At 36.4% G+C, this 288358-nt stretch overlaps 1 non-coding gene and 1 pseudogene across 1 annotated transcript; both read left to right on the top strand.

Moving 5' to 3' along the window:
• The first annotated feature begins 108076 nt into the window (after positions 1-108076).
• LOC121143401 lies at positions 108077-108234 on the top strand. Its single transcript, XR_005880601.1, has one exon. It is a non-coding gene; the product is annotated as a U1 spliceosomal RNA (small nuclear RNA).
• A 9132-nt stretch (positions 108235-117366) lies between these two features.
• LOC101839000 lies at positions 117367-246043 on the top strand (annotated as a pseudogene).
• The last annotated feature ends 42315 nt before the right edge of the window (positions 246044-288358 follow it).

The raw sequence follows: 288358 nt of genomic DNA, 5'->3' as shown, positions 1-288358 counted from the left end.
TTGTTAAGATGTGTTACTTTTGTTTATACCTTGTATCACATTGTAAAGATGTGTTACTTTTGTTTATACCTTTATAACATTGTAAAGATGTGTTACTTTTGTTTATACCTCATTTGTTTAACAATGTGAAGCTGTGAGTCTTTATCTATCTGAAACACCTGATGGTCCAAAAAAGAGCTGAACCCTCAGTAGCAAGACAGCGCAGGGAGGCAGAGAGAATATTCAGGAGGAGAAATCAGGGAGAAAAGAGGAAGGAGCAAGAGAGAACATGGGGAGGAGGATGCCAGGGGTCAGTCACCATGGTGTAAGAGTGAAGGTAAGATTTATAGAAGAAAAGAAAAGAAAAACCAGAGGCAAAATGTAGATGGGTTAATTTAGGATAAGAAAAGTAAGCAAGAAACAAACTAAGGTAAGGCAGGGCACCCATAAGTAACAATAAGCCTCCATGCATGTGTTTGTTTTGGGAACCCAAAAGAACAAAAGAGCAAGAAACTCAAGAGTAAAACCATAAACTATAGTTCAGCAATGGATGTTGGGCTGGGTTATCTTTAGTTTTTATTTGTTTGTTTGTTTTGTTTTGGTTTTTCGCTTTTGTTTTGTTTTTGAGGCAGGGTTTCCTCTGTGTAGCTTTGGAGCCTGTCCTGAAACTAGCTCTTGTAGACCAGGCTGATCATGAATTTACAGAGGTCGAGGTCCTCCTGCCTCTGCCTCCCGTTTGCTGGGATTAAAGGTGTTCAGCACCACTGCACGGCTGGGATTTCTTAATAGAAAGAGTGCAAATGTCATGTGTCAGGACAAGATTGCTTGGGTTTTAGCTAGTATACAAAAAGGAGGTACAAATGGATAAAGGATGATTTCTGAGTAGAAACTCTATAAAGCAGGGAGGTCTAGCAGTGAAGATTTGCAACTGCCACAAAAGTTCCTTTCACTCACTGTCCTTTAAGTAAGAAGAATTCCTATGTGTATGCTTTCAACTTTTTAATCTTTGTAGCATTTGCCTGCTCCGTTATCAGTACCTTGGTTTAAAACACCACAGGATCATTATCTCAGAGTTTAAATAATATGTCCTCTATCCTTTGTCATCTTAACATTCAACCATAAAGAATCACAAAAACCTGATATGTTTGCTATAACTATTTGCCAAATAGACCTCTCCATCGTGACACAATGTTCTGCTGTAGTATGTAAGTTTATAAGGCTTCACTAGACAATGCTCAGATGGAAGAGATGGGCATGAGAAGTGAGCACATACAAGGTGCTAGACCAGATGCTCTGAATGTCCAAACCACATTGCTGAGAACACTTCCTAGAAGAGCTTTATAAAAGAGGAATAATGCATAATGATAAGTGCCTGCCTATCCTCTACTCACTAAGGATGTAAACATTTATGGCCAAATACAACTTCTGCATATTCTCATTTGATATCCGCTTCCTATATACCTACAAAGGGTCATTTGTTTCTTAAAAAAGTAATAGCAGTTGAGAAACTAGTATCACTTAGATGAAATAACATTAAACTGTGATGAAAATTTAATACCATGTCACTTGGTTAAGAGATATAGCATAACTCTAGTTCTTCCTGATAACATAAACAGAGACACTAAACAAATTCACATTATGCATGTTTATTTATGTCATTGATATTAAATTGGAAGTCATTCTAATTTCATGGAAAATTCAGTAACATCTCTGAGCTTTTGTTTGTATTTATTTTGGTTTGTTTTGATTCATTGACATGATGAGGAACATTTTCTGGCATCTACTTAATTATGACCATAGTGACTTGTTTCTAGCTTGAAAACATTTAAAAAAGTCATGAGTTTTTCTGAGTAACAGAAGTTATAGACTTACTCTCTCTATAGCTAGAAAGAAGAAATTTTATGATGACTTACAGGAGGTGGTCCATTGAATCCTACAATGACTGACTATGGAAAAAAGTTCAATAATCCAGTAGTTGCTCAGTCTATGAGGCTATATATCTTAGCTAGTCTTCAGTATATGATGGAGTCCTAAAGAAGCAGGCTATAATGCCAGTAAAGAAATTGACTTGCTAATGATATGAGGCCAAGTGGCCATGAGCAAAACCTTCTGTTTTCCACGTTTTCATATAGTCTTTAAGCAGAAGTTGTGGCCCAGGGTAGATCTGGATTAAAGGTGTGTCTCTGGCCTCAAGATCCAGATAAAAGGCATTTTTTTCCAGCCCCAAAATATCTGGGTGAATAGTGTTTCTTAACATGAAGATAAGGATTAGATATAGTCAAATTGACAACCAAGAACTGTCATCATAGGTCACTAAAACTGAAAATCTTAAGTCTTTGACATACTCTTTGCAAGATACATGCTTGTTTTAAATGTCAATCCGAGTTCCTCTTCCTTCCCTCCTCCCTGCCCCCCACTAGTTTCCTATCCCATCCCCTTTCTGCTGCTCAGGGAGGATGAGGCCTTCCATGGAGGAAATCTTCAACGTTGGTCATATCATTTGGAGCAGGGCCTAGGCCCTCCTCCATGTGTCTAGGCTGAGAGAGCATCTCTCTGTGTGGAATGGACTCCCAAATCCATTCATATGCTAGAGATAAATATTGGTCCACTACCTGAGGCCCCACAGGTTGTCAAGGCCTCCTCACTGACACCCACGTTCAGGGGTTCTAGATCAGTCCTAATGGTAATCTTGCCAAAAGCAATCTACAGATTCAATGCAATCCTCATCAAAATACTGGCACAATTCTTCACAGACCTCAAAAGAACAATAATGAACATTTTATGGGAAAACAAAAGACCTAGGATAGCGAAAGTAACCCTGTACAATAAACGAACTTGCAGAGGCATCACCATCCTTGAATCTTTGCAGAGATGGTGATAAATTTTGATGTGAAAAGCTGTCATATTGGAGAGAGTTATGTAGCAAAAAAAACAAGCAAATAAATAATAATAACAACAAAGCATCAGCTATCCCTGGTAAAATAATTCAAAGAACAGAATTCTATAAATAAGCATATGAACTTGAAAATGGATCCTGTCCCAGGAAAGTTTTAGATGACAAAGATAGAGGACACCTTAGTTTTTGCATGTATGTTACTATATGTCATATACAAGACAATCTCCAATTACCATGATTTATGTGCTAACATGACTTCGTCTGAATGAGAATGGTGTTGAAATTGAGGAACCCACTTTGCATCAATAATGCAAATTGAATCAATGAAGAGTTCCAAATCATTTACAGAAAGTTACCTACCTTTTGTCATCTCTATTTTTCTATTTCTTGGTCTCTGTCTTTTCTTTCCCTCTCTCTTCCTCTGATTCATTTTTATTCACATAGTAGTTACACCTTACATGATACAATAAAATAAATGTATATAAGTGGCATTCATAGTCATTAGGACAGTAGTTTAGCTAATCAGATTGAACATACAAGAAAGATTACATCTCCAGTTCTAACTGAGAATAGTTTTCCATTAGGAACCTTACAAGTATGTCTTCAATAAAATAAAAATAAGCTGTCCCACACTCTTGACCCTCTTTGTAGAATTGGAACAATAAAACATTATCCTCTCAAATTTATTTGTCATTAGCAATTCAAAAATTATTGTATCGATTTAAAGGGACAGTTTTTTGGAGGAGAGAGAACAAGATATCCTGCTTGAGGAATCTCATATTTAAAAATGATATTTTAAAAAATTCATCAAATTCAATCTGTGCTATTCATATACTCCTGAGCATGTATTCTTATACCAGAGCATGGTCTGTCTACTGTGGGCTATGCCATAAAGAAAACTGATTTTCCCTATCCCCCAAGCTATTCACTACTAGTAACTATTTAGTTAGGGGTGTCTCACTTGAGGTTGTGCATGTCTGGGGAATGCTGTCACAACCACTTTGAGTTCATGTCTACAACAGGCCTGCTGTGTATGTAAAACACCCAGTTATCTACTATGTCTAGCTAAAAAGACTGAAGACAAAAGGATGGATGCTTAGAGAAGGGAGGGTATTGATTTTGGAGTGGCTGAGGGAAGGGGTTGAATAGGATCAAAAAACAAATGAAATTCCAAGAAAACCCATAAAATAAAATTAAGGAAAGTGGTATTTTTATTAAAGGAGTGGATTTTAAGAATGTATAAGAATTGCATTCTCTGACTTAGTAAACTACATTCACAGTAAATATAAAATAATTGCAAAGGAATGTATAGGTGTTTACCTTAAATATTAGTTTGGTTTTATTAGCTATTATAGTAATTGAAGTTATCTATTTAATAGATTCTCTGTGTGCTGTGTTTTATACCCAAAATATTTGTAGAATTGCTATAAAAATACAGTGGATATATGTAAAATTGTTTTCTGAGTATTTAACATATCTTCTAAACAAGCTAGAAAAGAAAATTTTACATTTGTGTAGTAGTTTAAGACTTCATGAATTTCAGCATAGTCTTGTTATTTGTTTAATCAGAAAACATGAAAATTTAGACAAAGCATTTAATAATTACTTAACACATCATGAGAGAGTATATTAGTATTAAATTGAACTTCAAAGGGTCATGAATATAATACCATAAACATGAAATTGCTCTGAGTTTTTGTTTGGTCACTCTTAAGTCAATTAAGTGATTCACCACAAACAATCATTCAATAATAAGTTTAGTCAGAAGGTGAGCAAACTGTTTATTTAAATGATTTGGTACACAATTGACTATCTAAGAGGCCATTTTTCTTTAATTCTATGTGCTTCTTGCTTCATTTTTCATATTAATTGTTTCCATATAAGAAAATCACCTAAAAGAACCATACAAGTGTATTCTAGAATTTATTGTCCATTATGCATACATTTCCTAAATTAAAGAAAATATTTTAATAATAACTTAAAATTTCCTTACAATTATTTCATAATACACAAATATACACCACTACAAGACTAAGATTAAATGAAAGCTGAAAAGTTAGTCTGTCCAAGTGGATCAAAGATCTCAACATAAACCCAGAACACTGAACCTTGTAGAAGAAAAAAATAGGAAATAGCCTTGAACACACTGTAACAGGAAACAACTTCCTGAACAGGACACTGATAGTACAAACGCTAAGATCAACAATTAGTAAATTTTTGAAAAGCTTCTGTAAGACAAAAGACCATCAATAGAACAGAACAGCAGCCTACAGAATGGGAAAAGATCTTCACCAACCCCACATCCTATAGAGGGCTGATGTCCAAAATATACAAGAAACTGAACATCAAAACACCAAATAATCTAATTTAAACAATGGGTACAGATCTAAACAGGGAATTCTCAACAGAAGGATCTTAAATGGCTTAGAAACACTTAAAGAAATGTTCAACTTCCTTAGCCATTAGGGAAATGCAAATCAAAACGTCTCTTAGATTCCATATTACACCTGTCAGAATGGCTAAGATAAAAAACACTGATGACAGCTTATGCTGGAGAGGATGTGGAGCAAGGGGAACACTCCTCCACTGCTGGTGGAGTGCAAACTTGTACAGTACTTTAGAAATCATTATCACAGTTTCTCAGAAAATGGGTAATCCATCTACCACAAGGTCCAGCAATACCACTCTTGGGCATATACCAAAGGGTGCTCATACCTCAGGGACACTTATACAACTATGTTAAAAGCAGCTTTATTTGTAATAGCCTAAACCTAGAAACAACCTAGATGTCCCTCAACTGAGGAATTGATAAAGAAAATGTGATACATATACAGAATGGAGTATTACTCAGCTGTTAAAAACAATGACATTATGAAATTCGAATGCACATGGATTATTAGAAAAAATCATCCTGAGTGAGGGAACCCAGGTCCAGAAAGACAAACATGTTATGTAATCACTTATAAGTAAATATTAGCTAAATCCAAAGACCCAGAGAAGTGAGTTACCAAGGAGGGTAGATAATTGGGTTCTTCCTTGATATGCCTTGTTTTGTTGATATTTATGGTACATCTACCCTTTCATGAACAGAATGGAAATGGGGTGGATTGGAGGGTGGGAACAGAGAGGGGATGTAGGCAGGGAATGGGAAGAGAGGAGGAGGGGAAAGTGCAACCAGTATGTAAAATGAATAAATCAATATGAGAGCTGTGAGGTTCACCGGAAAAAGATGCTCTATTTTAGTAACCACTCATATATGATTTATTTTATTTTATTTCCCATGGTGTTGGAAGGAATCCAAGGCTTCATGCATGGTGAACAGGTAGGTACACACTAAAAAAAGAGCAGTTTGGTAATTTTCTTCTGGTGTTTCTCTGAATGCACTTTCTCTAATTATGAGGCAATATTGCAAGCTACCACCTGTTCAAGCAGTGGGTTCAGTAGCAAAAGAGGAAAAATAACGCTTGAGAAACCCATGTCTTTTTTGATGGGACATGTGCAAACCTGTCCTTTTAAGAAGGCTCTATTTTCTAACATGAGTAGTGAACAGATTAGACTAGTATTCTAAAGGGAATAACTGTGTCTTTCTAGTCTGTTATATGAATGGGTTTAAAGAGGGATCCTGAAAAAAATGGCTTATCGTGACTCTGCTATAAAACTGCACAGATGGTAATGACCTTGCAGAATTCTCCAACACATGAAAGCACAATGAGCAACATAGTTATTGTTCTGCATGCCAGATTCAGCTGGGTAATATAAGTCTGTATTACACAGTTTCATTCATTCAATTAAGTAAAGTATTAATGAGACTGAAAATGTGAGTTAATATTTATATCAATTCCTAACCTCACAAGGACCCATTAATGATTATACATAAGCATGTGAATTAGCATGCTACTTTATAGTGGTGTACTTTTGAAACATATCTCCTCATAGGTAGTCATGGCACACTCATTGTATTTCTATTACTCAGGTAAACATGGCATTATTTTCAGGCCAGGTAAGACTACAATTGAATATGCATATATACATACATATGTGTGTATTTTACCCAATTATTACTTATTTAACACACACACACACACGCACGGACACACAAACACATTCCCTTAGCCTCCTCCACTCTATCAAAACACAATGTTTATTTGTAGGGCTTGGGATAGAGTTCAGTGATCCCTCCTTTTCATGTGTAAACTGTAGATTTGATTCTCAGAAAAAATAAAATACTCTTGTGTGCGGCTAAATAAGTAATAATTGGGTATAAAAATTAAAGGAAAATGAGTGGGTGCACACACTTCTGTAGCCCCATCACTAGGGACAGAGGTGGGAATATTAAAGCTTGAGGCTAGCCTGGGCTGTATGGTGAATTTGAAACCAACCTGGGTGACATGGGATTGTGTCTTAAAAAACAAAATAACAACACTGAAAGAATTCTGAAGCCACAGATTTTGCTTCTTTTCCCCCCAAACTCTGATGTCACTTGGTACTGGTATTAACCACTTGCTTCAGCTTTGCAGATTTATCTTTTCAGATTTTTCTTTCTGGAAATACAGAAAAGTACAAATCCATTGTTTTTTTGCTGTTGCTTTGAGATTTGGTTTACTTTATCACTTCCTTGATATTTTATTGCCTATTGGATTTTGTGTTTACAGTTTATTCATCTCCTTATATTTCCATATAATTTAATTATATATATATATATATATATAGTTTTAGTTGTTAGTCTTTGTCACTGAATTAATGAGGTATATCAAATATTTTATTCCTACAAGAATGAAGAGAATTAATTTATATATCTCTTTTCACTGTCAAATGATTTCAAAGCTAGCTTCAGATTTAGGATTGATGTGTCAAGGGAAAATTTTCTGGTTTATTCTGTTAACAGTTAATATGATAGTGATAACAATTGTCTAATAAATTTAAAATTTAATTGGCAATTAGAAATTGCATATAATTTTGGGGTACAATGTAGTGTTTAGGTGTGTTATTCAAAGTATAAAACTTAATTCTTATAAACTATAAATTCATTACCTCAATTTAAATTATGATTATTTTGGTGAAGACATTTAAGTCATGACTCCAAAAAATTTGAATTATACAATGCGCTGCCATGCATTGCAGTGGTCTTGCTGGGCAATGATTCAAACTATATCTTCCTGCCTGTTCCTTATACAGGCATCCTTGAAAAAAGAATTGGAACAAATGGTTGTCTTCCAAGGTTATGAGAGGCTATGAGCATGGAGAGGTTTATCCCTAACATCTAAAGAAACTTTATCATTTTAATGGGCATTACTGATAGTGTTCTAAGATCATTCATTTCTGACAGTAATGTAAGATAGCTGTTTTTTCTTCTTAAAATTATAAAATTGGTCCATAATACATGTTATATACTTGTGAAGAAAATCAAATGGCTCTTATATTTTTTGGTTGTGAGCCTAGCCTTTAACGACTGAGACATCTCTCCAGCTTGGAACGAAATGGCAGACTCTAGAGATCCCCCATGGAGGCCTTAAGCTCCTTGGGGAATGTAGTGGGGATTGGGTGGGGGGCTGGGGGGGCAGGCGGGGGAGTGGGCATGGAAAGGAGAGAGAGGGAACTGGGACTGAAGTGGGAAGCAAGCTTGTTTCTAATGTAAATATATAATAAAAAAGTGTTAAAAATTCAAATGTCTCAAATAAAAATGTACACAAATGTATTTTTTGAAATAAAGATCAATGAATTGTCTATAAACCTGAGCAAAATAGTGTGGATCCAAACTCACACATACAGAGATGTCTTTTCATGACCCTTGTACTACTAGAAATCGTAATAGCAGAAACACAGAAAGATGGAAATAGCACAAAGTAGAGAAATGGAGGAGTGACTGATTCACTATTAGATGTAATATAACAAAGCATGGATGTTACTAGATTATGAATACACGAAATGATGGAAGAAAGGAGAAGGAATGTTAGAAATAAGGAAGAGAGGGAAGGAAGTGAGGAGGAGGTAGAAATCAATTGATAGTGATGCAGTTTCTTTCAGAGAAGTTAGTAACACAGTGCTCAAGCATGATAGACACTGGCTTTGCTCATTCTTCTAAAGATTTATTTACAATGTTCTATCTTTTATGAGATCTCTGAGTTCTCCTTTCACAGAGATGTGTAGTTGGCACATATACCCTTGTATCCCTACTTGATATTTCCCCACATATTCATACAGGTCCATCTTTGTTAATGTTTTACTTTAGGGTGAATGTTTTCAACGTCTAACTTAGTATAAATACTTTTTACTTTTGTGTAGGGTGATTTTTTAAAATATTGTTCTTGGACCTTTTCCTAAATTTTCTCTGGTGTTGCCCTTTTTAGGTTGCTGGTATTTGGATGAGTGACATTTGTGACAGATCAACTTTTTGAGAGAGGTCCCTGTTAACAGGGGATGGTCATCAGCATGGTGATGAATTCTGGCCTCTTAGGTTAGAGCCCCTTTCTCAGTTATTTTTTCAAATGCTTTTTCTGCCTTCATAAACCTGTAAGCCTGCACATCATCAGTCTCCTGGACACTTCCAAGTATTTTCACTAGCTCCTGACTGCTGTGGACATCTTCTTTTCCTTTGAAAAAGCAAATTTTATTGCTACCCTCATACTTCCTGCTCTGTGCATTTGCCCACCTTTCTTCTTGACCTTTATTCATTCGAGGTTGAACAAAAATCTGTCCAGCTAGTAGTATTTCTTATTAATGGATGGGGCACTCACCTTTGGCAATATTTTTTAACAGGAGGGATCTGATCAGCCTTGCAGGGTTTCAAAAGCTCTTGTGTCTCTGAACTCATTTCCCTGTGGAAATTTTCAGACATACCTATACAGCTTTATATACTTCATATGCACTGTTTTGGCAATGAATTATCAAAATCCAGTTACAAATGTTCTGACTCATGATATAAAGAAAAGTTTTTTCAAACCCCTCATACATGTTAGTTTCCTTTCAGAAGTTAAATTGTTATACAATTTACCCCCAAAAACATTTTGAGTACAAAGCACATGATGCCTATTTTAAAATAAAAATATATAACAGAGTCTATAAAGGTGGGTCAGTGTTTATGACCCCCGACTGCTCTTCCACAAGTCCCAGTTTCAATTCTCAGCACCCACATGGTGGCTCACAGCTATCTGTAACTCTAGTTCCAGGGCATTAGATGTGTTTTTCTGTTTTCCATGGACATTAGTCATGCATGTATTACATAGACAGACACAGATGCAGATAAAACATTTATAGGTATAAAACAAAGTAAAAATACAAAATTTAATCAACAATAAATGATAAGCTCATGGTGTATGAGTTTTACTAGTTGGTTTGTGATTGTTATTAAACTGAAATTCATGGTCTCATAAAGTAGTCCTTATCAAGACCTAGTTAATGTGAGAACTCATGCTCTTAATGATTTGTGCCTCATCTTTATCACGGCACTGCAGAGAGTATAGGGAGCTTTGGTACTCTCTGGAGGAAACTTAAGTGCGGCTGTGTGTAGATGAAGATTATATCAGGGGAAGATTCTGTGGCTTCTTCATACCATTGTAAATCCCCCTGTTGCAGCTTTAGCATTGTACAACAAATGATTCATTATGAGCTTTCCTGCCCTAGGAGCAAAGAGAACTTTCTACATATTTCTCTTTGTACACTAGCAATCTGTGTCCATCTTGTATCTTGACAGAAAGAGAGGTCAGTCGACAGAGTGAACATGAATCTTGCACTCATATCTTGTTAACTTCCTACATTATCTGTCTTCAAACTTTGTAAAAATGAAAAGAAAGAAATAAGCGAAAGAAATTCCAAAATTCTATGTTAAGTTATAGCAGTCACCCAGTAATATTTATAGTATTATTTAACTGCATATATCTATACTATTATTTAATTACATTATTTAATTATAATATTTGGTTACCTCCATTTGTAGTATTATTTAGCATTTAGTTGTGACTTTTTATGATTGAGAATTTCATGTATGCATACAATAAAATGTGATCAAATCCAATACTCATTTCCCTCCACATCTCATATCCCCCCAGACATGTCCCCCTCCTAACTTCATGTCACTATTTTTCTTTTTTGGTAACTCAGTAAGTGTCATTTTCAGTGCTTATGTGGTCATGGGGTTCTACCCACTGGAGCAAATGGAACTTACCACTGGATTCACCACCAAAAGGATGACTTTACTTCCCTCAGCAGCTATAACTGTAAGGGGTGAATGCAGGCTGGAGAGCTCCTCCTCCTTGTATTCTAGAATTTCAGCTTGTTTGAGCCCATGAGTTTGATGGCCATGTTGTGTCTCAAAGACATCATTTCACAGCACTTCCACATACAAAATAAAATAAAAGTGCAAACTTTAATCAACAGTAAATAATAAGTCCTTTCTGTCCAAGATTTACTAGTTTGTTTGTTGGCAATCTGCTCCTTCATGCTTTTCTCCTCCTCTTTCCTGAGGGTTCTTGAACCCGTCTTTGAGTGAGGACTGAGGAAATTGGTAAACATGTCCTAGTAGGATTAAACACTCCATCTCTTATTTCAGCTCTTTGAGCAATTGTGTATCTCATTGACTACAGATCACTGCAAAAGAGAAGCTTCTCTCACCAAGGTTAAGTGTAGCCCAGGTCTATGGGTATATATTTTAATACTTTAGAATGCATTTTGTTAGTGTGACTATTAAGCAAAAGAAACACAACAGGCTCCATTCAGGGCCTATTACATCCCCAGTCATGAACTTTGGGCTATATTTACAATGCCAAGAATGAAATTGCCTTCTTTGTAGTTATCCTCAAAGCCCATCAGAAAATGATTAGTGACACTGTAACAGTTATGACAGTATATTGCAGCAGGGGGAACCGCTTGGTAGTTTGGGTCCAGTGCTGGATAAGATCATTGATTTCTTTTACTCTCCCAAGCAGCCTCTATAGCATCTTCTGGCACCATGAAAGCCAGCCAGCAGGGAGAAAGTTCTTCGGTTGCTTTAAGACTGAATTCTCTGTGTCCTGCAACTAAAGTATAAAGTTTCTTCAGAAATAAGGACTTGCCATGTAGGTATGGTAAGTAACCAAAGTAAAGTGCAACACCAACATCAGTAGCCAGTGTTGTTCAGAGACCTCTATGGCATTCCTGATGAATGACTCTTAGGAAAGCAATCCCTTTCTTCTAGAATTGGCATTGCCTACACTACCTCTGGTCATAGCAGTTTTATCTGAACGGTTTTCAGTTACAAATTCTATATACACCTGTGTTCTATAATGCAGAATTGCCTGGTCTTTCACTCTTCTCTTGTAGGAATTACATCTCTTTGGCAGGAAGAATGCTCTATTTCAAAGACACAATAGAACATTATTAATCAAACATTTTTCCAAATCTCCACTATAAAGAGTTGTAGAATTATCCCACTGGATAATTCCATTTATCTAATTGAGGATTTGTCTAGCAGACTCATTTATACTTGGTAAATAAGGATGACCCATAAGACTCAGGTGGCACCTAAGACATCTTCCCCAAGGTGATACATGCAGTAAATATTGCTGAGAAGTGATTCCTAGTAGGCAAGCTTCTGGGAGTGATGGAGAGCACAAGAGAGGTTCAGTTTCCCTGAGGTTAGTCATCATTCATACTGGGATGCTTGGGGGGTAATGCAACTCTCTGAGTTACTGGTGCAGTTTGTAAGTAGTCCCTCACTCACAGTCCTATAAGAAACCTTAAGTAAACATTGGCTTAAAGTGAGACTTGAATGCAATTGCTTCCTTGGTCTTTCATTTATGCCCTATGCAGATTTATTGACTTAGAAAAAGTCACACAGCACTAATCAATGCACGAAAAAAAAAACATAATTTTTTCAGGGGCAGTTCTAATTAGCAATAAAAAGTTATCTTTTACTTTATAACTATTTCTAGAATATCTAGAATGCCTTCTAGATATTCTATCACTGTGACTTACAAGACTCTGTCTTCTGGATTCTCCTTTGCTGACTAGGTTTTACATATACTGACTGACTTTTTGTATCCCTAGCTAATCCATGAATATACTTACCTAACAAAAGTTTTGCATTCTTTCTTACCTCTCTCTGCAATAATTTTTTCTGAGATAATCGTTGTTCATTTTCTCATGTATTTCAGGTCGATTTGTTGGAACATAACATTTTTGAGGGGTGGGAGGGTGCCAGGTCTTTCCCTATATAATGTATTCACAGATATATAACAGTTTCATTTTTATCTTATATGGTCAATATCTTGTAAGTCTCAGTACATTACCATTCAATTTATATGGAAGTGGTTTCTGGTCCACTGTCCTCAGTGTTATATCCTCAGCTTTGAAATAGTGCATGGCACTAGGCAAATACTCAATAAATATTTTAAATAGTTAATTTGCTTTTTCCTTTATTTATTCAGCCCTTAAGCCTGTCTCTCTTTCTGACTACTTTTTTTATTTCTATATACATAGCTTAGCTTAGTGATATTGACAAAAAATCATATAGTACAATATAAAATGGTTTTGTAGATTTCATTGGGATTTTGTGACAGATTTAGAGGATAGTTACAATCTATTTTTCTAATGGAGTTTTATTTGTGAAAGAAACAAACCTAACTCTTTATGGCCTTAACCCTTCATGTTTTCTATCACTCACAAGTCTGTGAGTCTGCTATCTGAAAAGGCTAGATTCATCTGAGTCAGTCATATTTGGTGATTTCAGCTGTATTTCCTCATGTATCTGTAGTTGTTAGAAGGTGACCTAGGTTATGACTGGGGTGTACTGTTTTGCCTGAAGGAGGTAACTAAAAGTCATGTACCATTCTAGCATCCTAGCTGATGCTTTTCCTGTGGTAGTTGCAGGGTTCAATAAAGCAAAATGATTGAGGTGAAATCATCATGAAGCCATCTCAAGGTTCAGAACAAGGAACCAGTTACAACCTTCTAATCAAGAGCTATGAAATCACATTGTACCCCCAAAGTATATTCAAGTTGGTAGAGTTAGTAAATTAAAATCATTAGTGCTACAAATATATCAGCCTTTCTAGGAAGAATATCCTCAGTTGTGTTCTTCATGTTCCAGACAATTACAGTGTTTGCCTTATTGCCTCTTCAATTGAAATTAAATTCTGTTTGGGACAGACAATCAGGTGGCCCTAAACCTTTCATTCAATAGTTTATCAGAGCTGATTATATGACCACACAATCATTGTCTAGTCTGGAACTTAATGTAAAATAAAATCTCAGAAAACTTTCTATTCTACTTAGATTGAGATCTAAAGGTATACACTCAGAAAAATGAAAATCCGCAACAGTGAGGAAGTATGGCCTTGACTCAGTACCACATCACCCACACCTGGAAACCCTAACATTCATACAGTCAAGTGTCTTAAAAGTCATATTTATAATATTTAGAAGATGTTTTTTATTGTCTAATGCAACTGATTTGAATAATTTGTTTCAAATGAAGAAGTCCCAACTAATATGTCACAGATAAACCAGCAGGACACAAGTACAAGAAAACTGACAAGCCATTGTAAATTCTCTTAAAAGTTTCCATCCTACTTTTGGTTCCATTCATTATTAATTAGGGTGTAATTGACACAATACCATAAACAAGATTTGTCATACATTAATAACATGAAAATTATCTGCCTGGTGATTTTACAATCGTACAGTGCCCATCCACCAGAAGATTCCTTCACTCATTCACTAGATTGGTCACCCAACCAAACATATTTATTAAGTGAAAAAATAGTATAGGTTATGTATTTTTACAATCAAAAGAGACAAAGTTGGTGTTCTTACACAGCCTTTCACTCTAATGTTGTTTAAAACTCAGTATAATTAGATCTTTAGAAGAAAATCAATCTGATTACTCAAAGGTTTCAGAGAGAAAATGGTGAATAGTGAATGATGGATTATTTTAAAAGTTAAGATAAAAAAAACCATTTAGCTGTTTTTGAGACATGACCAGCAGAGTGAGAAAATCTATTTTATTCCTTTTTCAAAAGTTGCCCTTTTCTAATGTCAAGCAAGTACAGAACAGATGAACTTTGGAAGTGTCAGTCTTGGAGTGTTATGTAATTTGTTCAGAGTATGAATTAGTTGGGCTGAGCCTTTGAGTGCATTAAAAACAAGGAAGATGAGCTGAACACATCCCTAAAGGGCAAAATCACTGTTAGTCTGCTCAGCTACTTTTGCACGCCATTTCCTTTAGAGTGGAGCTTTAGTCTTGCTGTGCCGTGATCTTCTGTGCCAATATAGGATTGAGAAGATTACAGGCAGGACACAGAAGACGAGATAATTGGAATAAAGTAATCACAACATACTACTTTCTTTTGATTGTCTACCAAAGAGAATATATCTTCTTCCTGCAAAATTTAAAAGATAAAGGAACATTTGATTTTGAAATTTTGGTGGTTCAGCTTTAACCTAGACCTATCAGTTTAAAAAATCAAAGGATTTGTTTCTTTGTAATCCATCAGAAAGACACACAACCATTATTACGGTTTTGCATGAATAATCCATTTAAGGTGGCTCTCTCTAACTTTGCAGAAGGAGAATGTCATACTCTAAAAGAACATATGTTATTGTAAAGTCTCTGGTGATCATAGCAATGCTGACATACTAAAGCTAGACTGTGATTTTGAGATGCGCGGGAGGAGAAAATGTTACTGGAGGTTATTGGATGAAAAGATTCCAGTAACTCCCAAAGAGAAAGCACCAGGAACTCTTGAATAGAAAAAATTTTAAGATGTTGTCTCTTATTTTATTCACTCTGTCTTCCCTGTCCCCTGACAGGCTCCATCTGAACATTGAAATAGAGTTTCCCACTTCTTTATCAATATGAATACTGTTTTTTGTTTTTATTTTATTTTATTTTATAAACTATGACTCAGAGCATTATGGTCAGATTTTCATAATTCCAGAGGCTTTGGCAGAGAAGAATCCCTGCCCTGTCATCTGGGCATTGGTCCCCTAGGTATTCAACATAGCAGAGCATGTTCCTCAAACAGAAATAGCTTGATTCCTAATAATTACAACATGGGGAGAAACTGACTACTCTTATGTTTATTGTTTCAACAGAAGGAATCATTTAATTGTCACAGTTGATGATTTTTGTTATTATTGTAATAATTATGGAACAGTCAAAGCAACTGAGATCAGATGAGTACGTTCCTATCTAATTAGCTGCTGAGTGACCGGCAACTTTAATTTTTAATATTTTTCTTTTGATTTTTCAAGACAGGGTTTCTCTGTATTGCTTTGTAGCCTGCACTGGAACTTACTCTGTAGACCAGGCTAGCATCAGACTCACAGAGATCTGCCTGCCTCTGCCTCCTGAGTGCTGGGATTAAAGGATCTGAGCCACCAATGCCCTGCTAGTATTTAAGTATTTAGTGTTTCTAAATAGTGATTGATTAAATTTCTTCTTTCTGATATTATTTCTCCTTTGAAATTATAAGCCAGATATACAATAAGCCTAATCATGCCTGTCCTAAGTTTTAATATGAAATCAACTTAATAAGTGCACAGAAAATAGTAACAGTAGTAACATAGCAGGAGTAATGGACAGACAGATTTATGGTTACATTGTTTGAACAATGTTGAAATGAGTTACAACACTCTGCTTTCCATCTCTTTTTCTATTTGTTTGTTTGTTTCTTCTGCAACAAATATAGACAGAGCATTTATTTTGTTCATCTGGAAATTTAATCTGTCATATTGTTATACCATAGGGACATATTTCATCAAATGTTTTGAAAAGGAAAAATGAGGCTAAATGGTTTCCCTCTGGTGTTTACTCCTTTGTGTTTCCTGCCTTCATTTTTCAAAACTAAAAGGCTCCATGTTGCCATGGACTTACGTTTTTTGCCAGTGCCACTTTGACCTCTTCCTAACACAGAGTTCTCATTCCTTTCCTTTTTCAGCACACCAAACGAGTCAGCATGCAGACAGTAACAAAAAAAGTTGAGCAGAGCATGCCCCATAGAAAGATAGCCCTCATACATATTTTGTGTGCTATATCTTCACCCCAGGTCCTAACCATGCTATATTTTCACAGCCCTTCAAAGCAGTCTCTGTATCGCAATTACATAGAAGTATTTTGGAATTTTCAGCAGAGTGCTTTCTTAACAAAATAAACCACATCACCTCTTTGCCACCCCTCTTTTAATAGCATATCAGTTCTACTATTTAAGATCTAAAAAGAAAAAAAAACTTTGGAATTAGACAGAAATAGCAGGCTGGTTTTGTATCCATTTCCCAACAGCATGAAGAATGCCTCTCACTAAACTGGAAAAGTCTTTTTCAAAGACAAAGCAGACGCCCAAACATGATATTCCCCAGTTTTTATTCTTCAACAAGTTCTGAAACTTTGGCTAAACCATCACACATTTTTCATGTGTCTGCTTATTATGTGTATGAGAGAGAGAGAGAGAGAGAGAGAGAGAGAGAGAGAGAGATTCATATGCATGAGTTCAGGAATGTGTATACCATAGTAGGTATGTTCACATGGCAGCATGCATGAGGAGGTCAAAGGAGGCCAACCATAGGTGCCAGTCCTTGCATTTTTACCTTATTTGAAAACTGGCCTATACGCATGAAGCTGGATAGTCTACAAACTTCTAGGGATTCCCCCCCCACCTCACTGTGGAAGTTCCACGGTTACATGAAGTATACAATACCTGAATTTTAATATTTTCTGGGGCTTCCATTCCAAGCCCTCATGCTTGCATAGAAATCCCTGAACCCACCATGCCTGATTGGAGTGATCTCCAATCCCAAAGATAACTTATGGCCAAGCAATTGCCTTCTCTAGATCTACAGCTGAATGGATAGTATTAAATAAATTCATCCCTAGCATATATTTTTTCAAAGTTCTTGCTTTTTGTCCCTATTTCCTAGGTAGATCTAGAGACAACAAAATCCATTCCTAACTTCTGAACTCTTCCAATTTCTTTCAGCCACTGAGAGTAAAGCTTAAGGAACCAGTGTTTCTCTTTACTAAGAAACATTGTGTTTTCTTTTTTCTGAGGAAAAGCTATTTTAGCACCTTGTTTTAGATAAATACATTACCAAATGGGCTTTTATTCTGATATTTTGTCAAGCTTTATAAACTGTTTTTCCCTTTTTACTAGAATTTCTTGTTTACATGAATCTGCTGATTTTTCCATGTTTAAGTTTTATAGACTGTGGGTTGACTTTAACAGTCTTAAGGGTTTCAAACGCCATTCTTCTAATTAGAGGAATACATAGCTGGCTATGTGTAATAAGTTCACTTGGACCTTTTAAGACAAAACACTTTTCTCGGACCCCAACCCAGCGAGCCCAGCTTCAGGTGAGACTCTAGATAGCCCCTATGTGGAAGGAAGTGGAGATAGGGTGGGAGGCTGGGGGTGGTGGTGGTGAGGGGGTGCGGTGCAGAAGGAGGGGAGGGAGAGGGAACTGGGATTGACATGTGAAGCAACCTATTTAAAATTAAAATAATAAAATAAAAAATTATTAAAAAATAAATAAATAGAAAAGGCTTAAAACCAGCTTCCTCAGCAGAGATCATGTTGATCTCCTTTCTACAATTCAGTCCTTTGAGAATTTCATACAACATGCTTTAATCTTATTAGCTTTCCCACCGTAAACTCTTCTCAGGTATGCACCTCCTCTTTTCCCACTCACTGTTATATCCTCTTTGAGACAGGCACCTCTGTTAGTGTGCAGACATCTGTACTGGCCTGTCCTTGGGGTTATGACAGGATACGCTCTCAGCTTCAGCCACTGAGAGCACCACCTGTGCACATTCACTATGTTCCCTTTTGAAAGTGCCCTGCCCACCTCCCATCCTTTTCGCTTTCTTTCTCTCCCTCCCCCTCTCCCTCTCCTTCCCTGCCTCTGCTCCTTTTCCCTCTCTCTCCTTTCTCTGTCTCTCTTTCCTTTTGCCTCTCTCCTGCTTCTCCTGTCTCCAGAGGCTGATCTACCCACTCCCCTTTCCCCATTTCAAGATCCCTTTCCCTAATTAAAAAAAAAACCCTCTGCTTGAACCCTGTCACATGGCATCTTTCTCTGGAATACCACTTTTCTTAAATTACAACTTCTACAGGCACCTTCACACAAGTGGCAGACAAACACACATACACACACACACAAATACATAGATTAAATAAATAAATAAGAATTTGAATTTATTACAACGGCATCCAGTGTTCTTCGAAAAATTATTCAGTCATAGCTTACAAGTGAATATTACTTTTTTTAAAAAGTCAGTCCTGAGAAAAACACATTATGCTTTATTGAAATAGATATGCTTTGGAAATTCCCAGGAATTTTTTATTCTATCTTACTAATGTAAAATGATTTCCTTCAATGACATTTCTTCAGATTCTAATTTATGCATGACCATTTTCTAGTGATTAATTCGTAAGAAAAATTAAGTGAACATGGGCTTCATTTTCTAAGTCATAATATAAATCAGGATATCCTTAAAAATAAGTATTTAGATCAATGTGTTATATAAAGAAATACTCAATATATGTGTACATATCCAATGCATAGCAGTTTTACATAGTGTAGTGTGCTATGAAGAAAATTTCAAATACACAATAATAGATAATGGGTTCCCACCATAAAATAAATGCAATTTGCCATTGATATATTTGGTACTTCGCAGAACAGTAGCTAAAATGTACAATAAGATTCCTATCGTGGCTTCAACCTCATTACTAATCCTTATTAGGAATGACATAATATTTATTCAGTCTAACTCACATAAGCAATAGCTATGGAAGTCAAGGAGAGTCAAAATTCAGAACTTGTGGTTTCAACCACTATCTAAGTTTCCTCTTATTGCAAGATACCATTTAAGTTTCTGCCACAGCCTAATGCTCATGATCACTGTCGTGCTCTTTGCTAATTAGGGCCATGCCCAATTAATATTCATAGCATAAGTGTTCAGCATTTATTCAGTATTCACCGTATCAGACATTAATTATGCATGGTACTCTCACATTACATCATGTTTAGCCATCAGCAGCAAAATTTATTGATCTTTATTTATATTTTAGTATAGCAGAGATACAGACATCACCTATCCATTCCTGAAGATTTGGTTGCAGAGATAACATATCTCTCTCTAGAGAAAAAGACATACAGAATGACAACAGCATCTCTGTAAAATTAAGGTTTTTCTAACATCAGGTTTCCTCTGCTGCTAAACATTTTCATTGTGCTTACCTCCAACATTCAGTCCTTGCATGTTTCTGTGTAGAAATTGAAGTTCGTTTATCCAGCACTAAGATGGCAGTGTGACACCTGATATATTTTTCAGAAATGACCTACTTCTGTTTATATCCAAATAAGAATTTGTGCTGTTTTTGCCTTGATATCAAATATGTAATTATAGTAACCTAACTTATCTTTAAAGGAAAGTGAAATATTAAGATCTTCATAATTCCTTATTTTAACCTACTCTGATATCGAAAGAAATATTTAAGAGAGACTATTATTTATAGGTAAATCAAGTATCATTTGGTTTTAGAGGGTACTTACAGTTTCCTTTAAGAAATTAATGATGATGTAAATTAATAGCACATTTCTTATTTTGTAATGAATTCATACTATGATAAATAATATGTAGCTAGGATGCCTTCCAGGGATTTCTAGTCCACATAGAAATCAAACTGTTTCTGAGTATTCATTTAATTATTGTTGAAATATTGTAAGATTTAGAAGCCAGTTGTATATAATGATATCAGAAAAACACATACACCATCCTTACAGAGCAATTAAAATTAAAATAGTGAAACTTAACTTTCTGAGAGAAAAATTCATTTACTTAAAATTAAAAATTATAACTTGTATACTTATTCTTCATCTTACCACTGTAACTAATACAAGCCACAGTTAATATCCTCTAGGGAAAAATTTTTTTCCATGTTTCTTCAAAGAAGTCTCCAAGTTTAGTACCTAATTCAAAGAGGAAAGTTTGGGCTGAGGATTTATAATGAGTTCAATTATATCATTTGTGGACAAAGACAAATTGTTTCTATAGTTTTTAATAGATGTATTTTAATTTTATGCTTTGCTTGACAGCTATAGCATTCAATGTACTGATGTATAAATATTTCTTCGCTCTGGTATTGTTCTAAGCAATAGAGAAAAACATGTTTTAACATTAATTAAAGCAGTTGTGGGTTTCTCATAGATACCACAATCAGTCTTAGGATGTTCCTTTCCATTCCATGCTTACAATGTACACACTATGTAAACATTTGACTCATCAGATGCTTCTCTGAGTCTCTTGCTTCTTTAATTGAGATATCATTGTGGCATAGGTGACATTCTATATGTGTAGGATAACACAGCAGTTGGCGTATAATAATATGTGTAAAAATAATGACTCATTTGTGCTATTTAAGTAACTAACCTTTTATAAGATATTTCTCCAAACTCCCTTAAATCAGCCATCATATTATAGGCTCAATGTCTGTGAAACAGCTATGTCTAGCTGATTACAGCTGGACATGGTTGGATGGCCTTCTCTCATCCCTTGGTAAAGGGTGGACCTCTACTCGCACCATCTATGAGAGTTGGTTGATGTAGCTGTGTCTCTTAACTCTTATGTTAATCATGCTGATAGCTGGGTAGTTGGGTGTCTGATGCCACTGAAAGATAAAGACATAAACTGGAATCTCACCTTTGTTTACTCATTTCCCTTGTTCAATCAAGTCACTTGGTTAAGTTCTTACTAGATGCCCACATATAGTCTGTCTTATTGAAGAAATTCCAAGTATGAAACTTGGCTACTAGAGAGGGTGAATAATTGCAAGAAATAATGCCATCTTCCTTCTGAAACATTTATATAGAATACTCATAATTGTCAAACCTGTAGAAGACAGCTGTAGTGTTCTTTTAATTTATAAATATTTAAAAGTTTCAATGATGATTTTAAAAGCTGCAATATCTGAAATGCTATTGAATATAATAACCTTAGAATTTCTGGAAATTTACCAAGGAAACTTGTGAAATGGAAATGGCAAATGTTATGAATAGAATATTTGTAATATTACTTCTAAGCTACCAATAAATGTTAATGCCATGAGTTGCCTAAGGAACATATTATAATATGGAATTATAAGACACCATTTAAGATTTTTCTAGAAGTAGCAGTGAGTTACAAAAAATATATGGGGGCTGGTATACCTCTGCTCACACTCAGGACAGAGGCCAGAGGTCAGCTCTGGGTCCCCATCTTAGGCCGGAATCCCTCCCTCTTGGCCTCTCTCAGATCCTCTCACCTAGTGACTGCAGCCAGGTCGACTTGCGCCTGGACTACTGACCAAGCAACCAGTAGCCTACAGAGAAAGCTGGTTCACTTCAGCCCACACTCAGGTCAGAGTCTAGAGATTCTACACAGGCAAAACATAAACACCCCAGTGCAGATGAAGCAGAAGGGAATGACCTTAAAAACACCTTCATGAAAATGATACAGGCCCTCAAAGAGGATATGAGAAAAAACAAACCAAAAAGTCCAACAAATGCAAGAAAGGGAGGAAAACAGGAAGCAAGAATTACAAGAAACTATTCAAATATTTAAATAGTAATAAAAATTAAATAAAATAAAAATTCTTCTCTTAAAAAAAAGAAACATGAATGCTTCACATGTCAAGCTCAGTTCCCTCCCCCTCCCCTCCTCCCGCATCTCCCCACAGCCCCTCCCCATCCTCCCACCCTATCCCCACTTCCTTCCACATAGGGGATATCTAGAGTCTGTCATTTCCCTCAGGGAAGGGTCCAGGCACTCCCCTAAGAGTCCAGGCTGAGAGAGCAGCATCCCTTTTGTGTTAAATAATAACGTATATTGAGGAAAAAAAGAAAGTGATTGCAAGGGTTAAGAGATCACTAGTAAGAAAAGAAATGGGAATGATCAATAAATACATAGCAAGATGTTTTCCCCCATGTTAATTAGGAAAATAATATATACGAAGGAGAACCCATCTCATATCCTTCAAATGGCAAAAAGGAAAAGAATTTCAGTTCAGAATCTAATGCCTAATGGAAGGGCATTCTCTAACCTGGTGCAGTCACTTGAGGATTCTTAGTTATGCTGAGGATTCACTGACTGATCCTGTAATCCCACAACCCTTCTCCCAGATCCACACCTTGGATAAGGACACCAACCCAGGAATGTCCACTGAGGCATAGTTACAAGAAGTGAAGTAAAGGCAAAGCCTAACACAATCTAAACATTCATTAATGCCAGGGTATGCGGTATGTTTAATGAAACACAATATAAAAAATATATTCCCTGTATCATAGGTAGTTTATATACTATCCAAGCTTTATCTAAGAAAACAATTTTAAATCCAAAGTTAATCCATATATATTATACTGACAATTTATAATAATCTATTCCACACGAATGTAACATCAGTAAATGCTTATTAAAGTACTGTAGTAAAAGACAAAATGTAGTGCTTTCCAAGTGGCAAATGCTTAAAGAAAGTATTACTGACTTACTAGATTATGCCTTTCTTTCTCTAAGCACCCTACTTGGAGAGGTTGGGGGGGAGGTTGTATTATTTTGATCTGATTTGGAAGCAAGAGTTGCAGGAATTTGGGGGCAGATGCATATGCCTGGAGACTCATTCTTGCTTAGACAAGCTTGAGAACATAACTCACCATGATAACTGTGGAAATCACACTGTAGTTGGATAAATCTGTGCATTTTGTGCAGACCACATTAAGACTGTCATATACGAACTTTGCCTGGAAGGCAAGGCACAGCAGGTAGAAAAGTTTATGGAAAGTTTATTGCTACAGGGCAGGCCTTGGGCCTATTAATTGAAGTTCAGTGATCTACATGTCCAGTCAGCTCTGTGGGGGAATAGTGAGTAGGGAACCCACAGATCTATCTACTGGGGGGAAATATGCAAACAGCCCCAAGTTTAGATATTTAAACAATTAGTTTGTTAGAAGATATTGGCCTCCAGTAACAACTAATAAATAGCTCCTGGTAAATGAAATACTTCTTTCTTTCTTTCATTCATTCATTCAAAGGAAGAAAAAGCAGGCTAGGGAATAAATAATCATATTGTTTGTTGTTTCTTTGAGACAGTTTCACATGTAGCTCAAACAGGCACAGGAGTTTGTATGGAGGGAACTTTGAACTCTTTGTCCTCCTGTCTCTGTTTTCTAAACTCATATGTTTCTTTTACTGCTTTTCCATGGATGGTGACAAGAAATGAAAGCTTATATGGGATGTAATATTAAGACAGTTGGGTAGGAGCTAGAGGGATGGCTCAGTGATTAGGAGCATATACAGCTTTTGTAGAGGACCCAAGTTTGGTTCCGAATACCCATAAGGGATGAGACACAAACACCTGAAACTGTAGCTATAGATGTAATGTATCTGGACTCCATAGGAGCCTGTACTCTCACACAACATCCCCCCACACATATAGATGAAAACTAAGTAATATTTAAAATTATTAATCTAAATGAAATAGTCTAAAGATTTTGGTGGTATAAAAGTTGCTGCTAAGCCTATGATATGATTTCATAGCTTCCAAGGTGGAGGAAGTCAGAGTTATATCACTTCTTTATTGTCTTCCTTCATAAGTGAAAGTTGAAAAGTTTGCCACACGGAGTTTTGCATATCATGGTGAAATAAAACTGCTTGCATCCTTTCATGCACTAAACATACACCAACAGAGATGTTTAAAAAGACTCATCTTTAAAATGTGCATGCCATCACAAAAAAGAATGGAATTTCAAACATGAGAAAAAGACTCGCCAGTTCTATTCAAAGGAAATATGTGTAAGATAAACATACTCTCTTAAGATTTATTCCTAGCTTATACAACCTAGAGACCAGCAAAACTCAATAGAAAGGCTTAACTAGCCAGCCTGCAATCATGTTGAATGTATGGAATTCCATTCCATCAAGGAGCCTTTCTCAGGTTGGCCTACTTTAATAAACAAGAACAGTTAGCCACAGGTGGAACTACTGAAGCTAAGAAGCAAGGTTAGTACATTTTTAGAATTTCCCCATAACTATGGACCGTGATGGATTAGGCCTTTGTTTTAGTTTTGGCAGGTGGTGCTGTCTATTTGTTGAGTTTTACAGTCTAAATGGTACTTCCATCATGGAGACAGTCGTGGTAAGGTACTGGGGCCTCTATGTCTTGGGCCCTGATGCTTGATATACTGGCCCTGGGGCTCCGTTAGAGGCTTAGGGTTACAGAGAAGCATGCAGACAGATGTCCTTATAACCTTTCATTATTCAACTTCTGATTCTTTGTCAACACAGACACAGTTTGTGTGCCTCATTAAAGAAGGGATCTCAATCAAAAATATATAAAGCCTTAAGTATTCAAATATGCAGCACAATCAACCAAACAGGCAAGCTGATTGTTAAAATATGCAGACTGTTGAGTAAATCTCATTAAAAAAGTCTTGCAGCCTAAAATATATTCAAAACTTAGAAAAATATGATGTCAGTTGTCAAGTATATTCAAATATTACAAAAGACACAAGAATATGGTTTCTAAAATGATGCAAATAATAGCAAATCTCATGGTGAAAAGTAGGTGTTGAATCTGTGAGCATGGCCACTAAATGAGAAAAGGTTTGGGGGCAGGAAGGAAATGAGGAGATCTCTCATCACAGATAATATTTTAAAGTTATCAAAATACTGGATGCTATGTTGAAATTTATTTTCTTACAGGAAGAGCATCTTAGTTTAATCGGGAAGATTTGTAAAGTGCCAGACAAAAGCAGTTATTTATGTAAAGTGGAAGAAATTACCTTGTCTTCCAAGACAAAGTTGTGAGGTAAACCATCAATTTAGCACACCTCTGCTTTAAGTTTATTTCTTTATTTTGTGCATTCTTTTTTGAAACTTTTCTCTTGCAATGCCATTTTGAAACACCATGTCTGATGCTGATATGACTCAATTGTCTAACTTTGGTTATTAGGTGTAGCTTAATAAATCAAAGGCCATATAAAATATTTACTGTCTTTTTTGGTGAAATCTCCATGTAATAGGAAGGGATATGGATGATTTCACATATGCAGGCTCTGTGCAGATTTCCATAAATGTGCAGATGGTTAGTAGGTAATATCAAGTCATCTTTTGCACAGATGGGTGCATAAAAATGATTAGTGGAAATTACGAAGGAAGATTCATTCAAATCATAGCAGCGTAACAATGTAGGAATTATGGTTTACATTCGTGAGCTAAAATAGCACAGGAAGAAAATGGAGTATCAAAAAGGCTGCAATCAATTCAGCAATCAGTACCCAGTGGTCCTATCACATATTAAAGTTATGACCATTTTAGAAATACTCAGAAGGCTACAATTCAGTTTCTTCTTACTTAGAATTTTCTCATCCTGGTCCTGAGCAGTTTTTGGTAATCATATTCTCTAATAACAATAATTTGTCTTAGAAACACCTGTGGGGAAACTTCCTCCATTTTCTAAATTTCTCTCATCTCTCCTGAATGAGCAAATTATGCCACTTTTAATGACCATTAATAGGCCAGAAGTTCATGAGATAAAATGTTGAGTGAATGTTAAATAGGCTTTAACAGAGAGTCATTTCCACCTTCACAAACATTTATATCTGATCATTTTCTCCAAACTTTGTGAGATACTGAACTATCATACTGATTTTTATATATTAATGATCAAATGATCATTCAGAAATTAAGCTTTAGATGAACAACTAGAACAACAAAAAAGTAGTAAAATAACTTTACAGCTTCCTCGCATCTTCCTATATAATTTTCCTTCCATTAAGATGAAAGAGAAGCCAGGTGGTGGTGGCACATGCCTTTAATCCCAGCACTAGGGAGGCAGAGATAGGCAGATCTAAAAAAAAAAAAGATGAAAGAGAAATCTTTTTGTCTACTTGGATTCTAGGGAGAATTATCTCAATTTACTCTGTTCAGCTATTTCTCATCAACTCTTCCTCTTTATTGATAAGTTATACAATGTTTACAGAAATAAAGAACATGTGTTCTATAAAGGAAGAATAATTTTCTGAAATTTGGAGATATATTTCAACTATAGTTATACACTGTTAATTAGGTGTAGATTATTTAGATATAATATCTTAAGTATGTGATCTTAATTTATATAATTACAAATATGTAACTATGGTTACTGATCCATAAAAAAGAGGGAGACAGGTTTTATCCTCAGGGTAAATGTAAGTGACTGGTTTTGTTTTTTGAGTTGCCAATTTTATATAAACAAATTTTCACTAGAGTTTATGTTTTGTTAAGTACATTAATCAATAGACCCAATGAAGAGTCCATAAATAAGTATAAATCAAAAAATTAGTTCAATACCTAGCTATGTGTAGAGAAGGAGGATCAAACATAATGTTTGAAAAGAATCTAAATACCTTCTCTAAGTGTATTTTGTTAAACCTTCTTTCAATATTTTATTTCATTAGTCTTTACAGTTTGTGATGGCCTTATGATATAATGGTTCTGAGAACTTCCACCATAAGAACTTTTAAAGTACAATTTAAAAAACTGTTCAGTATACAACAAAGAGGAAATTAGAGATGAACAAAGGATATGATCAAATTTTAATTTATGAAAAGTTTGAATAAAAATATAAAACAAAAACAAAGAAAATTTTGTTGGCAATGCAGGACTAAGCATAGTACATTGAGACATAGAACTATCCCCGCTATTCATGAGACAACTGTAATACACTCTTACACAAAGAAACAAATACTTTTAAAATATGCACATATGCTATCCTGGAAAGCAAGACAAGTATAAAGTTTCAAATTTTAAGCGTTTATGTAGCATCAATGTAACTCTCAAATTATATAGGGTTATCTGAAATTTGACTAAAGGATTAACAAGATAATCTGTGAGAATACAAAGCAGAAACTCATTGAGAGAATGTTCTGAACAATGTAGGATTGATGTCAACTCTCTGAGAATTTCAAATATGTATTATAATCTATATTTAAAAAGTACATCATATTGAATAAAAATCGATGCATTAATATGTAGATCATGTAAATTTCAGTATCTAGTCATTAAAACATGAAAATCAGTATAATAGTTCAGTACCTAATATAGTAGGCAATCAAACAAATATTTGTAAAGGATAAAGCAATGCTCCTATAAGAATCATGCTCTTTCCTGATTGGTCATCCAATAGTAAATATTCCTGCAAATGTATGCATGCAAGTAACAGTACAAAGACATAGCAGGGTATATTTATGTATTTAGGAACATATGTGATGTATATGACACCAAGGAGGTGTGTATGAATGTTTGGATGGGGTCAAAAATAAGAGGAAATGATAAAATATTATTATAATCTAAAACAATACAATAAGTAATTTCAAAATGTAAATCTGCTTAACATTCTTTTGACATTTTAGAACTTGCTCAATTTGCTTGAGGTGCAAAACATAAAAACAAAGTGCTCACTGTCTTAAAATTTCAATGCTGTTGGGAAAGGCAAAGCTAATAAATATCAAATGTGTGGTGGTGCATTAGATTGTGTTAATACATGAAGGAAGTTAAAACAGGCAGGGTGACTGCAGAGTGTTCTCTTGTTGTTCCCCAAAAGGAAGTCAAGGAAGCTATTCCACCATGAGGCTTTTTTGAAAATTAATGAGGCATTTTTATCTGAAGGGTAGGAAAAACTGAGGAACAATACTATCATAAAGTTATAGAGAAAAGAGAAAGTTTCCTGTGCTGTTGCAGGAAGGAGAGATTAATGCAACTCTTTTGCTCTGTGTTATTGCTTTTTGGCAATGTATGTAAAGATTCCTTTCTTGTTAAGGAGATAAATAAGTGGTGAGGATTCATATTCAGCATTGTTTATATTCACATAAAAATAAAATGTCTTCAAATTTATTAAAAGGTGGTAAAATAAATTTGTGGTGCATGTAAAGAAGATAACTTGTGCCCCTAGAAAAGCAGATAAAAATATTTGTTTACTGGGGAGAGAAAACCTTGAAATTTGAAGCACGGTGAATTCAATGAATGTAAGTTGTATCAATTAATATTGTTTCCCCCACCACATTTGAAAGGTAATTTCACTAAATATGAATTACTGAATGGAGATGGGATTTCTGGTGCTTTTTTATGCTTTATAGTTATGGTTAGATTCACTTGGAGTAAACATATATGCTTTTTACTGCAAACTTATTTTTCTGTTTTAAACCCTCTGTATAAAAATAACTTCTGGCTCAGGGACACAAATTTCAGTTATAGAAGAGAAATAATCTCAAAGGTTCTTGGGTATACCATAGTGATTATAGTTAATAGCAATATATGCTAGAGTTAAACCTTTTAAAACTTAGATATTATGTGTTCCTATCACATACAAAAACTGCTAAGCACATGAAATAAATAGCTTGACTTCACTATTCTGTAGCACGCGTGCATACAGAAACACACATATATAAATGAATTAATGAGTTAGAAATGGTCACTTTTTCAGTGGATACAATAGGTATTTGCTATACTCTTAATATAAATTAATTCAGATAACATTAGACATTCAAAAAAGACACAAACCATGTATATTAGAGAAACAAAGTCATAGTCTTGGTGTTGTTTGAATATTTCAAGATTGATTGCTGATAATTCCATAAAAGATAAATATTTTTCTTCTGAATATGTAAGGAAGAAATATCTTAGAGACAATGGAGCCAAAGAACTTCTAGACATGAATGAAATCATCATTAAAAAGGGGCAATGATGGGAACAGATTCCAAGCAGCAGGTCTGTCATAGGAAGACAGAGCAAAAGATACCCTCTTGTCTTTGTTAGCTCTCCTACTTGTGATGTTGCTCCAAAGGAATCAGCAGACATTGGTTTAATAAAATTACCTTGAAGAAGACTTTATTGATTTGTCACTGAAACAAAAATGTGATAATACTGTTCATATCAGCAAAGTCATTAAGGAATTATGAGAAATGCATACAGGTTAATATATGTTGGTGGGAAATTAAATGCAGATTGTTCTATGTATTTGTAAAATTCTAAAAACACATGTTTAAAACAGTTGCCTATCTCTATCTATAATTTTGATTAAGTGGTTCTATGCCCTTTGTGAAATAATAACATATAGACAGCCACTACTTTTTCCATGTTATATAGCCATTTAAAAACACATTTAATATGGCTACACATATACATATACAATCTGTCTTTTGTTTACTAAAACCATTTTTTCCCAAAATGATACAAGTTTCAAACCTAAGGTTATCATATTCCCACCCTAGTAGTTTGGGTACAGTTTAATTTCTCTATTGTACAGTACTTTCAGCCTGACATTTCAGAGATGAGTTCATAAATTAGGAAAACTTATGATTTCAAACTAAGAAACTTCATTTGGGAAAGGACCTCAGCGAATGTTTAAGTCAACTAGGTATTCAAGCCACACTCCTCCTCTTTTATTTAGCTTCACAGAGTAATATCATCTAACCATTATAAAACATAGCAGAGCATGCTCAATAATGGCTTAATTAGATTAAGAACATTTGTTATTTCATATCATGTGTAATATAACATTTCTTTATGTTTTTCTTTTTATTAATGTTTAACACATTTTAAAACATCATGGTTATCATGGTATCCAATTTCAGTAAATTACATTTTCTGTTGATAAGACATCAGAGGTCTAGGTCTAACCCAGTCTGAGAAACTCAAGCCTTGGTGATTCTCCTAACCAAATCCTGCCATACAACTTTCAATTTTAATTCTTCTCAGATAAAGTTAGGCTGCAAATACACAGGATATACTGGTTATTTAATACCCTAGAATATCTAGAGCTGCTCATATGTCAAATTTTGTATGTCCTGGATGAACCTTAGCACTTCAAGTTCTCATCACTTACAGATGGGAAAGGAAAAGATTCATTAATGCTAGCCTGAGAAAAGGATACCTGAGCTACTAGGAAACAGGGATTTTATGCTCCCTTGAGAGGACAAGATAAAATTCCACTCATGTTTTCCTACTTTCCTCATGAACTGAAAGTATGCTGTAAAATGAGATTGACCTAACCTTGGAGGGTAATAGTTTTTATTATTCAAAAGCTCATTCTACACTGACTTTAAATTTCTGCATAAATTCTAGTCTTTATTTTAGTTGCTTTTATGAAGTCATAGAATAAAAATTAATGAAATAATGATAAATGCCCAATCAGTATACAACGTTTTTATTTGTTTTTTGCTTGTGATAAAATGTATTTGAACCATTCCAACTGTGTTCTCTATTAACACATTTAAACTTACATCATATTTTCTGAGATAATTGTCATTATTCCCATTTTAGAGATGAAGAAAGTCTAGCATAAAATCTTCAACTATTGAGAAAAAAAAAGTGAAGAGACTGACTCCATTTTAACTTCTTGATTCATTTTCTTAAGAATTACCTCCATTTTGTGAAGAAAAGAATATCCTAAGTCAGAAGGTGGATGGCATAAGCCTATTATCTCAGCACATAGAAGGTAGAGGCTCTGTGAGTTCTATGAATGTGGAACTCAATTCTCAACTTACTCCCTTTTAATTTGATTTTCTCAATGTTATCAGTCCTGTTTTAAAAATCATGAAGTTGATATTCCTGTCAGGGTCAACCTTGGGTAGTCTATCATCCCCTTTATTAATCTTCCCTATCCCTCCAGGTATGTCCTGGTACCACATCTAATGTCCTGGCCTGGTCTGGCTGTTTATATTCAAACCATTCCCAAACTCTAGGCTTCATACAGGACTTGCCCTGTATATCATCAGCCTTCCAGCTCATTTTCCAGTGGGGTATTGGATTTTTCAATTGCATCTTAATTTCAGCTTCGGTTATCTTCAATGTTTCTAATCTTTTACTGAATTTCCCTTTCAAGTCCTGGATTACTTTTGCTGTTTCTATCAGTCTTATATTTGTGTTTGCTTGGACATCAACAAGGTGTTTATTCTCTTTAAGTTCATTGAGCTGTCTCGTTGTGTCTCCTTCAAAATCCTTGGATTATTTGATGAGTTTTCTGATTTCTCTTGTAAATCAGTGTCCTGGGGTTCTCCTAGATAACTCTGGTCAGCAGACATTTCTCTAAGACTGGTCAATTTGGGAGGAAAATACTCCCTTGCTCTTTCATTCATTTGCACCTCTTTGGTGAGATTTGAGCATGTGGATTTCTTTTGTTGATTCTGTGTCTGATATAGAGGAAAAGTCCAGAATAGGCTGGTTTTGTGGATTGATTTAGCTTAGGTAAAAATGAAGTCAGGTAAACACAGAGGCCTGCAATTTGTGCCAACTGACCTTGGTTTTTATTATTTAAATTAGAAACAATCTTATTTTATATATCAATACCAGTTTCCACTTCCTCCAATCCTCCCATGCCCCCCAGCAATACACTATCCCAAACCCCCCATCCACTCCCCAGGGAGGGTAAGTCCTTCCATGGTGGATCATCAAAGTCTGTCACATCATTTGTGGCAGTGCCTAGGCCCTCCCCTATGTATCTAGGCTGAGAGAGTATCCCTCCATGGGAAATGGATTCCCAAAGTCAATTTGTACACTAGAGATAAATTCTGGTTCCACTTCCAGAGGCCTTATAGACTTCCCTGGTCTCCTAACTGACACCCATGTTCATAGGGCCTGGTTTGCCTTCTTAAGAGCATTGCTATGAGTTCAAGTTCACCCTGGGCTTGAACTAGGTTCAGTTTTCTTTTCTATCGTTTCTTAAGGTTAATCAGAAGCTGAGTAGGGAACAAGTAAAGTAGAACTGTGATTCTGTGAAGCATGACTTCCCTATAATGTTCTATTTATGAAGACAAAATGATCTTTGAAATTCATATGCCTTAGGATGAGCCACATCTAAGTTTACAACATAACTCTACCGTTCTTCTTCCTCCACACTATTGGACAAATATTACTGAAATTGATCTATTTACTTTATAAACTGGTAATGTTAACCCCTCTAAAAGTGTAGTTGGAGAATTTAAGAATATGTGTATAATCTATCCCCATACCTATGAACCACAGATTAATAGAAGGGAATTGCTAACACTGACACACTTCAGAGACTCCTGCTACTCCTCACTTTCCTTCTGAGCCCTGGGAAACACAGAATGTCAGGACTGCTCTGTGACCAGCCAACTGTATGTTTCCCTACTTAGGATTGAGCCCAAGCCAGGGCACTGACCATACCTTGGCATTAATAAAATCATTTTTCCAAAAACATTTTGAAATAATCTATTAACCTTGTTGGTAAATATGAGTCAACTAACACGAGCCCTAAGTAAAATTCCTTAATCTTTTAAATGAACTCCCCTAATTCAGCTCTCATGGTTTTATTTTCTGTCACAGATGAAGCAAAACCATGCTCCATGCAAATTCAGTCCTAGATGCATTAGAGTGATTGGTCCCATATTGAGTACCTTCATCTTTGAAATCCTAGCTGCATCTACCTCATGAAGTTTGGGCCCTTTTTAAAGTAGGATTCCCACTTGTACAACTTCTGCTGAGACTTCAGTTATACATTAATGTGTGTGATCTCTTTCAGTATCCTCACTATTTCAATATAAACGCTGAAAGTTCAGGGTGGTTTTGGTTAAACCATAACTCAGCTTCCCTTTTGCATACTCAAGCGGCAGCACAGAATTAAAATAGTCTTCTCAGAAGTGAAGTCACAGAATTAATTTCAATCTTCAAAACTATCATGTTAGTCAAAACCAATACATTAATTTTAATTATTTTATTGGCAATGTTGGGGTTCCCCGAATTGAGGAGGGGTCCCCAAGCTGGATTTGTCGCCCCAGGAATCAAGAGTCCATGTGCCAATTGATGCAACACGCAAGAGGCTTTAATTAGGCATCTGCAGATGGGCCTCTCAGTCAGTTTTTAGACCGATTGGCCCCGAGGTTCAGTTACAATCAGCTTTTAAAGACAAAAACCACAAGCCTTTGGGAGGGGTCTCTTTCCTGTGACCGGGGGTACTTGACTACTGACCAAGGGAAGTAGGTGTCTTCCTGTTGTAAATTCCTCAGACCTTGGTTTGAGTTAATCATCTCTCCCTAAGCAAATGGTGGTTATCATCTCCTTGTTTCCCACAAATCTTGTTTGCCCATCTCTGACGCCCTGGTCGGTTTGTCACAGGTGGTCAGCAGCCCGGAATTGGCCTTTTGTGGGTTTACAGCCCTTCTGCAATTAAGGTTGCTAAACCATACATCCCATTCTGTGGTCTTTCCGCAATATGGACCAATCATCCTTGGGGCAGTACTCTAAGGGACAAACAAATGGCAAGGAAAATTCTGAGAAAAGGTGTTCACAGATCTCAGGATAATGGGTGTGATCCTCCCTGTAGCACAGTAATGGAGAAGAACAGAAGTAATAATCAAAGTAACAAACGTCAAGGCAACAAACCTATCAAGCATTAACTATGTTCCAAGCACAAGATAAAGTAGTTTACATTTACTATCTCAATTAATGTTACAAGCTTTCTGTCTGGTTTACACTTGAGGATAATGAGAATGAATGCATTAAAGAAACCAACATTATACAAATACTTCTGATTAAGAAGGCTAAAGAACCATTTTATTCTAACTTTATATCTTGTGCTTTTAAAAGGTGCAACCAAAGTTTCTTACTCTTTGCATATTGACCATTTGTGAGAAATAAGTCTCTTATAAATCTCTTCTCTGATGTATTGGTATAACACATCATTAGAATTCATTTTTACATACATACATATATATACATATATATATTCAAACACATACATTATATAATTCTGGCATAATAGGTTTTTCACTAGGGCCCATGACCATTGACCACTATTTGTTACACTATTGCCCAGGATATATCTTATAGGTAGGTTATTGTTGTAGGTCACAGCATAGATTTGTAACTATCATAGTTAAGGTTGCAAATGCTGTGATAAAACACCAAGACTAAAAACAGTTTGGGGAGGAAAGGGTTTATTTCACTCAGAGTTCAATATAAGAGTTCATTATCAAAAGCAGTTGTGCCAGATATACAAGCAGCGCAAGAACTTGAAGACAGTAGTTGATAAAGAGACCATGGGTGGATGCTGCTTTCTGGTTTGCTCATCATAGTTTGCTAACCTTGCTTTCTTATTGATTACAGGTTCACCACCCTAAAGTTTTTGGGCCCACTCTCAGTGTGCTGCTTAAGAAAATGCCCTATAGGCTTGCCTAAGCCTGATTTTATGGAGGTATTTTATCAGTTGAGGTTCCCTCTTTTCAGATATCTCTGACTTATGCAAATTAATTTAAATCTAGTCAGTATAATAGCTGAGTGAAATCTGTGGTTACTTTTCTCCTCTGGCATCATGCAAAGTACCTTCTAGTACCATGAATGCTAACCAGTAGGGGTGAAGCTCTGTTTGGGTATCAGTGTGTCAAAGCCCCCTCTTTAACTGTTAAGATATTTGTATTTGATATCTACTCGAAAAAAAATTCTCCAATTAAAGTCATTGGTTATATCAACCACCTTCCAGGCTAGCATTTGGCCAACACAAAGATGTTTCCATAGTTCTTTTGGTTTGTTTGTTTGTTTTTGTATACATGTGCTCTTTTTTGTCTTTTTTTTACTTTTGCTTTGCTGAAAAAATGAAAAAAGAGTGAAACTACCTATAAAATTTTTTCAACTTGAAAACAAAAACCATATCACTGAATTTGCCTTATTCTAGTGTTAGTTAAGATAAAACCTTACAAATAGAATGGATCGTGCAGAACATAGAATATCGGGACTGGAAAATTAGACCTAATTAGCAAATACTATGTCAAAAAATTAAAACATATGCAGGAAATGTGGACTACTATGAAAAGACCAAAACTCCACATTGTAGGAATAGATGAGGAAGAAGAATCCCAGGGTGGTGTCAAGGATGAGATCTTCAACAATATCATAGAAGAAAAATTCTCCAAACTAAGAAAGGGCCTACTCATATAGACACAAGAACCACACAGAACACCCAATAGACAAGGCCAGAAAGAAACTCCGTATGGAATATCACACTGTGCTTTAGATGGCCCTTAAGTGCTCTGTTTCTGACTTTTCTTTAAAAATATTAGAGAAGAATATGGAACATAGTGCTATAGACTTGTAGTCTCAACATTAGGGAGACTGAGGCAGGAGGATTGCTGTCATTTTAAAGTCATCCTGGGCTACATAGTTAGAGTCTGTATCTAACAAACAAAACAAATAAGGAATACAAAGGAAAAAAATGAAGCAAAGGAAGAGTCCAATTATCAATAAACCAAACAAACCGCAAACACAAAAGTTTCAGGTTTCCATTAGATGGCTCCTTGGGTAAAATTGTTGCCACACAGGCCTGGCAACACCAGTTCAATTTCTGGTACACAAGCAAAAGCAAAAAGAAAGAACTAACTCCACAAAGTTGTTCTTTGAACTCTCCCTAAGTGATTTGGCATCCATGCCTCCAAATATAAATTAGCTCCTTAAAGACAAAGTTTTAATTTGTGATTATGATATGAACAATTCAAATTCCCTAAGTGATAATTGCTAATTACTAAAATCTTGAAATACAAAATCTGAGATTGTGTAGTGTGAGAGATTTCCACAATTAGATATTTTAGTAAAGGCAGTTACAGTGCTAACAATAAATTTCAGAATGGTGGAGTTTTAATATGACTGAAGTTTAGTAGCCAATGAACCCTGGCTCCGATTGATATGTAGTCCTGTCTCTCAGAACACCTGGATCCAACCCTGGTGAAACCGCGTATTCTGAAACTGTGACTTTCAGCTGCAGGGGGAATGGTCAGCACACAAAGCAGGCTTAAGGATTCAGCCTGGATACAACATTTCTTTTTTGTACTGTAACTAGGAAGGCAGTGAGACAATGTCTGCTCTGTGTGTGCCAGTTCTGTACAGTGTGGTCCCTCTATGGGGACAGCAAAATAGGAAATCTAGTAGGAAAGTGGATGGAGACTCTCACTGGAGAGAAATGTTATTTTACTTGAGTAAAAGTATTCTAAATCTTGAAATGATTAGGAATCACTTCTTGAGTAGATAATTGTGTACCACCTAGTTTGAGCCCTGCCTTTTAGATGGAAATAAAGATTAAAACGTGGTTTACTAAAAGCTTAAGTACTGGAAATATTCTTTCCTGTTACACAACTAAGCTAGAATACAAATGAAAAAAATATTAAATAAAAATGAAAACACAGGCCATTTTATTATACAATTTATTTTTTTCTCCATTTAATCTCTCTAATAACTCATGAGGTAATTTCCAGTGATTTTGATGTTTACTCAAAGCAACTGAGATGGAAATGTTTTGTAGCAACTCTACCTCCATAACTAAATTGAGGTTTAACCCAAGTGTTCTAACTCCCAATTTCCTATTTTTAGATTTATTTTAATGCGATGTGTGGGGGTGTGTGGCTGCCTGTACTTCTGTGTACCATGTTCATGAACCGCCTTTAAGGTGACAACATGGCTCCAGATAAATTAAACTGGAGCCACAGTGGATTGTGAGCCGCCATGTGTTTTCTGGGAATCAAACCTGGGACCCTGAACAAGTACACGCAGGGCTTTAAACGCCGAGCCCCAGTTTCATATTCCTAGCCACCACACTCAACATGCTTAACGTTCAGAACGTATTATTTTGAAATGCTTTGACTCTGTTGTGTCGTCGAATTCAATTAACAAAGCTGTCTTTATCCCTGTTCACATCCCACAATGAAAACCAGAGCTAGCACTTAGGAGCCTGAGACAGGAAATTCATCCTGGCCTAGCCTGGGCTAAATCAAACGGAGTCCCCGAAGAATAAGAAATCTATAGTGATAATAAAAATAGCAAAAACAACAATTCTTAGAATTGCCTAATCATGCAGAGAACTGGATGATGTCAGTCTCTTGTCACAGTTACACTATGTCTAAGTTAACTTAATTGGCTGTGATCCTTTAATTTTTCTTTCAAATTAACTCTGTTTCCCGGACCCAGTGCCTAATGAAAAACTGCAAACAGGAGGCAACCAACAATTTAATTTTTTTGCTTTGAAAATACAGTAACATGAAAGATAACTAGGATCAAGGGCTAGGTTCATAAGTAGTTTGAGTTTATAAATAGCATAAATAAAAGCATATTTTCAACATGAGGTCAAATTTACTAGTCCTTAAAACAAATCCAGACCGTGACAATTTTACTAGTAGACTATATATAAGTAAACCTAAATAATAAGTATTCCGTATATAATTTACTGTCTTCAGTCCCTACCATAAAATGACAACTAAGAAAATAAATATTTTGATGTTTGAAATTAGCTGTGTTCATACAATGCCTCAGGGAATCAAGTGTGATAAGCAAAGATCAGAATATGAAAGGAAGAACCTAGCTCTCCCCAAAACTCTTGAAATGTGTGTAAAGAATAACCTGTTTTATAGTTTCTATTGCTGTGAAAAAACACCATGACCACAACTCTTATAACTGAACTCGTATGATTGGGGTGGCTTGATTACAGTTTCACTGGTTCAGTCCATTATCATCGCGGTGGTGCTTGAGAAGACATGGTGCATAAGAAGTAGCTGTGAGTACTATGTCTGCCGACAAACACAGGAAAAGTCAAAGCCCACGCCCACAGTGACACTCTTCCTCCAACAAGGTCACAAACACTCCAAAAAAGCTGCATCTCCTAATAGTGCTTTTCCCTATGAAATTATGGGTGAACAATTACATTTCAACTACCACAGGATGTAATGGCATATTTTTATAACATTTTTTGTTGTCAAAATTATGATAATGTCACAACACATCCCTTCCCTTTCCTTTCCTGTGATGCTCTCTCTTAAAGTTTGTTCATTGACAGAATTTGAGACTATCTCTGACACGTCTGAGAATGCTAAAAAGAACATTGGCTGGTTTAATGACAAGCCTATGCCCATGACCCAACCTTCTTCTACTTCTTGAATGATCCAAATATTTCAAGATGTGAACATTTTATCCTGTTCTGATTTTTGTGTTATAAATTAATGCCCAATGCAGTGGTTATCAACCTATGGGTTATGACTTCTTTGGAGGCAGGAAGAACCTTTCAAGGGGTTTACTAACCTAAGACCATTGAAAAACACATATTAACAGTATGATTCATAAGAGTAGAAAATTATAATTATGAAGGAGCAAAAAAATGATTTCATGGTTGGGAGTCACGGGAAGATGAGAAACTGTGGTAAAGAGTTGCAGCATTGGGATGGTTAAGACCCACTGCCCCTCTGGGTGGTTTTGACACACACCTTTAGTCCCAGCACTCGTGGGAGGCAGAGGCAGGCAGGATCTCTCTGAGTTTGAGACCAGCCTGGTTGATAAGAGTTAGTTCCAGGACAGCCTCTAAGGTCACAGAAAAACCCTGCCTTGAAACCCCCCTAAACAAAAACAGAAACAAAAAGACTCACTGCCCCAAGGTGTTAGTGAAGCCTCAAGGAGATTATTACAACATACCAGCTCAGACCTCACGAATGTGAGTAGTGTCCCTAGCAAGGATGTCGCCTTATACCAGTGCATGGAGAAAAGTTTCCATCTGTTAGTAGCCACCTTTTACTGTCCCTTAGGTTGTGAAAATCAATTTCAGGTGTGTATAAATCATGCATGTTGTGATAAGAGCGTGAACAAACAAACTAGGACTGAAGGTGTGTGTCAGGCCTACTTTGGAATTTTTCCAGTATTATCCTAAAAGTTGTATTATATAAATGACTCACCTTTTCATCCTTTCTTTGTGGTGTGGGGGGGTTGGCAGGTTGGCACTGATCTCAGCCATAGCATAAACCTCAAGACATTACAAAATTATATGTGGGCAGCACTGATAAGAATGAGTTGTCAATTTCACCAAGAAGTACTTAGAGTCTTGCTCTATTAAGGATCTGATCTTTATTTAATGGGAGTGTGTATGACGGGTGATTAAATGACTTACTGATCAGGTCAAGAGAACAGTGATTAATTTAGACAACTGAGTCTGTCTATGCCCACATCTATGACAAGATATTGAATTTGAGAAAAAATCATCCGTTTATATATACTTAAAAATAACATAGGTTTAGTTTTACTTTTCCAGCCTTCTACAGATCAATTTAGAGACAACATTTGAACACACATCCCACTTATCAAACCAGTATTATCTTTTGCTCTGTCACCAAAGCTCAAGTAAGTTGGCATTTAACAAAGCTTGTTTTGTCTCAATTAATCCCACAAGGTGAATCATCTGCTAAACAAAAACATATGAAAGCAAAAAAAGAAAAAAGAAAAAAACGGAATAATGGAATCAAGCTCTGAGACCCAATAAAACTCTCACTTCAGATTATTTCTTCAGAGCCAAGAGGACTCACCCAAGGTAGCATTTTCCCTTCTAATGAAGTCAATGGTTTAGTTTTACCAGGCCAGTAGGTTGCTTAAAGTGTTTGGAGTGTTCAGTGCCTTCACAATGAACTGTTAATGAAAGAAATGTTTCAGACTGCTTGAGAAGGCAGAATGAAGAGATTCTACCACACAAAACAAACAATATGGCAGTTGTAGCTGCCTGGTGCTTGTGGTAGAATTTAGTAAAAGACTGGATTTCATTAAAATAGAAGATCTTGTAATGAGTTTGTTGAAGAATAAATAGCTGTCCTGATCTCCAGTTGAGGTAGGAACACAATAACCATTAAAAGATCAGGGAGAGCTGCATAGAACTACCTAAGACCTGGAGACTGCACACTGCAGATCCCATTCTGATAGGAAGAAGGGATGAGAAGGAGACAAAATAAAAACACACTCAGCAACAGAAAAACCAATATGCATCACTTGAGGGGCCACTGCTTTCCGGCTCATCCTGGCTCCCAAGTATTTTGCTTTCTTACACAGACCAGGAATGCTTGCTACTGGCATACAGCCCAGTGCACTTTCACGTTTCTGTGCAGTAGCTGTGGGTTATAGCTCTGAATGAGCAAGACAACCTCAAAGAGAAACATATAGTATTGCACAATCCATCATATTGTTAATCTGGTTGGCGATTTAGGTGTATTTTTACTTAAATGCATTTTACTATGGTATTTTCAATTTATGATAGTTTTGTTATCACATTATGCGTTGGTGTGTTCTTCTGAAACTTCTATCAAAATCACTTTTAACAACTCCAACATACTGTCATATGATAGCAATGAAGGAAACATTACATCAGTTAGAGTTTATTTCTAGACTTGGGAAAACTAATCTCTTCTCACTTTTGTATGCTGAAGATTATAGTTTGTGAAGAAACAGGTTTCAGGTATTTATTCACTGTAAGTGAACAATGTGTAATGAAGTCAGTTACTACTGCCTGAATAAAATCCTAACATTTACTATGTAATAGATATTCTATTAGACATAAGAAATGAATTTTACTAAAGAGCACTTGAGATCTGGCTAATAATTTTAATTCCGACTTATGTTATCTGAACCATTACATTATTATCTGAATTACAAAAGGATGATATTTTAATCTTACTTAGCTTTGTTTATCTTTGCATTAAAATATCATTTCTAATATTTAGTTCTTATGTCACTAAGAGGATTAAGAGACATAATAAATGGATACTATTTTCCGATACATTCTCCAATTAAGGTGGCCAGACATTAGCTCTTAAGAAAGAAAAAAATACAAATAGCCATGCAGCAATCAGAATTAATGAGAAATATACCACACAATGATGGTGTACAATAAGTACATTGCATTCTTTTTGCTAGCAATGGGAACATGAGTTATTGGTGTACAATGATTTCCGTGATTCTGAAAACCTAAATTACACCAATGTAATATGAACATTTTTCTGTATTTTTCAGGTTCTGCATCACACAATTGTTTATATATTACACACAAATGCTTAATCTTATATCACTGTCAGTAATATTTTTTTAGATTTGGAATTAGGTTTCTCATTGTAATAAACATAAAGTAACATGCCATTGGAGAAAAATATGCCCTTAACACAACTGTCTTTCCTTCACCTTATTCACTTAAGTGAAAAATCTTTATGAGATAAAGTCATGATGTAGAAATCGGCTCCATAGGTTAATATTCAATAGGAAGGAAAATCTGGCTTCATGGAGCACACTGGTGTTCTCTGGAATTGTAGGACAGATGTTCAGTTTTCAGAAGAACCAGCTTTGGAATGCCTGGAGCAGACCTACAATTGAACAAATAAATTTCTCAGCTCCTAGTAGCAAGTCTAATGATGCCCATGTGCCACTTATTATCCAATTGCAATATTTGGAAAGTAGTTAAGGAAAAGCAACAGTGATTTGTCTCTTGTTATTTTCCTGGCCTACATAATTTCTGGAGAGAAAATAAGATATTTTTCAATCATTGAAATAGAACTTTAACAAATGAAACATTATTAACTCAAGTGGGAAATATTTGTTCCTGAAATTACACATATCGATTTATTCCTTTGATCCTTGACTAATGAATGTATAATCCTATTATTATTGTAAGACATTATTGTAATTTTAAATCACACATTTCACATCAAGCTCTTGATCTTTCAATTCTCTGCCTTTATTCTATTCCTCATGTCTTTCTTTGTCCTCCTTTTCTTTTCTCCTTTGTTTTTGTTTTCTTTCTTTTTTTTTTTTTTTGAGGCAGGGTTTCTCTGTGTAGCTTTGGAGCCTGTCCTGGAACTCACTTTTTAGACCAGGTTGTCATCAAACTCTCAGAAATCCACCAGCATCAGCCTCCATAGTGCTGGAATTAAAGGTGTACACCACCACTGCCCAGACCCACATGTTTTTCTTGTACAACTTATATTTGTCTTTTTTTGGCAATCATTGTCTCATCACATGTCTACATTTAAATCCCTTGCTGAGCCTCCCCCTCCATTTCCAGACTCTGCATGAACTCATAATTACCAAATATCTTTTGTGAGCCAAAGTCAAGCAGTTAAAAAAATTTAAACAAATCTCTCTTGTGACTTTAAAATTCTCTACTTTTATCATAGCTATATTCACATGTGTATCAATTTTGAGAGCTTCATGAATTCTATTTTCATCTTTCTCCTGATTTTCCTGCCAGATCCTCATTGGATCCACAATATTGTGTCCTCATTCCTCATTGGATCCACAATATTGTGTCCTCATTTTTTTAAAATTATGCAACAAATTCAATTAGTGCAGTGTGTATACTACCAGGAGTTTGACTTCTCACTGAAGTATGTTCGACTTAGCAGGGGCCAAACCTTTGAAGAATTTAACACACTTTCTCTCCCTAGAGTTTCAGTTACCGTTTTATCAGCAGCTGTGGGTGGGAGTTTTATGTTCACATCCCACTTCCATGCTGGAATTTTGTTTATCTTGAGCTTTCTTGGGTCTTGTTAGTGCTGTCATGACTGCTATGATTTAAGAAGTACAGTTATACTATTATGTCCAAAACTCACTGTATGTTTGTAGTGTAGTCACAAAGTGCCTCTGGCTCTTAAAATATTTCTGCCTCTCCTCCATAATTATACATAAGCCTGAGGAGGAGAGAAGGACTTTATAGATGCTACATTTAGGATGGAACACCACATAGTCTTTTATTCTATGTACATCGACCAGTTGTGTGGGTCTATGCTAATTTTCATATATTGCTAAGGAAGCTTCTCTGATGAGATCTGAGGTGATGTATTAGTCTTTCAAGATAACAAGGATTCCTAAGAAATCATCTTAATAAGTGCTCCATTAACAAACGAAATGTATGAAATTTTCCAGTAAGGTCTACAATCTGTCTAGGTATAGGTTCTTGGGCTCTATAGCTGTGCCTAGTGGGAGTTCCATATATTAGAGTGGTTCTGACATTAAGTAAGAAAGTGGTTTCTTACTCCCATATTTTCAACTATTGCCCCAGTGGGTATAATTGCTAAGTTGGTCATTATTATAACTTGTAGGGTTCACATCTGGATAAGACCAGTGATTAGTTTCCTTTTCTGGGTGCATGCACAGTATATTTAACTGTATAAAAGTTAGTAAAGAGGGTTGATGCTCCTGAATGAGTACCAGCTTAATGTCCCCTTATTTTGTGACTCAAATATATGTCTTCAACAACAAGATTTTACCATTAAGTTCTGGGTGATAACCAAGTGTAGTGGTACAGATTAAAAGTTCAATGTCAGTAATGAGCTACCTGTATTGGATTTTCTGGTCAGTTAAGTCATTTAGATCCCCAAATAGATTCTCCTTATTTCAAATGAACACAAAAGGGTGTTTACTATGTACTTCACTGAAAAGATTGTATAAGGTAACTTATACCTAATGTTGAATAAAAGCACTTAGCAACAGTAATTTCTATGCTGGGTCTATATCTACCTTCATTACAATGAGTGTATGCCCTTTAAAAGTATTTTAATAATTAAAATGTCATTTTGAATAATTATATGGATCATAATTCATTATTTCATCAATATAAGTCTCTTCAAAGATTGTCATAATGTCATTATGTTTTCATGTAACGTTTTTGCACCAAATTTTGAGTTTTATTTAAAATTACACACTGAATTGGAACATTTCAAAAAATAACATCAAATTGTCTGGGATGGCTATATAGTAATATTTTATTAAATTATTGTCACCTGAAGAATTCTGTATTTCTTTCTTTTTTTTTTTTTTTTTGGTTTTTCGAGACAGGGTTTCTCTGTGGCTTTGGAGGCTGTCCTGGAACTCACTTTGTGGACCAGGCTGGCCTCGAACTCACAGAGATCCACCTGCCTCTGCCTCCCGAGTGCTGGGATTAAAGGCGTGCGCCACCAACGCCCGGCAAGATGTATTTCAAGAAATAGACCATTACTTTGAAAAGTCAACAAATATCAATTTATGACTTTTAAAATATATACAATAACTGGCCATATATAAATGCATATACACATGATAATATATGACTATATATATTTCCGTTAATATAACTATAATTTTATTCAGGTGAGGTGCAATAGAATATATTTTAGAATTTGCATGATATCTAAGAGTTTCTGTTGCATCTGTTCAGCTTTATTTCAGGAAAATAGCTAAGACAATGAACTAATAAAATATATGTGTGTATATTTAAATAACATCTCAGTGGATGTGAAGTTCAAATTTTATGTAGTGGTTAATAGTGCATGTCATATTTACTGTTCTGTTGCTGTGAAGAGACAACATGACCATGGCAACTCTCATATAGGAAAGCATTTAATTGGGACTTACTTACAGTTTCAGAGGTTTAGTTCATTATCCTTTTGGACCAGGAGCACAGCAGCAGACATGGAAGCTGATAGTTTTACATCAGGATTTGAAGGCAGGAGGAAGATAGAGACACTGTGTTTGGCCTGGCTTTTTAAAACCTCAAATCCCACCCCTAGTGACACACTTCCTCCAACAAGGCAACATCTATGCTGACAAGGCCACACCTCCTAATGTTTTCAAATTCTACCACTTCCTGGTGACCAAATACTAAGCTCTATAAGCCTATGGAGACCATTCCCAAACCATTGTATTCCATTCTTGGACCCCAGAGGCTTAAAGCCATATTATAATGCAAAATAGTTCCCATAGTCTCTAACAGTCACAACACTGATTAAAAGTCCAAAGTTCAAAGTCTTTCCTGGGACTCATGGAAATATTTTACTTGTAACTCCCTGTAAACTCAAAATAAAAAAGGAGGTCACATACTTCCAACAAACAGTGGCACAAAATATACATTACCATTCCAAAAGGTAGAAAAAGGAGCATAGTGACACACCAGACCAAAATATAACAGAAAATTATCAGGGCAAATTCCAAACTCTGCATTTTCATTTCTGTTGTCAAAACACTTTAGGTTTCCAACTCCTTGCAGCTTCCCTGGCTACAACATACTTCTTTATCTTGGACTGATTCCATTCCCTGCTTGACTGGTGGTATCCCATGACTGACATCTCCAACATCTCAAGGTCTCCAACGAAATCTAAGCTTTGCCCTTGTAGCTTCACTCAATGGCTTCTCTGGATTTCCTTGCATCTGCCTGATGGCTTTCTGAAGCTATGAATACAGATTCTAAAACTCCTTTCTTGTACCCCTACTCTAAAGGTAGAATCACACGGTTGGAACTGCCAAAGTTTTGCTTGCTGGGGATAGAACTTGGTTCCCTTGTTTAACTACATCTTTCTGTTCTAGATATTTTCCTTTACTGATTAAGTTTTTCTTTTTCTTTTCACAAGTTAGAAGTTTCACTGAAAGGGTTCTTGTTTGGAGGTCACCACTCTCTTTATTCCATGTAGCCTTATGCTTTTCTTTAAGTCTTGTGTCACCCTGAGAACTGGACTTGGCTCCAACATTTGGTTCCTCCTTTCTCTTCAAACTGTGCATTTTGTACTTTTCCTTGCTCAGATTGTTCCTTTTCATTGTAAATATGGATAACAGTGGTCACTAATAGTCACATGACACAGTCAGTACTAGGCTGTGTTGAAATTTCCTCTTCCAAAGCCATTAATCCAAAACTTTTCAATTTTATCTCTGGCAGATTTTTCAAACAAGCGGATAAAGCAGCTGTTTTCTTTGACAAAATATCACAAGAATGGTCTCTAGGTCACTTACTAATGTCTTTCTCCTCTGATATTTCTTGAGTTGGGTCCTTGCAGTTCAAATAATCACCATTACTGTCTTCCATGCTCCTACTACTATTGACCTTGAAGTCCCCCTTAAAGCATTCAACTGATTTCCTAATCCAACATCCCAAATTCCACATTCAATCAACAAGCAGCATGAGCAGGTCTTTAACTGCAATAACCTTTTCATTGGTACCAACTTTTGTCTTTGTCATTGTTCTATTGCTGTGAAGACACATCATGTCCATGGCAACTCTTACAAAGGAAAACATCTAATTGAGAGTATTAGTCCATTATCCTTATGGAGGGGAAATGGCATCATGAAAACAGACCTGATAGCATAGAGTTCTTTGTCTGCATCTGAAGATAAGAGGAAAAGAGAGACATTGGACCTGTTTTTGGCTTTAGAAACCTCAAAACTCATCCCCAGTGATATACTTATTCCAACAAGGCCACACCTATGCCAATTAGAGCAAAACTACTCCTTTCAAATACTGCCATTCCCTAGTGATGAATATTAAAATCTTTGAGTTTATGGGTATCATTTTCAAACAGCCACAGTGCATAATATAGCCTTTTCTCAAATATTTCACAATGCAAAATGTTTTCCTAGTTTTCATGTTGACTAAAATTAAAGAGTCAGCTTGCCATTGTCAACAAGCCATGGTGTGTTGGTCTTTTCTATGCATAATTGTTATCATAACATCCTATAAATTCCTTGTGTCATTATTATCTTTTGAAATGATAAAAAGCCTGTGGGGATAAATGCCAAAAGAAAACTGAAGCAATATTTATAAAACTGAAGAAAGAACTCATGGTATAGCCATGTTTTGGAGTTCCTCCAAGTCTCTTACACATGGGGATCAATTAGCTTCATTCTTTCTATTACAGGATGTTATGATATAGCCCAGGTCAGCCAATTCGCAAGGGTTATTATTTCCATTAAGCCAAAAACAAATGACAATTTTACTGATTGCTATGTAAGTACTAATTTATTTTCTTTAGTCAATATCACAATTCTATCACCACAGGGCTTTTCCTGCATACTCTTCTTGCCTACTGCATGCTGAATTTCTTGGTATATTTGATAACATTTCAAAAGTTAATTCATCTTCATTTCCTTTCTCTTGTCTCTTAACATTTTCATGGTAGAATTATTGAGACTTTCAATGAATCGAGTGTACAGTTCTTTGTTGCACAAGTCACATCCCTGGCTTTTAGCCACTGTGACCCCAATTTGGGAATTTTCTATCCTGAAATCTGACCTTCTTTTGCTTTGCCCGTAAGCCATGGACACACACACAAAAGTAAGTGACTCTTTCATCAGACCTTACCTACAGCTCCTTTTCAACAAATACGCAGGCAGTGCCTTCAGAAAAATAATTCCTGGGGTCTGTTTATACAAAAATCTGTGAGATGAAATGCTTTTCTCTAGCAACTGAAGTATACCTATAGTCAGAGTTAATATGTAAAATCTTAAAATATGTGACTCTTGTTAACCTGTGATTTTACCCTCTCAAATATTCTGTGGCTACAGCCAAATTCATTACCTAAATAATATCCTTTTTCCATTAGACTTTCTCACCCTCACTGAGTTTAAAGAAAGATTTATTTTTACTCCCACTGTTACTGTGGATTCCCTGGCTTCTGTATTCTTTTGTTGCTTCTTAAGCTTGTGTCTTTGTGTTATGGATATTTTATATAGGTCATATACTTTATGTTTCATCTCTGGCTGAGTCTATTTGTCTCAAATGTCAAATAGACAGATTAACTCTTTACTAAAACATTTTGTGTTTTTCTGCTGATATATCTCTACATATGTTTTTTAATTATTATATTATTTTTGTCTTCATTTACATGAGTGGGTACTTGTATGGATTGGCACACCCATAGAGGTCAGAACACAGTTTATGGTGATCAGTTATTCCCTTCTATTTTGTGGGTCTTGGGATTGAACTTAGTTTACCAAGCTTGTTGGTAATAACCTCTTCTTGGTGAGCTGCCTGAATGATTCCAACATTTTAAAAATGATTTATTTTCCCCAGACCAACAGCTGGGAGGCCAGCATGGGACTGATCCAGACCCCCTGAATGTGAGCGTCAGTGAGGAGGCCTGGGCACCCTATGGGGCTCTGAGCAGTGGATCAGTGTTTATCCCTCAAATACAAACAGACATCTTGTGTCCATAACACAAAGAGGGATGCTCTCTTAGCCTGGACTCTTAGGGGAGTGCCTGGACCCTACCCTGAGAGACATGACAGACTCTAGATATCCCCTATATGGAAGGAATTGGCAATAGGGTGGGAGGATGGGGGAGATGAGGGGGTGCGGGAAGATGGGAGGGAGAGGGAACCGGGATTGACATGTAAAACAAACTATTTAAAATTAAAATAATAATAAAAAATGATTTATTTTCTAAACTCCTTTTGCTTACTCCCACTAGAATTTTGGATTTAGAGAAATTACAAATTGATAAGGCACACTTTTCTGTCCCACACAAAGAGATAAATTCAACAATATAACTATCTACATGTAGGTAGGTAGAGGGGATGATGGATGATATATAGATGATAGATAGATACAAAGATAGATGATAAATAGATGTAAATAGCAGACATGTAGATAGCTATATGGATAGAAACATAGGTAGATGATAAATGTGTGATTGATAGATGACAGACAGACAGACAGACAGACAGACAGACAGACAGACAGACAGACAGATAGATAGATAGATAGATAGATAGATAGATAGATAGATGCAACAGAACTAAAATCAGCATCACATTTTGTCCTGGTTGTCAGAATCATTATAAGATGAACTGTTCAATGTTTGTTAAGTTTCTATGTTATTCCATAAAAAGTTAGGGATCATAAGTATTGTATTTGCCTTGAGACTGTTTATCTTAAATCCTTATAAATGCACTTATTAGAACAGTGACTAATCTTAAAAGATTGCTTATTCTCACTGCATTCCAGGGTTTGTCACCCTTAACCACTTGCACGCATATTAATAAGAAATGCCTAAAGATATTTTATGAAGTGTGTAGAGTGTGCATCACATATTTCCTGTCAAGCCAGAATAATGCGCTTTAGACATCTGATGTTTCTGTTGTTTTGTTTTATGAAAGTTCATGTCCTTTGAAGTTGCCACCTCATATATTGTATATTACACAGTCCCTCAGGCCCACTTTGTTGTCCGTTGGTTCTCATTTCTGTTTGTTAGTTCTTTTCACTTAGGCCACCAGAAGCTGAGCAGTCAGCACATTCTTCCACCCCATATTTCGCCAAGCACTTAGTATTTTCAAATGGATATTCCCATGGTTTCACAGAACACTCCAACCAATCGGGGAAATTTATGAAAGGCATTAGGTCTAGAAAACTTACCTACTCTGTTTGAGAAACATTTGGTTTTGATATTATGCCAGAAAAAAGACAAATGTAACTTTAAAATGGGATGAAATTGAATATAATGTGTAGAAACAACTTGTAATGAATTCGGACATCATACATTTGTACATGGACATTTGTACATGAATCCTGAGCTTAAGCTATGTAAAGCACAAATAATTTGTCCATTCTATTTATAGCTAAGGTTAGTTTTAGTTTTAAACAAACCACAGTGTGTACAACCTGACAAACAGATCCTGTGGTGGTTAGTCTTCGTTGTCTGCCAGGGGCCAACCCCAGCAGTTAATATGTCCTGAGACAATGTAAGGTGTCAGTGAGGGAAGTGAATCAGGCATGATAGTCAGAAGTAACTTGCAGCATGACTGACTAGCACTCAGGCTGCATCTTTACTTATGCATATTCATAAGACAAAGACAGACTCATGAGTGTTTTCAAAAGATAGAGAGTATATCATTTTGGTTTTGGACGTATGTTTGAGGTTTTAGGTTCAGTTACAGCTAATATGTATAGATAGAACAGATTTTGTTTTTATCATAGTCCCATAACCCTATTTCAAAGAGTCTATAGACTACTTTTGTTAGGGCAAACATAGTTAACATATAACAGTCTGTTTCCAAGATGACAGGGTTAGTGGTTTCAAAGAGTTAGTTAAATAGAAAATAACTGAGACAGTTTAGGTGAATCGTCCTGTCTTGAATAGTATACTATCAGTCCTTGGACTGCAACGTGTTATTAATTAATTAGCCTGTCATTGAACTTTTAATTTTCTAGGGACATATCCTGCATATGCCCCCATTTAGAATGTTATCTATCAGCAAATTCAGTATAATGTAAAAGAAGGCCTCTGTTCTATTGTCAAACTTCCTGGTTAATTGGAGGTCATCAGTCTTCTTTAATTTTACATTATCTAGTTTGAGTTTGCTTGGAGACCATTGTATCAAGAAGATCTTTGAGCCTTGGCCTCAAATGGGAAGTTTCTAGTGTCTTTATGCTGACCACACTCTCCAAGGCATAAGGAAAAGTCTGGAATAGGGCTGGATAAAAGTGTCTTGGTAAAGGCGGGAGGGGTAAAAGGTTCAGGAATTTCCTAAAGAGACTCAGGTGTAATCTTCTCATGGAAAAGGTATTAGAGGAATTAAAATTTAGAAAGCTACCCTCTCCCCCAAGCATGAAATACCCGGAGACTAGAAACTAAAATGAGATACACTATGCTAAAACTATGTCAATAAGCTGATCCGCTGTGCTGGCTTCCTGACTCTAACTGTATCTTGTGGAAATGACTGTGCCAATTATCAACTTGAAAGGGTTTAGAAGCATCATAATAGCATACTTCATGGTGTATTGGTGATGGTGTTTCCAGAAAGCTTAGATCAGGAAAAACCCATCCTGAATATGGGTAATGGCATCCCCATGGGTTGAAAGCAGACTATAATCACCTTTCTCAAGTTTTTGTTACCATCCTTTTTTGTCGAAATAAATTATTTATTCCTTGAGTTACCATTGTCAGCCATCTTGTCACAGTAACACAAAATATAGAAAATTGACATCAGTTATAAGATTGGTGCTGTATTCAAACTGATCATGGGATTCACGTATCTTTGTCACTGGTTTGAGAAGTAATATGGAAGACTTTACAACTGTGAGTTCAAGAAGACATGAAATGCAGTAATAAGAGCTTAATGTACTGTTCTGGTGAGATTTTTGGAAGACCCATGGGCTTAGAGGAATGCAGACAACAGAGTTATGGCTTCTGATGTTTCAGAGCAGATCAAAGACTCTATCAGGAACTGTGATAGGGATCATTGTCGCTTAATCATGAAAAGAAATCTGCCTCCATTTTTCCAGTAGTCAAATGACTTCAATGAGGTAGAATTCCAAAGGAAACAACCATAGACCGATGTGGTTTTGAACTTGTGAACCACAACAATGACTAGCATGACATGATAATGCTCAGTGTGAAGTCTTGGGACACATACATTGGTGGCAACCAATAGCTTTTTATTAGAACTTAAGACAAACTCAACAAGAGGAAATTATGCCCGGTATTAGAAGCTTAGGCAATTACTCAGCGTTCGTGAAATCATGGACCTTCAGAAATTCCAACCATCCGTTTACTAAAATAACATAATCTAACTATTTTCTAAATGTTTATCCTTATAACCACTTTTGTGCATAATCCTCATCCACCAACAGGGAAACTTCTCCTTGTAACACATGGAGACCATTACAGAAAAATACAACCAATCAATAAGCAGAATTATAAAGACCAGCCCCAATGGATATATCTACAGTACAGATCCAGCTCATAAGGATGATGGCTCATTGTTGAAGAGCAGATGGAAAGACTGTAAGATCCAGATAAATGGGGAGTTTGTCATGAGATTCCTTATCTTAGTAACATCAGAAGCTACGTATATATATCTCACCAACAGGGATGACATTAACAGGCGTGCTAATGTGAACAGGAGGTATCTCAGGAGTCCTCAGCCCTAGACACACACACACACACACACACACACACACACACACACACAAACACACCATATAAAACAACTACAATCACCAGAGGAATGCTAAGGACAATGGGAGAAACAGCATTCACAAGGAAAGAGCATACCAATTGGCTATCCAATAAAAAAATGGTGTGTCCTGAAAATATATATACAAAAGCATTATATATACTCAGAGACTGCACTTATCTATATGTGTACATTATTAAACACATTTAATCATAATTAAAATGCCTGTGGAAAACTTTGCACATGTATTACTTTTCTACCTTTATTTGTGTTTCTCAGTTAATATTATACTTACTAAATTTTGCTAAGCTGAGCGTTCAACCATACAAGCTCTGACTCTGTCCACAGAGTGACCATTGAATATTAGATTCTTTCTACTATTCCAAATGAAGTTTTAAAATGGTTCAATTACATTTGTGCTAGGCACTTCAAAATCAGCCAATTTCAAAGCAAGCCAAGGATTGCTAGAGAAATAATAAATAATGAAAACAATACAAAATACAACAATGGAACTGACTAGTTTCAGGATATTATACTGAGCCTTTTAGGTATGTCAGATCATTAAAATTTTCAATTCTATTCATTTGGCATTGTTTCAATTTGCAAAGGAAAAACTGAAGAAAGTATTAATCTGATATAGATCACACAAAGGAAAGCAAATGGCAAAGTTGTCAATGTAGTTTTATGTTAATCCCTACTCTCAGAGCAATTTAAAGTTTCAGAGAAAAATAGAAGAAAACAATGGGCAGTGCCCTTTAAAGTGGCTCTAGGGGAAATTGTGTACATTTTTCTGTATTGGAAAGGTAGACAACTTTGAAAATGAGGATTTCTGTACACAGACTTGTGATAAAGTTTCATGTTCAGAGCCCAGTGATTTCTGGAAGATGGAGTTTCACTTGTGGTTTCTGACGACATGCTAACATGGAATCTTTACTTTTGTAGCCTATAGTTCACGAGTTCACTGAAATGATAATGGATTCCATGTTAGTGCTTGCTTTTATTACTAATGGACTGCTAGAGATTTCCCATAATTTAATATGTTTGAAATTTCCTAACAGGAAAATTATATTTCAACTCTTCAGCCCTGAGCGGATTGTCATCTGGACATGGCAGTAACTTCCCTGTTATAGGCACTGGCCCTGGGGCTGCTGTATCTCATCCTTGCCTGCCATTTTCACCAGTAGCTCTTCTGACTTGTTACAGTTCAAAATGAAGTTGTTGACATTTCTGCAAGGAAACTCCCCAACAGATACAGTGATAACTTTGGCCAAGAGGTTGGAGAGTGGTAGGCTCAGGGTGCACACATGATGCTCACACACATGAGAGTTGTGCCAGTCACAGTGACACCAGGGCAGCTGTACACATTGAAATCAATGTTAAGACAAATGTAAAGCCAGCTTCCATTTCACAGAAAGAGCTGTTGAATTTATTCAATAAACTAAATCACAATGAAAATGTAGACAGCCCCTTAGTCTAGGTGTCACTCTCAGATGTGAAACTCCGTTTCTCAGGATAAGGGTAAAAATGACTCTCATGTCATTAATGGGAGGTGTGCTTGAACCAGTCAGTAGTCTGTGTTATCAGCTACTCCATATGATGTATAGGAAATTCTTAAGCTAACTGGCATTCCAACCTTAGGGACTAATATGATTATACCGGGACCTGTCAAAAACAGTTCAAATGCCCTGTGAGATATTGCTACACAAAGATGGGATACACAGATATTCAGGAGTTGATAACACTGACATGGTATCACTCTCAAAGGCTCCCAAAAAGCAACTGAAGAAGCATATGACTATCGCTGTAATGATAAACTGTACACTTGTTGAGGGTATAGGTAACTGTTTATTGTAGAAATTACTTACAAGAGCAAAGGGCAACCAATGTGAGTCAGTAGCTTTCACCACTGAACCAGAAGCCAAAAAGCATCTCCGTGCATGCCTCTAGCCATGCCCTCTCATTACCACATCTGTATGTGCCTCTACTGCCACATGGCTAGCAGCGCAGTCCTAAAGTCTCCTCCTACCATTCCCCTTTTAGTCTAAAGAAGATATTTAAACTTAAAACAAAACTAACGTGTGTCAATGAACAAAATGGCTCAAACATCTAGCCCATCTAAAACTAAGCTCATCTGAAAGAAATACCCAAATCTGAATACCTCCTTCTAGTCCCAACCCTAAAATAATTGAAAACTAATACTAACAGGTAGAAACAATCCTGCAATATCAATAGTAGGGAGAGGGGGCATGGAATTCTCAAAACTACTTCCCACTGAGATGGGACGATGACAATCTTATGGGGACCTGTGAGAAGAAAAATGTTAGTGTAACAAGAATCTTAAGTAGATTAGACAGTCTCTGTTTTTCAGGAGATGACTGATTGAAGTTCTTGACTGGAGTTCTAATTTTGATCGAAGCTCTCATCTGAAGCTCTGGCCAGAATGTAGAAGGTGCACTGTATCAGTTCCTTGATCTGGAATTGTGTCGAGTGATGTAGTTCCGAGCCTGTTTCAGGATGGTGCTTGTCAGGTGGAGTGAATGATGTAGGGCAGTTCATATGCATCAAGTCGAATCAGGTGGAGTCAATGAAGTAGAGCCCCATTCTCTTTCGGAAGCAGTTGAAGATTGCTGTCATGAAATCCCTTGTTCTCTGCAAAACTAAAACATTAATGTTAACAAAGAAATTTTTAACTTTTATATATATATATGCATACTGGGAAAGGTGACAATAGGGAAGACTGTAAACCTGAGGGAGATTAGATTTTTCAGAGAAAGAAATCGACAAATGGCAGTCCCTAATTTTGTTTTCTTCTCTCTTATATCAATGGTTCTTTGATATAATACAGAAATTCTGGATTTTATTTAAAGAATACACTTGAATTTAGAGTAGGAGTGCCAATCCAACTCCAAAGCTAGCCTCAGTTAAATGAATGGGGTCTAAAACATATTAAGAAACAAAGAGAAATTGGTATTATGAAAACAATATAGAGAAATTTAGACTTTGATACCACACAGTGAGTTATTGCTTACTTGATGGCCCTTAGGGTAGCTAGCTATCCATTCTTCTTCTGGTATCCACAGGTCCAGTATTTTTCACTGAGTTTTCCTGTGAAGACAAAAAACAAAACAATTCTCTTTCCTTTCCTTTTATGAGGTCACCTTTCTTCCTCCTGAGGTGTCTTCTGTTCAGATCAAATCTTGATTAATTTCGATGGAATCCAAAGTTTTTCTTCTCCCGTGGAAACAAAGGCAAAACCCCTTCCTAAAAGTAACACATACCCTGATTTCCAGACTGAGGTAATAACATCCTTAAAATACACCAGTTGGTTCAGTTCATAAGTTTTCTCTGTAGTCCAGCGTCTTTCAGTAGCAATTTGTCGTTTTTCATTAGCATTAAGAAAATTCAACGTTAGTACAGCATTATATAACCTGTGTTTGGGTGTCTTTGTTCCCCCTGGCTGTTTTTGAAGTATTTCTTTTAAGGTTCAGTTAGATCTTTCAACCACTCTTTGTTGTGTGGGATTGTTATGTATATCAGTTACATTTTTATATTATAATATTTGAAAAAGTGTTCCAAACTACTGGAGACATATGCTGGATAATTGTCAGTTTTTTTTTTGTGCAGGTATACCCATAACAGCCATCACCTCTAAGAGGTATGTTATAACAGAATCAGCTTTTTCAGAGCTGAGGGCAGTAGCCCATTGGTAGGCTGAGAACGTGTCTATAGTATGGTGAAGATATTTCAAACTGCCAAATTCTAGAAAGTGAAGAATATCCATCTGCAATAGTTTATTCCTGTGAATATCTTTGGGATTACTACCTGCTGGTAGCAGAGTTTGATTGTTGAATGAACAAATGGGACAATTTTCCACTATTTCTTTGGCTTGTTACCAGGTGATAGAAAAGTCTTCTTTAAAACTTTGCTGTTAACATGGTGTTTCTTATGAAATTCTGAAGCTTCCAACACACTTCCCATTAATAAATGATTAATCTCCTCATTGCCTTGTGCTAGAACATCTGGCAGACTCGTATAGGATCTGATGTGTTATATATACATATATATATATATATATATATATATATATATATATATATATATCATGAGTTCTGTTTCTGATAGTTTCCTGTAATTGTAAAAACAATGAGGTTAATTCTATGCCATCATGAACAAATTCTGCAGTCTAAATGTGCAAGACAAGTCTCTCTGCATACTGAGAATCTGTAAATATAATGAGGGGGCTCTGTAAAGTCTTTAAGTACCATGAGAATGGCATACAACTCTGCCTTTTGTACAGAGTTGTGAAGGCTTTTAACTACTTTACTTATATTTCCTGATTTATACCCTGCCTTGCCTGATTTGTTTGCATCCGTGTAGAAGGTAAGAACTCCAGAAATAGGTGTTTTTCTCACAATACACAGAAGAATCCAAATTGTTTTCTTTATGAATTTGGTTCTTTTTGTTTTGGGATAGTTGTTACTAATCATTCCCAAAAAGTTACTGCAAGCCATTTGCCAATACTCATTATTTTTCCATAAGGAGGAAATTTCCTCTTTAGTTAAAGGTGCAATAATTTCTACTGGGTCTCTTCCAGTCAGTTGACAAAGCCTTAACTTACCTTTTAATATCAGATCCAAGATCTTTTCAGTTTTCTATTTTGTTTATGTGGCAGAAATACCCATTCTAGTATGATGTCTTCCATCTGCATTAAAATTCCTGAGGGGTATTCTCTAGATGGTAAAATAACCAGAATGCAGTCCAGTTTTGGATTCACACGGCCCACATGTGCTTCTAATATTCTATTTTCTACCCATTCTAATTCCTTTTCAGCCTCAGCTGATAGTGCTAGTGGATTATTTAGGTCTTTGTCTCCTTTTAAGGCCATTTTCAGGTTTTTTCAATCATGCCCTTTTACTCTGATAATTGTCTGTAGTTGAGAGATGTCTTCTAATAGTTTTTGAAGATCATTAAGTGTCTGGTAACGATTTCTTCTGATCTGTACTTTATGTGGTCTAATTTTCTGTGAGTCTATTTTATAACCTAAATAATTAATAGATTCTCCTCTTTGTATTTTTTCTGGGGCAATTTGTAATCCCCAGCAAGGCAAAGTTTACTGCTTTAAACATCTTTTGCAAAGTATGTTTAGTTGAATCAGACAGTAATATGTTGTCCAAATAATGATATATTAATGATTGTGGAAATTGTTTATGAATTATTTCCAGAAGTGTATAGACAAAATACTGACACAAATTCTGGATTTCAAAATACATTGTGGCAAAACCATCCTCTGAAATCTTCGTACCCTTTGGGAATTATTGTAGGTAGGTACTGTGATGGTGAAGTTTTCTCTGTCTTTTTCTTGTAATGGTATAGTGAAGAAGCAATATTTTAAATCTGTAGACATAATTGGCCAATCCTTAGGTATTAGAGAAGGTAGTTGCATCCCAGGTTGTAGAGAGCCCATAGGCTGAATTACCATGTGGATGGCTCTAAGATCAGTAACCATTCTCCATTTCCCAGACATTTTTTGATAACCAAAACAGGTGAATTCCAAGCACTAGTTGATTACTCAATATGTCCAACATCTATGTGTTCCTGAACTAACTTCTCAGATGTCATAGGCCATTGACCTACCCAGACAGGTTCATCTGTTAGCCATTTTAAGGGTAGAGCTTCTGTAGGTTTGGCACTAGTATCCTGTTTCTGTACAGCCTATATGTTTGGACTCTATTATCTGTAATGCCTTACAATGTATTTTTCTACCACCAAGAGCTTGCCTATGATTCATATGTGATAATGGAGGAATGGTAATTGGTGTATTCCATTGCTGTAAGAGATCACATACACAGAGATTTATAGCAATATCTGCACCATATGGATTCAATATTCTTCTTTGTCCTTCTGGCCCAATAATGTCAATCCATCTAGTGCTTTGTTTTACTTGAGATAGGGTTCCAATCCCTAAGAATTGAACGTTTACATGCTTTAGAGGCCATCTTAAGGGCCAAGACTTTTGATTTATGATAGTGACGTCATCTCTATTATCTAAAATTCTGGTAATCACCTTGTTATTTATTTTAACTGGTAACTTGTGTCTGTGATCCTGTATAGAAGTTTGCCAAAATATATGCTTTGTATTTCCTCCAGTTATAATTGATTCGTCCTGTGTAGTTAATGCATTATCCAGCCTTGTATTATTTACTACAAGCAGTGGATTTTCTACTTTTCCTGGGAGAGGCTGTCCTCCACTGTTACTGGGAAAGACCAGACCACGTTGGATCTTGGGGCCTCCAAGAGGCTCCTGGAGCTCTTTCCTGGCTGTAAAGGTTTACCTTGTCTGTCTATGGTTGGCCAGCAAGACTTGCTCCATTGTCTACCTTTGCCACACCTCCTGCACAGACCAGAAGGCTGAGGCCTTCTGTCTGAAGCATTCCTGGTAGAATCATTATTTCTAGGAATGCTTTCATCTACAGTTCCTACTCAGATGTCCTATTCTACCACAATTAAAGCACTTAGCATTTTTATTGCTTGTTGAAATTTTTGGAGATTGCCACCCCTACCCAGTCCTCTATATCATTGCAGTTAAGGGATTGGGCATCCTGGTTCCTCTTCAAAACTGTAGAAATTGCTTTACCTACCCCAGCTCCTGTATCCTGACTTTTATATTCAAGGTTAGCTGTATATAGGACCCATTCCTCCAATGGCACTGATGTTATTTTTAATAGGCAAATTATCTGCTTGCATTGTAGATTTGCTTTCTCGTATGTCAAAGATTTTATAAGGACTCACCTAGATTCTACATTTGTTACCTGTACTTCTACAGCTCTCGACAATCTTTCTAAAAATTCTGTGAACTGTCCCATTGGTATAGGGTTACATTTTCTCTACTGTTTAATAAACCTTATCCAAAGCATTCAAAGCGGCTTTACGGCATGAAGACAATATGTGCTCATCATATGCAGCTTGATCCTGTGGGTCCACATAAGCACCCTCCCCAAGAATCTTGTCTTGGGGCGCTTCATAGCCATTCTTTAATCCCTGAATCTCCAGGGCTTTTGCCTCTTGCCTCTATAAAGCTCTCCATTATATTTGACATGAATTTTCAAGCACAACTGAGGTCAATAGGCTCTACTCTCTAGGGGTCACTCTATTTGCAGTGGCTCATGAGTTCAGGAGTTCTCTGACATAGGGAGAATGAAAACCATAAGAAACAATCGCCTCCTTGATTCTCTTTAGGTCCTTCATCTGTATAGGTTCCCACTGATAAGCAACGAAACCATTTGAGGGCTTCTTTGTTGCTGGCTTTTTGGTTACAGATACTGGGAGTACCATAGGAGAGGGCATAACAACCTTAGGGAGGTCTTCCTGGCAACTGAGAGGTGTCGGGAAACCTCTGTCATGATCTGTTGCTTGTATGTCTCATTCTGAAGTATCAGATTGGACATATTCTGAGACCTGTAATCTATTTATCATTGTTTCTCGGAGCTCTTGAAATTCTTGGGTCAAATAAATTTCTAAGGACGTCATGGAATTGTTCATTTTTTGGCATTCATTGTTTATATGTGATTCCAAATATTTAATATTCTCATACTTAGAAAGTACCTCAATAGCATGTGTACTGCCTTCCAGAAATAACGTTCTATCAGCTAGTTTGTCATTGCTCTCAGACATGGAACAAATTTTTTCTGTTAGCATTTCAATCTTATGTTCCAGTCTTTGTAGTTTGCTAGTGAAATCATCAAACACCGAACCGTTGTTTTGGTTAAGTGGTTCAACATTATGTTCCACTTTTTCTATACTGTATGTTGAATCAAAGGATATGAAACACATTTTTCCTGAAAGTAATTCAATTTTATTTTCCATCTCTTTAAACCTGTTTTTCAGGTCTTCATTATCCTTTTGAATATTCTGAATAATTTTTTAACAAACCTTCCTTACTATCCTACAAGGAATTTTCCATTTTCTGAATTCTTTGTACTAGGATTTCATAACTATCTTGTGATGACAATATTATCTGTATAAGTTTTTCATTTTTTGCCCTATTCTCTAACAACTTTTTTAGTAAAATATATGGATTATCAAAATGATAACCACTACGGTAGGAAGAAAGTACCTTCCAGGTAGGTCCTCAACCCTTTCCAACATTCCATCCATACAAAAAACAAGGAAATTCTTAACCTCCTGTATTGTAATGTTATTCACCACAAGTATAGAGCAGAAAAGCTTATTACCAGTGGATTTTTATTCAGGCTGAATTCAGCAGGCACCAGTAATGAGCACGTGGCTGCCAGAGAAATCTCCGAAGACCATGTAACCCTACTAGCTGGTGAATGTTGAAGGTGCTCATTCCCATTTGTGAGAGGCGGCAAGGGTAGTGGGGATCGTGCCTTGCCAAGCAGAGTGGTGGGGAACTTAGTGGTAGGTGAGCCCACGTGTGATGGTGTTCTGGCTGAGGAGGAGCAGCTGCTCCCAGGGAGTCTGGATCTGGGTTCCCAAAACTTCTGGCACCAAATGTCACTGTAATGATAAATGGCACAGTTTTTGAGGGTATAGGTAAATGTTTATTGTAGAAATTACTTACAAGAGAAAACGGGCCACCAAGGTGAGTCAGTAGCTTTCACCCCCAAACCAGAAGCCAAAAATAGAGCATGTGGCTCTCCTGCATGGTCTTTTATTAGCATCTCCGTACATGCCACTATCCATGCCCAAAGTGGACATGGCTAGCAGCATAATTCACTACCCTTTCATTATTATATCCATATACACCTCTAGCATGCTGCATGGCTAAAGTCCTAAAGTCTCCTTTTACACATGACCCTTGATGTGACTGTAGTATTTGCCATCAGCATTACAAAATTGATCATAACAGTCATGGTCAAAGAAGTAGTAGCCACAGTCATCATTGGAATGAAAAGAATGACATGAAAAGAATAACATGAAAAGAATCAAGATCCTGTCACTATGAAGTACAAAATGATTGATAATATGGATTTTAAAAGAGTCAGGAAAAAAGAAAGCTGACTGTATTGCTCAAGTCTTGGGATGCTAGTCTCAGGTCAATTCAAGAGCAATGAGAAAGATGGGTATACCACATTCTTGGGAAGTACTGGAGCCTAAGGAGATAAAAATGTTGAAGGTGGAGGAACACAGAGTCACCACTAACAATATAACAAGGCAGTAAAAAGGTAACATGGACCATTAAAAATTTAATAAAGTTTTAAATTTATTCTTCTTTCATGCATTACATCTCAAATGCAGTTATCCCTCTCTTGACTCATCATAGTTCCACCCTCCCACCTCCCCTCTCCCGAGCATCCACTATCCACTCCTCTATTTACTTTATTAGAGTGGTTGAAAGGATATATTGAGTTTATTGAAAGCTTGCACATGTGGAAGTATCTCTCTCTCTCTCTCTCTCTGTGTGTGTGTGTGTGTGTGTGTGTGTGTGTGTGTGTGTGTGTGTGTATGTGGGCTCTGTAATGAGCTGTTGTCCTCGAATTGAACTGCTGATACATAGGAGAGTTCATACTGAGAATGAATGCTAAACTTTTCAAAATTTTGCCTTTTATAGGATCTTGTTTCCTACCTACTGCTCAAAAAATATTTGATACTCGTTTTATATTCCGATCATTTTGCATTCAACTTTTCACACCAAAGGAAAACAACGTTACTAGAGAAATTAGGGAAAGGGAGAAAAGGGAAAAATTGATGGTGATCTATTGGGGAATTACATTCTCTCATTCAAATGCGTGCTGAGTAATTTCCATAATTCTCTTGAAGAAAACTGACTTGGCAGAATCTGGTAAAATAAAACCCTGTGCTGCTGGCTGTTTCCCTGTGATGAAGTTATGGGGGCAAATGGTTAAGTTTGCTTCACTTCATTTTGTCCTCTGATCCTTTACCCTTCTGAGAGAACTCCATGTTTTAGTTTGCTATGGTCGAAAGCTTATTTTACAAGTTATTTGTGTGTGTCATGTTCAAATTCTATGACACCCTTAAACACCTTCAACTTTTGGATTATGATGATATGTATATAAATATAAGAAAAGATCAAGTTTGCTAAGGATTTATGTTTAATGTTGTATTCTGCTGGGACAATAAATTCCCTTTATGTCCCATCTAGTGACATGTGTAGGGATGTAGCAGCAAACCACTTAGTGACTCCATTTGCCTTCATTTTTTTTTGAAATTCCTGTGTGTTACTTTTGATTCACTTATTGTTTTCAAATAATAACAACATAACATTGTCTTATATCAAAACTATATATCTTATGTGACTGCTTTTGTTTTGATTATCTATTTAAAGCATTTCAATAATATAAAGAGGTAGTAGGTAGATATCAGTAACCTATTCCAGTTATTTTCTTAAAATTAAGTTTGCTTTTTTTTTAATTTTATTTTCCAGTTTATATTGAGGTAAGAAACAAGGTTGCTACACAAGTCAGTTCCAGGTCCCTCTCCCATTCCCTCCCTTCCTCCCGTGCCCTCCCCCCAACCCCCCCTGTTAGCAATCCTAATATCTAACAAACTAGACTTTAAAATAAAATCAATCAAAAGAGATGAAGGAGGACATTACATACTCATCACAGGTGAAACCCACCAAGATGAAGTGTCTATCCTGAACATCTATGCCCCAAATACAAAGGCATCCACATTCGTTAAAGAAACATTATTAGAACTTAAATCTCATCTAAAGCCCCACACAGTTATAGTGGGAGATTTCTATACACCACTCTCACCACTAGACAGGAATACCAAACAGAAACTCAACAAAGAAGCAAAAGGTCTAATAGAAGTAATGACCCAACTGGGATTAACAGATATCTATAGAACATTTCATCCACATAAAAAAGAATATACCTTCTTCTCACCACCACATGGAACCTTCTCAAAAATCGACCACATACTTCGCAACATATCAAACCTCAGCAGCTACAAAAAAATTGGAATAACTCCATGCATCTTATCAGACCACCATGCTTTAAAATTAGAATTCAACAACAACACAAATTGCAGAAAACCTACAAACTCATGGAAATTGAATAATGCTCAATTGCACCATCCCTGGGTCAAAGAGGAAATAAAAAAAGAAATTAAAGACTTCCTCAAATTCAATGAGAATGAAGACACAACATACCCAAACCTATGGGACACTTTGAAAGCAGTGCTACGGGGGAAGTTCATAGCGCTAAGTGCTTACATGAAGAAACAGGAGAACAGTTATACCAGAGAATTAACATCACAGCTGAAAGCGCTAGAACACAAAGAAGCACACTCCCCCAGGAGGAGTAGACGCCAGGAAATAATCAAATTGAGGGCTGAAATCAATAAAGTAGAAACCAGGAAAACAATACAAAGAATCAACGCAACGAAGAGTTGGTTCTTTGAGAAAATCAACAAGATAGACAAACCTTTGTCCAAACTTACCAAACAGCAGAGAGTGAACATGCAAATTAACAAAATTAGAAATGAAAAGGGGGACATAACAACAGACTCGTAGGAAATCCAGAGAATCATTAGGTCATACTTTGAAAACCTGTACTCCACAAAATTCGAAAATTTAAAGGAAATGGATGACTTCCTGGACAGCTATCAATTGCCAAAACTAAATCAAGAACAGATAAGCAATTTAAATAGACCTATAACCCCTATGGAAATAGAAGCTGTCATCAAAATTAAGTTTTCTAACAAATAGATTTCTGTAATTTTTTTTTTAATTGCTAGATACTGAATCTAGAGCCTTATTCATGAAAGGCAGTTTTCTGCTACTGAAATACATCTTTAAATGCTTGGAAAATGATTAAAGTTTTGAAAAAGAAATGTGTTCACAAAATGACTGAAACCTACTGAAAATTTATGGTATATTAAACACTTACTTATACTAACGTATCTATTGCAGAAAAAAGGAAAATTTTGAGAGTGAAGTGGAAAATGTAAACAAAGAGTGATGTACAAGACAATACATCTAGCAGGTCAGTTGTATGATTCTAATTAAACTCATTTTAATCCAAAGCATTTTGCTACTAATTCCAATATATATAAGACAAATGCTTCACTGGCTTTATTGTAATTCATGAAAAAGATTATTAATATACCGCTTCTTCTTTTCCTCTTTTGCAAGCTTAACCATGCCCATGTTTCCAGAAAGGTTGTGAAAATTAAAGTAATGAAACAAAAATAAGTATCCTACATGGGAAAACTCTGGCATACTTTTAAGCAAATTAGATCTCTTAATGATAATTAAATATGCCATTTTCTTTCCTAGTTTGTTTTTAATTTTATTAGAGTCACATATTTATAATAGCAAATTTAACATTATGAAAATTAATTAGCATACTATAATTCATAGTAAATTCAAAATCTGGTAATATATATATTATAACAGGTACCAATAACATATTTTTGTTCCTGGAGAATAGATCTCCCTTCTGTACCTGGTTGATAGATTGAAATGAATATGCTGCATTGGTCAGTTAGCATCTTAAGTAAAATATGCAGATGCACAAGACTGAGACTCTATTTCATGGTATAAATTTTTTGTGCATTTAATTCTGTTGGCTCTGACCTGGCTCCCCAGAAAAACTCTAGATCTCTGTTTCTAAAGAGCATAAACTGTTGCAGAAGAAAAAATGGAAGGTTTTGGGTCTAATGATGTCTGGTAACTACTTTTTAAATGCAGTGAACTCCCTGCCTCACTGAGTTACATTAGAGGAAGAGAAAGGAATGCAGGATATGTGGCTTTGCATGTCTGGCCTGTCACTCATGCCACTGAGCAATGGAAGTTATATTGTTGAATTTATATGAAAATTATCTTAGAGAAATGTAGTCATTGATCTTGTTATGTCAGAGAAAGAATTCTGCAACTTACAATGGATAAAACATCTTATGTTATTGTGTTGTTTGAGTATCTCGAGTCAATGTTCTGTCTTATTTGTTTTCTTGGTTATATTATTCATGTGTCATGAGAGTGCTGTGCTTTGCTTGAAAGTAAAGTTTATCTCTCTTTCTCTAGTAAGTCTTTAAATGGCACCTTGGTTGATTAATTTTATTTTGGCCAGTAATTATTGATATTTACAATTTTATTCACTGCAATTAATTTCTAGAATTTTATAGATTAGCATTTATTGGAACATAAATGCCATTAACAATCTTTTAAATTGATAGTCATTTTTTTTTCTCATGAGCCGCTGGGTAATGGGTAATGTTCATGAAATTTTTTTTCAAGACAGGATTTCTCTGTATTGCTTTGAAGCATGTTCTGGAAATCATTCTGTAGTCCAGGCTGACCTCAAACTCATAGAGACCTGTCTTCCTCTGCCTCCCCAGTGCTGCCATTAAAGGCATGTGCCACCCAGGCCTGGCTTGAATATTCTTGTATAAAGCAAACTCAAGTGATCCATATTAGATGCACCCATGTGAGTGAAGTCTGGTGTAGGCTGGGGACTGCTTTATAATGAATGCCTTATCCAGGTAGAACAGTGGCTATTTATATTAAAAATACATTTTTATGTAAGCTAGCCATGAGGTATTTCATCATAATTGCAATGGTCAAGAAAAGGTTATGTAAGGGATAGTATGTATTCACTTACAAGTGGAAATTAGCCACTAAATAAATGATAACCAAGCTACAGTCTATAGACCCAGAGTGGCTAGGTAAAGGAGAGGGCTTTAGGGAGACACATGGATCTCCCTGTGAAGGTAAAATAGTACAGGTTTTTCCATTGGACTTGTGTCAGGTGAGGATGGGAGCAGGAGTGATCAGTTCAAACAGGGGAATGGTGGGATGGAAGGAGAGAGTGAGGAAAAAGAAGGTTAGAATAAAGGGCTATTTGGTGGTTGTATAGAAACTTCCTGGAACCTATTAATGTCATACTGGTGGGACCTGGAGTCTGAACTGGCCATCTCTTGTAGCCAGTGAAGATTCCAGTGGCAACACTGGGTTGCATTCTGTTACGTTGTTGGCAGAGGGTGTCCTGGGGAGATTCTCAAACAATATAGACTGATACTAAGTTAGAGGGTTGCTTTCAGAAAACTGAGAGCAGGACACCACTGCCAAAGACAACACACACAATTCATTGAACGTAGAGGTCTAGTTGGTGCCAACATGAAGCCTCCACCCCCATGTTAAAGTATCGTTGGTGCAAGAAGGTACTCTGCAGGTTATGGAAAGAGAAATGTAGACATCAGTCCAACCACAAAAACCTTCATCTTACAATCTTTCCTGCCATAAAATGTGCTGGGGAAATGGTGCTCCAGAACATTTGGGAGTAGCTAACAAATGTCTGATATAAGTCGAAACACATTCAGTGAGAGGAACACATGCCCAACACTGCATGCATGGCTAAGAACTGGAGACTGTATAGCCCATAGACCTGGGGTAGAACCAAGCACAACTGTTCTAAAAAAACAGTGAAATGATTCCTAATGTTATTTTGCTATATTCATTGATTGGGGCCTTGTTCAGTTTTCATCAGAGAGGTTTCCTCTGGAAGAAGATGGGCATAGATACAGAGACCCACAGCCAGATAATTTGTGGAGAGTCTACACAGGGTTCAGGGAATCCCACAGTAGAGGAGGCAGAAAGATTTTAAGAGTCTAGGCGGATGGTGGAAACCAGGAGGTCACAGTTCAATGAATCAACTAAGCAGGGTGCATACGGACTCACAGAGACAGAAACAGTAAGCCTGGACCCTGCAGGGGCCTGCACCAGACTGTTAGCTTCATGGCTGTTTCTGACTCCTAACTGTTGGAGCATGTGTACCCTTGACTCTTTTTCCTGCTCTTGGGACATTTTTCCTGTTGTTGTATTGCCTTATCCAGCTTATTTGTATGCTGTGGTTGGTTGTTGTGTCTTGGAGGTCTGTTCTTTTCTGTAAGGAGACTGAGGGGAATTGGATCCAGGGAAGATAGGAGATGGGGTGATCTGGGTGGAGTGGAGGGAGGAGAAATAGGGTTGAGATGTATTGCATGCAAAAACTATTTTCAATAAAAAATAATAAAAGATTCCCTACTTCATGTAAATATGTTAAGTGCTCTTAGCTTCCCCTTGAATATGAAAGGAACTGAGAAGGTCATGAATTTAACTTCCATGACTATGTTCTTACACAACCAAACAAAGAAACTTGGAGCAGTGCCAGGAAACTTGACCTTTGCTTTAATCAAAATTAAGATTATGCTGAGTAAATGTGATTAAATTAGTTTTGCCCTTAAAATATACTGTAGTTTTCCCAAAAGAAATACAAAGCAAGAGTGAGATTTCCCTGGTGATCTGAATAATTCATCATAATTTGAGAGTCATCATTCAGATATATGGTCATCTTGGAAGTGATCATTGTCACTCTAAACAAGAAAACCAAGACCTTATCTATAATAATTCAATTACAACTGACTGGAGGCTCACCATTGAGCATTAATAAAAGCACAAGACATTGCTTGGATGTCAGGTATCATTTCTCAACCTTGACTCCTGACCTACAGAAAATATGTTATAATAAATATTTTTTATTTTAAAATGCTAATATTGTGATACTATGTTTTTATGTAGAAACAGAAAATTAGTACAGAAAAATTTAGATGCAGTTATTGTTTATTTTCTCATTTCCTAGATTTCCAACATATTTGTTACATTGACTAATATATTATTTAAACTTTTTCTATCATTATAGGAAGAATTTATCATGCACAGTCAGGTTCTCAGAAAGAAAATGAAACATCTATTTGCCAGATATTTTTATGGGATTTTAAACTTGCATTTTTGAAGTGAAAGTTAAATAGAATAGTATAGCCATGGAATTTGTGTGTTGTCAACTAGTGTAGACAAGTGGAAACGTTTATTATATAGATTAATCAATATTAAAGTAAATGACATATTATGAATGTCTTCATGATAATAATTAGTAGCACATGCAGTTAGCAAAATTAAGGCCACGTGAACATTCTTCATACAAGTCATGTGCAAATTCATTACAGATATCAACAAATTCCCAGCATTTGGCACCGTATAAGATTTTTGTTCGTTATTTCTTTACTGTCTAGGAAATGAGAAAATAAACAATAACTGCATCTAAATTGTTCTGTACTAATCGTTTCTATCACACCTTAATGGTTATTTCTTGTTTTGAAATGTTTTCAAATTTATAGCTTGTATTACTTGAGACAAGGCCCTGTCTAAGCCTTAGCTGATTCTGTTATGGAAGTAAAGGTACATATTGCATCATTGTGTACAAGGAATTCTTAATTGGTCTAGATAATAAAAGGCCAGAGTCAGATATAGAAAGAAATGCTGAGCGATCAGAGAGAAGGAGCAAGTCACAGCACACCTTACCTCCTAAGTATCTCAGGAGAGAAGAGATTTCTTATTTCTCCTTGCTTATATTCTCTTTCTGCATGTCTGCCTTTACAGAACTCTAGACCTCTATGGTTCACTGGTGGCAAACTCCATTCTCTGACCCCCAAGACAGGCTCTGTTTGTGCAAGAAAGATATCATCACATCATTGATTCTAAATGTACGTTTAGATCTGTAACCTCAGTATTACTGATGGCCTTTGTCAGAATTCAAATGTCATAGTTTTATCAAAACTTAGTACATAAGAAGTTCAGGAGGAAGACATCAATGTGTCTTACAACTAACAAGTTCTCAAGGATCTAGCGACATGCTTTTCATTCTTTAAGTTATCATAACCCCAGTATGACTCTTCCTTCCACAATTCAGTGAAGTGTGATATAAATTAAATTGGTAAATTGGAACACACAGTTTGCCCATGGTCAGAGCTGACACTGAATATAAGCAAACATGCTTATTAAATTAAGTCTTCTCCAAGATACCTTGTTGCCAGACAGGCTTGCCCCAGACCTTGCAGAAGAGAGAAAGTAAACAAAAAAGTAAATTTGTTTTGCTCTTAGAAACAGCCAGAGTGAGAAATTCTTTCTAAAAGAGATTGTTATTTTTTTGTTCCATGGTATAAAATTGCCCACAGTGGTAATGAGAAGCTTGAAGCTCTTAAGGGGAGAAATAACTCTCCCACCAGAAAGTTTCTCAATCAGGGGATCACATATGGTTTGTTTGAGCAGGCCTTCTGCATTCCACTTCTGTAAGGTGTTTAAGTTCTTTGTTTGATGATACAAGATTTTGTTTTCTCATTCAGGCTACTCTAGTTGTCCATGCTGAATGGCATATGCATGCAATTCGATGACATTTTGTTATCTACCTACAATTTCTATCTTCTACTTGCTACTTTGCGTTCTATCTTAAAATAAAAAATACTCATTTAAAAGGGCATTCATGGTTACCTTAGCTAATTTTCTACACAGAACACCAATCATGATGGGTTTTATTTTGTTCTCTTTGAGAAAAATCCAGGTTTGGCTATTAAATGGTTCAATTTTAACATCAGCGTAGTTTGTTTTTTTAATCCATCTCCACAAAGATACAAGTCACCCAATTCTTATTTCAGTGCACTTGGCTCTAGGAAAAGAAAACCTCAAGAGGTGGGTTTTAGTTTGGCTATGAGAAGAGGCATCCAAAGTGTTGCAAATAAACAGAATTTGCATTTTACATGCTGTTGCAAACCTATTGATATTGCCATTGTAAACAGGACATAAAAAAGAACAGGGATTTAGCTCTCGATTTAAACAGAACTAAGATGGAATTCTGACTCTAGGGCTGAAAATTGTGTAACATTCTATACTGGCTCATCTTTTTTCTTTATATGCTATGAAGTAGAAATACTAGCAGTCGGGGATTAAGACAACGTGAGGGAAATTACCTGGCAAGTAACAGGTGCTCAATAAATAGTAGATTTGTTCTGTTTCCCAGTCTCTACAATCAGGCATTTGGTGCCAGACAACTTCATTTTCCAGCACCATTTTCTGTCTGAGCCAGTTGGGCCATGCTCATAGCCCATATGTTCCAGTCAGATAAACTCTCATCTATCAGCAGATTTCAGCAATGAGAAATCATCTTTTCATTCATCCTGAGGCTTTTGACTACTTCTATATTTTTTTGCCACTTGTGGGTGGCAAGCAATTTACTTCAGGGGAGCATTCTGCTCATAAACATAACTTAAAACAATAGCAACTATCTGATGCTGAAGTTTAATCTGAGTCAGGAGGTCCTATACGTCAAAGCCAAGTTTTGACATAAGTGAAATTTTAGTATCCAGATTCAATAGAAGAAGATATTGAAACAAAGGAGAGGAATGTTTCATTCAATGTCATAGAAACTATAAAATGACAGAACTGGTCTATGAATAAAATACACAAATAAAATAATAACTTTATGTGGTAAAACAATCATTTTTTCTTTTTTAATTTTTATTTTTAAATTTAAATTTAAATTATAAACAAGGTTGCTTCACATATCAATCCCAGGTCCCTCTCCTTTCACTCCCCTCCTCTCATGCCTTCCCACCAACCCCCCCCCATAACACTTCCTTTCCCCAGGAAGGGTGAGGCCCTCCATGGGTGTCGCACCTGCTGTGCGGCCTGCATCCGAGAATGTAGCGAGGTGGTCAGGATAGATGACACAGAGACCGGTCGGTTGCTTTAAGAAAACTTTATGCTTCCCAAGTCAGCTTAGGAGGATATTCCAAGTCCGCTTAGGAGAGAGAAGTCTCAGGAGAAGTCCCTCCAAGAAAAAAGAGCTTTCCTTTTTAAGGACTTTTGCCATCCATTTACATACCATTTTTTTTACTTCTCACCTTCCTGGCTGGTGGTTTAATCTCCGGCCCATAGAATCGGGGAGACACCACAGGGGGCGGGGACAGGAAGAGGCGTCTAGCTGTAGGAGGTGTGAAAGTCATGGTATCTCAGTGAGCAAGCCCTTATCTGAGCCCTATCAAGAGCTTTAAAGCACTGAATTGTTTTCAGTAAACATTACACAGATGCCTGCTCCCAGGCCGAAGGGGAAGTGGGTTTCTGCTCAAGGTCTGGTGTCCCCACACATGGGGGGTGTCCATAGTCTGCCATTTCATCCAAGGCAGGACCTAGACCCTCCCCCAAGAGTCCAGGGTGAGAGTGCATCTCTCATTGTGGGATGGGCACCCAAAGTCCATTTGTATGCCAGCGATAAATACTGATCTACCACCCAAGGCCCCATAGTCATCCTCAATGACACCCACATTCAGGGTGTCATGATCAGTCCCATGCTGGATTCCCAGCCATCAGTCTGAGATTCATTAGCTACCCCTTGTTCAGTTCAGCTGGTTCTGGGGGTTAAACCAGCCCAGTATTAACTCCTTTGCTCATCAGTCCTCCCTCTCTGTCACTGGGTTCCTTGAGTTCAGCTCAGTGTTTAGCTGTGGGAGTCTGCTTCTGTTTCCATCAGTCAATGGATGAAGGTTCTGTTTCCCAGATTCTCTGGCAGTGGGATTGTAGGCTGGCATTCCCCAGATCTGTGTCTAAAATCCATATATGAGAGAGTACATACCATGTTTGTCTTTTTGTGACTGGGTTACCTCATTAAGGATAGTTTCTTCTAGTGCCACCCATTTGCCTGCAAATTTCAGGATTCCATTGTTTTTTCTGCTGAACAGCACTCCATTGTGTAAATGTACCACATTTTCTCTATCCACTCTTCAGTTGAGGGGCATCTAGGTTTCTTCCAAGTTCTGGATATTACAAATAATGCTACTATGAACATAGTAGAACAGATGTCCTTGTAAAATGTGTATCTTTTGGATATATGCCTAAGAGTGGAATTGCTGAGTCTTGTGGTAGGCTGATTCCCATTTTTTTGAGGAATCTCCATTACTGAATTAAAAAGTGGCTGTATGAGTTGGCACTCCCACTAGCAGTGGAGGAGTGTTCCCCATTCTCCACAACCTCACCAGCATAAACTGTCGTTGGTGTTTTGATTTTAGCCATTCTGACTGGAGTAAAATGGTATCCCAGAGTAGTTTTGACTTGCATTTCCCAGATGACTGAGGATGTTGAGCACTTTCTCAAGTGCCTCTCAGCCATTTAAGACTCCTCTATTGAGAATTATCTATTTAGTTCTGTAGCCTACTTTTTAATTGGATCCTTTGATGTTTTAGAGATTTGTTTCTTGAGTTCTTTGTAAATTTTCCAGATGTGGGGTTAGTGAATATCTTTTCTCGTCCTGTGGGCTGCCTTTTTGTCTTAAAAAAGTCTTCAACAAATGGTTCTGGCCTTACTGGATACTGGCATACAGAAGAATGAGGATAGATCCATGTCTATTACCATGAACAAAACTTAAGTCTAAATGGATCAAAGACCTCAACATAAATTCAGCCACTCTGAACCTCATAGAAGAGAAAGTGGGTGGTCCCCTTGAATGAATTGGTACAGGAGACTTCTTCGTGAACATAACACCAGTAGCACAGACACTGAGGTCAATAATTAATACATCGGACCTCCTGATACTGAGAAGCTTCTGTAAGGAAAAAGACACAGTCAACAAGACAAAAAGGTTAAACAATCTTGCAGTCTCAGTGTGGGGGAAATCAGGGGGAAGTGGATTGGTAGTTTGGAGCTAGGCTGGGATATGTAGAAAAATACATAACAAATCAGAAGATATGGTAGTATCTTGTTTGAACAAATAAAGCGTGTCTAAAGAACAAAGGGTGGAGCTTGCCACTCGCTAACCATAGAGGTCTGGAGGTCTGTACAGACAGACAGGAAGTGAGATTGCTGGGCAGATAAAGGAATATAGTAACTCGGTCTTTTTTCTATTGGGGAAGCCGGTAAGGTAAAGGTTGTTTTGACTTGCCCCTTCTCTTTGATCTCTAAGCATTTCCCCCTATCTCGGACACTGAGCTTTTATTATTAACACCTATTAAAATTTGTGTTACATAATGGTTGGGAAGGAAATTTGAAGAAAGGACGAAAAATATTATTGCAATTTGAATTCTCATAAAAATTAAAAATATAACTAACTTCAAAATTATTTCAAAATACATAGCTCTTAAATTTTAAAGTCTAGAGAGTCATTGTTGAGGAACATAAACTTCAGCTTTAATAATCTTCCTTGTTTCATGTCTCATCCCGAAACTCAAATTGCTAATAAATGTCCAATATAACCATGTCAGAGTATCTTGGTTGTTCAAGAATGTTCATACCTTAGCTCAAACATAGGTGCGAACACTTTCAAGATTATGAAAATCATAGGGAAATATTTAAATATCCTGGTCATGTGAGCAAAATTAGGTTGTCAAGAATTATCATGTTTAAGCACACATGTAGCTATAGTGATTGGCTATTTGTATATATAAGACTAGATCTGAGCCAGGATGTCAGGGAAGGGTCACATTTACTTATATCTAGTTCATTGCCAAAGATGGGGTCACATTTCTCCAGCTACAATAAACAATTATACAAGGACTCTTTTCTCCTCTATAAAAAGTGCAGCATGAAGAAGTATTAGACAGCCCTGGTACAAGGAATGAGAAAATTCTCTTATAATTTCATCTTATTCCATAGAATTATGTCAGTTGGGGATGATTTTCCTTTTCTCCAGCCATGTTGATAAAGTTGTAGAATTTTTCCTTGTGTTTCCTGAAAACTGGCCATGCAGTTCCTTGTTTTAACATTCACATTAGTTTCATTCAATTTTTAAGTAATTATTAGTGAAATCTACTACATGGACACTGCAAAGCATAGTATCTGCAACATGAGCAACATGGGAAAGTTTTCTTATGTTACAGGGGATATTTTATAATAGGTTAAGTAGGACAAAGAACAGAGTGGCCACACACTTCAAAATAATGTCCTACTTTGGGGAATAATAAAGTGGGAAAGATTTTACTCTAAGTAAGGGAACCAGGACAGGCATTTAAATAGTAATGTTATGGTTCAATATGGTTTATATATTTTAAAAGTCCATTGAGGTGATGTATTGAGGATATACTTTCTGTGATCACGACCATAATATTAGTATTAGGAAGTTCAAGTAAGGAGCTATTGTATAAGTGAGACAATGGTTGGGGTTATGGGTAAAAGGTAGACTAATGTGAGTCATCTATTTCGATTATTCCTTAAAGGGTACACATTCTGAATTTACTGTATCAGAAAGTCTAAAGTCTATGTTAATACTCTTTTCAAAGATATAACACAACTGTGATTAGTAGCAAATTTTGAAAACCACTACAAAACAAATATTGGCCTGATCAGAGCAAATAAGTCAAGGAAAAGGTTTAGAAAATTTATTATAAATTATGTTTGCCTTTAAAAACAGGGAGATATAGTAGACTTCCAAAAATATTAACAGCAAGGATCTATTTTCTTTGTAAGCAAAGAGCTTCAAAAAGTCAGTGTTGTGGATCCAAGTAAAATTTCCTCAACTCTTTCTGCAAGCAAGCGTTGGTGGGCCACAGACACACATGATTACCCTTTCCCTATCTTCTATCTGCTTTTTTTTCTCTGCTCCCCTACTTCCAATTCCACTCATGTGTAGTGCAGAGCAATTTTCCTACTTCATGGTTCATCCAGTCCCAGGAGTGAAAATCAAAATGCCTAGCCTTTCTCCTGTCAATAGAATTTTCCACCCAGTACTTGTATAAAGAACGATTCTGGTATTAGCTATTGGAAAAATTCATTGTCATTCCCACCATAGTGTAAAGTTTATTTTGATTGGTGAAAATTTTAATAAATATATAAAATAATATCCATAATTATTTACAAATTTTATAATTGAAAATAAAATTTAAGTATATTTAATGTGACCAACAGTATTCCTTATAGAGTTTAGAATTACTGACTCATGGGCCATTTTAACACCCACATTTATTTTGGACTACAGGTGAAGAGTATATTTTTAACTTAGAAGCTTGCTTGTTATTCAGATGAGTTTTATGGATATTGTCTCAGTGTTTTACATCAAACCAATAGTGATTGAATTCTCTTTTCCCCTGTAATTATTTCAAAGTTCAGTGGCCATTTTTGCCATTATGTTTTACTATCTGATACAGAATGGAGTTAAAGCACAATTTGAGATGATTTATTCTTCTACTAAGTTGTTTTTCTGCATCTGATGCATAGTATTTGCACATGGTTTCTATTCCATAGTGAAAACAATACATGAAAAAGCACTTTTCTTTTAAAATTGTTCTACTTTTATATCCATGTTGCTGGATTAATCATAAACTCAGGAACTTGGTTGCTTAGATTGATGCATAAAATGTCATATATTAAAATCATTTCTTGTCAAGCTTGAGACAAGGAACTTAGTATTTATTAATGATTTCTCCATTTAGACTTAGTAAAAGTTGAATTAAATTCAATAAAACTACTGACATTCTCTTTCCACAGGGTTTTGAAGCACAGAAGGAAATCTCTATCATTTAAAATAGAATATGAAGCTAAGAACATCTGAAGGTTTTTGATAGTTTTCTGCTTCAGATTTTAAACCTTCTGGGAGTTTGTCCCATAATTCAGTGTTAATGAAAGTCTTGTGGAGAGAAGAGTAGAATATTTCTGCACAGACTGGGTTCCCAGTAGTCTAGATCAGGTAACTAATGCAAATCAAAGCAATAAAAAAGATTATCTTTGCTGAATTTTTTTTTAGTACTCCATAGGAATAAGTATTGGGTCATGCAGGATGCTCTCGAAATAAAAACGAGTGAAATGGAAAAATACACTGTGTATTACTACTACAGTGCTGATTAAAGATATTATTATGGGATGATAGAGTCATTGGAGGAGAGACTGTGCATTTGCCTTTTGCATTTCCATATTTAGATTGGATATGTAAAACCTAAAGAGGAAGAAAGGAGAGATGGTTAACAGTTTTCTTGTCTAGAAGTAAAAAAGCATTGTGAATATGAGGGGAACAAGGGAAAGAAGAGAAAGAACCCAGAAACATGTCTAGAGGATTCTGTGACACCAAAAATATTTTGGATAAATTTGCTTAATATTTTGAATCCCAATATATCATTGTTTATAAAACTTTCAGTATATTTTCCCAGTGAAGGGTCTATTAAAAGTAAAACTCAGTCCTATAAAAAGTCATTTTATTAATACATATACTGTGAATATATATTTACAGGCATACACACACACACACACACACACACACACACACACACACACACACCACACACGCGACTGTGAATACTCAAATCAACTTCCACACACAATTCCACATTTATCATGTTTGGTTTCAAGTTTTATTTTTCACTTTTTTAACTCTAGTAATGATTTTTCTTTTAAAACCCTTTAAGTGTATTATCTTTCATTACAATGTATTAGGACAAGGTTCATCACTGTTTCATTCCATTAATCACAGCCTGAGTTTTTAACAATGCTTCCAAGATAGCTGGTTCGTGCCATAGCATTACAGGAGACGGCACAAAGTCCCTCAAGGAAGTTTATTTGCGCATGACACAGCAGGAAGAATGGTTGTTGATTTGCACCAATTTCTTTTGCACCCTAAATTCCCTGAAACTCAAATAGAATAACTCAGGAAGGTTCTCTGATTAAGTCACAGGTTTAGTTCTAGGAGTTTAGGATTTACTCATTTGCAGCAGAGTTGGACGCAATCCTGTCCTATCTTTTTTACTACTGATGTCAAATCTGGTTAGTAAGCAAAGTGTTAATAGTGACTAGTCTTGAGTACTATGTTTAATTTTTTTCAGGCTGTTATTATTCAAACAACCTGGGAAAGATACTCCAAAACAAAACAAATATGCTGTAATTCTGTTTGGCATGCAGAATTGAGTTCCAACAGAATGATATACTTGAAAGAAGTAATATTGTCTTACGTGTTCTTTATATTTAAAATGTAGGTATCTGTTTTAGTTTGTTCAAATGAGCATCTAGGGTGTTACAAGCCATTAGGCCTCTAGCTTTGTAAGACTCAAAATGTGAGGTAAACGTTGTGTTGTGTTTTGCTTTAATAGCTGATTTTGGGGCTCATGCTCTTTGGGGTCATGTTGAAAGAGGGAAGGTAGCACTTTGGGGTCTTTGTTTTAGTTACTAATATCTGAAAATTCTATACTCATAACTAAAATTTCTCCCAAAAGCAACTTCTAATGCAATTTGATTGAAGTTCAATACTTCAAAATACAAATTTTGCAGGGTCGTGCTCAGTCCAGTACATTGTAATATGCTAATAACAATCTTACATTTGGTAGATCTCATTCCTTAAATATTTTCAGTTCAGAAATAATTTGGTTCATACTGTATAATTAAGTACTATTGAATCTGACACCTTACCCTCCTTTAAAAGCATTGTGCAAATCACATACTATTAGTCTCCATGGAGATGTCTGAACTGCCAAGCACCTCTTAACTTCAAGCATACATACACATGATCTGAGCTGCATGACAGAAATTTCCACATTTTGGAGCATACAAAAGATCATTCAGCTCAGCTCTCCTCCCATATCCCTTTCAATACTGGGAGAAATGAGGTATTGGTATGCTGGTAATCCGTATTTTGATGTAGTCTTGCAACATTTGTTTCTTTACAGCCATATTGATCAGAGAAGCAATTACTCCTTTCTCTTTTGTTCTTTTTTTCTTGATTTCTTTCAGACCAGCCCTCCACTCATATGTTCAATATATTTAAGACATGTTTGTGTTTGAATGCCTAAATGTTTCATTTCCATTCCATCTATAGCATTTACAGACAGATTATAAATCTATGACAAGTTATTTTGAGGAGATACAGTGATCAAGATAGCTTACTCAATGTATATATATGCATTTTGAATTTTTTTGTAATAAATTTTATACCTAAGATATTCCAAATGAATAAAAAATACAGCTTTTGGTATAAATGATTTGTGTAGTAAACACCTATGGTTATGTGGTTTATAGTTAGCTCTCAAAAATGAGTCAATTCAGTATTAAAATGTATTAAAAAGACAAATCACAGAAAATATCCACACACATGCATATATTACATTGAATTTCCAGCAATCTGATCAGATATTTCACTTATTTCAAATATTGACTTAATTAGTATTTTCCCAGTCACCGAGTTATGATATGGAGATGTGGAGAAGTATATGATATACAGGGAATTGAAAAAACTAATAAACACATATTATAACAGGTAATACATTGATGGAAATTTTCATTTTGTGATGATTAAAATGAGTTCAGAGAGACTTTATATTTTTACAATGACTCGCTGGTGTTAAAATTGTATTTTGACTATATTTCTTTATTTCTCTGGCTCTACAGATTTATATTTATAATTATAACTATTACTCACAATTCACTCAACATGTTTTTAATACTATGTGTGATCTTAACTTGGGTGACATCATTTATTTTTACAAGAGTCCTACTAGCTAATATCAATGACTATAATTTTATATTCAATATAAATATATTGTGTTACAATAAAAGTAAAACTTTGACACTAAAAGCAAATATAATTGTATCAGATTCAGGAATCTTACCAGAAATGCTGCCCTTGCAGTAAAATATATTGATCACTTCCTTATCACACACTCTCATACCCAAGGTGAGAATTTAGAAATGCTCATTCCCCTGTCATCCAGAACATGCGTTTTTTAATATTACTGATGCCATTTAAGTTTTAATAGAAATTCATTTAAAATATAAATTTGAACATGGTTTTGTAGGCAAAGATTAAACCTTAGAGGAAATAGTAACAGAAGAAAACCCTGTCAATAAAGAACAGGTCCCTTAATGTATAGTGAGTAAAGTATAATCAACCAATGCAAGGCCTCCCGGCATGTCATTTTGAAATTGCTAGTAGGTGAAATACTTTTATTGCAACTACAGAGTAAACATTACTCTCACTTTGCCTGGCATCCAATGCTCATTTGGTTGGCATGATGATTCAGAAGCAGGAGCCAAGCCCAGGTTCTGTTTATTATTCTTTTCAAATTTCCTATTGCTCTGTGATATTCTAAAAAGAAAACAATTATTACTCATCTCCTACAGGGAAAACCAAACTGTGCATAAAACTGTAACTGGTCTGCCCATTTCTACAGCAGTACACTAAAAGGAATGGTTCTCCCTTACATTTTGTTTAAGGAAACAGAAGAAAAACACATGCATTCAAATCTACATGTTTTGAACTAGTGCCCATGTAGGTAATCTTGATGCCACATTTTCAAGCATTGAGAATTCAGAGAAAACTTTCTTTTTTCTTTTTTGAAGTGGCCACTTAAAGGAAACTCAAGAGTTTCTTTGTTCTGTTCTTACCTTGCCAGAAATCGACTGGACAGAAGTAGAGCAATTCCAAATATTGGCATCACAAGGAAGTAGCCAAGAGATTCAGTTTGCAGTAGGGGAAGGACAGGTTTGTCTAACTTTTCATGAAGATTTGTCTTGCCGAAGTAATTTTCATGACTTTCCTCCATTGAAGAACAAAGCAAAGTTCTGTTTCAGTGTACTCCCTGAAGTAGAATCACATTCTTGAAAACTGTTTTAATTCAAGAGTTATACTCATAATATCAAATATGTTCACAATGTTGAATGTATTTGTTTTCTATGGGGAAAGGAAAAAAACTAAAAGAAGAATTGGAAGGGTTGCCCTTTTTATTTTTGCTGCTGTATTTGACCACTACTTAACTGTTTGGGTCTTTTGTAATATTATAGATGTTCTCATTCTTGCATTTTTGCTCATTTATCTATTACTCTTAAAAATTAAAAATCTGATAAGGTAATACTAAATCTGTCACATCAAGGTTGAACAAAGAAACCCAACAGAAGAGGAAAAGCCTCTAAAGCAGGAACAAGTTTCAGAGACACACCTGTTAACACACTCGGGAGCCCTATAAAGTTATGAATCTGAAGACTAAAGTATAAGGGCAGAGGACCTGGAGGCGACCCGTGTAGGCCCTGTGCATGCTGCAGAAGTCTTTGTACGTTCCTTGTGGTTTCTCTCAGTTAATTTTGGCCTTGTTCTCCTGGTGTCCTCCATCTCCTCTGGCTCTTATACTCTTTCCACCTTCCTCTTTAGGAAACTTCCCTGATACTGGCTGAATAACGCACTGATATGAATATAGAAGAATATCATTAGGAGTATATTTATTGCTACATTTTTTCTTGAGAGCAGTAGTATTTGGTTTTATCCTAGGTCTCTGTGCTATCTAGATTCTGGTCCTTGGTTAACTCAGCAGTGCCAAATATGGGTAATATCTCATGGGGTGGGCATAAAAGCAAACTAGACATTTGTTGGTTACTGTCAGAAGCTTTGAGCCACCATTGCCCTTGCATATTTTACAGGTAGGACAGATTGTAGTTCAAGGGCTTTGCGGCTAAGTTGGTGTTTATGTTTCCCTTTCAGTAGCCTACAGAATACTTTCACCTACAGAAGACACTGAAGATGGGGACCAAGGTTCTTTGTAGCTACCAATTCACACTCTCCAGGTTCACTAAGTTGTGTAGCCATTGTCTCAGCAGTGCAGACTTGCTGTTTGTTCCCTAGTTTGGGATATTTTTGGATCACCTTTGGCCAAAAACTTCAGCATGGTACCCAGTTCCAGAACTGGAAGGTTTGTTTGTTGACAAGAGATAGCTAGTTAGTACCTGTAACCCTCATTATTTGGAGACTTCATTAAGATTACCTTTATATATTTAGAAATTTCCCACTGCACTAGGTTTCCATAACATACTCACTAACTGCCCCTCATTGTATTACATTTTTAGCATTTTCAGCTAAAAACTGATGCACATATTTGCAAATTACTTATATTTTTTTGTAATTCCTTTTCTATATGTTCATATTTCTTATTCTCAAAACCAAAACATAAAAATCAAAGTGAAAACAAAGTAAATTGAGTAAACTGTATATCTCACTGCTTTTATATTGGCTGTTTTCATTTATTATGCCTTTTCAAACTTAATGTGTAGCACTACTCCCCCTGACTTAAAACTACAGAGATATTAAACTATTATTTCAAAGTTATCACATCACAAATCACTTTCCAACTTGCTGATATAGCTTGCAAATATTGAAGTGATGGAATTTATTTGATCTGTTGATTTAAGCAGTGTAGGAGGAAGTCTGTATGCCGCCATTAAACATGTGACTTACTAGAGGTAATAAAAGGGCGGTTTACCACACCGCTAACCACACCCACTTTAGGCATGACTAAAGACGTATACGGCCAGATGTAAAGACGTATACGTACGTAGGTGGTGAACTATGTCACTAGCCAGGCCCACTTTTGGGCATGGCTAGGGGGGCGTTACGGGGGAAGGCATAAAAGACAGCACACAGGAAGTCTCGGTCTCTTTTCCCGGAGTTTGGCTTCTGGTTTGGCAGCAGAAAACTACTTGGCTCATCTGGGTTACTTGTTTGGTATCTTGTGAGTAATTTCTACAATAAATAATTAGTTTTACTTTCAATAATTGTGTCGATTATCGTTACAGCGTCCTTTGGAGCCACAAAGCAGCATAGGTAATTGTGGGAATTTTCCTGTTTCAGAGGTTTGCCAGCAGGATGGGTGATAGCTGTCTGAACTGGAAGGACATCAAATGATTTTACTCTTGTGTTAGATACTTACTGAAAACGTTTTCCTTCAAGAAGCAAGTCCTGAAGAAAAGGTTCGCTTCCGGCCCTCCTCCAGAGGTATGGAGCCCATTGTGGTGGGGAAGGCATGATAGCCATCAGGGAAGGCATAACTGCAGGAGATGGAAGCTGTTGGATTCAATTGTTCTGGCATATACAGGAAGCAGAGAGAAAGAGGAGAAATTTCTGCATGGCTGTGAAACGTCAAGGCCCACCCTTACTGATATTTTTCCTCCAGCAAATTTTACCTCCAGAAAGTTCCAGAGCCTCCACTACACAGTGCTTCTAACTGAAAGCCAAGTGTTCCAGCGCATGTGTCTATGGGGGAGACAATCTTCATTCCACCTACCACAGTTCTGTTATAGCTGAAGTGAGCTGCTGCTATTGTGTGATTCAGACATTTCAGCCCTGGGATTTTCCTCATGGCAGATTCTGAGTTGTTAGATAATAAAAAATATTTTGTAAACATTTGTTAATAGAAAACATGGATGTTGGCAAACTGTAGCCCATGACCTCTTTCATACTAACATTCCAGCAAATCTATCAGTTTGACCAGCCTGTCATTGAGACTAAGTGAGATGAAGAGAAGACTAAATCTTTACAGGGTATGACCTGCACATGTGATCATGTCATTATTTGAATACACCAAAGCATTCAGTTATGCAATAAATAAATATCTGCATAAAACATATTTTACTCTTATTAATCTTATTTCATTAATTTTCTATTCAAATGAATATGACGTTTCAAAAATGAGGTAATGTTAGTTGCTTTAATGTATAAATATTATTAATAGTTTTATCCTGGGGTCTGTACAGAATTAAAAAACTGTTGACACACTGTTTTGAATATAAATTGCTTCTATATTTTCCTACTATGTGTCTCATTATAAATTCAAAAAATTCCTTACATGTGTGCCTGTAAAATGTAGAATTATTGTTAGATTTGGTCTATTTCTTCTTAAAAATTATTTCTTTTTTATTCTTTTGTTGGTAATCCCAGTGAGAAAATATCAGATGTAATCATCTAACAAAGCTTGCCAGAGAGATAATTTGTATATTAAATTTCAAATGATTGGTTATTGTAACTTAATAAACATTTTTGAAACCTACCTGATGCCCTTGATTGCAGTAAACAGTGAAGATATTCAGTAAGTTCCTGTATTGATTTGCATCTTTTCAATAACAATAAGTGGCTTGTCTGGTTTGCATTTTTATTACTTTCTTCAAGGCCAGTATTTTTCTTATTCACATCACACAATGATTGTTGTTTGAGAAAGTAGCAACAAATGTAGACCTTAAAAATTATCAAGTATTTAAATCTGTCTGCAATGAAGTTGTTCACAATCACAGATACTTAATATAGTGCTGTAGTGTTACTCTGTCAGAACATGTATGATTTTGGAATGACTAATTTTTGCCAAATTGTTATTTATATTTAAACATAGATTTCTCTCTTTTTCTTATTTTATACATGTTAACAGATGCTCAGAAACAGAAAGTTGCTTACAAAGGAATATAGGGAATTCTAATACAGTGTTATTTTGTCTCTACTCTGAACATGGAAGTCAGTAGCGAAGCATGTCAGCTGTCTTTAGGATATCATAATGCTATTTTTTGCCCTATGTAAAAATTTTGACATAGTATTGTATGAGAATAAAGGAGGGACCTTATGAACCTAAAGTTTTTTGTTGAAGGTTTCTTAGTTTGGAGTATGATTTATAAAATTTCTTGATGAAAATGGATCCTGTGACGTTCAACAAACAAATACAAAGAAGAATATGACACCTTATTTAAAGCGTCATATTTATTCTCTTTGTTTATTTATTTCCAGGTGTAACATACACCATCACTGTATCATGTTGAACAGAGAATAATTATTTAATAAATCTGATTGCTAATTTTGTTTTGTAGAGAATTTGGTTCTTCATATTTGATAACTCATTATTATATACTTCTGGGAAACCCATCAAACAATTGCACACACATAACACAGAGCAGTAGCCTATTTCCCCCCGTGGGTTAGCAGTCCTTCAGTATGGTGGGCGGAAGAACATCTGTATGGTAGAGGAGCAGAACAGCCTGTTTCGATTCTGTAGGTAAGAAATGGAGACACAGAAGGTCTACATTATCTGTGATTCTTCTTTAATGAAGCCATCTGTTACAGAGAGGAAGTTGAGCCACAATTGCTGGCTTCCATCTACTGCTGGAGCAATCCAGTATAGTTGATGGAGGATCATAACAGTCCTGCTGTAAGGAATTGGATAGTTCCTCGAGATATGATATAATACCTCCGCACACATAATTTGTCTCTTGCCATGAAACAATTTTCTACTCAATACTGTTGAAATTCTTCTGTTATTAAATTCCAGCTACATAATTGCTTTTCATCTTCTGCAAAACTAATTAACTAAGCTGCAAAATATTTTGTTAATATAATTGATTTCAGAAGCGAATTATTTAGTTGTGATAGTCAAGTGAGGAAAAATAAGTTTAATATAGGGAAATATCTAAGTTTGAAATGAGAAGGTGTAGAACGCTGTGTAACTGTGTGAACTTTTCTAGAAAGCTCCAATGCCCTGTAATTTCAAAAAAAATCATTAATCCTCACCGTTTGCTTAAAATTAAAAGTCTAAATTTGACTTAACAGTAAATGTATTTAAGAAGCAGTTGGGCAAAGTAAGTGTGATCATTTTCTCCTCTTTTTGTTTTTCACTCATTTAAAGTCTTTTCTAGTTCTACCCAACAGCTTCTCCAATTCTGCTTGTGATCCTTTCAATTCTAGAAATTTGGCAGGAGTTCAACTTCACTGGTGAGTTTTGTAGGTAAGTAATATTCTGCCACACAGGTGCTTCAGGTAAGTGCTCTAATCTACTGCTCACAGATGAGGATCAAGTGTTTCTACTTTGTCAGTTTTACATTCTATCATTTTGATTGATGATGATTTCAGCTTCATTTCACATTGTATCTTCAAAATTCCTTCCAATAATTCCATTTTTAACAGATCTGAGGAACATAACTTTCTTCATAAATCAGACATCCAGTATTATCTGATGGGAAAATACCAAGGGTAGTCATGATAAAATGATGATAGCTCTATATAAAACAAGTATTCCTCCAAAATCCAGTCTTTTCTATGACAGGACAGAGTATACATGTAAACACTCCAATAATCTTATGACCCTTCCAGTTCTTAGGATGAAAGCCTGGTAGAAAATTTCTTCTAAACTTCTCTCAGCTGTAATTCTTCATACTTTGATAATGTAGATGCTGAATGGTTGAGGATGCTTAATCTGGTTGTCAAGAGATGGCAACTAGTCTGGATTTGGTCTGACTTTCTTCACTTAGCACTCAATACACTCAGGTTTAACATCAGCTTCTTCAAGCTGTTCCTTTCTCAGATCTCTAAAATAAAGATTTAAAGTACTATATCTCTCTCACTTTCTAGTATGTTTCATGAATTCACAACAAATTACATAAAGCATAAAATTCAGAGCCAAGTATATAATTGTGTAGCTAATGACTTACTTTTTTAATAATAATTTTTATTTAACTTTTTACACATATTACTTACAGCTCCCTCTCCCTCCCCTTTTTCCACTCCCCCCGTTAATCCCCTCAACACCCTACTCCATCTCTCCTCTGCTCCCCAGGGAGCCTTCAATGAGGGATTTTCAAAGTCTGCTATATCATCCTTGGCAGGACCTATGCCCTCCCCCATGTATCTAGACTGAGAGAGCCTCCCTCCATGTGGAGTGGGCTCCTAAAGTCCATTTGTGTGTGAGTGTTAAACACTGATCTACTATCCAAGATCCCACGGATTGTTGAGGCCTCCTCTCTGAAACCCAGGTTCACAGGTTCTGGATCAGTCACATGCTGGCTTCTCAGTTATCATTCTGGGGTGTTGGGGCCTAGCCCCCACAGGGTCTCTGAGTTTTTTTGTCAGCTGATAGACAAAGGTGCGTCCTGTTTTCTAGTCCTGGCTTACTGCCCCCGCATTGCCACACTGACATCAACATCTAGCAGGAGGAAAACACCTGGGGTTTTTCAACTGTGTTGTAAGACTATATATAAAACTGCTCCCTCCTACAAGAGAGAGACCTCTTAGCACTTGCAAAATAAAGACACTTCTTAGTACAAACAGCTGGACATCTTGTCTTTCTTTTCCGATACCTTGGAGTTGCTTGTGGCGTGGGCACCACACTGGGGTTCACACATTCTGTCTTGTTTAGGTCAGCTGCCTTTGTAAGTATCACCAGCTGGGTCTTGATAACATTGCTTGTCACTCCACTTTGCAACTGAGTTCCAGGAGTTCACGTCGGTTTTTAGCTGTTTGTGCCTGCCTCTGCTTCCGTTAGCCCCTGGATGAGTGTTCTAGGATGGCATATAAGGTAGTCATTAATCTCATTATCAGGGAAGGGCATTTAAGGAAGCCTTAATGCTAGTTGGTGTCATTCTTATAGATCTCTGAAAATCTTATTAGTGACAGATCTCTCTTTGAAACTATAATGGCTCTGTCTATTATGGTATCTCTCATCCTGCTCAACCTTCCTGCTTGCCCATGTCCTCCTTTCCCGACTCTTCTCCCCCTCTCTTTTTCCCATCTCTCCCTCCCCTCCTCTTCCCCCATGCTCCTAATCTCTTCAGGAGATCTTGTCTCATACCTCTTCTCTGGGTTTCCATGCATATCTCTCTTAGGGCTCCCCTGTTTCCAAGACTCTCTGGTAGTCGGATTGTAGGCTGGCAATCCCCTGATCCATGTGTAAAATTCATATATGAGTGAGTACATACCATATTTGTCTCTTTGTGACTGGGTTACCTCACTCAGAATGGTGTCTTCCAGTGCCATTTGCCTGCAAATTTCAAGATTCCATTTTTTTCCCCTCTGATTAGTACTCCATTGTGCAAATGTACCACATTTTCTCTATCCATTCTTCAGTTGAGGGGCATCTAGGTTGCTTCCCTGTTCTGGCTATTACAAATAATGCTGCTATGAACATAGTTGCGCAGATGTCCTTATTGTATGGATGTCCATCATTTGGGTATATGCCTAAGAGTGAAATTGCTAGATCTTGTGGTAGACTGATTTCCATTTTCCTGAGGAGTCTCCATACTGATCTCCAAAATGGCTGTACTATTTGGCACTACCACCAGTGGTGGAGAAGTGTTCCACTTTTACCACATCCTCTCCAGCATAAACTGTCATTAGAAATCAAAGATTTCCTAGAATTCAATGAAAATAAAGGCACTAAATACCCAAAACTATGGGACACTCTGAAAGCAGTTCTAAGAGGAAAGTTCATAGCACTAAGTGCCCGTATGAAGAAATTTTAGAATAGTCACACTAGATAATTAACAGCACAGCTGAAAACTCTAGAACAAAAAGAAGCAAACTCTCACAGGAGGAGTAGACACCAGGAGATAATCAAATTAAGAGCTGAAATCAACAAAGTAGAAACAAAGAAAACAATTGAAAGAATCAATGAAACAAAGAGATGGTTCCTTGAGAAATTCAACAAGATAGAAAAACATTTATCCAAACTAACCAAAGATTAGGGAGAGAGCATGCCAATTAACATGCAAATGAGAAGGGGACATAACAACAGACACTGGGGAAATTCAGAGAATCTTCAGGTCATACTTTGAAATCCTGTACTCCCACAAAACTTAAAATTTAAATGAAATGGAGGATCTTCCAGTTAGATATCACTTACCATAATTAAATCAAACACATGAACAATTTAAATAGGTCTATAACCCCTAAAAAATAGAAGTAGGCATAAAAAGCCTTCCAACCAAAAAAAGTCCAGGAACAGTTGGCTTCAGTGCAGAATTCTACCAGAAATATAAAGGAGAGCTAATATCAGTACTCTTCAAATTGTTCCACACAATAGAAGCAGAAGGATCACTGTCAAACTCTTTTCACAAGGCTACCATTAACTTAGTACCCAAACCACACAAAGACACAACCAAGATAGGAAAGAAAATACAGACCAATCTCCCTCAAGAAAATTGATGCAAAAATACTCAGTAAAATACTGGCAAAAAGAATCCAAGAACACATCAGAAAAATCATACACCATGATAAAGTAGGCTTCATCCCAGGGATGCAAGGATGGTTCAACACACTAAAATCCATCAGTGTAATCCACCATATAAAAAAAACTCCAAAAGAAAAACCACATGATTATCTAACTAGATGCTGAAAAAGCCTTTGACAAAATCCAACACCCCTTCATGATAAAGGTCTTGGAGAGATCAGGTATCACTGGAATATAACTAAACATAATAAAAGCAATATACAACAAACCAACAGCTAACATCAAACTAAATGTAGAGAAACACAAGGCAATTCCTCTAAAATCAGGAACAAGACAAGGGTGTCCACTCTCTCATATCTGTTCAATATTGTGCTTGAAGTTCTTGCTAGAGTAATAAGACAATAAAAGGAGATCAAGGGGATACAAACTGGAAAGGAAGAAGTCAAACTTTCACTATTTGCAGATGATATGATAGTCTATGTAAGTGACCCAAAGAGTTCTACCAGGGAACTCCTACAGCTAATGAATACCTTCATCAAGGTGGCAGGATACAAAATTAACTAAAAAAAATCAGTAGTCCTACTATATATATAAAATAACGGGGCCAAGAAAGAAATCAGCGAAACATCACCCTTTACTGTAGTCACAAACAACATAAAATATCTAACCAAAGAGGTAAAAGATCTGTATGACAACAACTTATAGCCTTTAAAGAAAGAAATTAAAGAAGATACTAGAAAATGGAAAAATCTCCTAGGCTCTTGGAGAGTTAGGATCAACATAGTAAAAAATGGCAATCTTACCAAAAGCAATCTACAGATTCAATGCAATCCCTATCAAAATCCCTCACAATACTCTGCAGATTTTGAAACGACAATCCTCAATCTTATATAGAAAAACAAAAGTCCCAGTATAGCCAAAAAAACCCTGTACCATAAAGGAACTTCCGGACGCATCATCATTCCTGACTTCAAGCTCTACTGTAAAGCAATTATCCTGAGAACAGCTTGGTATTGGCACAAAAATAGCCAGGTAGACAAATGGAATCAAATTGAAGTCCCTGATATCAACTCACACACCTTTGAGCACCTGATCTTTGACAAGGAAGCCAAAGCTATATAATGGAAAAAAGAAAGCATCTTCAACAAATGGTGCTAGCATAACTGGATGCTGGCATGTAAAAGACTGCAGACAGATCCATACGTATCATCATGCACAAAACTTAAGTCCAAATGGATTAAAGACCTCAACATAAATCCAGCCACACTGAACCTCTTAGAAGAAAATGTGGGAAGTACCCTTGAACAAATTGGTACAGGAGACTGCTTCCTGAATATAACACCAGTAGCAGAGACACTGAGATAGACAGTCAATAAATGGGACCTCCTGAAACTAAGAAGCTTTTGCAAGGCAAAGGACACAGTCAACAAAACAAAATGACAGCCCACAGAATGGGAAAAGATATTCACCAACCCAAGTCTGACAGAGGGTTGATCTTCAAAAATTACAAAGAACTCAAGAAGCAAGTCTCCCAAATGTCCAAGGATCCTATTGAAACGTGGGGTACAGAACTAAATAGAGAATTCTCATTAGAGGAATCTAAAATGATTGAGAGACACCTGAGGATGTGCTTAACATCTGTAGCCATCAGGGAAATGCAAGTCAAAACTATTATGAGATATCATCTCACTTCTGTAAGAATGGCTAAAATAAAAAACACTAATGCCAATTACTTTCTTAAATGTGTCACAGATAGCTTATAAATAGCTAAGATCAAACTTATTTGTTCATTTTCTACACTTATAGAGTACTTTTGCTTGTTTCTGCTCCTGTCTTTGTTTAGGGAAATTCCCTTTGGTATCTGTTCAGAGCCTATTGACCCTCCCTGTTGTTTTTCATTAAGATGAAGTTATGCAATCTGATTATATATTCCTTAAATATTGTTCTTCATTTAGATCATTTTCCTTACTTCTATTATCTCAGATGATACAAAGTATCATGACCTTTCATCCAGGTGACTTTACCACACCATTTCTCTTGCAACTAGTTCATTCAACTATCTTTTTCTCCTATAATTTTTCTTTAATATATATTTGCAGAGTTATCTTTTTCTGATAGAATATAATCTCTATGACTGCAGGAACTTTCTCTTGTATATTTTAAAGTTATTAGCTTCTCATTGTGCTTGCAAGTAATTGATTCCAAGTAACTGTTTATTTCATGAATGTTTAAAAAAAATTTAAGAGTTCATATCAGGCATTACTTGCATGATAATTTTGAAATGACTGCTATGTAGAATAGCTTTATTCATTGAAGTCTGTAATAAGGCAGTTTATCCAATTCTCACAAATACATACGTCTATTCAAAACAAAAGAATCTCTAAATGCATTCTACTAATTTTTTCTAATAGATACCTAGTAACCTGAATGTGTAATGATACTTTTATATTCTTTTATATCTACAATCAACAGTAATTTTCACAAGTGTTACTGATTATTGCTATTTTGAGTATTTTCATTTTTATACATCCTATTTCTGATTTCCACACCTAAACCCCACAGTATGTTACTAGAACATTTGTTTTTGACAGACTAGCATGCTTTCCTGATTTCTCAAGATTTATAATGGCAGTTGTCATGTGACTTATTAAGGTTTCAGACAGTCTCATTTCATGGTTTGACATCTTTGCTTTTCCTTAGTTTTCATAGATTGACAGTTTTGTATAATGAAGTGGTAGAAATTAGAAAATGGCTATCATACTTGAGCTGTAGTTTTAATTTCAGATTCAGAATTCACAGAAATGTAAAATTAAGTGCAGGTCTATTTCAGAAAGAGAATCATCAATAAAACAACTTTTCACAAAGAATAGTGAAACAGCTGTGTTTATGGGATTATTTAGCCATGCTTCTCATAGCTGTGTTTGAATCAGTCTATTAGGCCATTCTTCACAGAATTCACCTCTGCTGCCACACTGTGAGACTCTCAATTACAGAATACTTCTCTTTTTATCACCATCAAAAACAAGAAAGCCTGATACACAGCAGTCATTGTTTTAAATTGTGTTGATGTTAATTAACTTTAGCGATCATATCCTTACAAAACTTTATAGTTCTAAAAATTGCTATGATGGGACCAGGGAACACATCCTGCATGGTGAAATACTTGTTTTGCAAGGAAAAGGAGCTGAGTTTATTCCCTTAACCTATGCAGACCTGAGCAGTGGTATTTGGAATCCCAGCAGAGAGAAGGCAGAAACTGTAGATTACTGTCAGAATAGTCTACATTGGTCTCTGTCAAGTTAGAGATTTTGTATTGAAGCAAGGAAAAATAAGGAGGAGGAAAAAGAGGAAGAAAAGGAAGAGGAAGAAAAGATGAAGTAAAGAAGAAGAAGGAGAAGAACAAGAAGAGAAAACTTTCATGTCTCATGAGGTCTCATTTGTAAATAGTTGATCTTAGTGTCTGTGCTATTGACATTCTGTTCAGAAATGGACTGTCCAGTTTGACAGTTTGAAACCCATACATAGAATGGCGAGTGCATTGAAACACCCTGAAGAGTTGATGAGATCAAAGGATTTGAATTAATGGAAGAAGCAAATAACTGTGGAGTTGCATAGATAACTACACGATGAAATTGAGGAAAATTTGTAAAACTCCAGCTTGGATGTTTGGCTCTGGGCTTTAAAAAAACGTTAATAATTATTTTATAAGTCAATAAGCAGAGACTAAGTAAATTGATGCTACAAAACTGAATAAAATCATGTCATATTAGTGCAGTTGATTGCTTCCTGATGCTTTGGCTTTAAAACTGGTTGCCTATAGACAAGCTGGAGATTTAAATAGCACACCTGTGACTCCTTTGTAAAAGGCACCGAGTCACTTCCTGTTCTCTGGAATGAGAGTTTATTTACTGTACTCATGTTGGTTACCACTTCATCAAAAAAACAGCTAGTCATTGTGTCTACAGTAAATCAAGACACACTGAAGTAGTTTTCAATCTGAAGAAAAACCATGTTGCTTCTCCTGACTCAAATCTGTATTTCTTTTGTGTTAAGGTTCTCAATGAATTACATCACAATATAGTAAGAAGTCTCATTATAATATATTATTATTTTAGGAAAAATATTTTTCTACTTAAGTATTTTTTATTTTATTTTTACTTTTTCTTGTTTTTGTTCTATGTGCCCTATACATACACTCATGTATGTGTGTGGGTAGAATCGTGTTGCCTATATTTAAAGGCATTCTTCTTTAAGAATATTTCATTTAAGTCATTTTCCTTCATAGAATCAAGCCTTGTTATCAGACAGGAATAGTGTTAACTATTAAATTACACATTATTCTTTACAGTAATTTATATACTGGAATTAGAGTTTTAAACTTCATAAATTTATGGCTGTGTGCTCAAATTGTTAGCATACATCAGAAACAAAACCAGATAGTTCATTATGCTTTTCTAAGGTATTAGGTTGACACTGAACACTTAATTGTGTATCCTTTTAATCATATCCAGTTAGTTTGTGAGAAATATATGATATGTAAACATGGGTATATGTGTATAGAATGCAGTTGCATACATGTAATTTCGTGTGTGTGTGTGTGTATGTGTATACCATGGAGCTTGTCCTCAGTGTCTCCCTTTGTTTTTTAATAAGAATTTTAGAGTGTTGTTTTGAACCCATTTACATTAGACTAGCTGATGGGTGAGATCATGGACAAATCTCGCACCTATGCCTCTTACATCCTTTAGGAGAACAGGGGTTGGTTACACATATACCCTAACATATCTGGCTTAGCTAGCTTTAGCTAATCTGTAATTGTTACAAAGTAAATACGGATGAAGTTAGGTGGTTCTTCCTGGGCTCTAGACATTCTTATGGTGATTCATATTTTTCTCATTTTAATTTTATTGTATCATTTAAAATGTTAGAGATTTCATTCATTGAATTCTGTAGGAAGAATCATGAGACTATAAATTGGAAGACTAAAGTTGGACAAACATGGAAATGTTAATCCTCTAATGCCATTGTCATGTCAGACTACAAGAAGGAAAGGCCCAGGATGGTCCATCTTAAGGACTCAAAATTTCCTCAAAGTCCCTGAATGTCTATAATACAAATAATTAAACCAAGGTGGAGTATCATTCTAGAGAAATCAGAATAAATTTACAAATGGGGTAAAGTTCAGGTAACCATATGTATACAATGGCAGGAAAAAAGCTATTCTAGCCTCCAGAAGTTTTGTTTGTTTTGTTTGTTTTTTCATAAAACAAAATCTTGGAATTTTTCCCAATTCTTGGCAATTTAAAGCTTCACCCAAGTACTTTATCCCTGATAACTATGACTTACATAAGACCTTAAAATTAATACAGTTGAGGGCATTCTTTACCAATAAGTGTGGAATCAACAAACCACTGCAGCTTTGTACACCACATTTAACATAATGGTTTAAAAATAATTTTAATAATTTTACTTATTCTTCTCCTGCCCTAACACAAAGGGTGGAGATTTTTAAAACAACTATTGAGTGAGACAGCAAATGAATAAAAGGCATTTCTTTACAATAAAATCTATCATCTAGATAAGAATACTATTTAAACTAATTGGATATCTATATTTTGTATGAGACTGGACACCTACAATGTAAACTAGTAGGAATATGTTGGCACCTGAGTGCTACATTGGTGCCCAAATGTTCTAACAAATAACTAGATGTTTAATGCACTAAAGCACTAACAATTTATATTAGAGAGTCATATAGCACTAATGCCATATGTTGTTTGGGTTTGTTCATTTTGAAGACAACTTGGGGAAAACATTGACTTCCCTTTTAGTTTCTTGGGCATGGCTGGTATCACAGAGATATCACCATTTATAGCATTTATTTCCATGGTCACATCTACTCTGCCTCATACCCTCTTGCCTTCCTCTGAGAGTCTTTGTGATTGCTTTTGGCCCATCTAAATAATGCACAATCATCAATTAATCTCCATATCCTTAATCACACAGATAGCTTTAAGATATAGGTCTTCAGTGATCTCATTATTCTATGTTAAGTAGTCAAACAAAGTATTGGTAGCAGTGACCAAATCCATTCCAGTCTTATGTTTTCAAAAATAATTTCAATGATTCTCTACTTCATATGTATAATTATAATTTGCCTCTTACCCTGCAACTAGTGGAAAATAACCTATACACAGATTTTTTTACGATTAATTCTGTTTGTTCTTACTTCTACTATGTTGGAAATTATAGTAGCTAAGTTGGAAGGGACACACAGATATGTTTCTTAAAATTTGAGTGTTTGCATAAATGTCAAAACATGAACAGGAAAGGTGACTTTTGAGTCTTAGTCAATGTTGAAGGGCAAAAAGATTCCAGAGAAAACAAAAATGTCCTTGGTGTCCTCCTGTCATTGGCTTACTCATCTGTCCAGTCATGCAAAGTACTAAGTGAATATTTTGTGCCCCAGATGCCTACTTACTTGTGAATAATCTGCCACAAATTTATAGGAACCCATTGCCTTCACTAGCATAATTAAGAGACAGCTATCTGAGCTGTCTATGCTGAACTTGTAATTGTTTATCTGTCTTCACCGCAGTTGATTATTAAGCCAGTCTTGCTCAGTGAAGTTCACAGAGACAGTAGAGAACAAATAGAAAAGGTTGCAAGTCTGTGTCAAAAATGTATTCTGACTGAGAAATACAAAGTAAGAATACTTGTTTACAGTTTTCGTTTTAGCCACGAAGTTCCAAAAATATGTAGGTGGTGTTTCATTAGTTTATTTATCCTTTATTTGTCTCAGAATATTTAAAATTTCTTGGGGTTTTGTTATGTCTGCATGTGGGTAAGGTTATGTGTGTCTCTTTGTGGATGGACACAGGGCCTTTAATTTATTACATAAGCATTCTACTACTGAGTTACAAAAATATGCAATCATATCAAACATTGATGGAGGCTTTACCAGGATCTGCCGATGTGTGGGAGGTGATATGACAATAACACTTCATTTGATTGACAGTATATTTACCTGTGCATATACATCCACTATGTACCCTGTTTACTGAGTACCTTTCATTTTCCTTACTTTGTCTTCTTCCCCTAAAAACCATTCATCACAACAGTGTCATCCACCATCCAATGATGTTATTCTTTTCTTTAACAGCATGGTTTCTTTAATCTTTTACCTCCTAATATCTGCAAAGTAATCATCAACATGCTGTACTACAGCAATAAGCAAAAACAGGTTGTGATGAGCTAAGGCTAGCTTGTCTTCACAGTTAGATGCCCAGTGCCATTGCCCTCCTAACAATGACCATAATTGAATTCACATGGGTTTCAGTTACTAACACAGGAGTCTTCAATTTTTGGGCTTCTAAATGAACAATTATATGTTGTTGCCTCTTCATCATTCTTCTCAAAAACTGCTTGCCATTATTGTTAACTACTATGAAGCAACCTGCTTATATTTCCTTAATTTTATAGAAGAATATTGTATGCTTTCAAATGGGTTTTCTATAGCTACTCCTTATTTTCAAAAAACAGTTATTTAAAGATACTAGAATTTCTCCGTAAATTCATCAGATGTATTTGGGAAATGTTTAATATGAGAAATAAGGGAAATTCTTAAGGGCAAAATTTAAATAAATGAAAGAAACCACAAAAGAAACAAATACAAAAAGTTATTCTTCCTTTTTTAATTGAATAGACCTTTATGTTTAAGGATACTAAAGTAATTTTGTTATCAAAAGCTCTGCACAAGGTAGGCATTGTTTTTTGCAACAGAAAAAGTTGTATTATTTTTCTTGTTTATAGCAAATGAGAACAAATTTGGTTCCTTGAGGCCTTAATTTCTTCTCTTTTATACCTTTATCTTTGTAATTCTGAATTACTTTAAGTGGAAAAATGTTTATTATCAGTGCTTGATTGCAGTTGTGTGACTATTTAGTGGAAAAAGAAGTGTCATTTTCATTTACAAGGCAATGAGTGCTAGACAGAAATACCAGTTTAAAACAGGTTGTTACTAGCTTTCCCTCAATTCTTGTAGAATTCTGTAGAAGCAAACAACAGTGGCAGTAAAATAAGTGCATATAATGTAAGAAGACATGAAGTTAAGAAATGTGGATTTGTTAAGCTTTATAAACAGTATCTTTGGTTTATAGGTAAAATGTGGATACAATATATTGACTTGGCTTTAGAAAACATTTTACTTATTTTGAATCTTATACAAGATTCAAATGTGACAGGTGATTACAGTTAATAATAATATAACACATTTTAAAAGATGCTAATGATCATTTTAAAATACTTTAAACATAAAACATAAAACAGCTATAAGTATATTATCTAAGTTTTGGCAATTATAATACATTTATATATATTTTCCTTTCCCTTTGCTTCTTTCAAGCCCTTCTTTATACCCCTCATTGCTCTGTTAAAATTCAAGACAATTTTTTCACTCATGTGGTTACATACATATATATATATGTATATATATATATGTACATATATATTCCTGATTTTATAAATAAAACCCTCTCAGTCTGCATCATGTAGTAAAAGTATTGTGCGTTGGTTGATTTTGTTTGTTAACATGACACAGCCTAGAACAACCTGTGAAGAGAGTCTCAGTGAGGTATTTCCTGGACCTCGTTAGCCTATGGGCATATCTGTGAGGAATTATATTGATTATATTTATACTTAGAAAATAATAATCAATTATATTGATATGAATAGAACCACCTCACTGTACATATGATCAATCCCAAGGCAGGGGATTCTCAATGTTGTAAATGTAAAGAACCAGCTATCAGAACAGTCATGCATGCATACATTTCTTTCTGTTGTCAATTGTAGATGCAATATGATGAGCTATTTTAAGTTTCTGCTGCCTTCACTTGTTGCTGCAAAGATCATCAGCAATTGTATGCCACTCTATTTAAATTCTAATTATCCATCAGTTCCTTTCACAGCTAGATCAAATAACTGCTTTTCTTTAGCCCAAACACTTTGTCCTGAATTCACCGTAAAATATCTTAAAATAAGAATATGTCTTTTCCTGTAGTATCATTTTAAATTTAGCCTTTTAGTCTTTGAGAATTTTGCTCAATGCATTTTTAGAATAGTCCCCTCCCTCTCCAACCCCTGCCACCTCTACCCACTTTCTTTCCCACCCAACTTTGTGTCTTTTCTTTCCTTAACCAGTGAAACAAGATTTGTTTTCCCTACTGACTGTTAGATCTGTGACTTTCTATTTCCCAGCTGCAGTCAATGGTCCTAATGCATCAGCTAGAGGATGACGTTTGTGCCTATACAGTCTTTCCATGATGGGATTGTGTCTTGGATGAGTTTCCCCAGGTCTTGTGGGTGCTGTCATGACTACTGTGTATTTTTACATGTAACAGGTAACTGCTCTGTTGTGTCTAGAAAACAGTTTCCTTGTAACTGTCCACCCTGTATCTCTTAGTCTTTTGTTCCCACTTTTGTAATATCACTGAACCTTGGCAGAGGGATATGATATAGATATCCTATTTAGGGATAACCATTCCACATTGTCTTATTTACTACTGCACTTTGATCAACCAGGAGCATTTATGTTAATCACAATTTGCTGCAAAAAGAATCTTCCCTGATTAGAGTTGGAAGATGAACACTAATCAATGTAGATAATGATGAGTTATTAGTGGATAGTTTAATTCTATGCCAATTTAAAGTGTCATTTTAATGGAAAATATATGCAGAAGACCATGACTATCCCTCAGTTCAAGTCACTCTATTAATTTATTTACAAATTATCTGAAAACTACTTAATATTGTAACAGACCTTGAATATATTCTGTGCTGATAGCATAGAGTTATTTAAATCCATCCTGCAGTACTATCAAATTCAAATACATAATTCTCTGATTAATATACACACAGAGATGAGCAAGAGTGAGAGAGTGGGAGAATGAGAGAAAGAGAGAGAGGGGGAGAAAGATAGTGGGAGAGAAGGTGTTAGATGAGATATATTGTGAAATAAGTGATAGTCAATGTCTGTGTCCTTTTGGGAACTCATCATTGCAGGCAGTTGGTGGCACAGAAAAGGAAGATAAAATACAGGTAGAGGATATTTTGTTAATTTTATGCTTTATTTTCTATCATAAATTAAGGGAATAATATAAATTGGTTTGAAATAATGTATTCATCCAACAAATATTTGAATGGCATTTTATCTAAGTTACTTGCAGTAAACAAGCAGATGTCCTTACGAGGTTTTCTGACCTTAAAGACTAAGTTCTCATTGGGAGAAATAAGTAAACTGATATATAGCTTCTTGTAAATGGAGTTCTTAATTGGTCTAGATAATAAAAAGCCAGAGTCATATATAGAGGTAAATGATGAGAGATCAGAGAGAAGGAGCAAGTCAAAGCATACCTTACATCCTTAGTCTCTCAGCAGATAAGAGAACTATTTCATGTTTCTTCCTAGTATACCTTGTTTTTGCCCAGCTATCTCACTCCCTGTCTGTTTGTACAGACATCCAGAACTCTATGGTTAGCTAGTGGCAAGCTCCATTCTCTGACTCCCAGAAAGGCTTTATTTGTTCAAGCAAGATCCACTCTTAGGCTTATATCCAAAAGAAGCACATTCATACAACAAGGATGTCTGTTCCACTATATTCATAGAAGCATTATTTGTAATAGCCAGAACTTGGAAGCAACCTAGATGCCCCTCAACCAAAGAATGGATAGAGAAAATGTGGTACATTTACACAATGGAGTACTATTCAGCGGAAAAAAAAAACAATGGAATCCTGAAATTTGCAGGCAAATGGATGGCACTAGAAGAAACCACCCTGAGTGAGGTAACCCAGTCACAAAAAGAGAAACATGGCATGGACTCCCTCATATATGGATTTTAGACATAGATCTGGGGAGTACAGCCTACAATTCCATGGCCAGAGAGTCTGGGAAACAGAACCTTCATTCAGTGGCTGATGGAAGCAGAGGCAGACTCCCACTGCTAAGCACTGAGCTGAACTTAAGAAATCCAGAGACAGAGAGGGAGGACTGATGAGCAAAGGGGTTAAGACTGGGCTGGTTTAACCCCCAGAAATAGCTGACCTGACAAGGGTTAGCTCTTGAATCCCAGACTAATGCCTGGGAAACCAGCATGGGACTGATCAAGACCCCCTGAATGTGGGTGTCAGTGAGGAGGCCTAGTTACTCTATTGAGCCTTGGGTAGTAGATCAGTATTTATCCCAGATATACAAATGGACTTTGGGCTCCCATCCAACAATGAGAGATGCACTCTCACCCTGTACTCTTGGGGGAGGGTCCAAGCCCTGCCCTGGATGAAATGACAGAATATGGACACCCCCATGGAGGGCTTCACTCTCCCTGGGGAAATTAGGATATATTTTGGGGTTTGGTGGGAGAGCACAGGAAGAGTGGAGGGAAAGGTAGAGGGGCCTGGAATTGACATGTGAAGCAACCTTGTTTCAAATTTAAATTTAAATTTAAAAATAAAAAAATTAAAATAAAAAAATGATATCACCACAGCTTCCCAGTTAGGTAAGGTGATGGAAGAGTTCGGCACAAACATCTAGAAGAAATCTTGAATTACTTGAAGAAAGGTTAGAAGGGACAAAAACCAAAAGGAGGCATTGAATCTTAAATTATGAATAAAATGTTAGTAAAAATGGGTTAGGTAACTCCCAAACTAATGACTGAGCTTGATTAAACAGAAGAAGAAGTGAAAGACTGTATGTAATCACGTTTGACAGCTACAATGGCAGCATGTAAAAGTGGTAGCATGAGAAATGACATACAGATATTAGAGAAATATTCAAATTAATGTCCGTCATCATATATAAATTATATAAATATATAAATATAATTAGTGCTAATGTATTAACCTTAATTCGGTTATCCAAACAAGTAGATTTTCAGACAACTGAAGTGAATACATTTATAGTAGACATAGTTACCTTTCACAGTGAAACCAGTTCCACAACTCAACAACACATAAAACAGGATCTTTCTCTTCAAAAGGACACAATTTCATCCTTAGAAGTGAATACATTTATTGTAGATATAGTTACCTTTCACAGTGAAACCAACTCAACAACAAATAAAACAGTATCCAGGATCTTTCTTTCCAAAAGAGACACAATTTCATCGTCATTTATCTTTCAATTAATGGACATTTTCTATGAAAAATGGACATTTATTCATCAGAAAACTCAAAAATGCACAGTGTAGGAAAATATTGACAAGTGAATATTCATGACAGTATTGAAGGTTAGTCAGTGATTGTGCTTTCTATGATAAAAGTAATAGTAATAATGGTCATGTCTTATGTATTGTAAGCTGGATATATACTATCAGGGTCCTCAGGGAGAAATACATTAAGGCAAATTAAGTTAATAAACATGCCTTTCCACACCATTGACATTTATCATAATTATTATAACATTCACAGTTTATTATTGGAATGCTGTCATTATACAACAACATCACAAAATCAGTGTCTCTTGCTTCAAAAATAGCTGTCTCTTTTGGCTTCAATCAATCTGCTAGCAGGAGTCTGATAATCCTTGAATGTACTAGTATGAAAACATATCCATGAATATTCATTCATGAGCATGGACTTCTTAATTTATATAGTTAGCTTTTTAGTGTAGTTTCTTTTATTTTACTTGTCCAACCACGATCCATTGTTACTTTGCATTTGCACAGCAGTTTTCCTCTAAGGAGTCTAAAGTACTGTAGTTTAATTGCCCAAAAGAAATGGTGTCAGGCTAGAGAGAAGGGAGATAGAAAAATGTGTTTCCTGATTGTCTTAGGGAATTGGGATATACTTAATTCTAATTCTGGCTTTAAGCCCAGACAGCTAGGCTGTGTCTACATAAGTGAGGTTGTGTGTAAGATTTCTAAATTTTGCTTCCATGAGAACGTGTAAATTGTGTCACATTTGAAGAAATTAAACTCTATTTCTTCTAAGCCAGTAGATCTCATCCTAGGACAATTATTTTCTCTTTATCCTTGTATACTCTAGAGAAGTATAGCATTGTGACTTTGATGGGGCAAAAGTTGTAAAACTGGTATTTTTTGCTGAGGCAAATGGTGCTGCTAAAAGACCTTGAATGCATACAGCAGTCTCATACAAAGAGAACGACTTAGCCCCTAAGTCTCATTTGTGGAGAGGTGAGTAATGAAGCATTATTTCTGGATACCACTTGTGTTTACAGAAAATCCTCAGTTTTTCTGGTATTGACAGAAAGTCTAATTGCTTGATAATAATGGGAGACACCATGTATTATTCTGATTTTAGTAATACTCATTTGTAAAGAAGAGAATTTCTAGACATTGTACATAGTGTAATGTCAAGCTTTAATTCCGAAGTCCAATCTGCTAAGAAGTTGTTCTCAGAAATGAAATTAATATGGACCCTAAATCCCTGCAATGGAGCTAAAGTAATAAAAGAATTATGTTTTAAGTTCTCATCTTATCTGAGAAGTAGAAATCCATTCCCTGCTTTTCTGGAATCATGGTAAGTTTCTAACTGATGTTCCCAGAACACATCTGTGGAAATACCAGGCAGCCTACTTTTTTTCACATTGAACAAGACAGGCAAATTATTTTTACTTACTCAAACCACTGTAAGAATTCAATGTCTTGAACCAACGAGACCAGGAAACGAGAGGAGGATGGGAGTACAGGGAAGTAGCTGTCCCTCCAGCAGCATCAGGTAAACAGGCCGGCTTCCCGGCCTGTGTTCCAGAGCCTGCAGATCACCTGGGAACTGCACAGAGCTCCCAATCCCGGCGGGAGCCAAGCACGCCAGACTCCAGATCTTCTCTTCCACCAACCAGACCAGGAAACTAGAGGAGGCTGGGAGTACAGGGAAGTAGCTGTCCCTCCAGCAGCATCAGGTAAACAGGCCGGCTTCCCGGCCTGTGTTCCAGATCCTGCAGATCACCTGGGAACTGCACAGAGCTACCAATCCCGGCAGGAGCCAAGCACCCCAGACTCCAGATCTTCTCTCCCACCAACGACACCAGGAAACTAGAGGAGCCAGGGAGACCAGGGGAGTAGCTGTTCCGGATCAGGTACAACAGGACCCAGCATAGGGTCCAGGGGACCAGGTAGGAGGCTAAGCGCCCCAGATTCCTGTTCTTCTTCTCCACCCACGGACCACCATTTGGACAAGGTATAGAAGAACCAACAGATTATTGGACTTGCTAGCACCCACCAAAAGGGAACTCTGGTCCCCAGACCAGTAAGGGGCTCTTTCTGCACCCACTAGAAGAAGAGATGGGAAAGAGACAATACAAAAACACAGTCAGCAACAGAAAAACAAATATGACACCGCCAGATTCTAGAGACTCCACACCAGCAAGACCCCAACATTCAAATGGGAAGGAAGAAGAAGAGAACGACCTTAAAAGCACTTTCATGAAAATGATAGAGGCCCTAAAAGAGGATATTGGAAAATCCCTCAAAGAAATAGAAGAAAAAACAAACCAAAATTGCAAGAAATGGAAGAAAAAACAAACCAAAAAATGCAAGAATTGGAAGAAAAAACAAACCAAAAAAGGCAGGAAATGGAAGAAGAAACAAAGCAAAAAATGCAAGAAATGGTAGAAAAAACAAAGCAAAAAATGAAAAAAAAACGGAAGAAGAAACAAACCAAAAAAGGCAGGAAATGGAAGAAGAAACAAAGCACAAAATCCAAGAAATGGAACATAAAGCAAACCAAAAAATTTAAGAAATGGAAGAAAGAACAAACCAAAAAGTTCATAAAAGGCAACAAACAGACGAACAGATAAACAGAAAATTGCAAGAAGCAATGCAAACGCTGCAAGGGTTGAAAACTGAAATAGAGACATTAAAAAAAAAACACAATCTGAAGAAAGGCAGAAAATAGAAAAGCTGGACAAACAGTCAGGCACTACCAATACAAGCATTACCAACAGAAGAGATGGAAGAGAGAATCTCAAGTGTTGAAGATACACTAGGAGAAATGGATTTATCAACCAAAGAAAACCTTAAATCCAACAAATCCTTAACACAAAACATCCAGGAATTATGGGACACCATGAAAAGACCAAACCTAAGAATAATAGGTATAGAAGAAGGAGAAGAAATCCACCTCAAAGGGGCAGAAGGCATATTCAACAAAATCATAGAAGAAAACTTTCCCAACCTTAAGAAAGACATGCCAATGAAGGTACAAAAAGCCTACAGAACACCAAATAGAGTGGACCACAAAAAAAATCCCCTCGCCACATAATAATCAAGACCCCAAACATACAGAATAAAGAAAGAATATTAAGAGCAGCTAAGGAAAAAGGTCAAGTAACATATAAAGGCAGACCTATCAGAATTACACCTGATTTCTCCATGGAAACTCTGAAAGCCAGAAGGTCCTGGATAGATATTGTACCTACACTAAGAGACCATGGATGCCAGCCCAGACTACTATACCAGGCAAAGCTCTCAATCACTATAGGCGGAGAAAACAAGATATTCCATGACAAAACTAGATTCAAGCAATATGTGTCCACTAACCCAGCCCTACAGAAAATTTTGGAAGGGAAACTCCAACCCAAGGAAGCTAACTACAACCAGAAAAACATAAGCATTAGAGAATCCCTCTCTACCAACAGCCAAAAGAACAAAGGGGTGAAATTCCACCCATAATTCCACCAACATCAACCATCGCAAATCGAAGAAGGATGAGCAATCAATGGTCATTAATATCCCTCAATATTAACGGCCTTAACTCACCCATAAAAAGACACAGACTAGCAGAATGGATTCGAAGATAGAACCCTTCCTTCTGCTGCATACAAGAAACACACCTCACCCTCAAAGACAGACATTACCTGAGAGTTAAAGGTTGGGAAAAAATTTTTCAATCAAATGGAACCAAGAAACAAGCAGGGGTAGCAATCCTAATATCTAACAAACTAGACTTTAAAGTAAAATCAATCAAAAGAGATGAAGGAGGTCATTACATACTCATCACAGGTGAAACCCACCAAGATGAAGTGTCTATCCTGAACATCTATGCCCCCAATACAAAGGCATCCACATTTGTTAAAGAAACATTATTAGAACTTAAATCTCATCTAAAGCCCCACACAGTTATAGTGGGAGATTTCAACACACCACTCTCACCACTAGACAAGAATACCAGACAGAAACTCAACAAAGAAGCAAAGGGTCTAATAGAAGTAATGACCCAACTGGGATTAACAGATATCTATAGAACATTTCATCCACATAAAAAAGAATATACCTTCTTCTCACCACCACATGGAACCTTCTCAAAAATCGACCATATACTTGGCAACATATCAAACCTCAGCAGCTACAAAAAAATTGGAATAACTCCATGCATCTTCTCAGACCACCATGCCTTAAAATTAGAATTTAACAACAACACAAACTGCAGAAAACCTACAAACTCATGGAAATTGAATAATGCTCAACTGCACCATCCCTGGGTCAAAGAGGAAATAAAAAAAGAAATTAAAGACTTCCTTGAATTCAATGAGAATGAAGACACAACATACCCAAACCTATGGGACACTTTGAAAGCAGTGCTACGGGGGAAGTTCATAGCACTAAGTGCTCACATGAAGAAACAGGAAAACAGTTATACCAGAGAATTAACATTACAGCTAAAAGCTCTAGAACACAAAGAAGCAAACTCCCCCAGGAGGAGTAGACGCCAGGAAATAATCAAATTGAGGGCTGAAATCAACAAAGTAGAAACCAGGAAAACAATACAAAGAATCAATGCAATGAAGAGTTGGTTCTTTGAGAAAATCAACAAGATAGACAAACCTTTGTCCAAACTTACCAAACAGCAGAGAGTGAACATGCAAATTAACAAAATCAGAAATGAAAAGGGGGACATAACAACAGACTCTGAGGAAATCCAGAGAATCATTAGGTCATACTTTGAAAACCTGTACTCCACAAAATTCGAAAATTTAAAGGAAATGGATGACTTCCTGGACAGCTATCATTTGCCAAAACTAAACCAAGAACAGATAAGCAATTTAAATAGACCTATATCCCCTATGGAAATAGAAGCTGTCATCAAAAGTCTCCCAACCAAAAAAAGTCCAGGTCCAGATGGCCTCAGTGCAGAATTCTACCACAAATTCAAAGAACAGCTTATACCAATTCTTTTCAAAGTGTTCCACACAATAGAAGCAGAAGGGTCTTTGCCAAACTCTTTCTATGAGGCTTCAATAACCTTGATCCCCAAGCCACACAAAGATACAACCAAGAAAGAGAACTTCAGACCAATATCCCTCATGAACATTGATGCAAAAATACTCAATAAAATACTGGCAAATCGAATCCAAGAACACATCAAAACAATCATTCACCACGATCAAGTAGGTTTCATCCCAGGGATGCAGGGATGGTTCAACATACGAAAATCCATCAACGTAATCCACCATATAAACAAGCTGAAAAACAAAAATCACATGATCATCTCACTAGATGCTGAAAAGGCCTTTGACAAAATCCAACACCCCTTCATGATAAAGGTCTTGGAGAGATCTGGGATAACAGGGACATACTTAAACATAATAAAAGCCATATACAGTAAACCAACAGCCAACATCAAACTAAATGGACAGAAACTCAACGCAATTCCTCTAAAATCAGGAACAAAGCAAGGCTGTCCACTCTCTCCATACCTTTACAACATGGTACTTGAAGTTCTAGCTATTGCCATATGACAACAAACGGGAATCAAGGGGATACAAATTGGGAAGGAAGAGGTCAAACTTTCACTGTTTGCAGACAATATGATAGTTTACATCAATGACCCAAAGAACTCTACCAGGGAACTCTTACACCTGATTAACACCTTCAGCAAAGTGGCAGGCTATAAGATCAACTCAAGAAAGTCAGTAGCCCTATTATATACAGATGATAAAAGGGCTGAAAGAGAAATCAGAGAAACATCACCCTTTACAATTGCCACAAACAACATAAAATACCTTGGGGTAACGCTAACCAAACAAGTGAAAGACCTGTATCATAAGAACTTTGAATCTCTAAAGAAAGAAATTAAAGAAGTCCTCAGAAAATGGAAAGATCTCCCATGCTCTTGGATAGGTAGGATCAATGTAGTAAAAATGGCAATCCTGCCAAAAGCAATCTACAGATTCAATGCTATCCCCATTAAAATCCCAGCACAACTCTTCACAGACCTTGAAAGAACAATAATCAATTTTGTATGGAAAAACAAAAGACCCAGGATAGCCAAAACAACCCTGTTCAACAAGGCAACGTCCGGAGGCATCACCATCCCTGACCTCAAGCTCTATTATAGAGCTATAGTCCTGAAAACAGCTTGGTATTGGCACAAAAATAGACAGGTAGACCAATGGAATCGAATTGAAAATCTGGGTATTAACCCACACACGTACGAATATCTGATCTTTGACAAAGAAGCTAAAAATATACAATGGAATAAAGAAAGCATCTTCAACAAATGGTGCTGGCATAACTGGAGACTGGCATGTAGAAGAATGCGGATCGATCCATGTTTATCGCCATGCACAAAACTTAAGTCCAAATGGATCAAAGACCTCAACATAAATCCAGCCACACTGAACCTCATAGAAGAGAAAGTGGGTGGTACCCTTGAACGAATTGGTACAGGAGACAGCTTCCTGAACATAACACCAGTAGCACAGACAGTGAGATCAACAATTAATAAATGGGACCTTCTGAAACTGAGAAGCTTCTGTAAGGCAAAGGACACAGTCAGCAAGACAAAAAGGCAGCCCACAGAATGGGAAAAATATTCACTAATCCCACATCTGACAGAGGGTTGATCTCCAAAATTTACAAAGAACTCAAGAAGCAAGTCTCCAAAACAGCAAAGGACCCAATTAAAAAGTGGGCTGCAGAACTAAATAGATAGTTTTCAATAGAGGAGTCTAAAATGGCTGAGAGGCACTTGAGAAAGTGCTCAACATCCTTAGCCATCTGGGAAATGCAAATCAAAACAACTCTGAGATACCATCTCACTCCTGTCAGAATGGCTAAAATCAAAAACACCAATGACAATTTATGCTGGAGAGGATGTGGTGAAAGGGGGACACTCCTCCATTGCTGGTGGGAGTGCCAACTGGTTCAGCCACTTTGGAAAGCAGTATGGAGATTCCTCAGAAAAATGGGAATAAACCTATCACAAGACCCAGCAACTCCACTCTTAGGCATATACCCAAAAGATGCCCATTCATACAACAAAGATGTCTGTTCCACTATGTTCATAGCAGCTTTATTTGTAATATCCAGAACTTGGAAGCAACCTAGATGTCCCTCACCCGAAGAGTGGATAGATAAAATGTGGTACATCTACACAATGGAGTACTATTCAGCAGAAAAAAAATAATGGAATCATGAGATTCGCAGGCAAATTGATGACACTAGAAGAAACCATCCTGAGTGAGGTAACCCAGTCACAAAAAGAGAAACATGCCATGTACTCTCTCATATAGGGATTTTAGACATAGATCTGGGGAGTGCCAGCCTACAATCCTATTGCCAGACAGTCTGGGAAACAGAAACTACATTTAGTGGCTGGTTAAGTACTGAGCTGAACTCAAGAAAGCCAGTATCAGAGAGGGAGGACTGATGATCAAAGGGATTAAGACTGGGCTGGTTTAACCCCCAGAAACAGCTGACCAGACAAAGGTTAACTCTTGAATCCCAGGCATCAGCCTGGGAATCCAGCATGGGACTGATCAAGACCCCCTGAATCTGGGTGTCAGTGAGGAGGCCTAGGTAATCTATTGAGCCTTGGGCAGCAGATCAGTACCCATCCCAAGTATTCACACAGACTTTGGACTCCCATAGAACAATGTGAGGTGCACTCTCACCCCCCTGAACTCTTGGGGAAGGGTCTAGGCCCTGCCCTATATGAAATGACAGACTATGGACACCCCCATGGAGGGCCTTACCCTCCCTGGGGGAATGAGGGGATAACGGGGGGGGGGTGGGTTGGGGGGAGGGCACGGGAAGAGGGGAGGGAATGGGAGAGGGACCTGAAACTGACTTGTGAAGCAATCTTGTTTCTTATCTAAATTTAAACTGGAAAATAAAATATAAAAAAAGTGTACATCTAGATCTTTCTCAGTAACCTGTGAACATATCTCAATATGTCAATACCCTAAGGATTTCCACAATCAAGAATAACTTAAGAATTTATACTTACGTTTCAGGAAGGATACCAGGATCATTCAGGTGGATATTTCAGGGCTAGGCTTATCCCTTGTGCTCCAGGAGTACCGACCCCTGAAATTTTTCAAATGTCAAAAACTGAAGTGCATAATTCATAGTAGTGGGATGACTACATTCCATCTCTCCTCTATCCCTCCACCACCAAAAAGATTTTATCACTCTATCAGTATCGATAAGTTTGGATTTAATTCTCCATAAGAAACCAAAATGTTCAGGTGTGTCCTACTTTAATTTCCTTTGTATTCATAGATTTTCTACAGATTATCTACATGTTTATTTCTTGCTTCTCCAGGGATCTTTTATGTCAACTTCCTGAGAGAGTCAATATAAAATGGTGTCTTATCCACATCCCAGTTCATATGTTCAATCCCAATCCTCAATATTACTGCATTTGGAGAAAGAAACTTCAAGGAGGTTATTACATTTTCAATGGGAAAGGAATAAGAATCAATCTAGTTAGAAGAGACTTGTATACGAGTAAGGTAAGGAAGAAAAGACAGAGACATAGAGATAGAGAAACAGAGAGTGGAGCAGGACTCCTCTTATTAGGGGAGTGAGCTAAGAGGAAAGACCAAGCAAGGGTGCTGCCTATAAATCAAGAAGAGGAGCTTCAGTAGTAACCAAATCTGGTGGAACTTTGATCTTGAACTCACCAGCCTCTAGTCCTACAAAAAAGGGAAGTGATGTTATTAATACATCCAGTCTTCAAAATTTCATTAGGCACTTTGAATATATTAATACTCAATAATGAAAAACATGTATTTGCTTTGTACTGAACATACACACAGAGGGGGGTAGAGAAAGAGAGAGAGACTTTAGTTGAGAATATATTATTTTCCTGTATCACCCAGAATTCCATCGTTGTGTTTTCATTAACTTCTAACAAGAGTGATCTCTGGAATTAAAATAAATGACCCTCTACCACCCCATTGTCATCCTAATTTTTTTGTCTCAGCTTTGAAACACCAAGTTAACCTGCTTACAGGAATATAGCATTTTTCATAAATACAGCATTATTTATCAGCTACATTTATCTGAATGTCCTGACCAGTCTACCTGATGTACACTCTGTCACATTTGAAAGTCTTAAAATGGTTTTAGACAATTAACATTTGGGCAGTTCTCTTGCTTCTAATAGAAAGGTCTCCAATGGTTTAATGATACATACCTACTACTTAAATTTCTAATTATAATTTCTTTGGAGTATATAGGTAGACTAGTGCTTGAAATCTAATTTATTCATCTAATTATTTCTTTCAGAAAAGGAATTCTCTATTGGGAAGCTACCTAGCATATGCATTAGATCTCCATTATCTTTTTCCAGGTACAGCCTTGCTCAGTAATGAGTGAATTAAGCTTAAGAATTTTGGACTGAAGCCCTAACTTGCTGCAAGATAAGGCCAATTCAGTTCCCTGTGAGAACAAAGAGGAAGAGACTATTATAAAAATCTCCAGGAGCACAGCAGCTCTCCTTTATATGCAGGGTGTAAAAGAGCAAAGAACGAGGTTGAAGTAGGAGCAAGAATGAAAAATAATCTTGGTGTGATGCCTATAGCAACTGATGAGGCAGTATTGCTAATGAGCTCCTCAGAGGGGTACAACTGAAGCACATTAAAAATCAAGTTAGCAGCATACAGATCCTATGCCTTGGCTTAGAAGTTTATTAAACCTTTTCTGAAAAGAGTGACAAATGTGCCTGTGTTTGTGGTTGCGTGGACTTCAACTTCTGCAAGCTTGGAGATTAGCAGGAGCAATAGTGTAGGGGGTTATTGCAGCAGCAATACCAAACCATGACTTCCGTTAATTAATGCCTCCCTGATGGCAGCTACTGGCTGGGCATTTTATGGCACCATTTCATGAAATATTTTCACAGCTTCTACAAACTAAGAATGCTAGTATGTCTGTTGCTTTTATCATTGTTCACATAGTATTTAGGTAACCATGTGGATGAGACTTCATGGGTGGAGTTTCTGACATTTCTCTAAATCACAATCTCACAGAAATCTCCCTGTCCCCACCCCCTTTTTCCAATGCTCCCCAAGCCTTAAGTGTAGGAGTTGTAGATAGATACAGTGGGAGCAGGCTCTGCACGTCTCAACTTTGATTGGGTCTAGTTTTCCATAATAATCTTCTTCTGTTTCACCGAAATTTTCCTTAACAGGAGTTGAGGTCATCACTTATTTATGACAAACATTTAGAATGTGGTTAGGGATCATGTTGGCTAGAAAAGTGACCATTGTTTGTTCTCCAAGATCCCTGATTTCACTATCCATCCTTGGGCACTTTGATAGGTTTCTGGTTGCAGGCAAGGTTATCTATGTTGTGCGGGTATTAAGTCCAATTAGAGAGATATTGTTTACCACCAAGTTATGCATGCCACTATTGTACCCGTAAGGTCATGGTGCCATACTTGTTGTTCTGGCTTATGGGTGTTATAAGTGGATAGGACTTTAGAATTTAAGGACTACATTTGCTAGTCTTCATTGATAAAAGACGCTTTTCTGGAGCAGTTTCAATTGTTTCTGGGGTAGTTTCAAAAGTTACTTTCACCCAGTCTATGGAACTATAATCCGCTTGATTTTGGGTCTTCCATTATGATTAATGAAAATCTTGCTATTAATGCTGATTTCTAAGATTTTCAATTTTCTTTTAAATACATTTCTGGCAGTTTGTGGAGGGCAACCAATAGCTCTGATACTAGCCAGTGCTTTTTGTGGGTTTTGGCTCATAACTTGATTATGTATAACCCATTCCCAAGTGCTAGAGCTTCATTTGGAGACAAGAGATATCCAGTTGAGGTTTTTTGTCTTCCAGGTTCTCTCTCTCTCTCTCTCTCTCTCTCTCTCTCTCTCTCTCTCTCTCTCTCTCTCTCTCTCTCTCTGTGTGTGTGTGTGTGTGTGTTTTAGGAAGTTTCTATGATATTATGTTTCCATACAATCCCAAGCTCTTCCTTATAAATCTCCCTCATTGTATTTGAAAGGGGTAGACTAAACTCAAAGGCTTTACTTCTAATAATTTAGAAATAAAGGGACCAGACCCTCACTCAGCCCCCTGCTTTAGTATCCACGACAGGCTACAGAAAAGACATGTAGGCCTCCGACACAAGGAAACTCCAGATCCTGTGGCCTCCTGGAGTCTAGGCCCAAAACTGAACACAAATAAACTCCAGACCCCTTCCCCCAGTCTCCCAGATGCTTGGCTCCTGGGAACTGTTTGGCCACAAAAGAAACTCCAGGGTAGACTAAAACCTCACATGTAATCTCCAGGATATAGTTCTAAAAACTATTGGTATCTATGTGCAACAGGCAAGCTGCAAGTAACATGACAATGCCATAGAAACCACAGAATGCTCCCTCTCAGCACTGACCAAGAAAAATAATTGGTACACAGATATTTCATGCCAAAACATGACTTTGAGGAATTCTCCTGATTGTTTCCAAATGTCAACCAATCAGATAACAACTCGTACCTACTGATGTTATCCTATAACTTTTGTCTTTAAAACCTAGCAGTAGACAGGAACTTCACTCCCTCTGGGGGCTGCTGTGACAGCTAGCCAGACAGGGTCCCTGTCGTGGGTGGATGAATAATCATTAAACCTTGCTTTTACAGTTTAGTGGGTCTGTCTTCCTGGTATTCTCTGGGAACTTTACAACTTGGGCACAACAGTATTCCCTGTCTTCTCTTCTCCACATTTGATTCTCTATTCCATACTCTCTACCATTTCACCCATAACTATCCATTCTATTCTGTTCTATTCTTAATCACAAGCCAAACTGATTAAATGATTTTTATAGACTCAAGTAAGCTACTCCAACAAAAATTTAGAAATCAATCTAGCACAGTACATGATAATATTCATTTTATTTCCCATGTTGAAGGAATACAGGGAGGAAGTTCTTTTTTCATTTTTCTTATAATAATATTAGGGTGTTGTAAGACCAGCAAATTTAATGTGTGCAACAAAACTGCTCAGATTCATAGCCCACACCAATATTGAATCTGAGCCAGGTGTTTCAGGCATTTTTTTAATCACAAAGGTATGTATTGTGGAAAGCATATATGGTCTGTGTTCAAAACCCTAAGGCTGTAGTGAGGATATGTTGCACAACAGAAGTCAACATTGCCAAAACTAAATTGGCATTAATGTGATTGAATTCGAATTAAATTTTAGTCACTGTACCTTCAGAAATCACTTGCTGTTGAAGAGTTTTTAAACCCTATATTTAGGTATAACTCCATTCAAGATCCATAATTTAAGAAACCATGCATGACCTATGCAATAAGGAAGGATATTGGTTAATTCTTAATATTTTAAACCTTTTAATCTGACCTCAGTTGTGAATACATAATGTATCTGCATTCCACCATCCTATGACGAATTCAAGTAGTACCATAAGAGACTATGTATGAGAATTTTAGATGAAAGACCAGTTGAGATTCTATTACATCAGCCACCTGGTTCAAGAGGAAGGAGACCTTCATATATTTTTCAACTAAAGTCACTGAGTCACCTTCAGTGTTGTGTCTGTGGGGAAGAAATGATAAGTTTTCATTGAATTCTGAATATAAACCAAACCAAATAGTTCTGATTTCAAGTTATCGAGTTTAGTTACTGATGTGGGAAGTCCTGTGATTATGTCAATAAAGCACTGTTGGGCCAATAGGGAATCAAGATAGGTGGGACTAGGAGTCCAGAAGGAGTCAAGATGTAACGCCATGGAGTAGGAAGCCCGGAAACCTCTCCGGTAAGAGAAATACTTAGATTAGCAATTATGGGATAAATACTTAAGTCAGAGCTAGCCAGTAAGAAACAAGCAAGGCCAGCAGCTTCATAATTAATATAGCCTCCTGTGTGTTTATTTGGGACTGATGGGGCTCTGGAATCAGGCTGGTGGGAAGGCTTCTCTCAAGGAAAAAGCTTATCATTGCATAATGGTGATCAGGAGTGGGATGATGAATTTCCACGTAGAATGACAAAAGCTTTAAAGGAATTTTAGAAACAGAAGAACAGAGAGAAGCACACATTTTTGGGAGTAGCATTTTCTCAAGTGGGCTCTGTTTTGCTAGCAGCAAGCAGAGACTCGAGGCTGGCTTAAGTGAGGCTTCCTGACTCAACATAAAAAAAAAAAACCCAAAGACAACAAGGTTCTTTTAAGAGGCTTTGCTAACAATTTAAAAGTTGTACATACAGCTAGAAGTGGCAGTGACCACATCTCCAAGCCGGCAGCTGGAGTCATGCCTGCCATCTTGGAAAAAACGGCAGTTTAAAACAGCCGCGGTTTTAACAGATAAGACACGTGGCCAGAAAAAAATAAAGATTTACAGTAAAGTCAGACTTGGATGAACAAAACCTCTAAAGGTTTACAGTGTGTTTAAAAATATACATAGGATGAAGAGAGAAAAAGAAAAATGGCATAGTGACTAATAAAAATAGAAAAGCCGGATATGGTGACGCACGCCGGTAGGATTTGCTTCAGAGACAGAGGCAGGCGGATTTCCAAAGAGAAACCCTGTCTCAGACAAAAATAACTAAAAGTAAAAGAAATAAATTAATAATAGATAAATAAATAAGCCACAAAAAGATGGAAAATACACAGAGAGTCTGGATACCGTATGCTATTGTGTTTTTCAGTTTTTTTTGATTGCTCAGGAAGGAACAACTACTAAAGTACACTTGATTATAAATGCTGCTGAATTAATTCAACTTATATCTTTTGAAAATGCCTTGACTTCAAAATTTAAGTATAAGGATATGTTACTTCGAAAAGGATTTTTTATTTATGTTTCTATAGAAAATGAAAAGCTGAGGATTCCTTCCAGGCTTCTGTGGTTTGATGAACCAAGACCCCCAGAAGCAGTGGACCAAGTGTTCCAACAACTGAAGCAGCTAAGATAACACAGTCTTACAAACCCTGAAACTAAGGACTTACACAGGTTTCTGAGTTTTGTCATGATCCCAATGGTATGAACAGCGCCCCCTTCCAGCATGAAGCAGTTTGGAATGAGTGATTTCCTAATTCCCATCTTGTTTATAAATCTTTGTTTTCATTTAAATGGGGTTGTTTATAATTGGCTAATGATCACAGCCAATCTCTTTTTAATGGTAAAAAGGGGAATTATGGTATGGGTATGGTTTTTCATTTATTGATACAAATTCAAGGTCAATTTTGTGATATGTATATTTCTCCTCTTGATTAAGTATTGTGCTTATACTGATCTTTTAAAACATAATGCATAATTAAATACAGATTATAGATAGTTACTTATAATAGTCAGAATTTATAGTTAGGTAAGTTAGGTTTTCTAGATATATAGAGATGTATTTGAGACAGACAGTCTTCAAACCTTTCAAAGACTTTCAGAAAATGGCATTTAAAATGGTTTAGGGTTTTTCTTGACAATGAGAAATGTCTGCTCCTGGCAGCACCAATTACGTCTGAGAGGAAGATGGGCATCGAAGAAACTCGTTATGGAGTTTGCTTTCAACATGGCAAGATTAGCCATTTGGGCAAGAAACTGCTCTTGCCTGTATTGCTTGACTGTTGTTGTATAATCTGGACATGCAGGACCCATAGGAAAGTGACTGCTGAACTCAACCTTACAGGGTTCCTACTTCATGGAAGAGTCTACGAGACTTTCTGCAGGACAAAGAAATGCAGTTGGACAGTTTGAAATTTCCTACTTTGCTGAGAAATCTTCTGGACACATTGTGGCCTATGGGCTGAAGATGGATACCCCAACGTTACAGAGGAACTTTGGGTGACTGTCCAGGCAGTAAGATGTCTCTGTCAATCTTAGTGTTTATATATTATCCTTCTGTGGTCTTTGATGGAGTAGAAGACAGATAGTTATAGTTATAGTTTTCCTTAGTTATGATAAAAGATAAGCTACATATAGAACTTTGGATTCACAAGAATGGGATGGATATTTTCCTTAAATCTTGCTAAATGTTGATAGACAAAATATTGTAACTATGTTCTTACTTGATAACTGTTCTTTTATATATAATTTGACTATGTTAAAGTTAAGACCTTTCTTTTTGTTTAGACAGAAAAGAGGAGATAATGTGGGAAGTCCTGTGATTATGTCAATAAAGCACTGTTGGGCCAATAGGGAATCAAGATAGGTGGGACTAGGCGTCCAGAAAGACTCTGGGAAGGAGAAAACACAGGAGTCAAGATGTAATGCCATGGAGTAGGAAGCCCGGAAACTTTTCCGGTAAGAGAAATACTTAGATTAGCAATTATGGGATAAATACTTAAGTCAGAGCTAGCCAGTAAGAAATAAGCAAGGCCAACAGCTTCATAATTAATATAGCCTCCTGTGTGTTTATTTGGGACTGACTTGGCTCTGGAACCAGGCTGGTGGGAAGGCTTTTCTCAAGGAAAAGGTTTCCCTTTACAAGTTACAAAGTTTGTTACATTTCTAGAGATGACTAGCCACTTTAAAAACAAACAGACAAACAAGCAAAGTCAATTCTGATCATCTGACCTTCGAAATTAGATAGCTTTCAAAAGGTCACAGAATAACTAAGTAAAGATATAGTAAACCAATTAAAATGTATAATGTTACAGACTTTATGTGTTTGAAAATAATTTCCACATGAGACTCAGATTTAATACATGCTAATATTATCCTCAACATGACATTGATGCAGAGCAGTTAATAGAAATTATCTAAATTTACACAAATGGTAAGTGCTGTAACAATATTTAAACCTGGGATTCTTATTCTCAAATGCATTGTATCTATTACACGGAATAGTTTTCCAACTTTTCCTCAGACTGCTAATCTTTGTCATCTTTCCTACAGGTCTTGTGATAATTTAAAAGACAAATTGCGTTATATGCTACAAATCATTGGTGCAGTGGTCCAAGATAAAAAGCTAGTAGTTTTAAAGGCAGGTACTTATGAAACTGAATCTTTTCTGTGCACACTAATAGACTATCAGATTTTTTAGGAACTATGACTAGCAGAAGAAAATTTGTTTTCTTGACCAAAATTAAATCAGTGCCTGAGTTGTTGCAGGTGTGACAGGAATTGGATGAACCCCACTTGACTTAATCAAGGCAAATTAGAAAGTCTTCTAATCAGTATAGTTCTAACAATTTGGGTTCTATATCTTCCTTGTTAAGTTTTGTTGTTTGTTTTTTTATTCTTTTGAGTGTTGTCCTTAGTTAATTTTCTGTTACTTTGGCAAAATACCATGACTAAATCTACTTATAAAATAAAGCATTTAGTTGGGTTTATTGTTTCAGAGGGTAAATTCTATGATGGTAGAGTATAAGTGTTGCAGCATAAATAACAGAGCTCACAGCTTGATCCCAAAGGATGATATAGAAAAAGGCATGGTATGAATACTGAGAGTCTTTTGAAAACTCAAAATCTATCTCCAGTAACACAGATACTCGAATGTTCACACTTTCCAATCCTTTCCGTATAGTCCCCACCAGCATTCAAACTACCACTTTCCACTCTCTGGCCCTCATGGGATTCTTACTATATCATGATGCAAAATGTTTCTATTCCAACTAAATTTCCCCATAATCTTTATTGTCTGAGATTCAAGAAAATCTCACAACTGTGACATCTTATAAATTAAAAAAAAGAAGAAAGCAAATATACGAGAATTCATTGTCATTCCAAAACTGATACATGGTGGCACAGAACAACATTCTGGATCAATGCAAGATTGAAACCTGGCAAAGCAAATTCTAAAACCTGTGCTGCATGTCTGATGTCAGAGGACTTGTATGGTTCTACTCATTCAACTCTGATGACTCTAACATACTCCTGTTTCTTGGGCTAATTTTAGTTAGTATCTTTGTAGCTCTACTTGAATAACTCTCAAGCTATCACATCTTCAGTGTTTTGGTGTCTCTAAAATAACCAGTCTTTACCTTTGAGGCTTCACACAGCAGCCCCTTAGGGCCTCCTTGCAGAGGTACCCCTGCCATGTATGTGATCTTACCGCGCCCCTTAAGCACAGAGGAAGATTCTCATGCTTATTTTATGACTCTAAAGCCAAAACCAGGTGATGATACTGACATGCTTGATTATCAGGTTGGAGTGAACTTGGCATCTTGAATCATCATTTGTAGCATCTTAAATTTCTTGTTGCATTTTAGAAAAAAGAAAATTCCTTTTCCTTCCAGGCCGAGGCAGTTAGGGAGCCTCCGGATACCGTTCAGACATGGCCAAGTCCAAGAACCACAGCACACACAACCAGCACCATTAATGGCATCAAGAAACCATGAGGAACATGTGCTTTGCCAAGACACACAACAAGAAATGTCTGAAGAAGATACAGGCAAACAATGCGAAGGTAATGAGTGCACGTTCAAAGGCCATAAAGGACCTTGTGAAACCCAAGATGGTTAAGCCCAAGATGCCACTACAGTAGATCTTTCTTTGGACTTCCAGATCCCAGGTAATGATATGAAGACTGCTTGTTAATTCTGAACGCTTGGTCGTATCTTAGGCTTGTTCTCAACTAGCTCTTATACCTTAAATTAACCCGTTTCAATGAATCTATGTCCTGTCATATGGCTCTTTACCTATCCTCTATTCTATATGTTGCCTCTGATGCTCTCCATGACCCAAGGGCTTGTGAGTCCATTCCTCTACCTTAAAAAGGTTGTGCCTGCATCTGAAACCATGCCCAGAGGGTATAGCCATTATTACAAGTTTGCTAGCAAGGCAAGATGCCACTACAATATACTATAGAATGGCAAACTAAGAATGACATAATTCTTTTGATATCTCAGTGTTCACATATAGTAACACACCTCCTCCAAGAAGTACTCACATCTGAATCTTTTCCATATGGACTTACCAATTTGGAACCAAATATTTAAGCATATGAATCTATGGGAGCCATGCACATTCATTAAAACCACCATAGCAATGTTCTCAGTACTATTTTCTTCTGTGTCTTAAAGGATTAAGAATCACTGTTAATTATTTAGCTATTAACTTAGACTTTCAGTGAAAATTTGGTATTTATCAGAAATCAAGAAATAAGCTACATCTCAGGAATTCAAGTAGAACAAATCTATAGCTGCCCAAAAACATCAACATTATTATTGCTTAATAGCTAGAAATGAATTTTGGAAATAAGCCATACTATGATCAGGCGCCAATTACTTGTGCAAACTTGAAATTTTGCCAAATTTCTCCATATTCTAGATTTATCATCAGTAAATTGAAGAGAATGATACACATTATTATGCTAAACTGTGGAATTACACTGTTTTTGTGCATGAAGTTTCTAGAAAAACAACTTGCTTTTTGAGCCAGAAACATAATTTAGAAACAACAGAAAAATATTTCTTATAGTTTTAGGGGATTTTAAGTCTACCATCAAGGCACCAGAGTATTTTTGCTTTGTAGTTATGGTTCCTTCCTACATTTGTAGCTGTATTTTTTATTTATGTTTAAACACACACACACACACACACCACCAACAACAAAACAGAACTCTGGTCTCTTTAACGACCTTTATGGATATTTATTTCTCTCACTAAAGAAGGGATCCATGTCACAAAAACTAATCTCCTTATTCTATTACATGAAGGCTGAGGTTTTAGCACATGACTTCAGAGGGGCACATATCCATCCATAGGAACCTCTCTGAATACATCATCAGTTTTACATATGATTTGTGAAATGCAGAAGCTTGTGGTCTAAGCTTATATTCTTATAATCTTACCATGTTGCTTATGCCTATAACGTCAGTTCATTTACTTTTAAGTGCAATCTTTCAATGCATCTTTATTGTTGACATCAATATTTTTATCTATTCTAGTTTTATGGTTTGTATTTCTTTTCCTGTTAGATCCTTTATGTGGGAATTAAGGTGAGATACAAATATTTTTTTTTCATTCTGTAGTAACACAGATAAAATTTGATGCAGAACAATTATACCAACACTAGCAATAAAAATTGAGTATGATAGTGATGGCTATACCATTTGACTGCCAAATTACAAACTAGCATGCAAAGGTCAACATGGGTAGTGCAAACTACATTTCTAGCATGTGTTTGAGTCTTCTGTAGATGAATAATTATCTAGAAACATAAGGATGTATAGATAAACACACATACATTCAGAAAACATCTCATTTCCATCTGCTACCCAGTCTGTTTTGAATAGGAAATTATTGTAATACTCTGCAATTACATTTCCATGCACTTCTACTTCCCTGAAACTGTCTAATTCAATCATGACTATTGACTTTTCACCATCTATTAATTTGCTTAATTTTTGTGAGCTGGTGGTTTGGAAAATTTCCCTCTTTTCAACCCTAAAACTATATAAATAAGGCCATGTACTATTCTTTCTCTGTATCATTTTCATTCTAATACAGATTTTATACTTCATTACCTGTCAATCAGTTTTAAATGGCAATATTCATTTTATCATGTTCTGTAAAACCATTTTCTGTTTCTTTCAGTGCTTTACATTTATTCCAGGCTGAGCCTTATTTATTTCTCTAAGAGCTGTAGCCATCTGTAGCTGTGCACATTTGAACACATATTTATTTTAGCAAATGAAATATTTTGCTTTATGGAAAATTCACTTGCGATATTTATTGAAGCAAGTGAGTGCTGAGGAAGCTACAGTATAAATGCTTTTATGTGTAAGCTTATATTATGGTCCCTATTTTTACTCGTCCTACACATTGAGGGACACAAATTCAAAATTTTTTTAAGATTCCAACCTTATGTTGCCTGATTATTATTGATAATCACATCATTTATGCAATTAATAGTCCAATCCCTAGAGGAAACAACATAAGTTTTCACATACATTAACAATTAGATATGTAATGAAAAAATTCACTTTTAAAACTTAAAAAAAAAACAAGATCTAGAACTAACGCTTGGTTGTTTAGCATGTAACTGATCATGTTTAGAATGTAGCTTAGTATATTTACTTAGTACATGTAAAACTATGTGTTTGATCCTCCCCACTTTAATAACTGCACATGCCAGTTATCCAGTTTCTCTGGAGGAAGAAATAGAAACATCAGAAGTTCTTTGTCATCCTTAACTACCTTTTGATTTCTAGATCAACCTGGTCTCTAGGATGCCCTATAAAGATCACTTGGTTTTTTTGTATGTAACAACAATTAATGGAAAAAGAGACCATGAATTTGAAAAAGAGAAAAATGGAGTATAGGGGAGGGTTTGGAGGGGAAAATGGGGAAGGTGTGGATGAAATGGAATCATATTACTATCAAAATTAAAATAAATAATTTAAAACTAAATTTGAAAAATACAGTTCTTTATTTTTCACTGTTAAATGTTTTATTGAAGTTGGCTACATATCTTCATTAAATATGAATCAACTTCTTTTTTTTCTTTAAATTAGATACATGCATGCTTCAAATGTTAATCCCAGCTCTTCCCTGATGGGGAAGTCCTGTGTATATGTCAACTATTCTGAGAGAGACACAGGCAGACGTAATGTAGCTGCCATAGTAGTAAGAGAAATACTTAGATTACAATTAGGGGGTATATACTTAAGTCAGAGATATCCAATAAGAAAACAAGCAAGGCCAGCAGCTTCATAATCAATATAGCCTCCTGCATGATCATTTGGGACTGATGCGGCTCTGGAACCAGGCTGGCGGGAAGTCTGCACTCAACATGTTTGTCAGGAGTGGGACTGAATTTCCACGTAGAATGAGAAGAGCTTAAAAGGAATTTTAGAAGCAAAAGAACAGAGAGAAGCACAGCTTTTTGGTAGCAGCATTTTTCTCAGTTGGGCTCTGTTTTGCTAGAGACAAGCAGAGACAAGGCTTGCTTAAGGGAGTCTTCCTGACTCAGCATAAGCAAAACAACAACAACAACAACAAGAACAAAAAACAAAAACAAAACAAAGCAAAAAAACCAGCAAGATTCTCTTATGAGGCTCTAACAATTGAAAGATGTGTATGTACAGCTGGAAGTGGCATAGACTGAAGCGATGAGCTGGAGTCAAACTTATGCCAGCCATCTTGGAAAAACTGCAGTTTAAACAGCCATGGATTTTAACTGATAATACACGTGGCCAGAAAAACATAAAGATTTACAGTAAAGTCAGATTCAGATGAAGAAAAACCTCTGACTGTTTACAGTGTTTTTAAAAATATGCGTACGATTGAGAGAGAAAAAGAAACGGCATAATGGTAAATAAATAGAGAAGCCGGCTGTGGTGGTGCACACTGGTAGGATTTGCTCCAAAGGCATAGGCACCCAGATTTCGAGAGAAACCCTGTCTCAGAGAAATAGACAAATAAATAAATAAAAGTAAATGAAATAGAGTAATAATAATAGATAAATAAATAAGCTACATAAAGATGGAAAATACACAGAGTCTGGATACTATATGCTATTATGGTTTTCAGTTTTTTGATTGCTACAGGAATGACTGCTAAAGTATACTTCATTATAAATGCTGTTAATTAATTCAATTTATATTTTTTAAAAATGCCTTCATTTCAAAATTTAAGAATAAGGATACGTTACTTTGGAAAAGATATTTTATTTGTGTTTCCACAGAAATTGGAAAGCTTTGGATTCCTTCCAGGCTTCTGTGGTATGATGAACCAAGACCCCCGGAAGCAGTAGCCCAAGTGATTCAACATCTAAAACAGCCAAGATGATGCAGCCTTACAGACCCCGAAAATAAGGACTTATATGGCTTTCTGAGTTTTGTCACAATCCCCATGGTATGGACAGTGCGCCCGTCTAGCACTAAGCAGTTTGGGATGAGCAACGTCCAAATTCCCATATTGTTAATAAATCTTTGTTTTCATTTAAATGAGGTTGCTTATAATTGGTTAATGATCACAGCCAATCTCTTTTTAATGGTAAAAGGGGGATTATGGTATGGAAATTAATACTTTGTATTGGTATGGTTTTTCATGTGTTGCTAAAAACTCAAGGTCAATTTTGTGATATGTATATTTCTCCTCTTGATTAAGTATTGTCCTTATACTTATCTTTTACAACGTAATGCATAATTAAATACAGACTATAGATAGTTACTTATAATAGTCAGAACTTACAGTTAAGTAAGTTAGGTTTTCTAGATATGCTGAGATATACTTGAGATGATAGATAGTCTTCAAACCTTTTAAAGACCTTCAGAAAATGGCATTTAAAATGGTTTAGGGTTTTTCTTGACATTGAGAAGTCTGCTCCTGGTAGCACCAATTACGTCTGAGAGGAAGATGGGTATCTACGATACTTGTTATAGAGTTTGCTTTCAACATGGCAGGATTAGCCATTTGGGCAAGAAATGCTCTTGCCTGGATGTTTGACTGTTGCTATATAAACTGTCCATGTAGAACCCACAGGAAAGTGACTGTTGAACTTAGACAGTCCTGCGGGGTTCCTGCTTCATGGAAGAGTCTGCCAAACTTTCTGCAGGACACAGAAAATGACTGATGGACTGCCATTCCAGATGGATAGCTTAAATTTTCCTGCTTTGCTGAGCAGTCTTCCAGACACAATGTGGCCTATGGGCTGAAGATGGATACCCTAACATTACAGAGGAACTTCGGGTGACTCTCCAGGTAGCAAGGTGTCTCTGTCAATTCTAGGGTTTATATATTATCCTTCTGTGGTCTTTGATAGAGTTGAAGACAGATTATTATAATCTTAGTTTTCCTTAGTTATGATAAAAGATATGCTATATATAAGACTTTAGACTCAAACATATAGGATAGATAATAAAATACTTTCTTTAAATCTTACTAAATGTTAATGGACAAAATATTGTAACTATGTTCTTTTACTTTATAACTGTTCTGTTATATATAACTTGACTGTGTTAAAGTTAAAACCTTTCTGTTTATTTAGACAGAAAAGAGGAGATGATGGGGAAGTCCTATGTATATGTCAATAAAGCACTGTTGGCCAATAGGGAAGCAAGATAGGTGGGACTAGGAATTGAGGAGGACTCTGGGAAAGAGAGACACAGGGAGACATCATTGCTGCCATAGAAGTAAGAGGTCCAGACACTTTCTCTGGTAAGAGAAATACTTAGATTACAATTATTGGGTAAATTCTTAAGTCAGAGATAGCCAGTAAGAAAACAAGTAAATGGCCAACAGTTTCGTAATTAATATAACCTCCTGTGTGTTCATTTGGGACTGATGCGGCTCTGGAACCAGCCTGGCAGGAAGGCTGCACTCAACACCCTGCCTTCTCCCTCCCAGCCCCACCCCTATCCCTTACCCCAGCCCAGTACCCCCAAGGAGGGCCTCACTCAGGAGGGGGATCATTCAGGGCAGGACCTAGGCCCTTCCTCATGTGTCCAGGCTTAGAGAGCCTCCCTGCATGTGGAGTGGGCTCCTAAATTTCATTCGTATGCCATGGTGAACACTAATCTACTACTCAAGGCCCCAGAGATTTCTGAGGCCTCCTCACTGACACTACATTCATGGAGTCTGGATCAGTCCCCTGTTGGCTTCTCAGCTATCAGTGTGGGGTTCAAGAGCTCCCCCTTGTCCAGTCATCTGTCTTTGTGGGTTTCACCAGCACAGTCTTGACTGGTTGCTCCTCACTCCTCCATCTCTGTCACTGGGTTCCTGTGGGTCAGTTCAGTGTTTAGCTGTGAGTATCTGTCTCTGCTTCCATCACTGGATGAAGGTTCTAGGATGTCATATAAGAAAGTCATCAACCTTATCATTAGTTAGGGGCTATTAATGTAGTTTCTCTGCTATTACTTAGTTTTCCAGTTGGTGTCATCCTTATAGATCTCTGGAAATCTCACTGGTGGAAGATTAATTTAGGGCAAGAATAAAGGATACCAGGATGAAAGATACCATAATATTGGAGTCATTATAGCTTTGAAGAGAGCCGACACCAGTGAAATATGTATCAACTTCTAATTTCTTCCTTTTAGAAATATCCAGATTTGGCTTGTTATGGTGATACATGTCTTTACTTGTAGCTCTGGATTTAGGGTCAAAGTGCACTTTAGCCTGTGTGGATTTGGGACTGACCTGACTGGGGCAATAGGAGAAGGACTGTGACTTCCTTTCAGTTCCTTATTTCATCCATGTGTTATTCTTAAGTAGTAATAAAAAGGCCTTAAAATTATAAATAGAAAAGGAGGAGTGTGGATGCAGCTGGGGAGGGGGGAGTTAAAGTAGGGAGGCGTTCCTAAGAGAAGAGGAGTGAGGGAAAATTACAGTTGGGATATAAAATAGATGAACAAATTTGACAATTTGTGGATCCCAAAGAATTAACACTTCTCCAGGAATCCCACACAGGAGGAGAGACTATAGCCTGGGTGTCAGAAATGGAGCCTGCCTCTCAAGGAGAAATTCTATACAATTCTCAAGCTTACTTAACATTTGAAAATAGTCTTTCCCAGGGGAAAATAACCACTCACTGATCAACTCTGAACATACGTACAAGTAAGCTTATGCTTACCAAGCCCGTTGTATTTATGTCTAATAGGAATATATATTTGTATACAAATATACATATATAACAAAAATAAATAAAAATAGTGGCAATCAATCTAAAGAGTAAAAAAGAGGTGTAAATGGTAGGGTTTAGAGTTGGAAAGGGAAATGGAAAGTGGTGTAATTATAATCTCAAAACAGTCAAAGAAATAATTAAGATAATATAAATAAAATAAAACTAAATATTAAGCCTTGCTTGTTTACTGACTTTGCTTATATACTTCATATAAAGTTCTAGAACTACTAAAGACAGGCAGACACTCATTGTCTTTATCTTATAGGTTTAGCCAAATAACAAAGAATGCTACTTTTTCTTACCTATTTCTGTTTCCTAATTTGCTAAAGTACAGAGAAACTGGGCCCATGTGTTTTTGGAAACAGATGTCTAGTAATTAGAAATAGATGGAACTAGATGGTCAATTCTTTCATGCATGAGAATAGTACCTAAAGCAAATTCAAGACCTAAGCATCATGGCTTACCAAGGTACTACAATACAAAAGGTATATCTTATCTCAAATACTACTCTGCATTTTGGCTTTGCTGATATAATTAAAAAATAGAATTTGATTTTTTCTTTGAGAAATATTGCTGATGGATTATGCTCATGATAGAAGTGCAAAATTGTGTGTGTGAGTGTGTGTGTATGTGTGTGTGTCTTTCTGTTCCCATCACCATCCACCCTCAGTCCAAGTCCATCCATGAAGTCTATTCCAGTCCCCGTTCCCAGGGAGATTCATGCATCTGCCCTCAGCCCTTTTGTTACTTAGTCTTTCTGGGTCTGTGGGTTGTAGAAAGATTATACTTTACAGCTAATATACACTTATATGGGAGTACTTACCATGTTTGTCTTTCTGAGTCTGAGTTATCTAATTCAGGATGGTATTTTTTAGTTCCATCCATTTGCTTGCAAACTTAATAATGCCAATTTTTAACAGATGAGTAATATTCCATTGTGTAAATAAACCACACTTTCTTTATCAATTATGAGGGTAAATTCATAAAGATATAATCCATTGTACATTTCATTAATTTAGTTCCAGTCTTCTGATATGCATCAAGCATTTAATTTTTGAAGATTAGGAATTGAAGAATTGGATGCTTAAAAATAGACAAAATTAAGACTTTTAAAACACAAAAAATGAAAAAGATCTGTATAAGTAACAGATATTTATTTCTTTTTTTGGAAAATTCAATGTTAAGATACAAGACAGTGTGTTCTCTGTGAACTCTATCTTTCATGTTTGGAGATGATGTTTGGCTCCATATCTTCACATGGTCAAGAGAACTCTTGTCTTTTTTTCCTTCCATTTCAAGTGGCCTGATTCCATCCTGAGGTCAACCCATGACCTCATTCCAAAAAAATATTACCAAGAGGCTTCTTTTCCTATTACTATCACAGTGAAGTTTATTTTTCATCCTGATCATTAGTGAAGAATATAAACTCTTGGTATAAGAAAGAAAACAGTTTAGCTAGTGACAAAACATGCATAATATCCTTCCAAGATTCTCGTTTTGATCATTTTTTATATACAGTGTCACATATGAAATAGGTTGGGAAAATGAATGGATCATATTTCATCTATTCCATTTCTATAACCCTTTTGCAGAAAGGAAAACACTTGCTGGTGCTCATTAAATATTTGCTGACTACATGCAGTCATAATACCATGGGAGCAAGAAATGCATGAAAGGATAGATGATTCTGTCATTAAGGCTTGAATTTAAATAGATTAACAATAGCTAAAGTTTGTTTTTAGTATATTAAATACAGAAATTGTCTCCTGTTTGTCTGTACATTATTTTGAGCCACACATCCTATTCTATTTATATATACATATTTGCTTTATCTTTGCAAATATTTTCTTCTTGACTTTACACAGTTTGTTTTACTTCCTGGATAAATTAGTTTCCTTTGACCTCGGTACTAAAACTTATCTTGTTGACATCTTCCTGCATGCCTCCTTGTCAGGTTATTAAAATTTGATTCTATTCTCCAAGGTGCCAACAAGCTCATCAAAATTAAAGTTGTCAGTGATTTAATGAACAAGATTTCTACTCAAGAATCCCCAAACTCTGAATATATTCCTCATGGCAAATGCCTATCAACATCAGAATGACCTCTGAGCAACAATCTTTAATACCAGTGTGAAATCGGGCTTTGTAATTCATACTGCTAGGTATTTACTCCAGTGGGTGAAATGGATGCAATTTGAAGAAGTTCAGTCCCACAAAGACTCCTGATTCTCTGAGGCTGTTACAACCAATAGGTTTCTGCACCACATGAGAATTGACTGTTTGAGAATGTGCTTTATTCATTTACTTACACAGATAGACATGCAAGGGATTCTGGGACTGCAAAAGATAAAATCAGACCTCAGTGTATACAAATTAATAAAAGATAATTCTGTAGTACTGGGGAAAACACTTCATCGTGTTTACAGTGCAAACATGAATACTTGGGCTCAATCTTCAGAATCCTTGTAAAAAAATGGGGAGGTTCAGTCTAGAAGACTCCTGAAGTTCGCTGGCTAGCCAAACTACCCTAACCAGGGAGCACAGGCTACTGAGAGACCCAAAACCAACTCTAGCATTACTGAGAAATGATAACAAAGGTTAATTTGGATTCTTCTCACATGAAAAAATCATGTACAAACTCACAGGAAAACACACATGCACACAGGGATGGAAGGAGGGAGGGAAGGAGGGAGGGTGAGGGAGAGAAAGAGAGAGAGAGAGAGGGAAACAGAGAGAGAGAAAACACAAAACACAAATCAGTTACCCAAGAGTTGTTACTCTATAATATACAGATTTTCTAAATTACATTTTTTAAAATAGCATTACCAAAACAGTGTAATACTTAACAACAATCTGGAAACATTTACCCTCCTACCTGAAGATAATATAATCTTCACCAGCCATCAATTCTTTTTGCAACATATTGGGACTACTATAGAGTACAATCAAAATGCAGAGGTTGTGGGGACCAGTTCCAATGGATGAATCTGTCAATCACTTTAGCCCCTAAGTCCAGGAAGCATTGTGGAAGCAAGGCCAGAAAGACTGCAAGTGACAGAGGATCATGAGCTTCTTATAAGATTGCCTTCTAGGAATATCAGGAGCAAAACTCATAAAGTCTCACCAGCATGACTGCCCAGACATGACCTTCACAAGGACAACACCAATGACCATACCAGATTGGAATGAGAAGAGTCCAAGAGGACTTAATCTCACATATAGAGCTCTAAGAAACCAATGAAAATTGAAAACAAGATGGGTGATCTTCTCCAGGAAAGATTAGCTGTCCAGTGTCAAACATGAAGCCCTGAAAACATACATTCTAGCAACATTATATATTAGGAACACACACACACACACACATACACACAAACACACACACATGCATGCAGCAACAATTAGTGAAAGAGGCAATGAATTTGAAGGAGAGAAAAGAGGGGTATACAGGAGGGTTTAGAGGGAAGAAATGGAAAGGAGAAATGCAATCGTATTTAATCTCAAAAAATAGCTTTAAAATTAGTTTTACTATATGAGCATACAATATACTGAACTCTAGAAAGACTCCAGAGGTATATTTTAGACTAAACTTGGCTCAGAGATTAAGAATCCTTCTTGCTGTTGCAGAAGACCCTGGTTCAGTTTCTATCAACCATAGGGTACACACAATTGTCTGTAACACCAATTTCACAAATTCACATTCCCTATTTTGACTTCCATGGGCATCTGCACTCACTAGGTTAACATATATACACATAAAATATAAATGCATTTTCTCTTAAAATCATTCAAAATAAGAAACATATTGAAGATACACATACAAATTGAAAAACAAATGTTCTGCCATGCCTTATAGAGAATGGTATTGTAAAATTGGAGAATTTTGTAAAACTATAGAAGAATACATTTTGATGTCGCACAAATGATAAACATAAAATATCCATGTACAATTGCTCATTGTCTTCTCTTTTAATGCATACAAAAGACAAATAAATTTGAACTGAACTAATATAAAAGTAGGATTTTAAATTTTTCTTAAATTAAAAAATATGTAAACTCTATCACAGCAGGTTTAAATTAGAAATGTCTGTAGGATAATTAATTGATGTTCTGTTTTCCAAATTAGGCTAAATGATCTCTAGCCTTATAATTAAAGCTGATATTTTGTGATTAACAGATAGGAGACTGATTTTAGGCAAACGAAATACCAGCTATACACTACTAAGGGTAGCCAAGAGACAAACTAACACTTTTTCTTAATATTTTTAACTTGTAGTTATCACTGTGTGTGGGTTTGGGTATGTACAAAAGAATGCAAGAGAGCTCAGATGGCACACATGTTGATTCCCTGGAACTGGAATTACTGATGTTTGTGAAATACCTGATGAGGCCTCTGGGAATCAGTCCTAGGTCCTCCAGAAGAGCAGTACATACTATAACTGCTGAACCATCTGTACAGCCAAGTTAAAAAATTCACTCCCTTTTACTACTGGACTTTTAAAACAGAGACAGAAAGGAAATGTACAAGATAATTTAAATTTTACAAGTACTCAATTTGCAATGTTTACAGCTCTACTTACATGACAGCTTGGGAGAGCAGGCAGTCCAAGTGGTGTTAGCATCCCATTGCTTGAGCTGTGTCAGATCAAAATTATAAAGAACCCAAGACCAAGCACCTCGCCTGTATGCAGAGACAAAAGATTGTAAGATTTGATTCATACAATGCTGAAGATTAAACTCAGGTGAAGTCAGATGCAGCTGTGAAGACTATGAAACTACTGAGGAGACCTATTAGGACCCTGTTGACTCTAAAGAAAGTGATCTTGTCATCTGAGGGATTAAAAAAACAGAGCTCCATAGTTTATATTCAGGCTGATTGCCCCCTACTCACTACCCACAATACCCCCATATATGACCATAGTGACAACTGTCCTACTGCCTTAGTTAACTCAGTGTAATTGTTTCAGGGCGGCATACCATGATCATTATATTCTATCATTAAAATAACGTGCTACCACAAAACACATATTATAACTTGTTTAATGAACATGGGTAGAAAAACTAGAAGTGGTGTATATGGAGTGTATGAAAATTTATATGTAATGAATAAAATTTTTTAAGATGTGAGAATGATTTGTAGACTGACAAATAATTCCACAAAGCATAATTACTAAGAACATACGTATACCACCTCTTCAGCCCATATAATGTTACTTACATGTATGTGATTTCAGAGCTGACCAGTGTGTTAGAGAGAAAAATAGGGTGTTTTTCCCCAGGGAAGACTATTTTTTCCATTCTCAAAAATCCTTCATTAGCCATAGGTTGCGGTCTACCTTGTAAATGCATGTGTGACTCTAATGAGTAAAGAAAAAGAGCCGGGCAGAGGTGCATGGAAGTGGTAGCGAGGATTAAATGGAAGGGGAGAATGATGCAGTCATTTAAATTAGGAAAATGGCTAAACACATGTTAAGAACACTGCAACATGGCTGGAGAGATGACTCAGTGGCTAAGAGCATTTGTAGATGTTGCTAAGCACTAAAAGTCTGTTCTCAGCACCCTTGCTGGAAGGCTTACAGCCACCTGTCACTGCAACTCTATCGTATCACTCATTGTTTTCTGGGCTTCATGAATGTCTGCACACATACATGCATAAGCCTTCTTACAGACACATGCATACATTCATAAATAGCAAATGTGAAGGTAACATTTATCAAAGAGCACCATGACATCTGCTGTCTTACTGATTTCTATTTTAAAATGTGCATGTTTTCTGTGTGTCTATATTGAAATTATATTTATTTGTGTCTTTGTCCCTGTATGTACAAGTGTGTATGTCCATGTGTGAATGTAAAATATCAAAAAATAAATATATCATATATTCCTCTATTATATCTTAACTTTCTTCAAGACAGTGTTTTTCACTGAAGCCTGAGCTCTGTGATTGTGTAAGCTAGCTGGCCAGCAGGTACCCAGAATCTTAATACTTCTAACTCTGATGCTGGGATTCCAGGCAAGGCCCAACACAACCATCTAATACTTGGGAGATGAGGAACTATCTTTCTCATGTATTAATGTTAATACTCAACAATTGTGTTTTAAAAGAAACAACCCCTTTCCATTTTGACAATAGGGTTGATGACTTGCAGGGCATGTGAGTATTTCTCATAATTTTCTTAATACTTGATCAATGGCATTTTTCTAAGAATGTACTTTATTTTCATACACATCATTATTTTCCATTATCCACATTTGAGAGACTACATTAATAGCCCATACCTAATGATAAGGTTGATGACTTCCTTATATGACATCCTAGAACCTTCATCCAGTGACTGATGGAAGCAGAGACAGATACCCACAGCTAAACACTGAACTGACCCACAGGAACCCAGTGATAGAGATGGAGGAGTGATGAGCAAACGTGTCAAGACTGTGCTAGTGAAACCCACAAAGACAGCTGACTGGACAAGGGGGAGCTCTTGAACCCTAGACTGATAGCTGAGAGGCCAACAGGGTACTGATCCAGACTCCATGAATGTAGTATCAGTGAGGAGGCCTCAGAAATCTCTGGGACCTTGGGTAGTATATTAGTGTTCACCATGGCATACAAATGAAATTTAGGAGCCCATTCCACATGGAGGGATGCTCTGTCTGCTTGGACACATAGGGAAGGGCCTAGGTCCTGCCCTGGATGAGATGGCAGACTCTGGAGATCCCCCCAAGAAGGGCCTCACCCTCCCTGGGGAAAGATGTGGGGATTGGGCTGGGTTTGGGGGTAGGAAGCTGGGAGGGAGAAGGGGGGGAGCTGTGATTGACATTTGAAGCATGTATGTTTCTAATTTAAATAAATAAAAAGAGAAAAAATATCTTTTTATAGCAAACAATTTTGAAATTGCTATGGCTTCTACTTGGACATACTTACAAGAATATATTATTTTAAACAATAATCCGACAATTATCACTTTCAAAATTTTGCTAAATTGTTGATACTTTAATTTTACATTTATAGTTAAAATTTATAACTATTTATTTTCATAATTTCTTAAATAAAATGCTTCAAATATTTTTCCTATTAATGTGTCATTAAAATTTTATGAAACCTGGGTGGCAATGGTACATGCCCAGAACTCAGGGAAGCAGGTGGATCTCTGTGAGTTCAAGGTCAGCCTGGTCTACAATTCTGAATTCCAGGTTCAAGGACAAGCAGAGGTACACAAAAGAAACCCTGTCTCAAAAAACAAACAAAACAACAACAAAAAATTATAAAAGTTACTACTGATGCAAAATATGGCTTTTTAAATTTATTTTCAGTTATATTTTAAACACAAGATTTAAAAAGGTTTTCTCTTTACTGTAAGTCAGCATATTAAAGTTTAACTATAGAACTTCAAAATTAACTCTTTACATGTTTGCTTTTAGAGACAGGGTTTCTTTGTGTAGCCCTAGCTGTTCTGAAACTCACTCTGTAGACCAGACTGGCTTCTAACTCATAGAGTTCTGCTTGCCTATACCTCTTGAGTCCTTGGATTAAAGGTGTGTGCCATCACTGCCTGGCTTCAAATGTAACATTTATACCCAGCATGCATACACATTTCAAGGACTTTAGTTTAATCCTTGCTTTTAAAATAATGAATTTTAGCCAAGTGGTGGTGGCGCACGCCTTTAATTCCAGCACTCGGGAGGCAGAGGCAGGAAGATCTATGTGAGTTCGAGGCCGGGCTGGACCGACAGCCTCCAAAACAATACAGAGAAACCCTGTCTCATAAAACCAAAAAAAAATGAATTTTAACATCTTCCTGCTTGTCATTTTTTTAACAATGGCAATTTACTAGCTATGAATTTTTATATATTTCATAAATTTGTTTGAATATATATTTCTGACTGATTGTAAATGAGATACAATCAACATGTAGTGAATGAATGCTTTACATATTTGGTATCTGTTTTGACATTGTTGATTCAATGTGCTAATTTTCAAAGAAAAATTACTTGTAAAGTTTACCTAATTGTTGATCATGGAACAGTGAAGGTATTTACCATGTTGTGTTTACTTTCCAACTTAATATCAGGTTTGTTATGATAATTTTGCACTTCAATTTGTGATTATACTTAAAAATAGAAAAATTTCCAATTTTCAGTTTCCATTTATTTGATAAATAATCTAATTTGGACTCCTGCTGTAATGGATTGTATCTATATTACTACTAACTCAGGAGTATATTTTAGACTACTTCTTTTGAATTACTAAGCAGATGAAAATATGTTGGCTCTAAAAAGTTTATCTTTGATTAAAGGGAAAACTCACTAATGCATCCTTAGCTCTGACCTTTTGAATTGAAATCAGATAAAAGTCTTTATTAAATTAATTTCATTGTTTTTCCCTTAAATGATGCCTCCATTGTAAAATTTCTTTCCAAATCAAATTAATTTCCAGCAAAATAATTGTGGAAGAGCCTACTTAACATGGCACTAAGTGATATGAGTTTTCCTTTCAAGTGTTGATTTGTGAATTTTGTGGAAGAACATTCTAGTTATCAGACCATTCTAGCACTGCTCACAGAAACCTCTCCTGGGATAAGTGCCAAATCTAGTGGAAAGATTTTATTTTATTTCCCTTTTACTGAAACTTGAAGCCAGAAGTCCCACACTAAAAGAATAATTTCCCACCTTTTGACACTATATAGATATTCTCATATATGCTCTCTTCAGCTCATTCTTTGTGGGAAACAACCACAGAGAAACATTTCCTTATTTAGTGTCACAGACTGTCGGAGACTTTCACAAGACCCTTTCTTCCTTGCAAAAAGAAAAACGCATTTAATATCTGAACCAACCCAGGGCATATAATCAGTTTCCAATGGTGGGTGATTTGCTTCCACTGCAGTTTCTGAACAATCACCTTGCTTTGTCTTTCTGCTCTCCCTTTCCTGTCAGGTTGTAATTCATTGTTTTTCTCTTTTTTTTCTGCGCTAATTTTAAATGAAGTGTACAATCATCTATAACACATTTAATGTTGATGTGCTCTGAAATGCTTCATTTTGCTGCTACCTTCCAAAGCCAAGTTGTTGTTTCAGGTAGAAATTAGCATCTGTCCCCTTCTGCTTTACCTACTTTAGTATCTCTTGGCCATTTTCTTTGCCTGGTGTATGTAATGATATTAACTGAATGTGGCTTTCACACAGCTTCTGTTTTCACATAATTTCTGCATGCCTGTTGGTTTAGCTTACGAAGAATTTTTTTTTTTTGGTTTTACGAGACAGAGTCTCTCTGTATTGTTTTGGAGGCTGTCAGTCCAGCCCGGTCTCGAACTCACATAGATCCTCCTGCCTCTGCCTCCTGAGTGCTGGAATTAAAAGCGTGTGCCACCACCACTCGGCACAAAGAATTTTTTTAAGCAACTGTAATTTCTTATTCTACTATAGCTTAAACCCTATGGGTAATGGAGACAGGAGGATAAGGCTTGCTGGATGTCAGCTTAGTTCCAGCATCAGTGAGACCCTGTCTCAAAGAGACAGAGCAGAAAGTGACAGAGCAGGAGCAGTTTCATCCTCCTTTAGTCTTTGTACACCCACGCATGAGCATGTGCTACCCAACCACCATACATACAAACACATATAGTACATACAGAATTTCCACAAACATTCACATAGTGGTAAGTGAAACCGGTGCTCACTTTCTCTACCAACTTACTTTAGGTTCTGATGCAACATTCCTCCAAATCAATCTCATACATTATTTTCGTTAACTTAAAACACCAGGCAGGCCTAGACTTGTTGCCCATAGGACCTCAGAGGCCCTGAAGCTGAGTTCTGGTTCTAGAAGCCAGCATAGTGGGGACAAACCTGGCCAGCTGGATTGTGTCTTAAAAATGCCATATGGTGCTGATGACTTGATTTGTTATCTCTGCTTCTCTCTGGACTCAATGTGAGTCAAGATGAGTCTAGTTATTCATATTTTGCCTCCAAATTACCAGGCAAACTTGAGTATTTGCCTGCAAGTAAATTGATGTTTCCGACTTAGTACAGCATGAAAGACAACATTCATTTATCCTGTGTGCCCCAAGTCACTGGAACCCAGGATTTTCCCGCATCTGTTCTACAGGCAGTTTACAGGGATGCACTGGCTCTTCTTATGGGTTATTATATATTTCTAATCTCAGCCAAGAGTTTTTTTTCTATTGCATCTTTTTTGGCAGAGTTCAGATCTCCTAGGTAGATCTAAATATGCCAAATAATGGTAGAGTGTGCCATTTATGATAGGAAAGCTCTTAGTTTCACTCATGAATATTTTCTTCTTCTCCCTGATATTGGTGGTAAATGTAAGTCAGGTATACCGTCACAATTCCAGGTCACATATTAGGAATATTTAAGTGAAAGTGTATGATGAGAGAACGTTTTATATTTATGTTTATATTACACAATTCTCAAATAAATTTAGTATCATAATAAATTGATTTTCCAATTTTTCCAGAACCATTTGTTTAATAGAGCACAGCAAATGTGTGAAGCTAGTTACTGCCTTTGAGATTTTTGAGACTCTATTATTCCTGTCAGCATAGTGAAATGAATCACTCATAAGAAATAATGTAATAAGTATTAAACACGTGATATTAAGGCAATGCTGAAACCCAGTGCTCCATATTGTTTCAATATACAGTGATAACAAGATTCGTAGAATTATGTGCAATAACATCACTAGATTTTTTTCCACTCTGAAGATAAGAAATTAGAAACGCTGCAAAGTTTTCACTAAATTAGAAAACAGTGATGATTGTTTCTGTACTACAATGTCAATAGTGTCAGGATATTATGGAAAATTCCCATGTCTATAATACCAGAACCTTAACATAATTAATTGTCTCCTCAATAAATTATGCTGGAAATAGAACATGAAACATGTAATGGCTTTTAAAATCAAACTGTAAAATCAATAAAAGCTTCATAGAGTGATGTCTAACTAGAATTTTTATCTAATATCTCTATCTATATCTATATTACAATGTAATCTCTTTATCCTTAATCATGCACTTCTGGCAAGAAAAAGGTTGACTAGTAGGCTGAAATTATACAGATTCATTTGCATTGAAAATAGTCCTAGGCCTTTTACATCATCCTAATTTTATAAAAGTATTAATTCAGAGCTTAATATAATATCCATACTAAGAATCAATGCCATTTTTAAATTATTCTCATTCCTATAAAGAAAAAAACTTGGGAACTTCAGACTTTATTTAGTCTCCACTCCCCAAAGTAAACCAAGAAAAAAAATACCCAAGAACTGAGAAAGTGTTAATGGATGGCATCTTAAAGAGATTGAAAAAATGAACATATATAGTGCATAAACTATGCCTTGAAATGTAATTAAAGGTTATCGCTGCTCAGTTATTTGTTACACTATATTACTTTTGATAAAAATTTTCAAATGAGACGTTTTATTCCAAAACATATTTATACTGCCTGGAACAGATGCATTTCTTCATTTCTAAAGGGCAAAAGCTTCTGGTTAGGTTATTTAAGATACATAAATGTTTTCATTGTATTCACTTTGCTACTAATAGATCACCTAGGTAAATATTTTGTAGTTTGATAGTAACATGAGAGAAGGAAACTAGTGAGTGATGGAAAATAGAAATGGAATGTTGAGATTCTGAATTAAATTTGTAGTCTATGATCACATAAACAAAATTAGAGAGATACTGAAATTTGGAAGTATGAATTATAATAGTTCAACCTTTCAAACATATGGGAGTATTCTGAAGATGCACAAGGCATAATTATGTTAGTGGAATGAGGAGTCTGAGACAATCGCTTTTGTTATACTAATCTAACAACCAGAAGCTGCCCTTATTTTTGTACCAGTTACTTAAGCTACAAATAATTGTCATGTGAAAATATTAACTGTAGTATAGAAATTTACAGTTCTGATTTCTGAAAGTCTCCAAGATCTGAAGAGAGAATATGATTCATTAGTCATTGCTACTTTAACTTCAAAAGCAATGGAAAAGATTTACCCTACAATGAAGATAAGACAATGAAAAATCAACTCTGAATGGAGATCTAGAAATTCAGAGAGAGAGAGAGAGAGAGAGAGAGAGAGAGAGAGAGAGAGAGAGAGAGAGAGAGAGAGAGAGAGAGAGAGAGAGAGAGAAAACAGTGACTGTAGAGTTGGATGAAGGAGTGAGTTGTAGTCATTCAGTCTAAACTATTATAGATATATGTTACTGAAGAAAACTGAAACTAAATAAAAACTGGACTTAAACTTTGGAGGGCTATGATCAATAAAGCATTTTACTACTGAGTTTGTAAAGTTTCTTAACCTTTCTAAATGGAAGTTTTCCCATGAAATAGTGGTGAATTTCTCTTCAATTGACATTCTGTCCTATGTCATATTTTCTAATATTTTCCCAACATTTTCCAAACTCAGTCACACTTATTATTTTATGTTAACCACAAATCACTAGCACTTACAATTAAGATTTATCCCCATTAGGCAGCTTCAATGAACAGTGAGATCTTGCTTGCACATGCCAATGTTTTAGAAGAATGAATGATTGATTTCTGAGTCTAATGTATACAGTATATTTTTCATCCATCAGTAACTATTAATTTTATTTATGTTATTTCAAAAGTTAAAATAAGGAGATTGAGAAAACTCCAAAAAAAGATTGAGTGGCAAATATTGGAGTTTTAATGTAGTATTAATAATTGAATAAATGAGAATTCTTGGAAGAATAAATGGCATTTGTTTAAATATTTGATTAAATCACACTTTTCAAATAAGCTAAACAATTTTGAAATTACTCATTAAATAAAATGTATTACTGCCTGAGTCCAAAGTGTTCTTCCTCTTTGGTATATAAATTCTAGAATTATTGCTGTGTAAATGCTATTCTTTTAACAATTATGGAAGAGAAGAGTTACTCAATAGCTAACAATACTTTTTAGGTGATGGAAATGCCAATGCTTCATTATAGTATGAATTGTGGAAACAATGCTCAAGATCTCATTCCTGTAAATTGTTCTGAGGTTAAGAATCTAATCAAGGAAATCATTGGCAAAGCAGGGAATTTCTTCTGGAAAACTTTGTCATTATGGACACACTACTCCAAGAAGTGCAGGAGCAGATGGTGAAATGCCAAATGCAAATAAATTCATCTCTCTCTAGTATCCTAAGCCTCAGGACTTGGATATGGACCAGCACATACTACTGTGGGGCCAATGAGAAGCGAAAATTATTCAGCAATCATCACAGTTGGGAAGAAAGTCCTGAAGAGTAACAACAACACTTCAGCTAGCTCCATTACAAATCCTTCATGGTCTCCGCAAGGCCATTTACAAGGCTGGAACTTGCCAAGGCACAGACTTACATTCAGCTCCAACTTCCAAAGAAATCTCTGGCAGAGTCTCACAAACTTTCCTGCCTTGTTTCCGTTTTTAAGTCTCCTTTTCCTCCATACCCATGGTTTATTGTGAGGATCATTTAGGTATTTAGACAAGGCGATTTTGAAAAATTTTCAAATGCTATGCCAAATGATATGCAGAAGTTATTTCCTCATCATGATTTTGTTATCACAAATTCATCAGAAAATGTTCCAAATTAACTAAACTTTTGAAAATAAATCACCTAGCATGCTGATATTTGCAGAAATGCTGTTTTCTCTTAAAGAAATAGAGGTGAGGTAAATTTTCCAAATATTTTCTATAGTATCATGCATTTTTTAAATGAATTAATCTATGATGAAGCTTAATGCTCCTTTAAGTTGACTAAACTTATAAAATGACCATTGCATTATTTGTGATGGGCCCCTAGATTCATTGGCTTTTATAACAGAGAAACACAAAAGAATCATGTAATTTTCAAAGGGGCATAGCAAATTGCTTTCAAATGATCAGTATAGTAAATAATGAATCAATAATGAGGTTCAACCTCATGGAAATTAGACCCATCAGTGCAAATTAAATACCTGAAATGATTTTCCAAATTGGATACATAACCCGATACACAAAGTGAGTACTACCATGTAAATAGGACAATAATAACTTACACAGAATCTTTTATCTAAAAAGACAAAACCTAGTGGTACAGATTTTTCACTAACCAGTGGATGTAATGATTTTTCAGCTACTTAACAATGTCTAGTTTTTACTGTTTGGTAGGTACTTTGATAAAGACCTCTTCTATAGTAACATAAGGAGTGACTTCAAATATTTGCTTCCACTTGGATAGTACATGAAGAAATCATATTACTTTTTCAGTAAAAAATATAGAATAGACTTTATTAGCAAACTGAATAAAATAATATCATTTTATTATAAGCTATTATATTTTGCAGCATGCAACATCATTTTAATCTAAGATGAAAGAAATAGCTTGCCACATCAAACTTGCATACTAGTAATACATCTACAAACATAACAAAGATTTAACATCTGACTGAATGAAAACAAAGAAATATTTCATTTATCAAGAAATAAATCCAACGGTAGTTTATTTTATATCAAAACCACACATACACTTATTAGTTATTAAGTTAGTGAAGATATATTCACTAATTAACATGAGAGCAGAGAGCAATAAACAATTTGACTATATAGACAGAGCTTATCTATGTATATCTTGTGGCTAAAACTAGCAAATAGGAAAAAAGTTACTCAGGGACAAATATTTTTAATTCTCAATTATATTCTACTGTTTATATGTATCAAGTTGCAGATATTATTGTATGACATTATTTTTTTTATTATTGAGGGACCTGGAATTCTGAAAGTTAGGAAAGAAGTAAGCAGTAAGGCTTAATTCCTGTTTCTTTCCATTAAGGTGTTTTCAAAATTACTTGCATGGGAAATTTTCACAAAGATCCCACTTGGAGTCATAGTAATAAGAAAGCATGATTAGTAGATAACTTTTCTGCATGTGGTCTACATGAAGGTCAAGAGGCTATTCACTGTTAGATACATTTTTCACATGCAGCATTGAAATGTGTGTGTGCAAATGTGTGTATTATCCGAAGGGATTCAAATTTCTCAACTTATGCTTAACTTTCACAAAGGCCCCATATGCCTCATGGACTTTTAATATTCCTAGGCAAGAGAGCATGTATCTACATTATTAGAATCTCATGCTGTATTGTTCTTGTTATGAATTATAGTTATTAAAATTTACTGTAGCAAAATGAGAGTATTTACTTATAACACTGTAATCATTTTCAACTTTATACCTGTTAAGGTATTCTAAATATTCTTAAACTAGTGAAAACACATAAACATGATATACTTTTATGTCTATAAAGCAAAAACCATCAGTGAAACTTTTGAAAATAAATCACCTAGAATGAATTATGGTAAAATTCTAACTTGCCAGCATTTTACTGGTTCTGCAAAAGACCATGAGTAACCAAGCCAAGTTACCTTAGAAATGGAGGCTAGATTAAATTCATCACAAAACTATTGTTTTGTGGATACTGTGAGATCTTAGAATAGAAAAGTGTGCAATAGCAGAGTATGTATAATATTCACTAATGCATAACAATTCACATGTTGGCTTGACCTTGACTTAGGATCTATTGGACTCCATTTCCCAAAGCTTTATTTATGTACAGGTAACAGAAAGAGAAAATGAAAATGTACACAGAAGTATTAAGAGGAAGGGATGAAATAAAGAAAAAATAAGGATGATGTTTACTGTTTCATAGAGCATCCATTATCCTGTCATTACTACCTGTCAATCACAGCTTTGCTTAAGAGAAGACAGGGATAGAACCTCATCAATACTAACTAATTTGTAAGGCAAACTTATACATTTTCTTGAGTTTATACAGAGTTTAGTAACTATTACAGTTCCCTTTTCATACTGCATTTGCATCTTAGACAAACTGCAATCACATATCACAGTATGAGCTTCTTTAATTTAACTTTGTTTCTTTGTGAAGGCAGAAAAATCACATAATTTTTATGAGGCGAGAAAGACAGACAGACAGACACAGAGAAAGGAATGATCAGAATACCCCAAACTAAGATATGTACAGAGAGCAGAAAACACAATAACTTGTATAAAAGGTTTTCCTGTTCTTGTGGTAATTAGACATGTATTAGGAGAAATGTTTTAGGAAATTTATTATGGCAAATGATGAATTTGCAAGCCAAATGTCGTTGAAAAACTCAAACTTAATGAAAGCTATTTTCACATGTTTATTTGTCTTTAAATACTGTTTAGTTGCCTCCTACATGGTTTTAAGTGAAATAATAATTTTAATAATTTTTAATTCTAAATGCTTTATATTTCTCTATTTTAGAATCTCATTCAAAGTTTATTTTATTAGGAATAAAATAGAAAACAAATGTGTGCATATGCATATAAATATATACAATTGTAAGTACCATTGAACTAATTATGGTGTGGAAAAACATTTTCATTCATTTGAGCTAATCTGGGGTGATATATTACTTATGATTTGTTAATGATTACCTGAGGATTCAAAAAGCAAAATCAGCCACAAGATATAGAAGCCAGATGGTGGTGGTATACACCTTTAATCTCACCACTTGGAAGATGATCTAAGCACTTGGGATCACAGACCTTTAATCCCAGGATTCATGAGAGGTATTTGAGACAGGAACAGGGAGGGTCTCAGATCTAGCATTCATTCTCCAGCCACATTGAGGCTAGAAAGACATTCAGTCTCAGGAGTAACTAGTCACATTGAGGAGAGCATAGCAGTGTGTGTGAGGATTAGTGAAGTGGGAGCAATTTGAGAATTGGCCCTTTGGTCTGAGCTGAGGTGGAGGAAAGAGCTGGTGGCTGGCTGCTTTTCTCTTTTGATCTTCAGATTGAAGCATGGACCCCAGTATCTATCACTGGGTCTTTTATTTATCTTACTACACTAATCAAACAATTTTTATCGTTGTTATCGTGAGCAGTAAATGGCTTCATTAGAGAATAGAGGTGTCTCCCAGGAAGAAACATGGAGTGAAGGAGGAGGCATGAATTATAATCTTTTTATGTATTTTATTTTTAAAATTAAATTTAAATTAGAAACAAGGTTGTTTCACATGTCAATTCCAGGTCCCTCTCCCTTTCCCTCCCCTCCTCCCACACCCTCCCACCAACTCCCCCAATATCCACTCATTACCCCAGGGAGGGTGAGGCCCTCCATGGGAGTGTCCATAGTCTGTCATTTCATTCAGGGCAGGGCCTAGACCCTCCCCCAAGAGTCCAGGGTGAGAGTGCACCTCACATTGTTGGATGGGAGCCCAAAGTCCATTTGTATACCTGGGATAAATCCTGATCTACTACCCAGGGCTCAATAGATTACCTAGGCCTCCTCACTGACACCCACATTCAGGGGGTCTTGATAAGTCCCAGGCATCAGTCTGGGATTCAAGAGCTAATCCTTGTCAGGTCAGCTGTTTCTGGGGGTTAAACCAGCCCAGTCTTAACCTCTTTGGTCATCAGTCCTCCCTCTCTGTCACTGGATTTCTTGAGTTCAGCTCAGTGCTTATGAGGGAAATATTACAGACTGTTGGGGGTTTAAAGGCAGCCTCTGCCTAAGTCATTCTTAAAAGAGAACAATAGACCATGTTTCCAGAAAAGCATGCAAGTATGACTGGCCTGAGAATGTGATTTTAGATGCTGGATCAAGAGATGGAAAAGGAGCATTTTATGTGCTGACAATAGGGTAAAATGTCATGTGAGTTAAAGATGTTTTATTCTTTGATATTTATATTTGACAATAATACTAATAGTTAAAATTAAATCACAGTGACACAGATTTTAAAAACATATCATATACTAATTTTGTAAGATTAAATTGTGGAGGAATTTATCAGTGACATAAAATGTTAGGTGGTCCCTTTCCTTCATTAGCTAGTAATCGATATGTAGTTTTAATGTTTTTCTTAACATTGTTTACTTCTTTATATGTTCTCTCTCTGTATATATAAATATATATATATATACATATAGATATATTAAAATCCATAATTATTGTCCTCTAAACGTCCACATATATGTGTAACACTGTTTGAGTTTTGAATAATTTGTCCCTCATCCTGATCATTTGCTCAGGTTCCAGCCACACTGGCACGCTTATCCACAGTTACTTCATGTCCTTTGCTGCTCTGATTGTGAATGCATACACCACTCTTTATTTTTCTATCCTAAGTCTCAAAAACTTTCTGTGCATTCTACTTCATTGCTATTGCACTGAAAGCTTATTTATGTTTTTCTATCATTGATGTAAAGCTTTTAGAATTCATCCATATTCTTTCTAAGTGTGGGATCACTCAGCAGAGTGTATGGACACATGTGATTAAATGCCAACGTTTTATTACTTTGTTTACACCTGCCACTTCGACACCGCCATACAAGCAACATGAAGACTGTTCCACAACTGTATATAACTGATAAGTTAATAATACAAACTAACTTTCACTTAGAGAAGAAATGTTCTGGGAAATGTTGGTGGATATAACTATATGCATACCCAGTACAGTTTTGAGAGTACTGTAATTCATTATCATTGCATACACATATATGTGCAGACATATACACACATAGTACTTAACTAGCTTTATTTACCTTTGTGTAAAAAATATACAAATTAACTCACCCAATGATCCTTAGGTCCTTGACAAGGGAATGACTGGGAAGAAAGAGTGAGGCAGACAAAGTACTGTAGATTTATTCCTAATACACTTCTTAGGTTACATAAGGTGGTTTTCATGGTAATGCTAACAATTGATAGCTATAAAAATGAAAAATTAGAAAAGATAATCATATGAGAAATGAAATTAATTTTCAGAAACAAACTGTAACACTGAAGTACAGAAAAATATTAAATGAACAAAAACTATAAAAATAAAATTTTAAGACATACATGGTATGCACTCACTCATATATGGATTTTAGTCATGGATCAGGGGAGTACCAGCCAATAATTCCACTGACAGAGACTCTGGGATATAGGAAGGACCCTAAGACAGATATGCATGGTACCCCAGAGAAGGGAAATGAGCCAAGATCTCCTGAGCAGATTGGGAGCATGGGGGGAGGAGTGAGGGAGCAGGCAAAAGGAGAGGAGGGAAGAAAAGGACGTGAGGGAGCAGGAAGGATGAGTAGGAGGAAGAATAGAGGGGAGCAGAATCAGAGATACCTTAATAGAGGGAGCCATTGTAGGTTTGAGGAGAGTTCTGGCACTGGCAAGATTACCAGAGATCTACATGGAGGACACCAACTGGCAAACAAAGCAATAGGGAAGAGACTACCTTAAATGGCCATCCCTGATAATGAGTTTGATGGCTACCTTATATGCCTAGAACCTTCACCCAGTGACTGATAGAAGCAGAGGCAGACACCCACAGCTAAACACTGAAGTGAACCCCTGGAACCCAGTGACAGAGAGGGAGGAATGATGAGCAGGGGGTCAAGATCGGGCTGGTGAAACCCACAGAAACTCCATGAGATTGATCCAGACCCCCTGAACATGGGTGTCATTGAAGAGGCCTGGCCAATATTTGGGGCCTTGGCAGTAGATCGGTATTTATCCTCGGCATACAAAAGAACTTTGGGTGCCCCTTCCACAATGAGGGATCCTCTCTCAGCCTGAGCTGTTGGGGAAATGCCTAGGCCCTGCTCTGAATGAAATGACAGACTCTGGATATCCCCATGGAGGGCCTCACCCTCCCTGGGGAATAGAGTGGGAATTGGGTGGGGAGCTGGGTGGTCAAGGGAAGAGGGGAGAGAGAGTGAGCTGGGATTGAAAGGTGAAGCAAGCTTGTTTCTAATTTAAATAAAAATATAAATAAAATTTAAAAAATAAATTTTAATACATTTTTTATTTTCTCATTGTATTTGTATCACATAGTAGTCATTTAATAACATTTGTAGACTAAACTAATTGCTTATTAGACACCAGGAATGCTAGAAATTGATTAATATAGGCAATGTGGTATACAATAAATGGTTATAAAGGGCACATGCCCACAATCAGAAAGTAGCAGGCAATGTAAAGGGAGTAACACAATTCCATATTATTTGATAACCATGTCATGTGATAAGGAAAAAGTGACCTATTACATTTCCTATTTTAATTGAAAACAATGTCTTTGTTTCCTTTCCTGTTACTGTGATTAAGAACATCCTAACAAAGGTAACACATGAGACAAAAAAGATTTATTTCATCTCACAGTTGAAGAGTACAAACCATCATGACAGTCAAATCACACCACCAGGAGCTTGAAGCACCTGGGTCAGAGCTCACCCACAATCAATAGCAGACAGTTGAAAGATGCTGGTTCTTAGCTCACTCTCTCCTCATATATGGTCCAGGATCCTAGCCCAGGGGATAGTGCCAATCACTTTTAGGATGAGTGCTCCCAAAGCAATTAACATAGTCCTTCACCAGCATGCCCAGAGGATAATTAATCCCTCACAGGTGTGACTGGAATTTTAACACCAAGGTGAATCCTCATCCTATAGAGTAGACTGAACACCAACTATCATAGGCAGTAAAATTAATGCAGGGTTACATCTTCTATTGGACATTAAAAGGCTGAAATTTGTAAGATGCAATTAATAACAATTGAAACAGATACTTGAAACAGAACTGTGACAGTCACTTTCTTTACTCTGTGAGTTTAGTCATTTTTGAAGTAGAATATATTCTTTGAACATGATTATTTGTTTGGACTATCTTAAGACAAAGGCATCACAATGACTCTTACCTCAGCAAATGTCACCCTTCATTAATTAGCCTAGAATTCACAATTATTATTGTCCTTCTTTGTTTCTCCAGTTTTATTCATAGACTCTTTGTTCATCTCTTTTCCACACTAGAAAAGTGAACAATTAAATGTCTTCTCACAAACCAAATATGCGTGGAGCCCTTACCTTAATGCCTATTTCATCATATTCCTTGAATTTTTTAATATACAGTTTCATGTTGAGTGTCATTTTTCCCACTCATCCTCTTTTAAAATTGTCTACAAATAGAATTTCTTCATTTTCATGCTCAAATACAATGTCCTGTCTCTCCTTCCAGGCTACAGTTGTCCATTGGCTTTTTTAGATTATTACCATTCATGACTAACTTGCTGTTATCCTCCACATAGCAGACACTAATTCCTCAGAAAGTCTACTTGAAAAAATACTTTTAATACACATTATCTAATGACATTTTAGCCCCAATTCCAGCATCTGTTTATTCTTGTTCTTTGATGCTATTTTCTATAACCAACTTTTATCTTGCTTAGATATAAAGGGTTTTGTTTTTTTCTGTTAATCTTGGCAAATGTTTCTTCAGGTATTGGCCCACAGAAGCTCACATATTTTTTGAATAATTGCTTGCATGATATTATTTATGCTTGTATCATAAGTGGCTATGATGGATAAGACAAGACATAAAGGTCTGAATATGTGATCTTCTCAGGATCTCTTTCCTCATGCCAATATGGACTTACTCAAAGTAGGGGTCTCTTGATTGTATCCAAATTGATATTTGATTATAATTAACTTGATAAAAATTTGTAAATTATTTATTTATTTTTATTTTATGTGTAAGACTTCTTTGTCTCTAGATATGTATGGGCCCAGCATGTGGGCCGGATACTGAGAGAGGACAGAAGAGAATTCTAGATCTCTTGGAACTGGAAATACAAAGTTGTATACCATTATGTAAGTACTAGAAATCAAACTTGAGTCATCATTATCATAAACAAGTGCTTTTCAACACTGAGCCATCTCTTCAGCATCTACTTAAGAATTTTTAATAAGTTCCTTTCTTGAGTAATTGGGGTAATTAGATGCAGAATTAGAGTCTGAATTAAACTAATAATTATACTCTTAGAGGACTGGAGAACATTTTGTTGTAAATGGTGTGGTGGTTTACTTCAATTTTTAGAAAGTTTTTTATAAATTTCCTTTGATTTCTTGGTCTCGCATATTGATATATTTTATAGAAGTTTTATTGGAGTTGTTATATGTTGCTTTAAAATAATAAAGTTCCATGAAAACAAACAAAAATATTCATAAAATTCTGCATAAGTATTTGTCTGAAAAGTATTTAAAGAAAAATAGACTCAGGAAATCCCATTTAGAAAAATAAATATGTTAGTATTTATAAATATTATTGTCTTGAATATATCAAATTATATGTCAATTAAATAAAATGTAGAGTTAAACTGAATGAATTTATAAATTCCTCTGTACTCCATTTGGAAGTAATCTTGAATAAGTCTTTGAGTTTATGGTAGTTAATTAATTGCTTAAAATGCTATCAATACAGGTTCATCAAGAATGTTGCTAAATATGCTAGGAATCTAAAATCTAAACAGAATGAAGAAAATTAGATTAGCTTATCCAAACACAGCTGAATACGGCTAGGGCATTACAATGTGTTATAGACTGCATAAATGAGAATTGAGTAGCAAACAAAAATACCAAAAATATTTCTCTCAAGGATTACATGTAGTATGAGCTTCTCTACATAAACACAGAAATAGAATGCCAAATACAGCCTTTGGTTGGAAAAACAGCAGGCACAATCACATAATGGAGAGAAAGGTTATGGGTTGATTTTATTAAATAGGCAAACAAATCGAGCTATAAGAATATCACTTATTTTATTAATACGATATATGAGGGCTACACATGATAACATTATCTGAATAAGCTTTTAATCCATAATAAAAAGAAAGTTCTGAAGTTAATGTATGTATCAGTTATTTTGTCTTGCTGCTCTGACAAAAGTACTTGACAAATTACAGGAAGAAGAGTTAGTTTGTGTCACAGTTTGAGAATACAGTCCCATCACTCCACAGAAGTCATCCTAGCAGGACCCTGGGGCAGCTGGGCACATAGCACTGGCACTCAATATAAGAGATACAAGCATATTGATTCTCAATCCTCTTGTTCCTTTTCATTCAGTACAGGACCCCAGGCTGTGGTATGGTGCAGCCCAGCCAGGTTGGTCTTCCCCTCCAATTATCCTAATGTGGAAATTTCTTTATACATACCATGACTAAACATTGTTTCCACAGTAATTCTAAACCCCATCAGTTGATTATCAAGATTAAATACATAAAGTAATAAATGTGGAAACTGATTTCATGAAGAGAAAAATGTGGTCTATTAATATGCTACACCCATATCCTTACTATTGGATTTCCTACAATGTCATAAAATGGCAAAAATAATTTAGCAATACAATGAGCATCGGTACTAACAGCAGAATCACAGAATATAGATTTTTTATAAACTATGCTAGATCAATAATAAAATTAAAAATAAAAGAAGCTATTTTGTACATTGTTTTGAGACTCACATTCTCAGTCTTGAATTACTTCAGTAAAGTGTTGAAAGAAAGACAAAGAAAGGCAAATGTTAATATAACTTAATATGTAATATCAGTATGAATAATGAAAAGTAAGGGGAATTCATTTCATCATTTACTAGGAGAGGAAGGCAAAGCTGAATATATCTTTGTCACAGGAAACCTAAGGTTTTACATGTTCACAGATGGAATTGCATGAGTTTTCCATCTATTCACACCTATTCAATGAATGTTGGTAAGGAGAATTATTGTAAAGAATTGGAATTATTCCTTTGTTGGCATCCTTCCCTGTAGGTCCAGCTACCCATGTGTTATTTATGTCAATAGAAGGAGCTGAGATCACGAAAAAAAAACAATTATTGATCAAAGGATGGAGAGAGCTTTTGCTTCAAGGACATTTGCTACCTCACTTGAGGACAAAGGGCTTTCCCTTACAAGGCTTGACCCAGCCAGGGTAGGTGGGGATTCATGAACAGATCTTTAGCACGTGGGTTTATAGGAAGTATTTACTCCCAGCATTCACCTCCACATCTCCATCTTGTGTGTTTCTCGGTGGAAGTGGCTAAGTGATTTAGTCTTCGGCCTTACTCTTTTCCAGTACGCACAACTGCAGGGACCGGTGAAGCATACACAGACATGGCTGCCTGAGCAACGTCTCAAAGAGAATAATATCAAAGCCACGATAATATGAAAAAGAGCAATCCTGCTGGGCCTCAACCCTAGACAAAACACTATGAAATGTTGGGAGGTGGAGTGTACTGACTAGTTTTATATCAACTTGACACAAACTGTAGTCGTATGAGAGGAGGTACCTTCAACTGTGAAAATGCCTCAATAATACTAGGTTGCAAGCAAGCATTTACTTAATTAGTGAATGATGAAGGGGGTTCAGTAAATTGTGAATGAGTCCATCGCTCGTCTGGTGATTCTTTTTTCTATTTGAAACAGTGTGCCCAGTGGGTCTCTGAGCTCATTCTATGCCTATTTTCCAGTCCCAGAATGCATAATCAAATAGATATAGTGCTGGGTGATTTTATGCCATCTTGACATAAAATAAAGTTATCTGAGACAAGGAATTGTCAATTAAAACAATTCCTCCATAAGATAAGGCTGTAGGCAAGCTAGGAGAGCTTTTTCTTAATTAGTGATTGATAGGTGAGGGCCCAGTCCATTACGGGTGGTACCATCCCTGAGCTGGTAGTCCTCGCTTTCACAAGAAAGCAGGCTGAATGAAACATGGAGAGCAGGCCAGTAAGCAGCACCCATCCACAACTGCCACATCAGCTCCTGCCTCCAAGTTCCTGCCCTGTTTAGATTTTTGCCCTCTGTGAGTTCTTCTCCTGACTGCCTTTGCTGATGCACATCAATATTGACATCTAAGCCAATGAATCCTGTTCTCCCCCCATTTGTTTTTTTAGTCATAGAGTTATTCTGAAGCAACAGAAGTCCTAACTGAGACACATGTGTGCTATAAAATTAATACACTCTAATTAAAAACTAAAATAATGAAAAAACAAACAAAAACAAAACAATGCTAGTTTTTGCTATGCAAATAATGAATCAGAAGTAAAATATGTAAGTCAACAAATGAAAGGAATAAAACCCTTAGTAATAAAATTAAGATTAGATATGGAAATCCATAACAAGCCTTTTGAAATTCTGAACTTTAGTACCTTTTGGACCTGTTTAAAGTTCACAACAAAACTGCAATAATGTGAAAGGATTTCCAGTTCACCCCACTCCTAATGGTCATTCAAAGGTTCTGTTTTCAAGTGTCTTCCTGCTCTGCAGCCTGTGGACTCACACATTTAAAATGACAGTGACTGTTATATCAGAGATACATTCCTGTCCCTAGAGTTATTTGTTGGTCTGTTTTCAGTTTTACCTTTTCCACAAGGTCAAAGACCTGGAATCAAATAGTCCATGGCTCTTTCCAGTTTTGTATCTTACACAGATTAGTTTGTAGTTAGGATTCTTTCATGCTTTTTCAAGGCTTTAACTCTCTCTCTCTCTCTCTCTCTCTCTCTCTCTCTCTCTCTCTCTCTCTCTCTCTCTCTCTATTTCTCTCTCTCTGAACTTGCAATGTTATCTGTGAGGTTTATTTGCCCATTCTGTGACTGAAGGGCATCTAGGTTGCTTCTGAGTTTCAATATTTAAGTCAGCCTGCTGTGAACAGCTGTACGCAGGTTTCTGCGTGAACAAATGTTTTCAATAGCATTGTGTAAATAGAGTATGTTTTGTTTTGTGAGAGTACCAAACCGTATTTCAAAGTTACTGCAGTGTGCAGTATCAGTGAGAGTCACTAATGATAGTTCTAATCCCTCCTGGTTGTAACCAGAAGTTGGTGTTGCCAGTATATCAGACGTCAGTCCTTTAGCAATTCGTCTTGCTGTCCTCTGAGTTTTCAAAATGCTGCCTGTGAATGACACAGGTTGTCATTGTCTATGATTACTTATCATTTATATAATCTCACTTGGAATGTGTCAGAGTGTTCTCATTTTCATATCAGGTCATTAGTTTACTTATTGTTAAAGTTTTAGCTATTCAACATCACACAAGCAAAATTAAGTCTGATTAGACATGTAATGAATTCTTCAGATGCCCAGGGCAAAAGAGCACTTTTTTTCCTTTCAAATAATATAATAAATACTAGTCGTGCCTTATTTTAAAAATCAGGCAGTGTACATAAATATTTTATGGAATTCATCTGCATTGAGTCATAAAACAAATTAAAATTGTCCAATAAAATTCTAGGTGAACGTCAAAATGATGTGAAATGAATATGCTAGCAATGTCAAAGCTGGATTAATTGCTTCAACAGAGATAATATTATTTAAAAATAATACAAAAATTTTTATTAAAAATTTTATTAGGGTCATTTTAGATTACATGAAGCTTTGGAGATTGAAAAGGAAATATTATTTCTATATATTATAGCATTTCATGTCATAGTGTCAATTTGTGATACTGCTGTGTAATACATGACAGGACAACTATTACAGGCATCTTTATCTATTTTATTCAGCTTTTATCATTTTAATTTTGGTTTTGTGTACAGGTCTGGTAAGTTCTTTATAATTCAGTTGTGTTTGTTGAACCATGTCTCTGCCACCAAGATACAGAAAGCTTGACCACTACGCATACCATGTATTTTTTAAATGAAATATTTTATAACTTTGATCTAAGAAAATAAGTATTTTAAAAAATAAATCTTTTCTCCAGTGACATTACATAATAAGCCTGTCATATACTGAAGATTTAAAATTCAAAAACATAAGCACCAGGAACAGTCGAAGAAGAGCTATAACATTTGACATCTTCATTTTATTTTGTTCAGTGAAATGCAGCAGTCAACTAGTTGTCTACAACTTGTTAGTGAGACCAATTTCCAACAAACACCAAGGCAGTGTGTCAGAATCAAGTTAACAGTTTGAGGAGGCCCAGCAGATCATATACTCAGTGGATTACTGTTTACAAACGTTCCCAGATTTCTGTCTGCTTACCTGGTAAAGAAAAAAGAAAATAAAGCAAGCAAAAACTCTTACAGCATATTTCTGAGAAAGTGTTTTCTATAGAGAAGACTCTTTCTGAAACATTCCAAGGAACGTGATTGTTTAAACACAGCTAATTAAGTTACACTTCTTGCAATGTATTTTGAATTTGTGTACGCATGAGAAAATTTCTCATAAACTCTGGTATTGGAACTTATGACCATCCCTTGGTGACAATGTTTGGGGAGGTTTTAGAAAAATGTGGCCTAGCTGGAGGAAGTATTTCACTGGGGTGTGGGTAGGATTTAACAACTTAGGGCTACCACCCAATTCCAGTTTGCTACATCTGCTTGTTTGTGCTTGAAAATGGGAACTCTTTGTTTCCTGTTCTGATACTAAGTTTTCTTCTTGCTACCTTGCATTCCTTACAGTGTGGATCCTTTTTCCTCTGTATTCAAAAATCCAAATAACTCTCTTCTTTGAGTTGATTTGGTCATGGGATTCTAGTATGGCAAGAGAAATGTAGCCAATACAGAAGAGAGGTTGGTTCCAGAAAGTAGGCTATTGCCATGATGAACTTAGTCATGTTGCTTTTGTTTTATTAATTATTTCTGAGGAAGGTAGAAGCCTTTGGAAATATGAACTCAAAAGAGTTTAATGTTGTAATTAGAGATTAATGGGATGTTTTACTAGAAGTGAGGAAGACTGTAATGTTCATGGTAGTGTGGAATGTAGATGCACAACTCAAAGAGTTCCTTGGAGAAGTAAGGATTTTAACAGCAAGAATCGGGCTATTCTATTCGTGTCCTGAGGAATTTCTTAACACTCAACTTAAAAAATGTTAGTGAATTTGTTTGACAGAGTAAATTTCAAGATGGTATAAGGTTGGCTGTGTTGCATATTTCTTACTGATAATGCTTATGGGGTGCACCCTGGAGTAGCGAAAATTGGGCAAAAAGAAGCACAGTGTGTACATTTTCAAGAAACATAGATCACTAGGAAAGTTAGTGGTACAGCTAAGAAATGTGCTGAAAGAAAGCCTATGATTTTTATGACTTTAGTTTGCATTGGTATTAAGAAAAGAGTGTCCTAGTGTAAAGGCCCTTCCAGCTAAGTTTCCAATATGAGAAAGAGACCCTCGGAGCTTATTTCTTTCCTAGAAAGCAGCAAGAAAAGCAAATCTGCTGCTAATGTGGTAGAGTGGACCATGGTCTTCCCCAAGCTTGTAGCCTAACTTTCCGGTACTATTGATGCTTTAAGGGCTTTCGAGGAATGTTGATGACTGATGGAAGAGGTTGTGCATTCTTAATCTGTGGCATCAGAGAGTTACCAAGGACAGACAGTTTGTAACTAGAAAGTTCCTGTTTTGAAGCTTTGAGAGAGCAAGAGATCCTGAAAGGCCATTGTATGAAGCTGTAAAAGAGAAGCCCCAGTAACAGTGGAGTGCTCAAGATCCTGGGGATTGCAGAGCCATGAGACAGCTACCAAGGAGAATTACATGTAGAGAGTAGAAGCAGCCTGGACCAGAGATGTGTGCTTTAGGCAGTAAAGTAGGAAGCACCAAGCTATCTAATTTCTTTAATAACTCACAGTGGATCTATAGGATTTGGTGTTTGCCATGAATGGTTCAGTATTGCTTTGGTCCATAACTTCTTAGTTCCTGAAAATATGGTCTATGTATAAAAAAACATTTCTCTTTACTTGGTGAAACGTGTTATACCTCAAATTCAGCAATGGGTTTTTGTCCAAGTATATTTTCCCTATAGAACAAGAATTATTTTACCAATTAATAAATTTAAATGTTAATCATTTGCATAAAATATATGTCATTTGTACCTTGTGTGCTATTTTAAGAGCACATGTATTTAAATTAGAAGTATTCATTTTTATAGAGCATTGGGATTTATTCAGCAATATTATCAGCATTTTCCCTACATATACTACTATTTATAATATGCATATCATTATCTTCCAACTCTCAATGTTTTATTCAAATTGCTAGTTAGGCTCCCTTTCAAATCTTTTACCTCTGCCCCTGAGACTCTGCTCTCCTAAGCATCCCCTTTCTTCACTCTATTACAGAGTCAAAGAGTTCTGTAAAGATGCTTCTAATGTTCATTAGTTGCATGCTTACTAGTTCCTTAGCTCAGTTAAAAATCTAAAGTCACTTCCAAACTGCTACCATGCACTTCATTGCTGTACTGCTGCTGTGGAGGGCTTCCTAAGAGATATTATTATACTAGAGTTAATCATGGTTTTATTGTTTGTAAGAAATTCATTACTATCGGATGTTTAATGGTTACCTGTGAGCATTTTAAAATGGCACAGTGGTAATCAGGCCTCAAAGGACTGTGTCTACCTAAGGTTAGCTGAAAAACACAGCAGCCTAATTAGCATCCCAAATCACCACCCAGCCATCTGTTATCTCTGAGGCAAAGCAGAAGATGCAAATGACTAGGAAATAAGAGCTTTGTAGGAGGAGTCCATTTTTTTTGCTACCCACCCCCACCCAGCATTTGTATTGGGACTGAGGCTATTGAGTATGGAAAGAGGCTTTCTTTGCTGTCATTCCTGAATGGTTGAGAAGCGTGTGATAAAAACATCAGAGAGAAAAGAGTTACAGGATCACAACACACATACATCACTTCCTTCTGCTTTCAAAGATCAAAAACAGGATGCAAAGCCGGTGGATGAACAGAGCTTCACACATGAGAGTGCCTCATCTAACACCTTACACTGATGGAAACTCATTACCAAAACGACACAATTTTAAATAGGTAGTATATTTTTTGTTTTCAGATTTAAAAATTACACAACTATTATCTTAGCACTAACAACACACTTATTTTTCACATAATTCAGTTAATATAAAAACATTCTTTGCTTTGACAGGAAACCAGTGAGTGGTGTCAGGTTCTGGCCTTATGAAGAAATTAGTTTTGCTTTTTGTCTTTTTCAACACAATATCCTCTCTTCCTTCTGGATTTTCTTAAATCTGCAAAGAAAGGGGCAATATATATATATATATATATATGTATATATATATATATAAAGGTTTCAATGACTTGATTAAAAAAACTTCTAACTTCTGCTTTTCTGCTGTCATCCCATCGAAGCACCATCTTTGAATACCAAAACCATTTATAAATATCCTAGAGTGAATGATAACAGATTTCATGTAGAAGAGACCATGGTGTTTCTCTTTAGGATCAGCAATGGAAACCACTAAGTCTCTTCAAAGTTAAAGTACTCCAGGTAGCCTGAATGTTACACTGCCTAAAAAGAATGCAACTATATGCTTCAGAAATCATGTGATCATTGTCACATAATGTGAATGGGGTAGAGTTCACACAGACAAGTTTTTGAATATTAACATGAAATAGATATATAATTGATAAGACTGAATTGCTGAAAGGTAGATATTTTCGTAAAATATTTTAATAGTACAATGGTATTTTACTAAATTACTGCTTACCCTGTGCCAATGTTAGAATACTGAGTGTACAAATGTGTGTGTGTGCTCATACATGTGTGTGCATGTAGAGGCCTGATGTTGACACTGAGTGTGCAAATGTGTATAGTGCTCATACATGTGTGTGCATGTAGAGGCCTGATGCTGACACTGAGTGTGCAAACGTGTGTAGTGCTCATACATGTGTGTGCATGTAGAGGCCAGATGTTGACACTGAGTGTCTTCTCTGATGAGTTTCCATCTCCTATTTTAACTCAGGCTTTCTCACTGACACTGAAGTCAGTGATTGGATAAATAGTCTGTCCAATGAGCTCCAAGGAACCTCTTAATCCCACCTTCCCAGCATTGGAGGTGCAAGTCCCTATAAGGCTCTTGGTGTATGTGCTGCATACTAAATTTCAGGTAATCAGTCTTGCTCATCAAATACTTTACTGATTGAGCCAATTTCTCCATTCTTGATTATGTCCTCTTTTTTGTACTATTCCTGAGAAGGATACTATGTCACACAAATATAATACTCTTATAAATGTTGTGCATTATTGCCACATTCATTCAATAAAGATTATCTGGTATCTTATATCTCCTTAATTGACATAGCATATATAATCTCATCCTTTAATGTCTAGCACATGATAAAACTGTTAAGTAAAATTAAGCAAAAAAGGTAGTGGAGGCAACACTAAGCATATAAACCAAATATAAATATTCTATACCAGCATAACTGGATTTTGGCATGTAGAAGACTGCAGATAGATCCATGTCTACCACCATGCACAAAACCTAAGTCTAAATGGATCAAAGACCTCAACATAAATCTCTTCTAACTGAAGCTGTTAGAAGAGAAAGTGGGAGGTACTCTTGAACGAATCGGTACAGAAGACTGCTTCCTGAACATAACACCAGTAGCACAAACACTGAGATCGACAATTAATAAATTGATGGAGATGGAGGAGTGATGAAACTGAAACTGAGAAGCTTCTGTAAGTCAAAGGACACTGTCAGAAAGACAAAAAGGCACCCCACAGATTGGGAAAAGATATTCACTAATCCCACATCTGACAGAGGACTGATCTCCAAAATTTATAAAGAACTCAAGAAGCAAGTCTCAAAACACTGAAAGATCCAATTTAAAATTGGGGGACTGAACTAAATAAAGAATTCTCAATAGAAGAGTATAAAACGGCTGAGAGACACTTGAGAAAGTGCTCAACATCCTTAGCCATTAAGGGAATGCAAATGAAAGCAACTCAGAGATATCATCTTACTAGTGTCAGAATGCCTAAAATCAAAAACACCAATGACAGTTTGTGCTGGAAAGGTTGTGGAGAAAGCGGAACACTCCACTGCTGGTGGAAGTGCCAACTCATATAGCCACTTTGGAAATCAGTATGGAGATTCCTCAGCAGGACACAGTCTACCTCAAGACCAGCAATTCTACTCTTAGGCATATATCCAAAAGATGCCCATTCACACAACAAGGATGTCTGTTTCAATAAGTTCATAGCAGCATTATATGTAATAGCTAGTTCCTGGAAGCAACCTAGATGCCCCACAACTGAAGAGTGGATAGAGAAAATGTGGTACATTTACACAATGGAGTACTACTCAGTGGAGAAAAACAATGGAATCTTGAAATTTGAAGGCAAATGGATGGCACCGGAGGAAACTGTCCTGAGTGAGGTAACCCAGACACAAAAACAGTAACATGGTATATACTCACTCATCTATGGTTTTAGACATGAATCAGAGGATTGTCAGCCTACAATCCAAGTGCCAGTGAGCCTGGGAAACAAGGAGGTTCCGCAGAGAGATGCATGATACCCCCAGAAAAGTGGAATGAGGCAAGATCTCCTGAGCAGATTGGGAACATCAAGGGAGGGGAGAGGGAGGGGGATAATAGGAGGGGAGAAGACAGCAAAGACAGCATGGGGGAGCAGGAAGTTTGAGTTGAGGTAAGAATAGAGGAGAGCAGGATGAGAGATACCATAATAGATAGAGTCATTATAGGCTTGCAGAAAGAGTAACACTAGTGAGATCTCCATAGATCTACAAGGATAACACCAACTGTCAAACTAAGCAATTGTGGAGAGACTACATTAATAGCCCCTCCTTGATGCCATCCTATATCCTTCATCCAGGGACTGATGGCAGCAGAGACAGATACCCACAGCTAAACACTGAACTGAACTCCTGGAACCTAGGGACAGAGATGGAGGAGTGATGAGCAAACAGGTCAAGACCATGATGGTGAAACCCACAAAGACAGCTGAGGTAAGGGGGAGCTTTTGAATCCCAAACTTATGGCTGAGAGGCCAACAGAGGACTGATCCAGACTCCATGAATGTAGTGTCAGTGAGGAGGCCACAGAAATCTCTGGCACCTTGGGTAGTAGATCACTGTTTACCATGGTGTATGAATGATCTTTGAGGGCCATTCCAAATACAGGGATGCTCTCTCAGCTTGGACACATGGGGTAGGGCCTAGGTCCTGCCCTGGATGAAATGACAGACTTTGGAGATCCCCCCAAGGAGGGCCTCACCCTCCCTAGGAAGTGATGTGGGGATTGGGTGGGCAGCTGGGAGGGCTGGTGGAGGGACAAGGGAGGAGGAATGGGAGAGGGAACTGGGATTGACCTGTGAAGCATTCATGTTTCCAATTTAAATAAAAACATATATTGAGGAAAAAAACAGTCATGTTTATAAGAAAAAGAATTCTATTTTTGAAAATGTAATGACATATTTTTAAAAGGTTAAGTGAATTGACAGCTGCACTATATAAGATGAATCTAACATCTAATGAGAGTACATATGCCAGAGGGCATTATTATTGCAGTGTGATTTTATGTAGACAGAAGTTTCTGTCCAGCCTGGTCCTGCCACACTTCAGTTCCAAATAAAGACACAAAGGCTTGTATTAATTACAAACTGTTTGGTGGATGGCTCAGGCTTCCTATTGGCTAGCTCTTTCTAAACTATTAAGCCATTTCTATTACTCAGTGTATCACCACATGGTCTTGGGTTACTGGTCATGCCTGGGTGTCTTTCTTCCTTGGCAGCTAGATGGCATTTCTCTTATGACTCACTTTCTGTGTTCCTCTTCCCAAAATTCTCCTTGCCTGGAACCTCACTTATACTTCCTGCCTGGCCACATCCTACCTGCCCATTGTCCAAACCAGCTTTATTCATCAACCATTAACGGAAACATATATTCACAGCATACAGATGGACACCCCATCAATTTTGGATCATGTTTTTTAGTTATACTGATATGCTTTACATGGAACTGTCTATATTGTTGAGAAAATATTAAAAGATGTTGATAAATCTGGTTTAAGGAGAATCATGCTATACAGAGATTATATGTATTTGGAGGGATAGGTCACAGTAGATAACGAATCAAATGAGAAGAGTTGAGGTTGTTTGATAATATATAACAAATTTACAATGAACTCTCATTTGCATCATAACTTTTTATTTTAAGCAATTTTTATTGCCATTACTAATTTGCAGTGAGTGAGCATGTATGGGTGTGTATGTGTGTGGGCAAGTAAATACATAGCATGTAGGTGAGGTTAGAGTAAAATTGATATGTGTCAGTTGTCTCTTATCCTGTGGTTCCTGTGGATTGAATTCAGGTCATCAGCCTTGCAGTAAATGCCTTAACAATCATGCCATCTTGTCTGCAAAGGCCTTTTTTAATTATACCAATTTTCATATGATTTATTTCATTTTATTTAAAACTATGTTTATAAATCACATATTTATGTACAATTAATCTGTAAAAATTGTAAAAATACTATATCTTCTTTCCTACAGATGCAGTGTCAGGTATTCGTTCCTTTCTCTGAGTGTACGACAGGCAATGCTTTCACATCTTAGTGGTCCTATCACAGATGTGAGTTACATCAACAAATTTTCAAGGCTATTGCTGGGGCCAATCAAAATCTTCTTTCGATGTCTTACAATAGGAATAAAAATTACATAGAAAAAATAGGCAAAAGAGTTTGACAAATCAATAAAATACTTACAAAATATTTATTATGCCAAAAATTCAAGTTCATTTCAAAATATATAGAAAGAGAGCTTTTGAAAAACAAGGGTTGAACTTGGATAAAATTAATGTAATTAAACAACTTAGGAATTTGTTATAACTAGAATAAAGCAACAGCACAGATAAAAATTGTAGACTTGAAGCAGTGTTTTAGATAGTTTAACTATTCACTACAAATTATTTAAGAAATGTTAACCTGCTAAATAAATGCTTCTAGGAAAATTCTCAAAGATAACCAGACGCCCCTCTTAAATGTTCATATGACACACAGTATAAAATAAAGGCCACCATGCCATTCCCTCAGCAGTTGAGGGTGTGATATAAATGTGAAGATCTGAACACTTAACTTTCTTTAGTTCTTAGTGCATACATATATATGTATACATACCTCTGTGTGTGTGTGTGTGTGTGAGTGTGTGTGTGCGCGCCCGCTATGAACATCCATACATTCCAGTGTTTACTTCCTTTCAGTACAAAGAGAAGCATTTCTGATGTAGGCTGAGTGCAGCATTTGCAAAGCTTATGTGAGTGCCAGGAGGCCCAGACAGTCTATGGGGCATCTGGTATTGGAACTCTAATGGTCTTTCCCATTCCCCATAGAGGGAGAGTCTCTCAGCCTAGATACACAGGGGAGGTCCTAAGCTCTGCCCCAAACAATGTGACAGACTTTGATGATCCCCTTTGGGAGACCTCACCCCCTCTGGGGAGCAGAAGAGGGATGGGATGTGGGGATCCTTGGGGGGCATGGGAGGATAGGAGGGAGAGGAAACTGGGATTGATGAGTAGAATAAAATTGTTCATAATTCAAATAAAATTTAAAAAAGAAAAGAGTATGAGATGAAAACAAAAGGATTTGTAGGCTTCAACAGATATTTGGAATTCTTTTCCCATTAATGACACTATGCTAGAGACTTAATCTCAGCTTCTATGAAGAAGAAGGATAAGTACAACAGAAACATCCTGTTGTGAAAACAAATGTTCATGCAAGCACTGGAAAATGGCTACTAAAACTCACTCTTGGTGTCAAATACATAAAAAGAGATGATGGTGGCCTGCAGCAAGCAGAGGTCTGTCTTTTACCCGGGAGACTGAGCAGCTATTGCTCAGCTCCCATTAATTGTGTTACAAGTATGTTGACCATGTTTCCAGACCCTCAGGCAGCTTAAATGATTCTCGACATCTGTTTCTGTTTGTGTTTTAAATTGTCAAATTAGTCTCGTTAATGTTATTCTAGTGCTTCTAATATTATGCCAGAGTATATAGTACCTCCCTACATATTAGCTTTTAAAACAATTATGCTTTTATTTAACTGTGCTCTGTGAATATGTTTACTTACCCGTTAGTTTGTTTTAGTGTTGGTGACACATGCGATACAGCTTAACAGATCTATTTCTTTCTGCTATTTTCCTTTTGATCCACAATCTCTTGTTCTACAGTCCCAGTAAACTAACAAATGAAGCAGTTGCAAAATTTCTTTATATATTCTCTTTCATAGTGAATTGGAAATCTTCCAACAATTTATTTTCAATTTTATATATAATCAAATACATATGCAAAAGCACTTATACATAATCACATATATGACATACTTATTATGTGTATATACTATTAACATATTATATATGATTTATATAATGTATTATGTTATACACAATATATTATTATATACTATGTATATATCCCAGTTTCTTTATCTTATCACTAGATGCTGAACCTCAGATCTGTAATAATTATAATCCTTTATTCCCTACTAAATTTTGAATTTCCAGAGAAGGGAAGAATAAAATATTTATTTTTAATTTTTGATATTCATTTTATTATCCAAGGGCCCTTCATGAAGAGATAACTTCAAAAATATTTATTTAATTAAGAGCTGATTCAGGTGACAGACACATCTCAGCATTGGGGAGGCTGAAACAGGTAGAGTTTGACCCAAATTGAGAGACACTTTTTGAAAACATCAAATGAGTTTAATTGACTGTAATTCCATAGGAAGCATCATGATTTTGATTCTGAATATTCTACTAATATTCACTTTAAGTGAACTTTTGCTTAAAGTCCATGTGCTTGCTATTTGTTAGAATCTGCCCCAAGGGTGATGTTGTTTGGATACATCCTAGACTTTCAGGATGTGTCACTGGGAAAGTACCTTCAAAATGGTTCGAGGAATCTTTCTCTGTTTCTTCCTCTCCTGATTGTTCTCAGGTGCATAAAGCAAATGGTTTCCTCTCACAACACACCCATCCAGTGATGTGCTGCATTGTTTCCCCAAGTGTGGCCAATGGGTCATAAGCTATGAGATACAACATGTAAACTCTAATAAGCCTTTCATTATGTTTATTAACTTATGTTCTGTCACATTGATACATATATGTCAAATGTTTTGGTTATCACCTGTGAAAAGCAATCAAATTTAGTTTATGCACTATATAAACAGCATACATATAATGTATATACAGTTTTCATAAACATGTATTCAAACTAATTATCAATAAGTGTACTTGATATAGATAACATAAACGTATAACATGATCTCTACTAGCCAAGAAATCTATCTACAGAGAGAAAGAACTACCAAAATTTATTTTTTTATTATTTTAATTTTAAATAGCTTACTTCACATGTCAATGCCAGTTCCCTCTCTCTCCCCTCCTCCCGCACCCCCCGCACCATCTCCCCCAGTCTCCCACCCTATATCCATTTCCTTCCACATAGGGGATATCTAGAGTCTGTCATTTCACTCCCCTAAGAGTACAGGCTGAGAGAGCATCCCTCTTGGTGTTATGGACACAGGATGTCTGTTTGTATTCCAGGGATAAACACTGATCCACTGCACAGGGCCCCATAGGTTGCCCAGGACTCCTCATTGACTCTCACACTCAGGGGTTCTGGATCAGTAGTCCCATGCTGGCCTCCCAGCTGTTGGTCTGGGGTCCAAGAGCTCTCCCCTGTTCAGATCAGCTGTCTCTGCTGGTTTTGCCAGCCCATTCTTTGACAATTTGCTCATCTCTCCTCTCTCTGTGTCACTGGGTTACTTGGGTTAAGTACAGTGGCTAATGAGAGGGAGATGGGCTAAAAGGGGAATGCGGTTAGGGTCTGATGAGATAACATATAGTACAATATATACCAGGGCATGTTACATGAACAATTTTACCTCCATTAAGCACTAATGCAGTAATTTGATCTGTTATAAGTACTTGGAATTCCTCCTAATAATTGTTTTAGGCTTGAAATAATAAAAAAAAATGTTCCTGTGATATATCCTCATGGAAGACATAGATTGACAAACAATTAGCCAAAATTCCTTTATGTTCCTTTAATAGAACCAGAGTCAACATCTTAGCAACTCTTCAGTTCTCTTATTCTTGGAAACATCATGAAATGAGATAGGAGGAAATTTCAAAGGCTGTCTTGACTTTTGAGTTGATATTTTGAAATTCATGATGCCATTTACCATATCAAAGTATTGGGTCAAATAAGTGGTCAGTGGTAGGTTCTGGTAAAATTTCTAGATGAGAGAAAATATAAATTAAACTGCATGACTGACTGTGGTAGTGAGCATTATAATACAATGGTGACCATCAGAATGTATGAGAAAAAACACTATAAAATATTAAGAGTGAGTTGCAGAGTTTTAAAAATTTAAAATTTAAGCCTTTCAATATTTTGGCAACTGTTGTTGATTGTCTACTTAAACTAGATGGCAAGGCATTCAAGACATTCCTGCAAAAGATGCCAGATTCCTACATTAGAGAATACAAAGAAATGAAACAGGAACTGTGCCGGCATGTCTTCCTACCTGGCTAACACTCATAGGACAAAAGAATGCTATGTATGCTGTAAAAGAACACTATAATCCATAGGTTTACTCAACTGTGGATGTTGGGTACAATAATAGAGACAAGACAGGCAAGATGAGCCTATTGGTGCGATAGTGGCAAGTCTACTAATGTGGCGACCAACCACTTTCTGAATTAATTTCATGCTCACTGTTCATTAAGCAAGTCAAGTTTTGCAATTAACCCTAATCAAAATTCTATGGCTGGAGTACTTGTAGGCCCTAACTGGGAAGCTACTGTTATTGTTTACTATATCAGTATGATGTAATTTTAAAATTGCCTTCTGAATAATTATTTGAGCTACCTACAGGTGAGGGCTGTTGCCATCTTTAGTCAGATAAGTTTCATTTTGCAGTGGTCAGCGGTGATGCCACAGACTCAATTGGTCAAAGTATTAAGAATATGTTATTACTGAATGTAGAACCATGAATGGAACACCGATATCACCCCTTTCAAGGGTCAAGGGACATTGAAGAAGGAAAGAGAGGAAGAAAAGATGAGCGAGAGAAGGAGGAGGAGGAAGCAGTGTGGAATTTGACTTGTAAGCATGCTTTGGCTCTTGTTGTCTTGAACTCAAAACACTTGTGATCTGCACAAGACTGGGCATTTGACACCCTGTCATGGAAAGGGGACGAAGGGCTCATGAGGCTCTGCTTTATCCTGAGGATTTATAAAAGTTAAGGATTGATGAAGGAAGGAGAAGTCCTTCCTCAATGGTGAATCTACTGGTAAGGTGACCATGCTCCCACAAACAAATTTAAAGAAACATGTTGCATTACAACTGCACACAAAGGCAGAGTTTTAGTGGACGATAGTTGGTAAGAGATTGTGTGGGGCAGGAGAGGATTACAAGAGGGACTATGATGGGAATATATAATATATATTGTATATATATTCATATATATTATACTCGTATATGAAGACATCATTATGAAACCCATTATTTTGCATAGTAAATGTTTGCAAATGTTTAGAAAATTAAAAATTAAAAAAATAATTTAGAGGACATGGAGAGAAAGTTCTGCAACTAATGTTATGTGCTAAGTCAGTTGATCAGAAATGACTCACTCACTTATGCTTCCCTCCTAACCAATCCACATCAGCATCACTAACCAAATCTTCTTAAACTTGCATGAATTGCTTAGGTTTTTCAAAATTCACAAATCCTAGGCTGAAGTCTTATCCCAAATATCTGTAAGTTAGTAACATCTTCTCTTGGGGCTGTGCCTCGCCAGCCTCTGTTTTAGGTTAATAGAATCAGATTCTGCTCCATTTTTATTGTATCTGTAGAGTGGCAGTTTAATCACATTTGATGGACCTGTGTCATTGGCAAAGGCCATGTTGGAGACTGAAAGACAGTGTTAAAAATCTCCTGTTCAACAAACCTCGTAAACACGCAGATCATCCCAATGTAATCAATGTATTTGGAACCATCTCCCTCTAGTGTGGCACAGGCACCTGTCAAGATATCCATGACAGCAAAGCAAGATGGAGAACTAAATGCTCCCACATTCACTTGCTTCCAGTTAGAAAATGGAAAAATTTGAAGTGAGTATCTTAAGTTTGTTTCCTCTCAATTTAAAACTCAGAAAAAACACTGGACTTTTCCTGGGCCACAATGATTTTAAAAGGGACAAAATAGTGAAGAATATGGCATGAAAAATACACATAGAACTTCTAAACAATATTGGTTCTTCAGCAGGGTCTAGAGACTATCAATACAACAGCAAATGCAAAGAAGATTACTCATAAAGCCAGGGTTTCAATTCATGATTTTAATCATTTATTTTGCAGAAGCAGTACCTCAATTACAGACTCATTAGGCATTATGGTTTTAATACATGCAAATGCAAGGAGCAATGGTCTCTACTGAGAGCTTTCTGTCCTAACCTGGTCCTGTGGCCCTTGAGCCACAAATAAACACATGGACGCTATATTAATTATAAAATTTTTGGCCAATAAGTAGGATTTCTTATTTGATAGCTCTGTCTTAATTATTAACCCATTTCTATCAATCTATGTATTTCCATATGGTCTTGGCTTACCTGAGAAGGGTCTGGACCTGCTACTCCTTTGCCGGGCTACATGGTGACTCCTCTCCACCTATATTGCCCAGAAGTCTCCTCTTCTCCTAGTCCTGTTTATCTTCCTGCCTTATTGGCCAACAGTGTTTTATTCATAAACCAATAAGAGAAACATGTACACAGAAGGAAAATCCCCATCGATGGTTTGAAAGGATGTCTTCCAAGGTTGAAAGTTTAGATGCTAGCATGACACAACTGCACAAAAAGGAATATCTGAAGATAAGAGAAATGGAATATATTTATCATTGGGAACATTCCCCTTAGAGATTATAGAATGTACATTCTCTGTCTCTCATCCTCCTAGACCTCAATGTCAGTGTTTGCATGCTTTCTAGCACTCATGCCCTGCTTTTGCCTGCAGGTATACTGAGGTATATTGAGCACAGGTGGGAAATAAATGGAGCCTCTGATGGATAACAAGTATCAGGCGGTAGCTTCCAAAACCCATGAGACAAATAACACTATTCTCTTTATAACTATGTTAAGATGTCTGCAATACAGCAGGAACACAATTCAGCACATGACATTCTCTATGGTCTTCTTCCTGAATCCTGCTGTCATTTAAATAACCCAACACAGTTTCATTCAATACACTAGTAGTTCTAAATTCAAAAATTATATATATATATGTATGTATGTAAAATTCAAGGTACATATCATCTGTGTTCTCTGTACAAGACATGTTGCTGTCTTCCAAAAGATACTCTGACATGACAAGCATAAAACACACAGTTTTATACCTAAAAAGCAATCCCATAGAAGAAATAAATATGGTTCTGAAGCAAACTGAAGAGCCTATATAGACAAATCTCATCAATCTTAATGCTTAAGGATATTCCACAATGGGTTAAGGCTCTTCCATCCTGTGCTAGCCAGATTTCTGTCAACTTGATGCAAGCTAGGGTTCTCTGAGGAGAAGGAAACAAAGCTGAACAACTTAAATGTCTCTGGAAGATTGGCTGATAAGCTAGCCTGTGGGATATTTTCTTGATGGATGATTGATGTGGGCCCGGCCCATTATGGTAGACTGGACAGGTGATCCTGGATATCTATATGAAAAATCTATTAAGTAGCACAGCACTCCTCCATGGCTACTGCATCAGTTCCTGCCTCCAGGTTCCTGCTCGTATTATCCTGGATGATGCACTACAAAATATAAGCTGAAATAAAGCCTTTCTTCTCATCGTTCTTTTGGTCTTTGCATTGTATAGCAGCAATAGAAACTTTAAGTAAGAAACACCTCTAATTTCATTAAATGGAAGGCATCACCTTCACACATCTTTGTATCAGCTCAGTGGGGTGGCTCCTGCCCCTGTCAGCACAACTCCCAGCCATCTTAAACTAAGGACAGAATCCAACCCCATGAACATGAGGAAGACGGCAGTTTGCTTCCTGTCATCAGAATCAACATTCTATCATGCCTAATCAGTTGCCATCACCTAAGGGACATTGAGTGTTTACAAGCAAATTTTTCTACTATCCCACCCTAAAACACTGCCAGGTCTGTTGAATTTCTTTCCTGTGATTCTTTCCTTACAGCCATTATTTCAAATGAACAATATCCTCTCCCTAAATTAATTCCATCCCCATTCCTCACTTCTATAGAGATGGCTATTTTTTTATTTTAGTTTTAAATATAATCAGCATTTATTATAAATGGTTTCACAATTGGAAGATACATAATCCTGTATTACAAAGATTCTTATGGATGAGGACACAATATTATTGCCTAAAAAATATGTTTGATATATCAATCAACATAGTAATTTCAGAGAGGAGAAAAACTGGTCCTTTTCATACAGATCATCTTCATATAAATACTGAAAATAAAGACTGTCTCTAAAATATTGCTATTCATAAAAACGAGTTATATACAATAACTTACAGGAAATGGTTACCCAGCCACATAGGTATTTTTGTTGTGGTGGTTTGGGCATTTTTTTATGGCCAGGTTGATTATTTTCCAAATCAAATTATTTTTCCTTTTTTGTATACTAGTTAATTCAGTGTATCCCTTTTCATGCTTTACAGCTAAGTCTATGCAGAAGCAAAGCCATTATTCCAACACTTTGCTTCTTAGTAATTTTCTCAGGTAAATATCTATTTTCAATTCTCCTGAGTCTATCTACCACAAAACACTGAAACACAATTTAGTCAAATTCTTTATAAAAATGTTAGCTTTCCTCCAATTCTCTAAAATTTCTTCCTCTTTTCTGTCTGAGTTCTTACTGGAAAGTTCAGAAACACGATGTTTCCAAGGTTCTGATCATTATGATGCATCTGTTATTTGATGTGACAAAAGGTTTTCTTTTTTTCTTGTCAAATTACCTTTAATATCTACACTTCTCATAAAATACCCTTCATAAAGCCTATACATTTTCTTACCTATCTACTTGCCGTTTTTTTAGTCAAATGCTGTAGCAATGTACATCAAAACACCGCAAGTTTTATTAATCAGTTTACACTACCATACTGAAACACAGCCATGTGGTTCAAGAAGATTATGTTTGTTTTCTCATAGTCCTGCAGACTAGATGTGAGAATCATGTTTCTATCCAACTGTGTGTCTAGTGAGTGTTGTCTTCCCATATTGCAGATAGCTGTTTTCTTATTGTGCCCGTGCATGATGGTTTTGAGTGTGTGTGCAGAGGTGAGGTAGCACAAATTCTCTAGTATTTTTTCTTATAGTATCACAGCTAGTCTCTATTAATTGCACTTAATTTCAACTCTTTAGAAGGCCCATCTACAAGTACAAAGTTCCTGATGGTGTTCTAATATATTAAATGTGAAAATGCAAACTTCAGTTCATAAAAATCTCAGTACCTACTACTTCTTGCTTGCTGTAACTATTTCAGCTGTTACTTATTAATGAATACATGCCATTCTGAATGAATGTTTTCATTTATTTTGAGTTTATATGGCTAGAGAAAATGGTTAAGAAGGAAGAAAATTGCACTCATTTATGAAACGAAAGTGTCTTTGAACTTATTCTATGCCAAGGCATATTTTCCAAGCTGCAGGAGAAACAAATACATAACCATGGTCTCATAAGACAAAGGAATCAAAAGTAGACATAGTCCTTTCTGATATGAGGATGAAGAAAGAGCTCCGTATATGTTTATCCAATATATAAATACTTCATACTGTTTGTGTCTGCAAGGTACACAAGTGTGGAAAAAATAAAGGAGACCATAATTGAACCCAATTTTCATAATTCTTGTTCACACATTCAAAGGATTACTTTTTAGGCTGAAGTGTCCTCTACATACTCCCTGTACAGTCCTCAGAAACACTGCTGGTCCATGTTTTTAAAGATTTATTTGTTGGAGGTTTTGTTAATTTTTCTTGTTTTTAGACTTTTTTATTTAAATTAGAAACAAAGTTAATTCACATGTCAATCTCAGCTCCCTCTCCCTCCCCTCCTTCCATGCCCTGGGCACCAACCCCCCAAACCCCCACCCAAGGTCCTCCATGGGGGATAACAAGAGTCTGTCATTTCATTCAGGGCAGGGCCTAGGCCCTTCCCCAAGAGTCCAGGTTGAGAGAGCATCCCTTATTGTGGGATGGGCATCCAAAGTCCATTTGCATGACATGGATAAATACTGATCTATTATTTAAGGCCCCATAGATTGCTTAGGCCTCCTCACTGATAAGCACATTCAAGGGTTCTGGATCAATCACATGCTGGTCTCCCAGCCATCAGTCTGGGGCCCAAGACCTCCCCCTTGTTCAGGTCAGCAATTTCTGTGGGTTAAATAAGACCAGTTTTGACTCCTTTGCTCATCAGTCCTCACTCTCTGTGACTAGGTTCCAGGAGTTCAGTTCAGTATTTAGCTGTGGATGTTTGCCTCTGCTTCCAGCAGTCATTCGTTGAAGGTTCGAGGAAGGCATATAAGGAAGAAGTCGAACTCACTATCAGGGAGGGGCATTTAAGGTAGTCTTTCCACTATTGCTTAGTTTGCCAGTTGGTGTCATCCTTTCAGATCTCTGGAAATCTCATTAGTGCCAGATCTCTCCTCAAACCTATAATGACTCCCTCTATTATGATATCTCTCATCCTGCTCTCCTCTATTCTTTCCCTGACTCAACCTTCCTGGCCTCCCATGTCCTGCCCTCTCCTCCTCTTCACACCCTCTCTTTTTCCTGGCTCCCTCTCCCCTCCGCCCATGCTCCAAATCTGCTCAGGGGATCTTGCCTCATTCACTTTCTCTGTGGTACCATGCATATCTTCCTTAGGGACCTCCCTGTTTCCCATATTCTCTGACAATATTATTGTAGGCTGGCACTCTGCTGATCCATGTCTAAAATCCATACTTGTCTTTTTGTGCCTGGGTTACCTCATTCAGGATGGTTTCTTCTAGTGCTGTCCATTTGCATGCAAATTTCATGATTCCATTGCTTTATGTTTGTTTGTTTGGTTGTTTTTTTTGCCACATTTTCTCTATCTATCCACTCTTCAGTTGAGGGGGATCTAGGTTGCTTCCAGGTTCTGGCTATTAAAAATAATGATTCTATGAACATAGTGAAACAGATGTCCTTGTTATGTGAATGTGCATCTTTTGGGTATATGCCTAAGTGTGGAATTTCTGGGTCTTGTGGTAGACTGATTCTCATTTTCCTGAGGAATCGCCATATTGATCTCCAAAATGGCTTTATTAGTTAGCATTCCCACTAGCAGTGGAGGAGTGTTTCCCTTTCTCCATATCCTCTCCAGCATAAATTATCATTGATGTTTCCGATTTTAGCTATTCTGACAGGAGTAAGATGGTATCTCATAGTTGTTTTTATTTGCATTTCCCTTATGGCTAAGGATGTTGAGCACTTTCTCAAGTGTCTCCCAGAGATTTTAGACTCCTCTATGGAGAGTTCTATATTTAGTTCTGTAGCCCAATTTTAATTGCAGCCTTTGGTGTTTTGGAGACTTGCTTCTTGAGTTCTTTGTAAATTTTGGAGATCAACCCTTTTCTACGGGCTGCCTTTTTGTCTTGTTGATTGTATCTTTTGCCTTGCAAAAGCTTCTCAGGTTTATGATGTCCCATGTATTAATTGTCAACCTCAGTGTTTATGCTACTTGTGTTATGTTCAGGAAAAATTCTCCTGCACCAAGTCATTCAAGGGTACCTCCCACTTTTTCTTCTAAGAGATTCAAGTGGCTGCATTTATGTTGAGGTCTTTGATCCATTTGCCATAGACATGGATCTATCTGCAGTCTTCTACATGCCAGCATCCAGTTCTGCCAGTGTCATTTGTTGAAGATGCTTTCTTTTTTCCAGTGTACAATTTTATCTTCTTTGTTAAAATCAGGTGTTCATACTTGTATGGGTTAATACTGGGGTATTCAATTTGATTCCTTTGATCTACCTGTCTATTTTTGTGCCAATACCAATCTGTTTTAGGACTATACCTTTATAATGAAGTTTGAAGTCAGGGATGGTGATGCCTATGGAAGTTCCTTATTGTACAAGTAGGTTTCATGCTAAGGCTGCAGAAATGGTTCAACATACAAAATTTTTCATCAATGTAATCCACCATATAAACAAGATTAGAAACAAAACTCAAATGATCATCTCACTAAATGCTGAAAAAGCCTTTGACAAAATTCAATACCTCTTCATGATAAAGGTCTTGGAGAGAACAGAAATAACAGAAACATACCTAAACACAAGAAAAACTATTTAGAGCAAACCAACAGCCAACATCAAACTAAATGGACAGAAACTCAAAATGTTTCCTCTGAAATCAGCAACAAAGCAAGGCTGTCCTCTCTCTCCATACCACTTCAAATGTACTTGAACTTCTAGTTAGAGCAATAAGACAACAAAAGGAGATCAAGGGGATACAAATTGGAATGGAGGGGTCCAAACATTCTCTATTTGCAGATGATATGATAGTTTACATAAATGACCCAAAAAACTCAACCAGGGAATTCCTACAGCTGATGAATACCTTCAGGAAAGTGTCGGGTACAAGATCAACTCAAAAAAATCAGTAGCCCTACTATATGCAGATGATAAAAAGGTCGAGAAAGAAATCAGAGAAACATCATCCTTTACAATTGTCACAAACATTATAAAACATGAAAGACCTCTATAGAAGAACTTTGAGTCTTTAAAGGGAGAAATTAAAGAAGACATCAGAAAATGGAAAGATCTCCCATGTTGTTGGATAGGTAAGATCAACATAGCAAAATGGCAATCTTACTGAAAGCAATCTACTGATTCAATGCAATCCCCATCAAAATCCATGGTGGGGAAGTGTTTACCGGCTTGCTTTCCATGACATGCTCAGCCTGCTTTCTTACATAACCCAAGACCATCAGCCCAGGTATGGCACCACCCATGTGGGACTGGGCCCTCCCCACCTATCACTAATTTTAAAAGTGTCTTGCAGTTGGGTCTTATAGAGATATTTACTCAATGGCAGACACCCACAGCTAAACACTGTACCGAATTAACTCAGTGTCAGAGAGGGAGGAGTGATGAGAAGAATGGGGGGGGGGTGAAACCCAGAGAAACAGCTGACCCGAACAAGGGGGAGACCTTGAACAGCAGACTGATGGCTGAGAGGCGAGAATAGGACTGATCCAGAACCCCTGAATGTGTGGGTGTCAGTGAGGCAATCTATGGGGCTTTGGGTAGTAAATCAGTATCTATCCCTGGCACACAAATGGACTTTGGGTGCTCATCCCACAATGAGGGATGCTCTCTCAATCTGGACACTTGGAGGAGGGCCTGGGCCCTCCCTGGAACAAAATAACAGACTCTAGAGATCCCCTATGGAGGACCTTACCCTCTCTAGGGAATGTATTCGGGATTGGCTGGGGGGCTGTGGGGTTGGGGGGGATTGGGCATGGAGGGGAGAGAGAGGCTGCTTGAACTGACATGGGAAGCAAGGTTGTTTCTAATTTAAATATATAATAAAAAAGTGTTAAAAAAACAAGCAGGCTGAGTGAGCCAATGAACAGTATTGTTTCAAGGTCTCTGCTTCTGTTCCTGATTTCTGATTTCTGCCTTGACTTCCTCAGGGATGGACTAAAAGCTGTAACCTGAAATAAATCCTGCCCTCCCTAAAAAAAAGATTCCCTTGTTTCATTTTCATGTATCTCTAGTTTTTGTCAAATTGACATAAACTAGCCAGCACAATAAGGTTTTATACCAATTTTATACATACAAATATGGTACTTTGATTGTAACAATGCCCCATAAAATATCCAGTAAATGAATGCAAATTTTCAGCATCTTCAGAAAAGAACAATTTAAAATAACTTGAGATTTCATTTTACCCGAACTGAGTGACTGTGATCAAGAACCAAAACAAATATTAATGAGGACATTGGTAGGTATATGGACTGGGGCAGCCACTTCAGAAATCACTATGGAACTTTCTAAGAAACCTCAACCTGTAAGTACTGAGTAATACAGATATTTCTTCTCTAAGATTATGCCTCAAGATCAAAAGTTATAAACCAGTCTATTCCCTACCAATCAAGGCTCAATTCCTTGCAGTAGTTTTATCAGGAAGCAAAAGGCTAAGAATAATGTTGTTTACACATACAAATCTGTCCTGAGGCTTTGTGCTTATTTTTTTGTCTATAGTTTTCTGTTCTTTTGTAAAGAAAGGGGGAAATGATTCTGCTTCAGTCCCAATGGACTTTGTATTCATCCCCACCTGTCATTCTGATGTTTAGACAATGTGTACTCTCTTATTTCTCCATAGTTCTAGTGGCACTGTCTCCAACACTCATTGTTATCTTAATAGCCAAATGCCTTTCTTTCTCTTATCCTATAGGCAAATACTTCCGTCATATTCATAGTTCCAAATCTACAGTCAAATTTGCACAATCATATCCTATTCTCCTTTCTTAAAATAGGAAGAGATCTTTCCATCTATACTTGATGACCTGAAGTTCTCCAATTTTGCCTCAATCATCAATTTTACTCCCTGAGTTGAATTTTTCCTTCAGGCCCAATCTATTTTATACATATATTCAAAAACATTGATCCTTGAGTTCTGAAATACTACAGCAGCATGACATAACTGAAACAAATCCAACACCCTCAGATTTCCTATTCATGCCTGACTACCATACTTTCTTTTTTTTAAGATAAGACTTGAATTTTAATAAGTATGCAAAAAAAGAATCAACTTTAAAACATTCTTTAAGCGTTGTGGCTCTAGAAAATACTAGAGCATAAGTTTATTTTATTTCCATTTGATTCTCACTCATTCCTCTAGTAATGAAATATGTCTGGAGAAATAATAGCAGGGACATGAAGAACCTGTTTCAAAAGACTAGTGTTAAGGGTTTCTATTATTTCCATATGTACATGTGTCTGAATTTGTGGCCGAATGGGATATTCCTGCTAGGATCACGTCTCCCTTTGGAGCTGAAGTTAGCCTCAGGTTCATGGTTGTTCAGTCTGTGATTAAAGAAGCTGTGGCTTCTCTCAGGGAAATGAATTTTCATTAATGATGGAGGGTTTAAGTTAACAGTAATACACAATGAAAACTCAGTATCAGATATGCACAATAGTCTAGGCTAAATAGGTAAGTCATAGGAATCACATGGAAATTATTATCCCAACATATTTGATGACAGGGTAATTGTTTTCCTATATCATAGGAGTCTTTTTTCCTTGTTACATAGGCATATAATATATATATATATAAATACATACTGTAATAAATATATATGTATAGCAACCCTTCTCTCCCTCCACACCCTTTCATATATGCCCTACCTTTGTCTCTTTCAAATGCATGGCTTCTTTTTCTTTAACTCTTTATATATGTATATATTCGTAAATACATAAATACAGGCTTCTCATACATAATTACCACTTGCTCAGTCTGTATAGTTTTACTTGTTTGTATATGGTTTTAGAGCTGTCCCTCTGGTAGTAGATAATAGATAACCAATTTGTGTGCTCTTCTCTGGGGAAGAATACTTCTCCTGATCTCAGAATTTCTTAGTTGCCTGTACCTCTTGGTCTAGTGTTGAGAAGGACTCTAATTATGGTGTACAGGAGGAAGGTAAATACAGAAGAAAGAGAGAAGGAAGTAAAATAATGGTAAGGCTCCCTGAAAAAGTTATATGACATCATACTATCAAATATTTACCTAAAATACCTATAATTCATGTAAGTCTATATATAAATATGCATTTTACTTTAAATAAAGTTTTCCCATCAGGGCCAACAATGATCCCACAAGATTCACAGATTTTCTTATGAAAATCCCAGCACTAGGCATAAGATGTCTTCTGAGTGTAGGTCAGAGTTGTTCAACAGATTCCTAAAGTATAGCCTCTTGCTATCTCTTTTGGTTGTCCCATAGAGGAGGAAGAAAAGTATCGAATGCTGAAGATGCAGTATGATTCACATACTATGTCCAGAGGCTCCTAGCTCACCCTCCTCTTAAAGCCTTCTCCCCGAGGACTAGTTTTTATGCCACCAGAAAGCAACATGGAGATCTTTTATGCCAAGTGGGAGAAACTCTTCCTTCATCAGAGTCCTATTTGACTAAGGTGTCAACTGAAGTATTTAGTTCCTAATCCTGTCCACAGAGTATCCAGAGACACTGTCTGTGTCAGCAAAGAGTTCCAAAGTCCTATAAAGTATGTGATACTAACCTAGGTGAAAGACAAAGACCAAATGTTATTTTTCCCATGTTACAAGAGTGTTAAAGAAAGAACAGGAGTTTAATCTTCTATGACGGTTTTCAAGAAATCTGGCATTTAGCATGAGAAATATTAAACACATCTGAAACTTTGAGGAAAAAATGTGATTGTGTTTTAGTCTTTTTTAAAATGAATGATGCATATATATATATGCCTGTATATTTTATTTTATTTAACATTTTTACACATATTACTCTCAGTTTCCTTTCCATCTCCTCCTCCCCTGGCCCCCATTCCTCCCAAATCCCTGTCCCACTCCATCTCCCTTCCTCTCCCCTGGGAGGGTAAAACCTTCCATGAGGGATTTTTCAGAGTCTGTCATATAATCCCGGACAGGGCCTAAGTCCTCTCCCATGTGTTCAGGCTGAGATAATATCCCTCCATGTGGAATGGGCTCCCAGAGTCCGTTTGTATGCCAGGAATAAATTTTGATCTACTCTCCAAGGTCCCATAAATTGCTGAGGCCTCTTCACTGATACCCAGATTGTGGAGGGGTGTCTGAACCAGTCCCATGCTTGTTTCTCAGTCATCAGTCTGGGGTCCATGCATTTCCCCTTGTGGGTTTTGCCTGATATTGATTCTTTTGTTCGTCACTCCTCTTTGCAACTAGGTTCCAGGAGTTCAGTTCAGTTTTTAGCTGTGGATGTCTGCCTCTGATTCTGACAGCCACAGGATATGGATTCTAGGATGGCATATAAAGTAGTCATCAATCTCATTATCAGGGGAGGGCATTTAAGGTAGCCTTGATGTCAGTTGGTGTCATTTTTGTAGATCTGTGAAGATCTCACTAGTGCCAGATCTCTCTTCCAACTTATAATGTCTCCCTCTATTATAGCATCTCTCCTCCTTCTCTCTTCTATTTTACCCTGGCTCAACCTTCCTGCTGCCCTGTGTCCTCCTCTCCTTTCCTCTTATCCCCTGTTTTTTCTGTATTTTTACTGAAAACAGCATACATGTATATGTTACTTTATTTATTTATTTATTTATTTCCCACAAGGAACTCTTCTTATGGATTTCACAGAACCGTGGTTTGTTTCCTTATCTCATTCTTCTTTCCTCAAAGTTCTAGTTCTGTATTCATTGTCCACAAATTTACTTTCATGACAGCAAAAGCCAGTCATGTGCCCATGCAGACACTGTGTGTCAGATAACCCACTTTATGAGGCAGTATTCCTTGTGAGGGGAGTAAAAACTGCAGTGAAATTAATGTCTGGTACACTTTAATCAGTAAGCATACAGATAAAATGATATATATCATACATAATCATTTTTATTTGGAGAAGTATACAACACTCAAGGAATATACAAAAATCAGATATGGTAAGGGGAGATCTGTGGAGGTGATTTATGTTTCAGCTGAGATTTGATATAATAGCAGAAATTGGTTATCTTAACTAACCAATTCAATTTATTGAAGCTATAACATAAATAGAAATAAATTTTGAGACAATTGATGAAGCCTTGAAAATTTGAGATTTTGGAAGCTGCAGACTCAGTTGGAATTATACTTTAACACGGTTTTTGCAAGACTGTCTGTTCTGGTAGAATGTGTCAGGCATGGTGTTAATTCCCTACATTTATTTTGCCAAAAAATGTGTCTTTCATCCAACCCAGGCTAATCACATGCTTGCTTTGAAATTTGAATTTGCAAAAGAATTCTTAACTATGGGAGAAAAAATGTGAATCTCATTCATTGTAGTATATCTATTGACATAAAACTGTTTAATTGATATTTTTTCTCTGATCCAGAGAAAATTATGTTATAGATTTTTAAAAAAAATTTGTCCTGGGCCTTAGGTAGTAGATCAGTATTTATCCCTGGAATACGAATAGACTTTGCGTGCCCATCCCACAATGAGAGATGCATTCTCAGTCTGGACTCTTGAGGATGGGCCTAGTCCCTACCCTGAATGAAATGACAAACTCTGAAGATCCCCCATGGAGGGCCTCACCCTCCCTGAGGAATGGCATGGAGATTGGGTGGGAACTGGAGATCCTGGTGGGGATGGGGGAGAAGGGGAGGGATGGGGAGCTGGGATTGATATGTGAAGCAAGCTTGTTTCTAATTTAAATGAAAAGAAAGAGAGAAAAAGTATGTCCTTTTTGTCAGCTCTATAATCTAATCCTTATAATTTTTTAATTTCCCCTTCCTGGACAGGTCAATAAAACTGTGCATATTGAAAGATCTCTAACCATATATTAATACGTACATATATGTATATACACATATGAAAGGGAAGATAGGCTACTGAGTTTCAAAATTAGAAACAAAGGACTCACAAAATATGATAAAAATGAAGCATAAGAAGACATATAATACAGCCAGGTAGTAGTTAAATTTAGGAGAGAAGCTTGAGGAGAAAGCTGACTCATTCCAGAAAATCTTAGATGACCAACCTGACTAACCTGATCAGTTTCTGATATGGGCAGAAGAGAGAAGTCTCTTCACAATGATGATCCATAACTTACTTGAAACACCTAGAAGCCAAGATAGCTGTTACAGAAGAGTTCCCTAAGTCCACTGCTTGTAATTGATGCTTAAAAATGCTATTCAATAATGAATAAAGGGAAATGATTGATAATTCAATTCAGATAGGAGGAATCTTGGGAGTTAGGCAACGAGTTTACTGAATAATGATTGCTTTCATGGAATTCATTAAACAATACCCAGTGGGCAAAGCCTTTTTGAGTTTGAGACCTTGTAAACAGTTTTTAAGTAATACCCAGTCCCAAACTTTATGCCAAATCCATTTAGCAAGACTTGGTGATGTAGCTCAATAAGCATGTGTGTTTATATATGTAATTATATAGGAATAAGGTCTAGAGTTCACCTCCTAAACTGTAGGGGAAAAAACAATCACTGCAACCAACACACATACCCCACACACAGCCACACAAAAACACACACAAGCACAAAAATTGAAGAAAAAAAACATAAGAGAGGATTAAAACCAAATCTATTAAAATATCCAGCTCTTTAATAATGTTAATTTCATACTATATTGAGACCCAAGGTAATCAATCACACTGTTTTGAAAAACAAACTGTGTGCGTGTCTCCTGAGGAGTATGTCCTACTCACCTTCCTTCATTGCTCCTTTAACAAAGTTATTCACTATCAATCTAATTGTCAAGGTCAGTAGCTATGCATTATAATTATTTGTTTTCTTATATGCTTCCAATTTCAAAAACAATCAAGAAGACCTCTTATACATTGAAAACTGCACTTCAGATTGATTTCACTATGTCCTTTTGTAATCTTATAACCCTTTGCATTTTTATGTTGCTGTAATATTAGACTTTGCATTTACTCTAGAATTTGAGTGTATAACAAAGATTGATATGTGTGCTTTGTGCTCTTTTAATGTCTGTCATTATTCTTAGTGGTTTTACTATTGTTATTAGGTTGCTATATTTAAATTTAATGAAGCATTTATTCTCAATCAAAAAGACCATTGAGATAATACAATTCTCTAAGTCTGTAGCATGAAGTCAGAGTAATAAACTTTATTTGGTATGAGATGAGAAATGATTGATTATCGTGTCTGTCTATTAATATTCTTTTATTCATCTTGTATGCAGTTCATAAGTGAAACAAATAAAAAAGATATTTCATACCACCCATGAATTTTTCTATTAAAGAACCAACACCATGGACAAGTCCAGCATGAGACAATTTTTTTTATAATAATTTGGTTCTGAAAGCATATTGTCAAGGATGTTTTTGTCAAAAATAAATATTTCTTATACAGTACATAAAATTGTTTAAAACATAGTGAAATCAATTATATATATATACAGATATATATATATATATATATATATATCCTGGCTTTTGAAATATTTTATTGTTTAAAGAAGTTCAAATATAGGAGCTGTGGAGATAGTTCAGTGTGTAAGAGAGTTTTCTGGAGGAGTCTGAAGACTGGAGTGTCCATTCCTAAAACACATATAGAATGCTGTGTTAGGTGGAGATACTAGACCTCTAGCAAAAGTCCAGTTTGAATAATAAATTTTGTGTCCTAGGAATAAGACAGACAGTACTAGACCAGGACCCTGGACATCCTCCTCATTGCCCCACCCCCAGCATGCATCACATGAGTAATTAAATAAGCACTCACATACACTACATTATACCTATTTATATAGCACTATATTAACATACATGCCAACATTTAAAGTTAAGATCTCCATATGAAAGAGAACACACAAACTTTGTCTTTTTGAATCCAAGTCACCTCACTCAATAATATGTCTCGGTTCTATCCACTTTTTCTGTAAGTTTCATAATTTCATTTTTGAACCCTTGAGGAAAATCCCATTGTGCACATATGCCACATTTTTATTATCTATTGTTTTGCTGATGGATATCCAGAATGGCTCCAATTTCTTGCTGTTGTGAATAATATAGCAATAAGTAAGTATATATAAATATCTCTGTGGTAGCATACAGGGTCCTTGGTGTATAAGCTGGCAGTGGTATAGCTCGATCAGATAGCACTTCTGTGTCTAATGTTTTGAGAAATTTACTATAGCCAACATTATACTAAATTATGAAAAGCTTAAAATAGGTCTTCTAAAATTTAGAACAAGACAAAATGTTACTATGCCCACTTGCTCAGTACTGTGCTCTATCTCTTACACAGAAAAATGACAAGAGAAAAAAAGGGAAGTGTTGAAATAGTAAAGAAACAATGAAAGTGTCTATGTTTGGAGGTGACATAATCCTAGTCAAATACCAGAAACCAAGTGTACTTTTTAATCCATTTAAATTTAAACTACTTTTAAATAAGAAAAGTTGTAATTACAATTAACACAGGACAACCAGTGATAATGACTTTGCAATAATTCAAAATTAAGTACTAACTTCCCTGAAATCTTTGTCAAAATGTAATTTAAGTAAATGGCAAGTTGTATCATGGTTGCATATTAATTAACTCATTTTAGCAAACACAATTAAAGAATAAGGAGGAGATGATACTTAGGTATTAAAGATATTATCAGAGTATCTTTAGCCAGGAAATTATTATACTCATAATTTCTATTCATTGCTTTAATATTTGAAATAGTAAAAACCCAGTGGCCTTAGAAAAATAGTGCATTTAGGCATTTTTTACTTGTACAATCAGCTTATTATATCCACTGTATTATTTAAATGCCAAAACCAAAACAGGAGACTCTTTGTTGCCTGATCCAAACCTGGATGAACTACTGTGAATTTCATCTGGACTAAGACTGTGTGATTTCCAGGGAGAATATAACATTTTCAAGCATATGGAATAATGGAAGGTTTTGTGTGCAGTGAAACTCAATAGTAACAGTAACAATTACACTGCAGTAGTGTTAGAAATGATTTGTTTTCAAGTTTTCCATATACTACACACTGCTGTGTCATTCCAGTCTCTGTTGCACACTTTGCATTCTCTATTTAATCTCCATAAGAACTTAATTTATGACTTACAGGTTATTTTCGATTCTTTTATTTACATAAACACTATATATATTGGTGGTAATCAAGGTGTCATCTTTCCATTTCACTCATAAAAGTTTCGTTTTCTTTTGGCCGTAGGCTTTGATTTTCTTTTTTGCAATTCTATGATATTTGTTATTATTGTTGTTGAGAGTAGTCCCATGCAAAACGAGCAACGGTCCCTGTATCCTTCCAATACTTTACTATAGTACCAGCATAATACTGATCACATGAGGAAGAGGAGATGGAAAGATTATAAGAGCCAGAGTTAATGGATGACTCCAAGGAAATAGTATCTTCCAGACACAAAAGAACTGCTGCACATATGAACTCACAGAATGTGGCATCTTGTGTAGGGCCTACACAGTTTCCACCCAGATGAGATATCAGCACTCAGATACTTGCAGGCAGGGGGATGTGGGAGCTTACCCCAATCAAGAGGCTATCTGCAACTGATGATCTTGGCAAAGGGTAGTCAGGATCCTCCAATGGTGTCTCACCAGGTGTATCTGGTACAGTTCAGGGCAGGCCAAGGCCCAGGACAGGTTGGCTAACACAAAGCAAAACAAACTCAGTTGGTTCACTTTGTACATTACGTTTTATCTTTCTTTGTTTTGAGATTTGCTTTGTCTTACTGGACTTTTGGCTGTAGGCTTTGATTTTCTTTTTTTGTGATTCGTGTATTTATTTTTGTTTCTTCTTTTTAGCTTTTGGTTTTTATTTTAATACAGGGAAAGAGAGAGAGAGAGAGAGAGAGAGAGAGAGAGAGAGAGAGAGAGAGAGAGAGAGAGAGAGAGAGAGAAGTAATGTGAGGGCATGTATAGATCTGTTAATTGTCTTAGAGAGGTGGAAACATGATCAAAATACATTGTATGAAAATTTCATAAAACAGTAAATCCTTTTGAGTATAAAATTACATAAAACAAACAAGAAATGTTTCATTCGTCTCTTTCTTTTTATATTTCCTCCATCAACTAATCTGGAGAAAATAAATTACCACAATCAATGCTACATCCTGGGAAGTGATATGCATTTTTTATTGTATTAAATACTAGTCATTTTGTGAAGTTTTTAGGAATGTAAGAAGGCATTAACACACAATTACAAATGGACCTTATGCCGGCATTTGTATTGCTGTAATATATGGCATTGCATTTTAACTGTAAAAAAGTGAATTGTGTTAAAAATTGGAAGATATAACGTGTTTCTTGCATTGCTTCTGAACAAACAGAAGACCCTTGTTCCCTCTTCTCCTTAAATACTTCAAAATTTTCTTTTCATAGCTACTTGTGCAAACTGTAAAATTTTTTCATGGCCAAGGTTTTAAACATCTTTAGTCCTATTTAGTGTATTACTATTACATTCTTATGTGCCTATGTGTAATGCACTTATTTTCAAAATAACTTTCATAAAAAATTTACCCATTGCTATGGAGACAATTGACAAGCCATGTCCCTTTGTTTATTGATAGAAATATTTTTGTTTTCTTGTTTATAACAACTTTTTTTATATTTTATTTTCCAGTTTAAGTTTAGATAAGAAACAAGGTTGCTTCACAAGTCAGTTCCAGGTCCCTCTCCCATTCCCTCCCCTCCTCCCGTGCCCTCCCCCCAACCCCCCCCCCGTTATCCCCTCATTCCCCCAGGGAGGGTGAGGCCCTCCATGGGGTTGTCCATAGTCTGTCATTTCATATAGGGCAGGGCCTAGACCCTTCCCCAAGATTTCAGGGTGAGAGTGCACCTCACATTGTTCTATGGGAGTCAAGCAAAGTTTTGTCTCTGTCTGCTTCACATGACATCATCAGTCACCTGTCACCAAAGTTTCAGTTAAATAGATGAGTGATGATATAAGCGGAAAGAGGATATTTATTCAATATGGAAAAGTACATGCCCATTTTTAGGAGGCTTACAGGAGCTTTAGGTATAAGAAAAACAAAACTAATGCTCAGAAATGACTCAGTGAGATGACTCAGTGACTTAATGCACCTGCTGAGTACAATAAAATAATTATTTCTGATCCAGAGTAAAGTTTGACCACAGAGGTATATATTTCCAATGGTATTATTTGAAATTCTTATCTTCTAGACTTCAAGGGTGACTCAAAAAGGTTATGTAAGGACCATATTTTAACTCTATGATGTTATTCAATTCAATGCACACAAAATGAATTTATATATGCCAGATTTTCATAGTGTTTTTAATCACATTGGGGCTCAATTGAAGAGTCATTTCTCTTTAGTAAAGGAAGATTCTAATGGACCATTTCTTTATTTGCCAATCAAATATATGATCATGAATTTTACATGCCTGTAATATCGACTTATTTCACACATTGTTGAAACTCATGTTTTTGTAATCCCTGTAAGCTTAATTTTCTTAACAATGTTAGTGTAAATGCTTTCAAATTTTATCTGAACTCACAAAGAACAGAATTAAATGTTCAAATGTATGATTCAATAATCACTCTATAGTTCAGATACTGGTAGAAGATTTTATAGTTTTCATAACTATGGCAGAAGTAATTTAATTGAAAATTTCTTTTGTGTTTGAAAAATTGGGAAAGTGTATAGGAGCTATGTTCATGTGAAGAAATTAATACATATTACTTGATGTACACATATTTATTTTTTAAGATTCACTATACATGTATCAGTCATTATGAGCACACCATTCAGGCTATGTGGTAAGTACTTTCAAAGGAGTTTTTATTATAGTGGTTTCTTTTTCCTATGAGTTTTATTCCAAGATTCTCCATGAGGTTCCTAATTCTATGGGTAGTACCAGAACTCAATTTTTTTTCCTATAGAAGCCTGTTTATAGTAAATTAAATGCAAAAATTAGCCACAGTAAGACTAAATATAAGAAATATAAAGCAATATAAAGAAAAGAATTACAATCCAGTATAATACATTTGCTAGCATTCCTATTTTCATACTTCAGGAGTACTGCTATGTAAAATAAGGGTTACTTGAGCAGAAACACCAGGAAACCATGGCAGCTGAATTGTTAGCTGAGATGGATGCTTCAGAGAATTGATTGACTGTTGGCTAGGACAAAACTACACTGTGAGAAACTCTATCTAGTTACATAGTAAAACTTGCTTATAGAAAATTTATTAATTGCTAATTTCTGTAATTTTTCCATGCAATGGTAAATGTGTGATCAAAACATTGGAAGCTGAAACTATTAGGAAGGAAACCTAGTAGAGTGGAAATATTAAACATTTATAATCACAGATTTACATCTGAGCTTAAAGTGCACATATCTCTAACACATTTTAGTAGAATGTCAATATGCAAATCACAGTTTTAGAATTCCTAAGAAACTAGCACATGGAACATATGCACAGACACATACACATGCACAAAATAACACGTGAATACATAAATACACATTTAATAAATATAATTTAAATTAAAATATAAAACATTATTCTCTTGCTCAGATTCATATATTTATCACATATATTTATTAAAAGCTTTTTTCTTGCAAGATAAATATATCAACTAAAAGAAAATAACAGAATCAATTTTACCCTCAACCAAAACACTCCTTATAAGGTACCGGTTGTCAACTATAAATAGCTAGAAAATAAACAAGAAAAAAACCCAACAAAATCCCATATCTTCTTGAATATACGTTCCTGACCTTTGCATAACCATTTTCTTTTTTTAGTAAATACATGACCGTGCTTTTTATTCTTTGTAGTTTATGTATTTTTTAGGCCATAAAAATTTAATCAATGAAAGTTTTTAATAGGCAAGGCATTCATTCCTCTGTGATTAGATGGTTGGTTCTGGTCTTCCAGCCTTATACCTTCTAAATTCCTCATACCAATGACAATCAAATTCTTTACTTGTTTCCATGATTGGCTTGTGAACAATTTGGATTGCAGTCAGATTCAACACAGATGGCATCCTGGTTATGGTTTGACTGTGTGCTGCTTTTTCAGTGGCAAAAGCAAAGGAAAGAATTGCTGTAAAATGATATTCTTAGGACAAAAACAACCAAAACAGACAGACAGACACCATTAAAATGCTCAATAAGCTGTTTTATACCTCAGTGTTTCTGAGGTATTATCCCAAATGTTAAAAATGTTGCATACAATTTTGAACAGAGGCCATGTGTAAAGCTGAATTTTTACTTTTTAAATGGAATGCTTTACTAACCATTTTTACTTAAATGACACACATTTAAGCAGAAATTAACTGCATATAGCTATATATTAAATTTCATTAACCCTCAATGATATTTTTCACATATTTGAAAAGCAAAACGATTTTGTTACCTCAAGCAAGTTAAAAGCTCATGTATAACATTAATGCTTCAGTCAGTTTTTGATGTTTCACAGTTATGCACCTTGATTCTTGGCAGATACTTGTTTAGGAAAATAGCACATGGGCACCCACTTTCATGAAACATTCTACCAGATATAAATCACCACTGATGGTCCCTTTCATACTGGTACTAGGTGACTTCAGTACAGCAATCTCATCAACAAACAGGTTGATCCAAAGAGAAATACTGTAGTTATATGTTATGATATCACCAGTCAAATGGTTCTAATAGACATCTATAGACACATTCCATCCAAGGTTGAATAATATTAATTCTACTCTGCTCAGAAAATTGTTACAATTTTTCCAAAATTTGGCCAAATTTTGGAACACACAGCAATTACCAACAAATGTAGCATATTTAGAACACCATCCTGTGTTCTGTTTACAGTTGAATAAATATCTTGAGACAAAACAAACATACATAGTTACTAATGAAATCAAGAAGGGAAGCTAAAAAACCTGCTAGAATTGAATAAAAACAAAAAATGTAACACACTGGACCTATGACATGGACAAAGTCAGCCTTAAGAATAAAGTTTATAGAGCAAAGAACATACATAAAAAAATCAAGAGATCTAAAACTAATAAACAATGAATCTGAATCAACTTTAAAAAAATCTATGAGAAAACTGAACATGAAGCATTTGGTGGATATTGACTATCTGATTTTAAAGCAGATTGAAAGGTGAACAAAACAAAACATATACAGAACATGTGAATCAATACAGTGTTGAAGAGAACACTTCGAGGACTGACACCACCTAGCTCAAGGCTCATTAAGAACAAAATAATCCAAGAAGTAGTAAAGACTAATGTTGTGAAACAATGGGCAAATGTTCAATGGAAAAGAATAGAAAGTCAAAAAAAATCTCATAATAGAGTCCATTGATGAAAGTTGATAAAAGAGAGAAAGGAACTCGCTGTGGGTTGTCTTAAACATTGGGTGCTAGTCTTAGTGCCATAGCCAGATGCACTAACATGAGTAGGAACACAGACCCAGCCTCTGTGAAAGTTATTTAAATGGGATTACATACATACATGCAAACACAAAGTTATCCAATTAAGAACTGACACAAGGAAACCTACGCTTTGTCCACTAAAATAGTCCCAGATAATGGTTTTGGTGATAATTTTATGTGTGAAAACAATGGGTGTGAGCGACATAAAGAGTCTGCTCTGCAAATGCTTCCTTAAGAGCATGAGAAGATGAGCCAAAATTGGGAAAGAATACTTGCAAAAGAGAAAGGAATATTCAATGTATTTTTCCTCATGTACAAATAAATGCGTAGCAAAAACTTGAAAAAAAGAGAAAGGAATATTAAAAATAGCCAGAGAACTTCTAAAACCACACATAAAAATTTAATCCATTTAATTATCTGAGCAAATCATTTATACTCAAACAGGGGGCAAATCTAGATATAAAACAATGCATAGCATGATCCTTATTTTCAACTTCAAATTACACTAAGGTCTTACTGCATAGCTATGACAATGGGCAAATCTAACATATCTAGTAAAGCATATGTGTTGGTGATGATATGGAGTAACAGGATTTTACAGTTATTGCTAAGGCAAAGAAGACACTTGGTTCATTTTATTAATTCATTTAATTATTTACTAAAATAATCATATTCTTATAAATTCTAACAATTACAATTTCCCATGTTTCTCAATTGAGCCTGAAACATAAAACTATATAAATTTGCACGTAAAATTTTATAGCATCTGTATTGGTAATTGCTATGTCTTTGGAGACATCAAAATGTATCCATGCAATGAAATAGTCTTCAGTGATAAGAAATAAGCCAAAATGCTAGCTACTAGACAACATGGATTAATCTTTTTTTTTGTTTTGTTTTGTTTTGTTTTGTTTTTTTTTACGAGACAGGGTTTCTCTGTATTGTTTTGGAGGCTGTAGGGCCAGCCCAGCCTGGAACTCAGAGATCCACATGCATCTGCCTCCCGAGTGCTGGGATTAAAGGCGTGGGTCACCACCGCCTGGCAACGTGGATTAATCTTAAAGGCTAACTGAAAGAAATTGATATGAATATGTACATTATATGATTCTATCTCCCCGGCTTTATTGAAAATGCTGCCACCTTTGTGAAATCTAGTGTGAAACAGCTAACATTTCTAGATACTTTGGTTTTATGCAAGACAACTAAACAACTCTGTGAGGAAATAAAATGAAATGAAACAATACTAGAACAACTTAATATCCATGGATCAAAAATAAATCCCCCGCAGCAGTGGTAGCACACACCTTTAATCCCAGCACTCAGAAGGCAGAGGCAGGTGAGAATCTCTGAATTCGAAGCTAGGCTGATCTAAATACAGAAAGAGTTGAAGTACAGCCAGGACTACACAGAGAAACCTTGTCTTGAACAGCCAAAAATTAAAAAATAAATCAATTCCTACCTTTCTCCTACTGAATATACAAAATACAAAATGTAAGTTGGATTATAAACACAAGCAAAGAAGCTAAAATATATAGTATTGAAACTAAATCTTGTAGTAGCATCTTTGTACCTTGGAAAAAGCAATGCTTTCTTAGACAAGACACTAAAACCAAAATCAATAATATTTTAGACCAAGTATTAGTAAAATTAAAACAAAATTCCATATATCAAAGGTCAGCTATGAAATATTCAGCCCCCTTAAATAATGTGGTAGTGTTTTCTTTTGGATGTTGCCAATATTTCAGCACCATAAAGACTGAAATTCTGAGTATCTTCAGGGGACTCTGACCACATCTCTGCTATCCTTTTCTATATTAAATATGGGTGTGTAGAAGAAACAAAGATAACCACAATAATGTTGCTACATTATTTTGTATAATTGAATTTGATGCTTCTATTGTTGGGAAGTTCAGGTTATGTAACTCCCTTGGGAAGCTACTTTATCACATCTCAACTGACACTATCCTGGAAGAAACGTGTTTTCTGCTTCCTAAGGTTTGTTGAAGTGCAAGTGCTTGAGTTCTGAGGTGCTTTTCCAGAAGCCTAAACTGCTCAAGTGTAGGACCTTCCTCAGGAAAACCCAGATTGCACATGAAGAAACAGACACCAGCAGCCAATCCTTGAGACATTTTGTTTCCACTCCAGCCAACACCTGTTGTGTATAAGCTAGAGATTCACAATTACCTTTGCCAGACTCTTGACCTTTGGAACTAGGATTTATTTGTTTATAGTACTGAGTTTCATGGTAGCATGCTGTTATGTAATAGTAGTTATCCAAATTATATTGATTGGCAAAGTGAGTGCTGTCATAATATAAACAATAAAGTGTGAAGTAAAGAAAATGCCAAAGTTTGGGAGATCGATGATTTGTAGGGACTATGATGGTTGTGTTGATGTTTGGAATACGGGGAACTTCTTTTCACTGTTATCTGATAAAAATTGTTTCAGATAACAATGATTGATAAATGTCTTTACCATATCCACAGATGCATACCATAATCATGAACCCTAAGGAAATATGTAGGCTATAATTAAAACTAATGAATAAATAAATATTGTCTCATTATTGTAATAAAGTTTCCACATTAAGGCACCATGCCTAAAACTGACATATTGTGGTAAGTGTAATCCATGTGTGAGTGCATGTATAGAAACCCATGTTTTCTACTGAGTTTTTATGTAAAAATAAAATTTATCTTAATGCTCTTAATTTTTAAAATAATTAAAAATATTTTAGATTTTGTCATATTTAGTGATTTGTAAATATTACTAAGGCACTTGACTGGCTATCTTTTAGATAATTTATCAATGATCAGACCTATTTTGACACAGACATGACTCCTAGTTAAAACTCATTTCTCACTTACCTCCTAAGCACATCTGTTTTTACTTTTCTTGTTTCTCCAGAGGGTGTTTGACTCCTCTTTTGAAGATATTTCCTCGTTACTCTGACTTCTTAAGTCTAGCCTGGAGATGTAACATTAGAGATTTCCTATTCCTTACATTCAATAATTCAGGCTATGTGCTTGAGATTCTACCAAAGCTGACGAAGCACGTCAAATCATCACTTTCTTGGTGAAACAATGTTGAAAAACTCAACATTTTCATACTTAACGTATCTCAAACTGGATTTTCATGCAAAGTCTTTCTCTCCAAGTGACCTTCAACATAATCATCCATGCATAAATATGTACATTCATCTTTTTATACCTCTCCTTGTAAGAATCCAATGTATCAGTAACTAAGATTGTCTTTATCTTCAAAATATGACTATATTTCACTGTCCCCATTATTTTTCTTGTCTACATTAATAAAATACTACCTAAATGAAGCTTTCTCTATCTGTCATGACAAATGATCATCTGTGGTGACTATCACTTAAAATAAACGTCACAGACATTTGAGTTTATATGAACTATGTGTAAATTTTTATACATTCTAGAAGTCAAGATTTAAAACAGAAAAGTTGCAATATATTTTAACATTCTGTTTATTTCATACAAAACTCTATCAGTTCAGCTTATATTTCATATATAAATCATTGAGGTGTTTAACAATCCTTTTCACACTGGCATGCAAAACTTGATGTCTATTAGCATTCACAGAACTTCTCGCATTAGATTAACTGAACCCTTGGGCTCAGTATCTGCTGATGCAATAGGTCTGAACAACATGTGGAGTCGGGTACCTAGTTAGCACCTTTCTCATCCTAGTACATACAGAGTTCTTTGTATTTCACACATTCCTTATGTACATTCCCTCCTAGTCGAATACCATTGTACCCACCATTTTTTCTCTTTCTTGTTTTCTTCTAGATGTGGAGAAATTTCACTATTGTATCTTGTGTCTGTTGAATTAACAGAAATCTTCTGTTTTCCTTTTGTCTCCAGGGCCCTCCAATTATACTTTTCAGCATTCAAAAATAATATAACTTCTTTTGATAAAAATGACTAACATTTAATAAACAATGATGCTACTTTGTATTCTGAATTTGTATCTATCATTGTGGGAACTCTGCTTGGGTCTATAACCTAGGATATAAATCTATATGGTGTAAATATTGTGTCTTATTTTCAAAGGCATAAAATCCATCATCAGAACTGTCTGTCTTTACTGTGTCTAGTGTCCTTTTTGTAGTTTCAACTAAAATTCATCTGATTTTTGTGATTTACATGTTGATGACTGGCACCCATCACTTGCTCACTTACTAAAAGTTATTAGTACAGGGTAGCCTTTTATTATGGTAAATAATAGTGAAATATCAACCCCTGGAAATATATGCTTTCACATTTTATTTTATAGTGTTATATATCACCATGGGGAATTTTTTGGTGGTGATCTAGAAGTAGTGTTTCAGTCTAATACTCTATTACTGATTATTTTGGTTGGCCCACCAGGCTCCCTAGAAAATGAAGGCAGATGAAGTTGGCTAGAAACAGTTTTCAGCCATCATAGTTGGGATAAAGCTACACAGGCAGATTAGAAAGCAGCTGATTTTGCCGATAATGATTGACTTTCATTGTTCATACACTCTGCATCTACATAGGCAAAATGCTAACCCTCACAAAACACAAATTATTTTCTGATTAACATCTTCAGACAACATGTGAAAAATTGATAACATGTGTAGTAGATTCTAGCAAATTTACACACAACTGAAAAGAAGTCAGTAATAAAATTAAGTAAAGTCAGAGAAAAATTCTTAACATTCACTCTGCCATCCTACAGGATATGGTAAAGAAAGTGAGACTACAAATCAATTATACCAGTAATTTTAGCCCATCGAGGCAATTTTCCCAATCATTTGAGTCTTTTGAATAATTTATTTAGAAACTGTGACATTTTCCTTGTGATTTTATTTGAGACAAATTGATGTACTTCCACTTGATTAATTCATATGAATATTGAGATGTGCTTCAGTATTGCTGTCTGATTATCTTCAAATAGAAAGATGAACATGACAGCCATTCACAAAATGTGACATTATTATACTCTGCAGATAATTCTGACTAAAGGAAGTCATTATTGAGAAAGATAAGATATGAAATTCTAAAATTTTATTATTAATGTATGTATGACTGTAGGATAGTACTTAAACTTTCTTAGATTTGGAATCTATTACTAGTAATAGGAAAAATTTAATATTGAGAAATTATGTAGTAACTAAGCTGGAGTTAACTTAACAGGTCAATAATGCCCTTACTAGATACCCAAGGCTAGAAAATAAAAATCCATAGTCTGATATGGTTTAATTATTTTAGCCAATGAAGTCCCATAAACTCCTGAAACATTGAAAGTCATTGCCTAGCACCATAGTGGTTCCTATTATTGAAATATCTCACCTGATGCTAGGGAAATTCACAGGAATCAAAAAGGATGACCCCAGCTAAGACCCCTAGCAATAGTGGAAAGGGTGCTTGAAATGGCCTTCTCCTGTAATCAGATTGATGACTACCCTTACTGTCATCAAAGAACCTTCTTCCAGTAACTGATGGAAACAAGATGCAGTGATTCACATCCTAGCACCAGGCCGAGCTTTGGGAGCCCACACAAAGAGAATGAGGAGGGATTACATGAGCAAGGTGGGTCAAGATTATGATAGGGAAACACATGGAGACAGTTGACCCAAACTTGTGGGAGCTCACAGACTCTAGACCAACCACTGGGGAGCCTGCATTGACTGATGAAGGCCCTCTGCATATGGGCCACAGTTTTGTAGCCTGGTCTGTTTGTGGACCCCTGGAAGTGGGACCAGGATCTATTCCTAGTACATAAACTGGCTTTTTTTGTTTTTTTGTTTTTTCGAGACAGGGTTTCTCTGTTTTGGAGGCTTTTTGAAGCCCTTTCCATATGGTGGGATGCCTTGCTCAGCCTTGATCCAGAGTAGGGACAGCAAGGGGTACTTGGTATGCCACTTTGTTGATCCAACATGAGAGGCCTTCCCCTTTCCAAGGAGTGGATAGAGGTGGACTGGGGAATGGTAGCGGGAGATGAAGGAGTGAGAGAGTCGGGGTACTGTGGAAATAAAATACATTTATTGTCATTGACCTTGGGTCAACTAAACGATTATAACACTTTTACTGAAGACATCACATGCTTGAGCCATACAATATATCATAACAAAGCTAGTATGGACCTTGAGTCTTCATCCTACTAGCTAGCCTTGATCATGCTGTAAGGTGGAGAAAAGTAATGACACAAACATGGAGGTAATCAGCCACCGTTTTGTTGGATTTAAGTCCTACTCCATAAGAGAATATCATACATGTCACCATTACTTATTACTACTATACTGGTAAATGGACATGGTATAAAATCGACTCCTAATGATTTATCAATATACTCAAAAATAATCCACCTCTCTATCCTCATCTGAGACATTCCTATTTTTAGCAGATTGTGATTAACACATTGACCCTCAACAAGCCATGGTCAGCAAATAAAAGACTGGGATTGCAGTGTGTTCATCCTTTAGGGAAATGTTATATACTACATTGCTCAAAAGATTTTGGGGTCATTGTGAAAGAGGGGACAAAAGGAGAGTAAGAGTCACATTGTATTCAACATACTCCCAATTCCTACTAGATATTTCTAATTGCATTCTGTATTAACTGTGAATGATTGAATTGATCAAACATTAAATCATGGAAAGTATAGAATTTCAGATTTACAATGCTGGGATTTACTAAGATTTATGAATGTCTTTCAGATGAACACATTTGTTATTTAAAAGTAAAGCAATGATAGGATAAAATCCTAGAATCATCCAGTATTGAAATTTCCCTTATTTACATAGCTCCATGCTCAGTCTTACAAGAGAACCTAGCCTTTCAAAATGTCTTTGCTTTTGTCCTGTACCTCCAAGATTTCAATTAGTTATCATTTCTTTTAGGGTGCATTATATGCTTAAACAGAATGAGCAGTAGCTGTTGAAGATGTTACAATCTTTTACATAATAGATATTTTATTCAAATCGGAGCATTGACTTGAGCAGATAAAATCTATACCAATTGCAAAGCAAAAATTACCCTACACAGGGGAGCAACTCTCCTCAAACAATTGTTCAGTAAACAAACTCCCTGTGCCAAGACTATGTTAGCCTTCTACAAATTTGTAACAGGTATACCCCATGTGGCTCCTCAAAAGAATGCTAGTTATTGACCTTGCTCTTGGTTACCCATGATAATTTGAGGAAAAGATGCATTTTTAACTCAGGCTATATAGCATTTAGTCACAGAACATGTAATAATCAAAGTGGATTTGAGATGGAAGCTTTCTTCCGGCTTGCTAGTTTTCATAGTGACAGATGTTTGCTATGCAGTTGTTGGGGAGAAAAACCCCACTAAGATACATACTCAGATGTACACACTAAGAGCTACAATAATTATTGGATTAGCAAGATGTGCCATTGGTGAATGATGATGTGAATGGAATAAATGTAGCTAATTGCTTTCTGATTGAATCAGAAGCTCAGTCTGTTGGGGGTTGTTCTTCTGTATATATGTTTCTCTTATTGATTAATGATTAAAACACTGTTTTTTTTTAGTGGTCAGGCAGGAAGGTTATGTGAGATTACCAGAGGAAGGGAATTCTGGGAAGTATAGGCAGAGAGGAGTAATCCTATCGAGGCCAGGAAGAGAGGACCTGCAAGAAGTTTGCTGGTAAGACAAAACCATGTGGAAATACATAGATTAATAGAAATGGGTTAATAGTTAAGATAGAGTTAGCCAATAAGAAGCCCTAGTCATCAGTCAATAGTTTAATAACTAATATAGCATTTTTGTGTATATTTGGGGCTGAAGAGCCATGGCAGTAGCTGGGACAAAGAACCTCCTCACATTGCAGAATGCAGTGGATTCTTGTTACTGCAAACCTTGTCAAGAATTGGTGACTGGAGAGATCATAGGTCCCAGGGAAGAATTTAGTATTATCATTCCGTTATTCTAGCATCTTGTCAGTTAGTCTTCCAAATGCTTATGTTTACAAGCAGAGATTAGTCCCAAATTCATCCTTCATCAGAGACACTTCTAGTGTATTTGCAAATTATTAATGACTAAATGAATAACTGAATCAAATATCAATACCAAAGGCATTATAGAATTCTACTTAACAAATAAGTCACATAGCATATCACTGTCTGGAAGGCTCATAGGATATGACAAAGAAACAGGAGAGACAGAAGGAGAGAGATGGAGGATGGGCTGTTTTGTGGCAAAATCATGTTGTCTGGGCATTTTATGGTGTCTGTCCTCATGATCTTATTCAGAAATAAATATCTGTAGAAGACCTGCACAATATTGATCCCATGAACATTCTACCATGAAAGTCAGAAGGCTTCATGGCACCACTTCTCTGAGGACTACTGACAGCTAATGATAGATGATGGCATGGGTTTACTGGCATGGCAAACTGGAAAGCTACATGTAAAATAAGCTCAAGTAAATAAGCCCCCATGCATTGTCATGCAAACAGCCTAATTAAAGTGACTAAACAACCCATCAGTTACTTTTGTATTGCTGTACTGAAAATACCATGACTATGACAAGTCATAAACAGAAAAATGTGTTGTCATATGGCCAAATCACAGTAGCAAAGCATTCAATTCAAGTACATGATTTCCTGTGTTTTCTCATAGTCTCAATATTGTTTAAAAGTTCAGTCACCCCCCCAAATAAGGAAAATCAAACACACACACACCAGACTTTCACATTCCAATACCATAGAATATACATTAACATTCAAAAATGAAAAAATACTGGAACACAGTGAGCAAATACTGAAATCACTGCAGATTGAAAGCTATCTAGGAAAATACAAATCCTATAGCTCCATGTCAGTTGAAAAGGCCTTAGATAGCTCTATTGTTTCAATTTCACTGCCTTATGATACAAAACAGTTTTTGGCTGGTTACTCCCCTTGTATTCAACTCTCCTTGGCAGATCTCTCATGACTGTCATCTCTAATACTGTTGGAACTTTACTGATGCCATGCCTCACTTTTCCAGCTTCCTACAATGGCCTCTCCAAGTTTTGAAGGCCTTTACACAAGAACTATCCTGTAACTTGCTGCTTGGCTTTAGCTGCTCTCTGAAACCACATAATATGATTTCACAACACCTGCATTCATGCTCCTCCCTTCAGGTGATACATTAAATGCCACCCCTATGTATATACTACTGCCAGTTTCAGCAACCATCAGAGGAATGCACACCTGCTACCTTCAATCACGATATCAGCAGGTTTTGCTTGCAGATGCTTTTTAGGTTAAAAAACTTGGGCCCAGACCCTGGGCTTCAAGTTGGCCCTTCCCAACATCTACCCAGTTGAAGAACTGCTGGATCATGTGAAGGGTCCTGTACTGCAGAACCAAAGCTGTAGGATCTCCATGAACAGGGCAACAGCAAGACATCTAACAAGAGTCCCCAGTGAGGACTCACTATTGATAGTATAGCAGAAGCCCGATGCCTCCAACCAGACCAATGACACATTGCTTTGAACATTTGTAAGTAATGCTGTTTGGTGGGCAGGGTTCATGGGAGGAGGGCCGATATGGAGGATGAGGAGATGAGTTGGCCTGTGTGCAGGATATGGCATTCATAAAAAATCAATAAAAACTTTTTTTCTTAAAAAAGGAACATTTTTTCAATACAATAAAATACAAAGCATTGTCTTTTCCCTTAGAGAAGAATCTCCAAAACTATAGAAAACATAGACAAAATAATACAAAGCAAGGGAACAGGGAAATAACAAACCTTTTGTGCTTCTTTGGCTTGGGGATTTAGTTGAACTCCTAACAGTTGGAATGGGGGGATGCTTAGGACTCTTTTGCCTGCTCTGGAGACCCTTTTCCTCCTTTTGGGCTGCCTCATCCAGCCTTGATGTGACAGTTTATGTCTAGTCTTATTACATCTTATTTAAATTGCTTATTGTTTGGTTGATATCCTGAGAGGTCTGCTATTTTCTGAAGGAAAAATGAGGAAGAATGGATCTGGGGAAAATGGGAAGTGAAGAGGGGTAGAATGAGTGTATGGACAGGAGACTGCGGTTTGGATGCATTGTATGAGAGAAGAATAAAGAAAAAAGAAAAAATAGAAAAATAATGAAGAATATCTAGGAAATTTTATATTAGCTATTCTAAGTTGTGGTGGTGGTAGGGATCAAAGCATAGTTTTGTCAACAGAAATTCCATCAGTGATATTCATGTGACCATCTTGCCCCAGGCTGGAGAGATGGCTCAGCAGTTAAGAACCTGTTCTTTGGTATAACCTAAGTTTATGTCCTAGCATCCATTTGAGGCAGTACATAACTACTTGTAACATTATCTCAAGTAGAATCAAATATTCTCTTCTGATCTCCAACTGTACATACATAAATCCCCCAAACCCTGCCACACACACACTCATATACACATGTTTAAAAGTGGAATACAATTTTAAAAACAAAGATGGAAGTATCTTGCCAAGAGACTATAGAAGAATACAATCCCACCCAATGGTATCACTTTGCCCTAAGGATGGAATTGCAGAATTTATGTAGTGAAAGCTTTGGCTGTTCCCATTTTGCCTGTCAAAATAAGAATTTATTTCTTTAAAAAAAACCTCTCCATTTAAAACCTTTTACTTTAGCATAGAGGTGGTAGAACATGTGTTTAATCCAAGCACTTGGGAGGCAAAGGCAGGAGGATCTCTGTAAGATGGAGGCCAGCCTGGTGTACAAACCAAGTTCCAAGACATCTGGGGCAGCTACACAGAGAACCCTCATCTCAAAAAACAAACAAACAAACAAGCAAAGAAACTAACAAATAAATATAAATCATTCACTAGTGTCTTTGCAAGGTGTATACCCATAGGGCTTTGTGTTTATATATGGCTTATTTATCTTCCTTCCTAATCTGAAATATCTGTTCCCAATGAACCTGGCCTTGAATAGAATCCTCATGCCTACCACCTTCCAAGAGATGGGAAGGATATGCTTCCTTTCTCAAATATGAAAAAATACTCTCTATAGTTAGTTCATACTTTAAAATTTTAAATGGTTCTTATTGACCAATCTTTATCATTTATCCCTGAGAAAGTCTGTCTTATTTATCTTCTCTTTGTAATTAGCTTTAGGACAATAACAGCCAGGAAAATACATCTACAGACTTTTGAGTCAAATTTGCAGAGGAGCTTGATGAAAACTAAATTAAAATTATACCAGTCTTCAGAGATTATATTCTGAGTATCCTTTAGGATGTACATCCATAAAGCCTTAATTTATATATTATTTGTTTATTCAAATTTGTTTTGCTCCTAGAGGCAATTTTTACTGATGAAAAAAACTTGGCTAACTGACTATGACATAATAATTTGATAACTTTTGAATATGCTGCAAATATTTGTTTCTATCATATTGGAGATGACATCTTTCTAATCAGGTTCCAACTTTAAGCCACCATTTAAAATGTAAATCATAGAAAGAGTAAATTTGAGTGTCTAGATTACTGAAATAGTATTATTATTCAATAAGAATTAGAATAGTAAATTAGATATTAAATATCAAACTCTATCCACATCAATTGAACCATACATGAACATGTAACATGTACTTCCTGGATGTCCAAGTTCATCCCTAAATATTGGTGACAGCATGATCATAACAGGTTTCTGGTTCTTTAGATAGCCACTCTGTCTTCCCTTGAAGTTCGCTCATTATCTCTTTTCCCAGTGTTCTCTCCCATGTAATTTGATCTTACTCAAGAGTCACCCAATTATCAGCAGTTCTATTAGCTTTTTTGAGGTTTTATTGCCTGGAGTTAATTGCTTCTGTTACTTGGTGTCTATAAAACTTTGGGTTTAACCTTTATTATCACACATTTCAAAAGGTACCATAATTTCTACCTAGATATTTGTATCTCGGTGAGACTTCGTATTTCTCAAATAGAAGGTCGAATGCTGAGAGTTTGTAGGTTCCTCCCAAAGCAAAGGACTTGACCCGTCTCAATTACTTTATGCATGTATGCTGAGCAGCTAGACATGCAATTAGCCAAGATGGTTGTGCAGTCTTAGATTTGGGACTAGAATGTATGAACATGCTGTGACCTAGAAAGTTTTTTAAGTTACCTACTGACAAGCCTCAGGAAAGTGTTTTGCTGGGTAGTGCTTTTCGTGTCGTTATTTATGTATGTTAACTCTACAAAGCAGTTGAGTTACACTGCAAATAAAGCTGGTACTCCTTGCTCTGGCTTTCTAAAATCCATCACAATGTGCTGCCTAAAAAGCCAACTGATATATCAAGCATGACATTTTCTACAAGTTAATGAAGATAATTCAATGTATAAGAAAATGCATTTTGTGGATCTAAGGTCACTGATTTAAAGCCAACAATAAAACTGCCATGAAAACGGTAGCTTACATAGCACATAGCCATCTGTGTAAGACCCACTGGAATATACTTATCAGTGGAGGCTGTCAAATGCATGCTATTTTACAAGTCATAGTCTGAGGTCTTTTATCTTCTGTGTATTACTAGGCAAACATGTCCTAAATTAATATTTATTTTGTTCTCATGCACCTTGTTCACTTTATTTTAAAACTTCTTTATTTATTCCATATACAGAGGACTTTAATAATCTTATGCTTAATGTTTCATTTTGTTTGGGTTGAACTGAATTTTGTCAACAGTATCTTTTAAAAAAATCAACCAAGATAGAACATATAGGGATTTATATTTATGCACAGTTATGGAATCACCATGTAGCTTCAACTGAGTCACACAATTTCCACCCACTATTATCTTATCATTTATGAATGATCTAGTGTTAAAATATCTTTAGGCTCATTAATTTGAAAAAAAGAGAAAGGTGTCTACAGAGGAAAACTCTCCTAAATGTTTAATATGCAACAAGAAGGGGGATTACTAGGAAAATTTATCACTGTCTTTTCTAGCAGCTTCTAATAATAATCATAGAAGACAATATACATTTTAGATGGAATTAAGAGACACAGGAGCAGTTCTACTGGAAAAATAAAGGAGTGGAATGACATAAATGCAGTACTCATATGTACTATTCTAACATAGCTTTATATTTAAAAATCCAATGAAAATAGTTTTTCTATATTTTTATATTAGCACTGTTTATGGATTCTGTAATTAATATTATATTTTTGTTGTTTTTATAGTGCATGTTAACCTCTAAAGATAAAATGAAAATAGAGGCAATATGTAACATCTGTTTATAGATATTTGACAAATTATTTGAGACAATTATAAATCAATCTACCTCAAGATCCAACTATATCACTCTTGAGCATACACCTGAAAGCCATCTCATTCTACCACAAGGACACTTGCTCAATTATGTTCACTGCCGCTTTATTCATAATAGTCAGAAATTGGAAGCAACCTTGATGTCCCTATGGTTTTGTAGCTTGGTGTTCTTGTGGATCTCTTAACAGTGGGAGTGGGAAGTGTCTGACTTGTTAGTCTGCTCTTTGGACCATTTTTATTCTATTAGGTTGCCTATTCCAGCCTTGATATGAGGGTTTATGCATAGTCTTATTGTATCTTTTATGTTGCATTCAGTTGATATCATTGGGTGGCCTGATATTTCTGAAGGGAAATGCAGGAGCAGTGCATCTGGAGGAGAGGAGAGGTGGGTGGGCTATGAGGAGGAGAGGGAAGGGAGGCTGTGTTCTGGATATGCTGCTGGTGGTTCTCTTGTTCTTCCATTTCTGCTGCCACTTTAGCCCCAAATAAACACACAGACACTCTATTAATTATAAAATTGATGACTAGGGCTTCTTATTGGCTAGCTCTTTCTTAATTATTGACCCATTTCTATAAATCTGATTATTTCCACGTGGTCTTGGCTTACCGGAGAGTGCCCAGACCTGTTACTACTTTGGCAGCCTACATGACAACTCCCTGTGCCTATCTTTCCCAGAATTCTCCTTGTCTCCTAGTCACGCCTATCTTCCTGTATGGCTGTCAACAAATCAGTGTTTTATTCATTGACCAATAAGAGAAACATATATACAGAAGAACATCTCCCATCATCGATGTATTGTATGAGAAAAGAATGAAGAAAAAGGAAAAAAATATATAACCCTTTGGTCAGCTAACCTATTGAAATATCAGTGATGATGATGATGATGATGATAATAATAATAATAATAATAATGTAACATATAGAGTAGTTTGTATCTAGAAAGGCAGTAGTCAAGATTTTACGCTTGAAAAATAGATTCTCCATGTACAATCCTGTCATCCAGTATATGATTAAACTGTACTCTGGGCAGCTTTAACTTTTGTGTCTTAATTTTATAAAACAAGTAAAATACTAATAGCACCCACCAAAAGGCTTGTTAAATGAAAAAAATAAATGAGTAAAATACTTTTAGAAAATGAAAGAGAAAAAGTTAAATTTCTTATACTCTTTTCAATGTACTGAAAGGTTTTCAAAGAAAGAAAGACTGAGAACACAGTTAACTCTCTCCTCCATAGCACATTCTCCTCATGCACCACAGAGGAATCCCATTCATGTGATACAATGCTTCAATATTGGACAAAAAATGACACAAGGTTTATTAGCTGTACACTCTCCTTTACATTCAAGTTCCTTTGTCCATTGCCATGTCTTCCACTGCAGGATAATTGTGATGCTCCAACTGTTCACTCTGCTACTTCTTTGAACCTCTACAAGCTACTAATAATTTCTTTTTCTCCATAATATCACCTTTTCCAGAAAGGCATGCAGTTAAAGTCATGTAAGGCATGACTTTTTGAGACTGATATGTTTTGCAGAGTACATTTAAAAAATTCATCCATTTCTCCACAAGTTTTAGAGTTGATCAACATTTGATATTGTTATTAGTAGTTCTCTTCATGACTATACCAAGATATTTTTTGGTCCATTCATTTATTGATTTTATTGACTTTCAGTTCATACTGACTCCTAATTAGACTGCTATAAACATTTACATGTAGTATGTTGGGCTATGGTATAGTCTTAATTGGGAAGTGCTTAAGCCATATTGTATAGTATAGGTATATTTGGCCATTTAGAATACTATCCAACCATCCTCCAAAATAAACATTTATATTATCATTAATCTGGGGAGTGCCAGCCTACAATCCTATGGCCAGAGAGTCTGGGAAACAGAAACTTCATTTAGTGGCTAATCGAAGAAGAGGCAGACTCCCTTGGTTAAGTACTGAGCTGAACTCAAGAAAGCCAGTAACAGAGAGGGAGGACTGATGATCAAAGGGATTAAGTGTGGGCTGGTTTAACCCCCAGAAACAGCTGACCAGACAAAGGTTAACTCTTGAATCCCAGGCATCAGCCTGGGAATCCATCATGGGACTGATCAAGACCCCCTGAATCTGGGTGTCAGTGAGGAGGCCTAGGGAATCTATTGAGCCTTGGGCAGCAGATCAGTACCCATCCCAAGTATGCACACGGACTTTGGACTCCCATAGAACAATGCGAGGTGCACTCTCACCCTGAACTCTTGGGGAAGGGTCTAGGCCCTGCCCTATATGAAATGACAGACTATGGACACCCCCATGGAGGGCCTCACCCTCCCTGGGGGAATGAGGGGATAACGGGGGGGGGTTGGGGGGAGGGTATGGGAGGAGGGAGGGAAAGGGAGAGGGACCTGGAACTGACTTGTGAAGCAACCTTGTTTTTTAATCTAAATTTAAACTGGAAAATAAAATAAAATAAAAAAAGAATAAATGAATTAGTATATATTGCAAAAATTGGTGTGATCATATTATTATAACTTTATTGATATATAGTTTTTTCTTTTTATGCATGAATGTCCACTGTATAATGTCTTCAATGATATTTTATCTACTTATTATTTGATGGTAGTTTATTTTATTCACTTTTGAGCTTTCATGTAGATTCAACCAATTAGGAAACTGAATCACAACTTCAAATCAAGTAAATTTTTAAATGAACTTTAAGGTACCTATTCATAAAATAATATCAGCAATTTTGCTGCAAATATAATATACAAATTTCCTTTGATGCATAAACTTGGTAATTGGTCTGATTAAATTCATCTTCAAAAATTAGTACTATTTCATGTGATTACATTGTTTCATTATAAATGCTGATACCTAATACAAAGTACTTTGCAACTTAATTACTATCATTTACTTTTAGCCAACAGTTTGTAGTAACTACTCATATGAAACTTAAGACAGTTGATCAAACTTAGAAGGAATACCAACATTAAACAGTCAAAGAAAATTAAAAATAATTTGTGCATATATTACTCAACTTAGACACAATGGGACCATTTGCTTCTGCGATTAATCTGCTGTCTAAATTAGGACATGTTACTTAAGCTCTCTGATGCATTTTCTTTCCAAATTCTAAAAATGAAGTTAGTAAAAGTGTGATCATGCTAAAATGAGAAGAGCAATTCAAAACAAATATTCTTACAGATATCTTAATATGTCTTAGTTATTACAGAGTACAATGTGCATCTGTCACTACTTGAGTGAGATTTTGAAATCTTTACATGTGAGCATAGGCATGTTTGTGTGTTGGGTTTTGTTAGTATGGTCATGTACATGCCATAGTGATATATTAGAAGTCAGAGAACAACCTACATGTTGGTCTTAGCATTCAACCTTGCTACAGACAGTCTATTCTATGATTTCTGCCATGTTCAGCAAGGTGCATTATCAGAAATCTTCTAAAGAGTCTCTTATTTCTACAATTTATCTTGCCATCTGGCTACTAGGCTACATACAAACTTGATCTGTCCTTATATGGCTTCTGGTGACCTAAACTCATGTCTTGGCTCACTTAGCCATCCATCCAAACTTTTTCTCTTGCATTTTAATTCTTCATTTCTTATTGAAGATACACAGAAAGAAAACTTTGGCTTTTGTGTACCTATTTCATATTAATCAACTTTGTTATTTTTCTCCTAGCTTTAAAAGCAGCTCTTGGCTTGAATAATAACTCTGAGAAATGTATCATATTTAAGTTGCTTTGCTTTAGTTCTCATATAGGTGGTTTACAGCAATAAGCATGGGTTCTTCCCAATCAGACACCGAGTCCAGTTAGGTAGCTGTTTATAATTGCTAAGATATGAGCACTATTGTGCCTTTACAGAATCTCTCCGTGTTGGTTATTACTGTGGTCCATACGTGTCAAAACTGGATAGAAATGTGCATTTCTTTCCTCCATTGGATGATTGCTCATCAATTTCATGTATTATGAAAACTAGTCCAAAGAGAGCATGCTTTTGTTCAGATATCAGTTGTATTTCTTTGAGCACTGTGTCTAAAATCCATGGTGTCTTCAGCATTCAGGGAATACTCATCCTTCAAAGGTAGCACTTAATTTCAAATCCAGTTAACAGGTAAACTGAATTCTGTTTTTCAGAATTGTTAATTTATGTGTTGGAAGAAACCGTTTCCATTTTAGGAGATCCTAATACATCTGCATACAGCTCTGTATTATCAATCTATTAGTTTCACTTAGATTTTGAAAATTTCATTAATAAGCAATATAAAATTGGAAGAATCTAGGTTTTATAATTTTTTCTTATTTTGGTTTTTCAAGAGAGGGTTTCTATGTGGCTTTGGAGGCTGTCCTGGAACTAGCTCTTGTAGACCAAGCTGATTTAAAACTCACAGCAATTTGCCTGCCTCTGCCTCCCAAGTGCTGAGATTAACGGCATGCACCACCACTGCCCGGCTAGGTTTTTATAATTTGACAAGATGTCGAAATTTCCCTTTAGAAAGCCTTTAAAATATTTCCTGTATTAATCAGGGATATCCATATGTAGCATCAGTGTACTTTTCACAAGAATGCTGTTGCCTCTAACCATCAAGGTTGAAATATGCTTCCTCACATCTCACATTCACACAAGATGCTTTGTTTCATTTTCATTGCGTGTGTGTGTGTGTGTGTGTGTGTGTGTGTGTGTGTGTGTGTGTGTGTGAAACATACCAGGGTGGCATCAAACTTGCTAAAGAAAATCCCCTTCTTTTAAAAAATTAAATTTATGATAAATGAGTAGATTCGAAAAAAAATGATAGAAAATAGTCTTTTATTTTCATCTATCTGCATGCACTGATTAAAAGGTTTTATTTGTAATTATTTATTTTATTATTTAATCGTGTGTGTGTGTGTGTGTGTGTGTAAGTAAGTAAGTAAGTAAGTAAGTTCAGTGAGTACAGTGACCATGAAACCCAGAAATATTGGATCTATTGGATCTCCCAGTGGCTGGAGATTCAGAGAATTGTTAGCTGCCAAATGTGATGCTGAAAATTGAGCTAGGGTTCTTTTCAAGAGCAGTGGACTCTCTTACCTACTATCTGTCTTGTCAGCCCTGATACAAAGAGGACGCTGCATCTGCAGATAAAATTATTTCTATACACATTGGCAGTTCATATGTTTATGCACAGATCTTGTTCATGCATGTAGAACGTTGTAGTTTCTGCTTGTGGTTTTGTTGTAGAAATTCCAGAAGGCTGCCCCCCTTTCTATGGGATATTGAAACTAGGCAGAAGAACAGAAGTAGTTATCCAGAAAATGACAGTCACCTGAACCCCAACATACTAACCTCATGGCCTCAGACTTCCATCTTCTGGAACTGGCTTAATTAGCTTCTGTTTTAATAAAACATCTGTTATATGCCATTTGTTACAGCAACCAGATTCATTAATACAAGAGATTGCCATCATTCTTTATAAATTAAACATCGAACTCAGATTATATGAGGCTTTTTGTCATTAAACTGCAAACATAGAAATTTTTGTGTGTTTTTTTCTCACAAAATATCAGCAAAGAAATTCAGAGACACAATATAGTTGAACTGCTTCCAAACTAGACTGTCTTCCTGAATGAAAAATCTTTTTGGAAATGTAGGTGATTCACTGTTATAGAAATTCTACCTTTATGAAAGAAATCTTGGAAAAACATCAACAGAAGAGATGTTTCACAAATTTAGTGTAGCTTTTACATCCTGTTGGAAAAACGAAGTCTTTTTCCATACATCATTTAATACTATTAGAGTTTATTGCTCCCTTGTATTAGCATGAGAAATGGTACCATTTATTTGAACATGTAATAGGTGAGAACTCTCTAATGCTGCTCCAGAGTGTATGCACATTCCCAGATGTGTTCCAGATGTGCTTTGGTTTTTACACCATAATTTTATATTCAGGAGTTAGTCCCTTGCTTCCCAAGGAGTTTAAAGCAAAGATCAGTGTGCTAGTGTTTCATTCTCTTCGGCAAAATTGAAGTGTGAAGCAACATCTTCAGATAAAATCTGTTTTATCCTAGTTTGTTTGGTTTTCTTTTGTCAATGTAATACTGCAAATCCACACTGTTATATAGTCAAGTGCATAAGACTTATGGCAATAAAAATAAAAGGAAGCTTGCACTTCTCTCTTCTTTAGGTAGAGTCACAATCACAGGGACTATCATATTTGAGACCTTATATTTGTTTTATATTGTGCTTGCCTTTGTATTTCTGAAATAGGTTTATGATTTTTTTGTTTTGTTTCATCATTTCTCAATTACTAGTGGCTTCTGACACTTAATCCCACTAAGCAATAACAACCTGGTTTTTTTTGTCACACAATCATCTCCTACATGTGCTCATATTTATGTGGTTGGTTTCAAGAAACTATGTGAATGAATTTTTAATATAAATTATGTTTCCTTTTTCCATGCTAGTAATAGTCTAGTCTAATTATTTAATACCTGAATGACATTAGAGTATATGGATGATTCATGATGTATTTGAATCTCCCAGCATTGGATAGTAATATTTTATTTTCATGTATTATTTTCCATTTACTTACTAATGGGTATGGAAAACTGGCCTGAATTTTTCAGTGTTTGTGAATAGAGCTAAGAAAGTCTACATAGGCCAGACCTCAAGCATACATGTGTACACATAGCAAAATAGACAGACACACACCATGAAATCTGTTAGCCCAACACAGCCCTCCTCCACAAGCTTTATTTGTGCATTTATTCCACACATCAAGAAACACCCCCTTGTGACACTGCAGTGTGGCAGCTGATTTACAGTCAAATTTGCAGTGCTTTAGGCTGCACAGTTCACTTCAGTGAATGCCCACAAAGGTCCTTTCCCAACTGGCTCATTCACATATGCAGCCATCACCTATGCACAACACAGGATAGGCAGCTCATGGTTAAATTTCTTCCAGGGTAGAATAAGCCACTATCTAATTTATTCTAAAGACACATCATTTTAATGGGGTTTCAATGAACTCGACACAAAAGTCTTTGTGTTAAAAGCAAAAAATGCACTTTTTTTTCTTTCTTCTCTCTGAACAAAAGTCTAGCTATATTGATCAGGCCCATGACTAAACACTATGTGAAGACTATTTCCTAAAAGCAAAAATAGTCTTCCTATCTCTTAATTGCATAGTGATCATTCACTAAGTAAACATTTTGGCTATGTTCTATGTAAAAAATATATAAGCATAAAAAGATAGTCTTTCTTCAGGTGACCTATAAATGTGTGTGTATGTATGTATATATGTGCGTGTGTGTATGTGTGTGTGTATGTATGTATGTTCATGTGTATGTATGTATATGTATTTGCTTTGTGTAGTATTAACATCTAATATTTATGAACAGTCACAGAGAATATGAAAAGTTTCAATAAGATTAAAACAGTTAAATGACCCACTAAGCATGGCTCATAGGTTCTCACAGAGACAGAAATCCCAATCATTGAGCGTGCATGTATATGTACTAGGTCATCTGCAAATGTGTTGTGGTTGATTAGCTTTGAGTGTTTGTTGATCTACTAACATTGGGAATGGGGGTGTCTCTGACTCTTTTGCTTTCCCTGCGAAGCCTCTTCCTTGTTCTGCGCTCCCTTATCCAGGCTTAATATGAGTGAGGCTTTGTGCCTAGTCTTACTGCATCTTGACATGCAATGTTTACTTGATGTCCCTCGGAGGCCTGTTCTTTTCTAAAGGGAAATGGAGGAGCAGTGGATCTGGATGAGAAGTGAGTTGTAGTAGGGAAAGGAGAAGTGAAGAGAGGGAAGGGTGCAGTTGGGATATATTGTGTGAGAAAAGATTAAACTTTTATAAAAGGAAAAGAGAAAAAACATTAAAAATATTTTAAAAATTAGTAAGACATATCTCATGCACACCTATATCTTCTAACGTCTTTTTACTTTTTTGTGGAGAAACCATTTCAGGGATAGATGACTATAGTGAACAGGGACTGTTTAGTTTGAGGAAGATTTTCCTTAAATTTGCTTTACTTCTCTTTCTCAGATCTTGTCTTCCCCAACTCAAGTATTCAGTTAGAAAACACATAAAAGTTTATGGAAATAAACTTGGGAATCTCACAGGAAACTACTCTGATTTAAATCCAGAGGCAACAGTATGAAGCTTTGAAATTCTTCACAGTGGAGGCTATGCCTCTCTTTGTGCCTTTGAAATGGAGCTTAGAAAAGCACATATAAGGAGTCAGTTCTTTGTGTGGAGTAAAAGAACGTGATTTTCTCTATAGATGACAATTAACTGAAACATCAGGGGAAGTTATTCTTTAGGTGCAGTTTTCTTAACTAAATTTCTGTGAACTCTGTGAGTCTAGAAATTTAAGAATACCATTACAATGATCACTATTCACTTGTTCAACGATACATCCTTCAGATGTTAGCTTCAAACAGTCTAAAGATCTGTCAGGTATGCAACTGTACAAACTAAATATAAGCTACGGTGTTGTTTTACCCCACATTATTCGCCTGAATTTAAAGTCATTATTAGGTAACATGTACATATTTTGGCTATTGATATTAGTCCCTCATGACCACTTGGTACATCAAGGAAATCTTAAAAGAATAGCTAACTTCTTGCTTCCATTTTTATCATGAATTGTAGCTAATGTAGTTTATATTCCTCATCATAGAATATAATGTATGGATGGCAGATAACAGTTACAATTACTTTCAAAATTAGAATTAGGGACATAAATCCCACCAGCAACGGAAATAATTATATGAAAGCAAGCTTAGCACACTCCAGTGATAGTACTTATTTTTCTCTGTAATTGGACGTCATTTCTATAAATATTCTCAAAGACAATTGATATTTTAATAAGTTCCAATTTGAGTAAGGAATTGATAATTTCCATGAAACAAAATATATGTGGACCATGTACAAATTACAGCACCTACATACATTAAGGTACATCATAAGACATATAATTAAAATTATAAAATAATCATATATACATATATATATACATAGACAGATGATGACCATGATAGATAGATATATAGATGGATAGATAGACAGACATTTGTGATAACACTTATAAGATACTCTTTCCATTCCCTAGAAATTGATAAATAACTAAATCACTTAAAAAATCACTGCCCTGATGTCACTCTTGACAGTGTAGCTGTTTTGTTCCATTGCTTTCCACTGAATAAAATTAACTTGATTAATTTTTTTAAAAAGTTCTATTTTACGCGGGTTTTTTTTCCAACTTAGATTGGATAATTCAACTTCATCCCAGATCTTTTTTAGCTTCAGCACAGGAATTTTTTTCTTAGAGGAAAACTTTTAGCAGTATAGATATATTTTTCTTCACACCAAATTGTAAATTAAACTTTTCCAATGTTTCATCTCAGTGAATGTTTACCCAGTTTTAAAAGGCTTAAGTTGATATGTTAGAGGGAGACTGAGAGCAACAGAAAACTCTACTAAATAGTATTTGACACATGCATAACTCATTAGGATTTTATTTTTACTCCAAATGATAACTTAAACTGAAAATTGCCTTTTTTGTTTTTTTTCCTTAAAATAAACTACCTGGGATTGATCTTTATTGTTTTATTTTAACACAGCCATTGGATAATGACACAGCAAAGGTCAGTTTCTACAGAACTGTATATTTGGGGAGGCTTTACTAAAACATTCACAAATTTCTGTCAAGCATTTTTTGTGATATAATTCCCCTCAGTTTGAATTATATCATTTGATATCTAACTCCAATACAAAAATAGTTTAGAAATAAAAAAATCTTGAAAGAATTACACAGAAAAAGAAGAAAGCATATCCAATATGGGAATCTATCTAATCTTTATATGAAAGGAGTGGTTAAATAAGAAACAAAAATAATATCCTGGCTAGTTATTGTTTTAACTGATTGAAAATTGCAGAAGCCCTATGTGTTGGCCTTCTGTTGTTTTCTCTATCAATATGCAGTTTGTAGCTCAAGAGAAAATATTGTTGTTTAATCATTGAGAGAGCTGTATTTGGGTTTTATTCTTTGTGATACAGAACTAGAAGTTTAGGAAATATGAAATTATGCATAAAATAGGAGACTACAATCAATAATGTATACTAACAATTGTATTGTGGAGGAAATGACAGGTTTTTAAATAGATAATTATATATACATACATATATATATACATATATTTTTTTCAAGATAATGACCACATGGTTTCATGCCTGCAGAATACTTTAATTTAAAAAAAAACTGCTTCTGGAACCTTTTCATTTAAATACAAGTCACCTAAAGATGTAAAGGTGAAAAAAATTGTCAATATATTTAAAACATCAATTTTCTAGAAAAAGTACTTCTGGGCTCCCATTATAATTAATATATGTACCAAGTGATTATTATCTGATACTTCAACATAATTTATATAGTAGTGTTTTATGTATTTTCCCAATAATCTGTTCCATTTTATGTATTTCAATTTTCAGAATGGTGTTTTTTTCAATACAAAACATATCTGCATTTTTACATGTACAAAAGTTGGTAAAACACTGAAATTGAAATGAATGACAAACACAACCAGATATTGGCAGATTTACCCTTATTATTTCAGAGAGCATCAGTAAGCTATTGAAGGGGTTGAGATTTATTTTGCAATTTGAATATTGCAGTCACCTCATTCTGCTACACTGCAGTAAACACATATGAACATGGGTAGAAGGTAATTGGCATCTATGACTCAGTTTGACTCTCAGCAAGGTTTTATTCATAAAAACAGGAAATAATTGTTTTTCAGGGTGGCCAGTCTGCTCTTTAACTATAGAAATAAGAACACATGACTATCAACTTAATGTAGGAAGGATTAGGTTATATAAATTCATAGTTCTGAAAATTTGATTCTATCATCACTTGGCTGTACTGTCCCTTGCTCCAGTTGGTGAGGGAGAGCCCCATGATGAGGTCAATTTTGGCAGATCAAAGCAACTCACCTCAAGATAGACAGAAAGCAGAAAAAAGGCAGGTGGCTGGGGAAAGGTTTCCACCTGAATGAAATGAAACAGAATCACCTACCTTATTCAGCTAGGCTCCTAACTCCAATTTCTATCACTTGTGAAAATCACAACCTTAAAGATCAAGTCTTTAACTCAGTCTCTTTAGGGACATTTGAATCTTTGTCTAAGGAATTTGTCTACATGAAGTCAAAATGACCAATATTCCCACTTTGTTTGAACACAGTGTCCATCAAGGTGTGCCAGCTAGTTTTATGTCAACTTGATACAAGCTATTTTACAGAACAAATGATACCTTCATAAGATCTGGCTGCCGGTAAACCTATAAGGTGTGTTCTTAGTTATTGTTGTGGGAGTGTCTAGTTCATTGTGGATGATGCAATCCCTGGGCTGGTGGTCTTAGTTCCATAAGAAAGCAGGCTGACCCAGCCTGTAAACAGCATCCTTCCATGGCCTCTGCATCAGCTCCTACCTCCAGGATCCTGCCCTGTCTGAATTCCTCTTCTGACTTCTTCAATGATGGAGAATGAGGGAACCATCAACCAAATAAACCCTTTCTTTCCCAAGTTGTTTTGATCACGTTGCTTTATCACAGCAACAGTGATGGTAACTAAGACACAAAAATCATATTTCAGCTAATGTTTAAACTTTCCAGTTACACTAACAAATCTTAAAAGAAGAAAATTTTCATTAGATTTTATTTTAATTTTGGATGTCATACTATTTCTAAAAAGTATTGCTTTCTCATCACTGAGATTTCACCCCAGCATCCAGGATCAATTTGATGTATCCTCTCTTCATTCTCATGCTTTGACACTTGACTTGTTTTTGCATCAGCCTGAGAGAAAATTTGTAGTTCAGTCTCTGAATAGGCACACGTGATGTGATTGTATGATTGATATTTGCACTCCTGTCATAAGAACACAAGTTTCCAAGTAATCATTTGTCATCAGCATCAGCCTTGGAGTAAGATTAAGCAAGGAGTCATATGCTGCTGGCTGTTCATAGTGCATGAAAATGAGCATGGACATGTAAACATTATAGATTTGGGGAAAGTATTGTAGCAGTCACATTGGCAAAAATTGATGGGAAATTTGCTAGCAGATTCTTCTTTTTTTTTCAATACAATGTTTCTCTGTGTAGCCTGTTCTGCCCTGGAACTCATTCTGTAGACTAAGCTTTGAACTCAGAGATTTGCCTACCCCTGACTCTAGCGTGCTGGGATTAGAGGCATGCACCACCACCACTCAGCTTGGTAACAGATTCCTAAGGTGTTATTGTTCCAAAAATAACAGGATTTAGTGTTATTTTTACTAAAATTATAACATTCATTTTTAATTTATTATTTCTTGAGTACTATTAAATTGGTAGTTTGACTGAAAAGAAATAAAAGACTACACGTTTGCTTTAGGTAAATCAGGTTATTGAATTAAATTTATTCTGTACAACCTAGTGATATATTTCTAAATCTGTCTCCTGCGATGGTTCAGAAACCTTCACAAGTACAACTAAGTCTCCAGAAAGGTGACTCAGTGGACAAAGCAGATTGTCATCTAGCCTGATGATGACCAGAATTTGTTCTCTGGGAACTAAATTGTAGAAGGGAGGATTATAGTCTCTTGCAAAATTATACTCTGACCTTCATACAAATACCTTCCATGAACATACCCACATACATGTACACACATTATTCTCCCCACAAAATAAACACATACAATTTAGAAATGGAAATATGAACACTCGCATTCATTAATTCCATATGCAAGTTAAATGTGCACGGTATATTCTCTGGAGATAGTAATGTACTTCTGGATTCCAGTACACAAAGCAGTAACACAGGGAGACAGAAGTTACATGCTTACCATAGCAATAAATTAATAAATAACCATAGAAGCAAGATTCTTCTGGTTTCTCCATAATTATTTATGTAAGAATAATTATAGATATTGGTATGAGAACAATACATTTAACAAAGGCTAAAATAGCTAATATCAGTCCCTCTTGTAGAGGGTCAAGGACTCTTATTTTCCAAGTTTACATTAATCTAAGAATGAGGGTATATTAAAAGAAATTCTGTGATGTTCTCAATTTATATATGTATAACAATTTTCTCCAAGGTAAGACAATGCATTTTTAGGAAGCTCATTGAGAGACAGGATGTTTTACAAGGAAGCAGAACATTTCATGTTCATGGAAGTTTCTTCAGCTCAGGAAATAAGCTGCTCAGTACTATCAGGAAGTCCCTGAAACTCACCTGCTTTCATTGCCAAGCATATATGAGCCTTTAAGACAGCTGAGAGATTCCCTCAGACAAGTTGAGCCTCCAGAAGGCTAAGACCTGCCAAGCTAACTGGAAGGAGCATAGATCAGCTAAGTACCTAGAGGAGGCTCGCTCAGACTACCTTAGCTTCCGACAGAGATATTTTCAGCCTGTTGAGCTGCCTGGACGTTGTGTAGCGTGTTCCAGCTTTCCAGGATATATGAGCTGTTTGGCTTTGGTGAGGCAGTTTTCTTCTTGTCATTTCTGCTCCTCTGAGTAAACCCTTGTCCATATTCCTCTAAATATCCCTAATGAAAGTAAAAAAGAATAACTTTAATAAAAGTTACCAAGTTAGACTTCTGTGATATCTATACATTGATGTGTTGCCAGTGCCCCATGTGATGTGAGGAGACATTTGCTCATGCCCTCTGAGGACTGGTGTCATTCAACGTAAGAAAACAGATAGGTAACTGTTGAGAGGCACAGTATAGGTGCTAGCTATTTCTGTTGCCCTCTCACATGCAAAAAGGACAAATACTTAACAAATAAACAATAACTGTGGTAAAAAGTGTGGAGGGCAGCATATGTTTTAAATATTCACAAATCACACAGCGCAGCAGTTGCTCATGATCATCAAAATATAAGGTCCAGAAAATGTTAAAACATGTATCCAAAAAAGAATTGTTAATAAGATTGCAGAACATTATTTTCTCAGCACTAGAGAGGTGAGGCAGAAGAATTTCAAGTTCAAGGCTAAGTTGAGATGTATACAAAGGCCATGCTAAGCTCATAATAAAATTATAAATTATCTACTCCATTTTTGTCAAATTTGTTCATATTTTCTGATGTTTAAAGTAATTTGAAGTGATTATTGGCATGCGTAAAACATTTTAGCATTTCATGAAATCAATTTTCCTAAAACTAGAGAAATTCTTTCTTGATTGCAGTAATATAAATGACTCCTAATATTCCGTTGATATAATTAACAAGGATATAAATTCAAATCACAATTTAATCTTGTTAAAGTATGCTCATTTAATGCTGGGGGGTGTTGGTGCATGCCTTAAATACCAGAACTATGGAGAAAGGGGCAATGAGTTAGAGGTCAGCATCGTCTACAAAGTGAGTTCTAAGATATCCATAGCTATTACACAGAGAAACCCTGTTTTAAAACACCTTCTAAATGATAGTTTATTCAAATACCTGTTAGTCATAAATGCAAATTAAAAATTGTTTATCTATATTAAATGAATAAACTATCATTTAGAAGGTGTTTCAAAATTTTATGAGAGTTTCAGACATAAGTTCAGTGGATGAACTGGTAGTTTCTTATAAAATGTATCGGCACTTAATAGTTTAAAAGTCTATTTAAAACAATCTTAACATTTCTTCCTAATTTTTATGTATATACTTGATGGAAATCTTTTTGTTAAATCTGTGATTAGGCGTAGGTTTCTTTTTTTTTTTTCTTTAACCATGGAGAAAACATTAAGCCAAGATGCAAATATGCTGGGTTGTACACCAAGTTCAAATGTTTATTTATTTTCTAAATAAGACAAAAATTGTACTGTGGTATTGCTGTTATAAATGGACAAGTAATGTACTGAAAAAATCAGAAATACTTATTATTCTTCAGAGACTATGCATATGATTTATAAATCTCAGTCTTTGGAAGAAAGGTTTCTGTAACTCACATGTATGGAATGCATAGGTGTATCAATACTGTAGTTTCTGAAGGATTTGATTATTCAGAATAATCTGCCTTCACTAGATCTTACAAATTCTCCTCTTTTCTACATAGAAGTCAAGCCTTGAAGAGTGGGGTTTGATAAGGAGACACCTCATTTGGGTCGGAGGGCTTCAAAGTCTCTTACTCTCTGTACATTTTTCAGTGTGAATCTCTTTGTTAGTATAGAGAGCAGGAAAACTCTTCTCTTAATGTAGGTAAGCAATTTTCAGACCTCACTCAGGTCTCACATCTTCTATGCTTAGACTAGTTGATTTGGACCAGTGCCAACCACTGTATTGGCCTCTGAGATTTCCATCTGCTTCTCTCACGGCAACTTGTTTAAGAAACCTTTAGTCTAAATGCTGAAATCTGGCAGCCTTGAAGCCATACTGCTGGAGATGTTCCCTGTGAGTACCACAGAGAGATGAGGAGGGAAGCCACGTGCTTCATTCTCCAAGTTTTCCCACATACTACCTTCAGAGATTTCTCTTGCTCTTTATTTTTTAAATTAATTTTTATTTAAATTAGAAACAATGGTATTTTGCATAACAATCTCAGTTCCCTCTCTGTTCTATCCTCCAATTCCCCCCACCACCTCCCCATTCCACCCCCACCCCATCCACTCCTCAGAGAGGGTGAGGCCTCTCATTGGGATCATCAAAGTCTGTCATATCATTTGGGGCAGTACAGAGAAACTTCTCCCCTTCATCCTCAGTATCTGTGCTTAGAGAGTATCCCTCCATGGGGAAAGGGATTCCACTGCCGATTCATCCACTAGGGATTAATGCTGGTTCAGCTGTCAGAGGCACCATAGACTGCCCAAGCCCTCCATGTTCAGAGGGCCTGCTTCAGTCTTATGCTGGTTCCCCAGCTGTCAGCCTAGAGTCGGTGAGCTCCCACTTACTCAGCTCAGCTGTTTCTGTGAGTTTCTCCAGCATGGTCTTGACCACTTTGCTCATCATTCCTCCCTCTCTACAGCTGTATTCCAAGACTTAGGCTCAATGCTTAGCTGTGAATCTCTGTTTCTGCTTCCAAAAGGTATTGGTTCTAAACCATCTCTCCAGACCATCTTCCATGATGTAGGATGCTGCACAGACAAGATTACATGGCCCCAACAATGAGATTTTAAGCCATGTGTTATTCGCAAGTTGATATAGAGTACTAGTTACAGGGATAATAACAATACTAATGACAGGCCGAGGGGCCTTCAGTAATTGATGCTGTGATCTCAAGGAGAAAAAGTCTATATGAATAACAAAGTAATATTGGGTAGTCTTTTCTAATTGGTTTCTCTCCTGTGGGTCTTTAAGTGGAAGATTTATTAGACTTAGAAGTATGTTAAAATCTATTCTGACATATTCAATCTTTTGTTTTTTCACTAATGATCATTTTCAAAATAACTAACTGCATATTACAATTCTTCATCAAAATATTCAAAAATTTCATGTAATTATAATGACATATAACATATTTTGTGAAAGTTATTTTGACCTTAACATGGGCTCAATTTGTTTAACTATAATAGAAAACATTACAACCTCCAATAATAGGGTATATAAAAATAAACTAGGTCTGTTCATTGACTGAAAATATTTCTGGATCAAGTTTAATTTTGAAATCTGGTTGGTTGTCTTCTGATTTTCTTCTAAAGCAATCATACACTTCTGTCAGATGTCATACTCCAAATTTAAAGCGAATGTGACATATTTCAGTCAGTAGTGTAAATGCCATTTTAAAGTAAGTTACTAACAAAATTATACTATAAATAGTATTTTCTATTTTTCAATTATTTATTGGTTATAATAGAACATCATTACTTATGTAAGATATAAAATATTCACATATATTTTACTTTGTAAAATATTTCAATATAAATATTTCACATGAAATATGCTGTTGTGCTTTGACAAATCAGAAAGTGAATTTTGATTGATAAAAGGAACTTCAGTAAGCTAGATATCAGCTATAGAAATATATCTACAATAATTATTAAGCAATTAACACATGATTCACATGAATGGGCTAAACATTTAAAGGAATGAAATGTTTCAACAATGATTAGAAATAAAATGGCATTCTGTGAAATTTTGTAGGATAGAGCTGAAACCACATTAACCTCCCCAACAAAATAACATCAAATAAAGTGTGTGTACATGATCTAAATTCTTGTCTATGAATTCATATAATCAATAGGAGATTTAAAATCAATAACAGCTTCTGTCTGCATAACTAGAAGAAGAAAAGAGAAAATTGAATATATAACATATATTCATTAATGGTAAGGCAACACTGAAATAAAAAAAGAGAATATTGTAGAAAAACCAGTGAGATCTAGCTGAACTAGATCATAATGCATTTTTTTATCATTTTTATTTTAATTTTAAATAGCTTGTTTTACATGTCAATCCCAGTTCCCTCTCCCTCCTCTCCTCCCACACTCCCCTTCCCCCCTCCCTCCCACACTATTGCCAAATCCTTCCCCATAGGGGATATCTAGAGTCTGACATTTTACTCTTGGTAGGGTCCAGGCACTCCCCTAAGAGTCCAGGCTGAGAGAGCATCTCTCTTTGTGCAATAGGCACACAAAGACAGTTTGTATACCAGGGATAGACACTGATCCACAGCTCAGGGTCCCATAGGTTGCCCAGGCCTTCTCACTGACACTCACATTTGGGGGGTCCAGATCAGTCCCATGCTGGCCTCCCCACTGTCGGTCTGAGGTCCAAGAGCTCTCCCCTGTTCAGTTCAGCTGTCTCTGCTGGTTTTCCCAGCCCATTCCTTGCCAATTTGCTCATCACTCCTCTCTCTCTGTCACTGGGTTCCTTGGGTTCAGTTCAGTGATTAATTGTGTGTTTGCCTCTGCTTCCATCAGTCACAGGATGAAGGCTCCCGGATGGTTATAGACATCAAGTTCATTATCAGGGATGGGCATTCGAGGTGGTCCCTCCACTATTGCTTAGCTTGCCAATTGGTGTTATCCCTTTAGATCACTCGAGGTCACTCTGGTGCCTGATCTGTCTTCGAACCTATGATTCCCTCTTCCCCCTATTCTACCCCCACCCCCTCAACCCCCTGTTCCCCCATGACCAACTCCCTTCTGCTTCACCCCCTCTCTTCTTCCCAGGTCCCACTCCCCCCCACCCCTTGCCGTGTTCCCCATCCATTCAGAGGATCTTGTCTCCATCCTCTTCTCTTGGGTGCTATGCAAATATGCATATCTTTTAGGTTGTTTCCTGTTTCCCAGACTCTCTATCTGTGGAAATGCAGACTGACACTATCCTGATCCATGTCTAAAATCCATATATGAGTGAGTACATACCATGTTTGTCTTTTTGCGACTGGGTTACCTCACTCAGGATGGTTTCTTCCAGTGCTATCCATTTCCCTGCGAATTTCAAGATTCCATTGTTTTTTTCTGCTGAGTAATACTCCATTGTGTAAATGTACCACATTTTCTCTATCCACTCTTCAGTTGAGGGGCATCTAGGTTGCTTCCAGGTTCTGGCTATTACAAATAATGCTGCTATGAACATAGTGGAGCAGATGCCCTTGTTGTATGAACCTGCCTCATTTGGATATATGCCTAAGAGTGGAATTGCTGGGTCTCGTGGTAGATTAATTCCCATTTTCCTGAGGAATCTCCATACTGATTTCCAAAGAGGCTATATGAGTCGGCACTCCCACCAGCAGTGGAGGAGTGTTCCTCTCTCTCCACATCCTCTCCAGCATAAATTGTTTTCAGTGTTTTTGATTCTACCCATTCTGACAGGAGTAAGATGGTATCTCAGAGTTGTTTTGATTTGCATTTCCCTGATGGCTAAGGATGTTGAGCACTTTCTTAAGTGTCTCTTGGCCATTTTAGCCTCCTCTACTGAGAATTCTCTATTTAGCTCTGTACCCCACCTTTCAAGTGGATCCTTTGGTGTTTTGGAGACTTGTTTCTTGAGTACTTTGTAAATTTTGGAGAGTAGCCATCTGTTAGATGTAGGGTTAGTGAATATCTTTTCCCATTCTGTGGACTGCCTTTTTGTCTTTTTGACTGTGTCCTTTGCCTTACAGAAGCTTTTTAGTTTCAGAAGGTCCTATTTGTTAATTGTCGATCTCAGTGCCTGTGCCACTGGTGTTATGTTTAGGAAGTGGTCTCCTGTGCCAACTCATTGAAGAGTATCTCCCACTTTCTCTTCTAAAAGTTTCAGTGTGGCTGGATTTATGTTGAGATCTTAGATCCATTTGGACTTAAGTTTTGTACAAGGCGATAGACCTGGATCTATCTGCAGTCTTCGGCATACCAGTACCCAGTTATGCCAGCACCATTTGTTGAAGATGCTTTCTATTTTCCATTGTACAGTTTTAGCTTCTTTGTCAAAAATCAAGTGCTCATAGGTGTGTGGGTCAAAATTAGGGCTTTCGATTCGGTTCCATTGGTCTACCTGCCTATTTTTGTGCCAATACCAAGCTGTTTTCAGGACTATAGCTCTATAATAGAGCTTGAAGTCAGGTATGGTGATGCCTCCTGAAGTTCCTTTATTGTATAGGGATGTTTTGGCTATCCTGGGCATTTTGTTTTTCCATATAAAGTTGATTAATGTTCTTTCCAGGTCCTTGAAGAATTGTGATGCAATTTTGATAGGGATTGCATTGAATCTATAGACTGCTTTTGGCAAGATTGCCATTTTCATTATGTTGATCCTACCAATCCAAGAGCATGGAAGATCTTTTAATTTTCTGGTAGCTTCTTTGATTTCTTTCTTTAAAGACACAAAGTTCTTGATATACAGGTCTTTCACTTCCTTGGTTAACATTATCCCCAGATATTTGATGCTGTTTTTGGCTATTGTAAAGGGTGATGTTTCTCTGATTTCTTTCTCAGTCACTTCATCATCTGTATATAATAGGGCCACTGATTTTTTTGAGTTTACCTTGTATCCTGCCACATTGCTGAAGGTGTTTATCAGCTCTAGGAGTAACCTTGCGGAGTTTTTTGGGTAAACTATCATATCATCTGCAAATAGTGAAAGTTTAACTTCTTCTTTTCCTATTTGTATCCCCTTTATCTCCTTTTGTTGTCTTATTGCTGTAGCTAGAACTTCAAGTACAATATTGAAGAGATATGGAGAGAGTGGACAGCCTTGTCTTGTTCCTGATTTTAGAGGAATTGCTTTGAGTTTCTCTCCATTTAGTTTGATGTTAGCTGTTGGTTTACTGTATATTGCTTTTATTATATTCAGGTACGTTCCTGTTATCCCTGATCTCTCTAGGACCTTTATCATGAAGGGGTGCTGGATTTTGTCAAAGGCTTTCTCAGCATCTAGTGAGATGATCATGTGGTTTTTCTTTCGCAGATTGTTAATATTAATGTTAATATGGTGGATTACATTGATAGATTTTCTAATGTTGAACCATCCCTGCATTCCTGGAATGAAGCCTACTTGATCATGGTGGATGATTTTTCTGATGTGTACTTGAATCCGGTTTGCGAGTATTTTATTGAGTATTTTTGCATCAATGTTCATGAGGGAAATTGGTCTATAGTTCTCTTTCTTAGTTGTGTCTTTGTGTGGCTTGGCTATCAAGGTAATTGTAGCCTCGTAGAAAGAGTTTGGCAGTAAGCCTCCTGCTTCTATTGTGTGGAATACTTTGAGGAGTATTGGAATTAGCTCTTCTTTGAATTTCTGGTAGAATTCTGCACTGAAGCCATCAGGGCCTGGGCTTTTTTTGTTTGGGAGACTTTTGATGACTGCTTCTATTTCATTAGGGGTTACAGGTCTGTTTAGATTGTTTATCTGTTCTTGATTTAGTTATGGCAAGTGATATCTATCCAGGAAATTGTCCATTTCCTTTATATTTTCAAATTTTGTGGAGTACAGATTTTCAAAGTATGCCCTGATGATTCTCTTGATTTCCTCAGAGTCCGTTGTTATGTCCCCCTTTTCATCCCTGATTTTGTTAATTAGCATGCTCTCTCTCTAGCTTTTGGTTAGTTTGGATAGAGGTTTGTCTATTTTGTTGATTTTCTCAAAGAACCAACTCTTTGTTTCATTGATTCTTCTCAGTGTTTTTCTGGTTTCTACTTGATTGATTTCAGCCCTCAATTTGATTATTTCCTGGCGTCTGCTCCTCCTGGGGGAGTTTGCTTCTTTTTGTTCTAGAACATTCAGCTGTGCTATTAATTCTCTAGTGTGACTGTTCTCCAGTTTTTTCATGTGGGCACTTAGTGCTATAAACTTTCCTCTCAGCACTGCTTTCAAAGTGTCCCATAAGTTTGTGTATGTTGTGTCTTCATTCTCATTGAAATCGAGGAAGTCTTTAATTTCTTTTTTTATTCGTTCCTTTACCCAGGGATGGTGCAATTGTGCATTGCTCAATCTCCATGAGTTTGTAGGGTTTCTGCGATTTGTGTTATTGTTGAATTCTAATGTTAATGCATGGTGGTCTGATAAGATGCAGGGGTTATTCCAATTTTTTTGTATCTGTGGAGATTTGCTATGTTTCCTATTATGTGGTCAATTTCAGAGAAGGTTCCATGTGGTGCCGAGAAGAAGGTATATCCCTTTGTATTTGGGTGGAATGTTCTATAGATGTCTGTTAAACCCAGTTGGGTCATAACTTCTATTAATTCTTTTGTTTCTTTGTTAAGTTTCTGTCTGGAGGTCCTGTCTAGCGGTGAGAGCGGAGTGTTGAAGTCTCCTACTATTAGTGTGTGAGATTTTATGTGCATTTTGAGTTTTAGTAATGTTTCTTTCACGAATGTAGGTGCCTTTTTATTTGGGGTGTAGATGTTTAAAATTGAGACTTCGTCTTGATGTATTTTTCCTTTGATGAATATGAAGTGCCCTTCTTCATCTCTTTTGATTGATTTTAATTTGAAGTCTAATTTGTTAGATATTAGGATTGCTATGCCACTTGTTTCTTGGGGCCGTTTGATTGGAAGATCTTTTCCCAGCCCTTTACTCTGAGATAACGTCTGTCTTTGATGTTGAGATGTGTTTCTTGTATGCAGCAGAAGGAAGGGTTCTATCTTTGTATCCATTCTGCTAGTCTGTGTCTTTTTATAGGCAAGTTGAGGCCGTTGACATTGAGGGATATTAATGACCATTGATTGGTGATCCTTGTTTGCGCTTGATTTATTGTTAGTGAAGTTATTTTGTGTAGTTTCTCCTCCCTTTTTCTTTTGGTGTTTTGTAAAGTATGATTATATATTGCCTGTGTCTTTGTAAATGTAGTTATCTTCCTTGGCTCTAGGTTTTCCTTCTAGCATTTTTGTAGAGCTGGATTCATGGATACGTATTGTTTAAATCTGGCTTTGTCATGGAATATTTTGTTTTCTCCATCTATGGTAATTGAGAGCTTCGCTGGATATAGTAGTCTGGGCTGGCATCCTTGTTCCCTTAGCGTTTGTAGGACATCTGACCAGGATCTTCTGGCTTTCATCGTTTCCATTGAGAAGTCAGGTGTAATTCGGATAGGTCTGCCTTTGTATGTTACTTGGCCTTTTTCTTTAGCTGCTCTTAATATTTTCTCTTTATTCTGTAGGTTTGATGTTTTGATTATTATATGGCGAGGTGACTTCTTTTTCTGGTCAAGCCTATTTGGTGTTCTGTAAGATTCTTGTACTTTCATAGGCATATCTTTCTTTAGGTTAGGGAAGTTTTCTTCTATGATTTTGTTGAATATGTTTTCTGTACCTTTAAGTTGAATTTCTTCACCTTCTTCTATGCCTATTACTCTCAGGTTTGGCTTCTTCACGGTGTCCCATATTTACTGGATACTTTGTGTTAAGGTTTTGTTGGTTTTGAGATTTTCTTTGGTTGACGACTCTATATCCTCTAATGAGTCTTCAACACCTGAGATTCTCTCTTCTATCTCTTGTATTCTATTGGTGATACTTGCATCTGTAGTTCCAGATGGTTTACCGAGCTTTTCTATTTCCAGCATCCCTTCATTATGTGTTTTCTTTATCGTTTCTATTTCAGCTTTCAATCCTTCAACTGTTTGAGCTGTTTCCTTAATTTTTTTGGTTGTTTTTTCTTGGTGCTCATTAGATTCTTTGAGAGATTTGTTTATTTCTTGAATTTTTCCCCCATTTCATGGATTTTTTTGTTTGTTTTTTCTTCTATTTCTTTAAGGGATTTCCTCGTTTCTTTTTTGAGGGTCTCCATCATCTTCACGAAATAATTTTTGAGGTCTGTCTCCTCTTCTTCGTCTATGTAGTGCTTTTCGCTTCTTGCTGGTGTTGGATCCCTGGATTCTGGTGGGGTCATGTTGGTGTTTCTATTGCTGAGTGATCTCTTATTCTGTCTTCTTCCCATCTCTTCTTCCAGTGGGTGCTGGTGGGGTCTTTCCGTCTCCACTGGTCTCCTTCCTTCCTGCAGCTGAAGCTGAAGCTGGACTCGCTGGGGTTGGGGTCTTGGAGGGGCTGATGTCTTTCCTGTGTGGGTGGGTCTTCTGGATGCCAGGAGCGGCCCCCGAAGATCGAGGGGGATGGGTGATGGGCGGGCGGTCCCTGCCGGAGACCCAATCTCACCTGAAGCTGGACTAGCTCGATCATAATGCATTTTATAACCAAAATATTGATGAATGTTTAAAATCAGTGATGATGTGGTATTTCAAGTTAGGAATAAACTATGAAATGAGTACAAAGATAAAAGAAGAAAGGTCTTGGAAACCAGGTGTGAGGCAACCTCACACTTAGAAGTGAGAAAGAAAAGAATAAAATATAGAGGCATGAAGCAAGAGCATTGATAAAGGATTCAATAGAGAAAAATTGCTCTGCTGGTGATCAAAATAAAAAGAAAAAATTCAGCAACTGATGAGCAACTGCTTCTACGTTCCTATTCTCTGTGTTTTCCATTTTCCATTTTATCCCTTTAACAAAGACAAATGCATCTGTGCATATTGTGCAGCTGTTCTCTTCCGCTGACTTTTGTTTGTTTGTGTGTGTGTGCCTCACTGCTAGTGGACAGTAATTTTCTTCTTTGCTTTGGTTATCATTTAATTAGATGATTACAATAGTACTTCCTTTGGACTTCGTGCCATGGAATAGCTAGAAATGGTTTGTTTTAGAAACACGTTTTTGAAAATTTGCTGTTTACATGCATGGCTGGATTCCACAAACACATTTGAATGTGACAACTGAAGAGAGAGATACATTGTGTAAAGGTATCATTTTAAAGAATGACACCCAAGCAAAGACATCCATAGCAACACAGCTTAGAGCAAATGGACAAATTAGTGAGGGGAAACATTGAAATGGGTAGTCATTCATCTTTATATTGTTTTTCTGTTTGGGCAAAACAACTGAGATTTTCATATAATTCTTGGTAGGAGAGTAGCATATAAACAGGGAAGCCTATTTTCAGCCTTATTGTCACATAGCTGTAATTGTGTTGTTTGACACAAACAAAATGTTGGAAATGTAGCATGATCTATTTGTAAAATTGATGTCACTATTACAGTTTTTCTGTTAATATGAATTTATGAATTGCTGAACCACACTTGGTATTGAATGAATCAAAAATGAAGCATGTTTAATACAATATAGCTATAGACATGAGATCAAATATTTGCTACCTGAATCACTGAAGATGAGATACAGGTGTGAAACAGTGAAATTGATTTATTATTCATTTTTATTTAATATATTTGAATTATAATATAATTTTGTCATTTCTCTTCTACCCTGTCACACTGTGTTAAGAGATGTTTCCTTAGAAAAGATTAATTCTCCCTTCCTCAGCAGTAGTTAATCAGCTGTAGTTCTTTGTCTAGGTTGGGACTGTGAAGTGTTCCCCTTCCCACGTTAGTATGTCTGTTGATAACATCAATATTCAAGTATTGTTTTGGCAGACATTTCTTTTATTTATTTATTATTTAAATTTGAAACAAGCTTGCTTCACATGTCAATACCATCTCCCTCTCCCTCCCCTCCTCCCCCACCAACCCCCTGCCTCCACCCCATACCCATCTGTTCCCCAGGAAGGGTAAGGTCTTCCATGGGGGAATCTTCAATCCTGTGCAGGGCCTAGGCCCCTCTCCCATGTGTTCAGGCAGAGAGCATCCCTCCATGTGGGATGGGCTCCCAAAGTCCATTTGTTTGCCAGGAATAAATATTGATCTACTCACCGAGGCCCCACAGATTGCCATGGCCTCCTCACTAACACCCATATTCAGGAGGTCTGGATCAGTGCTATGCTTGTCTCTCAGTCACCAGTCTGGGGTCCATGAGCTCCCCTTTGTTCAGGTCAGCTGCCTCTGTGGGTTTCACCAGCCTAGTCTTGATTCCTTTACTCATCACTCCTCCCTCTCTGGAACTGGGCTCCAGGAGTTCAGTTCAGTGTTTAGCTGTGGGTTTCTTGGCAGACATTTCTAAAAGATAGAGTCTCAGAGATTCCTGGTCACATGGCTTCCTCTGACTGTTATAATCCTTCCAACCCTTTTCCTGAAATATACTTTTAGCCTTAACTATTGAAGTTTTATTGAAGAAATATATGTTCAGGCTCTCAAAAACTGATAGTTTTAAACTTCTGTATGAATTAGTGTTTATACTCTATTCTATAAAGTTCTAGAAGAATAAGTAAATGTGTATTATTATTTAATTACTATTATGTCCAGAGGTAGTACAGTTTTACTTCCTTCAAATATCCTTTGCATGTAATGTATTAAACCACATATCCTGTTCCCAATGTCAAATGTAAAGAGATGTGCATTTTCATATGCCCCCTGGTTGTGGATATATATATATATATATATATATATATATATATATATACATATATATATATATATATATATATATATATGGTTTTTGTGTTCTTTTGTAGGCTTCTTTCTTTCTCTTGGCCATATGCTTTTAAGTTACAATCTTACTTCTGTATCATAATAAATAATTTCCTTTCCTGATGGATATGGACACTTTGTTCACATTGCAAACATTAGTTATCTGTTTCCAGTATTGATAAATCCCCATTTTGCTTCTTATTTGAGGAAATTGTGAAAAAATGATTTAATATTTCATGTAGTTTTTATACATCAAAGTTTATGTCAATTGGGCAAATACATATGATACCATTTCTAGTTATACGGTAAGGCCAACAATGTCGCACAATAGCAAATGTCAACATACCTTCTGAAGTATCTTTAACATGTTTCCTTCCAAATAGAATGAAAGTGATATTTTTGTAATTTTATAACCTGCCTAGGAGTGTCTATAATTAAATTTGGTGTTTCAGAATACATGTTTAATCGAATTTCTTTGAATTAGCAATCCCCAATTAATAATGATGTTGACTATTTTTCCATATGAAATGTTTTATTTGCGTACAGTCTTTGATATATACAATGTTCCTATCTTCTGTTAATTTTTTTAAATTTCATGTTACATTTTAATGGGTTATGTTTTATAGCCAGCATACATTTATTTCATTGATACAAAAATAAATGTAATAGGGATTGTGTAGCCAACTTTAGGCTAATCTTGGCATCTCAGCAAGGGGTAGTACTACCACAGCAGTAGAAGTAACCCTGTAAACCTGGTCCAGCAAGGAAATGCTATTACCAAAACTGTTCGTACAGCTACTGTCAAGTCTGCAGATCAATTTTTAAGTATGAATTTTTTATTTAAATTAGAAACATGCATGCTTCAAATGCCAATCCCAGCTCCCCCCTTCTCCCTCTACCAGTCCCCCCACCCCCACCCCCCACTGAAAGGTTCAGGCATTAATCTGGCCTGCCCTGTTACCTGGCAGGATGTACTCAGGCAGCACTCTGGCCAGCCCAGAGTTCTGTGAGAACCACGCAGGTGCAAAGGACCCCTTTAAAGGACTGGCCCCTATGATCTCTTTTACTCTCATCTTCCTCTCCATCTCATCTTCTCTCTCTCTCTCTCTCTCTCTCTCTCTCTCTCTCTCTCTCTCTCTCTCTCTCTCATATCTTATCTCTCTCAGCTATGCACGGGTTAGTTACCTCTCACCCCCCTTTCCCTCCCTGTCTACCAAATAAAACTCCTCGTGTGGTCATTGAGTAACAATTTGTGTCTCATTACTGAGTAAACCTAGACATTTTAACAACATTGGTTCCCTGACCCGGACAGGCTCTCCCTGCGACTCTGGCCACCTACTGACCCGGCAAGTGACCATGTAGGTAACCTGCCACATCGGACCAACGGCCCACTTTCCATCAACCGAAACGCTGAATTTTACATCCAACAGTGGCTGCAATTTCATAAGGACCCCCACTAGGTCAGCGTAAGCATTTCCCTGAACCCTAAGGACTGACCATTGAGCATCCGGCACCCTTACAGTGTTCTTGGAAACGTGGGGAATTCACCCAACTATGATCTTCAAGGTCATGGTTGACCCCCATCGTTGACAATCATTTTCGGTTTGTTTTATGCGGGCACGGCTAATTGGTGATTTTTTCGGCTCCTTTCTGAGGCTTCACAGGCTTGTCGCCTTTCAGACTGGCTAGAATCTCGGGCTGACGAGTTCTGAAGAGTTGATCTTGCCATTATATTTCCTTTAGACCAGACTCAAGGGTAACAAACCAACAGAATAAATTCCTTATCTCAGTATATTTTATGGGACCTCTCTAGTCACTGCCAGCAATCTGGTCAATAGAAGGAGTTGCCCTATGTTCAAGCTTTTCTATACCTCTCTGCTAAACATTCTCTTCAACATTCTTTTTTTTTCAGTTTAAATTTAGATTAGAAACAAGGTTGCTTCACAAGTCAGGTCCAGGTCCCTCTCCCTTTCCCTCCCCTCCTCCCGTGCCCTCCTCCCAACCCTCCCATTATCCCCTCATTTCCCCAGGGAGGGTGAGGCCCTCCATGGGGGTGTCCATAGTCTGTCATTTCATACAGGGCAGGGCCTAGACCCTCCCCCAAGAGTTCAGGTTGAGAGTGCATCTCACATTGTTGGGTGGGAGTCCAAAGTCCGTGTGTATACTCGGGATGAGTACTGATCAACTGCCCAAGGCACAATAGATTACTCAGGCCTTCTCACTGACACCCACATTCAGGGGGTCTTGATCATTTCCATGCTGGATTCCCAGGCTGATGCCTGGGATTCAAGAGCTAACTTTTGCCAGGTCAGCTGTTTCTGGGGGTTAAACCAGCCCAGTCTTAATCCCTTTGGTCATCAGTCCTCCCTTTCTGTTACTGGCTTTCTTGAGTTCAGCTCAGTACTTAATCATGGGAGACTGCCTCTTCTTCCATCAGCCACTGAATGAAGTTTCTGTTTCCCAGACTCTCTGGCCATGGGATTGTAGGCTGGCACTCCCCAGATATATGTCTAAAATCCATATATGAGAGAGTACATGCCATGTTTCTTTTTTTTTTGTGACTGGGTTACCTCACTCAGGATGGTTTCTTCTAGTGTCATTCATTTGCCTGCAAATCTCAGGATTCCATTGTTTTTTCTGCTGAATAGTACTCCATTGTGTAACTGTGCCACATTTTCCCTATCCACTCTTCGGTTGAGGGACATCTAGGTTGCTTCCAAGTTCTGGCTATTACAAATAATGCTGCTATGAACATAGTGGAACAGACATCTTTGTTGTATGAATGGGCATCTTTTGGATATATGCCTAACAGTGGAGTTGCTGGGTCTTGTGGTAGGTTTATTCCCATTTTTCTGAGGAATCTCCATACTGATTTCCAAAGTGGCTGAACCAGTTGATACTCCTACCAGCAATGGAGGAGTGTTCCCATTTCACCACATCCTCTCCACCATAAATTGTCATTTGTGTTTTTGATTTTAGCCATTCTGACAGGAGTGAGTTGTTTTGATTTGCATTTCCTGGATGGCTAAGGATATTGAGCACTTTCTCAAGTGCCTCTCAGCCATTTTAGACTCCTCTATTGAAAATTCTCAATTTAGTTCTGCAGCCCATTTTTTAATTGTGTCCTTTGGTGTTTTAGAGACTTGTTTCTTGAGTTCTTTGTAAATTCTGTCAAATGTGGGATTAGTGAATATTTTTTCCCATTCTGTGGGCTGCCTTTTTGTCTTGCTGACTGTGTCCTTTGCCTTACAGATGCTTCTCAGTTTCAGGAGGTCCCATTTATTAATTGTTGATCTCACTATCTGTGCTAGTGGTGTTATGTTCAGGAAGCTGTCTCCTGTACTAATTCATTCAAGGGTACCACCCACTTTCTCTTCTAAGAGGTTCAGTGTGGCTGGATTTATGTTGAGATCTTGGTCCATTTGGACTTAAGTTTTATGCATGGTGATAGACATGGATCGATCCGCATTCGTCTACATGCCAGCCTCCAGTTATGCCAGCACCATTTGTTGAAGCTGCTTTCTTTATTCCATTGTATATTTTTAGCTTCTTTGTCAAAGATCAGATGTTCATACGTTTGTGGTTTAATATCCGGGTTTTCAATTTGCTTCCATTGGTCTACGTGTCTATTTTTGTGCCAATACCAAGCTGTTTTCAGGACTATAGCTCTATAATAGAGCTTGAGGTCAGGGAGGGTGATGGCTCAGGACATTTCCTTGTTGAACAGGCTTGTTTTGGCTATCCTGGGTCTTTTGTTTTTCCATACAAAATTGATTATTGTTCTTTCAAGGTCTGTGAAGAATTGTGTTGGGATTTTAATGGAGATTGTATTGAATCTGCAGATTGCTTTTGGCAGGATTGCCACTTTTACTACATTGATCCTACCTATCCAAGAGCATGGGAGATCTTTCCATTTTCTGAGGGCTTTTTTAATTTCTTTCTTTAAAGATTCAAAGTTCTTGCGATATAAGTCTTTCACTTCTTTGGTTAGTGTTACCCCAATGTATTTTATGTTGTTTGTGGCAATTGTAAAGGGTGATTTCTCTGATTTCTTTTTCAGCCCTTTTATCATCTGTATATAATAGGGCTACTGATTTTCTTGAGTTGATCTTGTAGCCTGCCAGTTTGCTCATCTCTTCAACATTCTTTCTTCCTCTAAATCTCATTCATCTAGCTTTAAAAGCTACCTAAAAAAAAAAAACTCCCTCTGGTCACAGAGGCTTCCTGCCACTTCCCTTCATGGCTAAACCTGCCTCAGTGGGGGAATTGCCTTCCATCTGGGAGTGTCCTATTTTTCTCTCGTGTTCATTCAGGTTTGAATGGCAAATTTCACTTTTTTATCCAGCTTTGCTTCTACCGTATTTCTTCTCCATACAAATGCCAGCAATCACAATGGCCTGGCTTGGGTGAGTGTCTGTTCAGGACACTAAGGACTGTGCCTATAGAGGCCGCCATCTTGGCTATCTTAACCATGAGGCATAACATGCAGCCTAGCTTGGAAATGTGTTTACTGAGGCCACCATGTTTACCACATGACCTAGCTGTAGACAGGCCCACTCAGTCCAGCCAGCTTCTTCAGGCCAAGCCTGCTGACTGATACAATTCATTTACTTTTTGTCTCTTTTGGACTTTTATTTTTGTCTCTAATTTCATCTTTCACTGGCCCTGCTGTACATGGCTTGTTTATGGAATTCTGTGCCTTTCCAGGGTCCCCTGTTCTATCTATAACAAATCTTTCTTCTCATCACTGTCTGTTTGCTACAAGTGTGAGTCAAACACTTTTACCCAACCCTGTTTAATGAATCTATACGTATGTGTAAAAAATGAGATAAATTTAATTCAACTATACTAAATATCAAATATTTCTAAATTGTTATATCTTTTAAGTGATGATAAACATTTAAAGTTATAAGGGTCTATTTCAAATTAGCAAAGTATTTATACCACCCAGTCATTCCTACAAGCTGTTTACAAAGGTAAAGCTGTGACAAAAGCAATCTTTCTGTAGTCACCAATGTGCTTAAAGAAAGTCACTAAAGATAAATTCTGTCTACTAAAATATGCTAAGCAGACAAAGAGTCCTCAAATGCTCAGAGATCTAGAGAAAATGACATTTAAATGTTTTATTTAAAAGCTTTTTATAACAGCTGCTGGCCAGCTGATGGCTCCACCCCATTTCCTCCAAGAAGACTGGTGGACACTGAGGAAACTCTGCCCACAAAAGTGGCAATGCTGGCCACTGAGCAACCCTGCCCTTCACCTCAACTGCTTCAAAGGACTCTTTAGGCCGTGAACAAGAGGACACTGGAAGCTATTTTCTCCATGTTGCTCAGGTCAATGGTAGGAAAGTCTTCCTAAAGTGTCCCCAATCCACAGGTCTCACTATCAGCAAAAGGCAGGTGTCTTTGGAGCCTCTGACTTCAACAACTGTGGAGGACCTTGGGGGTGGCTGTCCATGCAGTTAGCTAGTAAGTCTCTCATTCTCCAATCTCACATAAAATCTTACCCTTGTCAAGAACTCTGATGCTTTTGACGGCTGGTAGCTTTGCCAGCTTAAAGTTAGAGACAAGGCAAAGCTCTGTCTTAAAACAGATTTCAGGAACAGGTATTCTAAGGTTTGTCTATGTAAGATGGTAATGTAATAAAATAAGTTGAGAAATTAAAAATATAAAGTATGTTCCAGGTTTCTCTTTCATTATACTACTTTTCATACTGTTAACATTAATCAATAATGTTCTGATAAGCTACTAATCTAACTCCAACAGAGTGCTAAACAACTATACCACTATGTAATCATAACTATAATCTAAAATTTAAGGTGCTTTTCTTTTTTTATCATTTTTTATTTTAATTTTAAATAGCTTGTTTTACATGTCAATCCCAGTTCCCTCTCCCTCCCATCCTCCCGCACTCCCCTTCCCCCCCTTCCCTCCCACCCTATTGCCAAATCCTTCCACATAGGGGATATCTAGAGTCTGTCATTTTACTCTTGGTAGGGTCCAGACACTCCCCTAAGAGTCCAGGCTGAGAGAGCATCTCTCTTTGTGCTATAGGCACATGAAGACAGTTTGTATACCAGGGATAGACACTGATCCACAGCTCAGGGCCCCATAGGTTGCCCAGGCCTTCTCACTGACACTCACATTTGGGGGGGGTCCAGATCAGTCCCATGCTGGCCTCCCCACTGTCGGTCTGGGGTCAAAGAGCACTCCCCTGTTCAGATCAGCTGTCTCTGCTGGTTTTGCCAGCCCATTCTTTGCCAATTTGCTCATCACTCCTCTCTCTCTGCCACTGGGTTCCTTGGGTTCAGTTCAGTGATTAATTGTGTGTTTGCCTCTGCTTCCATCAGTCACAGGATGAAGGCTCCTGGATGGTTATAGACATCAAGTTCATTATCAGGGATGGGCATTCGAGGTGGTCTCTCCACTATTGCTTAGCTGGCCAATTGGTGTTATCCCTTTAGATCACTCGAGGTCACTCTGGTGCCTGATCTGTCTTCGATCCTATGATTCCCTCTTCCCCCTATTCTACCCCCACCCCTCAACTTCCTGTTCCCCCATGACCAACTCCCTTCCTCTTTACCCCCTCTATTCTTCCCAGGTCCCACTCCCCCCCTACCCCTCGCCGTGTTCCCCATCCAATGCTTTTCATTGTGCTAAAAATATGTCAGTTTCAAAAATGTTAATGCTTTCACCCAAGTCTTTTCTAACACAAATATAGTGCTGATATGTCTAATACTTATGTTTACACAAACTCAAAGGATTCTTGTAAGTTCCAGAAAGCCAAATTGGACCCATCCAAACAGGTCAGATTCACTCCAGGTATTTTTCAATCTCTCTGTGGTCCTGGGACTCCCTTCCCTCATCTTGGGACCCCTCAGAAGCCCATTCCTCATCTTACAATTTTCCTCTCAAATACCAGGACCTAAGAAAGAAAATTTTAAAGATAATTTTGTCCTCTATTCTTCTAACATCTTGCCAGATCTACAGAGGTGCCAGAGTCCCATACAGCCTGGACTACAGAGAGTTCCATACAGCCTGGACTACAGAGAGTTCCATACAGCCTGGACTACAATAGAACAACCAGCGTGGCAACACCCCAACTTTCTCAGGTTCCCCCAAAGATGATCAATGCCCCCAGGTCAACAGGAAGCAGTCTTAAGAAGTCAAAGTCCTTGATCCTGGACATGCCATGACTAACATCCCCACCTCTTTTTAATCAAAAAATAAAGGTGGGAATGAAAGTTTCAGGCATTAAGATGGCCTGCCCTGTTACCTGGCAGGATGCACTCAGGCAGTACTCTGGTCAGCTCAGAGTTCTGTGAGAACCACACAGGTACGCAGGTGCAAAGGACCCCTTTAAAGGACTGACCCCTGCCAGCTTACACTCTCTTTTACTCTAGTCTTCCTCTCCATCTCATTTTCTCTCTTCCTCTCATCTCTCTCTCTCTCTCTCTCTCTCTCTCTCTCTCTCTCTCTCTCTCTCTCTCTCTCTCTGTCTCAGCTCTGCACAGGTTAGTTACCTCTCACCCCCCTTTCTCTCCCTGTCTACCAATAAAACTCCACATGGGATTACTGAGTCATGGTTTTTATCTTGTTACTGGATAAACCTACACATCTTAACAACGTTGGTTCCCTAAATGGGAAACTAGACATTTTAACAACGTCCAACCCCAGCCTAATCCCCACATCATTCCCCAGGGAGGGTAAGGCCCTCCTTGGGGGAATCTACAGAGTCTGTCATTTCTTCTAGGGAAGGACCTAGGCCCTTCCCCATGCGTCCAGACTGATTGAGTGTCCCTCCATGTGGAATGGGCTCCCAAAGTTCATTTGTATGCCATCGTGAACACTAGTCTACTACCCAAGACCCAAGAGATTTCTGAGGTCTCCTCACTGACACTACATTCATGGAGTCTGGATCAGTCCGCTGTTACCCTCTTAGACATCAGTCTAGGGTTCAAGAGCTCCCCCTTGTTGAGTCAGCTGTCTTTGTGGATTTCATCAGTATGGTCTTGACCGCCTTGCTCATCACTCCTCCATCTCTGTCACTGGGTTCCAGGGGGTCAATTCAGTGTTTAGCTGTGAGTACCTGTGTCTGCTTCCACCAGTCACAGGATGAAGGTTCTAGGATGTCACATAATGTAGTCATCAACCTTATCAGGTAGGGGCTATTAATGTAGTCTCTCTGCTATTACTTAGTTTTCCAGTTGATGTTATCCTTGTACATCTCTGGAAATCACACTAGTGTCAGCTCTCTCCTCAAAACTGTAATGACTCCAAATATTATGGTATCTCTCATCCTGGTCTCCTCTATTGTTATCCCAACTCAACCTTCCTGCTCCCCCATGTCTTCTTCTACCCTCCTCTTTTCCCCCTCTCTTTTTCCTGGTTCCCTCTCTTTTTCCCACATGTTCCCAATCTACTCATGAGATCTTGCCTCTTTCCACTTCTCTGGGATATAATTCATATCTCTTGGGAACCTCCTGTTTCCCAGACTCACTGGTCCTGGGATTGTAGGCTGACACTCCCCTGATCCATGTCTAAAATCCATATATGAGTGAGTACATACCACTTTTTGTGATTGGATTACATCACTCAGGCTGGGTTCTTACAGTGCCATCCGTTTACCTGCAAATTTCTAGATTCTGCTGTTTTTTCCCATTGTGTAAATGTACCATATTTTCTCTATCCACTCTTCAGTTGTGGGGCATCTAGGTTGCTTCCAGGATCTAGCTATTACAAATAATCCAGCTATGAACATAGTGGAACAGACATCCTTGTTGTATGAATGGGCATCTTTTGGATATATGCCTAAGAGTAGAATTGCTGGGTCATGTGGTAGACTGATTCCCATTTTTCTGAGGAATCTCCATACTGATTTCCAGAGTGCCTGCACAAGTTTGCACTCCCACCAACAATGGATGAGTGTTCTCCTTTCTCCATATCCTCTCCAGCTTAAGTTGTCACTGGTGTTTTTGATTTTAGACATTCTGACAGGAGTAAGATGATATCTCAGTGTTTTTTTTGATTTGCATTTCCCTAATGGCTAAGGATGTTGAACACTTTCTCAAGTGTCTCTCAGACATTTTAATCTCCTCTATTGAGAAATCTCTATTTAGTTCAGTCCCCAACTTTTCAATTGGGTCCTTTGGTGTTTTGGAGAATAGCTTCTTGAGTTCTTCAAATTTTGGAGATTAGCCCTCTGTCAGATGTGGGGTTAGTGAATATCTTTTCATAATCTGTGGGTTGCCTTTTTGTCTTGCTGATTGTTTCCTTTGCCTTATAGAAGCTACTCAGATTCAGGAGGTTCCATTTATTAATTGTCGATCTCAGTGTTTGTGCTACTGGTGTTATGTTCAGGAAGCAGTTTCCTATACCAATTCATTCAAGGGTACCTCTCACTTTCTCTTCTAACAGGTTCAGTATGGCTAGATTTATGTTGAGGTCTTTGATCCATTTGGATTTAAAATTTTTGCATGGCGATAGATTTGGATTTATCTGCAGTCTTCTACATGTCAATATAGTTATACCAGCAACATTTGTTGAAGATTCTATCTTTTTTCCATTGTATAATTTTAGCTTCTTTGTCAAAAATCAGCTGTTCATAGGTTTGTGGATTAATCTCAAAGTTTTCAATTCAATTCCACTGGTTTAGTTGTCTTTTTTTGTGCCAATACTAAGCTGTTTTCAGGACTACAGCTCTATAATAGAGCTTCAAGTTACGAACGGTGATGCCTCCCAATGTTGCTTTGTTGAGCAGGGTTGTCTTGGACATCCTGGGTCTTTTGTTTTGCCATATAAAGTTGAGAATTGTTTTTTCAAGGTCTGTGAATAATTGGGCTGGGAGTTTCATGGGGATTTCATTGAGTTTGTAGATTGTTTTGGCAGGATTGCCATTTTTACTTCATTGATCCTACCTATACAAGAGTTGGAAGATCTTTCCATTTTCTCTTATCTTCTTTAATTTCTTTCTTTAAAAACTCAAAGTTCTTGCAGTACAGGTCTTGCACTTCTTTGGTTAGCGTTACCCCAAGGTATTTTATCGTCTGTGTGTCAAATGTAAAGGGTGATATTTGTCTGATTTCTTTCTCAGCCCTCTTATCTTATGTATATAGTAGGGCTACTCATTTTCTTGAGTTGATCTTGTATCCTGCCACTTTGCTGAAGGTGTTAATCAGCAGTAAGAGTTCCCTGGTAGAGTTCTTTGGGTCATGTATGTAAACTATCATATCATCTGCAAATAGTGAAAGTTTGACTTCTTTCTTTCTAATTTGTATCTGCTTGATCTCCTTTTGTTGTCTTATTGCTCTAGTTAGAACTTTGAATACAATATTGAAGAGGTAAGGGGAGAGGGGACAGCCTTGCCTTGCTCCTGATTTTAGCTGAATTGCCTTGAGTTTCTGTCCATTTAGTTTGATGTTGGCTGTTGTTGGGGAAGACTTATGTCAATAAAGCACTGTTGAGCCAATAGGAATCTAGATAGGTGGGACTAGAAGTCCAGGAGGATTCTGGGTAGGAGAAACACAGAGAGTCGAGATGTAACGCCATGGGGTAGGAAGCCCGGAAACTTCTCCGGTAAGAGACATACTTAGATTAACAATTATGGGGTAATTACTTAAGTCAGAGCTAGCCAGTAAGAAACAAGCAAGGCCAACAGCTTCATAATTAATATAGCCTCCTGTGTGTTTATTTGAGACTGATGTGGCTCTAGAACCAGGTGTGCGGAAAGGCTTCTCTCAAGGAAAAAGTTTCTCTTTACTGGCTGTTAGTTTGTTGTATATAGCTTTTATCATGTTTTGGTATGTTCCTGTTATCCCAGATATCTCCAAGACCTTTACCATGAAGGGATGTTGGATTTTTCAAAGGCTTTTTCAGCATCTAATGAGATGATCATGTGGTTTTTCTTTTTCAGATTGTTTATATGGTGGATTACATTGATAGATTTTTGTATGATGAACCATCCCTGCATCCCTGGAATGAAGCCTACTTGATCATGGTGGAGGAGTTTTCTGATGTGTTCTTGGATCTGATTTGCCAGTATTTTTTTGAGTATTTTTGCATCAATATTCATGAGAGATATTGTTCTGAATTTGTCTATCTTAGTTGTGCCTTTGTGTGGATTAGGTATCAATGTTATTGAAGCCTTGTAAAAAGAATTTGGCGAAGACCCTTCTGCTTCTATTGCATGGAATACTTTGAGGAGAATTGGTATAAGTTGTTCTTTGAATTTCTGGTAAAATTCTGAACTAAAGCCATCTGGCCCTGGGATTTTATTGGTTGGGAGACTTTTGATGACTGCTTTTATTTCCTTAGGTGTTAAAGGTCTATTTAAATTGATTATCTGTTCTTAATTTAATTTTGGCAGGTGATATCTCTCCAGAAACTCATCCATTTCCTTTAATTTTTGAATTTTGTGGAGTACAGGTTTTCAAAGTATTACCTGATGATTCTCTGGATTTCCTCAGTGTCTGCTCTTATGTCCCCCTATCCAATCTGAAATGGAGAGTAGAAATACACATGAAATTATTAGAGTACAACAATTCAAAAGAAAGAATATATATCATGCTGTGTATTTAATTCTTGTGTTGCAATGTCTATTATCAACTCTTGCTCTTTCTGTCTGCTGAATATTCTCCAATACACTATAGAAGAAACCCAAGTTCAGTTCTCCGCACAATATGGTGGTTCATAACCATCTGTAAATCCAGTTCTAGGGCACCCAATGCCTTATTTTGACATGAGTTGTCAACAGCCATGCACCTGGTGCAGCTACATACTTGAAAACACATCATTTCAATGCATAAAAATATAAAACATAAAACATTAAGTACTGGCAAGTATATGAATAAAGAAATTTTACAATTGCAGATAAAAATGTAACTTAGTATTACTGTTTTGCAAAACAATGTTGGAGATGTTAAAACAGTTAAAGCATGATCAAATTTTCTTACCCCAATGTTAAGAGAAACTTGTTCACTCAAGTGTCTTTTGCTATACTATGTTCAACAAACAAGAATTTGAAAAAAACCAGACATACCAAATTGAAAAAAAAGAATAAAAGTCATATGCTATACAAAAAGTGAAACATTTTTCTTAATAAAATAATGAAAATCTGTCATTTCTAATAATTCATGGAGTGTAGCCATGATTATATTGAGCAAAATGTAGAAAAAGAAAGACAACTGTCAATGATTTCACTCACTTAGTACTCTTAAAACATTGAAATTCTAATAGTTGCAGAAACATGGAGACTACCAGCTGAGGGGCAGAGTTGACAAATACATACTGTTAAATTTAAAAAGGAATAAAGGATACTCTGATGTGCTTTTGCACCAACCATGTGGAATGACTAAGGAAACAGTGGGGCAGTATGCATTTCAGGGAGCTAGAAGGAACAACTTCCAACATTCAATATAAAGAAATAGATGGTTCAAGAGGTAGCTCTGTTTAATTTGCTTCGTGTTATTGTATGGATTTGGGGTCATTCAGTATTTCACCAGTCTGACAATAAATGATTTTTAAGCAAAGAAGATGCTTTAATTTTTATACTGGTTTCAGATGTATACCCCAGACTGGGGCTTCCCAACTATAGCACATAGCTACACCATTTAGGGGTTTATCAATGCAAAGAACACAAATTGACATTCTGTTTACTTGCAAGCAAGAGTTTTATTAAAATTAAATGGTACTGGCATAACTGGATGCTGGCTTGTAGAAGACTGCAGACAGATCCATATCTATCATGATGCACAAAATGGAAGTCCAAATGTATCAGTGACCTTAACATAAATCCAGCCACACTGAACCTCTTAGAAGAGAAAGTGGGAGGTACATTTGAATGAACTGGTACAGGAGATTGCTTCCTGAATGTAACAGCAGTAGCACAGACACTGAGTTTAACAATTAATAATTGTAATATCCTGAAACTTAGAGGTTTCTGTAAGGCAAAGGACATAGTTAACAAGACAAAAAGGTAGCACACAGAATGAGAAAAGATATTCACTAGCCTCATATCTGACAAAGGGCTGATCTCCAAAATTTACTAAGAACTCAAGATCAAATCTCCAAAACACCAAAGGATCAATCAAAACATGGGGTGCATATCCAAATATAATTCTCAATAGAGGAGTCTAAAATGGCTGAAAGACACTTAAGAAAGTACTCAACATTCTTAGCCTTCAGGGAAATGCAAATCAGAACTCTGAGATACCATCTTACTCCTGTCAGAATGGCTAAAATCAAGAACACCATGACAGTTTATGCTTGAAAGGGTGTAAAGAAAGGGAACACACATTCACTGCTGGCGGGAGTGCGATATCATACAGCCACTGTGAAAATCAGTATGGAGATTCCTCAGGAAAATAGGAATCACTCTATCACAAGATCCAGCAATTCCACTCTTAGGCATATACCCAAAAGATGCGTATTCATACAACAAGGACATGTGTTCCACTGTGTTCATAGCAGCATTATTTGTAATAGCCAGAACCTGGAAGCAACCTAGATGCCCATCAACTGAAGAGTGGATAGAAAAAATGTGGTACATTTACACAATGGAGTACTACTTAGCAGAAAAAACAATGGAATCTTGAAATTTGCAGGCAAATGGATGGTACTAAAACCATCCTGAGTCAGGTAACCCAGTCACAATAAGATAAACATGGTATGTACTTACTCACATATGAATTTTAGATATGGAGCAGGGGATTGCCAGCCTACAATCCTACTGCCAGTGAATCTGGGAAACAGGTAGGACCCTAAGAGAGATATGTAGGAGACCCAAGAGAAGGGTACCACCGGGATCTCCTTAGTGGATTGGGAGCATGGAGGGAGCTTGGAGAAAGACAGGGGGAGAAGGAGGGGAGAAGAGCATATGGAGGAGCAGGAAGGTGGTGTTGGGGGAATAATCAGAGATCTCCAAGGATGACAACAACTGGCAATCCAAGCAATATTGGAGAGGCTACCTGAAATGTCCTTCTCCAATAATGAGATTGACGACTAAGTTATATGCCATCCTAGAGTCTTTATCCAGTAGTTGATGGAAGCAGAGACAGACACCCACAGGTAAACACTGAACTGAACTCCTGGAACCCAATTGCAGGGAGGGAGGAGTGATGAGCAAAGGAGTTAAGACTGGGCTAGTGAAGCCAACAGAAACTGGTGACCAGAGCAAGTAGGAACTCATGGGCCCCAGACTGATGAATGAGAGGCCTGCATGGGACTAATCCCGACCCCCTAAATTTGGGTGTCAGTGAGAACTTGGCAATCTATGGGGTCTAGGGTAGTATTTATCCCTGGCAAATTAATGGACTTTGGGAGCCCATTCCACATAGAGGGATGCTCTCTCAGCTTTGACTGATGACCTAGACCCTGCCCCAGATGATGATGTGGCAGACTTTGGAGATCCCCCATGAATGGTCTCACTCTCCTTGGCATCATAGTGGGAATTGGGTGGGGAGATAGAGGTGTTGGTGGGAGTTGGGGGGTGGGGAAGGGGAGGATGGGGAGGTAGTAGTGATTGACATGTGAAACAAGCTTATTTCTTTTTTTTTTTTTTTTTTTTTTTTTTGGTTTTTCGAGACAGGGTTTCTCTGTGGCTTTGGAGGCTGTCCTGGAACTCACTTGGTAGTCCAGGCTGGTCTCGAACTCACAGAGATCTGCCTGCCTCTGCCTCCCGAGTGCTGGGATTAAAGGCGTGCGCCACCAACGCCCGGCACAAGCTTATTTCTAATTTAAATTAAAAATTATTAAGTAAAGAACCACACAAAATTGTACAGGACCAGCAATTATAATCACTAACTCTTAACAACCCTTAGCATTTCCAAGTCTCATTTCGTATTAATGTTAACCATCATGGTTACAGCATAACTTCTGTTCTCATAAAGTGGTTGAGAGAAAGAGAGGCAGACATACACGCAAACACACACACACACACAGAGAGAGAGAGAGAGAGAGAGAGAGAGAGAGAGAGAGAGAGAGAGAGAGAGAGAGAGAGAGAGAGAGGAGAGAGAGAGAGGGAGGGAGAGAGGAAGGAACACACAGAGAGAGGGAAAGAAAGAGGAGAGAGAGAGATGGGAGGTAGGTAGGGCCCTTTTTAAAGGGAACATAGTGAATAGCCACAGGTAATGCTCTTAGTGGCAGCAGCTGCCGGCATATCCTGTCAGAACTCCAAAGGCAGGCCTGCACAAATGCCTAAATATTGACACTATTATCAAGGAAACAGGAAATTATTGCTCTTAATGATCACATTTTATTGGAAAAGTTCAGTGTAGCAGATTTCCAATATACTTTTTATTCTTTTTTCATATTTTTTATTTACCTTTTTATGCATGTCACTTTCAGTTCCCTCTCCCTCCCCTCCTCTCCCACACTTCAATTCTCCCAACCCATTATTCCTGGAATACAGAAGGACTCTGGGAACCCATACCACATGGAGGGATGTTCTCTCAGCCTGGACACATGAGGAAGAACCTGGGCCCTTCCCGGGATGATGTGACAGACCCTGAAAATATAATTTTTATTCTTTGTTTGATTGTTAGCTATAAAAACTGAAGACTTGTTTTGTACAATTCGGTACTCTAATTCAAGCTTATTTCTCTGATATTTCAGATTCTCATGAGACATTTGATCAGAGAACATGTAATGAAGATTTATCTGTGAGTGACAAATTCATCAATCATTCAGTCTCTGTTTCAAGGCTAAGGAATGTTATTATGTTTCAGAATTTGGTTTAATGTATGGAATTTCAGTATATAGGAAAAAATAAGTCATCAAGTCTTAATTCTGAGGGGGTGACATCTACCATTTAAGTTAAAATACACACACACACACACATTCACTTGTTTTTTTAGATAGTGATTTTAATACAGTTTTTAACATACCGTTTATAACCTATGTTTGATTTTAGATTTGTTTTGTACATACTTTTACTCTATTTATAAATTTTGAACTTACTTTAGTATCACAAGTCAAGAAATAAAATCAGAAACAAAAATGCAATAGTGGAATACCCTACATATAATGTCGGATATCTAGACAGGTTGTAGAAATTGATGAGAAAAGAGTGTGAAATGGACTGCTCCAATATCTAGCTGGTATAGGGAGACCTGAGAGTCATCTGGAATCCCAGAAAGGAAGCTAAGCATGAGGGAAGTTGGTGGAAAGTAATGGAGAAAAGAAGTGCATTAAGCAAACACTACCAAGGTGATTACCACATTCTGGTTCAAAATAACTCCGTTGAAACAATTTCCCTCATCTATTTCAATTTTCAGTGCAACTGTTCACCTGACAGCTACAGACTCCTGACTTCTTTACCAAAGAGATTTTTCTGGATAATTTCTAAAGTGTATTTGTGAAAGCTGAGTACCAGGAAATAAGAAATTACTCTACTATTATATAAATTATGTCCAAGCAATCATAACTTCAATATAAAGCTAACTTAGAAATATCTCTCCTAGTTTTAGCACTCAGGTCTAATGGTGGGATTATGGGTAGAGTTCCTTTGTTTGTAATAAGAACTCCCTATTCATTAGAAACATTTCATAGATTCACAAGGAATTTTCATTTTTGTAAAAGTAAACGGGAAAGATGGAGATGTTGTTTCTTAAAGAGTGAAACTGATTTTTCTAAAGTGAGCTTGAATTTGATGTTGGTGGAGAGCCTTTTATGGTGCCCAATTTTACATAACAGGAAAATTTGTCCACTAAAGCCATGGATAATAACTGTGCCTCATTATTTTGAGAACTGGTCACACACATTGGATATGTCTACAGCTGAATTATTAATATTGTTGCTTACTGTATGCTATGTCAGTATGCCAAATGAGAATTTACAAGGTGTTTAGAGATCAATATTAACACAAGAAACAATTTTATGTTCTGCAAGATTTCCTTACAAGAACACTTTTCTTTTAAAATATGGATATTATAATTGACTTAGATGTGTTTCTTTATTAAAAATAATTTGCAGTTGTGTCTATAGGATGAGACTAAATATAAGTTTGGAAAAGTCTGCAAAATGCATCCTATTTTAATAACACAGAAGGTGCAAATTTAACTATTCATGTTCTTCATCTTTACCAACCTTCGGAAGCCTGTGGGGTCTCAATCACACAGTGCCAGGATTTAATAGTGGAGAAACTTAATGAGAAAAATCTTCAGTGTTTCTGCTTAAATATAGTGTCATTTGAAATTAATGCACTATGTACCTGTTTTGAGGTATAGATACTAATAAAACATGGAATCTAATATATAATTTGGCTTTTCAAAGATTTTATTATATAAAATTTGCATAGGATTTTATGTGATGCAAAAGAGTAAAACTAAAAATGATCAAATTATTATAGCAATTAGTACTAAATATTTTACTTATTGCAAGAATAAAATTTACTGAAAATACCTCTAAGTTTATGCTTTTGTAAACTATTTAAAGCTGCTATAACAAATTGGACTTTCTGAAACTGTGTAAGTGCTTGGATGTCTCTGCGTAGTTAGGTCCATTTATTTATGTACTTGTATGTTTCTTATTTTGGTTTATTTTAGTAGTATTTGGAACACCAGGTGATAAATAGTACTATGATGGAGTTTATACTCAATGAGGATTCTATGGTTTAATCACACAACTGTGTTTACTTTTCATGTAAGTGTGCTCAGTGAAGTCACTGAAATATCTGCCAGATTAGAAAGCTAGAGACAGGATTGTAATCTGCACAATATTAAGAACTGAAGATGCACAGAAAAGTAAATTTGACTACGCCAGGGATCAAAAGTTTTGTAATCCATTCTTTGTTTGGAGGAATGGATAATTATTTGTCTCCTATTTACAGATTAATTTTATATTTATAGTATTATTTGCATGAATTTAAACCCTGGTTCTCTGTTTGTGTTTTATCTTTATGACTTGCTTCTGTTGCAAAAGGGAGTATTTTTGGTGAGGAGTGAGAAAGATGCACTATTTTATTTGTTCCAGAATAAATAGTTACAAAGCACTTTATTCTATAACAATTCAGCAGAATTACATGAAAATCTCCTCCTCTATGTTTTGTGATATTTTAAGCCATAGCTCTTACTTTGCTTTCTAGAACTAGGCGTGATTTCCCTGCTATAGTGTCAGACTTATGTACAATCACATAGCTCTAGGTTATGTCTAATTATTATTATTTGGGGCAAAAATATGATCTACTAAATAAATTATACTGTTTTCACAGTGGCACTTATGTCTCTTAGATTCCCTAAGTAGCATCTATGGCACTATGAGAGCTAGTCAACAAGAGAAAGCCTCCAGTCAATAACTCATTGATCTCTCCAAGTCCTTTGTCTAATGAGGGCAGTATCAGCAGCAATAGGGCCTTATCCCAAAGTTCTAGAAGACAGCCAAGGTGAATGACAGAAGTCTGTATTGAGTCAAGGTTCTCTTAGAAGCTCTGATGAGCAACACAGAGTATCACACACCCAGCATATATATTTTAACTTATTTGGTTTATCCTTTAAAAAAATTTAGAGAATTGTATTGCTTATTAAATATTTTCAAAATTTGCTTATAATTTTTGACATTCACTTTGACATACACTTTATAGGACAAAGACCAGCATCTATTTTGTTTTCATTAGTAACAGTAATGTGAACTTTGGATAAATGAAATATTTATACACCTGAATTCAACCAGTGAAGATGCATTTGGTAAAAAAAAACATTTAGCATTTTATTATGTCATATTAGAATCTCTGAAGAAATAAAACATAAAGCTAATTAAGTAATAATTTCACAGATCTTCTCTCCATTTTATTAGTTCTCATTGACCATAGAAAATACTGAGATTCATAATGTTCAGTGTGACACATATTTTCAATGTAAATTTGCATAAAGTATGCTAATTTAGTAATTAGCTAAATAATAATTTAGGAAAGTCAAATCATAATGCCAAATAATATTAGTGAATTTACATAAATGTCTATGATATGGAGATGATTTGACACATTACACAAGTTATATGGTTTTTGCAAGTTATTGATATAATCATATTAAAAATGACATTTTTGCCTGCTTTTGGAACTCATTTCCTGACTGGCTGCCATGTTCAACTTTGATACAATATTTTTTGCTCCATCATATCATATTGTATTTTGTCAAGGTAGTTTGTTTTCTCATAGAAGCCTATTATTTCTTATGAGAGACAGAAATGGAGTGTTTCTGAACATGAGGGGAGGTGGAAGGGGCTGGGAGGAGTATAGGGAGGGGAAACTGTAATCATTATGTATTCTATGGGAAAACAATCCATTTTCAATTTTTGAAAACAGAATTATATTTACATTGTTCATAGTCTAAAAGAGAATTTTAGTCTTGTTGCACTGTTTGCCTTAATGACATTAATATTTATTAGTCAATGTGACCAACATTTTGCATTTCTCAAGTAATATGAAGTGATTAATTTTCCTTAGTATATTGGAAATAGACACTTATGAGCCACAGGAAACAAGTGTTTTACTCTCCATGCATAGTAACGAAAGACTGTAATTTGACAAGTACAAAAGTCTGGTTAAAGAATCTCTTGCAGATTTGATTAGAACTTTGCTTATCTTTTGAGAGCAACATTGAAGAAGAATCTGCCTTTTCTATGGTATGATTTTTCCAAGAAATTATATAATTTAGCAGATTAGCCAAATGTGGTCATTCAATAATGCACATTAGAAAAAAAACTTATTTAACTGTGGTATAAATGTGGAAAAATATTATTGGTGCAATTTAATTAATAGACTGTCCAAAGATCAGAATGCATGCTGGTATTTCAATCTCAAACACTCTATATCAAAGGTGCACTGCTCAATATATCTTTCATGTAAAATGTTTATGGGGTCCCTTAATAACTTATCTGGTGGTATAAGACATTCCTCTGTGAAATATCTGGCAATGCTTCATTTCTGATATATGACCATAACCCAGAAACAGTGTGGCTAGAGATGAGTTGTGCTAACTACACTCATTGTTTTCCTAGCCACTTTGTAAATATAAGTAATTATTTCTATTGTATCTATGACATTGTTTTCTGCCTATTGTTAGGCTTTCTGGTAAATTATATCGTATATATTTTGAAACAAACTGTAATAGCTAATAATATAATGCCCTTTTAATTTGAAGTCTCAGAATCTTTAGTGCTCAGGCAAGTAAAATTACTGGAATTTATGTAAGGTATTCAACTCAATTAGATGCAGGATAATCCATCCTCCAAAGCAATCAACTCAAAATACTATGGTTTTATTATTTTGTACCTATGTACCTATGCATGCAGATGCTTATATACCCTGAATATGTGTGTATCAGAGAATAACTTGGGGAAGTAGGTTTTCACTTTCTACCATAGCTACTTTATGGATTAAACACACGTCCTTGGGTTTGGTGGAAAGCAAAATAAACTTCTGAGCTGCCTTATAAATCCCAGATTCTTTTTTGTCACTGTCTGTAATTCAAGTACCCTATCTATTTAGATGATAGTCTAAATAATGTTACACTCTATGCAAATCCCTGAGCTGTGTATTTAAATACATTCTTAAGAAATTAATCCTAGGATAAGTAATATTTAGACATGCCTATGTTTCAATTAAATAGTACTTTAACATCAAGTTAGCTCACCCAGTGCAGTTTGTTTTCCTACGGAAACACTACCTTGTGGAATATTCTCGGTATCCCCACTTCACATAGCTAGGCCAAAACCTTGGATCCATTCTTCTTGGCTGGGAAGCTCTGATGCAGTGTGTTCTGATGTTTACATCGATTCAATGGGATATGCGTTCACACTGCCTCTGTTTAAATACATAGGGAGCAGCTGAGTTGGGAGCTATGTCCACTACCCTACTATCAGCACTGCCGTACTCTCTGTAGTAAGAATCAAAACACTGGATATAATAACGCAGCATTCATTAGCAGGAATACTCTCCTCAGCAAAGCAAAGCTCATCTACTACTATTTGTTTGCTTTTATTTATGGTCTTATTGGTTCTTGCAGTGATGTAGTCATGGTGAATTCTTCTTGGACACTAAACCATATTCTCTCGCTGTTGAAAGTTGGCCAATGCACTAACATTGTTTATCCACCTTGTGATGTGCAGACATTTCTGGACATCACCTTACATGAGAAAAAGGTGACCTCAGGACATTTGCTGATTTCCATTGGCCAGTTCAATCCTGAAAAGAATCACGCTTTGCAGATCAAAGCTTTTGCTACGTTGTTAAAAGAGAAGGCAGCTGAGTCACACCCTTCCCTTAAACTTGTCCTTATTGGACGGTATCGAAACAAAGATGATGAGCTTCAAGTAAGCCAGCTGAGAAAACTATCAGAGAATTTGGGAGTCCAAGAAAATGTGGAATATAAATAAACATTTCATTTTATGAATTGAAGAATTACCTGTCTGAAGCAACAATTGGGCTGCATACCATGTGGAATGAGCATTTCGGGATCGGAACTGTCGAGTTCATGGCAGTTGGCACAATTATCCTTGCTCACAATTCAGTAGGCCCAAAGCTTGACATTGTCATTCCTCATGAAGGACAAATAACTAGATTTCTGACTGAGAGTGAAGAAAGTTATGCTGAAACCATGGCTCATATTCTCTCTCTGTCTGCACAAAAGAGGCTTCAAATCAGAAGGACTGCTCCAGCATCTGTGAGCAGGTTTTCTGACCAGGAGTTTGAAATGCCATTCTTGTCTTCTGTGGAGAAGTTACTCACGTAATGCCAAATCTGTAACATTCTAGATATTTCCTACAAAGAGGAGGTGGGAGTGGAGCAGAGGTAGAGCCTTGTGCTTGTTGTGTGCAAGATCCTGCATTCCCTCTCCAGCATCAAAAAGTAAGAGGAGATGCTTCATTTGGAAATACCTTCACATGTAAATATTTTCTGAATGCATTCCTTATTGTAATAAAGGGAACCTGAGCAATATTCTCATCAGTGTATGATACACACACACACACACACACACACAAACATACACACAAGGTAGTATTTAACAAAATTACAAAATTAGCTGTATGGAAACAGTAATCTCATGTAGCTTAATGTGCATTAGTATTTTGTCTCAAAATCTGAACAGTGCAAATGTCAGAGAAAAAAATTATCAATCAAATTTTTATATACTCATCTTTTTTCTTAATCTCTTCCTTCCCCTGTTTTAATCCTTGAATGGTCTTGCCTGCACCTCCCAGAATGCTAAGAATGTAGGAATGCACTAACAAGTCCAGTGGATATTGGAACCCGCCACCTCACAGAGGCTAGACAAGCACTCTACCAACTGAGTTACATGCTAAGCCCCACATCCTGCTTTTCAAATCACTTTACTTTAGAAGACAGCTTGCTGGGCTTGTATTTATTTTATGATGCTGGAGATAGAATGTAGAGCCTCAAAGTGTGAAGCAAGAGTAGGGACATTTGAATTCCTAGCACTGAGCCAATCTCAGCCAGACTTCCCCCCAGAGGAAAGGGAAGTACCAAGAGAAACAGAAGGTAATCGCTGGCACTTTGAAATTTATTCTTATATTTTTGGAATAAATTCTGTTTGAGGGGTGAGCTTAGAGTTGGAGATTAAACCTAGAGCCATGCTCATGGTACACAAGTGTTCTAACCAGTGAGTGCTTTCCCCCAAACCAGTAGTCCTGGCAAATAGCAACACGGCAAACCCTTTTAAGTGTACCTAATAATTTTGTTAAAAGGCAAAAGCAGCTTCAAACAGGCATCTCTAATACTAATCCAAAGCATCAATCAAGAGATGGAATGACTGATTTCTTCATGCGTGTGTACAGCTAGGTTGAAGTCAAAACACAGGCAACAATGTTTCCCATAACTAGGTTTGTGTGGAATTTGTTTTTTTAATTTAATTATTTATTTTTTTATTTTTAAATTTAAATTTAAATTAGAAACAAAGTTGCTTCACATGTCAATTCCAGGTCCCTCTCCATTTCCCTCCCTTCATCCCACCAACCCCCCAATATTCCCTCATTTCCCCAGGGAGGGTGAGACCCTCCATGTGGGTGTCCATAGTCTGTCATTTCATCCAGGGCAGGGCCTAGACCCTCCCCCAAGAGTTCAGGGTAAGAGTGCATCTCTCATTGTTGAATGGGAGTCCAAAGTCCATTTTTAAACCCGGGATAGATACTGATCTACTACCCAAGGCTCAATAGATTACCTGGACCTCCTCACTGACACCACATTCAGGGGGTCTTGATAAGTCCCATGCTGGAATCCCAAGCATCAGCTGTCAGGTCAGCTGTTTCTGGGGTTTATTTGTTTAGAGCTTACCACAGCTCTTTTCTAAGGGTTTCTCATCCTTAACAGCCCCACCCACTTAAGGCTAAAAGTCAGCCTCAATTTATTCAAGAGAATATCAAGCTAAGTTGCTTTTCTGAAACTGACCGTGTCCTGTCATGTTGCCCCCACAGTGTGAAGGATCATGAGTTGGCATTTTGGAAAAAGTGACAGGTGGTGGTTAGCATACTGCGCTGGACCTCGCCTCACCATTGACAGATATCCGACCTTCTAACACTAAAGCTATGCCTTAATTTTTTTTTTTATTCTTGGGTTGTTTCATCTGAAATCAAGCTGTTAATACCTTCAGAATTGTGATACAAGAAATGAAATGTATGAAGCTACTCTAAAGATTAAGCATTGCTTTAGTAAAAGTAACAACCAAAGATACAGTGAGTTGATTGGAAAAATGCTGTATGGGGTGTGTGTCGGGGTGGCTTTTAGGGAAGGGGGAAGGATGTAAATAAAAGAGAGAGGCTGAAAAAATAAAAATGTCTGAAAAAAGGAGTCATGCTATTAACTACTAAACAATAACACCAAAAACCATGTAATACATGTATGCATAAATAATTTTAATGGAATGCAGTTTTCTCATGTGGGTGATGGGTCTTCCTCCAAGAACTAAAGATTGCCTATCAAAAATCAGGGTTATGACCTGGTGTTCTGACCCTCAGCCCACTCTGTTATTTTATAGCTAGTCTTTGAGGTAAGATTTGGTTAGAGCTCACACTGTCTTCCCATCCACACACAGAAAAAGGACTAAACATTATAGAAACTGGAATGAAGAAAACGGGATGTGATGTAAGAAAGGATTCTTGATTTCTTAACACTGTTACACTAAATTTCAAAATTATTTTCATGTATCCAAAGCACAAAATACGGTTTACATGTATATTCTTTCCGTGTTCATAACAAGGTACTGCAGATAATTATGTTTTTACTAGATTTCAGGTACTGTGTAAAATGTCAAGGCTCATCTTTAACTGTTTTGAGTCCACAGTAGTGGGGATTCACATTCCTATTTGCTGTGAGTGATTGCACAACTGTGAAGTGTATGTTACATAGTCTTTGTATATTTATATTGTGATGTACTGCTATTAATACAAAATCCACTTGTATCTAAATCTGATGGATGATTTCCAATTCAATTAAAATGTTTACATTATTTTTCCACTTCCTCTTTCCCCTCAGACTCTTCCTACCTCTGGAATTCATGGTATCTTTTTCTTTAATTATTATTATTGCTACATGTATGTGCAAATAAATACATAAATGCAAAAAAAAGAATTTGGTTCTGGGTGGACCTTAGAGCATGAGTAAGAAACATGAATAGCTACACCTACACTGTATGTTTGGACCAGTTTTTTTTTTTTTGTTTGCTGGTTTCTAAATGTTACCCATTAAGATCACACTTTTGTTTCTGCAAGATTCTCATGGGAATAAATGAAAGAGACAGAAATTGCTAAAAATTAATTTACCAATGATTCTCCTTAACAAATTCAGTGTTTCAAACTGGTACTCGCTGAATTACATCCAAAATTCCAGGATTGACGCTAATAACAAGGGGGAAAAATTTCCCAATAAGTAATGTTGATCAACTACTTCATATAGAAAGCCTAGAAAGTCATATCACTGGAGCTGCGAATGCAAATACAAGTGATTTTTAATTTAAATACTAACACTGAACCAAAGCTTTCAACTAAAGAAGATACATCTAACAAAATGTAGACAAAGTGTCTGATCATTTGAAGGCATATAAATTAGGAAAGAGAGTGATAATGACAGTATCTCCACTTGAGGCTATTTGTTATCTACAAGATTTGGTAGGTACTGATCAAAGCAAGTCCACATATTATAAATAAAAACCTACCCTTGACACTGCAAATGAGAGGAAAATTAATTCTACTCATTATTTGGTACACTGAACTTGTGTAATCTAGAAAGGTCTAGCTTTGTCTCCATTTAAAGAATGATTCTGCAGTATTGTGGATGTTATAGTTTTGTGTGAATTAAATTTTCTGGCAACAGAACAGAGTGCGGCCAGCTGGGAATTACAGAATAGATGACCCACAGCATGGGCAGAGTGAAAAGTGCAGATCACGTGGTACTGACCAATTAGTGCTTGGTTTAACTAGGGGCCCTCACCACAAGAGGGAGCCCATGCCCTGTACTGCCTGAATGGTCAAGACTGGATAGCCCAGGGACCAAAGGTAGAGGCAAACATGACTGGTAAAAATAAAATGAAATAAAATATAATAAAAAGTCACCAATGAACTGACTTTAATGACATTCTGCTATACTCATGGATCAGTGTTCTGTCTATTCACTTTCAGAGAGGCTTCCTCCAACAGCAAATGGAATGGGTCATAGACTCACAGCCAGACATTATGTGGAGAGAGTCTAATTAAAGGTCTCCATAGATTTCTTACCCTGGGGGATAGGAGAATGCTAAGGAATAGGAAGAGGGAACAATAGGAATCAGAGGGGATGGAGGACACCAGGAGAACACAGTTACCAATCAACTAGGAAAGACTCACATGGGCTCACAGACAGAGAATGGCAAGCACCTGGCCTGCTTGGGTCTGCACCAGGTCCTCTGTAGATATGTTACATCTGTTAGCTTAGTATTCTTGTAAGATTCCTAACAGTGGGAACAAGTGTGTCTCTGACTCTTTTTTCTGCTCTTGGGACTCTTCGTTTTACTGGGTTGCCTTATTTAGCCTCTATATGAGGGCTTTCACCTTTTCTTGTTGTATCTTCTTTTGTCCTGTTTGGCTGCCTTCTTTTGGAGACCTGCTCTTTTCTGAAGAGAAAATGGAGAGGGAGGGAATCAGGGGGAAAGGAAGGTGAGGGGAAACTAGGAGGAGTAGAAGGAGGAAATTTTGGGTGGGATTTGTTGTTTGAGAGAAGAATTTCATTTCAACTAAAAATGAACTCAAAATATGAAAAAGCAAAAAAGAAAGAAGTGAAACACAACATGAGAGCCTGTTTTACAGTTCTGAAGCTGTGTTCACAGATTTCATGTGCATCAACTCAAATGTACATATCCTATACTGTCCAGTAGCATTCCATACCATAAGTGACTGGGAAAACTGAAAATCTAAAATGCTTACTCTTTATGATAGATTTGTCAATATTAATGATGATCTGTTATCCTTATTATTTCTATTTACATAAATCATATATTTCATCAGTTGAATCTTCCGAATAAGACAATAAACATTCAGCCAAGAACTAATGTGAACAGCAATTTTAACGCACATTACTACAAAATTCCAGTAGTTTAATTAGGGGGCATTTAGTATGCTGTCATTAGGATTCCTGATCATCACAAGTGTAAATAGTTCCAGAGAGTGGGGGCTATGGACTGACACTACACATATTCTGAAAACAGTTTAATGTCATTCTGAACAGATATCAACCGACTAATGGAAAAGTCCAGGTATCTCTGAAAAGATTGGAGGGCATTCAGGAATGCATGAGATAGACGGGTGGTTCACATAGAGACTCCTGGTGATTTCTTTGATCTATGATAAAAATGTATAACAACCCAATTAGAGAATGCCCGGAGATAAGATCTGAGTGACATCACTGGGTGAGGGACTAACAGTGGGGTGACAGGTATTTAGGAAGCATTGTGGAAGCAGCAATGGAGAATGCTATTCCTGCTCTCATCTCTCTTCCAGTTCGCTATAGAATCTATGAAAAGACCTATTCCCTGGACCTTCAGAAGTAAGGGTATCTGTGTGTACTTCCCAAGTAATATATGTGTCCTCCAAATGTGATCCAGAAAAATTACTAAATGAGCATAACAGAATAGCAAATTCAGCAGGTATCTCTTTTTTTCATTATCAATTTTTATGAAATTCATGCTCCATGCTTTTTTTGTTGACAAATTTTAAATTTGTTGGGTAACTAGAATGAACCCATTATTAGCTACCATATATTCACTCAGTGAATTTTGCCCTGGGATTACCTATTGACCTGGACAATATGCAGAATGAGGCTTTTATTCCTGAATGAATGCTCTGACATGACTTTTATTTCCAAATGTTAACCATCATTGTAATCTGAAGGTCCCCCTATCTATACTCATTGCCTTGTTGTATCTTTCATAGTCATTGCAGCCTCCTGCAATTGGATCTTTTAGATATCTTATAATGTTCTGGTGTCTAGTCTTTCAGAATTCTGCCTGACATAAGGGAGACCCATTCCAATATGGCATTGTCATTGATAAAGCTGTTTGTTGAAAACGTGTTAGACTATTGCCTTACTCTAGTTCATAGTAACTTATTTAAGCCTGATGGTATAATAACAACAGAATTTATGTCCAACATACATATTGCTTTGAAGACATGAAAAATGGTGAAGCCTGGAAAAAAGTCAGAAGGGATCAGATTTAGTGTCTATCCCAAGACTAATAAAACTGACTCAAGCATGCCTTTTTTTAGTACCATTGAGAACTTTGCCCTGAGTCATATCAAACAATATTATAGGCAGTTTTTTCTTCAAAAGAATTAATGAAATTGTTTTACTATGTATATTGACAGTCTTTTTATCAGATGCGTATAGTGACCACAGAGAGAAATTAGTGAGTACACATTATGATAAAAAATGTTAAAAACAATTTGGATCATACCTTTAGTAAATCATAACTAAAAGCAACTATGCTCTAAAATACCAAGAAGCCACACAAGAAGACTTAACTTTATTTCATAAAAATCAATTAATGTTTCTGTGATTATATTATGATTTCCTTTGGTAGTGGATTGTAACTAACATTTGATACAACTGAAAATGTAATCATCCTCACAATCTTAAAGGGTTGATGTCCTTGTGTTTTTGGCGGGTTCATCATATAAGATTTGTAGATTTTCATGATACTATTTTGAAAAGGATATGATTTTCCAATTAACCTCTACACTGTTAGAGATGTTCCTGGGCTCTCATTCTAAGTGTCTAGGTTCTCATTCTCACTAACCATAATTAAAATGATACTATTTCCTTTACATTTAAATACTCCCATTATAAGAAATGAGATTATAGGGAGCAAATTGCTCTCCACGAACTGATGGAAAGACCCTATTGCTGAATGCAACACCTAACTCAGTGGATACAGGGAAACTGAGCTTCTCCCTCACATGCTGAAAGGTACTCTGAACTCTACCAAAGAAGAAATGTAAACACCTACCTGGCTACAAATACTCTGGTCAACAATAGTGTCCCTGCTTAAAAGGTATGCTAGTACAATTGTGGCATAAAGCATGTGAGTGTAACCAACCAATATCTTATTTGAGTTAATGCTCACTCCATGAGCACATGGAACTCACATTAAAACTAAACTGCTTAGATAATTAAAACCTGAGACAAAATAGTCCAGTGACCTAGGACAGAATGAAATAGAAATGTTATATTAAAGAAATAATGAAATAAAATAAGTCTTAGTGACATTTTGATGTATTCATAGATCAGTGTATTGCTCAGAGAGGCTTCCTCTTACAGGAGGTGGGAAGAAATACAGGGACTCAGAGCTGGACAATTTGCAGAGTAGGAAACATTGGAACACTCGGCTCTGAAGAGAATGCCTCTATCACCCTCGGGACTGAGAGAACCTCATAGAAGAGGAGGCAGATAGAGTATAAGAACCAAAAGGGATGAACTACACCATGGAAAGAAACCTGTCTAAAAAATCTGATCAATGCACACATGAACTCACAGAGACTGAAACAGTATGCTCAGGGCCTGCAGGGGTCCGCACCAGATAGGGTCCTAGAGCCAGATATCTCTAACCCAGAAGATATTTCCAAAAGGTAACAATTAGCAAATGAAAGTTTCTTGTTTCTCACAAGGGAAGCAAAATTCTCTTAGAAGTAGACTGCATAACCAGAAGTAGATATCCAATAGAAATCAAACTCAGTGATATATTTGGAGGAAATTACTTGTCTCATAATGCCAGACTTTATTAAAGTCTTTTTAAAAATGTTTGCTTTTATACTTTTATTTCTTTTTCTCGGTTTTATCATAAAGGTCCTTTGCATATCTATTATGGCTTCAAGTTTTGTGTTTTTTTTCAGTTCCTGTAAATAACAATTTTTATTTTTTCAATATATATTTTTATTTAAATTAGAAACATGCATTCTTCACATGTCAATCCCAGCTCCCTACCCCTTTTCCCTTATACCTCCACCAGTCCCCCCCCCATCCCCTACCCAATCCGGACACCATTCCCCAGCGAGGGTGAGGCCTTCTATGGGGGGAATCTCCAGAGTCTGTCATTTCATCTAGGGCAAGACCTAGGCCCTTTCTTATGTGTCCAGGCTGAGAGAGCATCCCTCCATGTGAAATGGGCTCCCAAAGTTCATTCCTATGCCATGGTAAACACTGATCTACTACACAAGGCCCCAGAGATTGCTGACACTACATTCAGGGAGTCTGGATCTGTTCCCTGCTGGCCTCTCAGTCATCAGTCTGGGGTTCAAGAGCTCCCCTTGTCCAGTCAGCTGTCTTTGTGGGTTTCACCATCATAGTCTTGTCCCCTTTGCTCATCACTCCTCCATCTCTGTCACTGGGTTCCAGGAGTTCAGTTCAGTGTTTAGCTCCTCTATTGAGAATTCTCCATTTAGTTCAGTCCCCCACATTTTAATTGGATCCTTTGTATGAATAAGTGGGGCTCTGCATCTATATCTGTTTCTTGGGTTGTCTTCCTTCTGTTTGTTTTGTTCTATTCCAATTTGTTTAAGTTTGTGGTTTCTTGTTTAATTTATTGTTATCCCTTAGGAGTCTGTTTGCCTCTTAATGAGAATTAGAATAAAAGTAAACCTGAAAGGGAGGGGAGAAATGTAGGTACTGGGATGTGTAGATGGAGGAAAAACGAGAATCAAGATATATTATATAAAATAAAATTTATTTTCAGTAATAGAAAAAAGATCTAGTATATATAGATATATAAAGAAGTATATATATAAAGATCTAATATATATTTTGTAGTATTTCTTTTTTAAATTTTCATATACATATGATAAGTTACTTTTACATAAAATATTGTATTTGAAGATTTCTATAACTTTACTTGTTTGTTTGTTTGATTTATTTGGTAGTATTTACCCATTTTTTTCTCACTATTTATTTGATGAAATTTAACATCATGCCCATTTGATTATTTTATGTGATTACTTGAACTACTTCTTTCACCAGTTTCTTCTGAGCTCTGCCTTTTAAACACACACACCCTACTGTGGTATCTAAGTCACTTGTATCAATATCATCCACAATTCTAGGATATGTCCATTTTGCTCTTTTGTTACCAATACTTCATTATTTGTTTTTACTTTTAAAAGAAAATTCAATGAGTTTAAGGAATGCAACCACCAAAAGACTCTTAACAAATTATACCCTGTATGGGAAATGGGTACATGTATCGAGTGGCACATGTTAACATATTTTGGGTCAGTTTCTTTATCTGTAGATTATAGGTTAGTATGACTTCTTGAGGCCTAGAGGAGGGTTTGAAATTATGCTGATTTGCTTAATTTTTCATAAAAAGTCAAGTGTTAAAGTTCTATTATTGTGTGTGGGGTGGGGTATGTTTGCTTGTGTGTTTTTGCCATGAATATAGGGTCAGAGAGATTGACATGGTGTGAATTCCTTAATTACTCTCAATCTTACTTTTTGAAACAATGACTATTCAGAAGGCTATAGGCGTCAAGCAGTCTGCCTCCATCACCTACACTAGAGTTATAGATGCTCACTCTCTCAATGACCAGATTTTATAAGTGTTGAACATCCAAATTCAGGTCTTCAGGCTTGTATGGTATGTAATTTATGACATATATTGAGGCCTTTATATTTTATTGTTTAAAACATGCATGCAAAGTACAAGTTATGTCTTGAGTATATAAATTACACACAAAAATTTCACTAGCATAGTCATCACATTACAACAAACATAATTTAATATTAGAACTTAAGAACACAATGTGGTATTATTAACAGGACATTTTGCTATACTACTCATCTAATTTAAGCTGTGTATTGTTTGAACATCAAATATCTTGCCTCTGTGCATTGGAATGTTATTTTGTGCTTTATTTTAATGTCTGTTCATAGAGTCCATAAAAATATGATCTGTGTGACCTAATGCCTCCCTCGGCCAAATTAGGTTGCTGTAAGTGAAAAGATGTTCTTTTTAGTAAGTCCAAATAGTACTATCTTGTATAAGTCAGTCCAGATTGATAGATGATTGATAGGTGATGACTAACAGATTAGATACATGAAATAAAGATAGGTAGATAGACAGATAGATGAAAGATGATAGATATATAGATACATAGGTAGATACATAGATAGATGATAGAGAACCTTTACTCATTTATGTACTTAACTAACAAGTGCATGTCTCAGGGTAGTAATGTTTCTTCAAGACCTACTATGAGTATCACATTCAAATGAGTTCCAAAATTAATATTAGTTAAATTAGTCTGTGTTATTGAAGTAGATTTGCATGTTCACCTACAACATATCTCTGTGATCCATGTTGAGTTGATACTTAGAATTTACAACTATATTCTTTTTAATTTTTATGTAGGTGTCCAGTTTTCTAAACATTGAATTTGATCCCCATAGTCTATTTTATTTCTGTTACATTGCATATGCCTCTTATGATTTTCTAATTGCATTCATTATAGTTTCTTTGCATATAGACATGTATTATATAATTTTAAAGTTTAATCCTGATTTTTCCCCAAGTAGTATGAATTTGAATATATGATATTTTTGTTTGTTTTCTTATAGTTTTAATTTAGTTTTCCATTTTGAATTTTGGCCAAGTAATATACATATGCTGTATAGTTTCTCTATGTTTGTGATTTGCATCATTCTGTTATTTTATTTTGTGTAAAGGTACTTGGAATACATTTCCTATTATCAAATTCATTAGGACTTGTTTGTGAGTAATACATACTTTATTCTGAAGAATATTCCCCACATGGAAAATTCTTCAAAAAGCATGATTTTTTTCCAGATTTTGTGGATATTTTAGCTAATTTTAGGATTGATATGATGCAATAATGTATAGAAACATTTTAGGGGAAAAGACCTCATTTTGATTCAGAGTCCATGTATACAGACCATAAAGAGAGAGGAGTCACTAGAGTCTGGAGAAGCTGGCCACACAAGCTCTGCAGTTAAGGAACGGAGAGTGATGGATGCTTGAAGGGAATTGATGTTTCTTTCTTCTTTTTCACACAAGTCAGGAGCCCTGGGGAGTCATATTATTAACACCGAATGGGTCTTCTCATTGCAGTTAACAGTACCAAGCTATTCCCTTAGAGACATGCCTGAAGATTGTCTCCTAGAAGGAGAATAGAGAATAATTATAATAGTGAAAAATGTTAGAAAGCATCGTAGGTCCACTGAGTCAACTGTGCTTCTCAAGTCAAATACTGATTGATTTTTCTGAGTATTCTGCCCACTAAAGACAATGATATTTTGAGATACTATACTATGTTTACATTGCTGTGATGGTTTCTCTTTAGATTTAGTAATATTTGCTCTTTTGAATCTCTTTCTTATAAGAGCTTTGACTATTTTAAAAGTCATTTTTGTCTGATATATGTACAGTCACCTTGTTTTTCTTACATTACCCTTTTCACAGGATTATATTTTATCCTATAACATCATGATTTGATAATGTGTAAATTACATAAACATCTCCTGTACATATTTTAGTCATTTGTATCCCTTAATTGCTGTAGTTAAAATGGTCATTAATAGCTTTTTAAACTCTTGCCAACATGCTATACCTTTCATATTACCTTGTAGGCTGAATGATTTGAATTTAATGATGTATTCACTTCACCAGTGAGTATTTTGTTCTCATTTTTTTCAAGATTCATGTTAGCATTCATTCTTTCTGATTGAATTAATCCTTTCAAATTTCATATGAAGCAATTCTAGAAATATCAAATAGTGAAGTTTGTTCAGAAAACATATGTTTAACATGATTAGAAGACAATGTTGCTTGGTACAGTATTTCTTCTCCATTTTGTCAGGAATTTGAAAACATTGTCTCATTTCCTTCTGGTCTTCAATTTGTCTATTGAGAAGAAATGCTATAGTTTAATGCAGCTATCATATATATATGTATATATATACATACATATATATATCAACTAGCTTTGCACTTGCTTCTTTCAAATTTCTACGTCTTTTGTTAGTGTTTTATTTTTTTATTTCACACATCAACTTGTTTTCCCTCTCCCTCTTTCTCCCACCTCTCCCCTGCTTACCCCATCCCACCCCTCATCCACTCTTCAGAGAGTGTAAGTCTTTATTGGGGGAGTCAACAAGTCTGAAATACGAAATTGCGGCAAAACCAAGACATTTCCCCCTGTATCAAGGTCGAGCAAGGTATACTATCATAGGGAATGGGATGCAAAAAGTCAGTTCATGCACCCGGGGTAAGTCCTGGTCTCACTGCCAGCACCCACTTCCCCAATAGATCAAGCAATGTAACTGTCACCCACATTCAGAAGGCCTAGTTCAGACCCATGCAGGTTCCTCAGCTGTCAGTCCAGAGTACATGAGCTCCCAGTTGCAAATGTCAGCTGTCTCTGTGGTTTTCTCAATAATGATCTTGACACATCGATCCCTTGCTCATGTGATCTTTTATTGCTTTTTGTGAAGGTTGTCTGGTAATCATTGTCTTAGTCAGTTTGGTATTGCTATGAAGAGTCACCATGACCAAGGAAACACTTACAGAGGAAAGCATTTAACTGAGACCTGCTTACAGTTTCAGAAGTTTAGTCCATTGTCATAATGGCAGGGAGCATGGAGGCACTCAAGAAGACATGGTACTGGAAACTCTATATCTGAATTTGCAGGCAGCAGAAAGAGAGAGATTGGCCTTGGAATGGGTGCACTGAAACTTCAAAGCTCATCCCCAGGGAAACACTTCCTCCAAAAAGCCCACACATCCTAATCTTTTCAAATAGTACCACTCCCTGGTGTCTAAACATTCAAACCTATGAGCCTATAGGCATTGTTAATCAAACTACTATTTTCATGATCCTTTTTCTTTGCCATCAGAATGCTAAGATTGTAGATATGTGTTGCCATGTCTCTCTCTGTATTAGCAAATTTGTTGTGATGTAATTCCAAGGTCTTCTCTTTTAAGTTTCATGACTCTGTGTTTTATGTCTCTTCCAGAAATTAGGATACTTTGTTTATTGCATATGCTTTCTGAACACTTTGTTCTTTTTTTTTTGATAAGAATGTATGTTGTCCATGTGCTTTTGTGCCATAATTATGTAAGCTATCTTTGCAGGATTTTGTTTTTAAGTTAGTGTTCTGTTTTTGCTTCCTTGATTGGATTTTGAAGGTCAAATTGATATTCAATCAAGAAAATAATAACAACAACAGACATAAAATAAACAGCAATCACACAGGAAAACAGTTAATATTTCCAAATTCAGATTTCAATGCTAAAGTAATTAAGAAATGTATGTCTAATGTATCTTCCATACCTATGACATACCTGTCATCCATTCATGCTTATATAAGAGCACTGCTTCACTTGGGTATCAGATTAGAAGAGAAGACTTATGAGTCAATTTTAATATAGATAATATGATGAATCAACTTTACAGCTTCTAAATATAAAGTATACCAGAATATTAAAGAAATTTCATTAAAACCAATGAGTTTTATGCAAATGGTTTGATAAAGGGGTTTTTAGTGAATTGTGGCTTTGATTTTTGATTCCATTAAAGATCTGGAAGATAATTATTCAGAAATTGTTTTCCTCATTAATGTAATCTTGCTTCAGCCAAGAATGTGATTAATGGTTGCAGATACTTTCAGAGTTAGCTAAATCATTAAGTACTTCCTGAAGTTATCAAATTCCCGCACATGAAACATAGCCTATAAGTAAGAATGTGTTGTACAGAATTATCTCATTTTAAAGGCAATATAGTAAGCAGAGACTGGACAGACTGAAACTCTCTAATTTTACAGTAGAATTTGTAGATGACTCAGCTATACTCTCCTATGTATATACCCAAAGGACTCTCTATATAATTATTTGAGAGATGATCTCTCATTAAATTGCAACTTGCTGACTTGGCTAAACTAACTGGCAAACAACCCCTAAAAATACTCCTTTCTCTTTTTCACTTCTTGGCTCAGGGAGTGAAAAAAAGCATGTACTCCACAACATGGAGTTGTGGAGTACATGCTTTTTTTTTGTACATGGGTGCTGGAGATTGAACAAATGTCATCTTAATTATGTAACAATCTACTCATGATCTGATTATCAGAGTTTAATAACAGTGTCTTGTGGGACTTGGTCTTAAAGTTTCCCTAAGATGAAAACAATATACAATACAGTTAATTTAAAAAGCCTTTTAAGTTAATTATACTTATTTCTCCATAACTATTGTACATATACATAAATTTCTATTATAAAAATAGAATAAAGCTATCATGATTAGTCCTGTTTACTTTAGATGATGCTAGTTATGAAACTTGTTAATATAACACCTGTTAATTAACCAAGCTCCTGAGTAAATAATAAAACACCAAAAAGTCAAATTTACAAATGGAAATTTAGATTCTGTCTCTCAGTTATGATACCCTCAGACATGTTCTAATCCCCCCACACACATACAAAGGTAAAAATATTTATTAAAAAGACTTATTTTTTTTGAATGGGAAATGTGTACATCTGTATTAGGAAACACATTTAATATTGGGCAATGGAAGAGTTTAATAAAATATACTTCAAAATATTGCACCTTTTCCAACATCAGATTAGCTGTAATATCATAAAACTCTGTCAAGACAGAGTTCAATCTATATAATACTCCAGTAAAAAATTAAGCTTTCTCATGTTCCTTTGAGATTTCTTTTTTTTAATCATTTTTTATTTTAATTTTAAATAGCTTGTTTTACATGTCAATCCCAGTTCCCTCTCCCTCCCCTCCTCCCGCACTCCACTTCCCCCCCACCCTCCCACCCTATTGCCAAATCCTTCCACATAGGGGATATCTAGAGTCTGGGTAGGGTCCAGGCACTCCCCTAAGAGTTCAGGCTGAGAAAGCATCCCTCTTTGTGCTATAGGCACACGAAGACTGTTTGTATACCAGGGATAGACACTGATCCACAGCTCAGGGCCCCATAGGTTGCCGAGGCCTTCTTGCTGACACTCACATTTGGGGGGTCCAGATCAGTCCCATGCTGGCCTCCCCACTGTCGATCTGGGGTCCAAGAGCTCTCCCCTGTTCAGATCAGCTGTCTCTGCTGGTTTTGCCAGCCCATTCTTTGCCAAAGCAAATTAAAAGAAAATTGTCACCTATGACACCATTTCTCACTTCTCTCATAGGAAGTATTTGTAAAGGCAGATATCTCTATTTTTCTCTTGGTACCTTGTGATGAATTCAATGTTATCTAGACCCAGAGATTTTTCACAAAATAAATTATAAGTTAAACATGCTTAAATATTTCATTAATGATATAATTTCAGCAGATGAGCTTAAATCTTTGAGTCAATGATGTAGATGCTTATGTCCTACTACACTGAGCTTTATTTTTGCTAATATTTTGGAAAAAGTAGTTAATGATTCATGACCATAATATGCAATCAACATATACTGTAATATCTATAAAGAATGTTGTGAAAGACCATTAATTTCTTTTATTTTAATCAACCCATCATATCGTTAGATCACTGTTAAATTTGACTAATTATATTGAAGATTTTTAAAATGATTAATATAGCTGTACTATAAATTAATGAAAGAGTTTATAACAGTACTTGAATATAAAGTTTAGCTCTATTATGGTTTGATGTATTATAGATTCTTTATAAGCAATAAACACTGTCAAAATTATTTGTAAGTAAATGACAGAAATTTAGTAGCATATACTCAATTTAATGAAATAAACTATGATTACATATTTAAGTATGAATGACAGGTAATGTAATTTACTTGATTCATATGTTATTATTATTTTTAATCTGTGACAAGAACATACTTCATGCTATATAAACTTATTTCTAGCAAAATTGAATTCTACTGAAATTTTGATCCGTCAAGACTGCATGCCTTGAAAACAATAGAATACTACTTGGAATTTCACATACATTTTCAGTATTCAGATAGTTAAAATTTCATTTTCTACAATCTGAAATCTGTGTTTGATGTCTAAGTTGTTCTATGCCATGCTCACAATCACACTGATGCTTATGATCCTCTTCCTCCATTCAGGAATGTTGTTCTGTCTTGACCCCTTTTCTCATCATTTAACCCTCTCTGAAACTGATTTCCTGGAGTTCAGTTCAGTATTTAGCTGTGGGTGTCTGCCTCTGCTTCCATCAGCCACCAGATGAAGGCTCTAGGATGCCATATAAGTTAGTCGTCGAACTTGCTATCAGGGAAGGGCACTATTGCTTAGATTGCCAATTGGTGTCATCCTTGAAGAACTTAGGAAATTTCACTAGTGCAAGATCTCTCCTCAAACCTATAACGACTCCCTCTATTATGGTAACTCTCATCCTGCTCTCCTCTATTCTTCCCCCAACTCAACTTTCCTTCTCCTCCAAGTCCTCCTCTCCTCTTCTCTTCTCCCCCTCACTTAGTCCCAGCTCCCTCTCCCCTCTCCCCATGCTCTTCATCTCCTCAGGAGATCCTGTCCCATTCCCCTTCTCTGGGGCACCATGCATATCTCTCTTAGGGTCCTCCCTGTTTCCAAAACACTCTGGTTCATGCATAAAATCCAGATATGAGTGAGGACATACCATGTTTGCCTTTTGTAACTGGGTTACCTCAATCAGGATAATTTCTTCTTGTGCCTTTACCTACAAATTTCAAGATTTCATTTTTTTTCTTCTGAGTAGTACTCCATTGTATAAATTTTCTCTATCCACTTGAGGGGCATATAGGCTGCTTCTAGGTTATGGCTATTCCAAATAGTGCTGTTATGAACATATTGGAACAGATGTCCTTATTGTAGGAATTCACATCTTTTAGGTATATGCTTAAGAGTGGAATTGCTAAATTTTGTGGTAGACTGATTCCCATTTTCCTGAGGAATCTTCATACTGATTTCCAAAGTGGTTGTACATGTTGGCACTCCTGCCAGCAGTGGTGGAATGTCCTCCTTCTACCACATCCTCTCCAGCATAAACAGTCATTGGTGTTTTTGATTTTAAACTTTCTGACAGGAGTGAGATGGTATCTCAGAGTTGTTTTGTTTTGCATTTCCCTAATGACTAAGGATGCACTTTCTTAAGTGTCTTTCAGCCACTTTATACTCTATTTAGTTCTGTACCCTATGTCTTGATTGGATTCTTTGGTGTTTTGGAGGCTTGCTTCTTGAGTTCATTGTAAATTATGGAGATCATTCCTCTGTCAGATGTGGTATTAGTGAATATCTCTTGCCATTCTGTGGGATGCCTTGTCTTGTTAACTGTGTCCTTTGCCTTACAGAAGCTTCTCAGTTTCAGGACTGGGTCAAAAAAAAGAAATAAAGAAAGAAATTAAAGGCTTTCTAGAATTCAATGTAAATGAAGACACAACATACCCAAACTGATGGGACACTTTGAAAGCAGTACTAAGAGGAAAATTCATAGCAGTAGTGCTCAAATGATGAAACTGGAGAATAGTCACACTAGAGAATTCACAACACAACGGAAAGCTGTAGAACAAAAGGAAGAAACTCAACAGGGAGAAGTAGAATCCAGAAAATAATCAAATAGAGGACTGAAATCAATAATGTTGAAACAAAGAAAACAATACTAAGAATCAATGTAACAAAGAGTTGCTTCTTTGAGAAAATCAACAAGATAGACAAACCTTTATCCAAACTAACCAAAGGACAGAGAGAGAACATGCAAATTAACAAAATCAGGAATAAAAATGGTGACAGAACAAGGGACACTGAAGAAATCCAGAGAATCTTCAGGTCATACTTTGAAAACCTGTACTACACAAAATTAATAAATTTAAAGGAAATGGACAATTTTCTGGATATATATCACTTACCAAAATTAAGTCAAGAAGAAATAAGTAATTTAAACAGGCCTATAACCCCTAATGAAATAGAAACAGCTGTATGTCTCCTAAACAAAAAAGCCCAGGCCTAGATGTCGTCAGTGAAGAATTTTACCAGAAATTCAAAGGAGAGCTAATTCCAATACTCCTCAAATTATTCCATACAATACAAGCAGAAGGTTCATATCCAAACTCATTTTACAGGGTTACAATTACCTTGGTACCCAAGCCACAAAAAGACACACTAAGAAAAAGAACTACAGACCAGTATCCCTCATGAATATTGATGCAAAAATACTTAATAAAATACCAGTAAATCGAATCCAAGAACACATCAGAAAACTTATTCACCATGGTCAAGTAGTCTTCATCCCAGGGATGCAGGGATAGGTCAACATATGAAAGTCTATCAATGTAATGTAATCCAATATATAAACAAAATGCAAAAGAGAAACCACATGATCATCTCACTAGATCCAGAAAAAGCCTTTGACAAAATCCAACACACCTTCGCCGGGTGGTAGTGGTGCACACCTTTAATCCCAGCACTCAGGAGGCAGAGGCAGGTGGATCTCTGTGAGTTCAAGGCTGGGCTGGACCGACAGCCTCCAAAACAACACAGAGAAACCTTGTCTCGTAAAAACCAAAAAAAAAAAAAAATCCAACACACCTTCATGATAAAGGTCTTGGAGAGGTCAGGGATAACAGGAACATACCTGAACATAATAAAAGCAATATACAGTAAACCAACATCCAACATCTGTAGGCTTCAATGGACGCTGTAACGATATGTGACACACAATTACTTAAAATAAAACTAAGTATTTAATGTAGAAATTACTCACAAGATACCAAACAAGTAACCCAGACGATACAAACCGTTTCCTCTGCTGAGCCGGAAGCCGAACTCCAGGAAAAGAGACCGAGACTTCCTGTGTGCTGTCTTTTATACCTTTCCCCGTAACGCCCCCCTAGCCATGCCCAAAAGTGGGCCTGGCTAGTGACTTAGTTCTGCCTACATACGTATATGTCTTTACGTCCAGCCGTATACGTCTTTAGTCCTGCCTAAAGTGGGTGTGGTTAGCGGTGTGGTAAACTGCCCTTTTATTACCTCATCTGTATGCGCCTCTAATAAGTCACATGTTTAATGGCGGCATCAGACTTCCTCCTACAAACATCAAACTAAATGGACAGAAACTCAAGGCAATTCCTCTTAAATCATGAACAAGACAAGATTATCCACTGTTTCTATAACTCTTCAGTATTTTACTTGAAGTTCTAGCTAGAGGAATAAGACAACAAAAGGAGATCAAGGGGATACAAATTGGAAAGGAAGAAGTCAAATTTTCGCTATTTGTAGATGATATGATAGTTTACATGAGTGACCCAAAAAAAATTCTACCAGAGAACTCCTAATGCTGATAAACACCTTCATCAAAGTAGAGGGACACTAAATTAACTAAAAAAATCAGTAGCTGTATTATATACAGCAATAAATGGGCTGAGAAAGAAATCAGAGAAAAATCACCCTTTAAAATAGCCTCAAACAACATAAAATAACTTGGGATAATGATAACCAAACAAGTGAAAGACCTGTATACAAGAACTTTCAGTCTTTAAAGAAAGAAATTCAAGATGACATGAGAAAATGGAAAGATCTCCCATGCTCTTGGATAGATAGGACCAACATATTAAAAATGGCAATCTTGACAAAAGCAATCTACAGATTAAGTGCAATCCCTGTCAATTCTTCAGAGAATTTGAAATGACAATATTCAACTTTATATGGAAAAACAAAAGGCCCAGGATAGCTAAAACCACCCTGTATAATAAAGGAACTTCCAGAGCATCTACATCCCTGACTTCAAGCTCTATCACAGAGCTTTAGTTCTGAAAACAGTTTGGTATTGGCACAAAAATAGACAGGTAGACCAATGGAATTGAATTGACCATTCAGATATTAAGTCACACACCTGTGAACACTTGATTTTTGACAGAGAAGCTAAAATTATACAATGGAAAAAAAGAAAGCATCTTCAACAAATTGTTCTTGCATAACTGGATGTTGGCATGTAGCAGACTGCAGATAGATCTATGTCTATCACCATGCACAAATCTTAAGTACAAATGGATCAAAGACCTCAATATAAATCCAGCCACAATGAGCCTCCTTGAAGAGAAAGTGGGAGGTACCCTTGAATGAATTGGTACAGGAAACTGCTTCCTGAACATAACACCAGTAGCCCAGACACTGAGATTGACATTAGAGGCATTTTAATGGTGTGCTACTCTTCCACATTCTTGACTTATGGTGAGTTAGATATGCCATTATACTTACAAGAAGTAAATAGTATCAGTAACATCATTTATATTCAGAAGTCTGATGGTAGCAATAAATTCTTGTTTCCTGGGCTCTTTTGGGTGAAGAGAACATGAGCTGTTAAAGTGTTAATTTTAAAAAGATTTAGAAAAATTTATGGTTAAAAACCACTCATTAGGAAACAGATTAAATATACAACAAATAACATGTTTGGAAAAATTAGTCACTGGAGAAAAATTAGTCTCGAAATTTGTCTAGAAATTGTTCACTAAAGTTCTCATTCCTTTTAAGTTTCTATTTTATTTCTCGAGACAGGGTTTCCTGTATGTAGCCCTGGCTATCCTAGAATTTTACCTTTAGACAAGGCTAGCCAGGAACTTACAGAGATCTGCCTTCCTTTGCTTCCTATGTGCTGAGATTAATGGCATGCACCATCATTGCTTGTCATCTACTTTTTAAAGCAATAACAGTTACTGTGATCTGTGCTTAACATTACAACTGGGAAAACATATAACATTTAAAAACCATATGGATAATTTAGGCATTTTGAGATGACTTAGAAGTTGTGAGCACATAGTGTTCCTGCAGAGTACTTGAGTTTGATTTCCATCACTCAAGTCAGGATATTTACAATCACCAGCAACTACAAATCTAGTGAGTATGATGCTCTTATGTCCCTTTCTGGTCACTGAGAGCAACTCACAATCATATAACCTCCCCCTACACACACAGATAATTAAAAATTTAAAAACATGTAAAAAGAATAAAAATAAAAATATAAAAACAAAACAGACATATAAACAAAATAACTGATTTTTGACATGTATTTTCTGCTTTTGTTTTTAATAAGCTTAGTTTTTCTTAAGCTTATTTTGTTCCTTTCCTAATCTCTCTAACTTTTAAATTAAATTTCATAATTTCATTTTTTCCATGTAATTTTCTTTCTTTCTTTCTTTATTTTTATTTTATGCATCTTATCAGACCACCATGCTTTAAAATTAGAATTCAACAACAACACAAATTGCAGAAAACCTACAAACTCATGGAAATTGAATAATACTCAACTGCGCCATCCCTGGGTCAAAGAGGAAATAAAGAAAGGAATTAAAGACTTCCTCGAATTCAATGAGAACGAAGACACAACATACCCAAACCTATGGGACACTTTGAAAGCAGTGCTACGGGGAAGTTCATAGCACTAAGTGCTATGAAGAAACAGGAGAACAGTTATACCAGAGAATTAACATCACAGCTGAAAGCTCTAGAACACAAAGAAGCAAACTCCCCCAGGAGGAGTAGATGCCAGGAAATAATCAAATAGAGGGCTGAAATCAATAAAGTAGAAACTAGGAAAACAATACAAAGAATCAATGCAACGAAGAGTTGGTTCTTTGAGAAAATCAACAAGATAGACAAACCTTTGTCCAAACTTACCAAACAGCAGAGAGTGAACACGCAAATAAACAAAATCAGAAATGAAAAGGGGGACATAACAACAGACTCTGAGGAAATCCAGAGAATCATTAGGTCATACTTTGAAAACCTGTACTCCACAAAATTCGAAAATTTAAAGGAAATGGATGACTTCCTGGATAGCTATGACTTGCCAAAACTAAATCAAGAACAGATAAGCAATTTAAATAGACCTATAACCCCTATGGAAATAGAAGCAGTCATCAAAAGTCTCCCAACCAAAAAAAGTCCAGGACCAGATGGCCTCACTGCAGAATTCTACCAGAAATTCAAAGAACAGCTTATACCAATTCTTCTCAAAGTGTTCCACACTATAGAAGCAGAAGGGTCTTTGCCTTCTCTTTCTATGAGGCTTCAATAACCTTGATCCCCAAGCCACACAAAGACACAACTAAGAAAGAGAACTTCAGACCAATATCCCTCATGAACATTGATGTAAAAATACTCAATAAAATACTGGCAAATCGGATCCAAGAACACATCAAAACAATCATTCACCACGATCAAGTAGGTTTCATCCCAGGGATGCAGGGATGGTTCAACATACGAAAATCCATCAACGTAATCCACCATATAAACAAGCTGAAAAACAAAAATCACATGATCATCTCACTAGATGCTGAAAAAGCCTTTGACAAAATCCAACACCCCTTCATGATAAAGGTCTTGGAGAGATCTGGGATAACAGGGACATACTTAAACATAATAAAAGCTATATACAGTAAACCAACAGCCAACATCAAGCTAAATGGACAAAAACTCAACGCAATTCCTCTAAAATCAGGAACAAAACAAGGCTGTTCACTCTCTCCATACCTTTTCAACATGGTACTTGAAGTTCTAGCTATTGCCATATGACAACAAAGGGGGATCAAGGGGATACAAATTGGGAAGGAAGAAGTCAAACTTTCACTGTTTGCAGACAATATGATAGTTTACATCAATGACCCAAAGAACTCTACCAGGGAACTCTTACAGCTGATTAACACCTTCAGCAAAGTGGCAGGCTACAAGATCAACTCAAGAAAATCAGTAGCCCTACTATATACAGATGATAAAAGGGCTGAAAAAGAAATCAGAGAAACATCACCCTTTACAATTGCCACAAACCAAATAACTGATTTTTTTAAAGAAAGGTACTGTGGTAATTGAAGAAAGACAAATATAAATAAAGTGTAATTTTAATAATTATAGACATTAAGGTATATTTATGAATTGTACATCATTAAGAAGCCTTCAATCCAAGCACTCGATATTTTGAGGCCTAAGGAACAAGAGTCCAGGGCTTGCCTGGGCTTCATAAAGAAGTGTTGTGTCAATGTTGCTACAGGAGACTGGCTCAGAAAATGTGTCCTAGTATACTTCATGCAGACAATGATGGGATAGTGGTAATTAAAAGAGATTTTTCAAGAAAAAATTGATGCAGGATCCTTCCACATAGCCCAGGTTAGACCAGAAGCCATGAACAAAACCAGGCTCATCTTAAATCACAGTCATATGCCTGTCTCTGCCTTCCAAGTACTGGGATTAAAGGTGGGAACTACCATGCCAAACAGGAAAATCTGTTCCATTAGTACTTATTAAATTGCATATGTCACAGAATCTACAAACAGGTATTTTATAAACATTCTGTTTTTTAAATGTTTTGTGTTCATTTGGACCCACCTAGCAACTATCAAAATGCCAATGAACTATAGGATTATGTTACACTTGACATTTGATAATTAAATTCCTTGGATAATTTAAAAGACAAAAGGTACAATTTTGTAGAGGCTATTTTTGTGTGTGTACTTGTCATGAGGCTATTAATATACATTTGTTCTCAAAATTATAATAATATTTGAGAATTCCATTATGAATTCACTTAATACATCCTAATCTGCCATCATGATAAAAGAAGCAGAGGAAGCATTAAACATTTTTCTCATTCATTAATCACTGCAACACTTTCATCTGCCTCCAGGATAATTCTTTTTCCTTATAAAGGCTATGGTCAACCCTAAATTTTGGTGCCAATTAACAGGTGATGAAAAGAAGTTGCTGCATCAAATAAATAAAGTTTAATATACTTTATCTTATATCAAATGTTACAACATATTTAAAAATTTTATGATTTTCTTCCTTTTATAGCAAACAACCAAATCTCCATGTGAGTTACATCGCAATCGTTTAAAATATAAATTAGTATAGTGATAGTTTTTCTCTCTTTTGTCTTTGTATGTGAAAAAGAGAAGGGGGATGTAGGGAAGAATGGAGAGTGGGAAGGAGAAAGAACATCCTCAGTGTTTAAGAGCAAACAAATTGCAGCTGTAATGATTTCTGAAGGCACAGAGCTCTGCTTTATAGAGGGCAAAGATTCTCAATGTGATGGAAAGCTTAGTAACCCAGAATTTAGTTTCTCCCATTAAGAAGAGAAAATGATGACAGCGAACCGTGCACCCTGACCTGACATCTTCATAGTAGATTTGCAGTAACATTGGTGGAAGGGAAGGTCATAGTGCTGAGTCGGCTGCTAACATGGCTGCGAGTGAAGGTCATTTCTGTGTACTTTAGGTCTCATCAGTTTAGGAGTAAAGAGAATTTGGGAACCAGAACTTGACATTTACAGAGAAATATTATAGTGTTCAAGAGTTCAAAGTATTTATTCTTGATACCTGGGAAATAAAGTGCCATTTGCTTTGAAAATTTCAAACAAGATTGCTGCACCAAAACTGAATCAGCATTAAATCAAAGATACTCACGTGAAGATTCAAGTTGGTTATCTGAATTTTAAGTAGTCCCTCCATAGGGAAATTCGTTACCAAAGAAAACCACATACGGTAGTAGGTCAAGAAAGTGCTTGCATGTTTTCTTCTAAATGTTTCTATTTGCAAGCTAAAGGAAAAAGTAGGCTCTACATCTCCATTCAACTACCTTTGTTATATCTGGCAGATTTTTAACAAGTCAGAAAGTCTCAGTTTATAATTCTTTGTAAATGCACGCAGGCATGTGCACACATAAAGCACACTGACTCTATCACACACACATCTATCACATACACACACACAGGTTTACACTAAAAAGTTTCATTTTATAATATAAATTATCACTTAAAGTAGCACTGGTGGCCTCAGGATGTGAGAAAATAAAAAAAAACAGTGGGAAATATTTGAAAATGAAAGAGTTTTACTTTCCTTTTTATATATAAATTTTTAAAATTTTTATTGGAAATAGAGTCTTCTCTCGAACAATACATCCAGACCAGAGTTTTCCCTCCCTCCACACCTCACAGGTTCCTCTATCTCCACTCCCCCCCAGATCCGGTCTTTTTCCTTTTGCCCTTCAGAAAAGAGTGGCCCTCCAAGAGAGAAAAGCCAAACATGGCAAAAGAAGTTACAATAAGGCACAGCCAAAGCACTCATACTGAGGCTGGACAAGGTAATCCAGTAGGAGGAAAAAGAGTCCCAAGATCAGGCTAAAGAATCAGAAACAGACCCCTCTTCATTGTTTTTCTGTGTTTTCAAAACTCTCAGAATAATTGCTAACATTTAAGATATTTTAAGCAGTTTTTCTAAAGCAAATTTTATTAGTTTCTGATTATCTATAGTCCATCAATATGCACCCATTATTGGCACTTTTTAATGTTAATGTAACAGCACAATATACAATGTATTTGTACTTTTTATTGCATTACATGGACCCATCCATCATTGATTATACATTTATTCAATAATCTTGCTGGTGGAAATTGTAGAAAAATAAACCTTCAATGGTCAGGAAGAGGAGGGGAGTGATGAATGTGAGTAAAACACATGGTGTACCGTTATGGAAGAACTTTTCCAAAAATCCAGAGCCAAACCATTTGATACATGCTTCAAGTGTGTTCCAAGCTCTGCCGGTTACTTACGTCACTCTGATTTGTTTGGGAGACACTAATCTCTACTCAAAAAAATGAATTCATCTTATTTCTTTAGTGTTTTAACCATTTCCCATTTTATTATTTCATTTAATATGAATTCCCACAAATCTGTTTATTTTTTTACTTGTACATATTTAATTATTTATATAATTTACTCTCAATCATTCACTGGAAATTTTATTTTCTATAGTTTTTCCTTTCGTTCCCTTTTGGCATTGTGGACTACAACACACACACACACACACACACACACACACACACACACACCAATATATGTGTATATTCTCCAAAAATATATGCAATACATTGTTGCACATATTCTGGGTCTTTTCTAACAACCTTTGAGTTTAAGACTTTATACAAACAATCAAAATACTTGGGTTCATGTTGTCTGTAATATGCTTTTCTGTTACCTAAACATAACATTGGTCTGCATGTTAGTATTAAAGTTTCTGGCATTTTCAAATGAGATGATTTTTTTGTATAGACTGTTAACGGCTATGGTTTCTCGTTTTTGAATTCTGGTTTTATTTTTGCCAGGTGAGTCATCTCCCACAAAGCTTTCTTTGAAATTAATTCAAATGACAATATTATTTACTTCATAGGTTTATGGGAACATTAATGAAATCTCTATTGAACAAGTTTCTCACAATGGACTTGGAATCCATTAGGAAAGCAGTCTTCTCTAAATACTAACCACATGTATATGGAAAGATCCAAATGAGACCAAATATTCAAGATGCATATTAAGAGTTTATAAAAATTGAGGCTAGGGAGATGACTAAATCAGTAAAGTCATTTCCCTGCAAACATGAGGAACTGAGCTAAGTTCCCAAAATTCAAATAAAAATATAATGCAGTAGACCAAGCTTAGAAACCCTGAAATGGGAAGGCAGAAATAAATGAATCTCTCATGCTTATTGACAAGTGATACTAGCCTTCTTGCTGAGGGCTAAGCCAATGAGAAATTCTATCTCAAAAACAGTTTGTGACTCCTGAGATATGTCATCTAATATTTACTTCTGATTTTTGTGTATACACACAAATGCACACATACATTTACCCAACTTATACATGCGCGTGCATACACACACACACACACACACAAGTTTACAATACATGTACCTATCATATACACACACAGTTTTTCAGATTTTTATTCATTTTTCATTCAATTAATTGATTATTTTGATTTTCTATCACTAGCATTTTGTGGTTCTTTATATTAACATAGAGCATTATGATCTTCTTTGCTGTCCTCTGCAGAACAGTGATGTTGCAGGATATTTGATCACACTGTAAACCCCAAGATTTTGCTTTTTTACTGGAGGAAACTGTGGTGTGGCTGAGTCCTAGCACACACCTTTATTCTGAGAATTTATGGCTTGAATATTACAAACAGGGTTAAATCAAATCACTCATAGGGTGAGAGACAGAGTAAACAATTAGTTGACAGGAAAAAACCATAGAGAGTTGAAAGACGTTGGGAAGACAGGGAGATATACACAGAGGAAGAAGGTGGTAGTGTTATACGTTAGATGAATTTTTGTTTGAGAAGGTTTAGTAGTAAGCTTTATTTAGGGACAATCATGAAGGAAGAAGTACCTGGGTGCTTTCTCTGTATCTATGAGCTAGCAGTCTTTCACCCCAGCATCTGGATCCCAAGTATTAATTGATAAAATAGAACAATAGAGACTTAGATAAAATCAATGCAGTGACTTGGAGTTAGCTAAACCAGTGTCTTCTAAACCCAATTCCTAGGAGCTCAAATCAAGTTCTTTTTGTTTTTTTATTTCACTGATGTGATTTCCTAATAGTTTCTTGCAAACAAAGTAGAAATGCAGGTCGAGTCTCAAAATGCACTTGCACTTACAGTAAGTGTTCACTGGTCTCTGTTGTCTTATCTAGTAGTAAGTCTCTCACTTTCACAATAAATCTTTGTCAGTTCATAGGACTAATAAGCAAAAACAGATGCATAATTAGAGTGTTACAGATCATTTAAAGTTCATACATTCCAATTATTTTAACTAAATGCAACAATTCCTATAAACAGGAAGGCCAACAAAAGTCCAATTCATGTTCTGGAAGGTCAGGAAAGCTAGGCAATACCTAAGTCAAGGGGTCCAACGAAAGTGATAAAGTTTCAGTGTGTAATTTAGCTTCAGCTTAAAGCAGTGTTACACTCTCAAATGCATGAAGACTACTGAGGAAAAGGGAGCCAAACTCTGCACTTGACAATGGATGTAGAACTCTGAAAACCACCTGTTATTTCTTCTGTGAGTAAAATTACACAAGAGAAACGTTGAAATTTGAAGAAAAGTATTTGAACTTTGAGCTTCTACATACAGTTGTTCAATATTTTTAAAATCTACTTACAGTGTTAACAATAGAAGATTTTCTGACATAAAAAATTTGAATAACCTGCTTAAACAAAGCCCTTGACTTAAGTAGTAGGACAAGTGGAAGGCGAAGGCACTGAATGCACATTATAAATTTCAGGTTTTGTGCTGCTAGTCAAAGAGTGAAAACAAAGGCTAACAGCTCAGTTGCCTGGGCACCACATTCTTCTTTTTGTGAACTGTCCTCATATCTGTCTTTTGGCAAAACAACACGGCCCAAAACACTGCAAGGGCTGCTGGGCTGAGGGCCAGAAATTTATGGTATACCTTAAAATGTTTTATGTGTTAGTTTAACAATCTCTAGGCTATTTTCCAAGGACAGTCACACCCTAGAGATGTGTCAATTAAGCTATCAAAGAGCATTTCCACTCTGTGACTTTAGTTAAAAAAGGGAAAGAAACAATCTGAAAGGGAACGCAAGAGGGAGAAAACAGGGATGTTGGAAATCTATTGCTCATTTTATTTTAAAAAATCAATTGAAGTAAAAAGGATGTCACTGCTTGGTTTTACTTGTCTATTAAGGATTAAAATATTTATGTTAAGATACATATCAATAAAATAAGAAAAACACACAATTTGGAATGCTCTCTCTCTCTCTCTCTCTCTCTCTCTCTCTCTCTCTCTCTCTCTCTCTCTCTCTCTCTCTGTGTGTGTGTGTGTGTGTGTTGCATATATCTGATTTAATCCTTATTAAAATACTACGAGTTAGATTGTATGAAACCTTGGAAGTTTGGTAATTCCTTGCAGTATTAACAATTTTTACCAATTTTTCCCTAAAATATTTACTATCATCTCAATTTATCTACTGAAAGGATTTACATAAATTACTAAACTCCAAAGAGGATAATTATAAAACAAACTGAAAAATGGAAATTAGGATATTAGTAGAGATACTGGTTTTATCCTCTCCCAAGATTTGGAACATATTAGTGTTCCAAAAAATGTCCCTAGATATTGGGGATGCAAACTTAAGGAAAATGATGTACCTTCTTTTTCTTGGTAATATGGTAAAATTAAATCGGTACTGAAACATTAGTGGTATGCATTAATTAAAAGTAACTTCATAGAAATAAAATTTGTGAAATTTGTAAAAATTGTTTATTGTTTGGCAGTGCAATGTCATAAAGAAAAGATGATATGCCCAAAACATGGGAACAACATAAATTAGAGAACTAAATAAAAACGCAGGATCAATGCACCTCAAAAAATGAATATAAAAAACAAAAAGAAAAACATCTGTTCCTCAGTCTGTTAGTGCTGTGGTGCATATTCTTCTATACTCATAGATCAGTGCCTTCTCCAGTCATTGTCAGAGTGACTTCCACTAGCAGGAGATGGGAACAGACACAGAATAACAGCCAGACATTATGTGGAGAAATAGTGTAACTATGAGGTCTCCATCATATTCCTTGCTTCAGAGCTCAGAGCAACCCACTGAAGAGGAGGCAGAAATAGTCTAAGAGAGAATGAAGGACAACAAAAAAGCATGGCTCTCTGAATCTCACAGAGACTGAAGCAGCATGTACAGGGCTTACATCAGTCTCCACCTGGTTATGTGGAAATATATTAGAGTTATTAGTTTAATATTTTAGTGGGACCCCTAACTATGAGAATAAGTGAGTTTCTGACTCTTGTGCCTGTTCTTGGGACTACATTTCTTATGCTGGGTGACCATGTCAATTTCAATATGACAGTTTTTTTATTTTAATTTTGAATAGCTTGTTTTACATGTCAATCCCAGTTCCCTCTCCCCCCTCCCGCATCCCCCACCATCCCCCCCCATCCTCCCACCCTATTGCCAATTCCTTCTGCATAGGGGATATCTAGAGTCTATCATTTCATTCAGGGTAGGGTCCAGGCACTCCCTTAAGAATCCAGGCAGAGAGAGCAACCCTCTTTGTGTTATGGACACACGATGTCTGTTAGTATTCGAGGGATAAACACTGATCCACTCCTCAGGACCCCATAGGTAGCCCAGGCCTCCTCATTGACTCTCACATTCAGGGGGTCTGGATCGGTCCTATGCTGGCCTCCCAGCTGTAGGTCTGGGGTCCAAGAGCTCTCCCCTGTTCGGATCAGCTGTCTCTGCTGGATTTGCCAGCCCATTCTTTGCCAATGTGCTCTTCCCTCCTCTCTCTCTGTCGCTGGGTTCATTGGGTTCTGTGGGTGTTTGCCTCTGCTTCCATCAGTCACTGGATGAAGGCTCCAGGATGGTTATAGAAATCAAGTTCACTATCAAGAATAAGCATTCGAGGTGGTCTCTACACTATTGCTTAGCTTGCCAATTGGTGTCATCCTTTTAGGTCACTAGAGGTCACAATGGTGCCTGATCTGTCTTCTAACCTATGATTCCCTCTTCCCCCTATCTTACCCGCCCAGTCGACCTTCCTGTTCCTCCACATCCTACTCTCTCTTCCACTTCTCCCCCTCTCTATTTCCCAGGTCCCCCTCCCTCTCACCCCTCGCCATGTTCTCCATCTGTTCAGAGGATCTTGCCTCATTTCTCTTCTGTTGGGTACCATGGATATCTTTTAGGTTCTTTCCTGTTTCCCAGACTCTCTATCAGTGGAAGTGCAGACTGGCACTCTCCTGATATACGTTTAAAATCCATATATGAGTGAGTACATACCATGTTTGTCTTTTTGCGACTGGGTTACCTCACTCAGGATGGTTTCTTCCAGTGCTATCCATTTACCTGCGAATTTCAAGATTCCATTGCTTTTTTCTGCTGAGTAATACTCCATTGTGTAAATGTACCACATTTTCTCTATCCACTGTTCATTTGAGGAGCATCTAGGTTGCTTCCAGGTTCTGGCTATTACTAATAATGCTTCTATGAACATAGAGGAGCAGATGCCCTTGTTGTAGGAATTTGCCTCCTTTGGATATATGAACAAGTGTGGAATTGCTGGGTCTTGTGGTAGATTGATTCCCCTTTTCCTGAGGAATATCCATACTGCTTTCCAAAGTGGCTGTGCAAGTTTGCACTCCCACCAGCAGTGGAGGAGTGTTCCCCTCTCTCCACATCCTCTCCAGTATAAATTGTCTTCACTGTTTTTGATTTTAGCCATTCTGACAGGAGTAAGATAGTATCTCAGAGTTGTTTTGATTTGCATTTCCATGATGGCTAAGGATATTGAGCACTTTCTTAAGTGTCTCTTGGCCATTTTAGCTTTCACTATTTGCAGATGATATGATAGTTTACATAAGTCACCCGAAAAACTCCGCAAGGGAACTCCTAGAGCTGATAAACACCTTCAGCAAAGTGGCAGGATACAAGGTAAACTCAAAAATATCAGTGGCCCTAGTATATACAGACGATGAAGTCACTGAGAAAGAAATCAGAGAAACCTCACCCTTTACAATAGCCATAAACAGCATCAAATATCTGGGGATAATGTTAACCAAGGAAGTGAAAGACCTTTATATCAAGAACTTTGAGTCTTTAAAGAAAGAAATCAAAGAGGATACCAGAAAATGGAAAGATCTCCCATGCTCTTGGATTGGTAGGATCAACATAATAAAAATGGCAATCTTGCCAAAAGCAGTATACAGATTCAATGCATTCTCTATCAATATTCCAACACAATTCTCCACAGACCTGGAAAGAACATTAATCAACTTTATATGGAAAAACAAAAGGCACAGGATAGCCAAAACAACCCTATACAATAAAGGAACTTCAGGAGGCATCACCATACCTGACTTCAGGCTCTATTATAGAGCTATAATCCTGAAAACAGGTTGGTATTGGCACAAAAATAGGCAGGTAGAGCAATGGAACCGAATTGAAAACCTTGATTTTAACCCACACAGCTATGAACACTTAATTTTTGACAAAGTAGCTAAAACTATACAATGGAAAACAGAAAGCATCTTCAACAAATGGTGCTGGCATAACTGGGTACTGGTATGCAGAAGACTGCAGATAGATCCATGTTTATCGCCTTGTACAAAACTTAAGTTCAGATGAATCAAAGATCTCAACATAAATCCAGCCACACTGAAACTTTTAGAAGAGAAAGTGGGAGATACTCTTCAACGAGTTGGTACAGGAGACCACTTCCTGAGCATAACACCAGTGGCACAGACACTGAGATCGACAATTAACAAATGGGACCTCCTGAAACTAAAAAGCTTCTGTAAGGCAAAGGACACAGTCAACAAGACAGAAAGGCAGTCCACAGAATGGGAAAAGATATTCACTCACCCCACATCTGACAGAGGGCTAATCTCCAAAATTTACAAAGAACTCAAGAAGCAAGTCTCCAAAACACCAAAGGATCCAATTAAAAGGTGGGGTACAGAGCTAAATAGAGAATTCTCAATATGACAGTTTTTTACTTCCTCTTATTGTATATTATTTTGTTGCATTTAGTTTTTATCTCTTAGAATCCCGTTGTTTTCTAATGAGAAACAGAAAGGGATGAGTCAGGAGGGGAAGGGAAGTATGGAAGAATTGTGTTGAGTATAGGGAAGGGAAACCATCATTAGGTGTATGGTATAAGAAAAACTCTATTTCAATAAAATAAAAATAATTCTAAAAAAATATTTAAATAGGAAATATAAATACAAAAAGCAAAGTGGGAATTTTACTATGTAACACTACAAGCTGCAATAAAAACATAAAGTTTAAATAGATATGCAAACTTATAACATCAAAGTAAAAGAAAACAAAACAAAACAAAAAACAACCATTGCTATTTGTTGATATGCTTACCTGAAAAAAATATGTTTTAGCCACATGTGGCTTGTCCTTGTGACTGAACACTACATACACCATTCTTCTTATCTCTAAGAGTATATTTATCTGATATTCCTAATAAGGTTGGCTATTGCATGAAAATTTAGGATACATGATTTTCAGTCTCTATCCTCCCAAATTCCACTGCCTTCAGAGCAATAATTACTCAAGGAAAATAAATAAAAGAAAATGTGAAAAAAGAAATCAACAGTTAAGATTTTAAGGCAAATATTTTAATCCCAAATTGAGACTCTATGTCACCTGTAACATTGTCATTTCACTTACAGGGTACCTTTCACTAAATAAAATAAAATGTTTTACAATAATACCTCTCTCCACACAATTCCTAAGTTATATGCATAAATTAATGATCATAAGTCCTTAGCATAAGCATTTGGTACTTTTTAAATGAAGAAATATTAATGGAACAACAACAAAAATGTTTCTGTTCTGGAAGGAAATATGCCAAGATGTCAAAGTTGGTATATAATAAGTCATATGACTTGTCATACTTAACATGGATTTGGGCATGTGGGAATTACCATATTTGTTATTTTTTTATTAATTCTAAATTTTTATAATTCTTTTTAAAAGAAATTTTACTGGAGATACTCCCAATGAAGGCTTACTTTGGTGATATTTCCACTGAAATGAAATTATTTTCTAAGAATGTTGTTTCCTTTCTAGTACAATCTACTTGCGCCTCTTACCCCATGTATAAATACACTCTTATGTGAAATATTTTGCCTCACTGTGGATCTGAAAATGCATCTTTATTCCTAATTTTACGGCATATATTTGCAATGGTCTGAATGTGAACCTTATAACTCATGCATTTAAATAGGCTTCCTATCACCATAGAATTAGAAAGTGTACTCTGTGGGAGGTGCTGAGGTCAAGAGGCTTTTCTCTCATGAATGTACTAATGCCATTAAAGGGATCTCGGCAGAGAGAATTTGTTCTTTTTTGCCTCTACTTTCGTCTATGTAAGGACAAAGTTCTCCTTCCCTGATTGACAGCCTCAAAGCTCTCTCTTGGAAGCAGAGAACAGAACTCAGCAGACACCAACTGTGCTGACCTGACAGTGGACTTGGCAGCTCTCCACACTGGGAGAAAATCAATTTTGGCTCTTATTTTAATAAACCACATATTCTGTAGTGTTTTGCTTTTACAGGACAAAATGGAACAAGGTATCATTGCTTTGTACCACTTTCAATGAAGCTGTCACTTCATAATTTCACTAAGCTATTATCAGTATAAAAGAAATCCAGCAAAAACAGAAAAAAAGAGACAAGACAGAAGCAAACTTATGTTCTTCACGTATATATATGCACTCCCAAACTGTAGACAAAAATGACAGAAAATGTCAAAACTACAATCAGGTGTATAGAAATGGAATCAGGCTACATAACACTCTTGCTAATAATGAAAAATACAGAGCAATCATAACGAAATTTAAATTTAATTAGGTTTAATTCTTAATTTTTAAACTTTCATTTCCTCAAATTTGTCTGCATTCCTTTAGGGCCATTTACATATATTGAGCTCTGAAAATTTTAAGATATATAATTTATATACATCTTATTTGTTTCTTAAATTGTATTGTTTGAATAGGAGATATTTTGCTTAAAAATGGGATATTCTTATGGGTGTATACGAAGAGAACTCCTGCCACTAAAATATCATTATATTTATTTGCACTGCTGTTATATTTATTAAAAAATGTGTAGCCAAACTATAAATAGATGAATGCATAATTAAAATATGATAAATATACAAAGTTGCATGTTGTCAGCTTTATTTAAAAATAGTAAAATTGTGAAATTTATAGAAAGAGATAGATTTAAAAGTATAATATTAAGGAATGTTACCCAAATTAAAAATGAAAAAAAATCTGTATTTTCTTTCATGTAAGATCCTGGCTTATTTTTATCTGTAAAGAGCATCGAGGTATGGACTCCAGGCAAGGATATATCAAGGCAATGTGAAAGTATTTGGGATTAAAATAAGTCTGACAATAGTAAATTTTAAATTTAAGATTAAATTTCTTACTTCCTTAAGCATGAACAATTTTTGTCTATAAGTATTAGATGACAACACTGAAGATTCACAGTTAAGTAAATAACATTAATTGTAGTTGCACTTACCTAAAGGAAAACCAAATGCCTTCTCATCTCTATTATGGAAATCACAAAAGCTCAGCTTTAAAAAGTCTTCCATTTTTTATCCTAACTCCTTAAAAGAGTATTGACTTTTAAGACATAACTAACCCCTTTCAATACTGTTTATAGAAAAATACATATTCAAATTGCTCACATATCCATGCCAAATGAAAACTAAGATAATAAGGAAGGCTTAAGATGTCCCTCAGAGCTGTGAAATGGTTCATTACATAAATGTGCTTGCCACACAAGTACAGTAGTTGGATACCTAGAAATCATTGTCACTCAGAAATACTTGTCTGTAAAGATTATTTATCAATATATATTTCCATGATAATCTTGGAATAAAATTTAGCAAATGCTGTCTAAAATGATAAAGCCTTTGCAATAAATAGTATAACATCACTCTCATTGCATTAATCAAAGTATGATTTTTTTAACAATGATCATCAATAGGAAAGCAAAATCCTTCTATACATACATAAGAACCTACTTAGGAAATGCCTGACCAATACTTGAGTACTTCCTGATAATGATGACCAAGAGACTTCTGATAGGAAGAAAGATAAATGTGAAGGAAGATATGACTGTCACACTAGTGATGCTAACGTAAGTTCTTGTATCAAAGATGTTTGAATGATGCTTGGAGAAGAAAAAGAAACCCCTATTTTTATTACTATGAACATTAAAATTTTATTATGTGAAGCATGCCTTTTTATTCACATGATAAATATTTTATTCATAAGTCCCAGATCACATATCAGTTTCTCAGGAAGTCATCACCGACATGCTAGGTTGAAGTGATCAGTCACTCTTTAAGCAATTTCTGTGTGTTCTTCTTCTCTGCATTTATCACACTTAGCTATAATTTGCTTATCTAAGTGGCTCCCTTGTTGGATGTTGTGTTCTCTGAGAATGGAGGCTATATTTTCTCTGTACCGTAACGTATACATGTACAGTATTTCCAACTCTGGGTGAGTTAAATTGCCTTTGGTGAACAATGAATTTAATTTTTAAGTGTTTTTGGTTGATAAACAAATAAACAATGAAATATTGGAAATAAAAAAGATGATTTAACAAGAAAATGTGTACTTAGGAAATTGTTACAAATAAATTGAAAGGATGTTACTTGATCAGGCACAGGAAGTTTATAGTCATAGTCCAAATCATTATCCATAGAAACAGAGCTCTTGTTTTTCAGGCAAGAAAATCATCAAAATTAAAATTAAGAAATATATTTAGTAAGTCATTATAGAATATTTTTTTGCCTGGAAATAGTCACTGAGGGCATACTTGAGACTCTCCAAAGACAGGAACAATTATATGTGCTTTATTTTAGGGAATATTTCAAACAAAAATATTTTATATGCTTTCTCAGATAACATCAATATCTCTAAATGCTATTTAAAATTTGAAATATGTCCATTTTATTATCAACTAAGCATAATATGCACATAAATATTTGATTTTCTCTTTTTTTAATGTAGCATTATGAGCTTGCCTCTTAAATAACCTTGATTATGTTCTGTAAGTATGTGTATGCTTTGTAATACATCTCATTGTTTAAAAGGTTTTTAATTGTTTCTTATTTCTGTCTTAACTCATTTTTCATTTCTCTGCTTATTGGAGAATCCTGGACCTTGAAGTCATCTATGATCAGTGTGTGTGAGGAGTAATACATGCTTTTCAGCTGTAGGAATGTTGCTGGCATGAATGCAGGGGACTTGCATTTGTTAAGAATTAGGAATAGATGTTTGGAATGTAGAATTTCAATATTCTATTGGTGGAGTTTTGTTGTTCTTGTTTTGTTTTTAACTTTCTTTGTGTTATTGTCTTGGTTTTCTTTTGTTTGTTTATTTGCTTGTTTGGTTTGGTTTGGTTTGGTTTGCTAGGCTCCTTTCCACAATTATAGGAAGCAGAGAAATATGATTGTTTGTATTCATAGATTGAAATTTAAGTGGAAATGATGTGTATAAAGTACCCATGAATGACATTCTCAGAAAACTTAAAACCGGCTTTAAAGTTAAATAAATTTTAGCACCGATTTACAAATTGTAATGATCTAACTTCATACTTAGTCAAGATTACAACTGACCAGTTCCAATTTTGTGGGACTACTTGACTAGAGTGATAGAATCATGTTTATTAAATTGTAGAATGTGATTTAATTCAGATAACTTTAGGTAGAATTGCTGTGATTATATTGTGAAGAATGAAATGTTAGTTACTCTATTTAAAGTAATAAATGAATAAACGGACAAAAACACTTAAATCTATAAACAGAATAACTTGATTAGGGCTTCTACTGAAGAGGCAGATACCATGCTACTGACTATTCCACACCCACACCCCATTCAATATTTGTTCAATGAATACAGTTATTAACCAAAAATTCGTGAAAATAAACAAGCCATGATTTACTATAATGATGGTTGTCTTTGTTAGGTTTATCATTGCTGTGATTAAATATTATGATCAAAAGTAAGTTGAGGAGGAAAGGGTTTATTTGACCTATGCTTCTACAGCATTTTTCATCATCATTGGATAGCATAAACTCGAACAACACATGAATCTCCAGGCAGAGGCTGATGCTGAGGCCATGAAGGGGTTCTACTTATTCATCTGCTTGCTCATCATGGGTTACTTAGCTCACTTTCTTTTAGAAACTAAGATCAGGATCTAAGGGAGTATCCTCCTGCATAGCCTTCCCATATCAATCCCTAAGAAAATGTCACAGAGACTTGAATATAGCCACATCTTAAGGAGACATTTTTCCCAATTGAGATTTCCAACTCTGAGATTGTTCTAGTGTAGTGATACATTGTTTATGATCTAACAAAGCTTGCCCTAAGATCAGAAGGCAAAGCTAGCTTTAGGCCTAGAGGTCAGGCAGTAGTGGTACACACCTTTAATCCCATCAACCACACTAGTTAGCCATAGAGGCGGGGCAGTGGTGGTATATGCCTTTAATCCCACAGTAGAGAGATATATGTGACAGAAGCTCAGGATCTCATGCAACATTCAGTCTCAGGGTGTTCAGTAATCAGTCTTCAGCATTCAGTCTCCAGCAACGCTGAGAATAGGATTGCCCCAGCTTCGCATAGTGCAGTCTGGAATTGGAGTCTGAGGATTTATGAAGACAGGATTGCCCTTTCAGTCTGAGGAAGAAGTTAAGATCTAGTGGCTGGCTGCCTTGCTTTTCTGATCTCCAGTTTAAACCCCAATATCTGTCTCTGGAATGTGTTATTCTTACTACACTCTACCTTATGCCAAGTTAACATAAAAATTAGCCAGCTCACTCTTTCTGCCTTCTTTCCGCCGCGCTGTCACCATGGTGCGCATGAATTTACTGACTGATGCTCTGAAGAGCACTGATTAAAAGTTATGATTAGGTTCCTAACTGTTACTATGAAGCATGGTTACATTAGTGAATTTGAAATCACTGATGACCACAGAGCCGGGGAAATTGTCGTGAACCCCACAGCCAGTTTGAACAAGTATGTAGTGATCAACCCAAGATTTTATGTGCAGCCCGAAGACCTAGAAAAATGGCAGAACAACCTGCCCCCATCCTGTCAGTTTGCCTTCATTGTACTGACAATCTCAACTGGCATCATGAACCACGAAGAAGCATGACGAAAACATACAGGATGGAAAATCCTGGGATTCTTTTTCTAGAGATGTAAAACACAAATAAAAAGCCTCCATAGACAGTTAAAAATAAATTAACCAGCATCATGCTGATCATATAACCTGTTTTCCAGTATCTTGGTAAACCATTGGGTTTATGTGTTTAGTTAAACATTTATAACTAATTTTGGGGGGTTCTCCCTGGAATCATAAAATATTTGTATAGTAGGGTGTAGCTCTGCTTCCTTGTAAGTAATTATTTTTGTTATGTTTCATTACTTACTGAAGACAGGAAAACTACTTTTATTCCTCATTAAATAGACATTGCATTCCTTCAAGGGAAAAACAGCTCTCATATTTCGGGAGACTTCTCATATTTCAATAAAAATTCCTGTTGATTACTTTTAGCTGCTATTGCTCTGCAAAGAGCCTACAAAAATCAATAGGAATGCAGAATGTTGTCACTACACAAAAAATAAGTATGCATCCCTTAGCCATTCAATTTTATGTGAAAAGCGTAACTTTATAATATTAAAATAGTCATGCCCAGCTTGAATGTGTGAATTGAAAATGGCACTTATTATTGTTTGTTTCTTTTTGGTCACCTACAAGGAAGGAAGAATTCAAACAATGTCACTTAGAAATATTATTTTTGTGTTGTGTCACTAAACACCTCTTGTATAATGACAGAAAAACAATTGGAGTTTCAAAGATATTTTCAGTAGTAATTGTGTTCACGTTATGCTTTAGTACATTAATATTGAGTGAAAACTGGAAATCACAACATTTATCAAATATTTTAAGGATTCACTAATGAACTTATAGCACAAGCATCACGTAATATTATCATTCTTCGCATCGAATCTTCTAGTGGTAGTAGATTACAAAGAATATGGATATTATTAATAACATTTTATTTTATCTGAGCATAAAAAGTGTCTCTTCTATATGTTAGGTCAGTCTTAGTCTTTCCTATGTAAATGCCCATACAATTATCATGAAATGTAAAGAATATGACAAGAAATGTCATGAATTACAATAAAAACTATGAGGGAAAAATGTGGCAAAAGAGAAAGATCTGGAGTCTGAATAAAAATGATGGGATTTAATTTTTTTTTTGGTTTTTACGAGATAGGGTTTCTCTGTATTGTTTTGGAAGCTGTCGGTCCAGCCCGGCCTTGAACTCACAGAGATCTGCCTGCCTCTGCCTCCCGAGTGCTGGGATTAAAGGCATGGGCCACCACAGCCCGGTTGGGATTTAATGTTTTATTTAAGTTTTTTCATACAATGTATTGTGATCATATTATTTATGTGTCCCCAACCCCAAACCAAACTCCTTTCAGATACTTCCCTCTGCCCTCCTTCCTCTCCCAACCTTATCCCCAACACGTGAGTGTATGCATGTACACACACACACACACACACACACACACACATACATGCCCTGAAAGCATAAAATAAAAGCAAACAACAATGCCTAATAACTGACTTAGTAGCAGGATTTTCTTTTGTGACATGATTCTTGGTGGGAGGCCAAGAGATGACAAAAAAAAAGCAGAAAGGAAGTCAGTAGGTCTTGTCTGAGCTATGTCTTAGGGCAAAGAAGCTTATGGAGAAATATATCATTATAGGTATTATTTATGGATGTAAAAGCAACAGAGGCAGCAAAAGTCATCATAGAATTGGGATAAAGTCAAACACTGTTGCATAAAGGGAGCACAGGGTATCTCAGAGATGTAAGGGAGAGCCACCACAAAGCACAGCACATAGTTATCTAGGGACTGATAAGTTGTCTGGATGAAGCCGCTATTCTTCGAAGACCCTCACCCAGGTCATTACTAACTCTGCCACGCATATCCCTGGTTTCAGAGAAGAAATTCCATTCCTTCTACGTACATCAGAACCTCAGGAGAAAGCTCCCAGGGCCCCAGCCCCAAGTTAATTCTGGCTCTGCCAAGCACATTTCTGGTTTTATACAGGAAACCAAGTTCCTTCTCTATTCATCAGAGCCTCAGGAAAAGCCTTTGAACAGCTGAGCCCTCAACTGATAAAATGAAAACTACCTAAACAAAGTCAAACCTAACAAAATGTTCAGAAACATACATGGATCTCCTTTTGTATTGGCTGAGTACTCCTGGGCATGGGTCATGCCTGCCCCTGGAGAGTGGCTGACAAACCCAATGATGATCCGTTGAAGAAAACTGTGTTTTCTCTTTCCAACAAACATGAATTGAAAGTAGCATTTGGTTACATGTATGTCTTTGTGTCCATTTCTAATTCTTTATAATGTGTTTTCTGGTTTGAACTTGATAGCACTTAATCTTTAGAATTACTTCAACTATCAATGTTTATTTTTCTCTGAAATTATAGGAAGCATGAAGACATTTGCTATATTGTAAAACTAGGTCTTTATTCTAAATTGATTCCTCACAGTTTGTTTTTCCTATACAGTAACTTTTCTATTTGTTATTTATATGAAATCATCCCTTTTTATAAAAAACCAAAGTATAGGTAGGAAAATAGATGGTGGAATTATGCAGTCCTTGAAAATTTATTCCCTTTGTCTTTGGTTCAGAAATATTTTAAATCTTTGTTTTCTATGTTTATTACAGATGTCTTTATGCTTTTGAAATACTGAGCAAATAATTTATAGTACATATTGACTTATTTTTAAAGTTCAGTCCATTAATAATTAAGAAAGAATAAGTAAAGCAAAACATTTGTGAGGTAAAATGGAACATGAAAAATTTCAATTTAAGTCAAAACAAAAATGCCAGTGTTATTAAAATAAATAAGTGAAAAATCTAAGCTGACACTATGACAAATGTGTTTTCAGAAAAGGAGCACTGGGAAATATTGAGAGATACTCATTTATATAGTTTTATATCACTGTAAAAGTGTATTTGTCACATGATAAGAAATGTATCACACTTGTGTCACTCCTATGCGTCAACATTTCTTAATTTCTATACATACTAACCAACATCTTCTGTCAAAAACATCACCTGTGTGGATGATAATATATTGCTAAGTATCCTGCTAGTAGAAAGCATTCTATTTTGTGCAGAGAATATCATTTTCAGCCAATGAACATTTGTTAAGAAAATAAAATAAACCTTCCATTGATTCTAAGAACTTAATTCCGCTGCTCTTTTCACTAGATGAAAATGCCAGGTGTCTGGGAGATCAACTTTCTGCATAAATATTACTTATTAAAATTCATAATAATACCTTAATCACTAATTTAATTAAAGATATTTTATTTTCTGTAATGTTATTACTAGTCGTATGAATATGTATTACACATGAATCTTCAGGGCTCATGTAGGACCTAAAGCTGAAATGTAAAGGAAAAACTACAGCCAGCCTCATCAAATCTGGACTTTAATCACAAAATAACTGTGGCAGTTCCGGGAATACGTGTAACTACAGCACTGACAGTTACTACAGGGCATTTACCCATTAAGAAACATTGAACAGAGGTTTTTGGGAAGAACCAATACTAAATGTGAGAGTCTAGACTTAATATTTTTCCAAAAATAGAAGAGTCAAATAACATAAATAGCAATGATAAGTGAGAATGAGTACACAGAAATGAAAACAAAGTCAAGCATATGCTGGGGGACACATCCATGAGAATATACTAAGGTCAGGAAAAATAAGTCTACATTAAAGATTTTGTATCATATTTCTGATTCTTCTGTGCACATAATATTGATATTAAAAGAAAATAGAATGTTTACTGTATTTGTACATAATGTATACATGTTGACACTAATGCACAGTAAAAATTCATAAAATTTCTGTTTATTGTTTGTCACAGCTGTATACATTCTTCTACTCCAACTCAAGACAGTGCTTTATCTTCAGAGTAAGGCTGATGTTATGTTTCTCCTGGATCCAAATTAGTAGTGTCATAGGTGCCTATGCAGAGTGGTATTTCATGGCAAAAAACTAAAAATCAAATGGTTGGGATTGTAGCGTTTTTCTGTATTGCTTCCATTCCAGTTTTGATTATTCTCTATGAAACTCGCTGAAGTGTATTTACAAGATTATAGCAATGTTTACTATACAA

Source organism: Mesocricetus auratus, unplaced genomic scaffold, assembly GCF_017639785.1.
Source record: "Mesocricetus auratus isolate SY011 unplaced genomic scaffold, BCM_Maur_2.0 Super-Scaffold_100011, whole genome shotgun sequence".
NCBI classification, from domain to species: Eukaryota; Metazoa; Chordata; class Mammalia; order Rodentia; family Cricetidae; genus Mesocricetus; species Mesocricetus auratus.
Note: the sequence above shows the minus strand (reverse complement) of the source record. Positions and strands in the feature narration are given on the sequence as shown.